We start from the raw sequence: 284,686 nt of genomic DNA on the forward strand, positions 1-284,686 counted from the left end.
CAACATCTGTGGAGTAAGGAAGTCACTGTCTTTATAATGGCTGGTTTCCCACCCCCCACCCCTTCTGCTCTGTTGTTGCCCGTCAACCAGATCCAATGTAGCCTACAAGTCGGGATCCAAATAACCACAGTAGCTTTTCGTTGTGGTTTTTCTGATGTTGCTTTGTTTGTCTCCGTCCGACACCTGCAATGTCAATGCTCCTGATCGTAATCAACCCATCTCCCTGTTGTGGTCTCTAGGCAACCTCACAGCAGAGGTTCTCTCCCTCCCCCCCCCCCCCCGCCATCATCTGTGGTGGGGAGGGGAGAAGGCTATTCAGTTGAACAGGAGGTGGGTTTCTGCTTCCCAGGTTGTGTGGTGGAAGCTTCCATCATGGTTTCTCCTGTCTTTATAATCCCCATCCCAATTCCATCTGGGGGTTTTGGCCAAAAGATGGACAAGAGTGTAGACCAGGGGTGTCCAAACTTGGCAACTTTAAGACTTGTGGACTTCAACTCCCAGAATTCCCCAGCCAGCTCTGCTGGCTGGGGAATTCTGGGAGTTGAAGTCCACAAGTCTTAAAGTTGCCAAGTTTGGACACCCCTGGTGTAGACTTATCCACAGGGACTTAAACTTGGTTCTCAAGCTAAGCAGGGTCGGACCTGGTCGGACCTGTTTGGATGAGAGAAAATCCCAGGATCATAGACTAGCCTGGGAAACCAAGAAAACCGAGAAGAACCCAGCAATCAAGCACTTGCCTTTTGATGCCGAGCTAACTGCGGGAATCAAGTAGATTTGTAATTGTTTGTGCTGCAGGAGAAGATGTGGGGCATATGGACTTAATTCTGTTCCTTGGTCAGCAACAAGCTTGCCCTCCGTGAGAACCTAAGGTAGCCTCCTTGAATGAGAAGGAGTTAAAACCTAGGGCCGTGACCAGCCTTCAGATGGAGGAAAGATGCATATGGGATCTACCTAAAGCCACCCAGAACAGCCCTCACCCAAAGCATAGAGAACTTTCTCAGTCCCTGCATGAGTGGGATGGTTCTTCTCCTGGATAAAGAGAAGCCGACAATCTGCTTGAGCCTTACCCAAGGCTGGAGAGGAAGAGGAAGGCCCGTAGTTCAGGCAGAAGAACCTCTGTCCCGAAGGCTCCAGATTCTAAACCTTCTAGAGAAAGACCTCTGCCGTCATTCTTGGAGACCTCCAGGCTGCTGGACCAGAACTTCAACTTGAGGCAAAGTTTCGTCTCTGTCCTACACTTCATTGCACTTGGAGCCCACCAAACTTTTCTTCTTCACTTCCATATCCCACCTCCATCTTCTGGTGCGCCTTGTTCTCCTCCCCCGAATCTGGACAAGGAAGAAGACCGTTCTCATCCGTTTGAGCTCAGCAGAGACAGCTCCCTCTTCCCCCTGAGATGTTGTCCCAGCCTGCCACGCTCTCACGCATATTTCCTTGCACACTCAACTGCTGCTAAGGACCACCAGGGGGTAGTAGGCAACCATCAATTGTGTCCACACTGCTTATTCCTCCCAATGAGAGATTTTCCCACTGCCCTGAAGGCTTCTGGGTGCATCATCGGTGATTAATTTTATATGAGAAGGACCAAATGCACATCTAACTGGAGAAAACAGCATTTTCCTCCCTCACCTCCCAGCCTTCATTTTTCAGAATTGATTGATGACCCTCCCTGGTACCCATCTGTCTGCTTCCTCCCACCAATCGTTTCGATTCACTTGAGTTTCTCTGAAGCATCTTCCTTGCAAAGGTTGGCCGAGTTCAGAAGACTAGAGATTGGGGGGGGGGGGGGGGAGAGATACCTTTCTTAACCATTTTGAGGTGGGGGAGCAAACAGGCATCTGAGGGGCCAACACCACTGGTGGATTCCTACCAGTTCGGACTGGTTCTGCTGGAACCGGCAGTGACCCAGGCCTGCCATGCCCCAGAACCGGTTCTCCAGGCAGTGCCATAGGCACTGCTTCTTCTGCTTCTGCACATGTGCAGAGCAATTTTTGTTGCATTGCGCATCAAGTGCGCCTCGTGGCCACGAGCAAAGCAGCAGTAGTGACCACCGGAACCCACTCCTGGCCCACACGGTCTGCTTGGGTAGCCTTGGTCAGGGACGAAATGCCTGACTCCAGTCCTGGGTCTCCAGAACCCAAGATGGAGAAGACCTTCCTCTTCTTGAGAGTTGCTGGCCATGGTGCTGTCGTTGGCCAAGGCAAGTGAGAGCTGGACCAAGTTAGTTGGCCAACTGTAGATGTCCTTCAAGTACTTCCAAAATTCTCGGCAGGAGCTTCCGTTCCAAAACGTCAGAAGACCCCCACCTTGTGTCCTGCAGAAGACTTCAGGCCGTCAAGCCCCCTCCCCCAAAATGGAAACCATCCCAGGAGTATTTTGCATGGCTACCACCTTCTTTCTAGAGAAAAAATAATAATATATTCGGGCTCTAAATACACAATCGGAGCAACCTGACGTTTAATCAGAACAAACACATCAGAAATCAGAGTTCATCGAAAGCCTTTGCCTTATCTTGAAAGTTTTTATCACAATTTAAAAATCCCCCTCTGCGAATACTATATAAATACCCCCGTCCCCCACTGACATCCCCTCTTGCTTGTATCATAAATAGAATAAAATGTTTTTCTAAACAAAGAAAACCTCAAGAGATTTCTGCAAAGCAACCTTCTCCACCTCCAGAGAAAAATAGACTCCAAATGTACAATTGAAACGACCTGGTGGCCACCCACAGTCACCTGTCAAGAAATGATAGTTAATATTTACAAAATCTCCCCCCCCCCCCCCCCGGTTATAAGCGACCTCGGTCATCATAATAGTTACTGCGTGAACACCTTTGTCCCCAAATCATCTATTACTTGCATCTTCTAATAAAATAAACATTTTTTTAAACACACGAATACACACAAAATAGAGAAAGCACCAAGAGAATTCTGCAAGGCTGGTTTTTCTAGAGAGAGAGAGAAAAAAACCCCGCACAAACCAAAGCTACCTTTTAGGTACATTTCCACATCTGGCACAGAAAACCCGAGGTGTTTAACACAGTGCTCTCTCTGCATCTTTGCGCTCTGCAAACTCACTCGCCCTCCCTTCCCCCCCCTTAATTTTCATTCATACAAGGCTGCAATTCTGCAGTGCCTCCTATGTAGCCCCCCCCCCTGTCTTTTTTTATGATGATGATGATTATTATTCCTGCCTGCAGAAAATCTGAGGCTTCCCTGCTTAAACCGAAAGCCGGGAGGTGTTGAAATGGGGAAGATGCAGCAATTTCCCTGCAAGGTCAGTCCAAGGTTAAAGAGGTTTCGTGCCATTTTTTCTCCCCCCTCCTGCTTGCCTGCCATTTCTCCTGGCCTGGGGAGGTTTTTAAATCCGACAGTTTCTCAAAGAGGCCCTTTAATTGCCTTCTGTCCAGGTTGGGCTGGAGAAGCGGAGCTGGGTTAGCAGGAGGGGTTTGGAGAGCATCTTTTCAGACTAACCAAGGGCCAAACTTTTCCCGAACTTCCTCCCATGCACATTTTACCGAAAGGGGCGAGCTTTTGGGAAGCACAGCTCTCTACATCAGATGCATTTTTTAAAAAAATTGAAAGGCCTAAGTATGTATGAATTGCAGTTCACGCCATCGCGTGCCATTTTTATTAAAAGGTGTAGTAGTAACACTTTGGAAACCACGGCTCCCTTTGTCGGATGCTTTCGTGAAAGGTGTAAGGTAGCTGAAGGATGCTGGGGGTTGCCAAGATTTGAGTCCGCCCATTGTAAAGTTGCCAAGATTGAGAAGCCTTCTTAAGGCAGGGGTGGGGAATGGGTGGCCCTTTTATGACTTGTGGACTTCAACTCCCAGAATTCCTGAGCCGGCCATGGGAGCTCAGCAATTCTGGGAGTCCACAGGTCATAAAGGGGCTTAAGGGAAATCAACCTGTCTGACTGACGGCCTAGGCGGGCCCTCCCCCATCCAGCATTCCCTACCTGTGTGCCTAGACTGACATACTTGGAAGGCACTGTTGGGGCAAAAGATGCTTTAGGGGCCCCATTAATTGCAGGAACAGGATAAACACCCAAATAGATAGCAAGCTTCAGAGTGCAACCTTAGGGGAGATGGGAGGAGAGACATGTATTATCTTTAAGGGACAAAATAGAAGCCCTGCTTCTCTCCCCTTCCCCCTTTTCCCAGTGCCATTATTTTCTCTGTCTCCAAACAGACCATTAAAAAAAAGACTCTTAATTAAGTAACGGCTGGCTGATTTACAGACATCCTTCTGTCTGCCTTGAAATTCCAAAGCTTAATAAGATATAAGCTTTGCCATTAACGTGCTCCCTCTGCCCCACTTCTCCTCCCTAACTTTGCTATCTCAGCATTTACAGAAGATAAAAATCATTTAGTGTCCCAAAAGCAGGACAGACAAAATTGACCTGATGGTATCCTGAAAGGGAAGGGGGAGAAAAACTCCAATCTGTCATCTTTCCAAGCTGAGAGTGTTTAGATATTCCTTTAGTTTTGTGTTTTGGGCTTTGTTTTTTTGAGCCAATTATTTCAATTAAAAGAGTGATGTGCATAAGCCTTAAAAACACTCATCCTGTTCTGCATCCGGACATCTGACCTTGAATGTTCCTTTGGTACAATTTCACTAAAAGTGTCTTTCAGGGCACAGGGAGGTTTGACTGTTGTGAAAATCAGGATGGGGGAATAATCGCTCACACGCCCTTCAATTCCTCACAGAGGGGAAGGTGGAAATGCGCAAGCTATGCTCTAAGCAATCCAGAGACGTAATGCTTTGGGGAAGCGAGTCCTAAAACATAGAATAACATTGGAAGGGACCTTGGAGGTCTTCTAGTCCAACCCTCTGCGCAAGTAGGAGACTATATACCATTCCAGACGAGTGGCTGTGCAATCTCTTCTTAAAAGCCTCCAGTGATGGAGTACCCACAACTACTTCTCCCCTTGGTTAGTTTCCATCCGTTGTTTCTTGCCTTGCCCTTTGGTCCTCTGGAAAATAGATCGACCCCCTCGCCTTTGTAGGAGACCCTCAACTATTGGAAGGCTGCTATCAAGTCACCCGTAGTCCTTCTTTTCTCCAGACCAGACGTACCCAATTCCTGTAACTGGTCTTTGTATGTCTTAGCCTCAACCGTGTAGGTTCACCCTTGGCTTCTGTAGCTTGAAAGGAGAAGTTAATTATAAGAAAAAGGACATTTTTAGATTCCCCCTCCCCCCCTTCTCCTGAATCCAAGACCAGAGCGCTTCTTCTGACGTCACTGGGAGATTTAATTCAAGGCCTCCTCCTCCTCCTCCTCCTCCAAAGAGATGACTTTCAACAAGAGCTGGTTTTTTTATTTGTATTATTGATAGACAACGGCTGTCAGGTTTTGGGAGAGGAACGCACAACCTTGAAGCGTGGCTTTGCTGCGGGGTGATGAAATGACGTCAGTTTGATGTCATTTGGTTTTTAAAGGCCAGCCCCGTCCTGGCGGGGATTTTTGGGAAGCAGTTTGGGAGTCTGCCAGGACACAGCAAGCAGGCAGTAGTCAGGGGCACAGCTATAACACTACCCACTCAGGCACACAATCAGTCAACAACAACCTAATTAAGGAACCACCAGAAGAAAATCACACAAAAATAAGACGCTGAGTTTGTCGATCAGACAGTTCGGCGGTTCGAATCCCGAGTGCCGCGTAACGGAGTGAGCTCCCGTTATTTGTCCCAGCTTCTGCCAACCTAGCAGTTCGAAAGCACGCAAAAAATGCAAGTAGAAAAATAGGAACCACCTTTGGTGGGAAGGGAACACTATTCCATGTCCCTTTGGCATTGAGTCATTCCGGCTACATGACCACGGAGACGTCTTCGGACAGTGCTGGCTCTTTGGCTTTGAAATGGATATGAGCAGCGCCCCCTAGAGTCGGGAAGGACTAGCACACATGCAGTGGAACCTTTACCTTTACTTTAAACCTTCAAAGGAGGTAACTTGCACCTTTAAGGAGACTGGAAGCAGATTAGCCACCTGTGCAGTTCCTGCAAGAGAGGTGACCCTGTGCAAATGTTGGACTTGCACAAAACCGTGCAGGCGATCACACTCTGAACCAATAGCCTTAGTGACCGTGTTGATTTGCACTGGGGTCCCTGGGAGGAATTGTGAAGTAGGGTCGGTTGATTGGATGGTTATAGAAAAAGAACTGCAGAAGGTTTTATCCAGTGGAGGAAGCGCCAAGCGAGAAAGCAGGAAGCTGTGAGTTCTAGTCCCACCATGGGCATGAAAACCGACCGGGTGACTTTGGGCCAATCACCAGGAAAGTCTGAGTTCTAGTCTCGCCATAGGCATGAAAGCCAGCTGGGTGGCCTGTCTCACTTAGCAACATAAATTCTGGGCTCAATTGCGGTCATACTGGGTGATTCATCTACGTGCCCTTGAAGGCTGATCCCGCACTCGGGACCTGGAGGCCTGGGCTTTCTGGAGTTCCATTAAGGGTAAAGAGCAGATCGTGTAGGACCGATTCCGGCTAATGGGGTCCACGGAGAGCCCAGCTAGACCGAAATATCTCATTTCAATATTGGTAATAAGTCAACGAGGCCGTTTAGCCTCGGGATGTAAAAAAAAAGGGGGGGAAACTGGCATCTTTGGGATTGTAAATTATTGTAGCCCCCTTTTTGTGTTGATGGGGGCTTTTGGCTGCCACCCCCCCCCTCACCCGCCCGGCTCTCCCGTTGATGAAGTTACCGAAGGAAGGAAGGAAGGCAATGAAGGTGTATTGATCTTATTTGAGTAAGATAACTTTTCCTGTTGCATCTTCTCCTCGCTGTTTATTTGCAGGCCGGCGGTGGAAAATCTTTCCGTGACGAAGCGTTGCGCTCGACTGACGATTTCCTGATTGTCTCAAATTGTATAGGGTCGCCACCTGAGGACGGGGTTGGACTAGAAGACCTCCAAGGTCCCTTCCATCTCTATTCTGATTAATCGACTAACACACACACACACCACCAAACATGACAAATGAAGGTGACTATCTTTCACCCCCAATGGTTGGCTGAAGGGTTAGAGTTAGGGTTAGACCCCAGGGGAGAGGTACCCAGGATGCTTTCCCCTATCCTGGGTTGCGGGAAAGTACCCCGACCATTAAATTAAAACCTCCCTCCTCCCTCCCTCCATCCTGGGAGCCAAACAAACCAACAATGACAGTCTGCCCATGCTTCGCTCATCATCAAGCCTGAGTTGCCAACAGCTGGAAAGTCCCTCCCACCAGGGCTCCTCCTGGCCACCTCCGACTCCCCCTCCCCAAAATAAAGACCTCCAGCCGTTGCAGCTGGAAGGGACCCTCGGGCAGGGGGCGGGGGAGGACAGAGCCTGCAGCGGGCGCCCCCAAGGAGGCAAGAGGCGCGCTCGGGCGGCGGCAGTTGCAACCGGGCGCCCGCGGGGCGCCTCCTGGAGAGGGGGGGGGCGACGGGGCGGGGCCGGAGGCGGAGCCAGCCGCCGAGCCCAGCTGCCCGCGGAGGTGCCAGCTGCGGCCGGCGAGGACGCGCCGCGATGGAGCCGGAGCCGGCGGGGAGGCGAGGCGGCGGCGGGGTTGCGGCGGAGGAGGCGCCGCGGCTGCCCGGCCGGTGCAGCCCGGGGAGCTAGCCGGGGACGATGCCGCTGGGCGGGCGGCGCGATGCGGGGGCGGCGGGGGCGCTGGGGCTGCTGGCGGGCGGAGGAGGCGGCGGCGCGCTCCCGCTCAGCCCCGCCGCCTTGTCCCGCCGCCTGGCCCGCCTGCGCGAGCTCCGCGCCCGCTCCCGGATCCTGCTGGCGCTGGGCGTCTCGCAGATGGCGCTGGGCTGCCTGATCGTGGCCGTCAGCTTCGCCGCCCTGGCGCTCACCACCTCCGCCCGCGTCCGCCACTCCTGCCCCTTCTGGGCCGGCTTCTCGGTGAGCGGGTGGGGAGGGGGCGACGGGGAGGAGAGGGGGAGACCCCAGGGACAGGCACAGTCTATCGGAGTTCATCCATCGCCGGGCAGGGGCCGAGGAACCCTCCTCTCCTCTCCTCTCTCCTCTTCTCCATTCCATTCCTTTTCCCATTTCTATTATTTCTATTTCTCTTCTCTTCTCTTCCTATTTCTTTCTATTCTCCTCTCCTCTCCTGGCGCCCCTGCCAGCCTCCTTCCAGGGTCCCCCACCCTGAGAGTCCCCACCCTCAAAGGTGGCCTTGGGACCAGTCTGAGAGATGGGGGACAATGGGGGAGATCAGTCAGGTACCAGAGGTTTTCACCTGAGACCAGAAGGGAGGCGGGTTTTGTGTTGTGTGTTTTTGTGTGTGTGTGTGAGAGAGAGAGAGAGAATTGGCAACTGTCCAGCCTAGAAATCAGGATGTTTGCACATATCTGGATGAGATGCTGCTTGTCAAAGAGCAGCCTGGGGCACCTCCAAGGGCATCTGGCCGCCTCTTTTAGGACTGGCAGCGTTTTTGGTGGGGTTTTTTTTAAAACGCAGGACTCGCACCCAGCGTCCCACATCAGCCTGGCCACTCTGTGCTTTGGCTGCTGCTGCTGCTGCTCAGGCAGGTCTCTGCTTTTTAAGACAAGGCGCTAGTCCTAAATGAGGTGACCCAACGCCATCAGATAAGTTGCTTCTGCTCTCTTTGCCCCCTTTGTTTTGCATTTCATTGGCATTGAACGCTGCCCTTTGCAGCCCCTCCTGCCCCCTCCCCCCCCTTATAGCCTCCTGAGGACAAAATGTATAGATCTGTTGAATCGGTTTCAAGCGCCTGAAATGGCTGAGCGTCATGATTTCGGTGGTGGTTGGTAAGCGGGGCCAAGGGTTTGGTTTCTGTGTTTATTTGGGGAAGGGGCAGGTGGTGGTTTTTCTGCCCCCTTCCCTTCTGCCCTTTGTCGGAATTGCCTGGTTGGTTGTGTTGAGTGTGCCATGAGCCTCAGCTGTTGGGTTGTAAACTGTTTGAAGGGGCTCACTGTGCAAAGGCCATTCTTGGTGGAAGGAACCATGGTTCAGCTGAACCAGTTGATTGGTTGGCCCAGTGTCCTTTGTGCAAAATTGCACCTTATTTCACCGAACAACAGAGTTGAAAGGGGCCTTGGAGGTCTTCTAGTCCAACCCCATACTCAGGCAGGAAACCCTAGACCATTTCAGACAAATCGTTGTCTAGTGTCTCCTTAAAAGCCTCCCGTGATGGAGCACCCATAACTTCTAGTGGCAAGTCGTTCCACGGGTTGATTGTTCTGTCAGGAAGTTTCTCCTCAGTTCTAAGTTGCTTCCCTCCTTGGTCAGTTTCCACCCATTGCTTCTTGTTCCACTCTCAGGTGCTTTGGAGAATAGCTTGACTCCCTCTTCTTTGTGGCAACCCCTGAGATACTGGAAGACTGCTATCATGTCTCCCCTAGTCCTTCTTTTCATCAGACAAGACGCCTGCCATAGCTTTACCATCATGGGACTAGACATAGGCAACTCCTGCAATAGTTTTTCATATATTTTAGTCTCCAGTCCCCTAATCACCTCTGTGGCTTAAAATGCGTTTTAACATGTGCTGAGTTCCTTGTGTTAGTATGAAAGGCTGTGCTACAGGGCTTCCTTAACGGTGAATCTCAGGTCAGCGGCATTTCTGACACATTTCTGCACTTGTGTTGTCTCCCAAATCCTCACTTTGGCTGTGACATCTAAAAAAGAGATGATTGATGGTCAATGCAGGCTCCTCAGCTTGGAGTCTGATGCTGGGCACGGGTGCGAGAACAAGAGAAGGAGGAAAAGGTGTTGTGAGGTCAGACAGGGGATCTGACAAGGTGGGCACAACAGGAAGGTCCCTGGCAGTTTCATGGAAGGAGCAAGTCTTGAAGGCCTTCTTGGTAGGCTTGTAGGAGGTGATTTTGGACATGGCTTAGTTGGAGGTCCCTTCCTCTTTGCTCTGGATGGAATCCTCAAAGCAGGAAGGGTCAGTTGGTAGGATTTCTTTGTGGATGCAACTGTTTTTCTCCTCCCTGGATGGATCCTCCCCATCTGCTTTGACAGTGGAGATCTTCTGGCACCAAGACTAAGGTCTGCCCCTTTGGTATCTCAAAGGGCTTCAAGACTCTCCTTAAGTCCTTGTCAAGAGTGAGTTATCAAAGCAGCCTGCGATTTCCCTGCTGCTCCTTAAAAGACCTCCAGAAGGGAAGGTGCTGAGCGCCTTTTGAACGGAGGTCTTCCAGGCTTCTGATCTTTGGTGAAGGGATTTCCATTTCATCCAGGTGTCCAGGCAAAGGTGCTTGTAGTTGAGGGACAGTAATTGGCCTGTAGGACTGCTGAGATCAAAAGATTGTGTTCGAATTCAGCTGATTGAATTTCTAAAGAAGGATAAAAGGACCCACAACAGACAGAAGTCGTCCCCCTGGTTTTTGAAGTTGGGAGGAAAACCCAGGTACTTTTGTCTTCATGATCTTCATGTCACCTCCCTTGTTCAGAAGCTGTTCAGTGTTTCATTTGGCTCAGACGTTGTCTAGCAATTTAGGTTGAGGATCATATTTAGCAGGATTCGTTAAAGATATAAGAAACAGGAAACCTCTGGCCTTCCAGATGTTCCTACGCTACAATTCTCAGTGTCCCTCATCATTGACCAAGCTGGGTGGGGCATCTGGGAGCTCTAGCAAAGAACATCTGGATGGACACTCTATCTGCAGCCTCTTTTCAATCTGAAGCAACCCAAATCATACATTCAGCAGAGACCTTGATTGAACCTCTGGAGTAAAATTTGCTGGTTTCTTTTTTTAAAATACAACTGAACGGATGACAGCTATGTTCTTCCCCTTATAAGAAAGAAAGCCACCTACAGTTTAACATTGTCCCAAGCTTCCCTGCCACATGGGCAGGTCTTTCTCTAGAGTGACGCTTGGGAATTTGCTGTCCCATCTTGGACCATTTGTGAGGGTTGAGGAGCTCATGGAAATCAGAAGCGTTCCTTCTCCTCCAGATGTCTTCCCCAGGCTTGGTCTTTGGAGGAGTAGAAGAGTCACAAAGAAGATCTGAAAAGTTGCTTGTGGGCTCGGTGGAGGGTGCACAAATTAAAGACCAACAATGCATGTGTAGGTCTAAAATCAAAGAGAGGAGCAAATTCTGCAACACGTTAAACTTATTTAATTTTTATGGCAGCCTCTCAGCTTCCTCTCTTTTGTATTTAGAATTAAGCTGCTTGATTTCAAGCTTCCCTTTTTTGTGGTCGCCTTCATTTGTCCCACTTGGTTTGACGGTTCTCCCATCCTCCCCCAGACCATCTTTTCTCTCTTGGCCCAAACTCTTGGGATGCAGAACATAAAACCAGCTTAAGCGAAGAGACAGGCAATTGCTTTGGAGCTGGCTCAGTTATTTATGTCTTGGCATAGTAATAAGCCGGACTTGTGTGTAGGCTGGGATGGTGGGAGGGAGGGGAAAAATGGGACTTCTTAAGCGTCTCGGCCTTCAATTTATGTTGGGTGGTGGTGGTGGAAATGGCTTTAAGGAGGCAGGTTGGCTGGCAGGATTGTTACGACTTCTGGAATTTTGGCCCGGCAGAGTCAAATAGAACCATGCATTAGAAGGAGAAAAAAGGAGAAAAATACTATGCCACTGGGAATTGTTATCATGATTTAAGCAGGACCACTGCTTGGATTTTCAGAATCCAGATTCTTTTGCTCGATTTATCCAGTTTATCCTCAGCTTGCGTCCACAGGCTGCAGAATTTTAAAGGGGACGCAAACAGTAGAACTGTAGGGTGAATTCCTGATAGTCCCTCACTCCCGTCTGTTCCACGTTTCTCCCCATTTCTTAGTCTTTTGGCAAAAGCAAAGCGCCAGAAGGAATTGCTTCTCTTTCCCCACCTCACAAGTGGACTGGTGTAAATTGGGAATGTAGAGCTGCAGTTTCCTGTGCGAAACGGGGGGGCTGTTTTGTCTGTCCTATTTTCAAGACAGATTCTCACGGGGAACTTCTGATCGGGGTAATTGCCCTCTAAGGAAAGAGAACCGGAGATTTCAGTCCAGCTCTTTGCAGGGTCTGCAAGAATACCAGCCTAAAAAAGGCAGCAGCAGCGTCTCCCAAGCTGGCCTCACCCCCTTTGCCTCTTCAAAGCTTGCTTCTCGCCACTCAGATGCTGATATTCGTCGTAAAATGTTCTTCCCATCTGGTCAGAGACCGATTGAGCTCACTGGGTCCCCTTTAGGTAAATCAGATGGCAGGACTCAAGTCATTTGAGCCCAAGAGTCTTCATAGCATCGCCCAGCCATCGTTGGAGTGATAAAGGAAAACGAAACCCATCAGCATCACTGCTATTTGGGCAGGATGACCGTGGGAAGACTTCAAAGGACATTATAAATCAAAAAGGTGGAAATGACATGAGTCGCCTTTCTTTTTCGGGGCATAAATTTCAAGGGTTTTTTTTTCCTTAGAAGCCAATCGTTTAAAAGGTAAAGGTAAAAGTTCCCCTTGCACATATGTGCTAGTCGTTCCTGATTCTAGGGGGCGCTGCTCATATCCGTTTCAAAGCCAAAGAGCCAGCGCTGTCCGAAGACGTCTCCGTGGTCATGTGGCCGGCATGACTCAACACTGATGGCGCACGGAACGCTGTTCCCTTCCCACCAAAGGTGGCCCCTATTTTTCTACTTGCATTTTTACGTGCTTTCGAGCTGCTAGGTTGGCAGAAGCTGGGACAAGTAATGGGAGCTCACTCCGTTACGTGGCGCTAGGGGTTCGAACTGCCAAACTGCTGACCATTCTGATTGATAATCTCAACGTCTCAGCCACTGAACCTGCAGTGGCATTTGCAGAGAAGATGCGCCCTCTGAAATATCGGTCTGGCATACGGTGGGCCATGGTTTTAATTTCAGATGAATTTTGACCGTTCAAAGTAACAACATCACGGACAAAAACGACTCACACTTTTGACTGTGGCAATGCTCCCCGTAGCCACAGGATCAATATTTGGGTGCTTGGCAGCCGGCAGGGAATTACGACGGACCCAGCTTCCTAGAATCGTATGTGATTGCTATTTGCAACATTTCCAGCCGGACCTAATTAGAGTGGTAGGTCAAGGACTACTTGTGTCCTCGAATTGTTTATTCAAATGGAATTGTCTGTCCCTTCCCCACCAGCTGATCTGTCCATCTGCCCACTGAGGATGTTGTGACTTCCTTCAAGTGACACCAAAGCCCTGGCACCGATTAGGAAATTGGAGGCTAAAAGTTATGAAGAATAGTTGCTGGAACTGCATGGATCTCGTTTAATGAAGAGAAGGACCAGGGGTGACATGATAGCTGTCCTCCAATATTTGAGGGGCTGCCACAAAGAAGAGGGAGTCAAACTATTCTTCAAGGCACCTGAGGGCAGAACAAGAAGCAATGGGTGGGAATTCATCAAGGAGAGAAGCAACCAAGGAGGAATTTCCTGACAGTTAGAACAGTTAATCAGTGGAACAGAAGTTGCCTCCAGAAGTTGTGATTGCTCCAACACTGGAAGTTTTTAAGAAGAGATTGGATAACCATTTGTCTGAAGTGGTGTAGGGTTTTCTGCCTAAACATGGGCTGGACTAGAAGACCTCTAAGGTCCCTTCCAACTCTGTTATTCTGATCTTCCAACGCTTCCCTCTTTCATTTCTACTTTAGACTTTCACGCTGCCCTTCCCTCTTTTCAATCCGCAGAGCCTGTCTGCTGCCGGCAGGGTGTTTGTAAGTCAGTGTCGGGCACAGCAGGTGTCACAGGTGTAATTTTCCTTCACAGGAAATTCTACCTGCCCCTCCGGAAACCTTGTGTGTGTGTGTGGTTTTTTCCCCCTGTCGGCCGAGTCCTGGTCTTTCTACACAAAAGCTCTGCGCAACAATGCAGCCAAAGGAGAAGGGGGTGGGGGGAAGGCAAGAAAAACTGGCATGCAGCTCACGTCGCAGAAGCGGTTAAATCGTTGGCAGGCACCCCAGTCAGGAAGACAATAGAATGGTCTTAATTTTAAAACTTTTAAAGGAAAAGACAGAGAGAAGACCACCTGGAGCAGGGGCCTCCATGAAAAGGTTTGGCAGTCTGGACCAGACAGTCAGCGACTTTAAGGGGCACGGACTTCAGTTCCCAGAGTTCTTCAGGAATTGTAGCTCAATTGCATTTGCTAATTTGCTAGGACCTTTTGCTCTCAGTTTAACCAGATCGGCTTAGCTTTAACAAGCAGAAATAGGATTTCCAGTGACTCGAGATTGGTCTCAAAAGCTTCCATCCATGCTTTATTTTATTGGCTATTTTTGAGCGGTTTAATCATCATCCCTTTTGGAGAAGGGAGGGGTGTGTGCGTCAACCCTGACCTAAATGCGCAAACAAACAGACCTCCATGTTGTTTTAATTATGTGCTATCAAATCATTGTCAACTCTTAGCAACCAGATAAGACAGATTTCCTCCATTATGATCTGTCCCCAGCCTGGTCCTTCAGGTCTTCTCCCCTGGTTACTCTAACTGAGTCTGTCTATCTAACTGCAAATCATCTTCCATTTCTTCCCATTTCTTGATTGAGAAAGTTATTACGGATTCTTGGAGATCACATAGCTAGACCTTCTCCATGATGATCTACGCTCACCCTGGTCCTTCAGGTCTTCCAACCGTACACCTGTCACCCTTCTCTTTCCTTTCATCTTTCCAGCATCAAAAGTCTTCTCCAGAGAGCTGGGTCTTCGCATCCTAAGTCCATAGCAGGATAACCTGACCTTGGTCACTTGTGTCTACAGTGAGGACTCCAAGTTGGTCTGCTTGATGACTCCTTCCTCTCTTCTCTTGGTTGTCTTGGATGTTCTCCAGAGTCTTCTCCAACTCCAGAGTTCCAAAGCCTCAACCATCTTCCTACCCTGCTTCTCCAAAGCCCAACCTTCTTCTGTTGAGGGTCACAGGGAATACCGTGGCTTGTGCTATTCTGATCTTGGTGGGTAGAGCCACATCACCCATTGGGCTGCCTTTTCCAAGACCTTCACAGCTGCTCCCTCAAGCTGCTAGTCATTCCGCAGAACCAGCATGAGATCATTTCAGTTCTATACTTGACCGACTGTAGGACGAAGGACGTGGCTTCTCTTTAAAGCTCTTCTGAACTGCAGTCCCGGTGAGGGGAGGGCAGTATAATCATCTTGGGGGAGGAAAACCCTGCAGAGGGGAGGCCCAAAGGCTGGTGCAAGCAGCAGGAAGTGTGGACATTCCCAACGGCCAGATCAGGCTGAGCAAACGAGCAAGGGACAGGAGGAAATTCAAAACACTGCAGACATTTTACGGGGAGTTCTCTCCAATTCTGGAGGGTGGCTAAGACGCTGAGCTTGTTGATCAGAAAGGTTGGCAGTTCGGCGGTTCAAATCCCTAACGCCGCATAACGGAGTAAGCTCCTGTGACTTGTCCCAGCTTCTGCCAACCTAGCAGTTCGAATGCACGTGAAAAATGCAAGTAGAAAAATAGGAACCACCTTTGGTGGGAAGGAAACAGCGTTCCATGCACCTTCGGCATTGAGACATGCCGGCCACATGACCATGGAGACATCTTCAGACAGCACTGGCTCTTCAGCTTTGAAATGGAGATGACCACCGCCCCCTAGAGTTGGGAACGACTAGCACTTATGTGCGAGGGGAACCTTTACCTTTACCTTATATACGCAAGGATGCCTTTTTCTATTTAAATGGATGCTGGTTGTAAACGCAGCTTATTTTTCTCCTTCAAGAGTCGTTTTTTCACCCCTTTTGTCTTTTCAAGGAACATTTTTTTCCTTCTAATGATCCTGAGAAGAAAAGGCTTCTCTTTCTATTGTTAGAGCATTTTGACAGAGATTTATAATTAGCAAAGGCATTTCAATATAATCTGACTATGCTTGACTAATCAGGTTGGGGGCGGAGAGGGAGGTTCAGCCTAATTTGGAACGTTTAATAGAAGGGGGTCCCTTGATACCTCCTTAAAGGTTTTTTTAAAAAATAAAATAAAATAAATCGGGACTATTGTTACCCTGTAAAGAGAAGCCAGCTCTATTCGAAGGAGGCGATGGGTTCATTGTTTGGAGGGGCTGCAAAAAGGAAGGTGTTGAATATAAAAAGAAGGAATATAAATACTTCCCTTCCCCGCCATCCTGTCAGAGGTGATGAAGCTTCTCAGATGAGAAGCGAAAGGTCTTCAAAAGAAAAAAAACAAGAAAGTCCAGTTGCCTCCTGAAAAAGCACCTCTGTGACCGAGAGCCTCTGCAGACATAAAAAGAAGGAGAAAAATCGATGGGCCTCCTAGGAAAAGCAACGAAAGAAATGGTTTCCCTCCCAATCTGAAGCTCGCGACGTCATCCCTTATTCTGGGAAGGACCAAGACTTTTAACCGCAACTTTGGGCCTGGCGTGCCACGAAGCACGGTTGGGTTCTGGTTCAAATCAAATTTGGGGTGAAAATCCTCCCAAGGTCCAAAATGTTTCGATCCCAAAACATTTACCTGGGAAAATGAGATTGACGATCCTGTTACGCAGGCAGGTCCAGCTGGCAAATAGGCTGCCAAGATGGAAGGGCAATCAATTTGTGCATTGATTGACTGCTTCCTTCCTTTGCAGCTGAGGCCAACGTCTCAAGACAGAAATTAAAAGAAGAATAACCAAATAACGGAGGTCTTCTAGCCCTCCCCTCCCCCCTTGCTCAGGCAGGAGGTCCTATAACATGTCAGACAAAGGACTGTCCAACATCTTCTTAAAAACTTCCACTGTTGGAGCCTTCACAACTTCTGCAGGCAAGTCCTTCCACTGGTTAATTGTCCTCACCGTTAGGAAATTCCTCCTTCGTTCTAGGTTGTGGCTTCATTGACACACCTCACTGTTTGGCACTTAACAACTGCCTTTTGTAGAAAGTGCCTTCAGGGTGCCTTGACTTCAACCCCCAGGAGACCTGAGACTTACCCTCAATTCTTCCACATTTTTTCTTTGCTTTTCCTTTTTGTTATTCAGCTGAAAACGGCACAGAAATGGCTGCAGCCCCTCAAAAAGATGGGAGAGAATCACCAAGGGTGTTGTTTTTTTGTTGAGCTACTTAACGCCGAGCGAAAAGGAAGTTTTTAAAGTGGGGCTCTTGTTAAGTGGGGCCTCTGGAGTGTTTCAGCGTAGCCTGGATTTTTCAAAAACTGAACTTCAGACAAAAAATGAATGTCGAAGTTTGAAGTTCTTGAAGATGGCAGGAGAATAGAAAGAGAAGCGCCTGGAATAATCTGCAAGCCAACTGCCATGATTGCTTTTTGAAGAGCTGTTTTGCTTTCTTCTTTCTTCTTTCTTTCTTTCTTTCTTTCTTTCTTTCTTTCTTTCTTTCTTTCTTTCTTTCTTTCTTTCTTTTCATTGTGGAAATAACAAAGCTTTTCCCTTTTTGTTATGTGAGGTTTTTATTTATTTATTTGCGTGCCAAATGTTTATGCCACCCACTTGTATAGTCTGCTTTTGGTAAAAGAAATAAACTTAGGAAGAAGAGTTTTAAAGTGGACTCCAGTCCCGCTTGCTCACTGTTCACAGCTCTGCTTCGAAACAAGTTTTGGCCATTTCCATCAGGCAGGAAAAAGGCAATTTTGAAGCAAAAAAGCTTTTGCCCTGGAAAAGAACGGGGCATTTTACTCTTAATTCTTTTATATTTGGATTGCAAGACCTTCAGAATGAGTCGAGTCTAATCCTTCAGCTGCTGTCATAAAGCAGAGTTAAGCAGGGACCTTTGCCATTCCAATGTTTTGGGGAACACCGCTGACAATTACAGCTGCGCAATTCGGTGATCTTGATTAACCCCAGCCGCAGTGCGATTGAGACCCCTCCAGCTCTGCCTATTAATGTTTGACATCTGCGCGGGGATCAAAAACAGACACACAAACACACATCGTTCACTTTTTTTGGCTAATTTACACGGCGACTCTCTACACTTTGAATTCATTTACTTTTGGAAATAAATTTGCATAATTACACCCGGATAACTTTTTCATTAAACTTGATGAGTGCATAATAGAATTAATGTTCTGTAAAAACAAATACTTGGTGCAGGGAAATGTTTTGAGTTAGCTGTGAGGGGAAAAATACTCGATAGAAGAAAAAGAAGGGAACCTGGCATTCGTGTTGATGATGGATTTGTTGAGGCGGCAATGAATTTTGCAGCGGTGGCAAAACACTGTGCCATCTCATGTGGCCTGTAACCAATTCTTCCATTTTTGAAAAGTTAATATGCCAAAGGAAAGATCTTTAGAATGTCATGGACAATTAGCTTTTTTTGAAGACAAAAAATTCTTCCCAAATCTTGTGCCTGTTTTATGGGTTGGGATTGCAACCTCCAAAACCCTCAGCCACGGATGGCCATCTCATGGTAGACTGGTGGGCTTCGTTGGACAGTGGTGGGCTAGTGTGAAAACAGACTGTTGCATGAGCTGAGGTAGGTCCAACTCAGTGGTACATCAGTGGCACAACTTACCTCCAGAAGTTGTGAATGCCCCAACACTGGAAGTTTTTAAGAAGATGTTGGTTAACCATTTGTCTGAAGTGGTCTAGGCTTTCCTGCCTAGGCAGAGGGTTGGACTAGAAGACCTCCAAGGTCCCTTCCAACTCTGTTATTCCATTCCACTCTACTCTACTCTACTCTACTCTACTCTACTCTACTCTACTCTACACTATTCATTGCATTTTTATGTTCTTATGGAGTCTCAGAGGAGATAAAAAATTTGGTGCAATTCTCCAGGGTGGAATACAATGTTCTTGAATGTATTTTTGATGGGGCCGCCGAGAATGTGCTGGGAAGTCCTCTCTTTCATGATATCATTCTTTCTCCAGAGGTCTGTGGCTTCCCTGCCTGTCATTCAACTGCAAGGCAAAGAGATTGGGGAGAGGAGAATTGGTTTTTTTTTCAAGATTAGGAGATAGAAAGACTCATGTCAGAAAACAACAGCGTTCCATCAGGTCTAGTGGGAAAGGCAATTCAAAAGCCCAACCAAGGGAAGTTTGAAAGAACTTTTGAAATAACCTGAAAATAGACTTTTTTAAAAAGCCAGAAGCCTTTTTTTAGGGGGGCGGGGGGAGAAGAAAGTGTATGAAAAATTGCCAGGCAGATTTTGACATAGTTAGACTCAAGTTGTCATCGTCTTCTCTTGACTTTGAGAAATCCCTAAGTCTGAACTGTTCTTTTTATCTTTCAGGTGCTGCTGTCTGGGCTGATTGGAGTGGTCTCTTGGAAAAGGCCCCTGTCCCTTGTGGTGAGTAAGAGCTTACTCCTGTGGAGACCCTACTGCATTGGCTGGGGCAACGGACGGTGCTTTGGGGGTAATCATAAAGAAAGGAAAGCTATGCATGGATAGGAAGAAGCAGATTTTGAACACGGGGCTTCCTTCAGAGTAAAGTCTCTTGATTCTTTTTTAAAAAAATAGTTTTTATTAAACAGTTTTACCTTTAAAAACAGAAAAAAACCGCGACAAAAAATCTCTGCACATTCGAGTACCTTTCTTATTATTGTTTCGCCTGCGGATGTATTGATTTGTTTTGTGCGAAGGCAATCCTGGCTGCAGTAAGTATGTGTAGTATTATGCATTGAAATCTTTTGTCCGTTTTGAGGTCTAATATTCCTAATAAGAACAATTCCGGTTTCAATTCTTTCTTTTGCTCCGTAATTGCTTCCAGCCATTTCAGAATTTTGCACCACTATTTCCTTGTGATGGGTGGGGGCACGTCCACCACATATGGTGGAATGTTCCAGACTTGTGGCTACATCTCCAACATTTGAGGGATAGATTTGGATACATTTTGGCCAATTTCGTGGGGGCGGGGGGCAAATGCCATCTATAAAACATTTTATAAAGGTTTTCTTTATTGGCTACTGCCGTCGTAAATTTATAATTTCTTTCCCATAAGTTTGTCCCATTTTTCTAACTCTACATTGTGACCAAAGTTTCTGGCCCAGCTAATCGTTGTCTCCTTTACTGTCTCTTCCTCCATTTTATATCTTAAAAGAAAATTATATAATTTGGTATTCGTTTTTCCTCCCGTTCCTAATAAAATTTTATCTAATTCCGTTTGTTTCTCATGTACACCGTATTGTTCCTCATCTTTTTGAAATCTTGTTTTGATTTGTGAAGTCTCTTGATTCTTGAATGCATCGTCCTGAGTTCCTTTCCTTTGACTTCCCACCTCCTCTGTCCCCTCTTATTCCCTCCCCAAAGGGCTAAGATCCAGGCTGCTCTTAGGGATATTCACATTTAGTAGCCTTGACTTAATCCTGAGCGGACAGGAACCTTCGTGGAATAATTAATCCCAGTTCTGCTTGTTGAGCAGGCAAAGTATCTGGGTAGGTATTTGCTCAAAGCGGAGCTGACTGAGATCGGCCGTGAATGAGCCACTTGGCGGATCTGGAAAAGCAAACAGCAAGCCGGCCTGGCCTGTTAATTTTTAAAATGTGAGTGTTATATAAATTGGGTTTGTTTTTTGGACTGTTTCTAATTTCCTTTTAACTTTTGTACTATGTGTTTTTTTAATGCTGTACGCCGCCCTGAGTCCTTGGGAGAAGGGCGGCATATAAATCCAATCCAATCCAATCCAAACAGGAATCGGTAGATTATTTTTTTGAATGGGCGGTTATTTTTCTTTCCAAAGGCTTGAAAACACCCAGAGGTATGCGCTCACCTTATTTATGAACCAGATTTAGATCCTGCTAATTGCAAACATGGTGCACTTGGTCTCCTTTTCTCCCCATAATCCTTCCCCAGGGAAATGAGGAGCAGCTGAGAGCAATAATTTGCTGGTCTGTCCCACCAGGAGTGGGAGGGATTAAAGCAGAGGCGAAATCCTCCCAGTAGGGATGATTGTCCCTGGTTCTGCGAACCGGTAGCATAAAATAAAAGCTGCTGAGGGTCGCGTGACTCAGCTGTGAGCGGTGCAATTGTCGGAACCTTTTTTTTTTTTAAATTAAGGCATTTTTTTCCTGCCTGTTTGCCCGAACTGGAAGGAAAAAAAATGCCTTACATACTTTAAAAAGTGGGGGAAAGTTGGCCACGCCCACGCCCACCCAGTGACATGACCCCTCCCCTCCCCCAGCTAGCCGCACCCGCAGAACTGGTGGGGAAAAAATAGATTTCACCACTGGATTAAAGTTCTGGTTTAGCAGAGTTATGGGTCGCCGTTTTCAAGGAGAACCAAAGGGATTTGACCAGTTCGGACTGGTTTGGGCGAACCGGTAGCTCCGACTATTGGCTGGGAGCGAACCAGTCCGCTCTGATTTTCAGCTGGGTCCGCTTACCTGCCCCTCACCCATATTCCCTTTTCTGAAGCCCAGCTGATGGGTGTGGCAGAGTGGATTGCCCCCTCAGCTGTTTTTCTCTTCTCCAGCAGTAAAGCGGAAGGGGGTTTCTCTGCAAACTGCACCCCCGTGCGAAGCGTGCGCGAAGCGAAGTGGTTGCTAAACTGGCAGGATCCCACCCCTGGGTAAAGTTCAACGCAAAGCGACACTGCAGCATCCCAAACATTGGACTGGCCTGCAATCTCAGACACAGGCCACGAGGACCTCGTGCGCATTGCAAAGTTTATTTGGTGACATCGTCATGTACCTGCAGCCCCTGGGATTCCCTCTGCTCCCATTGATGTCTCCCGTTCCTCACCTGCTCACCTCCCGAGTGCTACCGACGGAAGAGAAAAATCCTGATTTTGAATAGCAGCGTAGGACTCAATTAAATGCATCGACATGACTGGATAGTCCGTTTGGTTTAGCAGTTAAGACACCAGGCTGCAAAGCAGGACAGTATGAGTTCTAGCCCCCCTTTAGGCATTAAAGCTGACTGGGTGACTTTGGGCCAGTCACCAGGAGACTGGGAATTCTAGTGCCACCTTAGCAATGAAAATCACCTGAGTTTGGGCCAGTCACTCCCTCTCAGCCCTAAACCCACCTCACAGGGTTGTTGTAGTGGGGAAAATAAAAGGAGGAACATGGATATGTTCGCCACCTAGAGTTATTCGTAAACATAACGAAGGCAGGATGCAAAGAAATCGGAGCAAAAGATTTGACCACTTTAAGGGGTGAAGAAGCAAAATCCCTCCTTCATCCCTGCCCACTTAGCCTTCTTGAGACTTCAGGCATGGCAACGGAAGCCCCTCTTAGCAATAAATGCACGGGGGGGGGGGGGAGGGGTTGCTGTGAAACCGTGCTTTCTGCTGATGACACCAGCAACTCCATTTTCGTATTAATCTTGCATGCGGCATGTTTTATTCATCTCAAAGCTATCAGTACCATTTTGGTGGTGAAAGAACAGCTCATTTTCTGGCTGGGCTTTGGCCCCATTGCTTGGTGGAAGAAAATAGATGGAGAACAGCAGGCAATTAGTGGAGCGTTAAGGAGCATCTTCTCCCCCTTTAATCAGCCTGGACAGCATTTTTCACACTCGGTGGATAGTAGCTGCGTGCTACGATATTTAGGTCTCACTCATCTTTTAAGTGGACACAGAGGAGAGAAAGAGCAATTTTCGTAGGGGAAGAGCAGGCAAAGATGGGAGGGATGGAGTTAAGCAAGTCATCAGCCTGGAGTCCTTACATTGCCACAAATGATGCAAGCCCCTCCCCTGTTGAATTCCATTGATGCTTCTATCTGGTGTCAGTTTAGGATTGAATTTGAGTTGGCTAGATTCTTGTGTATAAGCCTGAGCATAAATCCAACTGCCGTTTAGCATCTGTCCCTGATTCTTTGTGCGTGACAGTTTGGTCACCATGAACTTTTGTGTAAATCTACAGGCTTTGTGCAATAGGCTAAGGCAGGGCTCTCCAATCTTGGCAACTTTAAGACTTGTGGACTTCAACACTGGGAGCTGAAGTCCACAACCTTGGCAACTTAGGCTAAGGCAGGGACCCACAACCTTGGCAACTTTAAGACTTGTGGACTTCAACTCCCAGTGTTGAAGTCCACAACCTTGGCAACCTAGGTTAGTTCTGGGAGTTGAGGTCCTCCAGGCTTAAAATTGCCAAGGATGGAGACCCCTGCCTTAGGCAATGCCAAATGCACGAGTGATTGCTTTCTGCAGCCTTTCTTCCCTGCAGGAAATCTCCTCAACCCTGCAACATATCTGTGGTTAGCTGTGAGCAGATCTCTTTTCCAGATTTCTTCCTGAGATGTTTTTATGAGGCCTTCCTTCCCCATCAATTGACTTTATACCCATGGGCTTCAGAAGAGTGCTAGCCATTGCTTTCCTAGATGAATTGAATGTCACCAATGGAGTGTCTCTGTTTTGACATTGGAAGCTTCTGGTCATCAGGAGGGTGATTTTAAAAAAAGGGAGGGGGGAGATGTTTGATGTCCAGATCAAAAGTGCATTTAGGCTTGATGAGATGTGAGACTCGTGAGCTGCAGATGCTCCAATGCTAAATTGATTGCTGATGCCATTCCAAATGCTGAATTGTCTATGGAGATTCTCAGTCATCCAGGTCACAAAAAGGTTTTTTTTTTTTCAAGAGACAACTGGACTTTCTGGGGGGTTTTTTGAAGACGTTTCGCTTCTCATCCAAGAAGCTTTTTCAGCTCTGACTTGGATGGTGAGGAATGGAAGGGTTTATACTCCTGAAACCGGAAAGTCCAGTTGCCTCTTGAAAAAGCACCTTTGTGCTAGAATGCACAGAAACGGGTAAATTAACGCTGGAACTAAGAGAGAGGAGGGGAAAACAGAGTCATACCAGATATGGAATAGGTGGTATAATTGGCTTGAAAAGAGATGTAGAATTAATGCAGAAGGAATATATACAAAATAAAATAAAAGGAAATGGTATACATTTAGAGAGGGATAGAGGTGTAAGTGTTGTATATATTATATAAATGAGTAACTATGAAATAAGGAGGTATATATGTATAAAACAATAGGCCTGAGAATGGAAAATTCGAAATCAGAAAAAGAAAATACCGATAACGGAAAGCTGTAAAAGTGTAATTGTGGTTTTAATGTTTAAAAAATGTTGAATTTTAAAAAAAGAAAGAAAAAAGAAGGGGGAACCTTTGTTATGTAGAATAGACCGGCTCAGGCCTTTTAATGGCCCATTGACAAAAGTGGGGGCTATTAAGAGTGAGTCTGCTTCCTGCCTAAAAACATGTTCCTCCATTTCTTATCCAGGGAAATATAATATTCTGCCTTTTCAGTATTTCCCAGGATATTTCATTTTTCTAGGGGGGGGGGGTCCTAACGTCCTACGAAGGGAAGCCATATAGTCCTTGTTAATCAAATGTGACCTTAATATCTTGGCTGGATTAGCTCTTCTGGTTTCTACTCACCCTGCTCTCTTCAAAGACCCTCCTCGTCTGAAAGTCTAATTTTAATCCACACGCAATGCTGCCTGGCTTGGAGTGCAGATCTACCCTTAGGACCTTCCTCCCCCTCCCCACACTCCTTCGTGCTGCTTGCAAATTACTTTTTTTCCCCATCAACGAATTACAAACACGTACAGCTGTTCCTGTACTGTTCCTGAGTTGAGGTGGTGTTAATAAGCATTTCATTTGGTTTTGCAATTATCATTTATGATGTATGGTGCTCACTTTAAAATAACACACACACACACAGAACTTCACAGGGAGGGCTTAGGTTTGTTTGTTTTAAACCTGGCAGGGATATTTGCACAACATTTTGTTTTGCTTGTTTTGCATTTGTTTTGCATTTGTTTGCTCGGGTGGTTGAGAACTGGAGGAGGGAGGAGAGAGAGGGGGCAAACAGCAAAGGGATTAGCGCAGAGCTCTTACCTGTGGGAAGAACCTAACCATGCACCAAGAACTCGGGTCATCGTAAAACCAGACCTCCAAAAGTACGTGCGATTTTGAAGGGCCAGCTGTGGAGTACGACAATTAGCATTACGGAAGAGAATATTTGTAGCTCAAGGTTGAACTGTGGGGCCTTTGATGTTTTCTGAGTTTGGTGGGTTGTTGCAGACGTTTCATGGCCCAACTAGGGAACATCATCAGCAGTAAAAGAGAGGAGGGAGGAGGAGGAGGAGGAGAGGGGAGAGAGGGACTGTGGTGTTCTTGGTGGTTCTCTTGCAAACATTTCGTGACCAAACTGGGTAACATCATCAGTGTTAGATGTTACCTAGCTGAATAACGAAACGTCTGCAAGAAAACAGCCAGGCTCAGAAAACACCAAGGACCCCACAATCAGCATTATTCCAGAAATATTCATGGCTTAACTCCATAGAATCCCGGGAATCGTATTTGTAAATCCTCTCTCTCTGTCTGTCTGCACTCAGCCTTCCAGTTTTACTGGGGTGTCTGGACTTTGTTCTTTCCTTCTTGCTATAATTCCAGGGGGACCCCTGAGTTTTAGAGCTGGCTTATCTCCGTCTGCAAGGGACACGGGTTTATTTATCAGTCTGGAGTATTTCCAGGTTGCCTCAAAGAACAGGACTTCCCCAAGGCACACCCGGGAACCACACAGCCAAAACGACACAGTTGTCTACGGTAGAAAAAGGTGCCTCCAGGCACAGTTCTTAGATCCCGCCTGCTAAAGTGGACTCAGCTGAATTAAATAAACAACTGAGCCTCTGAGCTGGTCAGGGATGGGCTTGTTATATCACAGCATCTGTATGTGCAAATTCCATTTATTGGCACATGTTCCATTAAACTATCGATCAGGTCACATGGCTCTCCCTGTCCTTAAGCAGAAGTTCACAAGGGAGGCTTCATTTCCATTCCCCCCTTTCTAGCCTGTAGTAGGGGAGGCTGAAGCCGTCCTAAGGCAATAATCGCACTCAAGACCTCCCTTGAACATATAATACCATGATGGCGAACCTCTCTCTGGGCACGTGCACCGTTACCAGCTGGTCTTTGCGGGTCCAATCTGTCAATCAGATTTTCTCCTAGGAAGCAGAAGCAGGAAGGGCTGCTGGAGAGTTAGAAGACTGGCTTCCTGAGCCAGCAGGTTGCGGTGACAATTTAACTGGCCGTGATACCACTGCTTCAGGTCACCATGGTAACCCTGAGTAGGCATGCAGCCCACCGCATAAGCGACACAACCTGGCCTGTTTGCAGTGAGCAGATCCAAAGAGGAGCGTGGTGCCTCTCGTGCCTGTTGCTTCTCTTGAGGTTCCTCAAACTCATCTGGAAATGACTCCGCGGGTCCCCTTGCTCTTGCGTTGGCTGTTCCCATGTCCAGAATGCTCTTCGCGATGCCACCCCTCCACCCCCCGACTCTTTCTGCTTTAACACAGAGCATTGACTGAAACACCCACCGTGGTGGAATGATTGGTGAAGATGACAGAATTTGCAGAGAGGGCAAAATTGACTTGTTTGATTAAGAAAACAAGCCGTAACTAATCACAATTTGTTAGGCGAGTTTACAGAATTTTTCCTGAAAGAGGAAAGCATTGACTTGTGATTTGTGGGTTGGATGATTAGAAAGGATAGAATATGGAAAGATTATAGGTAAAACATGGACAGAATCTATCTATGTAACCGTGAAGAGAGGGGAAAAATTATAAAGGCACGTATAACTGTTGCAAAGAAGATCAAAAGCCCTCCTTTATGTTTCCCTTTGTCTTTTCTCTCTCTTTGCTCTTTTTTCCTTTTATTTCTTTCTCATTTACTCATCGCCTTTCATCTTTCAGCATCTTGTTTCCACCACCGGATCTTTCTGGGAATTTTGTCGGGGGGGGGGGGGAATCTTGCGTTCTTTTCCTTCAATGCAATTGACCCCTGACCTCATCATAAATAAATAATTAGCATTGTTATTATTTGGTAATGAATTGGTGCTAATCCCCTCCGCCTGTGACAGATGGCTGGAAGGCAGGATTGATTCGTTTAAAAAGGAAAGGAGTTGGTGTTTTGCTCAGGGAGGTTCTGCTTCCTACGCAACGCCGGCAGTGGAAAATATGAGGCAAATAGCTGTCCCAGCGTGAGTCTCAAGAGGGGAAACGCTTGTGTAATCACACAAGAGGAGTTTGCTTTTGCTTCGTCCTCCTTCGTTAACACACTTGGTCTGCACAAGTCTGGGCCTCTGGTCTGGTGATGTACGATGGGTGGGAAGCCCCAATTAAGCAAACGGTTGGGTGCAATATAAGTAATCCTCATCTTATGACCGCCGTTGAGCCCAAAATTTATGTTGCTAAGTGAAACATTAGTCAAGTGAATTTTGTTCCACTTTATGACCCTTCTTGCCACGGGGATGCTGCAGTGGCCGTAAGTGTGAAAAATGGTCATACGTCTCCTTTTTCGGGGCTGTTGTAACTCGGAACAGTCATTAAATGAAGTGTTGTACGTCGAGCTGTTTGATCGTTGATTTGCTTGACAATGGACTTTTCCCAAGATTTTGGGAATACCTGTGCAAATTGTCACCGAAAGACCAGCTCAGGAGCTAAAATATTGATGCAAATGGAAATGTAAAAAGGATGGAAATTAAAAGGCCGCTTCCTTGATGCTGCCTTGCGATGAAAGCGGGGTTTTTATTTGCAATCAAATCTTCCAATCGTGCCTGGCCGTAGGGACCGTTTTTCTAAAGCTTACATTTTCCTGCTTTTTAAAAACTCCTTTGATTGAGAGCAAAGCTTCTGGTTTTCAATCTACTTCGCCCTGCATGCCAGCCGAGACAGAAGGGACAATCTCAAAAATGACTTTAAAAAAAAGTCTGCATTATTTTATGATAGAGGAAAGGGAGAGAGATTACTTTGGGGGCAGCAATGCTTTTGATTTTTCATTTCCTCGAAGCATGTGGACCTGACTCCACCAACGGAGCTCTTTTAGTGGCAAGAAACCTGATTTAGACCACGCATTAAGTCAGCATAGAGCAGAATCAAACCCACACGGTTTTCCTCCCACAAATTGTGACTCTACCGTCCGGACGTCCCAACCGTACTAATTGCGAATTCTGGGGATTGTAGCAGTGGTGAAATTCAAATTTCTCCCCACTCCTGGGGGAAGGAAACTGCAAAATCTCCATTCTCACCCCACTCGGGGGTCAGCCAGAAGTGGCATTTGCTGGTTCTCCGAACTACTCAAAATTTCTGCTACCGGTTCTCCAGAACCTGTCAGAACCTGCTGCATTTTACCCTGGATTGTAGTCCTAACAGAGCCAGTAGTTGAGATGGTTAAATGAAAGCAGAATCCCCCACCCGTGACAATTTCCAGGCCTATGGACTTCAAATCCCAGAATTCCACCGCCAGCAATAGCCTTTGCTGAGAATTCTGGGAGGTGAAGTCCACCTTTGAATCTGCCAAGGTTGGCAAAGACTGAACTGGAGGACCTGATTTAGACGGCAGAAGACAATCAGATTTATGGCTGCCCTCTGCCATCACACTGCTGCAGCTAACTTAATTACTCTCTATCAGCTTAATCCACCTCGTGGGGCTGCTGCAAAGAGACCATAAGCGGGGAGGGCCCGTGGAGGTATGTGTGCTCCCTTCCAACTCCTTAGAGGAGAGTCAGGATGAACATCTAGTAAATAAACGAAGAGGCAGTAAGAGCACGGCAGAGACAATGACACCTGCCAAACTTGCCGGGTTTATAAGTCGTGAAAGCTTTCTGGAGAAATGTCAACGGCCTTGGAAGGAGCTCTGGCCGATTCCCACGGCCCTGGCTTCCGAGGATTTTCCCACCTTCGTAGACTCAACGCCTGGGCCTCAGCCAGCACTAAACCTCTTCGTTTCTGGATGGGAAACAACTCTCTCTCGGGAGGCTCTCCGCTCGCATCCTGGACAATCCGTGGGAATAAAAGTCGGCCCGATTTGAAGTTGCATTCTGAGAAAAAACATACTTCAAGGGCGATGCTTCTTCCCAACTTCACAAACTTTAAATGGCGTGGATTTTAATCCAGTATGGATAAGCATGTGCTTTTCCTCTCTTCTGCTCAGGGGGAGTGGAGAAAGTCAAAATGGAGGCTTCAGTTGGGGTTGCTACCTTGGGTTTCCTCAGATGCCTGTGTTCTTCTTCCCCCTCACTCTCTCCCTCCTCTTCCATCTTCATCTCCTTCTCCATCTCCTCCTCCTTCTCCCTCTCCTCCTCCTCTTCTTCCTCCTCTTCCTCCTCCTCCTCTTCCATCTTCATCTCCTCTTCCTTCTGTTCCTCTTCTTCCTCCTCTTCCTCCTCCTCCATCTCCTTTTCCTGCTCCTCCTCCTCTTCCGTCGTCTCCTCCTCCTCCTCCTCCTCCTCCTCCTCCTCCTCCTCCTCCTCCTCCTCCCCCTCCTCCTCCTCCTTCCTCCTTCTTCATAAACTGAATTATTCTTAAAGCCATGGTCTACATAGGTTCATCTAGAAGAATGGTGGTCTTGCATTGCTTCATCAGTTATCTCAGGAAGACAAATGATCTTTCCACAAAGATATTTCTTTGCTGACGTGTTGCACACCTCAGCAGCTGCACGTCCCATGACGGGTTTTTTTCCCCAACACAGAAAATCCACCTGTGCCCAAACCAACTTCAGATTGGGTGATCTTGAAAGAGCAACCAGGCGCACAATTGGAGTGAACAGATGGAAGATTAGGGGAAATTGGGCCGGGGATAAGAACCTGAGCAGCTGAGGGATTCTCTCACTTCCATAGAAGTTGGTCTTCTAAACCTCTGAGAAATTCAGAGAAAGTCACTCCCAGCAGGCAGGCAGAAATTAACAAAGACAATTTGCCCAATGCAATTTGTGGGAGAGAGAGAAAATTGTGTGGGCTGCAATTACGATGGAGAAGGGCATGGAGTCAACCCAATGTCACACTGAAGATTCTGGTACATCCTATGGATGTTGCGTAAGTAAAGGCTTGTGAACAAGTCCATTCCCAATACAAAGTTGTTATTCTTTTGTTTATTATCCCTTTCGTTTTTATGTTGTGTTTTCAAAGCTTTTGAATGCTGCCCCAAGACACGTCTGATTAGGCACGGTTTGTAAGTTGAACAAAATAAATGAATAGCTCAAACCCTTCGCTTAAGCAATGAGACGTACAAGGAAGAAGAAAGCTAATTGCTGATCAAAGATGCAGAAAGCGATACTATCCAGAGAAGGTGATTTCATTTCACCCGGCGCAGGGTGCTTCCGCCCATTCCAAAGACGACAAACAGTTAATTGCACACCGCAACGACTGGCTGCTGCCTGGCGTTTTGTTTTGCAGGGTTTTCATTGAGGCATCCAGACGCAGAGAGCGGGGAGCAGATAATAAGCTCAAGCCACAGTCAAAATGATAAGGGAAATACAGCGAGCCGAGGGAATGCTAAACAGTGACGGGGCTGACAATGCTATTGTTTGGGCCATTTAGAAGCTGGCAAAGCGTGAGACAAAAAGGTCCTTAGAAGACCAAAAAATAAAAGGAGCTGCAAGGTGTCAGGAAGGGGAAAAAATAGATGCATTTGCCAAGAAATGATGGGGTGTTTCATGCACCGTGATGGGGTTTTTTTCCAGCAGTCTTCACCAAGGTGGGATGTGCTTCAGGTGGCCCACCTCTCTTCCCATTTAACTCAGACGATCTCATGTTTATTTTGGAGTCTGGTGCCTCTCTCTTTGTCCCTCCACCCTATCTGTTCCCAATGAAGGGGATTAGCATCATAGAAGCCACGCATGAAAGAGAATATTAAGGCGGCCACACACAGTTGCATCCGGAAAATGTGCTCGGAATAATCACTGAAGTTCTGAACACCAGTTAAAGCGCTCGGCATGCATTATGGATGGGTTCTTCGAAGGGACAGGCTGACTGTACCTCACATCCTTTTGGGTAGGTTATCTTTTTGGTGGCACCAGGAAGAATGATAAAAGCTTGGTGGGTGAGCTGTTGAGATCTGCCTCCTGAGTGTAGCTGGTGTCTATTCCACTATAAAGTTGTCGTTTAACCCAGCTTGACATCCGCAGATCAGTGCAGAAGGTTCTCACCATCTCCAAGTATCTACTGTATCAAGCTGGTCATAATCCCATCAGGGAATTGCATCACCTGAGGCCTCCCTTCCAAGTCAACTTGGAAGCTACAACTGACGTAGGATGTGTTACTACACCACAGAGCAGGCTAATCCCTGTTCTGGAGGAACTTTAGGCATCAGGACTCAGTCCAAAGTGTTGACCACCTAGAAAGCTTTTTCCAAGACATAGGCTGATTGTCTCCTTTCTGTAGCTTCTGCTTGACCTACATAATACAGGAGGGAGAAGATGGTCCAGATATCCACCTTGAAAGTAAAGAAGGGCCTTGGGGCTCAGAGATTGGCTTTCATAGTAGTAGCTCCCCTCCCCAAACAGAGATGGCTACCCAAGATTAGTTGTGTCCCTGTCCTGATTGTTCTTCAGAAGATAATGAAAACTGTGTCCTCTTTAAAAGAGCATTTAGACTTGTTTGACAGCAAATATGGGTTTCATTTTTTAAATCTTTTCTTCTACATATGGATGTTCTGTTTTTAATGATGGATTTACTTCGGTGTTTAATGTTGTTAAATCAATCAAACTCTGCTCGAGATGCTGGCTAAGGAAAAATATGTGGCAAGAGGGAGTCAACTGTAGAAAAAGGAACTTGTTCCACTCCAGAGTGGACTTAGATTTCAGAACCATGGAGAGCTCAGCCTGGATGAATTGACTATGGCTTGCAACTTCCAGCCATTGTTTGAAGCCTTACCTTTTGCAGATAAATTGTCTTTTGAAACTTTGGGCTTCCTGGCTTAGGAATTCTGGGAGTCGAAGTCCACATGTCTCAAAGTGAGCAGGTTTGAAAAACACCATTCCAAGCAATAGCTGTGTCTCCCCATCATCGTCTTCTGATGACAAAGCATCCTTGGCTCTCTTAACGCTTCCTCATAGCACCACGTCCCATGTGTCTGAAACCCCACAGCCCACACTCTGTGATGAGATGGGAAAGGATGAGTAGGGAATGACTCTTGAGCAAGCTTTGTAGCCTGTCCTATTTAACCGTGAAGGCAGAGACTAAGATGAGATGGTGGAGAAGGCAAAATCAGCAGGTTGTATCGTTGAGAATGTGATTTGAATAACAGATGTTTTGACATTGATTGTTTCTGGGTACGAATGTCTAACCATGTGGTCCCTCACTCCTGCGAATAACTCGGAGAGGCAGGCTGACATTAGTTCCCCTTGATTTATCACTCAAGATGAAATGATTGAAACACAGATGACGCAGTCTTAGCTATGATCAGGGAACATGTTGTCTCTAATGGCATGTGAAGTGTGTAATTTATTTTGCGGTATGAGACATTCCCCAGCACTATCTACTTCTGCAGATGGAGTTTATGAGCGGGAGGATGTTGGTCTCAAGTGGTGACTAAAGCACATCTGCTCAATCACATTTCAGCAAAGTGGTAGGGGTGAACTTCAGACACACCTTCTCTCTGCACGGACATTAGCCTTGCTTGGAGTTTGGGTGACTTGGGTGACAAACTATGGCATGATTATGCCACCTTCAGAATCTCAGCCACCACCAGGGGCAAAGCAGATAATAGCAGGAGCGCTTAGACTTATATACCGCTTCACAGTGCTTTAGAGCCCTCTCTAAGTGGTTTACAAAGTCAGCCTCTTGCCCCCAACAATCTGGGTCCTCATTTTACCCACCTCGGAAGGATGGAAGGATGAGTCAACTTGAGCCTTGGTGAGAATTGAACTGCCAAATTGCAGGCAGTTGCAGTCAGCAGAAGTAGCCTGCAGTACTGCATTCGAACCATGGCTCCACCACCAGATGAGGGCATTTAACAGAATAACAGAATTGGAAGGGACCTTGAAGGTCATCTAGTCCAACCCCCTGCTCAAGTAGGAGACCTTGTAACATTTCAGATAAATGACTGTCCAGTCTCTTTGTGGAAACCACCAGTGATGGAAGCACCCTCAGCTTCTGGAGTCAAGTTGTTTCACTGGTTAATTGTTCTCCCTGTCAGGAAATTCCTCCTTAGTTCTTTTTTTGAAAGAGTTGGGTAGATTGGATCAAAGGTAGACAAAAATGGAAGCACTTCAGCTGTGACCTGCCAACAATGCCACCTAGTTGTGCATCACGGTTTTGGGAAAGGACCTTCTAGTGGAAGTAAACTAAAGCACATTTTTGTGCTTGGGTGCTGCTGTAACATTGTGCTGCTGCTCTCTGTGGGCATTGGAGGTAGGAATCGCACGGCAGCAGTGGTCACAAGCCATGGGGCAAGCTGTTGTGATAGACCTTCTGTGTTCTAGAACAGGGGTGTCATTGAGGGCTGTATCAGGATTGTGTATGACTTCGGGTGGGCTGGGTGGGCAGCCCCAGCGCTCTGCCAGTGAAAACAGGCCCCTGAGGTCCATTTCCAGCTGGGACAGCCTCCTGCAACCCTCTGCCAGTGAAACGTGCGGCCCTCCCGAGCTCCATTTTCACTGGCAGAGAGTTGCAGGAGGCTGTCCCAGCTGGAAACGGAGCTCAGGAGCCTCAGGGGCCGGTCCTTCGCTGTTTCCAGGGTGGCCCCACTGGCCAGATCTAAGCCCCCGCGGGCCAGATCCGCCCCATGGGTCTTGAGTTTGACACCCCTGTTCTAGAAGGTGGCAGGATGGAGTCCCTTGTAGCCCCTTCTGTGCCACATCATGCAGCTAAAATCCAAGGCTTTGGGGTAGCAGGTCTCACAAACTTCTTGACTTGTCAGGAATCTGGTAGATCTTGTAGAAAATACCAACCGGTCTAATTCCGATCCCTTTCAGATGTGATGTGGGTAAAACTCCAGGGAATCTGCAGGTGGCCCAAAAGATTCCAAAAGCTTGGGCCAACCTCAAAGAGCTTAATGGAACTTGATACCTTGGTGAGATTCTTCTCCCTTTGGATAACAACTTGGAGCCTGAATAATGGGTCCTTCATTTCGCCTCCTTCCTTCTTTCCGAAGCTCTGCTAAATCTAAAGTTCAAGGCAGCTCCCAGCAATAACGGTGAGATTCCTGCTCTCTTCCAGAGTAGACCGTTTGAGAAGGATCCATCTTCCGTATCGGTCTTGGCTGTGGAATCTGGGCGCTCAACGATTGATGTGAAGATAAAAGCTTCGCTCCTCTTCCTTCCTTCCTTCCTTCCAAAGCCATCTGGCACTCTTTGCTCCCATACGCTTTCAACGTGTTTTCTTTCGTTATCGAGATAATTGAAAACGAAGCTTTCTTCTGATTTTGGAATCGATTGGGGACGGGGGAGGATCTGACAGGTTTCAGAGGCTTTCAAGTCCAGGGGGGGAGGGGGGAGGAGGGGAGATGGTTTCCTCGCCCCCAAACCTGGTAACCGCAGGGAGCAAATGAAATGGTGGGATTACTGTAGCTTTCCTGCGCCTAGTTTTTACGGTGCGGTTTTGCAATGGGACAAACGAATCGGAGGACATTCCACTTACACAAACGCAGGGGTGGAAAACAGATGTTTGGAACTGAACGTTTTGTAGCCTTGAAATTAGGAATGTTGCACATGTTAATACGGAGGGTTTTTTTCCCTCTAAATCTGAACAAAACCTTTTTGCAAACATGTAAAAGAGAGAATTTGTGCCTGAAAAATTATACTATGAGAAAGAGGTGATGAGCTCTTCCATGCATAGATTCGCTTGCGGTTAGGAATGGCAATTAGGATACAAATATTTATTTATTCAATTTATATACAGTAGCTATAATATTGACCTGCTCCAGGCCTTTACTTTGCTCTGAAAAAAAAAGTCTGTAGAATCACATTTTACAGCCCCAGTGAGAGCCATGAGCCAATTTGTCCATTTCCACAACACCAAGGCACCCCTCAATGTGAGTGACATCAGGTTGGCCACACCCATCCAGTCACATGACCACCTAGCCACACCCACCCAACTGGCCATTAGGCAGATCATATTAGTGGTCCACGGGATTTAAAATCATGAATTTAGTGGCCCTGGAGGACCGAAAGCTTGGTGACCCCTGGTTTAAGAGTTGTCCTCCATGAAGTCTGATCTTCCAAGTTTATTTATTTATGAATCAATTTACCTAACTGTCCTTCTCGGGAGAGATTCCAGGGAGGGTCAGTGGAGGCAGGCATGATGTGAGGTCCCCAAAGAGTGTTGATAGAGCCAGTGTGTGCAAATAATGCCATTCTCCCTAAATAAAGGCATAACAGCTGGAAACCCAGTGACAGAGCTGTGAAAGGATTCTCTTTGCATTTCCAACTATTCCCGAGGCTGCTATATTAGCAGCCCAGAAACTTAAGCAAATGTTGTCATTGCATTCCTCTGATTAGAAGCAATGTTCTAAATTAAACCAGCTTCTCTTGGGAAAGCAGAGCAATGCCTGTACCACACCGTGGCTTCCATCCATTTTAAATACTTGAAGTGGGCTCTCAGAAAAAGCTTTTGATAGCTTACTTAAGGGAATGGAGCTAGCTGGGAAGGGTGGCTGGCATACCAAGTTGCAATTATTCATTGCCAATGCAAGGGGGGAGGGGAAGCAGATGGTCTATTGGTGAGGACTGCAAGGGACTTCCTCCTCTCCTGTGGACAAGTGAGCTCAGGTGTGGAGATGGGTCTCCAGTGACTACTGGCCCACCTATTTTCTCTTCGGTGTCGGTCAGCAACTTGAAGATTTGTGGACTTCAACTTCCTGTTGCCGGTTAGGGAATTTTGGAAGTTGAAGTCCTCACAGCTTAAAGTTGAGAAATACTGGTTGAGGGGGTAGACTATTACCACCATCATCATCATCATTACCATCACCACCATCTCTTCTACCAAGGTTGAGAAATACTTGTCTGGGTAGAGGACAACCTTGGGTCATCATTGGGTGATGGAAGGCTGAGAAAAGATCTCCATTCCAGCTCTTTAGTTGATGCAAGCATTTCCTTCCGTTGATGCCAATTTGTCATCTTGCTTTGGATGCACAACGAATGGTCCTCAGTGTCTCCAGGTCCAAGGAGAAGGCAGAAGGTGATAGGGAAAGACTGCCATCTTTCCTGCTCAGATGGACTGCCCAAGGGGTCATGGGGATTAAGACACAGCTGCACCTTTGGTTATTGGAAAGTGGTTCCTGGAGGAAGCAAGTACTTCCTAAGCCCTTTGAAGGCCAGATTTGTCCTCTGTTGTAGAGTCGACAAGCTGATGTTCCTCCAGAGAGTGGGACCTCTCAGCTTGCATGGTTGAAATGCTGCTTTGTACATGCGTGATCAATATGTTCAATATTATGACTAGGTGAGAAATGGATGGGGTTGGGTTTGCAGAACTCTAGAACGGGGGTCTCCAACCTTGGCAACTTTAAGCCTGGCGGACTTCAACTCCCAGATTTCCCCAGCCAGCAAAGCTGGGAGATGAAGTCCTCCAGGCTTAAAGGTTGGAGACCCCTGCTCTAGAACAATGTTCTGCAATCAGGTACCCTGTTGGACTCTTCGGATCAGATGATTCTTGTGATCCCTTCCAGATCTATAATTCTATGATTCTCTACCAGCATTAATGTATTTGTTGGAAGGGTCTTGGTGTACAACCCATGTGAAGGCCACTTGTTGAGTCAGGTGACTCTAGATTAAGCTGGGAGATAGAATCCAACTGAATATTAACATGGTTTCAGGATCTTCTGTAGCGTCCAAAACCCAATGAATACAGAAGCAGAGTAGAGACCAAATCTCATAGGGTGAATATCTTACTTCTTAGTGAGCATTGCAATATCAAATAATCAATCTTCTTCTTCCTCAGATAACCTTTTTCATGCTGCTGTCAGCTGTCTGCGTGATGCTGAATTTAGCTGGCTCCATTCTCTCCTGTCAAAATGCTCAACTCGTGAACTCTCTAGAAGGGTGTCAGTTGGTGAGTAATCCAAATCATCTCTCTCTCTCTCTCTCTCTCTCTCTCTCTCTCTCTCTCTCTCTCTTGCATGCGGCTGATTTGTTTTGAAGTAAAACATGCTAAAACACATGCTGGCTTTCCAGTGGGAATTCAAACTCGTTCACATTTCAGAGGCCAAAATGGGAGTCTTCAAATTCCTCTTTGCTCGGTCTCTTTCAGTGCTTAGAGGTTAATCTGGCTTCCTTCAGAAGGGTTAGGAGGACATCAGCTCCCAGCTGACCTTCAATTCTGGGCATTGAAACCCCAGGATACCCGAAGGGTGTTAGCTTGGAAACCTTGTTCTAGCAGAATGGGAACTCCTGAGAGGATGTTGGGAATTCAGTATGGAATATGAAAGTTCTTGTCTTTAGGCCGGCCCTGGTCATGTCTTGACTGGTGTGTTGAGAGACATCAAGAGTGGATGATAAGTCTGTTGATTGTGGATGACTCTTTGACCTTCTAGACATGAACCCTAAGGCATTGTTGAAGCAACCACTAGCTGTGTGATCACCTTCTCTACCTCCTTTCCATTTTCCCTTTAACTCTTTGCCTTCCAAACATTTCTACATCTGCAGAATCCAAGTGTTGGAAGGAGGCTCTAATCTATCAATCTTTCTAGACTCATCTGGTTTGTCTTTCTTCCCCCTCCCTCTTTCCCTGAAATTATTCTGTTCAGTCTCACCGCTCTTTATGGACCACCTTCAATTCTGATTTATCTGGAACTCAGCGGAGGAGGGGAGAGAAAGGAAGGGGAGAGGGAGAAAGGCTGCCAAATTAATTTGCAAATGAGCTTCCGTTTACTTTACGATTGAGTTTAATCTTCAAATTATTATTTTTCCCCCTTTATTCTGTGAAGGATGGACATTTTGGGCAAGTTAATATCCTTCTGACAGTCTGCCTTATTTATTCTTTTGAGACAAGGCGTTAAAGGCTGTTCTTGGAGCAATTGACTTTCATTCCCCAAGATAACAGGGCAATACTAATGAAAGATACCTATGTTACTGATGCATTTCTATTCCAGCCCTAGATTGCTCCCCTCTTCAGGGTATGGAGGGAGGTGTTTCACAGAATGTGCTAGTTAATATGAGTGGTTTAATAATACCCTGTTTTTTTCACATTGGTTTGGCATTGGTTGCATTCCTTCCAAGCATTGATGTCCATTTGGGGGGATGTAATTGGATGTCCCAATTTTATAGAGCTTGTAGAACATGGCAAAATGTCTATAATTTTTAGACGTGTTCTCCTCTTCTGATTTCTTTTGTTTCAATGTCTTCTGAATTCACTTCCTTAGAGAGCTCATTCTCAGGAAGATATTACATTTCCCCTTCCCGATGGTTAAACTATTATATATCTCAATTTTCTGATAAGTTTTCCATTTTCTGAGAAATTTCCTGGCAGGTAGAACAATTAATCAGTGGAACAACTTCCCTCCAGGAGTTGTGGGTGCTCCTAACACGGGTGGTTTTTCAGAAGAGATTCAGAACAGCCCTTTGCCTGAGATGGTCTGGGGTTTCCTGCTTTCCCCCCGTTTCCAGGGGGTTGGACTAGAAGACCTCCGAGGCCCATTCCAACTCTGTCATTCTGTTATTTTGACTTCTGCTGTCTGCAAACAGAGACTTAAAATGGGGCAAAGTTTTCAGCTTTTCTCTGGGTGTGTCTATCTCCAGGGGTGTCCTTCCTTGACCCCACACCTGGTTTCCTCCTTGTGTGTGTGTGTTTGTGTGTGTTTTGTCTCTTTAATAACTCCCGGGGACAAAATGAGATCAGAATCCCGAGTTCCCTTTGCATCAGTGCGTGGCTCCTTAAAATAGAAGCGCGGAAATAAACAGAGGCAATAAGACAAATCTCATTTTGTTGCTCATAAACGCTGGCGGGAGCTGCGGTCTCAATGCACAAAACAAATAAGCCTTCGTCCTTATTTGGCGTATTTCTGTCAAGTTTATTCATTTTTAGAGCTCATGGAAGGAAGAGGTTCCGTGTAGCGGCTAAGTACCTCTAAAGTAAGCCATTGCGGCCTATCTCAAATGCACAGCAGATTTTAAAGAACAAGGGCCAACCCAGATGATAAATTAGGAAATCCACGAATCCTTTGAAGAGGAGGTGTTTGGGGCTGAATGCAGCACCTTCCCCCCTAGCTTTGATTGAGATCCTACTCAGAAGGATCTCTTCGTTGTTATCTATTCCACTTGCAAAATCTTGGACCCTATTATGAATGTAGAGAATCCCCATCTCCCAGGTCAGCCACTCGTACCAATGTTGGTTTTTATGGGCTTATTTATATGTAAGATTTATAAACGGGCTAACTCTACCAGTTGCAGGAGGAGGTGCATCAGATACAGATGTCCTACCCTAAGGGCAGGATTAGACCACGAAAGGCAGGATAAAATCACACAATGAGACAGTCGCATTTGGGACTTTCAAGGGTGGAAGCGATGGCCTCTGTTTCTTCTGTGGAGTCATCGCTTCCATTTAAACCCGTTTAACTATTTCTGCCGTTTTTGTGACACTGGATTCCAATCTGAGCAATTTACAAGAATGCAAAGATAGAATGAAGAATGTTAAAAGAGATAAGGTAAAGGTAAAAGTTCCCCTCACACATATGTGCTAGTTGTTCCCGACTCTAGAAGGCAGCACTCATCTCCGTTTCAAAGCCGAAGAGCCAGTGCTGTCCGGAGACGTCTCCATGGTCATGTGGCCGGCATGACTCAACACCAAAGGCGCACAGAATGCTGTGACTTTCCCACCAAAGGTGGTTCCTATTTTTCTCCTTGCATTTTTGACATGCTTTCGAAGTGCTAGGTTGGCAGAAGCTGGGACAAGTCACGGGAGCTCACTCCGTTACGCGGCGCTAGGGATTCAAACCGCCGAACTGCTGATCTTTCTGATCGACAAGCTCAGCGTCCTAGCCACTGAAGCCTGTTACAAGAGAAAGAAACCCCAAATCCTAAACCCGGTTAATTTCCAAGCCGTGGTTACTTTGAGGGAAACCAACTGCCGAGGAAGGACCTTCATGTCATGACTGCTCAAACGATTTCTGGAAACATCAGCAGGGTTAATGTTTGCTTGACCTGGTCTCGACCCATCCTGATGGCCTCCTCTCCCCTCTGTTCCTTCCACAGATTAAATTTGACAGCGACAGTGTCTGCGTGTGCTGTGAGTTGCAACACCAGACGTCTGGCTGCAGCCTTGGGGAGATGTTGAAGTTGAACCCGCTGCAGGAGTGCAACACAGTCAGGTTGACTCTTAAGGTAAGTCGCCAAAGTCATCCTCTGGGAAGGAGCAAGTCTTGTGGTTGGGCTGCAACCGCCTGCTGGGTCATCCCAGATGTTCGAGTCCAATCAAACTGAGACATTGCTGTGCTGTAAGTCAGAGCCCACAAACCCACAATGCAGGTGTATCCTTACCAGAGGTGGGTTCCTACCGGTTTGGACCGGTTCGGATGAGTAGATAGTAATTCGGTCTTCATTGCAAAACTCAACCCCCCCCGCTTTTCTAACGTTGTGCGCAAACACAGATCTTTTTAGGTGCAAATGAGGCCACGTGTTTTTGCACACCGAACCGGCAGTAATGCCAGCCAGGACCCACCCCTGATCTTTGCGCATCATTTCCACCTTGTCACATTCTTTGGCAAAGCGTGCAGGCAAGTCCTGGACTTACGAAAGACTGTTTGCCAGGCCTGGCTGAATGTGACTGAGAGGAATTCACATTCGTTGAATAAAAGGGGGTTTGTTGGGACCAGGATTCTGCCTCGTGCTTTTTGGGGAAGCCTCGTTCAGAACAACTCTCTCCTTGTGGCGGGTCGCTTGTGTGGTTTATGTTTTTTTTATTATGCCCTTGTGCTGGTAGCATTTAGAATGACTATCGGGGTTTGACAGCAGGTTTGCTTACATGACTGTCAAGCTGAAAGCTTCTCCTTCAGATGACAACCATTCTCAGAGATCGTTTTCCACCGAGGGATTTCAGCATCTGCTTTGGTTAATTAGAGATGCATTTTAGCTGGAAATCCTGCAGAAAAAGAGGCAACACCCTGTTAAATGACAAAACCTCATTTTCCCCGCCAGAATATGGCACTCGCTTGGGCTCCTTTCTCTCAGCATTCTTGGTTATAATCAAACCTCATAGAGAGACATTGTTATGGTACAATAACTGAAAATAATTTTCCCTCCAGTTCCAACAGGCGTTTAAAAACACAATAAGCATATTTTCACTGCCTAAAAGCCATAAAGAAAAGAAAAAAAATCTTCTGTTGGCCTTGTTAATTCCTCAGGGGTCTTTTCCTATTGTTAAATATTGGATAAACTCTGGGATTTATGCCCCCCCCCCCGCTTTAAATGTTTCATTAAAAGCGCTCCCCAGAGGAAGAGCAAAAAAGCATTGTGTCTAGATTAGAGCAAGGACCGGTTTTCAAAATCTCCTGCGCGTTAAAAGCAAAATTAAAACGTGAACGCGAAGCGGCCATTATTTTTCCCACTACAAAAGCTTGAAAAATTATTTCAGCCTGAGATTTCTCTGAAGGAAAGAAGCCGGCTTCTGCCGCAGAAGAGGTCTGCTCGGGATTCTAGTCCTCACCATATGTGCCGAAGACCTCCTCGGGGAAGGTCAAATACATTCTCCCTTGTTAGAAGAGGCCAATGGTTCAGAAGGTGGCGGGGTTCGCTGAAATGGCAAAAATTTCAGCTTTCTTAAAAGCTCAGAAACAGGAGGATTACACACAGGAATGGGCAAAATGGATTGATTATATACAGAATAAATACCAGACTAGGAGTTATTACCTAGCCTTTAGGTAAGAATGTTTAGACCGATAGATGATCAGAGTAAATAGTATATGGGATGTTTGGAATTGTTAGAGTGGTATACAGCGGAAGTCAGGGGGGTGGGTTTGTGTGGGAGGTGGGGGAGGGTTAGGGTGGAGGGTGGGGCAATATATATGTATGAATAAATTAGAAGATGGGACTAATGAAACATTGTTAGGCTAGGAGAAATTTATATTAAGAGTTATAGATGTTAAATTAGCTTAGAAAATGATCAATGTGTTATTATTAATTTAAGAGTAATTTATATAGTTTTTGTTGGGAGGAGAGGGGTTATGAGTAATCTATTTTAAGATGGGGGGAGAGGAGGGGGTAAAGTGTTTGGTATAATATCTGAATGTGAATTTTTGCGGGGGGGTTGGGGGGGGTATAGCATTTGTATGAGATTTATATTGTGTGGAGGGGGGGGTGAAAAGGGGGAAAATTTGTTTGTACAAAACTCTTTTAATAAAAAAAAAAAAAAAGAAGAAGAGGCCAATGGTTCAACTGGAGAGCAGAAAAAGCAGAGTTTCCCATGAAATGCAGTGCTGAAAACTCTTCTCTACATTAAAAAAAACCTACAGGTAGTTCTTAGGTTGTGTCTATTTGTTTAGTGACCGCTCAGAGTTGAAATGGTGCTGGGAAAAGTGACTTACAAACAGTCCTCGCCCTTAGAAGAATTGCAGCCTGCATCCAGTCACATGATCAGAATCCTGGTACCTGACAACTGGCATGCGTTTATGACGGTTGGAGCATCCTGGGTGGCTTCCTGGCTGGCTTCCACCAGCAACGCCAGCATTTGCTTCCCAACCGTTTGGTTCACTTAACATTCTAGCGACTCGCTTAACAATCGCAGCAAGAAAAAGGTGGTGAATTGGGAGAAACTCCCAAGTGCTTCTTTCAGGGACTGAAATTCTGGTCTCAACCTGAAATTAAGGGAGGACAATTAACCAGTGGAACAGCTTGCCTCCAGAAATTGTGGGCGCTCCATTCCTGGAAGTTTTTAAGAAGAGTCTAGACCAGGGGTGTCAAACTCCATTTCGTTGAGGGCCATATCAGGGTTGTGACCTAGGGGAGCGGGGGGGGGGGGCATGGCCAGGTGGGTGTGGCCAACTCCCCATCCCATCACTTGTGTCAGGGATGCCTGTGGTGGCCTGACCACTCTGACAGCAACAAATGGGCTCCCAATCTCTGGTTTTGGCTGAGATGCCCCCCTGCAACCCTCTGACAGTGAAAATGGACCATGCGTGGCCCTTGTGAGCTCCGTTTCTGGCTGCAACAGCCTCCTGCAACCCCCCTGCGGCCTTCCTGAGCTCAGTTTTTGCTGGCAGAGGCACCTTGAGCCGGTCGTTTGCTTTTTCCAGGGTAATCCCATGGGCCAGATCTAAGCATCCTGTGGGCCGGATCTGGCCCCTGGGCCTTGAGTTTGACATCTCTAGTCTAGACAGTTACTTATCTGAAATAGAATAGGTTCTCCTGCTTGAGCAGGGGCTGGACTAGACGACCTCCAACCTACCTTCCAGGCAATTCATTCTATTCTATTCTAGTTGTGTCCGTACGTTTGGGACTGCCTGTATCTTCATGTTCATTGGAATTGAAATGACTTTCTTGGTTGCTTCTTCCCAAGGAGAGCCAAATGTTGGCACAATTCCCCTAGGTAGCGTGTGTTGTGTCTCTCCCAACCGTTCCCAGTTCCATTCAGTCTCAAGAGCAGACCTCAGAACTCCTAAAAAACAAAGCTGCTTTTGTGGGAGTGGGATCTTCTGGGGAGATCAGGAGATCAATTGTGAGGCAGATTGTTTCGAAAGGTTGGTCTGGCTTGCTTATATTAAAAAAATCAAGCATGCTAGTCAGTTAGATCACTCTCATTTGCAATCTAAAGCCAGGTCTTGAGTTTCTCAAGGTAAAAGAGAACAGGCAGAGCAATTTCATGGGTGAGAAGACTTTTACTGTTCATTATCCCCTTTCATCAGGTGATGGTAGGTATCTGAGCAAGGAAGCCCCGTTACCGAGGTCAATCAAGCAGAAGGGAAGCGACCTAGATCGCATCTCCCAAACCCATTTGCACTTCAGATGAGATGCTAATGAGGCTCTTCCTCATGGCGCTGTCAAGTTGACCAATCATCCAAGGGCCTCTTTATAGCTTCACACCCTAATTTTGCCCTTGGCAAGTTGATGGAATGAAGCCCTCAAAAGCTCATGGTGTGCAGAATTGACAGGCGTATTATTTTCTCGTTTGGAAGCCAATCGGTTATGCACGGAAGCTGGGTGAGATGTTCCTCCAACTGTGTTCTTTGGGCCTGTTGCATCAAGAGACAGATGACATGCTTAGATTGACAGCTCCTGTGGATCTTAGTAATGGCTAGGAGAGCTTGTTGGAGTAAACTAAAGCCCATTTAGTCCTCTTCCTGCTTTCCAAGATAGCCACTCAGATGGCTCCAGAAAGTCCACCAGTAAGCCATTCAACATTTCCCATTATTGCTCCATAGCATCTGATAGATCACAACTTTCTCATGAGCCTGTAAATGGGATGGAGTAGTGGGGAATTCTGGGAGTTGAAGTCACACCATCAAGGTTGAGAATCAGTGCTCTAGAGTTGTGCTGGAGAAGCTGAGAATACCATCTCTTGCCACTAACAGCCCTTAGACTTATATCCCGCTTCACAGGGCTTTACAGCCCTCTCTAAGCAGTTTACAGAGTCAGCCTCTTGCCCCCAACAATCTGGGTCCTCATTTTTACCCACCCCGGAAGGATGGAAGGCTGAGTCAACCCTGATCCGGTCAGGATCGAACTGTTGGCACTCGGCAGAATTTGCCTGCAATGCTGCATTCTAACCCCTGCGCCACCCTAGCTCTAAAACTAAAAACACATTTTGGCTCCTCGGCTTTTGATGATGCCATCCTTTGGGTTTCTCCCCCAATACTGGAGTGGCATCAGCTACTTTAACTCTTTATGGGTCTGTCCCTCTTAAAAAACATCCATTGCCCCTGTCCTAAGCAGCAGCTCAACAACTGACCTTCCAAACATCCCTGGCAGTGAATGTCTTAAGTTATTTCTCTCTCTTACTTACCCGAATGCCTTCCTAGACATGTTTAAAAGGCAGTTTCTTGTGTTGTGATATGAGGAGAGGTCTTGCCCAACCAGACACCGCTGTGGGGGTGATGGTAGCAGTGAGCTGTGGTCCATCTTGAAATGCTTTGCCCAGCTAGGATGTTTAGCAAATGGGCCATTTTCATTTCTCAAGGATAAGCAATTATGCCAAGCTTTCTCTCCAGAAAGCATGGCTTCCAATATTCTAAATTTATCTTCAATATAAATATCTTTTCTGAACATTTAAAGTGGCACGAATGATCCCCCCACCCTCCACCCCGAAAATCACCGAGAGAAAAAAGTAAGTAATGAAGTTTGCAATTACTGTAATTTTCCCAAGCTGATAGAGTCTACTCCTTCCCTGGCATCTTAAAAAGAGCTGGTTTTGAGAAGAAGTAAGAATAAAGAAAATAAAGACGCGGTGGCTCAGTGGCTAAGACATGACCACGGAGACCTCTTCGGACAGCGCTGGCTCTTCGGCTTTGAAACGGAGATGAGCACCGCCCCCTAGAGTCAGGAACGACTAGCACATATGTGCAAGGGGAACCTTTACCTAAGAATAAAGAATCCAAGTCATGGCTCTTGACAGAGTGGCCGACACACCAGACGTACGTGCACATAACCAAGGCCAGATTTAACAGCCGTGCCACAGTCACAATATTAAGTTGTCATTTCTCGGCAGAGGAGTTGTTATGGGATGATTGCATTTGGATTAACTGTAGGTAGCGCTTCACGAAACACAGCCCTGTGAAAACGGAGACTCCTGTCTATTGAAATTTCCCAAGCTGCAAAATACATCTTTGCAATTTTCTTTTTCTTCCGACTATCGCTTGCCCTTCTTGCAAATGTTTAACCTCTTCAAGCCACGAGCTAATTTTAGTTTCCCCTTTGTTGGGCTCTAGTCCTACACACTAGGTGGGGTGTGTGTGTAAAAGGATTGGTTTGAGTGGAGTGGGGTGGGATGGGGTGCCAGTGTGGGGAGACTGCCAAGCTGCATTTCCTGAAGTGCGGTAAAATCAGCAGTGGGATGAACAGGAGAACAGATGGAAGAAACAGCTGCTCTTTATTACATTTTGACAAATTTTGCACTTAGCTTGCCATATCTGGCTCTGCTTCCAGAACCTCCTTTGGTGAGTCTTCCCTTAAGCCCACCTGGTGGCATTTCCTATGGCTTAATCGAACTTCATCCTAGAACAGGAGGCTGGTAACCGTCTTGAGGGACAGGTGCCAAAAGATTGGAAAAGGCCTTCAAGGTTAACATTTTAAGACAACAAACAGTGACTGGTTTGATACAGGCTTCTTCTGGAGGCTTTCTTGACTCCCAGGTGCGGCCTAGAACCCTGGAATTCCCTGGTTGCGTCTATCCATGTGCTAGTCATATTTGACCTCATACAGCCTTTGAGCCCAAAGGAGATAGGCTAAGACTGGAAGTGTTTCATGGTGGATCCCAGTGTGAGGTGGTGTGTCCTTGCAGAGGCCTTAGATGTATCAGTAGAAGCTATCAAAGGTAGATAGTATTGACTGAGTCACCAAAGGAAGCTCTTGGTTGAGTTGAACATGACTTCTGGAACAGGATTCTGTCATTTTCTTAGCAACAATCTAGAAGTAATTGTAAGAAATTTGTAATTTCTTCCTTCCTGGAGATTATTTCCAGTCTAGTTTACAGCCCTGGACGTCTCCCCTCCAAGTGGCAACCAGGCTAATGTCTTCTTAGCTTCCCAGGTCAAGGCAGAGCTCACAATTTCTCACCTCCTTCAGATTTTGGGGTTGTTTCTCCTGAATCGTGAACCATTATGGGGAACTGTCCCTGGTGCTGAAGCTTTACTCTCTCTCTCTCTCTCTCTCTCTCTCTCTCTCTCTCTCTCTCTCTCTCTCTCTCTCTCTCTCTCTCTCTCTCTCTCTCTCTCTCTCTCTCTCTCTCTCTCTCTCTCTCTCTCTCTCTCTCTCTCTCTCTCTCTCTCTCTCTCTCTGGAGTGAAGCCTCTGAAAACTGCCTATAAAAGAGAGAAAGGCACAAATAATTGTTGGGTTCTGATGAAATGCCTGAAGGCTCGTCAAAACCATGATATCTTCCCTGCTTCTATGGTAACAGGAGTTTCAAAAAAGGAGATTTCATCAACATTGCTTTGGCCCTTGAGTAGGTACCGAAAGAACGTGTCCGAGCATCTGCTGAGCAATTTTCTTCACAGCTGGATAGCTTGGGTCTGCACCAAAACACATCTGGGGGGGTTCTGAGCCTGGATCTAGAATAAGTAAACTAGCTTCTTGCTTTAATCCATGTATTGTGATGGTTAACATCTCTGGGCTGTATGTTGATTTAATTCCGCTTTAGTAAAACTATTAGCTGCCCAGAGTCACTTTTCAGAACGAGATGAATAGCATACATCTTTAGCAAATAAATAGTTAGAAAAGTTGCAACCCCTCCAAGCAATTCGAAGAGCCACCAACTCCAGTTTCATTTTCATCCTTCAGCTTTTATTTCCCAAAGCATCGGCCAAGTGGTTTGATTTCTCCCCCTACGTTTTTTTAGCCAGCTCTTTTGATTTATGAGTTTCTTCCAAGTTGCCCTAATGAGGAGACCAAATCGAGAGCAACCCGGGCCAAGGGGAGCGATCCTTCACTCTGACCGTCAGCAGGCTTTGGTGGCCTGGGTTACGCGAGAGAAGGCAATAAGCAAGAAGGAAATTTCACTTAGATCTCACTGAGCTTTAGAACAAATCCATCATCTCGGACGTGACCAGCATAGAAGAGAAGAATTTCATCTAAGACCTTGTTAAGGGTCATAGCTGCTCTTAAGGGCAGCAACTTGTTGCCTGCAGACTTTTTATTTGCCAGAAAGAAGCCAAGCTGATCCAGCACCATCCAGCTTTTTGTCCCTGCCTTGGGCAACCAGAGCTCTCTAAAGAGCTCCCCTACAGTAGGATAACAGAAGAGCAGAGGCCTTGGAGGTCTTCTAGTCCAATTCCCTGCTCAAGCAGGAGATCTTATACCATTGCAGGCAAACCTCCAGCCTCTTCTTAAAAGCCTCCAGTGGGGGAGCACCCAAAACCTCTGAAGGCAAGACGTTCCACTGATTAATTGTTCTCCCTGTCAGGAAATTTCTCCTTCTTTCTAGGTTGTTTCTCTTCTTGATTAATTTCCATCCATTGCTTCTTGTTCTGCTTTTACCTTCTTCCAAATGCTTGGCAGTTGTAGCCTTCCTGGTTTTTTTAAATTATTATTTGTTGGCATCTAAGCAGATGGTTCACATCACCAATCTGTAATAGAAGAGGATCCATCTCCTTCCTTCCTTCCTTCCTTCCTTCTTTCTATCTTTCTTTCTTTTATCTTCCTTCCTTCCTTCCCTTTCTTTCTTTCTTTTTCCCTCCTCCCTCCCTCCCTCCCTCCCTCCCTCTTTCTCACCCTCTCTTTCTGTTTTCCACTTTCTCTCTTCATTGCCTCCTTCTATCTTCCCCACCAGGCTGATCTGGAGTCTCAATTGATATGTCAGGAAGGAAAGACAGAATTTTTTTTCTGCATTTGAGAAGCCTCAATGCATTTTTGGCTGCCAATGCTTTGCCTGGTCTTGCAGCTTCCATTATGCTCCTCCTATCTGAGTTCAGACAGATGATTTCTTGTAAGATACGACTTAAAAGAAGGAAGAAGCGCTTCCTTCATCCGGGAAGTGGCATGAGGGTGAATTCCATATTTTTAGGCGCAAGAAAGAGGAGGATACCATATTAAGGGTAGCTTTAATTTTCTGGCTGTTTCTCTTCCCTGTCGTGTGCCATTTAACCTTCGGAGAGTGGCGGAGAATCAGGCACCAAAGCCATTAGATATAATGGGGTTAATTCTGTTGTATGGCCAGGCGTGGCATAGATCAAATATTTTCCTCTGCATCCTGAAGAACATTTATGAGAGCATCTTTCATAATTATGCTTCCAGGGGTATATGACCCCAAATTAATATGGGCAGTTGTATTCCAGCTAAACCCTGCATTCAGCAGATGGGAGAGAACGGGGGAGGAATTGACCTAGCCAGACCTTCGCTGATGAGAGAGGCATAATAATCAGGCCACTGATTGAAACAGCTACTGGTTTGCAACGGTCTCGCTTAGCCGCAGAGATGTTGGTCTCACGCGTGGTCATAAGTCGAGGATGACCCTCTGAGATGTCCACATCAGTTTGTCTCTAGATGCTTTGCGCATCGAGCCAGCAGCTGGACACTTCAGAGTTAACCCTGTGCAAACTTGAGCCCTGCAAAGCACAGCAAGTGACAGAGGTATAAATTCTGCTGTGCCGTGAAGGTCAGAATCCCTGCCATAACCGTGCTGATAGAGCAAAGACGCAAGATAACCAAAATCGATTCCTCATCCTCTCGCTATCAACTGTGGTCTTCGACGTTGTTCAATTTACCGCATACAGGGTGATAAGGACCCAGAAATACAATTCTGCTCACTCGGAACCAGCTGATTCTTTGCCTGCTTCCTGCCTTTGCTAAGCTGGGTGAGCTGCTTCATGGACATCAGGGGGATTCACAATGGATGTGTCGCCTGCGGTTCAATTAATTCGACCAGGGGTGTCCAACCTTGGGAACTGTAAGACTTGTGGACTTCAACTGCCAGAATTCCCCAGCTGGCTGGCTTGGGAATTCTGGGAGTTGAAGTCCACAAGTCTTAAAGTCCCCAAATTTGGACACCCCTGAATTAAACAGTTACAAGGTAGAGTTAGTTTATATATTTTTCATGTTGACTAACACTTGTATTGACTAACTCATGTTGACTAACACTTGTATAACACTTCTGCTGACTGTAGTTTATCAGTTCAAATCTCACCAGGCTCAAGGTTGACTCAGCCTTCCATCCCTCTGAGGCCGGATGTCAGGCCTGCAGCCCTCTTTTCTTTTGCATCTTTGGCCTGCCAGACTTTCTATTATTCTACTATGCATTTTCTATTGTGGGAAAATGGGAGGGGGGATTGTATAGAGTTAGATGCTATGTAGCCAAAACAAAATTCTTTCAAGAAAGCCAAGGTCATCCTTTGTCTCTGCAACTCTGCACCTGACCGGAACTGGATGGGTGGAAGCTGCCAGCGTGGCAGTGGGAGAATGGACCATGAGATGGACTTGTGGGTGTTTGGGGCAAGATCTTTAACTTTCAACTGGGTGAGGAAAACAGGGAAGCTTTCAGATTCGGGTTTTCCCAGATGTGCCAACATGGCTCTCTTCATAAATTGGAACTTTGAGCAATCCTTTGCCTCGGACTCTGATTTAATTTTGGATGCTATTTGGAACCCTGACATTGGGAAAATGAGGACCCAAATTGTTGGGGGAAATATGCTGACACTAAACCACTTAGAGACGGCTGTAAAGCAAAGAGGGCTGTGAAGGGGTATAGAAGGCTAAGGGCTATTGCTATTCTGAGGCCTTGAGGTGAGGCAAATGGTCCTGATGTCCAATTTCCAAAGATTTTTTTTTTTCCGGATGCTTAGAGATGGGCCTATCTTCAACTAGACTCCCTCTTGCTGTTTCAGATGCTGTTTCCGATTGTGATTTCTGATTTTGTGTGATCAGGGTTGAACCCATGACCTTCCTGCTCCCGAAGCAGGATCCCTGGGCTCCAGAACTGTATCATTCATCCTAGGTTGACCTCTACTATCATGTGGCATTTATTACGCACCTGACTGTCACTTGCACAAAGTGCACTTCCACTTTAGCTACCTTCAATCTGGCTGCAAAAGATCTCTCATCATTGCTGCTGGATTCTGAAAAAAAAAAATAATCAAAACTCACCATTGGCCAAGCCAAAATATGGCGTTGTTGCGTTCTCTTGCTAGATAGATTGTCAGTTGATTTCTCCAGCCCTAAAGGGTCCCTTGCAGGTTTGATTAGAGAGGCTGTAATGAAGAGCTGTATTAAGCTGATAACCATTTCTGGCATTTATTATCCCCTCTGCCAACAGTGTTTTTAGCACTCATTCTCTGTCTTGTTGAGATAAGGAGGAACAGCCAACCTCCCTGTGTGTGACATTCTCTCTCCCTCCCTCCCCATCCGTCTCTCTCTCCCTCTCTCTCTCTCCCCTCGCACAGGACCTGCTGTTCAGTGTTTGTGCTCTCAATATCATCTCCACCATTGTGTGTGCATTGGCAACGGCGATGTGCTGCATGCAGATGGTCTCCTCTGATGTTCTGCAAATGGTGAGTGAGATGCATATGTCCTCTGACCAAGCCACAAGGGGAGGGTACAAGCAAGGCACATTGAAGGTGGGATTGGAAGGGGATTTCGCCTGGGGATTGAAGAAAGTCATTGCTTCGTTTCTTTCCCAACCACCACGAAGAGTGTTTAGGTGGGCCTGTAAAGACCCAGGTTCAAGCCCACCATCAACCATGGACCAACCACCAGTTCTTTCTTTCTCTCTCCACCCAAACGGGCCCACGGGGTTCTTATGAAGAACTTGGAGAAGGTTAAACTCTTTGATTTCCCAGAGACATTTTGATGTGAACCTATCAAAGAAATGATAAGAAGAACTTGATGTCCTCCAGATACCCAGGTCACCTTATCCTCCACCCCAATGAACTTTTGAGTCAACCAATCGTCCCCAAACCTTACATAAAGCAAGCTTTGGGGAGAAAATGAATATATTTAGTTAGTATTTAGTGTCTCAGCTTTGTTCCTCAAAGTTTTAGGGCAGAATTTCAGATATTAGGACGGTAGAGTTCCAATGCTAGTCTTTTGTTGTTGTTGTACTCCATGTCATTCTTCTCCAGACCTTCCTCCACGTGGAAAATAGAATTACCCCCAGCAATTCTATTTTGTAAGTTCTCCTAGGGTTGCAGCCATCAGATCAGTTTCTCTGCTTTGTGACAGCAGGTTCCACAATTGAATCCAATTCTCTCCCCCCCTTTTTTTTTGAGGAGACTGAATGAATTCGGTAAACGACGGGCAACGTTTCTGATTTTCTAGAATTGCTGTTTAAACAATCTTCTAAATTGGAGGACCCAACAGAGGCCAAGTCTTGACTAAGCTTGCCTCAAATTCGCCAGAGCATCCAGGGAAGATTAGTTTACATTTATTTTTCAAGACCTCCAGGAAAGAAAGATTACTTCTCATTTTATTTTGACTGCAGCTGAATTCCAATTCCCTGCCTGGGAAGGACATTAAACAGCCTTGCTTGGCGAAAATGAAACCAGGGGCCACTTTTAAGATGGCACGTGGCCAGCCTGCAGTGTTCTCTTCGAGACTATTCCGTTTATTGTAAAATTTATGGACCCCACTTTATCCACAAGGGTGCTCTACGTTGCATTTAAGAAGAGGGCGAACATTGTATAACTCTGATATTGCAAAAGAAGAAAGCAGAACAGCTGCTCAGGCTCCAAAAGGGCCACTCAGCTAATTTTCTAAAATGTCCTTTGAATTCCCTGAGCCCAAAGATATTAGCTGATGAATCCCCAAGGAGAAAGCCGTTGGAACTCCAAAGACTTGGTGCCACCATCAAGAAGGCCCTGCGTTTTCTCAAAGCATCGTGTAATTACCCCACCAGGAAGTAAAGCCTCAAGTAAAGCTTTACTCTGCAGATAGAGCCACATTATAGAGGCCCTTCCTTCTGCCGATTGAGCCCTAAAATGCTTGAGCTTTTAAAACTAAAAAGCTTGAATTACTGTATTCTGAAAAATATGTTAATCTTCTCAGCATGTAAAGGATTGTTTTTGTCAGGTATTACATTAAAAAAATGGGCGTGCATCAAAAAATGAAAAATTGCTTGCATAAAGCATTCAAGTCAGGGAGAAAGACAGATGTGTACAAAACACCCCCTCGGTACCATTATTTGTCCAATATATGCTTGAAAAATATTGAGATTTGCTGGCAATAATAATAATAATAATAATAATAATAATAATAATAATAATAATAATAATAATAATAATGCTCCACCTCTCTCATTTATGCCCCCAGTTTTTGCCACAGAGGTCTCATTCTGCCAATCCAGACTGTATGACTCCTCATGGGACTATCCTGCACCAGACGTTGGACTTCGACGAGTTTATTCCTCCCATCCCACCGCCACCTTATTACCCACCGGAATATACCTGCACGCCAGCTGCGGAGACGCAAAGGTGAGCCGTCTTTCATCTGAACAGGCTGGGGAGATGAACCCTAAACCTCAGCTGAGGTTCTTAGATCCTAGTTGGGTTTCTACATAACGTTGAGACGTTTGCTTAGCTTTTGGCTTTGGAAGGGATAAAGTATTTCTTGAGAGGCTTTTGAATAACCCTCTGAGCCAAAAGCAAACCCAGGTTAAGCCTTAACATTAGTGGATCCAGTGGGTAGACGTCCATGAGTACAAGCTACAGGTGTCTAATAGCGCAAATATTGATATTTTCATTCATTTGGTTTTTGTTGTTAACTGGGAAGACTGTCATTGTAATTATCTGTCATCAATCTTTGTCTGTCTGTCTGTCTGTCTGTTTTTCCCTTTTTTGGGGGGTGTCTTAAGTAAATAGATTCCTTGGGTTGAGCAAGTACAGCAAGGACAAAGGCAGAATCGACTGCTAAATTGTCCACGCCCACCCAGTCACATGACCACCTAGCCACGCCCACCCAGTCACATGACTATCTAGTCATGCCCCACCCAACCCATGTTCAAAAAGTTTGAGGATCCCTGGTCTATGTCTTCTATCTATCTATCTATCTATCTATCTATCTATCTACCTACCTACCTACCTACCTACCTACCTACCTACCTAACTACCTACCTACCATCTGTCTATGTCTTCTGTCTGTCTATCTATCATCTGTCTGTCTGTGTCTTCTGTCTGTCTGTCTGTCTGTCTGTCTGTCTATCTATCTATTTATCTATGTATCTAACTATCTATCTGTCATTTCTTCATTTTATGCATGTTGCATCAAGCATCACTTGCAAAGAAAAATGACTTCCCAGCCAACAAAAACCCTTCCTGTTGAATTCTGACACAGACACGCCTAAACCCACTGGAATTAGCAAGATAATTAGTCATGTTAGGCTTGACTAAAGCTCTCCCGAACTCCATAGCTCTTCTTTAAGGATCAGTAACTCTGACTTCAATCAATAATTATATATATATATTTAATTGGCCGCCCAGTTAATTAAGACACCTGATGAATTGGAGAAGTTGTTTTCATTGATCCAAGGGCTTGAGCATTTAAAACACTGAAGCATTGCATGTAGTGGCTCTGTTAACAGCTCTTTATCAGGAGGGACCAAGATGAGGGGCGTCAAGACGGTGGCCGTCTTCCTGTGATCAGAAGCTCACCCCATTTGGAACGTGTTGCATATGGGACACGTGTGGAGCTTATAGGGTGGAGCTTCAGTTGCACAGACAGGGCTGTTGTCTTCACTTTTTTGAACCCCTTCCCCAGACAACCCTGCTCATCCTCGTTATCTCATTTGTGCTTTAGGGCTTTCCACTTGGACTTTCCACACTCTTCCTTCAGCGCATTATACGAGGTGACCATCAACAGCCCTGGGATCCTCTACCCAGCCGAGCTGCCTCCCCCTTACGAGGCGGTCGTCGGACAAGCTCCGACTAACCAGGTTAGAGGGCGTTTCTGGGAATGGACCAACTTTGGAAAGGTCTTAGTAAAACCATGGAATCTCTATTCCTTTAAATAGACAACCATTTAAATAGGAGCCAGCCATGTGCAGCAGCTGCCAAAAAAGCCAACACAGTCCTAGGCTGCATCAACAGAGGGATAGAATCAAGATCACGTGAAGTGTTAATACCACTTTATAATGCCTTGGTAAGGCCACACGTGGAATACGGCATCCAGTTTTGATCACCACGATGTAGAAAAGATGTGGAGACTCTAGAAAGAGGGCAGAGAAGAGCAACAAAGATGATTAGGGGACTGGAGACTAAAACATATGAAGAACGGTTGCAGGAACTGGGTATGTTTAGCTTAAGAGAAAGAAGGACTAGGGGAGACATGATAGCAGTCTTCCAATATCTCAGGGGTTGCCACAAAGAAGAGGGAGTCAAACTATTCTCCAAAGCACCTGAGGGTAGAACAAGAAGCAATGGGTGGAAACTAATCAAGGAGAGAAGCAACTTAGAACTGAGGAGAAATTTCCTGACAGTTAGAACAATTAATCAGTGGAACAGAAGTTGCCTCCAGAAGTTGTGAATGCTCCAACACTGGAAGTCTTTAAGAAGAGATGGGATAACCATTTGTCTGAAGTGGTGTAGGCAAGCAGTTGGACTAAAAGACCTCCAAAATCCCTTCTAACTCTGTTATTCTATTCCTCTGAATGGAGATGGATTTGATTTTCAACCTTCTGAGACGTGTTTAGACTCGATAGTTGAGAACAAGTCTTGCGATGCACATCCTTTTTTTTTCTCAGAGATTTCCAGAGCCCAAACATGTGGGCGAAACTTCAATTTAGAGAATATTAAGAAGCAAGAAGGAGCTTCAGTCCTGTGCACTTTGAGATTTCTTTAGATAGATTTGATTTTCAGCCCGCTGCCTCTTCTGTATTCTTTCCAAATTGCACAGTGTGAGTTTTTAACCTGCAAATCTCACCTCTCCTGGATTCCAAGTTCTGCTTGGGCACCCTGGTGCATAATTGGATTTATGAAGTTCATGAATGCAACCCTCTTCCTCGGGGGCAGAACATAAAGGGGCCTTTTGAATTGGCAAATTTTGTTACAATCCGGAAGGAAAAGATCACCCGGGGATTCCTCTTTGTTTTATTGGATTACAATTTTTATATCTCCCTTTTCCATATTTCAAGCAGAAACATCTTAAGAACAGGATGAATTGGCTGCTTAGGAGATTTTTCTAACTCTAAATAAATTAGTTAAAGAGATGTCATCTTATCTTCTCTTATCTCTTTTTGGGATTCTTTGAGGTTTCTTTTCCATGCTTTCCTCTTTCCTTGTCAAAGGTTCCTCTGCTCCAAAATTAGCTCTAGATTCCTTTCCAGATATGTCTGTGGAGATTCTCAACCATCCAAGTCATGGTGGTCCCACAGGAGCTTCCCCCCAAAAAAGGCAACGTTTTTCTTTAAAAACATTTCGTTTCTCATCCAAGAAACTACTACTACTACTACTACTACTACTACTACTACTACTACTACTACTACTACTACTTCAGAAGAAGAAGCTTCTTGAATGAGAAGCAAATGTTTTCAAAGAGAAAATCAAGGAATTCTAGATATTCTAGATATAAAATTTGGATTTCTAGATATGTTGGGAAATGAAGGAGGGATCATATCAATTTTGGATTGGCTTCCTTCCCAAACTGTGTCTTTATCTTCAATAAACAGCTGCTTTAAACTCTTCATCCATGCCCTGAATGACAACCTAGTTGAGTTCTTTTTATTTTTCTCCTAACTTTTTACAGGTCACCAGTATGGAACAGCAAATCACAGAGTCCAACTTGGCAGAGCGAAATGCAGCAACCGGTTTCAATTGCCAAGGTAGTTTCCACTGCTCTCCATGTGAGTGTTGAGAAAACTTTTGCGGCCCTCTCTGAGTAGAGTTTCTCACCCTCTTGGAAATGGGTTGTTGTTCACAGTGGCCCTCTGCCCCGAAGCCCAATTCTGCAGGAGACGAGCAGGCCGAGCTAGGGGTGATGGACTTAAGTGCATCATCAGTTTAGAGTTGTTGATTTATTCAGCCTGTGGACAAACATCAGGTCAACTGAAGTTCAAACCAAAGTTGGCACCAAATGGGTCAATGGAATTCGGGGTGGATTGAATTTGGAGAGCTTGTGAGAACACAATCCCCAGCTCCACCAGTTCTTCTACAAATTCATTGAGAAGATGCATCTCCACATGGCAATGCAGGGTGCCAAGGAATTACTCATGTAGAGGAAAGCCATTAGTTGATGAATGAAATGTATGGCACTGGTTATTCAGTGGTGGAACCAAGACTATGGAAGGGTTCTTGCCCTGTTTTATTGTTGCCCATTTCACTCAACGTTAGCATCTTGAGATGCTAATGTTGAGTGTTTGGAATTTCACTTTTTCTCCAGCCTTGTCAGATGGCACTTCCCAAATGGCCACCACAGTTGTTCTTCTCCACAATCGTCCCGGGTACTCCTCCAAAGACCTTTGTTCTGGATGTCCTCTCCTGATCTCTGGTTTCTTTCCAGGTAGTCTTGTAGGAAGAGGGGCAAGAAACAGAAGTTGCTCCAGCCTGAACAACCGCATGTTGACCCAGACTTGCTTGCCGGACTCTCCAGACGACGAGGTCAATGGCTACAGCCAGACCACTGTGGACCGGCCTCGTAGCAGGACACGCTCTCATAGCCGGCTCTCGGACTGTTCCTCAGAGAATGTTGGTGTTTCCGAGAGAGACTCTTTCGGCTTGGCCAGAGAAGACAAAGCCACCCCCTCGTCTAAGCCACTGAAGATGTGCTGTGGGGTCTTCAGCCAGCCAGCTGCCCCACAGACTCCCTGCGCCCACTGCTCAGTGCCTGTAAACAGTTTGCCCCACAGATGCCTCAAGAGGACGGCCCAACCGCGGGCAAGGAAAAATGCCATTTGCAACATTGTCCGATCCACTAGTGACCCATTGTCCTGTTCAGCTGCTACAGAAGGTAAGGAGTCTTTAGAAATACGGTCAGCTCCTTCCTGGTCATGGTTTCCATCTGTTGTCTCACCATCACTCATCCCAACCCAACCACCAACCCCAAGAAAGCCCTGTCTCCCATATTTATAGAGCATGATGATGGCGGAGCTTGTAGGACGTTTCAGATCTTAAAGCCCAGGTTGACTCATTTGGGAGTAGAGACTTTTTGATTTTTTAGCGTGTTTGTTCTTCTACTTCAAGAAGCTCTGGTCAGTGCTTGTGACTCCTCTTCCCCAACCCTTTTGTCCAGTGAGGGAATCATTGGATTAAGCTCATTCTGGGAGCATCACGGAGAGGCCAAGAATGGTTGACCAGTAATTCAAGTCACCTCCTCACTATTGGATGTTGGTATGAGGAAGATTAAGATTAGATCTAGGAGTGGCATTGCAGAACATAGAATGCCAAGATCACCCATATCTGTTATGGAATAAGATGTCAAGAGACACAGAGAATTGTAGAGGAAGGAGGATGTTGCTTCCAAACTTCCCATGCAAGAAGGACTTCCATGTGCTGAGTAAGGGACAAAAAGCTTCACACATGGACCGCTAATCGGATGAAGCATATTTGAAATATGCAGAGTTCTTTCATGGACAATTGTCAGGTGCCAAAGATCAAGTCCACACATAAAGGTCCAATTAAGTTGATTTATGCTTCTCATGCCTATGGACAGGAATCTTCTCAACTCAGGGTTAGCACCTGTAGGAGCTGGATAAGGGTCAATGGAATTAAAAGGAAGATTCAACTTAGTTTGCTTGTGGCTACGTAGGAATTCTACACTGATCCCTCATTTGACTCCACTCCCAGGTTCTGCCAGAACTTCTCCTACACTTTAAGCCCTGACTTGGGAAAGATCTCCTCACAAGAGGAGACATTGCCTCTTTAGCTGGTGACGTCCCCATTTTAGGAGCCATGAGGTTAAGTCATGCAAGCTGAGCAGCATCTCTAGGGTGATTTTGTCACGATAACACAGGGGTGTCAAACTCAAGGCCCGCGGGCCAGATCCAGCCCACAGGGTGGTTAGATCTGTCCTGGAAACCATGAAGGACCGGCCCACCATGCCCGTGGCAGGGAAAGTGGAGCTGTCAGCCCTCCCAAGCTCCGTTTTCGCTGGCAAAGTGCTACAGGAGGCCATCACAGCTGGAAACGGAGCCTGGGAGGGATGCCCCCAACATGAGTGATGTCAAGCTGGCCACACCCACCCTGACCACACCCAACTGACCCCCAAGGTCAAACACAATCCTGATGCGGCCCTCAGTGAAATTGAGTGTCAGGGTTCCAAATAGCCTCCAAAATTAAATCAGAGTCCGAGGCAAAGGATTCCTCAAAGTTCCCATTGATGAAGAGAGCCATGTTGGCACTTCTGGGGGAAACCCAAATCTGAAAGCTTCCCGGTTTTCCCCACCCAGTTGAAAGTTCAATATCTTGCCCCCACACCCACAAGCCCATCCCATGGTCCAATCTTCCACTGCCATGCTGGCAGCTTCCACCCATCCAGTTCTGGCCAGGTGCAGAGACAAAGATGACCTTGGCTTTCTAAGAAGAATGTTATTATGGGTGCATATCACCCAACTCCATATAATTCCCCCTCCCATTTTCCCACAATAGAAAGTAGAGAGTAGAAAGTCCAAAAGAAAAGATGGCTTGCAGGCATGAGATTGAGTTTGACACCCCTGCCATAAAAGATCCTTTAACTAGCTTCTCCACTCCCAGTAGCGACCACACTGTGACTTCACTTGGTGTATGTCCAGCTGAGCTACCATTTTAAAGCTCCTTTTCTTCCCCTCCGTCCCCCCGTCCCCCCTTTTAGTTCCCGTGTCTAGTCCTCATGTGGCTGCCTCTACTTGCCAGGACCCCGGGAACCGACTCGTGCCAACCGGAAAGCCAAGGGACCCCCCAAAAGCCGAACTTTCCCAGAAGCCAAAGGTCATCCTGAGCATCTGCAAAGAGCGGCCCCATTCCTTGGTGGACCTACAGACCTACAAGGACACTAAGATTCTGGTGGCCAAATTTTTGGAACATTCGAACTGCAACTTTACCCCGGAAGTGCGTCACGTGGTCAACAGCATCCGGTCAGTCATCAAGTCCGATGAACGGCATATGGAAGAAGCCATCTTTAGCGCCAACGTCATTGATCAGGTGAGGAGCCTCTCCGAGTTACCTGGTGGGACCAGGATGGGTGGAGAAGAGATGGTTCCATGGGCCCTGAATGCAGAGGTGGGTTGCAAATCCCATCACTGCTGGTTTGCTCATGCATGCGTGACACTTCTGTGCATGCGGGTGGGTGGGCGGAGCCTCCTGCCACCGCCACTACCGGTTCGCTCGAACTGGGCCAAACTGGGCCAAACTTGGAACAAGCCACCACTGCCTAAATGGCCTTCCTCCCTGCCTTCTCTCCCTCCCTTCCTTTCTGTCTCCTTCCTCCCTCCTTTCTTCCCTTTCCTCTCTCCTTCCCTTCCTTCCTTCTCTCCCTCCCTTCCTTTCTGTCTCCTTCCTTCCTTTCCTTCCTTCCTTTCCTTCCCCCACTCTTGCTTGCTTCCTCCCTCCTTTCTTCCCTTTCTCCTCTCCTTCCCTTCCTTCCTTCTCTCCCTCCCTTTCTTTCTGTCTCCTTCCTTCCTTTCCTTCCTTCCTTTCCTTCCCCCACTCTTGCTTGCTTCCTCCCTCCTTTCTTTCCTCTCCTTCCCTTCCTTCCTTCCTTTTTTGCTTTCTTCCTACTCCCTCTCCCTCCCTCCCATTCTGTCTCCTTCCTCCCTCTGTCCCTCCCTTCCTCCTTCCCTCTTTCTGTCTCCTCGCTCCCTCCTTCCTTCTTTCTTTCTTTCTTTTCTTTTTTCATTTATATGGCTGTCCAACTCACCATGAGTTACAGAAATAAAGTCAATACTACAATAAACCTCCACCCCACCCCACCCCCCAGTGACAATGATCAACCCAAGGCCTTGATGGGCTCTCCATTGTTGTTTCTTTTACCTGGCCTCTCTTCCACAGGTCATCACGGGCTCCCAGAAGAATGTGGATACCTCAAGAAAGCGGCTTCAGGAAGACCTCCATCTGCAGAGCTGTGGAGCCCTAAGCTCTCCTGTTGCCTTCTTACGCCAGGCCCCCGTCACGCATGCCTTGGAAAGAGGAAGGCCCCACAGTTTGATTGAAGTGTGCCGAGAGACGGTCCTTTGACCATGGGCCCTTGGCTCCACTGGGGGATACAAACTCTGCAGAAGAGATTCTGGGGAACCGGATAATGGAGGGAGATTTATCCCCTCTTCCATGGCTGTCTTGGAAGAAGTCAACAAGGGTCTTCTTCTTGTAGAGTTCCACGCTAGATTTTTATTCCCAGGGCTGAGCGCTCAACTCTTCATGACCGCATATTCAACCAAGACTCTTTTATGGACAAAAAAAATGTGCTTCTTATTTAACAATGAAACAAACAGAAAACCCACCGAAGCGTATCTTTTTCTCCTCCTACCAAGGAATTTGGTTTTTTCTAAGCTCTAAAGGGGTTTGTCTGGGGAGTAAGGGAAAGTGGGGAGGGCTGTGGGGTAGAGTGGGATGGGGCGAGGGAAGGAAATAAACTTTCTTGCTAAGCCACAGTGATCCTTCTGTACAATGTAGGAGTTGCATTTTAATCATTGTACCTCAAAAGTGTTTACACCAAATCTGAACAGTGTTTTCATAATTAAAAAGGGTATTTCTGGAGACGACAGACTTCCAGAACTGATTTTGTGCTGGCAACAGATCAGCCTCTCTCTCTTTCTCTCTCTGTTGTCATTGTTGAGTTACTTGAACTGGGAAGAACAACGTTTAGAATGCGGCTTCCAATTCCCAATTCCAACCTGAGCACTAACATCGTATTTCGTTTGGGGTTTATCCAATTCCCATTTTTTCACAACCTAGACTTGGTGGACCTTAGGAAATTCAAGTTGAAAGTTGGACCATAAGAAAGGCTGAGCACCAAAGAATTGAAGCCTCTGAACTCTGGTGCTGGAAAAGACTCCTGCGAGTCCGTTGGACTGCAAGGCCATCCAACCGGTCAGTCCTAGAGGAGATCAACCCTGACTGCTCTTTAGAAGGCCAGATCCTGAAGAGGAAACTCAAAGACTTTGGCCACCTAAGGAGAAGGAAGGACTCCCTGGAGAAGAGCCTCATGCTGGGAACGATGGAGGGCAAAAGAAGAAGAAGGGGACGACAGAGAAGGAGGTGGCTGGACGGAGTCACCAAAGCAGTCGGCGTGAGCTTCAATGGACTCCAGAGGATGGTAGAGGACCCGAAGGCCTGGAGGAATGTTGTTCATAGGATCGTGAGGGGTCGGACAGGACTTCACAACTAACAACAACAACAACAACAACAAAATTTAAGTTCAAACTCCCCAGCAATAATTGAAGTTCACGGAGAACTTTGAATTTAGTCACATTCTCTCAATCCAGCCATGATTGGGTAGTTCTTGAGAAGTTTGGAAGAAATTGGTGTTATGAAATATCACTGTTAGCTTCCGAAGGAAATGTGGAGCAGGCATCTAACCAATTCCTTTGTTGTTTTGAGAAGGAGCTTTAGATCAGCTCTTATTCTGCCCACTTGGGGTCCTTTCTTCTGACCTCCCCTCTTACTTCTCCGATTGTCTTGAGGAAACCCATGTGAACTTCTCCTTCTGACCTGGTAGTCAGTGAAAGCACAACTTATATCACCCCATAAAGTCTGGCTATTCTGGCTAGAAATCATAGAAGGCGAAATCTGACCCACCTGGTCTCCCCCCTCTACGGTAGGAGCTTCAAAGTTTTGGAGAGCAAAATAGTCCATCAGACCTCCAGCAAACCACCATATTTGGAAAGTGCCTTTTGAGCATGAAGCTACAGTGACCTCCAGTGGAGCACCAAGGAAGTTGAGATACTCACCCACCGGTGCTCCAAGTCTACAAGACCAACATCTGAGAGGCCAAACAATGCATTTCTCTACAGCAAGCCTTGCCTTTTGTCAAGACGTGGCGTGTGCCCACCTTCCCACGTGTTCTTTCAAAGGAGGTTTAGATGCCACCAGCCTTGGCTCCGTGGCCTGCAAAACAACCAAGCGAAGCTGCACTGTTTCATTACTCCAGATTTATTAGTGAGTATAGATTAATTCTCTCCTACGGTCCCTTGCATGCAACAGAGCTCTACCTTAGAGTAGAGTAATGCTATGGTGTTTGTTACGGTAGGCTAAGGCTTTCCTCTTTTTTTGTCACAGTGTCATATTTTTTCTTCGACCACAGGAGAGAGGAAAAGAAGTCAAGACGAAAAGAGTTACATCAGTTGACATTTATCTCGTAATGAACACATGGTACTATTCCTTGGCGTATCGCTGCCACAAATCTTAATACTGCAGATGGCAAAGATTCTGCATTCGGCCTCACCGTTTACATTCAGACATGTTGGCTCAGGAGAATCGAAGACAAACAGAACGATATTAAACATTTTGATATAAAAAAGTCGCATTTAAGCATGGCTTTCCTAGAGCGAACTGAAGTCCAATGAAAGGGTGATATGGAAGGTGGTGGGACGAGAAAAGAGGACCCTTATTATTTCCCTGGTTTTCCCGACTTGCAAAAAACTCTAGGAACGGTATTCTCAGCGTTAAAAAGGTTTGGGTTCTCCAAAAACAGAAATGTATCTCATTGAAATAAATATCCCGCATTCGTATTGCAAAGATTCTTTTGCTTTTTTTTCCTTGGCAGGGATATTAAGAATTCCCCCCAAAAAGGTGTTGTTATTGTAGGTTTTTTTTCCATATCACTCACATTCACTCTGAAATCTTTCTACTTCACATACAAATCACGTCTCATCAAAAGTCACGTGACAATAGATACCAATGACAACAGCAGGGTATTTTTTTTTCTCATTTGATAGCAATGGACATTCTCCCACCCCAAATCCTCCCTCCAGCGCCCCCTTTAAAACCACACCCCTTCTCAGTCATTGCAACAAACACCCCCCCCCCCAGGGCTCACTGTGTTGGGAAGGTGCAGCCCAGCGGGAGCCTCCCCACGGGGAAAGAGCCTAGTAGTTTCCGTAGACTCATGGCTGAAGGTGGCAGAGACGGACAGAAGACGATGGACATGCTGGAATCACCTTAGAGCAAAGCATTCGAAATACATAACAAGTGTTCTCTCTGCAGCCAGAAGGTTCAAACAGCCGTGGGACTTGATCAGCTTTGTGGTGGACTTCATCCTGAGTCATGAAGATGGAGATTGCCGATCACGTGGCTGGGAAGATGATGTCTGTGGTTATTGGCCATAACAAGAATGTCGTCATCTTTTGGTGAGGTTTTTAAAGGAGAGAGAGGTCAATGAAGAAACCAACCCAACAGAAAAAAGGCAAAGGAACTGGATCCATCGAGTGTCCAGCATATCCAGTTTTGGGTTCAAACTGTGCCAGTTTCCTACAAAATACAACATCATTTCTCTGGAAGTTGAAGCTTAGGCAGCAGGAGATGGTTTGCTGGAGGAGCAGCCGAGCTCCCCTTTTAGATGTAGAGTGGAGTTTCTTGACCAGTGAGCAGCCGAAACATGGCAGCAGGCATCGTCTTCATGTGAATCTGTTGGGAAGAGAATTGGGGGATGAGGATGAGGGACTGGAGGCTTCGTTCTTCATGGTTGCTGTGGATCTTGGATGTGGCCGAGCCAACCATTAAAGTCAAAGCCCATCAACAACCAGGGCAGAGGTGGAAAATATGTCTTCCTAAAGCTATGGCCAACCACAGTATACCTAACGCCTAACGGTTATCATTCCCCTTCTGAAGTTCTGATTCCCAGGAGCTCAAGGCAGGCTATGCAGGCCAAAAAAAATATAGGGGGAACAGCTAATTTCCCCTTGAAGGACCCAATGCTGACCTTGATGGACAGACATGGACAAAGGTGGAAAGACAATTTCCAAGGTTCTGAAGTATTACCCCTAAGTAGAGGACACTTCTTCATGGGATCTTGGAGCTGTGGTGGTGCAGTGGTTAAAATGCAGGATTGCAGGCAGACTGCCCACTGGCAGGAGTTTGATCCTGACCGGCTCAAGGTTGACTCAGCCTTCCATCCTTTCGAGGTGGGTAAAAGGAGGACCCAGATTGTTGGGGCCAAGAAGCTGACTCTATAAACCACTTAGAAAGGGCTGTAAAGCAGTATATAAGTCTAAGTGCTATTGCCTTTCCTTCCTTCCTTCCTTCCTTCCTTCCTTCCTTCCTTCCTTCCTTCCTTCCTTCCTTCCTTCCCTCCCTCCCTCCCTCCCTCCCTCCCTCCCTCCCATTGGCTAGAATGCAGCATTGCAGGCTGACTCTGCCCCACAGTCTGGAGTTCGATCCTGACTGGCTCAAGGTTGACTCAGCCTACCATCGTTCCGAGGTGGGTAAAATGAGGACCCAGATTGTTGGGGGGGGGGGAAGAGGCTGACTCTGTAAACCGCTTAGAGAAGCACTGTGAAGTGGTATATAAGTGCTATTATTATCTTCCTTCATCTGCTCTGCCATCCTAACTATGGGGCAACTTGTGAAGTTTGGTTTGGCCTTTCTGGTCCGGTTGCCTAGCCTGGAATGTACTGATGATAAAAAGAAATCAAAAACACTTCTATCCCTATCACTGCGTTAAAAAAATGCTGGGAAGACTCACCTCTCCTACGGAGTTGGACAAGGCTTGGACAATCTTCTCATGAGCTGTAGCAACGACACTTTGACCGTTGATCTCGATAATGCGATGTCCTACGCGGACCCCTCCTCTCTCTGCAATCCCACCTCGCATCAAGCTGCAGATCTGGATGGAGGAAAGGAGGGATGTTCAATGAAATGGAAAAGGGGCAATTTTGGCCGGAAGGGTTAGAAATAATAGGAAGGTCTTTTTCTTCTTCTTCTTCTTAGCTATCACACTACAGAAATTAGGCACTTCCCTTAGTGGATGGATTCGGTCTTCTGCCATCTATACCCACCTTTACCATCTTCAGCCCCTGCTTTCGGAAGGTGGATCAGGAGAGGGCAAAAGCTACTCAACATTAGGAAACTAAGATGATCTCAACGGGCAAGGCCAACCCAACGTCAATAGGGAAGGAAGTTGTTGAAGCAGAGTTTATCTTAGATTTCAACATTCGCCAGGATGGTGCCTGAAGCCATGAAATGGAGCACTGGTAAGGGAGCATTAGTTGGGTTGCCAGCCAACAACCAAGCTCAGAGATCACCAAGGCCTCCACAAGCTCCGATGATGCCTCCTTAGCCCAGTCTAGAGCTCCCGATTGATCAGGAAGTGATCTCCCAGGTTCCAGCCCTCCAGGGTCTCTCTCCTAATAGAACAGAATTTCTAATCTGCCTTCATCTGGTTCGTGCAGTGAAGGAGAACGATAGCCAGGGGACTCTCCTAAAGCCCCCTCTTCCTCGTGCTTTTAAATGTGTGCTTTCCCCAAAGGAAACCCCACACTTCCTGTGAGTGCCAGCTGTAGAAGAGCGTAGAAATGGTTGCTATGGGAATAGGTCCCTATGCACACACAAAGTGCATACAAATGGGCTTTAATTCCTGTTTTTGGATGCATCCTGACTCTGAGAAGCACGTTCTTTTAAAAAGCCTGTTAGGAAGTCGATACGGTGCACCAAATAGGCTTGAAGGTTTGAAGCAGGTTCCTGGAGAACGTGGACCTTCTCGCTGCCTGGCGCCCAATTTTATTGACATTTGAAGAAGAGATATTAGGTTCAAGAAGAAGAAGAGCTTAAAGAATGGGTGATGAAGGGGGCAAAGAATTCAGATTATCATATACAAATGGACCCATGGAAAACACATGATCAAAAGGCTTGATTTGACCTTATATTAGGATTTGGAATTTTGCTTTTTTCTTTCTTTTTTCCTTGCTTACTTTATATTAGTTGGTATTCGTTTTTATCTTCTTTTTAAAACATTTCAATAAAAATCCTATTTATTAAAAAAATATCTGGCTTTTCTTGTTATTCTAATACTGCAAGAAATAAAAAAAATGGTTTTGTTTATTTACGAGCCAAATTTCCTACAGAAAAAACTCCCAAGCAGTGTGGTCTTTATAGCAACCCCTCCCCCGCCCCCCCAGAAGGATTTCTCAGCTCCCGAAGTTCTGTAGCAATCCCATCTTATTTCAGGACATCAATCTGAGGTTGCTGTGTAGAAGTAACAGCTGCAAAGAGCAAATTGTGGGTTAGATTTCTGCACCAGGAGCCGATGCCTATTTTCCTTAATTGTGAATATATGTTATAGCCACTAGATGGTACTAAGTGACAATTAAAAAGAGGCATGGTGGATGATAAAAACCACCCAGAAGCCATCTGGTGATTCTATATGGGTGGCCAAAGCTGCATAAGACTTCTGGCACAAACATCTGGACTGGAACATCTCCTTTTAAACGGGGAGGAGCCAGTAACCCCACCTAAAGAACCAAATGTGAGCCTCCATGCCCCCCCCCTACAGTAAAGGTAAAGATTCCCCTCGCGCATATGTGCTAGTCGTTCCTCACTCTAGGGGGCGGTGCTCATCTCTGTTTCAAAGCTGAAGAGCCAGCACTGTCCGAAGACGTCTCTGTGGTCATGTGACCGGCATGACTCAATGCCGAAGGGGCACGGAATGCTGTTACCTTCCCACCAAAGGTGGTGCCTATTTTTCTCCTTGCATTTTTTAACGTGCTTTTGAACTGCTAGGTTGGCAGAAGCTGGGACAAGTCACTGGAGCTCACGCTAGGGATTTGAACCGCCGAACTGTCGACCTTTCTGATCGACAGGCTAATGCTTCTCAATTTCCTTCAAATTGTAGCTTTCATTAGATAGCGCCCTTTCATGGTTCCTTTTCAGGAACCAACCAGTTACCCCAGATGTGATCAAGAGCATAAGGAACCTCCCAAGTTGCCTATATCAGAAGGTAGGGGGAGGAGAGAAATACACGTCATGACCTATTGCCAATGCCACCACGTACATGATCTCAACAGAAGACATCAGGACATAATTGTGCATGAGGATCCCATTCGGCTATGGAGTCATTTTGGTGTCGTGATAGTTGGCCATGGGCCATCCTGGACTTTCTTTGGTTGCTCCCACATGCTTTATTTGTCCTCTCATGTGGGTGAATGTTACAAATACGATGACCAAACTTGGAATCTGTTGTTCCTGATCAGGTCAGAACTGTAAGTCAAATGTGGATTTCTGAATTCTGACCTGTTTAGGATCTAGGACTAAAACATCACCTGAATCCAACTGTTCCTTGCCTTACTCCACCCACTGGAGATAAAGTGGAGAAGGCACCAGCTCTGAATATCACCCGGGTGCTCCCTGCAAGTCAGGCGAAGGCACCAACGTTTGTGAGGGCACCTAATTTCTGTGGCAGGCTACCATGGCTTCTCTTCCAGGATTTGTCCACAAGATTGGGTTGCCCTCTTCTGTTGAGGAAAAGTTGCTTTCCCGGCCCACTTTTCATACCCAGGACTGAAAGAATGAAGAGACTCACAATTCCATTCTGAACACTGAAACCCAGCTGGTATTTCAGATCTGGGCGCTTGATTAGGACAGTGGTGACAGGTGGGCAACTGACAATGTTCAACTTCACTTGCATCTGATTCTTAAGACCCTGCAGAAGACACTCAACGTTAGTAATAAATCTCATCAAGCAAAGCAAGTTAGATAAGGTGGCCATCCGGAACTGGCCCGAAGAAGGTTGGGGAAATAATGACATCACCACACCAGATGAGGCCACTTGGCAGAATGTCACAATAGGCCTACTTTAAATGATGGTTAGGGATTCTCAACATGTTGTCAGAACCCGCCAGGACAGTAAGTTTGTGGCTCAACATACATTGCAAATCTGGTAAACAGGTTGAGATGGGCTTCAGAACCCAGCCAATATGTAAACCCGGCAATAGGAGGGATTAACGTTGGAAGCCAACTAGAGTCCTTCCATCCTCCCAGATGGCACAAATAAGGACAGACGGGTACCTTAATGATTCCTTGGCAGGTTGCTAAAGGAAGGCCAACTAAACTGGTCCCATTAATGGACATGATCTGGTCTCCGATGCTGAGCTTTCCTGAACGGGCTGCCGGCCCTCCGTTCATCATGTTAGCCAGGATGACGGTGGGCAAAATGGAGCCCCAACCAGATTCCACCACCACCACACCAAGGATCTCCCCCTTGTGTTTGGCGAGCTGCAGCTGGAAGACAAAAGAGCAGCTTTTAAAAAAGATTTTTATTTTTGTTCTCTTGTATATAGTTACAGGTATATATTCACATCGTTATTATTCTTATTTATCTTTCTCACTTTTGCATATTTGTTTTTCCATATAAAAGGTTAAGATTTGCATTCTGGGTGGCTTTGCTTACCATTCCATGCAACTATTTTGCATTATCACCACCTTATTTTTTCTTTTCTTTTCAGCCCCACTTCTCTACTTCCTTCCTCCTCTCCTTTCCCTTTCCTTCTTCCCTTGCCTCTGCCCCACTCCTCTCTTCCTCCTCCTCCTCCTGCCCTCTCTCTTTTTCTTTCTATCCCTTCTCTCCTTCCTCTCCTTTCCTCTTCCTTCCTCCTCTTCCTTTTCTGATGTTATGGTTATCTCTTTTCAACTCTCAACTGGTGTATTTTGGGGATGGTATTCCCGCAAACCCTGTTATAATTTTATGCTTATCCCTTCCTATTCCCTTTTCTTCATTATCATGTCCTAACTATTTTTTCCCTCTATAAGAGAGAATGAATGCTTGTGGAACATCTGGGGAAACAGATGTTTCTCCAGAAGGGCCTCCTCTCTGCCAGTGGTGAATAATCTGCAGAGAACTGCTGCAGGCTGTTCGTTGCATGCCCAGGCTCAACTGAGGTTGGCTGCTATTGTCTTGAGAAGAAGAAATGGTTGTTGGTGGAATCTAAAGAAGTGGCTTCTTTTGGCCGGCCTAGGAAGGAACCAGGGCTAGGAAGCACAGCTCTTTCCAGAAAAATGTCGCATTAAGGAAGGTGACTTCCATCCTGCCTCGGTTTGGCAAACATTTCCACCCCTCAGTTCATTCTCCTCCTCACTTTGCCTTGTGACTCCTTCAAACCTCGTTTTTTATTGACTTTCTCCAATAATGCAAACAACGGTCAAAAACAGGCACCAGGGAGCATCCGTGCTCTCTCTCCCTCGTCCTGCTTCTGAGTAGATTACAATTTATTTACCCTTCCCCCGGTATTGATTTAAAATCCAATTTCCACCTGGCTTGTATATTTTGGCTTCGCTTCCCATTCCTTTGGCTGCTTCTCAACGTCCAAGCATATTGCTTATACGCAGCCCGAACAGTCAGGGTTACAGCATTGACTTGCCTCGGGCAATATTTATGCAGCTCGGTTCAAGAGCAGGGTTTTCTCCTCTAAAATGACTTTTCAAGTATTAAACACCTTGGGTCCTCCAAGGCCTCTTAAAGCAGGTACTGTAACTGTGATAATTCAACCTTTTGTTGTCCAAAAACAACAGCAAAAAACTGTCCGCCCATCCATCAATCCATCCATCGATCAATTGATCCATCCATCCATGCATCATCTATAACATTTATATGGCTACCCATATAACAATATAATCTACATAACCCAGGGGTGAAATTGGATGGAGATTGGGGATTTCGCAGTATCCTTCCCCTGCCATGCCCACCAAGCCACGCCCACAGAACCAGTAGTAAAAAAAATTGAATTTCACCACTGATATAACCCACAAAAATGACTCTGAGTGGTGCACAACAATGAAACAAAGATATCCAGAAAAAGTGTTGCTTTTTTTCCTAGAGGATATTCTGGATTTATGCCACTCAGATGTGGTAGCCCTGGCCAACATCTCAGTGAACTTAATTTCACTCTTCTATCCTGTAGGCTTAAAACCAGATTTGCAAAGGACCTCTTGAAAACTCCAATGGAGTTCTCAGCCGTCACCTTATGTGTAAGGAAAGGTTGAAGGAGCTTCCAATGATAAAAACCTCCCCCCCCATGAACCCCAAAATGGCCCAGTTCAGGAAAAAGCAATCACCTCTTTGCAATTCTCCGAGTTGGAGAAGTGAATCAAGTCATCGTTATACATTTCCTGGGTGTTGATGATGTCGCTGTATTCCTTCTGGCTGAGATCTTCGGGGTTGATGCCGTTGGCCCGGAGAAATTCCTGATAGGCCACGCTGAAAGCTTGTCCAATCGATTGAGCGATCAGCTGGGCCTTCAAGAGAAGGAGAAGAAGGAAAGGGATCAGCAACTTTGGAGAGGAACAACATACTTGTTGGCCAACTGAAGGGATTGAACCCATCCTATTCTTGAAACTGATGGAATTCCCCCATGGACAATGCTGTAGAAGTGGGACCTGTTTGGATGAGGACTTGTAGGAAAAAAAACATTGAACTAAGCAAACTTTGCAGGACTGGCTAATAAGAACAGAGTGGTGGTCTCAATTATTCATGGTTAGAAGGTAAGACAAGACAAAGAAACTCAACGTGAGCAGCTTCAGCCCCCTTCCTTAAATAGAGATCACCTTATATTTTTATCCTTCACCACCAATGCTACTTGGGAGAAAACGAATTTCTCTGTTTTTAAGATGTTGAAGCTTTCTTTCAACCAATATTCTCCCGGAGTCCAGGAGACTAAGAGGACAAATAAAAGAGGAACCTTTTTCTCCCATAATGCATAATTGGGTTTGGAAATGGGCTGTCATCAGATATGGCGGCAGCCGTAAGATCAGACGCATTTCCAAGCCCATTAGACTCACTCTTGGAGTATCAGATTATCAGAGGCAATTAGTTCTGATGGCTCTTGCAATTACCTGATTGATTATACAATAAAAGACAACATATAATTCCACAGTACTATGGGAGCTCTTACTCCAGATTCCTACTCTACTCGGCTATTCTTTGAGGTTGGTTGGATTTCAGTTCCCATAATTGCAAAGAGGTCTGCCATCCACGGTTGAAATTATGGAATGTAGAGTCCTATCCCTGCGGAAGATGTTGGACCAATATCTGAAAGGCTTCTATCCTGGAGAGAATTTATGGGGAGTGGGGTTCAGAATATATATATAAAAGCTAGGAGATCGATCAATCTGGAGGCCTGGAATTTATGGAGAATTGGACCATAAAATGTGATGCTGTAGAACTCCTTCTACCCTTAGTCCTTTATTCCAATTTTTAAAATTCTAAGTTCTAGGACAGCGTTTTACAAGCTGGCTGGGGAATTGAAAAAAACATTGTGCTAAGTGTACCACTGGAATGCTTTGACCTTCATAGAAGTGTGAGAGAAAGACAATTCGTGGTTTTCAACAGTTAGGTTCAACTCTGCCTTGGCCAAAGGTTGTGACATGGATATTTTTCAAAGCGAGGTTCAAATTGTTCACGATGGTATCTCATGTGGAATTTCTGTGTAGTAAGATAGGAAAAATAGGCAATTCTTGACCACTAGATGTCTCTACAGCAGAGACATTATAAGTGTCTCTTGTGGGACATAACATGGACTTCTAATTTATAAAGCACCTGTAAGAAGAACCAGAATTAAATGCTCATTGAAGCCATTTAACATTATTCATCCTTCTGGTCACTATTCTGGAACCAAACCATAACTTTTAAAATTCAGATTCCTGTTATGCAACTGTATTGATTGACTTGTTAATATTTTAGCTCTTCTGCAACCCTTCTTCACCACCCTAAAACTGTTCTGACCGAGGCTTCCCAAGAGCACGAAGCAAACTCCTCATCCCAACAAAAAACCCTTTCATTAATTGACTGTGAATTCTGCTCCTTCACGTCCATCAAAGTCTTTTGAGGGAGGATTTACAATCACAGACCTTATCTGGCTTGGAGAGCTGCCAGGCTGAGATCTGCAAAACTTGGCAAGGAGTCTCGGAAAGTCAGGAACCAATTAAGCGAACTAATGTTCTCCTGCAAACTCCACTCCCCTTTTGCTCTTCTTTTATTTCCCCTGGGAGGGGCCATTCATCGTCTACCTGTGGCCTTATTCTCAAGTCAACCCCGTTCCTTAGATGTTCCCTTCGTCTGGCAGCTCTGCACATGCGCACACTGGGAACAGGCTCCAGCTGTTCTTCTGCCCCACTGATGTCTGAAGGCAGCTGATAACTGTCAGACGGCCCTGGCCCCCTCTCTGCCTCTGATGCAGAGCCCTCCTCAGAGTCTTCCCCAGACTCCAGGACTGGGCCAGGTTCCTCCCCAACCTCCTCACTGTCCGACTTTGCCACCAGTGCCACTGGCCGCTGGTGGGCCACAACAAAAACATGGTGACTAAGGACCTGCAGCAAAGAGAAATCTGTGCGAAGGTGTAAAAGAATTACTTCTTTATGTGAAGACCCCCCCCACACACACACAGCATCTTGAATTTAGAAGACCAGGTAGGAGGCGTGCAAGAAACGTCTCCCTTGGAGACACAGGGCCAAGTCCAAAGAGCTAAAGAGCCCAGGTGATCTTCACTCACATCCTCAGATTCGAAAACGTGGCAGATCATCTTGTACTGTTTCTTCCCTTCTTGCACCCCAGGAGTCGTCTCGATGCAGTCCTGCGATGCTGACCGAGGCATTCGACGGCGGGCCATGAGGACCACGATGTTGCCGATGTCCGCAATGTAAGAGATGGTGCGCAGCGCATGGTCCATCATGGTTTCCTAGAAGAAGGGGACAAAGTTCCCCCGTCACTTGAGGAAGGTTGTTTTCCTTCCCGGTTCATGCAAATTAGTAATAATAATTTTAAAAAAGGTTCAGAGAGGAAAAAATACAATACAAATAGTTCTTGACTTGTGGCGGTAAAGGAGCCTGGAATTTCTGTCGTGAGTAAGTTGTATGTCGTGGCAGCCAAGGGATTGGCCCCAGTTTACAACATTTTTTTGAAGTGGTCATTAAAGAAATCATTGCATTCCTATAGGTTCTTTTGCCCAGAAACCAGCTGAAAAGGCCAGAAACTGGCAAATGTTTGGCTATTTTTTTTGGCTTGTGGGATTGCGATTGAGGAAGGAATATAAATATATGGAAGAAAACCAAAAATTTAGTTGGCCGAGGGGTCCACTCTCATGGTTACAGGACATGGAAGTGGTTTGGAATGTGTGTTCAAGACCCTTTCTAAAATAAAATGCAAGGCATCTTCTCTTGGCCAAATGCTCAAATCAGTGCATTTTTCCAGGCTTTCTCCATCTGATTTCAACTCTCGGAATTCTCCAGGGAAGGCCACACTGGATGGAGAATTCCTCCAGTGAAGATCCAAAACTTCATCTGGAATGAGGGAGGGCAGCTGTCCTAAAACCAGTCTGACTTTTGACAAATTCACAGCCAAGTTTGGGCAGGGAGTTGGTCTCCTCTATCTTCTTTTTCCTCCATTTTTCCTGTCCAACCAACAGGCTGGCAGAAGAAAAAGCGTTAGCTCTTCTAGGACATCTGAGTGGGACACTTGCGGAAACATTGCAGAGATTAGACTTTGACCCATCAAAATCATTTCTTGGCCCTGTAATCAATGCTGCAGTGATGGGTCTGTTTGCTTACCTGGGTGTCTGCATTAAGAACTTTAATCCTCTGGGTGGAGATGAACAGGTCCACCTCTGTCAAAGCATGGGCATCCCCTTCAGAAGTCTAAAAAAAGACAGAGTGTAGTAAATTCACTTCAAGAAGGTTCTGGAAAGAGTAGGTTCCTCACAGACTACTTCTGATATGATGGGACATACAACAGGCACACTGGGCGACTTACTGTGACACAGAACAACTGTTTGGAATGGTTTGTTTCAAAAAAAGACATGCAAAGCTTCGACGGTACAAATTAACTTTCCAGTTTCGGAGTTCTGCCTTTAGCAAAGATGGGGAACAAGGCAAGAGAGATTCTAAATTGGAAGTTTTGCTTCTGTAGTAGTGATCTCCAGCAGGAATGGTTATATTAATTGGATGAGGCTGAAACCCAGAAACCTTTTTAAAGATCAAGAGGTGACTTCTATAAAGAGGACATTATTCCACAGAGATTTAGGGTAATCACCAAACTTAAAAATCACAATCATTTTGGCTCTTTCCTCCTTTAGACCACCAATGGGTAGATACAGGACTTGTTGGATCTACTCTGATTTATTTTTGTCATTATTAAAAACCCAAAGTTGATGTAGGATGCACAAAGTTGGAGTTTAGCATTAAGAATCAAGCTCCATTCAGTATGGGTTTTTTTCCCCACCAGCCATTTCACTCAAAAATCCGTCCTGGTTGCTTTTTTCTCCCATACTTCCATCAACCTAATCTTCAGAACTAAGGCAAGTTGACCTTAAGAAAGGAAAAGCTGGCAGACTGAGGAGATAGCATTGTGAAATGAAAATAAATCGTGGCTGTTCCTCTGAGCCATTTGGAAGGTATCAACAGAAAGAAACTTTTGCCAAAGAAAAGTTTTATTGAAGCATAGCAAAAATTTAAAAAGAAAGGAAGAAAAAATGTCCAAGTAGCACAGAGAGAAGATGTGGGGAGAAATGGAAAGTTCTCCGATGAAACCAACTGGCCTCCATCCCTCCAACCAGACCGATATGTTTTAGGAAGGTTGATACAGACATAAACACAAAAGATTCATATTACGGTTCCATGAACTTCCACACAGAGAAGCACAACAGGATGCACAAGGACGGTTAAAGGAGGGGGATGAAAAAGCCAAAAGCAATCCAAAAATGTGAAACAGACATTAGAATTCAAGAAAAACAGTTTACACACCACTTTTTTCTTGATTTTAGCTGCCTTTTGCATCCTCTTGGGGAGAACGAGAAGCATTAAAAATAAATAAATAATACATAAATCAAAGGGAAACAGACAAATGCATAAAAGGGGAGGGGGAGGAGAAGAGAGGGGAAAAACCATCTTAGGGAGTTAGCACAGTATTTTGGAAATCACTCCTTTCGGGGATCCCAAAAATGTCAAGGGGGAATTTAACAGAAGGGTATCCTGGGAGGGGGGTGGGGTGGGGATCGCAGGCACCATTCTGAGAATGAAGTGAGCATTTCAGAGGGAGGCAAAACTCACTGTTCTTTTGTCTTCTTCTCCAACATTAACTGATCTTCTTATTTCTCTAGAATATATTTGCTTGCTTCTAATAAACCAGAATTTCAGGTTTTTTAGGACAGAGGTCTCCAAACTTGGCAACTTACGGACTTCAACTCCCAGAATTCCCCAGCCAGCATGAATTCTGGCAGTTGAAGTCCACAAGTCTTAAAGTTTGGTGACTTCAGTTCTAGAACATTGAATATGGCAGCCACCTGTGAGATTAGACCAAGCCGAGCCACCAAAACCTGGGAGATATTTACAGAGAATATTCTTTTGGGGAATATTCTATTATAATAATTATTTGAAAGTTATTGGTCACCCAACTCTAGTGATGCTCAGTGGAAGAGTTCAAGAGTCCTAGGGTAGAACATGGCCACATGCATTGCAACTAAGAAAGATATGATTGCTACCAAAAACAGCGACCGCATCCAGTGTCTCCTCCAGGAGTCCAGAAAACCTAGTAGAACTTATTTTTGGGGTCATGTTGTCTTGCATTTCTCCAAACTCATTGAGAATCAGTTACAGTGGGGACGTGGAGAAGGGCAGCATCACAGCCCCACAACCCAAGTGTGTTAGACAGTGCAAAGAGAGGAAGAGATGGCAGTCCATATATTCTTAATAAACAGCTTGAACTGAATCATACTTCCACGGCCATCCATGGGAGTGGTTGGTTACAGAAAGGGAGGTGGACCAAACATTATGAGTTCACCCACAGAATTAGAATCAGTGCATCAAATTGGACTTAAGAAATATGGGGACGATATTATGTTCCCTACATATCCTTACATAGGAAAATCTACAGCTGTCTCATCCAGACTGCCACTTTCTAGAAAAGTTAGGTTGAGATGAGTTTGAGAAACTTGTCACTTAGATTTATCCAATATTTACATTTTTCACACATTTGAAAACCACCACATATAATAAAACAAACCTGGATTTTGACCACATTTCAAACACTTGTTAGAAATCCCTTTATACATTTTCTCTTGTCTATTTGGGGTCAAGCACCAATGATACATCATTTTATAAAAGTTTTCTCTCGCGCTACAACTTAATGTAAATTTTAGCTCAATCATCCATACATTCTCCCATTGATCTAGCATTATATTATACCCAAGGAATTTTGCCCGTTTACTATATACTCTTTAACATATTCATCGGTTGGGTTCATCTTGAGTAGCATGTTATATGCTTTAGAAATCAAGGGCTCATCTCCAGAACATAAATTAATGTCCCATTCAGATTTTGTTCTGATTTAGAGCTGTATTAGCAAAAGCAATAGCATTTAGTTTGGTTTGGTTTGGTTTATTTGGATTTATATGCCGCCCTTCTCCAAAAGGACTCAGGGCGGCGTACAACATTAAAAAACACACATCCCAAAAGTTAAAAAAGATTAAATCCATATCCAAAAAAACAAACCGAATTTTAAAAAAAACAATACATTTAAAATAAGTTAAAATTAAAATTAACAGGCTGGATTTTTAGATTTACATATCTTCACAGTGCTTTATAGCCCTCTCCAAGTGGTTTACAGAGTCGGCATATTACCCCCAACAATCTGGGTCCTCATTTTGCCCACCTTGGAAGGATGGAAGGCCGAGTCAACCTTGAGCCTGGTGAGATTCGAACTGCAGGCAGGCAAGAAGCAGTCAGTAGAAGTAGCCTGCAGTACTGCACTCTAACCACTGCGCCACTGTGGCTCATTACAAACCCAGATCCCTGAATCTAGTCTCGATGGTGATGTCAAAGCCCCTGGAAAGCTATTGTCTGTATTGATTGTCTGCAGCAAGGGGACCCCTACACTTACCGAAGAGAGAAAGCCCAGTCATCGAAGGCTGTTGGTCCTTCTCACCCTACCTTGACGCGGCTGACTGCCTCCTGGGCTTGCATCATCCGGATGTTTTTGGATGGGTTGCGTTCGGAGAGCAACTGCGTAGAACCCAAGTAATTTGCTGCGAAGATGATGCCATCAATGAGGTCCTCGGGCTCGCAAGGACCTGGAACTAAAAACAGAGAAGAGGCCATTATGTCTGAAACAGAAGCAGCCAAAGAGGAAGAATGAGCTACAAGAGAGTCTTGGTGGCGCAGTGGTTAGAGTGCAGCATTGCAGGCAAACTCTGCCTACTGCCAGGAGTTCGATCCTGACAGGCTCAGCCTTCCATCCTTCCAAGGTCGATAAAACAAGGACCCAGATTGTTGGTGGCAAATAGGGTGACTCTGTAAACCGCTTAGGGAGAGCTGAAAAACACTATGAAGTGGTATATAAATCTAGCTGCTATTGCTATTGCTACAAATCCTATATCCTCTTCTCTTAATAGACATTAATGAATTAATAATAATTAATTCATGGACATTTTGTACTTTTGTTCTGGATACTAAATACCAAGTCACTTTTATTGTTTTATTAAAATTATCAGTGCAAAAAATAGCACAAATTATCAAATTTCATCTTACTCAAGTTTTGTTCTTGCTTATTCCCATTAAATCTGTGGCTGTAAGAATTAAGAAGAGATCCTTGAGATAGTCATGAAATGGAGAACGTGTAATCTTGGGATGGCTTGAAGCTTGATTTTTATTTATTTTTTTGCACCCTGACAGATCTTGCTATCATCTCTCAATCTAAGACCGTGACAAGACAAGGAAAATTTCTTCCCTTTAACAATGCAACTGTAGATACAGGGAGACCTGCTGCAGGAGCAGCCAAACGCTGTCCTCATAAGGAGAAAAATAAAATAAAACCACAGGGGAAGAGACATGGTAAATGAAGAGACAGATTCCAGCTGGCTCTGCGAATAGGTTCCTGAAAGTACATATTTTCCCCTCTCTTAAACTCACAACAAGCTCAGGGCTTGTTCCTATGCGAGGTACATGCTTTTCCCCAAGGAGAAATAACAGCGCGGGAAATTCCCCCGTTGCTTAGCTGGTTATTGTTCCTGTTAATTTAAGCATGTCAAGATTAGAAAAAGAGGAGCAGCATTCACATCCGTTTGACTTGGGTTTCCTAGTTTTCTAAAAGAACCTTTGCAGGAGAGCACCGCCTGGCAAACAGCAGGACTGGGCAGCTTGAGAGGCCATTGTCAATGGGAAGGCAGTAAGCAGGAGACAGTCTCAAGAAGCGAAGTACGGTATCACAGAGAAAAGGAGAGGCAGACCAAGCTATGGCTGGTACTATCCAAGCAAATCAGTTGCTAGGGAGGTTGGTAGGGCTCACCTTGAGCTCCCGAACACTTGATTTGCTGGTTGGTTGGTTGCATTTATAGATGTCAAATCCTGGAGCGCACAGCAGAGTGAAGGAGTGGTGAGGAAGCTCAGTCTTGGTTTTTTTCTCATTTAAGAATATTTCTAGGCCAACTTTGTGCTGAGCAGAAAGCTTGAACAAACGAACATTATCTCAGTCTGGGGATAAAATGAGATCTGAGGAGAGGCTCAACTGAGCCGTTTGGGAGAAATAGAGCTCTCACTCCCAAGATGGCATCCCCTAGAAGTCCTTGTTGACCCAAGCAACAAGGTCCCTTTTCATTTGATGGAGGCAGTCAAAGATCTCTGAAGATCACAAGTTCCAGAGGTAGAGGCAAAGAGAAGCAAGCCTTCTTAAAGGACTTGGAAAACCAAAACCATTCTTCCCACCCCAACCATGGGAACTGATGAAGCAAAAAGTGGGGAATCTTTACCAAACTATTTGGGTGAGTCTTGTAAGTCTTTTGGCTCAATGGATTGGGAGACCCGCCCTCTTTCTGCACAGCGTGGAAGATCAAGGCGGGGAGTTCTAGAAGACATTTACTGATTCTGGCCAAGCTGTGTCCCAGCATCAGGGGAGACCTTCATCCAGGGACCTCCACCACAGTGGAAACAGGTGGAGGGCTTCTAAGCCTCCGTGTTGTGAAGTACGACTATCATGCAAAGAATCCAGGGTATCGGGTTTCCTAAAAATGCCCTAATTGATTCATTAGTATCGAGCCAAGTTTCAATACAAAACCAGACATTTATTAGGAGCACCATTAGGCAAGGCCTTTTCGAGTCACATCTAAGCTTTGTTTGAGTTATAGTTGAACTTTACCCCTGTTCCTTCCCTCCCCTCAGTCTGTGTCATAAATCACAACTTTAGGAGTTGACACAGGGGCCTTTTCAGCCAATGTTGCAACCCCCCACATTTCTACCCAGGAATCAGCCTCTCTTACTCTCACCGGGGCTTCCTTCCAATCCAGGCAGCCCTTTCCTCAATTATGTCCATTTATCTTCATGCAGGGAGGGGGGAATGAGAGGTTTTCCTTCAGCCTTCAACTTTAACAAGAGAGCTAAATCCTCTAGCGTTGCAAATGAGACATGGGTGAAGCGAAGCATCCTACAAACCCCGAGATTCCCAGCAAAGATCCATCAGAGGGATACATTTAAATTTCATTAGGCCACATGCCTGCGCTGGTTATTAAAGTAATATTTAAGCACCCTGGATGGGGAGGGGATACGGAGCCTTGGTCTGAACCCCCGTACAGTGGGAGAGTTCTGAAAAAGCCCGTTTCTTTGATGTACGGTTGCATTAAGAGCTAGGCTTTAGGACAAAGAAGGGAACTCTGTTGGTTACAGAATCATGGCTATTGAGAACTTTCTAAATTCCAAGAGAATCTCTTTAGCAGTGGTGGGATTCTTAGAAGCATAAACTTTATAAGCGGGAGGCTCCTTACCATCCACAAAGCTTGGGAAAGATGGGACCTTCTTGGTCTGTGAGGGGATAAAAATGATAAAAGAGGGATTGATCATTTTGAATCTTAATATCATGCCAGACAAGGAAGCTGTTTTTCCCTCTCTCCCTTTCCCTCTCTCCCTCCCTCTCTCTCTCTCTCTCTCTCTGTGTCTTTCTCTCTGTATCTCCCTCCCTCTTTCTCTTCTTCTCTCTCCCACTCTCCCTCTCCTCCTCCCTTTCTCTCTCTGTCTCTTTGTTTCTCTGTCTTTTTCTCTCTGTCTCTCTCTCCCTCCCTCTCCCTCTGTCTCTCCCCCTCTCCCTCCCCTGCCCCTCCCTCCCTTTCTCTCTCTCTGTTTCTCTGTCCCTGTATCTCTCCCTCTCTCTTCCCCTCCCGCTCCCTCTGTCTCTCTCTCTCTTTGTTTCTCTGTCTCTCTCATCTATCTATTTGTTATTAATAGATAACATTACACTTCTGTTTTGATCAATTTAGGTCCCACTGCGCCCCCACCCCCGTGAATGGTACATCCTACATCTACACACACAAACACAGGTGCAGGTGGACCAACAATATTTTGCAGCTTTGGATCAGCACAAAACAGAGAGGAGGAAAAAGAGAGAACTACTTAGATTCCAGGACTTGCCTCCGGCATGTTGTTGTTGTCAATCGGCCCATTGAGATCACAGCGTTGTTGCTTCCTCGGTTGTTCTAAGCCATTGCACACCTACAAAGGGGAGAGAGAGAGAAAGAGAGAGAGAGAAAGAGAGAGAGGGAGGGAGGGAGGGAGAGAGAGAGACCATGGCGATCAATAATGTAGGAGGAAGAGAATCAATGCTAACATCATTTATCACTGCCTCTCATCTGTGAGTTTTATTGCTCCTGCTGTGGAAATAAGAACTGATTTATGCGTTGACTGGTTGAGCAGCACAAGAAAGATTTAAGGTTCCATCAAGCGCTTGGATAGATGGCCGTTTCCACTAGTTCTGAATTCCATATTTCCCTGTGGATTTGTCGAATGGATGCTAGCGCAGTTCAGAGTGACACAACCCACACTCTCTTTGGGAAGGAGCAAATTAAAGTGTGGGCCTTCCAATGTCAAGGGGAAATACATCATGGAGTTACTTTTGCTTGGCAGGATCCACGGAGGTCTTTCCCACCTGAGTCACCCAACTGTCTATAAGGCGAGGAGTTCTTTCCTCCATCCATTCCTCTTGTATGAAGGAGGATTTTCAACCATGGTTATGTGAACACATCCAGCAGTGCCCCAGAACAATTGCCATCTCTGATGGACCCCAGCTAATCCTCAACTTACAACTGCAACCGGGACCAGAACTTCTGTCCTTGTTGTTAAATGAGCCTTGCCTGATTGACAATCTCCTTCCTCTGAAGATCCCCTCAGCACAAAACTGAAGGAGTAGATCTCCCCAGTGAAAGTCCATTTCTGTAGAATGATCCTGAGAAGGATTTTCAAGCAGCATCCTTCTCACCCAAAGGTGGGGAGGGGGTAAATTTATGCAGAACATCTAGGTCTTAAAAGATTTGCATTAATTGAAAGCCACACGCTTTCCGCCAAGGCAGAGAGGCGGAATCCTGACACACTTTCTCCATTTCCTTGATCATGTTTATCCTCGCTTGGGAATAAAATAAAATAAAACTCTAAGCCCCCTGCTCGGTTGTAAGTGCAACATGTACCAGCATGCATGGAAAAACTCCCCATGCAACAGAGGTCATATGTAGAAGACGTCTACGGCACTGCCTGGCAGCCGCAGATTACTTTGAGAGCAGGCAGCATTACATCAAAGAGGCAGGGTGACCGCAGAAGGAGGGAATTATTTACAGGATGGAATGACAGCAGATATATTGGTCTTGGGGTGCCCAACAGCCGAGTTTCTCCCTTTCTTTACCAGCCATGGCAGGTTGGGTTATAATTCATTTGGTGTATCTTTATAGACCAGGTTTAGAAACTGGATTGGATTGAGTTCTATATGAAACCACCGTTTTCCCCCAACTGTAATTTTGCAACCTGCAGATCCATGGATCACAGAAGTCCCCCCCCACACACACACCTAAATATGGAGTGTTAACAGATGCCTTTGAAATAACGTTGGCATTAACTGGGTTCAACTTAATGTGTTGCATAAGCCCAGCCATTTATGGCTTATTCAATAAATTGTGGTTCAATAAAGCAGTGTTTTTCAACCTTGGCAACTTGAAGATGTCTGGACTTCAACTCCCAGAATTCCCCAGCCAGCGAATGCTGGCTGGGGAATTCTGGGAGTTGAAGTCCAGACATCTTCAAGTTGCCAAGGTTGAAAAACACTGCAATAAAGAATGGCTTCACCTTAACTGTGAGCCAAGCCACTGATGTCCTCAAAACAGATAAGACAGGTAGAGAAAGAACAAATGCATCATATCAGCTGCTACCAAACTGGCATAATTGTAATTAATTAATGGATATATAACAAGGTGACAAACATACCCGATTCTCCAATCTACCCATGGGAAACTCAACATGTCATGTTATTGTAAAACCAAGGCTGATTAATAGGTGCAATTTCAAACCGAGTTCTTCTCTCTTTGCTTTTGAAAAATAGGGCAATTTTTCCCTTGCTCCCCACCCGTCTCTTTGCTTTGTATACAGAATGTCATCAAGTGAAGATTTGCTATTTCCAACAAACTATTATGCATTCAGGCTGTTAACTCTCTTGGGACAGACCCCCAATGCTCTATTTGGAAACTGGGCAACACCTTCCATTTTCTGAAGGCTCCTTTCAGTTTCCTTGTTATCCTTTTTCAATTAATTTCTTTGTAGAACTATTTTAGAGATGGTGAAGCTTCCTTTTTCTGGGGCAAAAACATGTATTTATAGCATGGTGGTCTATATATCAAAATAATTGCTGGTAATTCCTCCCTAGATAGCACTTTGCACCATAATGTGGAGAAGGAGGAGGAGCAGCAGCAGGAGATGGAAAAGGAGAAGGAGATGGAAGAGGAGGAGACAGAAGAGGAAGAGGAGAAGGAGGAGGGAAGAAAGAAGAGGAGGGGGAGGAGAAGGAGAAGAAGATGGAGGAGGAGGAGATGGAAGAGGAGATGGAGGGGGAGATGGAAGAGGAGGTGGAGGAGGAGGAAGAGAAGGAGAAGAAGACAGAAGAGGAGGAGGAGGAGAAAGGAGGAGGAGGAAGAAAGAAGAGGAGGGGGAGGAGGAGGGGGAGACAGAAGAGGAGGAGAAGGAGAAGAAGATGGAAGAGGAGGAGGAGAAGGAGAAACACCAAGGAGCTGATAGAAGAGTCTTAGAGCTACTCCATCATTTTGCAATTCTTGAAGTTCACCTTAGAAAGATCTTGGACTCAACATTTTGGGGAATAAACTTCCTCACTGCAGATGAAGTGATGGGAAGTCACCAAAGAAGGCTGCATGTTTTCTCCAGCATAGATGCCCACCTACCTTCCCCCTCCCCTTAATTCCTTCTTGCAGTCTATCCATTCGCCTGCATCCCAGGAATTCATGATGAGTCCCAATGATGTACAGAGTGGAAATTTTGCCTCCGCTGAGCAGAGTTTCAAGTGCAAACAAAAGACATCCAAATGCAATTACAGCTTTAATAATCATTAGGGGAAATTCAGCCTGGCTTCCCATGGATAAATAAAATGAGATTTGGAGGGCGCAGATTTTATCAGGACCAGCTCAGCTCAGCTCAGATCGCCTGGAATACAGACATCTTCCTTGGGAGCCGGAGCTGCTCAACTCAATATGACTGCCTTCAAAATAACGTTCCAAAATGGCAACCCTAATAAACTGACTACAGATGTTCCCCAACAGCTGCACATACAAAAATGGATGGCAAAATTCTGAGCATCCTTTTTTTTCTAACGGGGGAGGGGGGAAGCTGGCTCCATTTTTCTGAATGTTTGAGAACCCAGAAGGACTTCCATTAGATGGGCGAACATAGGAGAACATGCCCAATAGGACAAGATTCAGCAGTCCCTCTGCACTTAAAAGACAAAGCCCGCTCTTTTGAAAACAGCAAGGTCCACACTTTGGACAGAGAAGAATGCTAGTTTGAAAGAAAAGCCATCGATGTCAAAACGGAACAGCCCTCTCTCAAAAGAGGGGGGGGGGAATACAACCTCATCTGTCTCCAGTCTACAACACAATCCTCTCAGCAGTTCCAAGAAGGCCCTCCATCCTTCCCAGCAAGAGGCTCTTCTCCAGGGAGTCCTTCCTTCTCCTTAGGGGGCCAAAGAACTTACGTTTCCTCTTCAGGATCCACCCTTCTAAAGAGCAGTCAGGGTTGATCTCCTCTAGGACTGACCGGTTGGATGGCCTTACAGTCCAAGGGACTCAATGCAGGAGTCTTCCTCTCCATCCCCAGAGTTTAAAGGCCTCCATTCTTTGGCGCTCAGTCCAATTTTTTCAAAAAGAACTTCAAAGGGAACATTTGTAAGTTCCTTAACGGCAGGCCTTCTGATTGATTTTAACATTTATATTCCCCGGAGATCTAGAAGGTTGACAGCAGTTAAAAGGTAGATTAACTCCCCCCCCCCCCGGCTCTCTTTTCCAGAAGGAGATCTTTTCTAACCCATGAAAAGAAGGTAGGAAGACCTTCGTAGAGGGAGCAGGTTGGTCCTTGACTTAGGACAATAAGTGAGTCCCTAATTATTTCCATTGCTAAACAAGGCCGTTGTTAGATGAGTTTTGCTCTGCTTAAGACCTTTCTTAAGGCCATGGTTTTTAAGCAAATCACTGCGGTCATTAAGTGAATCTGGCTTCCTCCCCCACTTTCTTCTGCTTTGCAGAAACCAACCTGCGAAGGTCTCCAACAGGGATCCATGATGCCAGAACAATTTTATTTATTTAGAAAATTGATATTGAATGAGGCACGCCTGACACTACCTGTGTTATGCTACCAGGAGGCCTGAACCCCCTCGGCAAAGAAGGAAGACCTCTGACTCACCTGTTCTTGTGGCCAGCTCTGCCTGTCCTCTGGAGTCTTGGACTTGGTTTTGAAGCCTCTCGGGGCATCTCCGAGTTGCTTAGAGGCTGGAGGGATGTTCAAGGATTTGGGCCGCCCCAGATGCCGATTGGCTGCGTGGCCGGAGTCTCCCTTGGTACACGCCTCTGCATAGTCATTGGGCACGTTTTCAGTCCCATCATGTTCCGGGCTCATTTCCGATGAGCTGTTAATGCTGTTCATACTCATGCTCATCTTGATCTCTGCCACAATCTGGTCGATGTCTTCTTCCTGTTCTTCCAGGTCCCCCTCTTCACTCCTGCCATGGTAAGGGGACATCCGGCGGGAGTTGCCATTGGCTTCCGGGGAGTAGTAACCCCCTTCGCTGGGATGGCAATACTGGAGGCTCTCATCTTGATCCTGGATTTCTAGACAGGCCACCTCGCTTTCCAAAATCTGGATGCAGCCTTCGTGGTAGCCCACCGCTTCGGCCACGTTATCCTGGTGCTGAATTTTGGTCTCCACCCATTCTCCCTCCTCAATAGCTTCCTGGCACTCATCCGTCTCTACATGATGCTCTTCTTGGGGGACATATTCTTCCCCGTTGCAGTCCATCCCTTCCAGGTAACTGTCATCCTCCGGACAATATCGGATGTAGTAGGTGATTCCTTCCTCTTCCTCTGGAAGTCCTTCATCGTAATCCTCCTCTTCCGAAGTGTTGTTGACATAATCCGAACTAGAGTTCCCCTCTTCGCTGTTATCGATATGCTCAGAGTCGACGGGGGGAAAGCTACCTTGACCAACTGATACCGCGTCCATCACCTTCTCCACGTAGTCTTCCCCAGGCAAAGTACTTTTGTCCTTTTCGGCTGCTTGGCCATGGGGAGAAGAAGGGCAGGCTCTTGTCCGGTGGTCCAGCATGGTCGCCGTGGTGCTTTGGCATTTCCTGTTTGCCATGGTGGACATCTTAGACGGCAGACATTTTTTTGCACTGGCTGCGGAAAGAGTGAAACGAAAATAAGAATGACATTTAAGAATTGTCCAAAACGAGAGCAACAAGGCTACCAGGCTGTGCTAAAATGAAGGGTTTCAATTTATCCAGGGAGGTGGGTTGCAATATTCATAACCAGGTTTCATGACTTACTCCAATAACAAGAACAGGTGAGAATGTTAAACATTTCTAGGATGATCCATCTTTGCTATAGTGAGACATGTTGTGAAGGAATCCAAGCAGTAATGAGAAGAAAAATTCCACACTGAAATGGCTTAACCTAAAAGAAATTATACACGTCTAGGGGCCCCCAAAGCCTTAAGTGAAGTTTCTACTCTCCTCAGAGACCTTACTTAGATGTTTATGAGGCTTCACCCATGCAGTAAGTTAAAACAGTAAAGACGCTTCCATACAAAATGGCCTGCCATCTTTGAATGAAGTTCAAATTGAGGAGCTCTTACTCAACCCACCCAACACAGAAAAAGAAGTTGGCTGCAACTGAAAGATTAGTCATGCCCTTCCCCCAGAAAATATGAGGCACATCAAAAGGATGGAGGTTGGAGAGACACCGTTCTATATTTTGAAGAACATCATGAGGGATCTCTTGAGTAGAGAAAACGTGACTTTCTGCTGCATCTTGTCTCACTCGCCATATGTCTCCATAAAATTAATACACACCCCCTGTTCATGCATTAGAAAGGAGTGAAGAGCATAAAAAAAGGTGACAAAACAATTATGACTACAGGGAATAGCATCATTGTAAGCTTAGGTAAGCTTCACATTCAATTACGGTTTCAAAACTCTCACGGATGGGGACACGGCCCCAGTGAGCTTGGTGCAGAATCTTCGTATTAAATCAAGTGGTGCCATTTAAGGCAATATTGATTTATCACCATAAATGTGATTAAAAAGGGAAAATAAGCTGAGATTCTTAACAGCAAATACTAATGAGACTCCTAGTTATTCTCACCGATAATGGCTTGCAAAGCTACTGGACCCTTTAATCTTCTTTAAGTTGACAACTCTTTAAATTTCGTTTTCATTTAGCCCAAGAGGCTTTTAAAAACAAAAACAAAAATCAGCAAGGGGAAGGTGTCACTCTCAATGAGGCCTGGAAACTTGGTAGAAGAAACAAAAGCTAACAAGACAATTAAAGACTTTTTGTATTTCATTTTAAGATATGATTCAGAGGTGTTTACCTATAAGCCCATTGCTGGGTTATCATTCCATTATTTGGATAATACCACAACTATTCTGATCCTAGAAACAATGTTTGTTTGTTTCTTTAGAAAATGTACATACCCACCCATCTTAAATACATAACTCTGTCTGACAAAAAATCCGTAGAAAATCCATAGAAATAATGAAAAACGTAACCCATTAAAATAATTCAATGGAATAAAAAATGATAATTGAGGCTCTTCATAAAAACAGACATTGATAAATTGGGTTTCCTAAAATCCTGGCCCTACATCTGGGGGAAACAGCAGGAATCAGGACTAAGCCTGTCCCTAAATCAGCTTCGCAGGAAGTTGTTTCAGGCACTGTGGGAAGTTAAAAAGATGCAGCAGTGAAACTCCCCATCTTCCGTCACCCCAAAAATATCACACAATCACTGCCTTGGCTTACCTAATGGCCTCAACCTGAACAACCCTGGATCTTGACTAAGGGAAGTCTAATCATGCACAAGGAAACTTCTAGTTCAGGACCAATTGAGTTGGGTTGGGTTGGGTTGGGTTGAATTGAGTTGAGTTGAGTTGGCTTGAGTTGGGTTGGGTTGGGTTGAATTGAGCTGGGTTGGGTTGAGTTGAGAAATAACAATCTCTTATTATTTCTCCTGGCAAGTGCTATTTTCTCAGAGGCTATATATATAATATTTGTAATTTTTTTCCATGGTTTTTTATCTTGTTTTTTAGTAGTGTTAGCAGACCAGGGAATACATATTTGAGATGAGCAGCCATACAAATGGGCTAAATGAACAAACAACTAAATATTGCACCATACAGAAATCAGGAGGAAAATGTGAGAGTTTTTCTCACGTTCCTCCAAGCTCAGCAGCATCATTTTGCACACCAAAGCTCAAGTTGCTTTGCCCAGGGTGAATGCACCCAAGTCAGTTTGGCCTTTGTTGGCCCTCTCCAGAGCACTGCTGCTGAGAGAATTGCATTGCCAGAAGAAACGGAGTTGAAGGCCTCTTTCTTTAGTGAGGTTTGGAATTATGATTCTTGAAAAACAAAAAAAGCTTTTCTCCAATGAGAGAGTGGCAGACTCTCATTAACTCCCACTGCCCTCCAAAAATGATAATTGCACAGCAATTAAAAACAAGTCTTATCGATTAGTTATACCTGAATCATGCATCCAAGAGACTAAAGGAAATCAATGCATAATTTGATTTCTTAATTTCTTTGCAGTCCAATTCGAGGCACAGAAATGAGATGGTCTCATAGAACAGACTGCATCATTAGCAGGAAAAAACTCACTGCTCCATAAGTTTCCCATTTTTTGGCAATTAAAAGAAATGGTAATAAAATGAAAGCATTGGGACAAAAGTTGGCAAAGAGCATGGATCTCTTCCCCCACTGCCCACACTATAAGATTTTCAACATTCTTCTGCTTTTTCTGGATGGTGTCTGAAGTCATCCTTGTCTGGTTAACCCTCCACATTATTCTCTCTACAGGATACACTTTTCTTCTGAGGGGAGGCCGCCTGTCAGGCCTGCAGCATCTTTTCCTTTGGATCTTTGGCCTGCCACACTTCCTATTATTCTACTATGCATTTTCTATTGTGGGAAAATTGGGGGGGGGGGGTGTTGTATGGAGTTAGATGATATGTAGCCATAACCAAATTCTTTCTAGAAAGCCAAGGTCATCCTTTGTCTTTGCACCTCTGCACCTGACCGGAACTGGATGGGTGAAAGCTGCCAGCATGGCAGTAGGAGATTGGACCATGTGATGGACTTGTGGGTGTGGGGGCAGGATCTTGAAGTTTCAACTGGGTAGGGAAAACCGGGAAGTTTTCAGATTCAGGTTTTCCCAGATGTGCCAACATGGCTCTCTTAATAAAGTAGAACTTTGAGCAATACTTTGCCTTGGACTCTGATTTAATTTTGGATGCTATTTGGAACCTCGATGGTGCTTTTCTCAAAACAATAGAGCTGAAAAATCAGCTTCTCAAGGCAGAGCCGACAACTTCGCCCTTGCTATGGTGTCTCTTGCGTTGTCACACCATCACCCGGCTAATTTAATTTGATGGCATTTGCATTTATATTATTTCATCACCGCGCTGGAATTGGAGTGGGCTTTTCGTGCTTTGCTCCCAAGCAATGTTTAGGAGATTAGGTTGTACAGAACCAACGGTCATTACAAGCCAGCAATTATTCCCTCAGTTGTCACTGAAATATAATTGATTCCAACAGCTAGCAACTTCCTCGGTCAGGGGGCAGGCGAGAATGCAAAAATAGGCACCCTGTTTGTAGATGTTGTGGGAAAATATATGTGCACTTGATGAATTGGAACCAGCTGAGCAGCCGATCAAACCTGACTGGGTAGGAAGTTCACTATTGAAGTGGAGGAGATGTCTTTGGAGATCCCCAAATTTGGAGAAAATCTATGCAAGGTATTTTTTAAAAAAATAATTAAATTTATATGCTGCCCATCTCACCGATAAAGCAACTCTGGGCAGGTAGTAGGCCCAGAAAGCATAGCATCACTTATTTCCAAGCTAGTCCTACCGATCTATCAACCGCTCTTCTCAAAAAGTTGGGAAAGAAAGAGGCCTTCAGAGATTCTCCGAAGAAGAAGAAGAAGATGGCAGGGACTTTTTCACGGACGTGGTATGGAGTCCTTGCATGACTAAGAGTTTAGAGTGGCCAAAATTCCATGGAGTTTGACTGGTCAAAGTGGAGCAGTGGAAGGAAGGAAGAGTCAGACATTCCAATGCTCTACCAGAAAGAAGCTTCATGGATCAAATCAAGCCATGCCAAATTCTTGGATGGTCTACTCTAGCAGATGCCGAAGATAATTGCGGTGGAGAAGCTACCTAAGCCAGGGTTGTCCAACCTTGGTGACTTTAAGATCAGTGGACTTCAACTCCCAGAATTCTGGGTGTTAAATTCCAAAGGTCTCAAAGTTGCTACGGTTGAACACTCCTGTTTTAAGCTTTGCAACTTTTGCGGTCATAAAAGCCGTCAATAATTGAAGGAAAGAAATCAGAGGTTGAGGTCTCCTTAACAGGAAATTAATTTCAAGGTGGTTTGCCCTTCTTTGATCTCTGAAAAAGCTCTTGATTTTATATTTCTTTATCTACCTCCACTCCCCCGACTTGATGACAAAGGTAACCTTGTTATCGGGATTTTATAAAAAAAATTGTTCAGACAGCCTGAACCAGTCGACACGGAGTGCATACCAATGAGGAACGATGGGGATGGATTCCCAGATTCCCTGGCCTTATCGGAGAAGCCATGCAGAGAGAGCAGGAATTAAAGCAGCCCACCGTAGGGGCCAAGAAGGGCCGTTGCCCCCTTCCTATTCAGCAGGGGAAATGTGTATCTGCTTGGCAGATTCCTTCACACCTCAAAATATTTTTGCTTTGGTGATTTGGGGGAGAGGGGAGATGTTCTGTTTAAGCCTAAATCGTTTGCCACCGAGATTCCCTTTGTCATAAAAAGAAGACCACGGCAGCTTATCTAGAGCCGTACGATGAAAGGAGACAGGTTGCTTCTGATGGCATTGCATTATTGCATTGGTCCAAGGTAAATCAGTAAGATTTTGGAAAAGATGCAGATCCCTTCGGGGTTTGGGAAATGATCGCTGTGGTTCTGGGAGCAAATTGCTGCTTTTCATGCTTCCCTGATTCCAGATCCATGAAATGTTGATTCCCTTCATCTCCCTGGATCTAGTACCAGGGCAGGAGAAGAGGCAACAGGTGGAAACTAATCAAGGAGAGAAGCAACCTAGAACTAAGGAGAAATTTCCTGACAGTGAGAACAATGAACCAGTGGAACAACTGGCCACCAGAAACTGCAAATTCTCCAACACTGGAAGTTTTTAAGAAGAGATTGGATAGGTATTTGTCTGAAGTGGTGTAGGGTTTCCAGTCCCAATTGTAGTCATGTCTAGAAGTCCCTGCCTAGTACGTTGTGTAGGGGACACACGAACGAGAGAGAGACACCAGCTCCTGCTTCTCCAGCATTTTGAGGTGTAAAATGGTTTCAGTCTCATTTTGCCATTTTTAGAGAAAGTCTTGCAAGAGTCTATGCCAGCTTCCCTTTTAGCTCAGCTCTTTTCTTAGCTGGCTTCTCCCCCAGCAACTGCTGATGTTTCTACTTTGAGGCACATTCCGCATCCAATCAGCACTGAGGCTGTATTTTTTATTGCATCTCTTCCCATCGAGACTATTCAACTCCTAAAATAAAGATTTCACATGTGCAACTGGAAAACTAAGAGCCAAACCTGAATAAAAGATTGCCAGGGTTCCAAAAAACACCCCCAACGAAATTAAACTCCAAGGCTTGTGTTTCCTCAAAGTCCCACTTTATTAGAGATGTCATGTTGGCACATCTGGGAAAACCCGAATCTGAAAGCTTCCCGGTTTTCCCACCCAGTTGAAAGTTCAAGATCCCGCTCCCCAACACCCCCAAGTTCATCACATGGTCCAATCTTCCACTGCCACGAAGACAGATTCCACCCATCCAGTTCCGGCCAGGTGCAGAGACAAAGATGACCTTGACTTTCTAAGAAGAATGTTATTATGGCTACATATCACCTAACTCTGTATAATCCCCCCCTCCCATTTTCCCACAATAGAAAATGACTAGTAGAAAGTGAGGCGGGCCTGAAGTCCAAAAAGAAAAGGTGGCTTGCAGGCATGACGAAGGTGGCATTCCCCCACCACCACCACCAAACTCAGTGACAGTTTTCCTTCTTGTTAAACCAACAAGAGGGCCTCTGTGCCATTTCCAGTCAGCCATTGTGGAGACAGCAATGAAAAATGATAGCTGTAGCGAACTGTCCTGTCCTGTCCCCATGAAATCGGATCTTTTTTTGTAAAATAAAATAAAATAAAATATTGGTTCTGCAGATCTTATTATATATGACATCCCAATTTGCACAGAGGAGTGAAGCTGCTTGATCTCAACTCTACGTAGCAAACATACCAATTCTCAGTCAAGACGACACTGCTTTTCTTACCAGCTGCAAGCTTATCCTTGATTTTTGCAAGCAGAGAAGAAATAGACTGCAAGTACAGAGGCGGTTGTCATGCCTGCAAACCATCTTTTCTTTTGGGACTTCAGGCCAGCCACACTCTCTATCACAGGAAACTGGGAGGGGGGATTATGTGAAGTTGGGTAATGTGTAGCCATAATAACATTCTTCTTAGAAAGTCAAGGTCATCTTTGTCTCTGCACCTGGCCGGAACTGGATGGGAAGAATCTGTCTTCATGGCACTGGAAGATTGGGCGGGAAGCTTTCAGATTCAGGTTTTCCCAGATGTGCCAACATGGCTGTCTTAATAATTTGGAACTTTGAGGAATCCTTTGCCTCGGACTCCGATTTTATTTCAGATGCTATTTGGAACCCTGACAGTAACCCAAATCTACCTTAAAATACTTCACCAGCTACCCCGAATCTCGGGGCGCTGTCCGGGATCCTGAACCCCAGCGTGACAGCAGTTATAGATTGGGAAAAAAATACCCACTCACTCTCTCAACCAATCCCACTTTTTTCCTAGTTGTATTGGTTACCATTTAATACACTGCTATTGGACAAAGTCAGTAGACTACAGGCCCTTAAGTTATCTCTGCAGGAAAGAGCCATTATCGTCAGACCACACATAGATTTTAATGGAATCCCAGCAAATAAAAGGGATACCAGAGGAAATCCAATGGGCCTTTAGCTGAGAAGGAGGAGAGGTTTGCAGAAGGGAATACTGTTTTGTCACTCCTAAGGGACGATTCCCATGTCTCATCTCTGGCAAGAAAATGTATGAACCCGGGAACCCATGGGGCACACCACTCACCACCAATGGGAGCTGAATTTCCACGCCGACTAAGCACTGGAGGAAAGGGCACACCGTTTCTCGCCCAAAGAGAAGTTGAAGTCAAAAATTATGAGCAACAGCAATCCAGTGCTTTGCTGGAAATTGGGTCCACCTGCCCACAGAAACAAGGTCAAAGGTAAGTAGGATGAGTAAGGTGACTTCTGGAAGTCTTTTTGTTTTCGAGAATGTGCCTCTGAGATGTTTTCAAATTCCCAAATAGCTTTTGATTTATTCAAGCGTCCTGGAACTTCTTGAACTTGGGAAGCGACATTTGTAGAACAATGTAGAGTGAGAAGAAACGGACCTTCTGTTCCTATCTCATAAATGGGGATCTTCAATCAAGAGAGGGTTAGAAAGAGGTTCAAAGACATCTTTGAAGGGACCACCTGAATGTATCTAGCTTCCAAGATTCCATAACCTAACCTTGTTTCCTTATAATTAATCTGACTAACAAGACTTTGGGAGGTCTCAAGAACTAAGTTAAGGACAGGTCATCATGGAGAAAATCTATAAATGTGGCCACTAAGAGTTGACACTGACTTGATGGCACATAATCAACCAATTACTTAATCCAAGCATTCTTTGGCGATCATTAGGGGTTTATCAGGAGATGGCTCACCACTGCTCTCTTGGTCAGCTGGCTCTCAAGATCTTCCATAAATGATGGTTTATTACTTTCTAGATAATCACAGCTGCTGTAGGCCATACTGAGCTAGAGAACTGAATGGTTGAACTCAAGGTTGAAAAAAACCAAATACTTAACAATCAGGACAGGTCAATATCAAAGTCAGGAATACAGAGAGGCATTGAGCCTGTCAACTCTCTCAACCCATGTTCCCAAAATTTCTTCCTCTACGATTATACAATTTAATATATGACAGCTCTGAGATGACTAGATGTCCTTCCAAAATTATTCATGGAAAAGGATCATGTGTAATTGGTAGATCTCCAATTCAATCCAATCAAAGCAAATCCACCTTGAGACACGAGCCGGTTAGCATTAGAAGATAATAAAACCATCTGGGAAATATCTGTAAAAGATACCAGGGAGGGAAGACATTAATAATACACAAGGGGTCATTTAAATAAAGGCCTTCTCCAAAATGTTTTTCCTTTGAAGACTGGCTGTTATTTGGAGACAATAAGCAGATTTTTTAATGTGGTTTGCGGCATATTGTGTTGCCTTTTGTAGAGTTGCTTTATAAATAGATTAATGTGCCAGGTGGGCACATGAGAAATCAGCTTTAAAAGATTGTACACAGAGTTTTCCAAAAGCTGTATTGCCATGCACCCACAGACCTTTCCAATTATTACACCTGGCTGGAAGATAAAACCACCCGTCAATCATTTCAGCAGATATTCAGGGGAGCTTTCCCTCCCCCTCCTCAAAATGTCAGCAACATCTTTTATTATTATTAGCCCTACTCCTTCGGTGCCAAGAGAACTATATTTTCAATTTAATCTCCCTCCATGTCATGAAGGATATTAAAGCTAAACAGGGGACTTGACTTACAGCCGTTTTCCCTTTCGGTCTGGAGCTAAAACATCACCATTGGCAGAAATCTCCTTCAGGTAGTTCCCAGACATGAGGATGGATTAGGTAAAAGCAGAGCAGGAAATCAGAGGTTACCACCACCTACCTGGTTTTTATACCTTCAAGGGGCTTATGGGTAAAGGAACCCACTCTCATGCGGTGGGCTCTCTCCTGAGGACCTTCTTCTGGAGAGAAGCTCCACACTCTGACTTGGAGTGGACAATCTTTGAAAGACTGGGAACAGCAACATAGCCTCCTGATCTTCTGGAGGACATCAGGAGACCATCTAAGCATGTCTTCAGAAGGAGCTGACTCTGCTTCTTAGCTTTTTTGGTAGGATTCAGGGTCAGAAGCTGAACTGGAGAACTTCCAGAGGGAGGCAAACTGCTCTGATTCCCATCTTCACCATCCCCCAAAGTTTAAGAAATAAATCAAAAATAGGTGTCAATTCTACCACCTTGTGACTCTGTTTTGGTGGCATGAGCTTGGACATATCTCCATGCTTTCCCCATGCCTGTCCCACAGCACTTTTTCTTCTGCTGAGGGGTCACTCCTTAGGACTAGGCGGACAAGACAATGGGGTCAGTATTTCTCCTACCAAGCCATTGATTGATGGACTATCGGGCGTACAAGCAAGCATCATCCCGACATCCCACTTAATTCTTTCTCTTCCTAACAAGCTGAATGCTGGTAGCTACTGATATTAAATCACACAGCAAGATTAAATGAACAAACGATGTCTAGGAAAAACAAGAAAGCAGCACCAGAGGAAAAACACATGTTGACTGGCTGTGCAGAAACATAAGAGTTTTAATTAAGAGGCGATCAATGAAGCAACGGGCAACGCTCAGCATGGAACAGGAAGAGACGGAAGCTTGTTTGGTTAAAATGTAACGTTAATGAATAAGAACGTAAGACTTTGCTGGACACTGGTGCTCCTTACAAGAGAATGCACCTAGTTGAATATCCCTCGTATAGGAATAGACTAGAGAATATTTTCCTGAAGTATCACTCCTGGCATGCCTGGCCAATGTGAGTGGTTGATGGGAATTGGGATTCAGAAATATCCAAAAGCCCATGTTCCCCATCCCTGCCATTACCTCTACATTGGGAACGTCTTGCCCATTAAATACAGTAAATGGTTCACTTGGGCTTTGACGGAGAAAATATCTCAAGATGTGAAGCTCCTCAACTGTTATCTTGGTCCTTCCTCCAGTGCCAATAAATTGGTTATGAAGGTCCAAGGCAGAATGAATTTGACATTAACAGAGTTGGAAGGGTCCAACCCCCCGAAGCTGAGAACTCTTGCAAAAAAATTGCTGCCCCCCCCTCCTTTGGAAATCAAAAGGTGCTTTACTGAAGTGCACATCTTTGAATTTCCTCGTCTGAACACTTCCTATAAGCTTGATTGGCATCTCTCCTGGAAATCAGGCACCCGAGGGCAGAAATAGCATCCGGCAAGAACTGGCGGTTTCCCGGAATGTGTGGGAAGGATAAAAACCCTGGAGAAGCAACCAGTGAGGACGTGCAAAATAGAAGCAATCTGTGGAGGCTGTTGCAATGATGGATAGAGCTGCGAAGAACGTTCCTTCAAAATGATGAGCGGGACAGATGGTGGAAGCTCAGAGAACGCCAAGAGGGAGGAGGGAGCCCAACACCTCGATATTTCAAAAGAAAAAGGACACAGAACCTCCTTGGGAGAAGGCCCCTTGGATTTCTCTAGGCCGGGGGTGGGGGTGGGGATGGGGGGGAAACCACGACCCTTGTATGACTTGTGGACTTCAACTCCCAGAATTCCTGAGCCAGCGTAGGAATAAAGCAAAGGACCTTGATAACAATGTTTTACTTATTTATCAGACTTGTAGGCTGGTCCTCTCGCCAAAGGCGACTCTAAGCGGCTTGTGGACATTGAATAAATGCAGTACAAAAGATGAAAAGCAATAAGTAGACCTCCAATTTTGAAATTCAATTAAAATAAAACTAAGGAAGGAGGGGCGAGAGCAGCGTGGGCACTGGGAGGAGGTGGGCACTCCATTAGCCCCCTTCCCAATGTGTTCTATCCCACACGGGTAGCCCTTAGGACCACAATAGGAATCAGATCCACCATCTCCTTTGGCCACCGTTGGTTTCTCTAGTCTAGTCAATCTATTGCCTTTTTTTGTTTTTTGTTTTGCTTTTCAAACAATCCCCCAGAATCTGCCTTCCTTTAACCGCAATCTGTTTTTTTTGTGTTCTGCAATACAACAATTTCCCCACCCCCCCTCGACAGAACAGTCTTTTAATTTCTCCCAGTATATTTTTTCACTGGCCAAGTTCTTTTTCCTTAATGGTAACATGTTATTGCTTCCCTTTTTAAAAGGCATTTTATTAGGCCTTTTGTTGTCCTTCTGTGCCAACCCAAGGACTGTAGCTGAAGAGCATCTAATAACTGGTTTCATGTAAAACAAAAAACAACAACATGTGCCATGCTGAATTCTTTGGGTGAACTGCAGGGAGGATGAGCTACAGAAAGCCATGTCTGCAGATGAATGCAAGATGACAAATCTATGGAACAAATTAGCATGAAGTTGAGGCAGAAATGAGGTGGCCTCGTATCTCCCAAAACACATGTGGAACATCTGATTCTCAGTTCACACTCCATCTCACAGCACGGATGAGTCTCAGCTCTGTCACCCCAACAGTTGCTTTGTAGTGGACTTTAGGAATCCAAAACACCACCTTTATCTATTTCCTGAATGGATCTAAGGTGGAGAATCTGGACCATATGTTAAGCAGCAATTCAGAAGATACCAGAATCTAGGCAACTAAATTCAGTGCTAAATTGGCACCAGATAAGGAGCAACGGAATTCAAACAAGGGCTGCACTGAGGCCATTTGCAGCCATGTAAGGACTCTAGGCTAATGACTTGTTTAACTCCACCCTCCCTCTCTGCCTCTTCTTCTCCTACATCGGGACCCAACAAGGTTGCTTCCCCCCAATTAATCTACAGTGAAAAGGAAACTCCAACCAGCTGGAAAATCAATCCAGGACACACAACCTAATAACAACAGTGAGACTGAACCAAATGATTCCTGCATTTGAAAGTCACCCTTCTTCTCTTTTCTTCTCATGAGGAAGGGGCTTCTTAACCAGTTGTCCTTCTCTGAGATACGCTGAGATCTCTCTGCTCTGCCAGACACCAACGTTGCTCTTTGGAAAATTGCCAAACGCAACGGGGCAGCTCTGCCAAGGTGAGATTCTCCTGTGTGTGTGTTGGCACACTAAAGTGAGAAGAAGGAATCCAAGGTTTCCAGAAGAAGTCATGGCATTACATTGTCATTCAAACAAGCTGGGGGTGCACACGCTTTCTTCCGCTGCCTGCTGCTTTCCATGGAAACCATTTTAAAAAAAACCACAGAAAGATAGAAGCTGCCGTAAAAAAGGGGGTGGAGGAATAAGAAAGCCTCTAAGAAAACCTTTTGGGAGTTTCCAAGTTCAAGTCCCACTGCTTTCCCTTCCGTAGAGGGAGCTTCTGTTAAGATTTCCAACTAAACCTTTCTTGGTTGACCCTTTTTGCAATGTTTGATTTTGGGGATACTGAATGAATCACTTTCTCTCCCCACTGCTGAGTCCTTGGAAGTGTTGGGCTCTGATGTATCCATCACGGCCTTTCCCGGTAGGATGGTTAAGGGATATTTGCACCCTCCAACTCATATACTGAAAGCTCCTCTTAATGAGGGCAGAAAGAACGTAAAAATTGAGACGCCCTAATCAAAGAACCAGAGATCAAAAGCAATCTGTCTCTGCCAAGCAGGAGAAAATATCTCCAGAAGGTACCCTGGTTTAGTTACTAGAAATAGGATGGAGCATCAGAGAAAGAGACAAAATGTTGTCATCTTTGCCTCCCACAAATTAAAACACTTTTAACCTCAGAATTAAAAGAAGATAGAGCCTGAAAGCGCTACCTTACACTCTCTGCCTCCTTGACTTGGTTTCCCAATCTTCAAATGGGACATGTGTTGTTTGAGAGATGAAGAAAACTTTTCGGGCACCAAACCGGTAGTAATGCCAGCAGGAACCCACCCGTCAACAGTTCAGCGGTTCGAATCCCTACCGCCGTGTAACAAAGTGAGCTCCTGTTACTTGTCCCAGCTTCTGCCAACCTAGCAGTTCAAAAGCACATCAAAAATGCAAGGAGAAAAATAGGAACCACTTTGGTGGGAAAGTCGCAGCGTTCCGTGCGCCTTCGGCATTGAGTCATGCTGGCCACATGACCACGGAGACGTCTTTGGAGGGCGCTGGCTCTTTGGCTTTGAAATGGAGATGAGCCCAACCCCTAGGGAATGACTAGCACATATGTGCAAGGGGAACCTCTACCTTTACCTTAATTTAAACGGAAGCATCGCTTTGAAGAGCTTCAACAGAGCCACTCAGGCTGAATGCCTAATCATTTATACAACCAAATAAATGGGAATGTATTTGCAGATTAGCGCAACGTGTCCAAACTTCCAACTTTAGCTCAAATAACACAACATCGTGTCAGGGTAAAGAACCTGAAATGACTCAGCTTCGGAAAGGTGCAAATTCACACCCTCAGCAGAGGAATGTTTTGGGTCCCTTCTCTTTAGCACGTCTTCGCAGGAACGATTTGTAAGGATAAACAGATCTTTACATAGCCTTGTTTTGGGAAAAACGGATTGAAGGCGAGCGTTGGTTCCTTAATAGTTGAAGAGGAGGATGGGGAAAAGGAAGTCCTGCAAGTGGGCAATCCATGGAATCCTAGGGCTGGGAGGAACATTAGAGGTCTTCTAGTCCAACCCCCTGCCCAAGCCAGGAGTCCTTACTCCACCTGGACAAATGGTTGCCCAATCTTTTCAGAATATGTTGGACTTAAAGTCTAATACATGTTGGACTTGGCATCAAATTTTGTAGTGTACAAAGTCCTCTTGTTTCCCACCATCCTAGACCAGGATTTCTCAACTTCAGCAACATTAAGATATGTGGACTTCAAATCCCAGAATTCTGGGAGCTGAAGTCCACCCATTTTAAAATATCTGAGATTTTGAAACATTGTTCTAGACCAGGGGTCAGCAACCTGCGGCTCTGGAGCCACATGTGGCTCTTTCATCCCTCTGCTGCATCTCCCTGTCATTGGTTGGCTCCACCATGGGTAGGGTAACAAGGCTTTTGGTTAGGACAGGAAAAAGGATGCCAAGCTAGGAGGAGACTCTATGGCGGGGGGAACCAGGCTTCTGGTTGGCTCCAGAATTAACAGGGGGCTTCCGGTTAGGACCTTTGTGGCTCTTTGAGGGTTTACGGTTGCCAACCCATTTGTCTTGACCTGGTTCCGTTTCCATCCTTCTTACTAGTGGTGGGAGCAGAGTAACCACTTGGATTTCCCATATACAACTCTGAAAGATCAATTAATGCCAGGCATCGAGTTCAACCATCCAACAAGCCTTCAACAACGTTCCAAATCATTAGAGAAATTTCTAATTGGCTGCTGCGGAGGGAATATCCATGCGGTTACAGCAAATCGGTTCCGGTACAACTCCGGGAAAGATGCTGACTTTCTTGAACTGTTTGGCCCATGGCAAGAAGTATCAGCAAAACCAAAAAGGGGAAAATAAACAAAAATAAAGAAATGAAATAAATCAAATGTTAGGGCGGTTTATTGCAGGAAGCTCTCGCCTGTGTTGAGGTTCCTCAAAGCTCACTTCGTTTCTACCCCAACCGCATTCGAAGATTTTTCTAAAGTGCAATCAATACTCAGCATTAGCCAGCTGAAGAGCAGCTGCCAATTCTAAATAGGATCAAAAGCCATCACCTTACTAGACTTCCATCAGATTCAACAGATCATATCAGACGAGACTTAAATAAGCGAGGGAAGGTTTAAGAGTCCGATCCTGTCCATTCACATTAAGAACAGAAGTCCTTAATGGGAATGATAGCAAGTGTTCCAATACTTGAGTGGCTCCTACAAAGGTGAGGGGGTCACCTTATTTTCCAAAGCACCTGAAGGCAGGACAAGAAACCATGGATGGAAACTAAACAAGGAGAGAAGCAACTTAGAAGTAAGAAGAAATTTCCCAATGGTGAGAGCAATCAAATTCAAGATGCTAGTCAGATGAAACACAGATGCTACAACACTTCACAAGGAGTCCCTTTTTTCTTTCCCAGAATCACCCCCTCCCACAAGGACTGGCAGAAACCCCTGAAGCGACACCAGAGGTGGGTTCCTACCGGTTCGGACCGGTTCGGCTGAGTAGGTATTAACGTGGCCTGCCATGCTCCCGGCCTGGTTCTATCGGCGGTGGTGCCATCTTGATTTTCGATTCTGCGCATGAGCAGAAGAATCTTCATTGCAGAAATTTATTTTTCCCCCTTTTCTAACATTGTGTCATGCACACATCTTCTTAGGTGCACAATGTGCATGCGCTTAGAGCAAAGAATTTTGCACGACAAACAGGCAGTAATGCTGGCAGCAGCACACCCCTGAGAGACACCCCTAAACTGGGGGGGGGGAGGTGTTTCTCCCAGCCACCTATCAACCCTCACTCCCCTGCTGCAAACATCCCTTTCCCTCCCTCCCTCCCTCCTCTCATCTTGCGGTACAAGGACCTGCAAATACAGGAGAAGGTCTTCGCTGCCTCCCCCAAAGTGGGGGCATCACAAACCTGGGCTGCCCACTTTTGAGATGGTGGCGTGAAGCAGAGGCTGGTCTCTTTCGGAGGGCAAGACCAGGCAGGAGCCCACTTCCAGCAGAGATGCAGCAAAGGGAGGGTTAAACGTCCATTTCAGCAGCCACCCCAGCGTGCTGCCTTGTTGTCTTGCAGAAGTATCTGGAAGCTAAATTCGGAGAGCCGGAGATGCTTTCTGAATGAATAAGCGGCTCTCCGATCTGCCAAGAGCTTGTCCAGCCAACGGTGGAAGGGCTGCATTGGCAGGCAGCAAAGCGTTTTCCAGCAAAGATGGCCTGAGAGGGGCTGGGGGAAGAAAACTCCAAGTTTCTGCCATGATTTGGAAGAGAGAGAGAGAGAAAGAGAGAGAGAGAATGGAGCCTGGAGGACTGGGAATCGTCCAGCGTGACTAGAGTTTCAAGAAAGAGAAGATTGCAAGAAAAATGAGGGTTTTTGACCAGAGAGAGAGGAGGGGGATTAGAGAGCCTGCCTGCAAACCACAGCTGTCCCTGCAGATGGCCTAGGACTGGCCATTAACCTGGAGAAGCTGCAACTGTTTGATGGACCACCATCTCACAGATTACAGATTGACTACCTAGCTCCTTAAAAAAATCTGGACTTCAACTTCCAGAATTCCCCAGCCAGCATATTCTCAAAGTACATTAAACAGGTTGTAGAATATGATCATCAGTAGAGGGAAAGATGGAATAGACCAGTTTGTATGTGTACTTTTGGTTTTTCTTACCTATGTGTAGGACTTCACTTCTCTCTACATTGAATTCATTTTGTTAGATACGGGCCAGTGTTCAAGTCTGTCAAGATCCATCTGGATCTTGAGCTTATCTAAAAAGTTTTGATCTCCAACACCTCCCCGATTTGCACTAAAGCTTCATCAACCCACGCCCTGTGACTGCTTCCTCCATCTTTCTTCATCCAACTTCACAATGCAACACACCAACACTTCACAACACACCCTTGCCCAAGATGGGGCCACCCATTTCGGCTCAGCCAATGTTGTAGCCTCCCCCCCTCCCCCGGCGCCTGAAGCTAATCTAGACAGATGTTATTTCTCTCGGGTCTTCTTCTTCTTCTTCTTCTTCTTCTTCTTCTTCTTCTTCTTCTTCTTCTTCTTCTTCTTCTTCTTCTTCTTCTTCTTCTTTCTGCTTTCTTCTACTGTTCTTTTTTATCTGATATTTGGAAGGAGCGGAAGATGCCAAAAAGGCTTCGAAACCAGCTTTAAAAAAATGCATCTCAGTACTGCAGAGTTACCTAAACATTTCCCTGGCTTTGGAGAAGCCGAATGAGAAGGTATTCCTATTGCAGAGAATCTAATTTGGAATACGGTGATCGATAAGTATAATGAAGCAAAGAAATAGCTTAATGCATCACTAAACACTCTGCATGCTGATAAAACTAATACTTATTCATTTGTTATCATTTTCACACGGATAGGAGTTCCCCAATTCTCTCAAGATCTCCCACAAATCTCTACTTTTATTACAAAGCAGAGGAGCCAGGAAACCTGGTTTCAGAAACCCAGATACTAAAGAGATGAAGACCAGTTAAAGCCATGGACGGCTTTTTATCCAAAACCAGCAAATAGCATTGAATGGAAGCAGATGAGTGCAAAATAACCACCCCATCCATATGATCCATGGTGACCCAGGTTGTCACTTCAGTGTAAACTCCAGAAGTTTCAACTGTCTGAGCCAAACAACCTGAAATTCACTCCTCCCTCAAACTAGTTTGCCATCTCCAACTGTGTAAGTAAGTACCAACCGGCAGAATTTAATCTGTATCACTCACAGGGCTGATTCCAGTAAGGAGAACAGAGCAAGTGCTGTTGTTTCCTTTGTAGACAAGTGTTTCCAAGTTTTGTCAACTTGAAGATGTGTGAACTTCACCTCCCAGAATTCTCAAGGCAGCATTGCTCCTTCCCTACCTACCCATCTCCAAATATTCCGCAGGTAGTTCTTGACCTGCAACCAGTTTGTTGAATGAACCTATGTCCTGTATTCACATGTACAACCGTTGCACCAGCCTCGTGCTCACAATCCCACAACTTGGCAACCAGCTCTCATGTACAACTGGTTGCAGCATCTTTGAGTCATACAATTGCAAGCTGGCTCCCTGATTTGCAACCTTTTCTGCCAGTTCTGGCAAAAAGACGCCCATTGTGGGTGCTGGATTTGGTTCACGATCATCGCTATAAAAATTGTTGTAAAATCAGGTCCAGCTTGACCTATGATGGAAATTAGGCTCACGGAAATGTAGCCGTTAAGGACTACTGCTACTTCTATAGAACAAGAGAAAGGGAGCTGCACACAGACACATACACGCCACGCCTTCTGCAGCCCTCTTCCACCAGCCCTGAATGCATCATCTGTTATATTATTAGAGCCTGTTAAGATTTACAAGGAGCTGTTGCTCCAAAGCCCTTTGGGGGGGGGAACGGAGGGGTGGGCGGGCTGGGAAGGCGCTCCAATTTGTCATGCAAACGAGACTCCCTTGCCTGCAGATTGAAGTTCTTCATCATTTATTTTGGAAGGGGAGTTGTCAAGTCACCGCGACAAAGGAGATTTATCCCACACTGCTCTTGGGCAGAGCTTTCCCTTACCCTAAGATATATAACATCTCGGGGTCAAGAAATATCACGCACAGACACACATCCCAGCTGACCCCAAAGGCTATGAAACTGACAGAGGCTGTATATCTGCCTTGGAGCAATTCAGCTACTTAATGGCAGAGGGAAATCACAGATCTTCTGGTAGATCTAGGCCAGAGAAACAGTGTAGTGGAATATAGTCTGGATTCCCCAAAGAGAGGGAGGGGCTGCATCCCAGAGGGTCAAGAGACAGCAAAGGATCCCAGAGGGTGGGATTTCTTGGAGATGTTTCATGACCCAGCTAGGTCACCTCATCAGTACTAGAAAGGTGTGGGGATTGCAGAGTAGAGAAGGAGATGAAAAAGAGGAGGAGGAAGAGGAGATGACAGCAATCTCCTTGGTGCTCTCTTGAGCTTGATGGTTGTCTTGCAAATGTTTCATTACCAAACTAGGTAACATCACTGCTGATGCACTGATAATGTTACCTAGTTCAGTCATGAAACGTTTGCAAGAAAACCACCAAGCTCAGAGAGGACCAAGCAGCCCACAGTCCACCCCTGAGCAACAAAGGTTCTCTTCTATCATTTCTCAGAGCAAATACTTCATGAGGTTGCTTTGATTTAGTGAGATTTTTGCCTAGAGGTGAGGAACAATAAGGGAAACTGGTTAGAAGGAATTCTGCATGCTTTTCTTAGTTTGGGGGGGGGCTTGCATTCTTGAGCCATTCTGAACCCCTAGTTTGGGGTGTTTCCTTTGGCAACAAGACAGACTTTTGCTTTGCCCTGTCTTCTAAGATGGTTGGGGGTTTTGGGGGTAGGTTGGGCTGAAAGACTAGCCAAAACACCTGGCGCTTGCATGGCAAGACAGTTGGCTAGAACTTTAACTGCTACACCCTGCTGCCTTTGGACTCAACTCCAGCTCTATTCGGATTGATTAATTGATTGGAGTCATTTCAGAAGAGAAAGTGGACATTCAGCGCTGCCATTACACTGATGGTTCTCCCTCCCTTCTCCTGGCCAGTTGAGATTAAAAATTCCACACTCTGAAGAATTTGAATTGCCAGAGATGGTAGGAGAAAATTACTATTCAGCTCCGTGAGGGGGAAAAATAATAATAAAAGCTTAACGTTGGAAAGATGAGGATTTATAAAAAACTGTTCCCCAGTGACATCGTGCAAACGTTGCCTTGGCAGATTCTAAATCCTGCTGTCTAAGTAATCTCTCTAAACCTCCAAACCCAGCGGTGAAGGCACAGGCGATCCATCTTGCCCTAACGCTTTCTCTGAAACGATTTGATAAAGGGAGAAATCAGAGCACACACACACACACACGCACGCACACACACACACACAGAGGGTGGGGAGGCTGACTCCCTAAAAGCTGACTGTTGCTGGGGAAAGACAGGGAAGTGGCAGAGCTGACTGAGATCCTGGTTGGAGACATCTTCTGAATGGCTCTTACAGACAGAGGTCCACCATGGATTGGTTCCAGGAGGAGGCTACAACTCAAGCTACATGTCTTCATGCACCAGCTTCTAGGACATGCACAACGGGGTCCTGGGAAGAGGCCGAGAAGGTAAATGCTGCCATGTACCATTGGAAATGAGGTCATGATGCTTGGGAGGGCCTTCAGAGGTAGCTTCTGAGCCTTTGATCTTGCAACTCTACTCATGCCAGATGCCCCAGTTGTTAAGGGACCATGGAGTTCCACCATCTAAGAGTCCAGGGGGTTCCTCCACATTGTATTCTCTGGCCCTTCAATCCACATACCAAGAGGACTGGCTGCAGAACCAGGCTCTGGATCCGACACCATCTGGACAGCCGCTTCTCAAAGGCCTTTGAACCTCCTTACGCATCAGCAGCCACCAACCACTGGAGGCCACCTTCCCTGGGAGAGGATGTGAGCCCTGTGTGACCCCACAAATGCTCCTAGAACCCTCCTTTATTGTTGCAGGATATATAGGACACAGGATCTGAAAGTCTGGGAAATTTTCTCTCTGCCTCCTATGAGATGCAAGAGAATCAAGGCAAGGAATCCTGAGTTTCTTTCTTACTGTTTCCTCTATTTCAGGGCCAAGACGGGGTTGATGCAACATTCCTTCCTTCCTTCCTTCCTTCCTTCCTTCCTTCCTTCCTTCCTTCCTTCCTTCCTTCCTTCCCACTCTCTTCCCTCACATGTCTTCCTTCCTTCCATCATTTCTCCTTTCCTTCCTTCCTTTCTTGATTTATCCTTTACTCCTTCCCGCCCTTTCTTTCTAGGAAGCAATCACCCTGATCCAAGCAAATTATTCTGAGATTTTGCCATGTCGAATCACTTTGTTCATCCCAGGTCCTCCCCATTCACACAAACGGGTTGAGATGAGTTTTTCCTCCACTGCCAAAGAGGGGACTGGAGCATTGATGTTCTTCCCAGGAGTTAAATATTCGTAATAATGTTTTTGGGGTTGAAAACATTTCTAATTAGTTCAGCTGTTAGCAGATGGCTCCAGTTACATTGAACGGAGGGGGGGGGGGGCAGAAAAACGCTCATTGAAGACATTCTAATGGAGAGACCTATTTACTCTAATGCCAAAGTATTTTTAAAAACCCCAAACGAATGCATCGCTCCTTTTGACAAGTGCATAATAAAGCTTCATCAAAAGCAGATGATTTTTTTTTGTCTCATCCATATATCTCCTAGTAGAAATTGTAGTATTTATGTGAAATGGGGCTTAAGCTGCATATTTGAGAATCTAAACACAGCAAGCCTGTGAGTAACCAGGCATGGCATTGGTGGGTTTTTACATTCCCAACACAGCAGGCCTATTTCTTTTCGTTTTCTCTTTTAAAAACATGTTGTTTTAATAAAATCTGCATTTTTAAGAAAGAAAGGGCTGCAAAATCTGTTCTTACGTTATATACGCTACATACACATACAAACACACACCATGCATGAATTTGAAACCAAAGAACTGATTATTTTTGTACCAGGAAAACGGAAAATCACCAGCAGGAATCTCTCTCTTTCAAGCACTTTAGGGCACATTGAGTTTCTTTTGCTGTTTCCATCCGCAGCTATTTTGCTTTGATCTTTTTTCCCCCCCAAAAAGAGAAAAGCAGAAAGATTGGAGGGCTGGACAAAATGAGGGCTGCAAATGGTACAGGCAGCTCTTGTCTTACAGTCCTTTAGCAACCATTCCAAGTGACAAGGGCACTGGGGGAAAAAGGTTGCCCCTTGGCAAACCTCATTCTAAAGCAAGGGAAGGGGCACACAACCCTTTGATGAAAAGAGGGAATAAAGCGAAGCCCAAGGAAGAAGTAATTGAATTTGAATGAGGAACCTGTTTTTTTTGTCCCTGACCTGCAGATTTCCTTAATCGAATGTAAGGGACTAGAAACCCAGCCGGGGTGAAAGCCAAAGGTCTCATGGTGATGGGAAGCAGGTGCAAAGAGGAGACGTTGGCAAAAGACCCCTGGGGAAAGGAACAAAGCGCTTTCCGGTCATCTACACATGCACCATGGGGGGGGGGGTTCAATTGTTTTTTATTACCTGCTCTGTGGGCATGGCTCATTTTGTGGGTGTGGCCTATTTTGTGGGCACGGCTTGGCAGTCATGTGACTGGGTAGGCATGGGCAACTTGTAAAATGTGGTGAAACTCACTTAACAACGCTCTTGCTTAGCAACCAAACTTTTGGGCTCAATTGTGGTCATACGTTCTCTTTTTCTTTCTTTCTTTCTTTCTTTCTTTCTTTCTTTCTTTCTTTCGTTCTTTCTTTCGTCTCTCTCTCCCTTTTTCTTTCTCTTTCTCTTTCCTTCTTTCTCTTTCTCTTTCTTTCTTTGTCTCTCTCTTTCTCTCTCTCCCTCCCTCCCTTCCTTCCTTCCTTCCTTCCTTCCTTCCTTCCTTCCTTCCTTCCTTCCTCTCTCTCTCCCTCTCTCTCTCTCTCACACACACACAGACATGCCATCTCTGCCAGCCCGTCAGGCTTTGCCTCCCTTTTTTTCGCAGAGAGGAGGAGGCGTCTCTAAAGGCATTGTTGTGACTTCCCAAGTACAAACCTGACATCAATTCACTTATTTGACATTGAAGCCAAATATAAACCGAGCCCCTCCTAAAAGCTCCCATTGATTATCTGCCTGCTTTTAAGCGTTTGGGGGGGGGGAGATTGAATTACCTCCCACGCAAGATTCAATGCTTCCCCTCCACGCCCTCCCATATCCCACCCCCGACCGCTCAGGGCCTGTTCATTCTGCTGGCCAAACTGAAAGTGTGGGATATTTTATGGAGAAGAGACACCAGCGCACTGCATTGCATGCGAAGCCCCAGCTCTCCCTTCGAAATCAACCGGGAGCAGCAAATGGGAGAGACGTTGTTCCCCCTGGAACCTGCTGTGCAGCTGCTCCTCTCAGCAAACCGTCCTGGATAACAGGACAATATTCCGAGTTGGTGGATCTTAAGGTTATTTCCTTCCTTCCTTCCTTCCTTCCTTCCTTCCTTCCTTCCTTCCTTCCTTCCTTCATTCATTCATTCATTCTCTCTCATCTGTCTTCCTTCCTTTATCTTCCCTTCCTCCCTTTTTTCTCTCTATTTTCTTCCTTCCTTCCTCATCTGTCTTCCTTCCTCCCTCTCTCCCCCATCTTCCTGCCTTCCTTCCTTCTCCTTCGTCTGTCTTCCTTCCTTCCTCTCTCTCCCTTCCTTCCTCCCACCCTCCTTTCTTCCCTCCCTCCCTCCCTTCCTCATCCATCTTCCTTCCTCTCTCTCCCTTCCTCCCCTTTTTTTCTCTCTCCTCCCTCCCTCCCTTCTTTCCTCATCCGTCTTCCTTCCTTCCTCTCTCTCCCCACCTTCCTTCCTTCTAACATTTCACTATTATTCTATTGTCTACTTAATTGTTCCTTGCATTCTACTCTTTATACCAAATTAATAATAACTAGCTGTGTCTCTTCTCCAGCTTGGCTGTTCAGTTGCAACAGCTTTAGATCTTCCAGTTGGTTCAGCTGTAAACCCGCCAAGGTTCTTCCTTGGATGGCAGAGGATTTCATCAGCTCCCCGTTTCAGGAAAAGGCGGCCCCAACCCCAGGAGAAATTCTTGCTCGGTTTGCAAAAATCCCAGCTTGGATCCTGGAGTGGCGTTCCTTAAAACAGAGGTGTCCACTTGGCCCCTTTAAGACCTGGTTGATGGTTGGGGAATTCTGGGAGTTGAAGTCCACAAGTCTTCAAGTGGCCAAGGTTGGACACCCCCACTCAAAAAAACAGAGGACCACCTTGGTGTTCCACTGTCAGGGTGCTGCAGCCTCCCATTCAGTATTCAAAGGGTCTCACCTCCAAGTATAGACATGCAGGATTCTGCTGTTAAACAAATACAACATTGTCGGCTAATGACTAAATTTTGGGGAAGAAATAATGCCCTTCTTTTTCATTTTCTTCAGCCACTGAAGGTCATACGTGATGTCCTTGCAAAGAGTCACTTCCACCAACAACGACTCTAATTGTCCTGGCCATCCAACCCTCCTATCTTCAGAATTGCGCTGAAGCCTCAGCCTCTAAAACATGGATGGGAAGGGGCAAGCTAGCAAGATAATCAATGGGTCAACTAATGTGCCTTAATTGCAGGAAGCACATCTGCAACCCCCCACCCACCCTCCCACTAGCCGCTCTTCACATGACCAAGCAGCAAAAGAGAGCTTCAGCTTTGCTCTAACCTGATGCCCTTGAGGTTCTCCAGGAGATGGTCTTCTGCAGAGGGCACCAGGCTGTTGCATGACACGGAGGGAGAGGCTCAGGGCCTTGGGCGGATTCAAGTCACATCATTTCATGCTGTCCATCAAACGTCCTCTGATCTTTCAGAAGCGAATTTGACAGGGCATTCTTCTACATCAAAATGACAGGCCAGTTTGCATCCCAAGCATTGACCCAACGAAAAATAACCGCTTGATAGCTCAAACTAAAACAAAGCACAATCCCTTAACCAAACTGATAGTCCTCAACTTGCAACCTTTCATTCAAAGTTACAACGGCGTGGAAAAAAATGACTTACAACTAGTCCTCTCACTTACGACATTGACACCCCATGGCCACAATTCAAGTACTTGCATCGGGATGTATTTCTAGCATCCCAGCTTACATGACGGTCTTTTGCGATCTTCCAACAAGCACAGCTCATGAGAAAGCTGGATTCACTTAACAACCAGATGACTCACTTACACAATTGCAGGGGCTCCTTAACAACCACAGCCAAACCAGCTCTCAAACTGGCACAAGTCACTTAACAACGGAAGTGCCGGTTGCCTAATTGTGGTCGCAAGTGGTGGACGACCTGGCTACATTACTTGTCTGAGTAATTAATCCATGGCCCCGCCTCTCTCCTATGATGGACCAATCCACCCTCTTCACCTGCTCCTCGAATCTGTCAATCAATGGTACCTTCGGTTTGCCACTTAGCTGCATTTCAACCAAGTTTCTCTCTGTCTCTCTCTCTCTCTGTCTCTCTCTCTCTCTGTCTCTCTCTCTCTCTCTCTCTCTCTCTCTCTCTCTCTCTCCGTCTATGTATATTGCTCTGTCTCTGTCTTTCTCTCTCTCTGTGTCGCTCAGTCCTCTGTGTGTGTGTGTGTGTGTCTGTCTGTCTGTCTCTCTCTTTCTCTGTGTATCTCTCTGTGACTCTTTCTCTGTCTCTTTCTGTCTCTGTCTCTTTCTGTCTCTGCCTCTGTGTATCTCTCCCCCCCCCCCCAACCGAGCTTTTGTACTAATGCTAGTGCAAGCATTGCCAAACCTGACCGCAGCCATCTCCGCCACTCTGGAAGAGTACCGTTTAATCACAACAACACCTTAATTGGAAAGGAGACATTTATTACTCCAGAAATTGAGCGCCAGGTAGATAATAAGGGGCCAAACCTCAGAATGCAAGCAACCTCTTTGTCCCCTGGAACCAGGTAACTGAAGGCTTGGTGGAAAGACTCAAATGGATGGAAAATAAAGCTTCTTTCGCCCGCTGGCTTCCTGTCTTTCTTTTGGAAAGAGCTCCGCTGGGCCCACAGGCAGCTCAGGCGCCTGGGGGGAGGGAGGGAAGAAGGCAGGGCCACGAGGGGCCATCCTGGGACTGCACTGGGACTGCACAAGATCTGCCTTTCTCTAGATTTATAGGGGCTGGTCTGTTCTTGGAAGGTGCCAAAGGAGTTTTCTGCAGCACGGAGATGTCTATAAGGCACTGTTTCTCAACCTTGGCCACTTTAAGAGGGGGGGACTTCAACTCCCAGAATTCCCCACTGGCTGGCTGGGGAATTCTGGGAGTTGAGGTCCTCCCCTCTTAAAGTGGCCAAGGTTGAGAAACAGTGCTTTAGAGCTGTATTGAGGCACGACATTTTTTAGTGTCATCAATGCTCAATGCAACTGTTGGCATAATCAACGCTTGAAAAGTGGGGAAGAAGACCCTTTAAGGCCCAGGGTTAAGAATGGAATTATATCGGACCAGATGATCCTCAAGCCAGCTGGGTCAAGAGAATTTCTCCTCCATTGCAAGCTGTTTTCAGGACCAGCCTGCCAGATTCTGCAACTCGTTTATCCCACCGGTCTTCCGTGAAGCTCCAGGAGACCCCACCCCCCATTTCCTTGCTCCCACAATAGCGTTAACAAAGGAAACACACCTGACACCTGGCCCCAATTAGGGTAGAAATGAGATCTGAACCCAGGTATTCACCGTCTTGGGTGAAGACGCTGGCATTAATGATAAAGCTGCTAGCAACTGCATTGCACACCAAATGTGGATTTTACCCTTATGGGTAACCATAATCCTTGATTGGGAAGATATTTTAATTCCAGGTAATCACGACCATAACTGAGCCCAAGATTTCTGTTGCTAAGCAAGGCAGTTGCTAAGAGAATTTTGCCCTATTTTTACGACCTTTATCACCACAATCGTTAAGTGAACCATTGCAGTGGTTAAGTTAGTCACCTGGCTGTAAAGAAGTCTGAATTTCGTCTGGGGACACTGCAGCAGTCCTAAGCACGAAAAACGGCCATCGGACTTTTTTTCTCAGTGCCGTCATAACTGTGAACGGTCACTAAAAAGAATTGTTATAAGTCAAGCACTACATTTATTTATTACATTTATTGGCTGCCCATTTCGTAAAGAAACGACTCTGGGCAGATTCCAGCATCATGGATCTGCAGAGAATTCAATCCAAAGGCAGTGCATTTTTCCTGGCAAGCAAGGCCCTTGGTTGCTAACCGCATTCTGAATGAATAAATAAAAGATCTCTTTTGCCATTTGATCTTGCAGGCTTTACCAAATCCATCCAGGGGGATGTAGGAGAGGAGGATCCCAAGGCCATCAGGATGACCCTATGGGAAAAGGGATCTAGTGGTGGGGGGCCAGCTGGATTTGGGACCTGGCCCTGCCAAGCATCCCATCTTGAGTTGTGCATGTATTTGGATGCAAAAGGAACACATACAGGGTTTGTTTTTTTTCACAAGCAATGCAACGATTATAATGCAAGTGTCACTCAGTACGTAAATGCAAGCAGCAGGATTATTTCCAAGTTGCAAATGCCAGAGGCTCTAAAACACTAAAGTGAAATACATTTATAAGCGCACAGCACGTTTTTGCCAGCCATTTAAGCCTTCCTACTGTTTTTCTCAATTTAGCATGAAGTGGAGAACCGGAGAGGGGAATCAATCCTGCTACACCCCCCCCCCCCACCCCCGGCCTGGATTGGGGAGAAGCATCATCCAGTCAGAACACACTTAGTGGGAAAGGGGAAGAGGGGGGGGAGAGTAGGAGAGAGGGAAGGAGAACCTCCCGGTTATAATTTGTCACACTGTTTACCCCACGAAAAAAAAAAAAACACCAAGCGGAGAATTTTTAATTGAGCCTTCCTCCCTACAGACCTCATTATGACGGGGAGGCAAAATCTCCATCAAAAGGCTGTGCTTTCAAGGCAGGGTCTTAAGAAATGAGGGGCGGGGGACAGGGGGGTTGTGTGGAAAGACAGGCAAAACTTGGGAGAAAAAAAAAGGGAGATGAAAGAGGGAAGGATCCTAGCATCTTAACGTCCTGGGATTTCCCCCCCCCCCCACCTTTAGCTTGTTCCAGAGCAAAACAAATGTGCACCCTCCCCCTTTTAATCCCCCCTCACCTCTGCAGAAGATGAGAAATAATGCCCCTCTGCCTCCCACCCTCCACCAATCCTGAGAAGGTTGGGAAACAGGTGGAAGGACAGCCCAATCCTTCTTGGTGGGTGTGCAGGGTGGTTTTTACACCTGGGGTGCATGATGTCTACCTCCAGGCCTTCTTAGGAGGAGACAGAGATAGAGAGAGGGTCTCCTAGGTTGCTGCCCCCAGCCCCAACCATATGCAGCCCCACAGATCTTTAGCCACCAGCAATCTCTGCCTCCCCCCAGCCCCAAACCAGCAGAACCTGCAAGAACCTCCCCCCCCCCCCCCCCGAGCCTGGGTGCAGCAGGAATGGCAGCTAGGACAGGTCAAACTGGAAGAAAACAAGGAGACTGCGGTGGTGGGAGGAAGGAAGCGGAGCGGGACCCCCATTATCCCCCCTCCCTCCCAGCGCTGAGCAGCCTGCAGCAACGGCCAGGCTCTCCATCTCTCTCTCTCCCTCCCAGCCTCGCCTTCTCGCTCCCGCCTGGCAATCCCACAATAGCGGGCATAGGAAGCGATGCCCGCCCGGTGCCAGGCGGAGAAAATCTCGCTCGCTCTCTGGGTTGCCTGGCAAAGCAGCCGTCTCTCCGGGCCCCGTTTAACGCCCTCCCGCCGCCGCCCGGCTTAGTCTGCTAGCCACGGGATGCGACCCCCAAGCTAAGCCAAGGAGCCCCTTCCTCACCCCGAGGCTCTCACCCTTCCGGGCAGGGCAGGAAAGGCAGAGGAAAGCGGCGCCCCCTCCCCAACCGCCCCGGGGTTTTCAGCGGCATTGTTCTCCCACCGAGCGGGGAAGGTCGCTTACGGCTGCCTATGCCAGACCCTCTCCTCACCCCAAGACCCCTGCCAAGTGCCCACCGGTTGCACTCACAGCTCCTGGGGACCCTCGGCTCTTTCCTGCTGCAAATCTCGAGGGGTCCCCTTCGCCAAGCTGCGAAGGGCCGGAGGGGCTATTCCGGGCTCTCTCGACCCCCCTCCAGCCGAGAGGAAGTGGGGGTGCAGGAGGGCCTCGAGCGCTGAGGATGCGACCCTCCTCCTCCCTGCCTCCAAGTACCAGAAGTTGTTTTTTTTAGGGGAGGGATCTTCCGACCGCGGGGGGGGGGGGAGCGAAGCCTGCACGGCTTAGCTCGGGGGTCCCTTGATGCGACAGGCGGGGCAGGGGGGGGCAGAGCAAGACCGCAGGTCTCTGGACCTCCCCCCCCCCGCTCCTTTTGCAAGAGGACCCCAGCCTCAAATGCAACCCCGGATCGCCCCTTACGCCCCCTCCCCCCTCTCTCTGGGGAGCCATAGGGAGGGGCGTCGAGGAGATGGGGAAGGGGCGCCAACCCTCCCCCATCCGCAGCTCCCTTCCCCACCCCATCCCTGCGATGCCGGGGGCTTTGTCTGCCGGTTCCCCCTTACCTGGGCGGGCGCGGCGGGATCTCGGAGCGGCTCCCTGGCAGGCGGCGATGGGGAAGGCAGAGCAGGGCGGAGGGGGGGGACACGCCGAGGCGGAGCGGCAGCAGCGACACCCCCGCTCTTTGTGCGGCGGCTCCGCGCACCGCGACGGCTGGTTAGCCCGGGAAGCTGAGTGCGCCAAGCGAGCGCCCCCCGCGCCCGGGAACCTGCATGGCTCGCCCAGCGCTGCCGGGGGGGGGGGGGGGACACGACTGATGGACTTGGGGGGTGGGATGCCTGGATGGCTCCCGATTGGCAGCTGGGGGAAGGACGGTCTCCTTCTGCCACTGGAGGGGGAGGAATTCAACGGTAGACTGCCTTGGCTTGGGGAGGCTCCCTCCCTGGAGGGGGAGCAAAACCCAGCCACCGAGGGGAGGGGTACAAAGGGTTTGAAAGGAGAAGGAAATACCCCCCCCCCAAACCCCATCCCGGCCCCGGGGTCGCTTTCCGAGGTGCTGAGTTGTTAGCTAGTCTCCTCCTCCTCCTCCTCCTCCTCCTCCTCCTCCTCCTCAGCTCCCTGGGGTCTCCTTCAAGGTCGGCACCTCCTGTATTTTGTCCCGCAGGGAACGGGGAGGAAACCTTGAACGAGGTTCCTTTGGGATGCTCGGAGCAGCCCCACTCTTGAGTCACTCCTGGTGACCCCCTCCCCTCTCCCCATTGGGCAGGGAGTCACTTCTCCTGATGCTGTTGGACTACAAATCCTAAGAGGCACAGCCAGGATGGGGAGAGTTCACACACACACAGACAGACAGACAGACAGACAGACACACACACACACACACACACACACACACCAGGGGCTCCCCTGCCAAGTCTAAAAATTAACCTTGGCAACTTTAAAGCCACATGGACTTCAATTCCCAGAATTCCCCAGCCAGCTTAGCGTTGAAGTCCACACCCCGACTGAGGAATTCTGGGAGCTGAAGTCCACCTTAAAAACCCCGGGTTAGGGAGGGGGAAAGTGCCTTAAACCATCTCTCTGGCCAACATTTAAATTCATCCCCCAGGTTTTAACACCCACAATGGAAATGACCACATTAAGACTCCTCAAGAGTATTGTGCTTCCATTTCAGGACAGGTCAGAATTTTCCTAATTATTTCCTCTTCTTGTGCAATTTCCCTGTTTTTCCAGTTTTGGGCAAAGACCATTTGCATAAATTGACATGGGAATTGAAGAATAAAGACGAATCAGAATATTATAAGATCTGGGACAAATTTTATTGATGATTGCAACAAAAAAGGAAAGACCCCAAATAAGCAATGACTAAGATTTATAGAATGGAGATTAGAATTACGTATGAAACTGTAACAGTGAAAATGTATAAGATAAAAACAAAGCAACATGGCTGGAGTTATGATATGTTTATATTTGTAAATAACTGAATAGACCAAATGTAAATAAGCATGGGGGTTAGAATGTATAACTTTATATCTTAGTAGGTATGACAAAGACTTTGCCAGGAGGGTTACCCTGTAGCCAATGTTTTAATTTATGTTCAATAAAAAACGTTATTTTAAAAAAAGAATATTATGCTTTATTTTTCAAGTCCTCTGGCTTGCAAAAAAAAAAAAAATGCAGTCCAGTTGAGAAGCCGGACCACTGGCCTTTCAGCGGATTCTGGCCTCATCCTGACCGTGAGGTGACCTCAGTGGACAGACATCCTTTGATAGCAAAAGGAGAGGGGGGGGGAGGAACCGAACCTTGCCACTTTGCCAATTACAACCTGCCAGGATCAGACATTTATTTATCAGCCAATAATTGCACTGGGAATTGCAGGCAACACCACCATCACCAGCAAAAGTAGATCCTGTTTGTTTCTGCCAGGTGCTCAGCCTTCCACCTACAGGCCTGGTAAATGTTTTTTTTTTAATAAGAGACACTGGTAGTCCTTTACTTACGATGATAACTGAGGCCAACATTTCCACAGCTAAGCAAGACAATTGTTGTTGTTTTTTTGTCCCATCTTATGGCAGTTCTTGCCAACCGTTGTTAAGGGAATCCGGTTTCCCCACTGACTTTGCTTGTCAGACGGTCGCTAAAGGGGGATCTCGTGACCCTCCAGAACACTGCGACGGTCATAAATAAGTTCTGAATTTTGATGACATGACCCCAAGGGAAATGCTGCAACGATTTGTATGTATAAAAAAATACATCATTTTTTAAAAAGGCCGTCGTAACTCCGAACGGCCACTAAATGAATAGTTGTAAGACCAGGGTTACCTCTGCAATATTTATTTAGATTGTTTGCAAGACAGAAAGGCCACCCGATAGCACAAGTCAAACCCCCAAGTCACAGAGAGCAGAATTTTTGTGGTTTCCCATGCTCTCTACGTAGAGGATGTTTGCAAGCACCCACAAAGGGGCTTGTTACACACGTGACCAAACTCTGTATGAAAAAGTTGTGTTATTTTTAGGCAGAAGGACAGGACTTGCTTGGCAGTCCCTTGAGGAGAGCAATGGATTAAATAATTCAGCCGAGCACGCAAAACACATTTTCTCTGGCACATTTTGGTCCAGTGGCCCGATTTGCGAAAACATCAGGAGGTGGGCAACTGACACACATATCCCCATCTTCACGGACAGAAGTTCGGCTGGTTGATCAAATCTATTTTTAAACCTCGTAGGAGCTTCTTAATTAAACGATGGTGACCTTTGAATTAGCGAGGACTTCCTCAACCAGACGCGAAGTTAGAATTTGCAACCGAAACCTATGATCTAGGCCACATATTAAATCAGTGATTTTCAGCCTTGGTAACAAGAAGAGGTGTGGACTTCAACTCCCAGAATTCCCACCCACACCTCTTCTTGTTACCAAGGCTGAAAATCACTGAGTTAAACCATTAAAACCATGGCTTATTCAATTTTTTCAGAAAGTAAATTTGTGGCAAAAACTGTTTCCTTCCTTCATCCATCCATCCATCCATCCATCCATCCATCCATCCATCCATCTCTCTCTCTCTCTTTCTCTCTCTCCTTTTCAGAAAAATATTGTATAAAAAGTGCAGAGTTCATGTGTTCAAACTTAAATAAGAGGCCCGTTTTATACTCCCTTTAAGGAAAAATATCAAACCAAAGGAAGGAATGGAATATTTTGCCATAAATTTGATGGCCCATTAAAAAGCAGATAGCCACTGGAAGGTGATTGGAGAGTAGGAAAGCATCCCATTAAAAAGTGCAGGAATGAACAAATATTTGGGGAGGGTCCCCCATTTTTACCCCCATTGGCCGATGTATTTAAAGGTGGTATTGTTTTTAATGAAGTGTCACTTGATTGTTATTATTTTTTCATTCCATTTGAACTGTGTAAACAAACCAGCTGAAACTACTTTGGATGGGTTTTGCAACCTGTTAAGATGGGAACAGTAAAGTTTAGATTACTGAATATTAAGCTTCAGGAAAAAAAACACAGATCTTCACCAAATATTGAGTAAGAAATTGCAGGATGCTTGCATTTACAGCCCAGCTGAAATCCATTAATATTCATATTTCTTTGCTTTTGTTTTTTTAGAGAGGTGTTCTCCATAGAACTGCAAAAGAAAATGAAAAATGAAAAACATGTCACCTCTAAGTGAGGATCGGCTGATGTTAAATTATGGTCCAGTTTCCCGAATCGGAATAAAAGCTTTCGGTGTCAGCCGATGGCTAATTATCTCTGACTCACAGCTCACTTAAGACACTTTACTGGGTTGTGCAAACTGAAAACACGCCATTCAATTTGCTCAAATGTCCATTTCTCTCTACCGTAAAAAAAGGGAGTTGCATTATTACTGCAGGCAAACGAGGTCAAAATATCCGAGGCACCAGATGTGTAAGGTTGCAAAGTTCAAAGTCTTCTTGACCTTTGAAGTTGTCGTAAGAAAGTCCTAGAAGTCCTCAACCTACGACAAATGGGACTGAACTCTCTGTTGCTAAGCAAGATGGTTGTTCAATGTGTCGTGCCCAATTTTTTTTTGACTTTTTTGGCCACAGTTATCAAGCAAATAACTCCAGCTGTTAAGTGAGTCATACAGTCATTAAGCGAAGCCACTGGGAAGGAGACAAATGGCTATCCCAGGAGCACAGAAGGCTACAATCTTTATAAATACTGTATGTGCCAGTTGCCAAGCACACAAATTTCGATTGACCACAGGAATGCTGCAATGAGTAAGTACAAGGGCCTGTTGTCACTATTGTCACTGCCATTGCAACTTTGGTCACTAAATGAATGGCTGTAAGTCAAGGACTACCTTTCATTAGAAAATACAAGGATAGGACTTAAAGGAACAAGGGAGGATGGGCACATTGCAGACAATCCAACTGTTCATCCCACGAACCTTAATTTTTGATTCCAAGGCTGGCTCACTGTACTGCCGAAGTTAGATTTACCTGCTCAGCTTCTAAACAAAGAGTCGGGGTGATTCGTCCTTCAGTTAAACAGCAAAATTCTTGCTGCAACCTCAGAGGTCTAGGAGAACATTAAGAATTCCCCACAAATGTTTGATGCTTGTTTAAGATGAACAAACCCGGAGGAATCTAGCTTAGAGCATCTTCTCTTCCTTAAAATCTACATTTTTTTCTTGCTTTTAGCACTCTTTCTATTAGTGGTTAGCTGCTATTTATGGACTATGGTGAAAATATTCACTTTTTGCATCTTAGTTCTCTGCTGTTGGCTTAGCAACGTTAGGAAGCTTGGTTGTATAGCTTGTAGTAACTTGTTTGTAAGCATCCGTCATTTCCTACTGACATACGTCGGTAGCAGATATAGAGCACAGCTTATTTTGGAATAAACTAAGATGACATTATGGCCGACTGTAAACTGAGGGAATATACTGGTCCAGTATCTGATTTTTCTTCGTATAAATGATTCTGTATTTGGATGGTTACCTGGCTGAGATATTGGCATTTGAACGTAGAGCATTTATTTTGTGTTTTACTACTCTGGATAAAATGTTCATATATATTGCTAGTCCGTGTGCGATATGCTATACACTAAATAAATAAAGAAGTAAAATTCTGAAGGGGGGGACGACAAGAGGGCCATGTTTTCAATTACAGCAAAAAAAAAAAAAATCTACTGGCTCGTTTTGATGCAGCCACACATTTTCTTAGCTGGTTAAACAAATCTGGCTTCTAATTGCTCATTGCTTATTCAAAGGATTTGAAATTATGAGGAGCTCTAATAACTAGAAATAAGTCTCTTAGGGCTAGCAGCTGAATTTTTAAAAAAAGATTTAAAGACTCTACTTCTTCCATATGTATGTATGTATGTATGTATGTATGTATGTATGTATGTATGTATGTATATTTCTTCTGATAGCCACATTTTTGCAAGCGTACCAAAAAGGCAACCACAGAGAACCACAGACTGCCTCAGAGCCACTGTTACAGGAGGGCAAAATTGCTCATACAAGAACAACTATAGTCTCATTATTCAGTGGTGCTTCAGAATACAAAAAGCAAAAGGAAACAAAAAGGCTTCAGGTGTTTTCTTAAGGGAATAGCGGAGTAATTATGAAGAATCTCCACTGCTTTCTCCCTTGCAAATGGAGATTTTTCAGATCCGTTTCCTTCAAGGGGGTACAAAATTAGACCCTGGCCTTGCAAAGGTTAGAGGAAAAAAACAAAAATCTTCATGAGCACCCAGCTGATTAAGGAAATATACATACTCCGAAGTACAGAAGGCACAAGCCCTGTGTTTTCTCAACACAGCCATGTTTTTCAACCTTGGCAACTTTACCTGGCTGGGGAATTCTGGGAATTGAAGTCCACCCAAGTTGCTAAGGTTGAAAAAGACTGCCCTGCCTCTCAAAAACTCAAAAACACCCACCACTCTTTTCTCCTTGGTTTTTAATTGTAAATTTGTGACTCTTTATGTGAAGTTCTGCTTCCATATTTCCGGTTACACTCTTTATTGGGGTACATTCCCCGAAATGTGCCAGCTGATGAGTGGGATATCTCAGCGGGAACTTCTGCCAGCAATCCTGTTCCTGCCCTTTCAAAATAGGGGGCCCTGAAGTTTTGGGAGGCCCATCTTGGATATGTGCCACATAGAAAAGAGAGGTGCAAAGTCACTCTTTGGCTCCTGCCATGCGGGATGGACGCATCCTCCTTTTTGGAGAACTAGGCTTGTTCAAGTTCTACCAGCACCCCGTCACAGTCTTTGGGGTGCAGGAAAACTACCGGCTTTCCATGAGCCCCGATTTGGGGTTTGTCACTCAGAACGCGGATATTTTTCCTCTTCACCTCTTCGATGGCGTTGGCGATATTGTCCACCTGGCAAAACAAAGAGAGATCAGTTTTCGAAGAGTTATTTGTCAGAAATAGAGACTTCTTAAAACAAGAAGAGAAAACCTCTTGGGCTCCAGATGTTCCTCAAATACAACGCTCAACGTGCAAGGCTTTTTGGGGGGGGGGGAAAGGTTTGGAAGGATAGTTCAGTGCATTCATTGTCAAATGAATCACTGCAGTTGTCATATTAATAACACAGTTGTGAAGTGAATCTGGAGACTCTAGAAAGAGTGCAGAGACTGGAGGGGATTAGGGGACAGTCAGAAGAATTAATGAGTGGAACAACTTGCCTCCAGAAGTTGTGAATGCCCCAACACTGGAAGTCTTTAAGAAAGTGTTGGTTGACCATCTGAAATGGTATAGGGTTTTCTGCCTGAGATGGGGGTTGGACTAGAAGACCTCCAAGATCCCTTCCAACTCTGCTATTATATTCTATTCCATTCCATTCTATTCCCCTATCAACTCCGATTGTCAGAAGGTGGCAAAGGGACACACTGCAATGGTCATGAGTCCCTTGCCAAGCATCTGAATTTTGATCTCGTGACTGTGGGGATGCGGCAACGGTCATAAGTATGAAAAACGGTTTTTCAAGGCTGTTGTAACTTTGAATGCTCACTAAATGAACTGTTGTAATTGAAAGACTATCTACATTTCTAAAGCAGATTTTCCTCAGAATGATGAAACTCTTGTACCCCTAAGGAGAAGCGAGGACTCCCTGGAGAAGAACCTCGTGCTGGGAACGATGGAGGGCAAAAGAAGAAGGGGACGGCAGAGAAGGAGGTGCTGGATGGAGTCACCAAAGCAGCCAGCGTGAGCTTCAATGGACTCCAGAGGATGGGAGAGGACAGGAAGGCCTGGAGGAACATTGTCCACGGGGTCGCGATGGGTCGGACACGACTTTGCAACTAACAACATCTTTGATATGAAACAAAAGCAGAAAATACCTCCAGGCAGATATGATGCATCCCCCCGGCCTTATTTTTTTGCAGGAAACCCGCGATGGGGCTTTTTTCTCCCAGGGGGTGCAGAAGCTCGAGTTTCGTGTTTCCCAGCTCCACGAAGACCGTGTAGACCCCGTGGTTGGGGAGGGGAAGGACTTCGCTCACGCGGGCTTGTAGCACATCCCTGTAGAGAGCGGTGGCTTTTTCCAGGTCAGGCACGGCGATGGCCACATGGTTGAGTTGCCCCAACTTCCACAAAGCTTGGGGAATCGCCCGGTCTGAGGACCATCTGACCGTCGGAGATCTCCAGTGGAGGCGCGTGAAAAGACCTGGGACAAGGAGAAAAACCACGTCTCCAGATGTGTTGGAAAGCCCGGGTGCTACAACCCATCAGCTCTGGGGGGTGCCAGGTGCAAACTTGCAGGTGTGAAGGATGGTAAGACCACAAAGGAAGAACGGGGGCCTTCAGATAACCAACCGCCCAGATATGGATGAGGAGGAAGACACCATAAGATCATCATATTTTCCTGGCATGTTCTGCAATTTTTGCTTCTTCTCCTGGCCTGAAAATTAGGGCTGCTTCAGTTGGATTGCACTGTAGAATATCGGTTTTCAACTTTGGCCACGTTAAGAAGGGTGGATTTCAACTCCCAGAAAATCCACGTGGGGTTTCCTTAATAGATCTGGCTTTACGAAAGTTCCCCCCCCCCCCGCGCTACCATCTTGAAAAGCATCATTCATATATTATTAATTAACCTTCTGGAGCCCCCATTGCATTCCTTATTATGCCCGGTGTGTTTATTTTTTAAAATATTCCCGTAACACTTTTTTTAATTTTCAAAACCCGACAGTGTTGTACAAGTGCAAATAATTTATCCTTTCTTTTAGGTATGACGTGAGGGTGTTTGATGGAGGAAAGTCCGTTAAACAGTGCAGTCCTATCCTGTTTCCCCGAAAATAAGACCACCCCGGATAATAAACCCAATCGGACCTTTGAGCGCATGTGCTTAAAAAATAACCCCTCGCCTGAAAATAAGCCCTCCCCAAAAATATTGCAACGCAGCAGCAGCCATGAGGTGACCCTGCTCGCTGCCCCCTGCACCTCAAAAATAATAAGACCTCCCTGAAAATAATGCCAAGCGTTTATTTCAAAAGAAAATAAGACCCTGTCTTATTTTCGGGGAAACACGGTACTCAGAAAGGGATTCAATGGGACTTACTCCCAAAGAAAAAATAATAACGTGTGTTTGTGTAGAGAAATGGAGCTAGGAATTATCTAGTCCTGGGTTCAGATTTATCCAATATCCATTCGTGCTTTTCCTTTCCTCAGTCTTCTCATCTGGAAAATGGACCAGGAGGACGCCAGTCTAACTGAAAAGGCTAAATTAAGAGTAGAGAGAGAAGTGTTCAGGTAGACTTATGACCACAGCAGAGCCCAAAATTTCTGTTGTTAAGTGAGACAGTTGTGAAGTGAGTTTTGTCCTATTTTATGACCTTTCTTGCCACAGTGGATCATTGCAGTTAAATTTAGTAACACAGTTGTTAAGTGGATTTGGTTTCACCATTTGTGTTGCTTGTCAGAAAGTCGCAAAAGGGAGTCACGTGTCCTAGGGACACTGCAACCGTCATAAGTGTGAGACAGATGCATGAATTTTGCTCACGTGACCACAGGGATGCTGTAATGGTCACAAGTGTGAAAAATGGCCATAAATTGCTTTTTTCAGTGCCACTGTAACTTCGATCACTCACTACGGTAAATGTACTATAAATCAGGGACTAACTAGATTGTTGAAAATGCTACCTCATTCTCAAGAATTTAGACACACAAAGTTACACTCCCAACAGCCAAATATCTAACTTTTCCAGAACAACACGGAGCCTGGTTTCCTTGAGCAGAAAATGTGGATTGTGCACCCATGCCTGAAATCCCCAAATGTCCTATACAATGTTTATAGTTTCACAGTAGAAATCTTTTAGCATTTCTCTCCCCAGCTGTTAAGCACACTGCAAAATGCCTGATGTTTCACATTCACAAATGTGTTAAACTGCAAATATGTATAAGCTAATCCATTTTTCCACCCCACATTAAGGCTGGGGGTAAGAAGCACGTTCTTGGCAGTAGAAGAAGCTGGTTCCCGCTAACTTCTTCAGATGGACATGAAAGAAATCTGCGCTTCTGTTGTTCACATTTTGAACTAGTTGCCAATTTAGCTGTAGGCAGGATTGAGGGGCGAGGACTTGCCCTGCAGGGACATGGGGGGAAGGCAGACTACAGATGTGCCTGTTGGAGCTGCCACAACTCCTAGACAAATGTGACAAGCAGTTTACTGTCTGCTGGATTGTGGAAAGATCGCTGCAACAAAATAATTATGTGATGCAATTTAAAAAATGGTCTTGGAAATTTCCTACTGTCCTAAATGCTGGATATTATTATTGTGGTTGGTTGCACAGTCAGCCAGATGTTTAGGCTGAATTTGGCATTTTATCCACCTATTGAGTCTTTCCCAAGGACTTGGGAGAGCAGATATTCTTATTTGACGATGTTAAAAGTACCATCATAGCTGTTTTTAAATTATTGCTGTTGCACTTTATTATTATTGTTCGCACAGTCAGGTGGTTATAGACTGTCTTTGGCATTTTTGTCAATCAAGTTCAAGAGTTTGGGGCAGTGTTTTTCAAACTTGGGAACTTTAAAATGTGCAGACTTCAATTCCCAGAATTCCCCAGCCACCATGATGAGTGGAGAACCCTGGGAGTTGAAGTCCATTGAGAAACACCGCTGTATCCACTCTAGTTCATGCCATTCAGGAGTACAAAATGAAGCTCCCTTTGAAGAGCTACTATAGGACTGCCTGCTCCACAGACACGGAGGGATATTGGGCTGTCTTCTCCCCCCCCCCCGTGCAGGGCAAACCACACAATCTGCGATTCCCCCAAAGCAGGCAGGTAGAGACATGAGCTGCCCTGCGGTGGCAATGGAGCCTCCATGTACAGGAGCAGCCTGCCCTTAGAATGCATTCCAGGCAAGGGAAGGAATTGCACCCCGCCTTGCGCGCTTCCAAGCACTGTCCCAGGGAAACAGCATTGCACCCAGCTTCAATCCAGCTGTTGCAACCCTTTAATCTCGCACAGCGGCAGAATGGAGGATAGGCGCAGGCATTCATGCGCGCCTGCACCAATGCAAGCGTGCAAAAGGCCCCACCCAGCAAGGTTGCAAAGGGGTCTGGTGCAGAAAGCGCCTCCCTCCCCCTCCCCCTCCCCCTCCCCGTTTCTTCCCCCAACTCCCCAGCACGTACCTGCCACCAGCGTCCCCTTGAGGGCGGCCATCTTTATACCTGGCAAGGCCAGCCTCGGCTCCTTCGCCTTTTCGGCGCGGTGAAGCCAAAGAGGAACTGGCAACGGCGTCGCCGCGGGGCCAAAATTAGCCGGAGGAGGAACAGTGGCCGTTCGCAAAGTAGAGGAAGAACCGCCGCTGGGTCCTAGCGCCTGCGCTTTTCAGGGTCCCCCCCATATTATAGCTACTTTTTGATGTATATATTTAACAACCACAACCACAACCACAAAATAGAGGTGACAATGCAAGGCGGGGGGTGCAGCACTTAGGGGCGACGAGGCTCTTTCCGATCAGCGGGAGGTTGGAGAGCAGTTCTAAAGATGCATGGGGGTTGGGTGCCTGTTGCAAAGCAGGGTTTTCTTTTTCCAAAGGCTGAATGCGCTCCGACGACGCCACTTGCCCCAAAGGACCCGCCTCTGCAGGCCGTCTGTGCATGCCCACCCCGTGCAAACGTGTCGCTCAGCCTTTCCATGGGATGACCGCCCCACCTTGCAGGGCTGCTGGGAAGATATAGGGGAGAGAAAGCAGCAAGGAGACGTAGGGAGGGAGAGAAGGGAGAGCAGTGCAATAAAAGCGTCCGGAGCCTTCACCCCATTGCAAAAGGTTCGGGAGCTCCGCTGGTTTGCCCGGCTAGACAACTCGCCACCCTTGTAGAGCAGAGCCACCCGGACCTTTCCTTTTCCAAGCGGAACCTTCCTCCGCGGAGCGAGCGTTGCCGGGCGGAGCCGATTGGGGGACGGACGCGCCGAAGAGGCGCCCTAGAAGCATGGCGGACCTCGCTGCGGCCCCGTCTCCACGGCAGCGGCTGGACACGTGTTTGGCGCTTCTGGCCGCCGCCGCGGGTCGTCCCGAGCAGTTCCTCAGGTAGAGACGGGCTAAGAGGCGGGTTCCGGCGGGGATCGGTCTCCCCCGAAGCGTCGCACTACAACGCCCACCGCACCCAGCCAGCGGGGCAGGCAGAGGGACCCTCTTGGAGGGCGGCTGCGGCGGCTTCAGGATGGCCGGCTCCGCGGGAGGAGAGCCTCCTCCGGCCAAGCTCCCGCCGCGTCCCCCGGCTTGCTGTACCCGAGCCTTTGGCTGCCAGGTGGAAATCCGCCCGGTGCAGCTGCAGAGGGCGCCCGGTTGGAGAAGGAGGGTCGCCTTTTACCCGGGGATTGCAGGGAGGGTCCCGAATTGCTCCCCTTCCTTCCTTGTGTTGTCAGCCTCCTCCCCACGCCTGCCGGTTTTGCATACCGGGAACGTTGTTTGCAATAAAAGAAAAGTCATATAGTGATTTATTAAGCTTTTTTGCAGCTCAACTTTCAATGACTGAACGGCTCACAACAGATAAATTACAGTACAATCAATGAAAGGTTAATAATATTGATATATGCTGTCCAAATCTCAATGACTCGGAGCAGCTTACAACCATCAAATTAACAAGTCGATCAAACTTCATCATAATAATGATGACTTATTAAGCCTGGATGTCACCTGGTTGTCAGCTACCTTGGTTGGCTTGCAACAAAGCACAACCCCCCCCCCCCCAATAATGGTTTATTAAACTTGCTTGATGTCCAATTTTCTTTTCTTTTTTTGAAAAGCCCCCCCCCCCCTAACCACTCTTACATCATTAATCTTACAGTGTGTCATCTGGGTACAGTCTTTGTGTCATCATATTTAACAGTTACATCATTTTTTATCTATTTTTGTCTTACCTTTACATTTCAATTGCCTTTTAATTCAACTCCTCCGCTATAATTCTGCGTTCTTTTCCAAATTATTCAATTTTCTGTTTCTGTTTGTCTACATTCATTTTCTATCCAGTGATTTAAAAAAACCCATCCCCATCTCTTATTCTTCCTTCTCTTTAATTGCCAATGTTCATTTTCAGTGGGTCTGTGACTCACAGCCATCCAAAGAAATGACAATGAAATCGATGAAAACCCAGTGATGATTTATTCAACTTGTGTGCCACCTGATTCTCAACGGCTTTGGGTGGTTCACAACAGCAACAAAAAACCTACCATGGCACCGATAAAATATCTAAAAAGCAAAGATAAAAAAGTTGGTGTGTGCCATGAAATGAAGACCTGGAGGGTCAGCCAGGCTTTAAGAAGGGGCAAAAGTAATTTGATCTTGAGGGCCCTGTAATCTCTTTGCCTTCCAGTGTCCAGGAGGGCATTGCTGCTGACTTCGTCACTTTGACCAAAGCGCTCTACGATTTCCATCACGCCCTTCGAGGAGAAATCGTGGCTGGAAGCCCTTTAGAACAGCTGGTGGTTGAGGACTTTGACGAGGAGCAGATCTGGCAACAGCTGGAGCTCCAGAACCATGCCGTCCTGGGGTCCTTGAAGAAAGCGGTTGCGAGAAACGTGGAGGACGAGGAAAAGGGGGTGCTTTCCCTTCTCCCAGACGTTGAGGAGGACGAGGAAGATGAGGCAGGAGATGGTGGGGAGGAGCAAGCGGAGAAGGAAGCCAGCAGCAGTCACAGCGAAGAGGAAGAAGAGCTTGGCCAGAAGAGAAGCAATTTGGAAGCCTCCCAAAATGGTCCTTTCAGCGACGAGGATTCTGAGCTGGACTTTGATATCGATAAGTTAGAGCAGCAAACCCAAAAGTCAAAGAGCACGAGGAAAAAGACAGGGGCAGACTCCCTGGTGGACGACAGATTTTTCAAACTCTCCGAGATGGAGGCCGCGTTGGAGGCGGAGGAGAAAGAAGGAAACAGAGATAATGAGAGCGATGGAATAGATTATTTCGAAGAGATTTTCTCTGAAGATGATGATGATGATGAGGAGGAGTTTGGATCAATGAAGAAGAAGGTAAGCGCTTGAGAGAAAATATTGTATTTTTATAAGGTACATTTAGTCTGCTCTCAAAGGTGATATTATTTTGAGACCCTTTGAGGCAGGCAAAGAAAGAATTGGATTTCAAAACCAATTCTCCAGATCAACTTAGAAGAGCTGACTGGGGAATTCTGGAACTTGAAATCCACAGACATTGCTGCAAACAGAATATTTATCCAATTTGTAAAATTATTTTAAAGTTCTGCTTCGCATCCTTTGAAAGAAAAGGGACTCTGGAAAATCCTACAGCAAAACTCTGCAGATCTATCCCACATACTTTGAGAAGAAGCGTTCTTTTAGTCACTCACATTCCAGGGTGTTCAATATTCACTGCCCATCAACTTCTGTTTTCTTCTTCCTCAGGCGAGTAAAAGTGCTCGCGACCTTAAATATCAAGATTACTTCGATCCTGTGAATGAGAGCAGCGATCCCCTGGATGAAAAGAAAGATGACCAAAATAGCCAGAGTGGAGAAGGTGGAGAAGAAGAGGAGGAGGAAGAGGAGGAAGGCAGTGCTGAGAGCGCTCCCGAGTATGTGGCTGATCTATAAAGGCACAGTTCTATTTTAATAAGGAGTTACGAAATCTTTAATACATCTATAATGCAAACTTTGTAGAAACTTCAGTAACAGGTACATTCAGTAAGAGCCAGTTGGTGCGGTGGTTCAATTGCTGGCCTAGAAACCAGGAGACTGTGAGTTCTAGTCCCGCCTTAGATATGAAAGCCAGCTATGAGCCAATCACCAGGAATCTGTGAATTCTAGTCCCGCCTTAGCCATGAGAGCCAGCTTTAAACCAATCACTAGGAATCTGAGTTCTAGTCCCACCTTAGCCATGAAAGCCAGCTAGGTGACTGAGCCAATCACCAGGAATCTGTGAGTTCTAGTCCCATCACCTTAGGCATGAAAGTCAATGGATGACATTGGGCCAATCACCTCGCAGGATTGTTGTGGAGAAAATAGGAGGAGGAAGGTGTATTAGGTATATTCCCTGCCTTGAGTTACGAATAAAGTGATAAAGGCAGGATAAAAATGCAATAAATAAAAATACATGCCTAATGAATTTATTTGTTACTCTCATGTTGAACAGGAGCGCTGAGGACGTGGGTGAAATGAGACAGACTGAGCGTGGGAAAAGCAGAGACCCTCCCAAAAGAGTGACTTTTTCCTTGCCCTTCGACAGCCACATGGAGGAAGAAATGGACTCATTCCAGGAAAAATCTAAAAAGGCTCCCGAAATGAAATCGTCCTTTGAGAAAAGGCAGGAAAAAGTGAGCCTGCGCCTGGGCATTAGGCCTAAATCCACGTGCGCTGTTATCTGAAAGCATCTTTATAAGTACTCTGTTTCCCTGAAAATAAGACCTCCCCGGATAATCCAATCAGGCTTTTGAGTGCACGTGCTAAAATAAGCCCTCCCCGAAAATATTGCAACACAGCAGCAGCCATGAGGTGACCCCGTTCGCCGCCTCCTGCACCTCAAAAATAATAAGGCCTCCCCGAAAATAAGTTCAAGCGCTTATTTCGGGGGTCAAAAGGAAATAAGACCCTGTCTTATTTCGGGGAAACACTGCATGAAATCTTCAGGCTGGAAGAAAAAAAAATGAAGCGAGGAAGGGACAAGTAACGGGTTAAAACATTTGGGCCTTGGGAATGAAAGTTTGCTCGTTTTCTCCTTCCAGATGAGTGAAAGAATAAAATCCCTCGAGGAGGAGCTGCTGAAGGAAAAGCCCTGGCAACTGAAGGGTGAAATTGGGGGGCAGAAGAGACCCGAGAACAGCCTCTTGGAGGAGATGCTGCTGTTTGACCATGCCGTCCGAATGGGTGAGCCTTGAACGGAGCACAGAGACGCTTTCGCTTAAAAGCTCCGGGAAGTAATGCTCCTTAGCGTTTACCGTATTTTTCGGAGTACAAGACACACTCCCCCCCCTCTTTAAAAGAGGCGTCTTATATGCCAAATGTAGCTTTTTCGAAGCTTTTTTTCAGCCCTAATGAGGTGCTAACGAGTGAAGCGATCTTCCGCTTTTCTCATTGCTTCTCCAATGATCAGCTGTGTTTTAGAAGCTGTTTTGTATCCCCAACCAGAAAACCAATAAACTTACCAGACTAAGGATGCTAGCCAGATGAATCCCTGATAGGCAGAATTTGTTTTTCCTATTTTCCTCCCCAAAAACCAAGGTGCGTCTTATACTCTGAAAAATACGGTATGTTGGTTTATTTCATTTTTATACAAATAAGTCAGGGGTGTCCAAACTTGGGAACTTTAAGACTTGTGGACTTCAACTCCTAGAAATCCCCAGCGAGCCATGCTGGCTGGGGAATTCTGGGAGTTGAAATCCACAAGTCTTAAAGTTCCCAAGTTTGGACACCCCTGAAATAAGTCATGGTGGTGAACATTTCCAACCCACCTTCCTCCTCTTATTTTCCTCACAGCAACAACCTTGTGAGGCGGGTTGGACTGAGAGAGAGTGATTGGCTCAAAGACACCCAGTCGGCTTTCATAGCTGAGGCAGGACTAGAACTCACCGTCTCCTGGTGATTGGCCCAAAGCCACCCAACTTGCTTCCTTGCCTCAGGCAGGACTAGAACTCACAACTTCCCTTCTTTCTAAGCCAGCACCTGAACCAAATTGGCTCTTGTAGCTAGGAAAGCTGGCTTGTCCCTGGCCAAGATAGTTCCATCATCTAGTTATTTTCAGAAACGATACTGTTAAATCTCACTCTGGGCACAATGAGAATGTATCTGCTGAAACAATCTCCGCATTGGTGACAGGAAGGGCATCCGGCCAGTACTCAGCTCCATTCCGTTGCCCAAAACTCCACCAATGCAAGGGATTACGGGGTCTTTAAAAGTAGATGATTCTGTTAAATCTCACTGGTGTTTTTTTTTTTTTTTAATGTGTGCATTCTCAGCTCCGATGGTCACAGAAGAAACAACTCTTCAGCTGGAAGATGTTATCAAGAGAAGGATAAAAGATCAGGTGAGTAAAAACTATTAATCTTTCTCTCATTTATGCTGCTTGAGAGAGGAATCTGCCCATTTGGCCACCCTAGCTGCTCCGTGATGCTGGTCTGCTGTTCTCCGTGTTGTCTGGATTGTGGGTCTCCTTCCTTGAAGGCGGCACAGAAGATTGTTTTCCCATTTTCTAAGAATCCCGAAGAGTCTGTTGCCGTGGAATTTTTCTAAGGAAGCAGTCTGGCGCTTCAGGACTAAAAGATTGCTAAATTTTCATTATTCTGGCATGGCCTTTGTTTAAAAAAAACCCCTTTCTTTACATTGTACAGATTTGTGTTCTTAACTCCTGCAATTTTGTCAGCTAATTTTATGGCTTATTACAGAGAAAGAATTGCATGAAGGCAAAACTAATCCAAAGCGAGATGGTCTTTGCTACCTGTGGCAAGCATTGCTCTGGAGTTTCTTTTAAGACACACACATACACACACACAAGAAACACCCCCCCACCCCCCCCCACGTACTGCGTTAACACTTTGTGTTCTAGGCTTGGGATGATGTTGTCCGTAAAGAAAAACCGAAAGAAAATCCGTTTGAGTATAAGAAGCGTTTGACTCTGGATCAGGAGAAGAGCAAATTGAGCCTGGCTGAAATTTACGAGCAGGAATATTTGAAACTGAATCAGGTGTGTTATTGTCTATTACTGAAATTTAGGCTGTCCCTCTGCCGAAGCGTTTTGGTTATTTCCACTTGACAGCCCAGGAATTAATTGGTGGTTGTGCGAATTAAGTAGGGGGAAAAAAGAATTGCAAGTCAATTGCTAATTCTTAAGTGGACTTCACTGATTTGCTTTTGTTTTCTTATTCTGCTTGAATTATGTGTTAGGACTGGACAAGGTTACAATATGATGGTTAGAAATTAAGTTTGGGTTTTTAAGAATAAAACAATGTGGAAATATCCTACATTTTTGAGAAATACTTCTGCAGCGCTCAAGTGTATCCTGATACAGATTAAAAAAGTTTCTCAGACCCTGCTTTATGCCCACATATTCAATTTCTTGGCATTCAGCAGTAAAATACAACAAATCATTTTATAAAAGAAACCAAACCTTATATTCTATGTGAGATTAAAAATTAAGATACCTTCTATCCTGCCATTTAAAAAAAAAAGGAATTGCTCTCCTTAATCCAACGTTGTGTTAATGCAGAAAAAAACAGAAGAGGAAGAAAAACCTGAGCATGTTGAGATACAGAAAATGATGGACTCTCTCTTTGTTAAACTGGATGCCCTCTCCAACTTCCACTTCATGCCGAAACCGGTAAGTACGATGCCCCTGCAGAGTTGGGAGCAAGTATTCTATGAGTAAAAGCTCAAAGTTTTGAGTAGAAATACATATATTAGGACTGCAATGGTTGAATGATGGTGTACATCCCTCATGCCTCTGTTTTGTTTTGTTTCCCTGTAGCCTGTGCCAGAAGTTAAAATTGTCTCCAATCTCCCAGCAATCACCATGGAAGAGGTGGCCCCAGTGCATGTCAGCGATGCTGCCCTTCTGGCACCGGAAGAAGTCAAGGTGTGGCATTCAGATTTCTTGCTCTCCGCCACCAGCTGATCCCATCCTTGGGAATCTGGTTCCATGCCAGGTTGGGGTGAAGTGGGAGGGAGCTCATGTAGCTGGTTTGATCCACACACACACACCGGTCTTCCTCTGCTTTGCCTAAAGGAAAACGATGTCCTTCCAGTGGGTCTTGGGGCTGGTGGGAATCATTCCAGCAAGCGGCTCCAAAGAGAAAGCAAAACCTCTTGTGTTGTGGAGGTGTTAGTGGTGGGCCTGGAGACTTCTTGTTTCTTTTTTTAAATAGTATTTATTGATTTTTCCAACATTTAAAAGATAAAGCACAAATTTACATTTATAACAGCTTTTTCATATCGGTATCCATATCTCTCTTAACAATCCTATTTACAAAAATTCTGTTTCCATTTCACAATCCTAAATTATATCCTTATTTAGGTCATAATAGCTTCAGGTCAATACCATCTATTTCCTATACCTTTTACATTCTCTGTATTATACTTCAACATTTTATACCCTAAGTTTTACATTTATTTTCAAGCCAGGAATATCATCTATTCCAGATTTGATAGACTCAGTTTCCTCCCTCTCCTTCATTCTATATCCATCTCTGCACATTCATAATTTTTTCTTGTTATAATCAGGTCTGGAGGAGTATCTGTTTGTTTCCAATTCTGTGCTAACACAATTCTACTTGCGGTTAAAATACGTAGTGTTATGTATTGTAGTTTTCCCCTCCATTTTCCCATCAAAAATACCCAGGAGAAACAGTTTCAACTCTATTCCCTATTCAGTTATCTCTTCCAGCCACTTTCTTATCTTAAGCCAATATTTTCTGATCTCAGGGCAGGTCCATCACATGTGGTAGAATGTTCCCTGCTTATACCCACATCGTATTGGAGATTTCTGAGTTCCCTGCGAAGATTTTTTGGGATCAAAATTGTTTTGTTGGTTTGGGGTTTTTTGGCCAAAATGCTTCACTTGCTTGGATTTTAGGAGAAGAACAAAGGGGGTGATGTGAAAACCGACGCTGAGAAGACCCCCACCGATAAGAAACGGGATCGCAGGAAGAAGAAGTTGATGAAACGCCTGAAGCTGAAGGAGAAGGAGCGGAGGCAGAAGCTCCTGGAGAGCAAATCGGAACCCGGTGCCAAGCTCAGCAGAAAAGCCTCAGAGGCCCAGCTGAAAAAGCTGACCAAGGAAAGGGGCACCTCGCTGCTTAAGGTACGGTTAGGAAAGTGGGACTGAAGACCCCCAGACCTCCCCAAAGATTGTCCGTCCAATGCCTTCACCATGAGAGCAGCTTCCATTTTTATAATATTTGTTGGCCATGAGCTGGGGGGAAAATGGTCCCAAATCCCAGATTTTCAGGGCTGTTCCAAACCACAGCAGAGGGAAGGGTGATATGAGTGTGTGGGGTGGGGGGTGGGGAGGACTTCATCATTTCAGGTCCTCTGAATGATCTTGGATCAGATTCCCATCTATTCTCTTCCCAATCAAACAATAGGTTTTTATGGCTGTTGTTAAATGGATTCCCAAGGCTGTTGAGCAAACCCATTGGTCAGGAATTTGCCCCCCCCCCCAAATTGGAAGCAACATCTGGCTTTTTGGTGAAATTGTCATAAAGTGCAGTCACCTGATCTTTGGTTTCAGCACCCAAAGTGCGGTCATATGATTGCCTGGGGGGAAAGCCACTGGAACCAGGTTGTGATTCCCATTTTCCAAGTAGGTTGTAATTTCACTCAGTCAGTAAGTGATCAGTTGTAAGTCAGGGACTATCTGTTTGCAGCTGATTGAGCAAGTGCCGCAAATACAATTTGAAAAAGATAATGGTACAATTTTTGGCTTGGGCCAACTCCGCTTTTATTTAAGGATTCAACCGTTATGAAGGATCTTTTTTCAAGACTCTTGAAATATTTGAGTAGAACTGACTTTCTCCCTGCCCTCTCTTAGAAAAACACACACACACACACACACAAACCGCTTTCATCCTCCATCCTGATTAGCATGTGTGAAGCACAAAAATGTAGAGCTCTCTCGCCAAGTCCTTCTGGAGGGCTGCTGGGAAGATTGTGCTGCTTAACACAACGGCTGCCAATGCTTTTTCGTCACGGTCAGAATACAAAATGGGCTTTTTCTCCCGAAAGCCTTGTGTGGCTTAGCCTGCTCCTTTTCACATTTATTTAAAGGGTCCGTTTTATTGAAAGGATAAGTGTGTTTCCACTCGGCGTGTTTCAGTTCCGCCCAGTAAAAGGCTTCTCCCCCTTTGCAGGATGACGGCCGAGACAAACCTTTGAAGTCCTCCAAGGCTTTCTTCTCTCAGCTACAAGATCAAGTGAAAATGCAAATTAAGGAGGCAAAGAAAAGCCAGAAGAGACCGAAGAAGAAGGGACTCTCTGCCCAGAAGCTGAAGCTATGATAAATTATGCATGTCTTGTTTTGTATAAATTAAAATAAGGGTTGGATTATTATTATTATTTTCTTGATTTAAAACTGTGCTTTGAATTAAACTCTGTTGATAGGCACACATAGCTCCCCTTTTCTCTTGAAGTCATTGCTGTATGCCATCCAGTAGGGTCACATTTAAAATGGCCATATTGCCTTCCTTTGACCAGAGTCAGCGGTCGCATCTGGCTACTTGTGATTCCAAGCATTTTTCAGTCAAAGGAACAAAGGAGTTAGGAGTGATGAGGTCCTGGACGTGGCCCTGTTGATTCTCAGCAATAACATAGAAGTGATTTATTTTTATTTATTTCTCAGGCTTGCCTTTGATCTCCTTCCCCAATCAGCCAACCGCAACCCTGTGAATTTTTCCAACAGCATCCTAGTTCCTTTTCTTGTGAACCACTTGTAAAAATGCCAGGTGACCAGGACTGATGTGAATCTTCGGAGGGATTCAGGTGGTTTTTAAACTTGGAACAGAATTAATATTAAATTGGTGCGCAACTGCTATGCCGGTTCGGGGCTTGCAATGGAAGGCTTAATAAGATCTTCACTTGTCCTCCGTTCCACACTTCTGATTGCATTTGTTTGGAAGATGTAAAATACTAAGAAAATGGTACATAGGGTTTCCTGCTTGGGCAGGGGATCGGACTAGGAGACTTCCGAGGCTCCTTCCACCTCTGTTATTCTGTACTCTGTAAAGGGTTGATTGTTTTTTCATGAGCTTGAATTCCTCCTGATGCCTAGGACAATGGGTGGCTACTATATTTCAAAGAGCAGCCTGGTGTATATTAAAAACAATCCTTTTGTAGAAATTTGTTAGGAGAGACCTTTCATAGTCGTCTGGTTAAAGCAGCTCTGTTTTCTCATCTTAACAGCATTAAAAGAAAAGCAAGAGAGCTCGGGAATCTTGATCACTATTCAAAGTGCTTATTCAGTTTGGAAAATTACCTTTCAGGCTTCTCCTTTGCTACAATTATCCCTTTTAAGCTGAAAAGAAGTTGTACACCCTTAATGCCTTCTAGCAGAGTGGGGAAAGACAGCCGATCAAAAGACGCCGTTTAGCACCTGAAATGAACAGTATTGGTTTAGTAAGGCATTAAATACTTTCTTTTCTTTCTCTGTCTGCATAATTGTATGTTTTTGCATTTTGGGCTTTGGGGGGGAATCTGTCAAAGGCAATTAAAGTCAGGCCGAATCTGGATTTGAATTGCTTTCCAATTTTGGGCTAAAAGCAAGCAGCAGCATTTGCAGCATATGAAGGAGGAAACGTAAGGCTGCTGTCTTTAAAAATGGAAAAGCCGGTCTAATTGATGGAGTGTAAGATTGTGTCAGCTAATGGAAGCAGCAGGGGAAAAAATCAGGGAAGTGGTGGGATTTTTCTTGCACAGAAATGATTTGTGTGCTGCCAACGGAACCATCAAAAGCTCTCCAGTGTAGGAACATCTGCATTTGTTCCAAAATCTTCCTTCCAGACCTGGCAGTTAGATGCTTCTGGGGAATTCAGCAGAATTTGAAGTCAAAATTGCCTCCAGATTCTATCCTAAATGCAAAAGGTGAATCTATCCTTCCTGGGAATTATAGGGAAGGGTGGTGCTGGGCAAAGTGGAGAGATGAAGGAAGTGGTTGGGGGGTCCTTACAGGATGAGAGGGCAAGGGGAGAAGGCTTTGACTGCCAGTCTCCAGGAGTTAAATCTCACTTGGGGGCATTGTTCCCTTTTCAAAGATACGAGAGCCCAAAAGGCTTCTTTGGACAGTTAACCTGTGGAACTCACTGCCACAGGATATGGAAACAATCTGGTTCAAGAACTACAGCAACTTGGCCACTTTTAAGATGAGTGGAGGTCAACCCCCATCGTTCCCCAATCATCGTGCATCTTGTTCATCCATCTAAAACATAGCTGGCTGGGGAATTCTGGGAGTTGAAGTCCACAAGTCTTAAAGTTCCCAAGTTTGGACACCCCTGATCTAAAAGCATGCTGGCTTTTAGGGGATGCTGGGAGTTGAAGCCCACTTAACTTTCCCAATTTGAAAAACACTCAAACTGGAGAGCTTTGCAGATAAGAGGGATTGCAAAATAAACAGGCAGGGATTGAGTAGTTTATGTACCCAGAGTTACAAAAAACTGATTGCATTTCAGGCCTGGAAGGAAGGAAGGAAAAATAAAGCTACTTTTACTGAAATTGGGGGATTGGACTCTTAAATATGAAGAAAAAAAGGCTGGATAAAATTTACAGCTGTAATTTCTGGCTACCGATCGAGCGCTCCAGCATCGATCTTGCATGCCTGGATCCGGGATGGATTGCGACGGCCTGGCGGCGAGATGGAAAGTTGTGCAGGCAAAGAGGCTTCCCCGGCACGCGGGAACTCATCGCACCGCGCATGCGCAGCCCGTGAGCCCCTACGATTTTTTCGAATGCATTTTACCGCTTAGCTGAGTCCGGAGCTCGTTTGAATCGCGTCCCTCTGCCCGCCCCTGCATTGCACCCCCGCGCTGCTGTTTTCACCGGGGGGGGGGACACGCCTTTTCCACCTATTTCCACAATTTTTATTATTGTTTTTGCAAAATGCAATAAGGGATCCCTTCCAGGATGGAGCAGCAGGTACTGCGGACTAGATGCATGAGAAGGAGGAAGTGTTTTTAAACTGCTCATTCTGAACTGGCAGCGCGGTCTCTGCGGCTTATAGTTTTGCCTCTCTTCGCCTTTGCCTCTCTGGTGGGCTTTGGGCTCCAGCTCAGAGTAAAGGACAATGTCCAGGTTCAATAGTTGGTGTAAATGAAAGCAGCAGCCCCCCTTCAGCTACGGAGAGCACCGCTCCGCGATATTTTGGGCATAAGCAGAATTGTTATTCTCAGTGGCAGAGTTTTAATGCAGGTGGCAGGCCCTGGGAAAACGTCTGCTTGCTTTTAGAAGTGGCTGTCATTAAAAGAAAAGGGAAAAGACAGAAAGACAAACATAGAAATGTAAATAAATAGAATATATATGTACAGGTGTAAATGTGGGAGGTAAAGGAAAATATAGAGAACTATGTAAAGCTAGATAGCTAGATGATAAATGATAGTAAGATATAGATGATAGAATAGATAGATTATAGATAGATGGGTGGATGGATGGATAGATAGATGATAAACAAAGGTGATATACAAGATAGAGAGAGAGTCACAGACAGAAGAGAGACAGATAGATAGATAGATAGATAGATAGATGATAGATAGATGATAGATAGATAGATAGATAGATAGATAGATAGATAGATGATAGATAGATAGATGATAGACAGATAGATAGATAGATAGATGATAGATAGATAATTTTAAAAATGTGCAGGGATGGAATATATCTAAACTCGGTCCAGAGTCTTTGAGCGTTGGGAGGTATTATGGTTGTTAGTATAGACATAATCTACAATTAGATTCACAAAGAGTGAAATAATTATTTGTGTTACATGCAGGGACTCCTAAACCATTGAATGCACAATCTCTTCCACTGCTGTCACTCTTAATTATACAGGGTGCTGAAGTCTTTTCTTGTTAAATCAACAAACCTGGACAAGTTCAAGTTCTCCATGAAATTGAACTTGAAAGCAGATCTAGAAGAAATCGAGTTTTAACACATCACCTATCTACTAAATTTTTTAAATCCGGATCCACATAAGTGACACACGAAGGATCCTATGAAAGCCAATTCATGAAATTCTTTGGCCCTTTTTGAAATGCTAACTCCCTGATTTTCACAAAGGGGAAATGCAGTCATCATTCTTTGTTATTTCTTTCTGCAAAACGTTAACATGGCTTCTGCTCTTTTTCCCCCTCTTCAGACAAGAGAGAAGAGAATGTGCAGCAAGTGGGATCGGAGAGAATTTATGTTGTCGTGAAAGAAGGCTGTGAAAAGGCAGCCCTTCTGTTTTCACCATGCTTTAGGGCCCTGCAATGGCGGCAGAAGACGGGCCTCCGGACAAGAAAAGACCCAGGAGAAAGTTGTCCCTCTGTCAGAGCAATAAAAAACCTGCCGGAAAAAAAGGCAAAGAGGGGCTGCCTCCAGCCCCAGACTCTTCTTCCATTATTTCCCTTTTTAACAATGCTCCCCCCGCCAGAATTGCTTGTCCCTTGTGTGGCCAGACGATACCAAGGTACAGAATCAACCAGCATATTGACCAAGAATGCAAAAATAATCAGAATGAAGACAAGGTGGATGGAATTGGCTTAGCATCGGCTGTCCCCCCCGGGCCGTCAGCTGAACCTGGGCCTGTCAGTTCGAGTCCATATTTTGCAACTAAGCTCTCAACACCAGAGAAAAATTGCAGCCTTTCCAGAGGAGACAATCTGGAAACAAAAAGGGAGTCAGGAGAACAGACGAGTCCTTATTTCAAGAAAGTTGGAAAACTAGCCCTGCTTGATGACCAACCTAGAGATGGTGCCATTAAAAATATCTCCGTGAGAACCCTGTCGACCAGATTGTCCAGGAGGTGGCGTGGTCGCAGCAGGGATGGGTTGACTCAAGATGGCCAACCTTCTCCAACCCAAGATGGCATCCCAGAGCAGAAACCTAACCAGAAAACTTGGGGTGAAGATTCCCTGAAGGAGGACCAGTTGTCCCCATCAAGATTCGGATGGACAACTGGAGCTCTGAATAAGGAGGGTGACATCTCAAGTTTGGGACAAGAAGATGACCCAAGATCTCTCTCTGATGGCCTGAATGATTCTGCTCTGGTATCACTCACTTGCAGAGAACTTGGGCTGCCAAGAAAAGGCCACCAGCAGGTAAGTAACCCCCAGAAGAATCCAGATGTTCAACAGTTGGGAATATCTTCAGTAGTTGAGGAGGAAGGGGTGACAGCAAGTTATCCTAAAGAAGAGCCACCCAAGCTGGAATCCCAGAGTTCCTCCTCTAACAAGCCGGATCCAACGATAGAAGAAGACTATCACCATGAGATGCAAAAGTTCTCCAGTTCCACAGGAGATGTGATGGAACGGCTTTCTATGGACGATGAGGCAGGGACTGGAACGGAAGTTGAGGATGAATTATGTTTGGCAACTTTTCCACATTCAAGTGAGAATGTTGGGCCTGGCCTGGCTTCAGCTGGACACCCCTATTACCTTCGAAATTTTCTCATGGTCCTGGAGGCCGTGCTGGAGAACGAAGATGATCGAAGACTGTTCAGTGAGGACGATTTGGAAGTCATTGCTCGGTTCTACAAGCTTTCAGGTAGCTTTCATTTGTAATTGGCTTAATGACCAGGGGATTCGCTTAATGACCGCAGTGACAGGTTTCACAAACATAGTAAAACGGATGTAAAATCCAATTTGGTCATGTGGTGACTTGATTTACGAGCAGAATTATTTATGACAAAAATTCTGGTTTCAGTTGCTATCAGAAGTCAAGGACTGAACTGACTACCTGTAAGTGTATTTAAGATTCTGCATTTAGCTGGTAAACTATTCCATTTGTCCAGAAAGTCTCACTTTTTATCATTAAATTGCTTGACACGTCAGAGATGTTGGGTCAGCCGAACTTCCTGAGTGAGATTATTTGGCAAAAGGTCCAGTTTCCCCAGAATTTCCACGCAATGCCACTTTTTCAAACATCTTTGTAAAAAAAAAATTATTTTCTTCTCTCTCACGTTACAATTCCGTTGCAGCCGGTGGACAGAAACTCTACGTTCGGCTTTTCCAGCGTAAATTGGCCTGGATAAAGACGAATAAAATAGAATACGAAGAGATCAGCTCAGAACTTTCACCGGTCATCCAAGAGCTTGTTGAAGCAGGATTCTTGCAGTCTGGTAGGTCCACGAGTAAGGTGGGTTCAAAACTATTTGGGTCCACTGATTTAGAGACTTCCCTGCTGGCCAAAGAGAGCTCGAGGCTTCTACATCAGTGACCCAGAGTTCTTTGGGGGGTTGAGAACCGCATTTAACAGGAATGGAAGGGGAATGGGAATAGGAATAGAGCTGGAAGGGACCTTGGAGGTCTTCTAGCCCAGCCCCCTGCTCAAGCAGGAGAACCACTGCATTTCAGATAAGTGACTAAGTTATGGAGCGCCCATGATTTCTGGAGGCAAGCTGTTCCACTGGTTAATCGTCCTCCCTGTTAGGAAGTTTCTCCTTAATTTATATCCCCAACGGTTGTCCATTTTTTCCCTCTTCGCAGAGGCTGAATTGCAAAACCTTCCGGAAGTCCTTGACTTACTTTCCGCCCCCGAGCTGAAAACTTTAGCGAAAGCATTTCACTTGAAAAACCCAACTTCTCCCAAGCAGCAACTTCTGGAAGATTTCCTCCGGTTGGCAAGACAGCGCTCCATCTTTGGCACGTGCCAAGCTGGGATTGGCAGTGTCATTCTGAAGAGGTAAAAAATTCAGGGCCCTGGTAAAAGAAACGGAGCAGAATCACAGAGTTGGAAGAGGACTTGGAGGTCTTCTAGTCCAACCCCCTGCCCAGGCAAGAAGCCCTAGGCCACTTCAGACAAATGGTTGTCCGATCTCTTCTTAAAAACCTCCAGTGTTGGAGAATTCACAACTTCTGGAGGCAAGTGGTTCCACCGGTTAATTCTTCTAACTGTCAGGAAATTTCTCCTTAGTTCTCGGTTGCGTCTCTCCTTGATTAGTTTCCATCCATATCAGGAATAATCTGATTCCCCCAATGGAGCAGGGAGTTAATTTTGTGTTCGTTAAGGACAGCAGAATCAGCCGTCTTTGATATGTCGTTAGGATCCCCCCACACCAGGCTTTTAATTCTGTTGATAGGACAGAATTCTAAGGTGCAAAGAGCAGACGTTGGTTTTTTTTTTTAAATGGAATTGTTAAGGCTTCTGTGAATGATGGCCCACTTTTTCCTCCGTCCTTAACCTAGTTTTCCTCAGCAGAAAGTCCTGCTTCCTTTGATAATGCACATTTTGAATGTCGTGCTAATTCTGAGAGGCCAGGATTTATCTTGATGGATGGTGGATAATTGGGAGGCAGACCTTGACGCTGCAGCTGCGAGGCTGCCTGGGGGAAAAGAAGGTAGAGGATGCCAAATGACAGTGCTAAAATGAAAGGAGGGATTTTAAGGAGGGATTTTGGAGATTTGGGGATTTAAAAAAAGAAAGGATGCTTGGAGGGAATGGGAAAGAAGAAATGTCATTCTAGAGCAGGGGTCTCCAACCGTGGCAACTTGAAGCCTGGAGGACTTCAACTCCCAGAATTCCCCAGAATTCGTCAGCCAGTAAAATGAGAATCTAGGTCCTCACTTTACCCGCCTCGGAAGGATGGAAGGCTGAGCCAGTCAGGATAAAACTGCTGGCAGTTGGCAGAGTTAGCCTGCAATGTTGCATTCTAACCACTGGGAAGGAAGGAAGGAAAAGGAAAGGAAAGGAAGGACTAGAAATAGCCCTTAGACTTATATACCGCTTCACAGTGCTTTTACAGCCCTCTCTAAGTGCTTTACAGAGTCAGCCTCTTGCCCCCAACAATCTGGGTCCTCATTTTACTCACCTTGGAAGGATGGAAGGCTGAGTCAACCTTGAGCCTGGTGAGATTCGAACTGCCAAATTGCAGGCAGCCGGCAGTCAGCAGAAGTAGCCTGCAGTACTGCACTCTAACCACTGCGCCACCGTGGCTCATACCTACAACCTCACCAATTTAGGATAGCTATTGTGTTCCTGATTGTAGTTGTAAGTCAGGGACTAGTCGCACGGGTGCTGCTTCTGCAGCTGGGTGGAGAGAATTCTAGCCCCGATTCCTTCTCTTCCTGGTTTCCAGGGCTAAAGTCCTTGCGGGGAAATGCATCAAGGTTTGTCGTGAGCCCCGGGCTGTTTTTTCCCGCCTGCTGCTGCTTTTCTCCCTGACGGATCCCGTGGAGGAGGAAGAAGCCGGAAGTGGCGGCCAAAGACAACTTTCTACAGTGCTCATGGTCAACATGGGCCGGACCGTTTTCCCCACTTACACAGTCAACAGGAAAACGCCAATATTTCAAGATCGGGATGATTTCCTTAGGTAGGAAAGAAAATTAATCTAGGTTTGTCTATGGAGACTCTCATCCAGGGCATGTTCTGTCTCAAAGGTGCTTTTTTATTTCGAAAGGCCAACTGGACTTGTTTTTTTCCTTGAAGACGTTTTGCTTCTCATCCAGGAAACTTCTTCAGTTCTGACTGGGTTCTAGGTTTTAATCTGGGTTCTAGGTGACTCTTGTTTCTTACACAGATTTTTTTTTTTCTACTGAGAAGTTCCGGTCAATATATTTTTCACCCTCTAAGAAAATGACCTTTGTGACCTGAAGGATGTTAGGGACACAAGCACACTCAACACACACTGTGTGTCCTGGCCACAGACAATCCTCACAACTTTTTTTCGAAGCCCACGAGAGAGATCTTGTTTTGAGAGGCTCAGCATTGAATTTTTCTTTTAAAAAATTAAGTTTGTTATTGGCCGTTCTTGCTTCTGATTATGTGCTAGCGAGACATTTAGTCCTCGGTTACTGACTGCCCTGTTTAGCGACCAAAATCATGATGGTGTTGAAAGAGTTGATGATCAGTTCTTGCACAGACGGCTGCCATGATGTCCTTGCAGGGACTTGAGCAAAATTGGGGATTTTGGCGACTTGCACATTGATGACAATCCAAGTCAATGGGGAAGCCGGCGGGAAGTCGTAAGTTGCAATCCTGTCATGTTCCCCTTGACCCAAGGGATTCACTTAATGTCCGTGGTGGAAGTGAGGTTGTAAGTCACGGTAATGTCCTGTCTCACTTAAGAACTGCATCTTTTAGCAATGGAGTTGCAAGTGCCAATTGAGGTCACTAATCGAGAACTACCTCTTGCCGTAGCATTATTCTGATAGGATAAGGCGGGGAAGCAGTCATCTTCAGAACAAGTTGCAACGACTAATTTTAATTTTTCCATAGGTATGCTGCCGCTGCACACACCTCCAATGACATTTCCGTGGCAATGACCGGCGGGAAGTGGGAAGAGGCGCGCTGCCTGTACGAGACCGCGAAAGCATCTTGGCAGGAGCTGAAGGGGCACCCTTCCCTCGGGTGTGTAGATGGAGGGGTGGAAAGATCCCCCACTGTAATGGGACATGGGAATGGACGGGAGGGAAGAGATGCTGCCTAAGGAAGAATCCAACAAGAGAGGACGTAGCCCTGAGCTGCATAAGGGGAAGAGAAAGAAACTTGAGAGAGGAACCTCCTCAGCTCTGTAAAAGAGACAGAAGGAGATTGACATCAGATCGACGTGGTGGCCTAGTGGTGAAGAAACTCACCTCCCACTCGGAAGGTTGAGAGTTCAATCCTAGGTAGCGCCAGAGTTTTCTCAGGGTGCAAAGAAAAGATATTTGCTGTGAACTCCGCATGGGCATTGGGAAGGGCTTCTGGCCAGTAAATGCTCAGCTCCACTCAGTTGCCCCAACTCTACCCTGAATTAAGGAATTACAGGATCATAAAAAGGGAATGTTTGTTTTCTGCCCATTTTTTGCAAAAACAGGGTTTTTGCCTTCCCCCAGCCCTGCTGAAGCCTGCAGAGTGCTCCTGGGGCCCGGGGAGGACAAAAACGTTTTTCTCTTACTTACTTCTTTGAAATCTTGGTGCGTCTTATACACCGGTGCTCCTGATAGTCTGAAAAATACGGTATATAGCCGAGAGATTTGGTGAGCAATCAGCCATGACCTGGCGAAGAAGATTGACTTCCGTGTTTCCTCGTGCAGCCATCACCGAGCCCTCCCAGAATACCTGCGGCGTTTCACCGTGGGGTGGTTGTACACCCGGATCCTGTCGCAGGGGGTGGAGATCCTGCAGAGGCTTCACATGTACCAGGTAATCCGATCTCTTCAAAAGATCTCCACCTTCTTCTCATTCGAGGCCTTCATGTAGATCACCAGGTGGCCTCCTGTCCAAGGAGGGACTAGCTTTGAACTTGGTTTCCCGAGCCAGCCCATAAGTGAACCATTGCCTCGCTTAACGAGAGAGGCCGTTCCTCTTCGTGACCACGGCATCATTTTACGACGATAGCGTTCACTTAACAACCTCTGCAAAAAAAAAAAAAGCTCACAAAATCAGCTTGGTCACCTAATTGACTCGTTTTATGACCATTGCAACTTAAAACTGTGATAGTCATAAGCCAAGAACTACCTGTGGCGTCTATCTTTTCTTCCTTACTTTTTTTAAAAAAACGGCATAAAAAGCATTTTGATAACTTCTCGCCGTCTGGAGGTGCGCAGTGTGGCTGGTGGCCAAAAAACGCTTTCAAAATCTTCTGCCTCCTTCACATCCTCTGCAAGCTATTAATGTTGGTCTATTTTTAAGCCTTGCTCTTTCCCTGCTGCTATTTTTAATGCTCGGCGTTTCCACGTCTTCACGAGCGTCTCCAAGACTCGTCCTTCTGTTCTACCTGCCTTCTGCACAACGGCCTGTCCTCCTCCCTTAATCTCTCCATGAGCACAAGGTGTTGCATGGCCGCATCCATTGCTGAGTCAGGAGGCTGGAGTCTTGCCACCCAACTGGGCTTGTCCTTCTGCCACCTTCTCATGAGCTTCTCTGTCCCCCGGCTAGGAGGCAGTGGAGCAGCTGCAAGAACTTCTGGCTCAGGAAGACTATTGTGTGGACAGCCGAGGGCAGTGGTGGGAGCGCCTAGCTCTGAACTTACACCAGCATTTGAAAGACACCAAGAAGGTAATGTGTCTGGGGTGGTCTTCGTGGTTATGGTGTCCTGGTGGACCAGGATGGGTTCTCCACCCCCCCTTTTTTTTTTGAACTATTACCATCTGGCAGCCGGTACAGGAGAATAAAAACAAGGACAAATAGGCTAAAAACAGCTTCTATCCCAGGGCAGTAACCAGATTGAATTCTACTGCATAGTGCAATATTAATGCAACATCAGGGGTTTTCCATTTTAATTATATAGAATGTGAAGGAGGTGTGTTTCTGTTTTTTTTAATAGTTATAATGTATACTGAAGATGGCATTTAATTTCGTTGTACGAGGTGCAGTGACAATAAACTAAACTAGAAGACCTCCTTCTAGGGGCCCTTTCTGTCTGGTAGTGGAGGAAATGACCTCTGTATCTTGGTTATTTTTTTGTTCATCATCTCTCTGCAATCGCTGGTTGGGCTGCTAGGCTGTTGCGTCCATCCAGAAAGGCCTCCTGGATCCCTTCCTTCGCCCAGGCCACCGGCTCGGTCTCTCACAGCGAGTCCAAAGGATGAAAGACGCCCCATCCTGCCAGAGGTTCAAGCATCTTCTCCTCGAACTGCCTCTTCTCTCTGTGGATGACGTTACCCATGTAAGTACTCAACTTACGACCATAACCGAGCCTGGAATTACAGTCTTAAGGTATTGTGGTCATTAGTGGACTCACATGTGAGCAGACCGGATTTTTATTTTACAATGGTCATTAAGCAAATGCTCTTGTTGTTAAGTGAGTCAGTTTTACCTGTGGAGAATTGACCTGGTTGCCAAGCACCCAAAATGTCATGTGGCTGCATGGGTGGCCTTCATAACTTTGAAATCAGATTGTAAGTATTTTAGGAGTGGTCCGTTATAACCTGGGTCATTAAGCAACTGGTCATAAGTTGAGTATCAGTAGCTGCTGTGTTTCCTACCTGAGGAAATTTCTCCTCAGAGAAATGGGGACGTTTTGTAGGCCTCAGTTTAAAAGATCTCAATTAATGGTGTAGGTCCAGAGAAGAGCTAACCACGACAGTGGAAAGACTGGAGTCCCAAGTTCTACGAGGAATGGCCCAAATGTTTGTTGATAAACTTCGTCCTGCCTAACCCACTCTTTCCACTCCAGAGTTATGCTGGTTGAGGAAACTTCTGGAGAACTTGGGGTGGGAGAAGAAGACATCCCTGGGCTTGCTTTATCCCTTAACCAGGATTCTTCCTTGACTCAGGTGACCATCAAAGGAAAACTCTGCCCACAGACCGGGATGGGCAAATCCGTGTTTATCCTGGAGAGTCAAACGGAGGGAACAGAACTCTTGGCGGTGGTCTGCTCCGTTGAGGAACTGGCCTTAGCCCACTACAAGCAACAGGGCTTCGATCAAGGTGACCTTTTTCTTTTTTCCATTTTGTTTCGCTCGGTTGCATCACAGGGAGAATAAGGAAAGGCCTCGGCTGGAGACACCAGGGCAAAAAATGTCATTTCAGATTAACTTCTCCAAGCACCAGCGGGGTGTAGATATGCAGGGGATTGGCTAGGAAATGGGAGACTGAGTTCTTCACTTCCCTTGGTGACAGAGCTCGTGAGAATGACCCTGGGGGGAGGAGGAATAATAGGATAACAGAGGTCGAAGGGACTTTGGAGGTCTTCTAGTCCAACCCCCTGCTCAAGCAGGAGACCCTAGACCGTTTCAGACAAGTAGCTGTCCAGTCTCTTCTTAAAAACCTCCATTGGGAGGGAGGGAGGGAGGGAGGGAGGGAAGGAAGGAAGGAAGGAAGGACAACAGAGCAAGTGGCTGTCCAGTCTCTTCTTAGAAACCTCTGGAATGGCAGGCTTGACACAGCTGGCGGGTTTGAGGTCAAGGCGGAATGCGAGGTTGGGATGATGATAAACGGGGCTGGATTGTTTTGCCTTGGCACGTAAAAATATCCCGAAATGTTTCTTGTGACCTCCGCTTGGGCTCTTCCTCAGGCATCCATGGCGAAGGATCTACTTTTACTGCCCTCTTTGGGCTCCTGATGTGGGACGTCCTTTTCATGGATGGCATCCCCGACGTCTTTAGGAACTCATACCAGGTAAGCTTTGTGTTCAGACTGGGTAAAGGGGTAGAAGAAAATATTGGTAGCTCAGGGTTGAATTGTGGGGTCCCTGGCGCTCCCTGAGCTCGGCGGGTTTTTTGCAGACATTGCAACACCCTACTAGGTAATACCTTCAGTGCTGGAAGGTGGTGGGTTGGAGGAGGAGAGGGAAGAGGACTGCGTAGTCCTTAGTGCTCTCTGAACTTGGTGATTGTCCTGCAGACGTTTCATGACCCAACTAGGGATAGAAGGGAAGGGGGTTTGCAGGGTGGAGGAGGACGACTTTGGGGTCCTTGGTGGTCTCTGAGCTTGGTGGCTTTCTTGCAGACGTTTCATGACCCAACTAGGGAACATCATCAGAGCTAGAACCGAGAGGAGGAGGAGGAGGACTGTGGGGTCCTTGGTGCTCTGTGAGCTTGGCTATTTTCTTGCAAATGTTTCATTACCCAAGTAGGTAACAACTTCAGCTCTAGAAGGAGTGGGGTTTGCTCTCCTTCCAGCACTGATGATGTTACCTAGTTGGGCAATGAAACGCCTGCAAGAAAACCGCCAAGCTCAAAGAGCACCACCAAGGACCCCACCATGAGCTACAAATACTCTTATCAAAAGATTCTTATTCTACCTTTTATGTGTGGGGAGCTTTAAATGGAATTATCCGCTCCATCCCTAGGCTTTCCCCCTGGACCTCTACACGAGCAGTTTTTACAAGAACCGCCGGTCGGCCATTGAGCCAAGGTTGCAGTCGGTGCACGAGGCGTCGACGGAGACGCTCCAGAAGTGGGTGGGCGAAGTGTGGGCTGCCCAGAAGGGCACAGCGTCAGCGCTGATCGACTGGGACCGCTTCTCTTCCCTCCAGCAAGCCCAGGTGAGTGGGAGGGAAGAGCACCTCCACAGAGCCCGGACTTTGCAGACACCCACAGTGCCAGGTTCCCTCCTGGCATCGCCAGAGATGGTTAGAAAACCACCCAAGGTTCTGGAAACTTTGGAACCCTGCTGCCCAAAAAGGGGAAATCTGGGAGTTGAAATCCATCCATCTTAAAGTCGCTGAGATATCTAAGCAGTCCTTTGCGTTCCAGCAAAGAAGATATGGGGACTCAGTGGCAAAGACGCTGAGCTTGTCGATCAGAGACGCCAGCAGTTTGAATCCCTAGTGCCGCGTAATGGAGTGAGCTCCCGTTACTTGTCCCAGCTTCTGCCAAACCTAGCAGTTCGAAAGCATGTAAAAATGCAAGTAGAAAAATAGGAACCACCTTTGGTGGGAAGGGAACAGTGTTCCGTGCGCCTTCGGCGTTGAGTCATGCTGGCCACATGACCACGGAGACGTCTTTGGACAGAGCTGGCTCTTCGGCTTTGAAACAGAGATGAATCCCTAGAGTTGGGAACGACTAGCACATATGTGTGAGGGGAACCTTTACCTAAGGAAGATATGATTAACCTGCACATTAAAAGAAATAAAATAAGGAACAAATTTATTCCTAAGTAGCTTTTAAGTTTCTGGAAGGGGCTTCTTGGAAATTTCTCACCTACCTTCAGGACCGGAGGAGGAGAGGGAAGCCAACAGCATACAGATCAGGGGTGAAATCCAGCAGGGATTGACGGGTTCTGGAGAACCAGTAGCGGAAATTTTGAGTAGTTTGGAGAACCGGCAAAGGCCTCCTCTGGTTGGCCCCAGAGTGGGGGAGGGACTGGGGATTTTACAGTGTCCTCCTCCTGGAGAGAGAAGGGAATGGGGATTTTGCAGTATCCTTTCCTCTGCCACGCCCGCAGAACCGGTAGTAAATAAAAAATGTGAATTTCACCACCGACACAGATGTACTTTTGCAAAGCAGACGGAACTGATTGCCTGGCTTTTCAGAGCAGAGCCCAGAAACAGAACGAGATTCCCGCATGTTGCTTTACTGGAAGTGGGGGTCTTCCCAAAGTTCTAAACCCCCCCCCCCCCGCCTGTTTTGCAGAGCCTGGTCTGCTGCTTAGGGGGCCCCTTCCTGAGTGGAGTTTGCCGGCGTCTCTCCCAAGATCTACGCCACTGCAGGGGGGGCCTCCCCGATCTTGTCGTCTGGAGTACGGGAAACCGGGGATATAAGGTGCCTTTGCAGATTTATTTATTTATTTTTATTTGTTTTAGAAATAAATAAATTTGAGTTGCACCAGGCGAATCAAGGCAGCTTATACGGCTATGAAAACCATGAACTGCATTCAGTTTTGGTCGCCACGATGTAGAAAAGATGTGGAGACTCTAGAAAAGGTGCAGAGAAGAGCAAGAAAGGATTAGGGGACTGGAGGCTAAAACATAGGAAGAACGGTTGCAGGAACTGGGTATGTCTAGTTTAATGAAAAGAAGGACTAGGGGAGACATGATAGCAGTGTTCCAATATCTCAGGGGATGCCACAAAGAAGAGGGAGTCAAACTCTTCTCCAAGGCACCTGAGGGTAGAACAAGAAGCAATGGGTGGAAACTAATCAAGGAGAGAAGCAACTTAGAACTAAGGAGAAATTTCCTGACAGTTAGAACAATTCATCAGTGGAACAGAAGTTGCCTCCAGAAGTTGTGAATGCCCCAACAGTTGGACTAGAAGACCTCCGAGGTCCCTCCCAACTCTTGTTATTCTATTCTATATAAAAGAAATAAAAAGAATAACGTAATATTTCCCCCTCCCCCCTTTGGCCATCCCTGGCAACAGCACACTTTCATACAAACCATTTAATGGGTTGAACCCCCTGGGGGCCCAAGAGAGGAGTTCCCAGAGGTGGGGAAGAGTTGACGCTTGGAAAGAGTACGGCTAGAGATTTGCCTTGTACTCACAAATCACAAGCCACCCGTAGTCCTCAACCTTACGACAAGAGGCTTAGCGAGGGTTCAAAGTCCCAACAGACCTCTCCAGAGGTTACTTAGGATTCAGCTCCAAAGTGGCTGCACACCCCACCCCACCCTTCCTGTGGTCACATGGCTTCATTTGGGGGGCTCAGCAACGGCCCACTTTTACAGCTGTTCGCAAGATTGTATGAGGGCGTTTTGCGATATTTTTTCTATTTTGTGTGGGGGGGGAGGGGCTTTATAAAAGAGGCGGCACTGACTTTGCTCGTTCAGATTGTGGTTTGACATTTGCACGCTCTCTTCCGCCTCTTCCCCAATCAGCTGGTGGAAGTGAAGGGCCCCGGCGACCGGCTTTCGCACAAGCAGACGGTGTGGCTGGACGAGCTGCAGAAGCTGGGCGCGTCGGTCGAAGTTTGTCACGTAGAGGCAGTCGGGTCTAAAAGTCAGCGTCTTGGATGAAGGAGGGGGTTTCTCACCACCACCACCACCACCACAGGGATCGGGGATCCAGTGCAATAAAATCTTCTAATACAGAATGGGTTTCCTTCGGTGCTTCTTTCGAATCCACTTTGAATTTTCCATCCGTGTGCTCACACTGAAGACACATTTCAGGCTAAGTGATTGGAAGTGGACGGTCAGCCCATGGAGAGCATTTTCCAAGTTAAAGGACAGCACTTAGACTTATATACCGCTTCACAATGCTTTACGGTCCTTTAGATGGTTTACAGAGCCAGCCTCTTGCCCCCAACAATTGATCGTCATTTTAACTGACCTCGGAAGAACGGAAGGCTGAGTCAAACCTTGAGCCAGTCAGGATCGAACTGCTGACAGTGGGCAGTGAGTTAACCTGCAATACTGCATTCTAACCACTGGGAAAGAAGAAAGGAAAAGAATGGAATTTATGGCTGTCGGTAGCATCCGGTTGTCACATGATCCCAACTTCTAGTGTTTTTGCCAGTGTTAAATTTCAACAGAAAAAGTCCCAGAAGAGGAAGAGGACAGGTTGGTTTTTATTAAGTCTCATTTATTTGCAATTTCATACATTATGGCAGATGGAAGGAGCTTCTCCGTGTCAGCTCTGCAATGGTCAGGCAGGCGCATGCTTAGGAACATCAATACTTTAGGTGAGGGGTGTCCAATTTTAAGACTCGTGGACTTCAACTCCCAGAATTCCCCGGCCAGCCATTTCCCTCATGCTGGCTGGGGAATTCTGGGAGTTGAAGTCCATTAGTCTTAAACTTGCCAAGGATGCACACCTCTGCTTCAGTCTTCCTAAAGCATTAAAAAATGGGATTTCTCCTCTCCGGTCCCATTTTCATAAAGAGTCACAGAATCCCACTTTCCTGATGGCTTCATTTACTTTTCCTTAAAAAAAAAAAAGTCAAGCATGTTTGACTTTTAAAATACACTTTTTTTTTAAAAAAGCCAGAATTTAACAGGAAGGACACACAAAAGCACCAGAATTTAATAGGAAGGACCTTCTGCCAGAGTGAAACACACCTTTAGGATTGCGATCTGCCTAAGAAAATTAAACACCCATGGGGGGAAAAAAACACACCCAGAGTCACCTTCAGGCACGCAGCAGCTAAAATCTACTTGATGGTATCAAAAGTGGTGGTTTTTATTATTATTATTATTATTTTTACACAAGTCTAATTACAGCACCGCCTCCTTCAGCTCAAGCAGCCCTCTTGCTATTAAACAAACATACAAAAATAACCATCTCTTGTTTTGCACAGTTACAAAAACTTCACTGTGGAAAGTACCTGCTTTGAAAAAAGAGTATAAGATGTGGGGGCTGCTCACTGGTGTTGGGGGAGGAATACCCCACCCCTACTTTAAGTTCACAAGCGCCATCGAGTTGGTGGAAGGTAAGACAAGAGCCAGGAGAAGCAACAGACCATAGTCTCCAAGCAGCTGGTCCTTGTTGCTCAAGTCTACGATGGGCTTTGAAACCTCGAGAGAAGCTCTACTATTTTCTGGAGCTCCCTAACAATTCCTTCTTTGGGGGAAAGGACCCTTTTTGTCCTGTCCAGGATGAAGACCAAGGAGCAGCCATCCATCCATCCACCTCAATCAACCAACCTACCTCGTCTTCTCCACATCACCGCATGGCACACAAAGGCACTGGCAGAGCTACTGCAATCAGGTGGTCAGTCAGGGAAGTTTTGAAAGTTGGGCCATCACAACCGGACAACGTCAAGAGAAGCCCCAATGCGTGCCCAGAAAAAGGACAGGATATGTGGAGGCTTCAGAGGTTGCTAAGCCGTAAACCAACCATGAAACACTTAAGGTGTGTAGAGGTCAACTCCCAGAATACTGGAAGTTGAAGTCCACACGTTTTAAAAGTTGCATGGTTGGGAAGGCTGGTTTTAGAAGTCCTCATCAGCACATCCCATGAGGGGAAAAGGTCATTTAGACCACCTGAAAGGCCAACTGGTTCCCAAGGCTGAACCACTTGCAACTTCCCTTCATTTCTGATCACCAGGTTCACTTCAAAGAGGTATTTTCACTTAAGACTAATTAAGATTCTATGGTCGGAGACACCCATGCCAGGTTCCTCTGCTAAGCACGACGACTTAACAGTAAATAATGCTTATTTCATGAGGCCTCTTTCCTGCCAAATCAACAGAAGTGCTGGCATGAGCAACCACAGGTCTACCTAACTGTAGTTAATCTCCTATACCTGCTTCACACACTACCATCAATCACACCAAGCCATTTTCTTCCCATTTGATCAGGGCAACAATTTGAAAGGCAAAGATCCGACATCCCACAAGGATTTAAAAAAAAAAGGTAAAGTCACACGTTACAAAAATGCACACAATTTAAAAAGTCCCTGTTAAAAAGAGGGTCAGGGGTACAATAGACATCTCAAAAGTTAATCACCTTAACATAGTTACCGTTGTTTTTTTTTTTTTTTTTTGCAAAATATATATACTCATCATCCCGCTTTAATTAGCAAAATTTGATACATCTGAAATGCCGTTAAGACTATTATGCATTAAATAGAGAATCTGTAAGAAAGCCCCCTTAGTAAAAAGGAATTGATCTCTCCCACCCCTACGAAAAATCCTGGACGCAAGAAGCTCAACAGTAGGAAAACCAAACTTTTGCTCCGTTGAAGAGGATTGAGATAAAGACTTCAGTTATGTCATTAATGTCATTGAAGGATCAGCAGCTGGGGGAGCCCCTGAAGAAACTTGGGGGAGGGAGGGGAGGAGACCATTAGCAGGCTTGGGAAGGGGACCCCAATTCAACAAGGGTCAGTGAGGCAGGTTGTATATGGCACGTTCAATTCCCAGGTTGCCCCACGTGGGGCATATGGGGAAGGGGCTCAAACAGAATCCCTTCCTTCCTGGTCCCAAACAGCAGAACTGTGACCATGTGCTATTTGTCGACTGTTGGATCAACACCAGCATCTCAAAATATTTGAGAGCCTCTGGGGGTGTCGTCTTCTCCCAAAGGAGTGGAACACAAGCCGTTTCCCAGGCAGCATCCATTTCACAAAACAGGCTAGGTTTCCATGGTTTCCTGAACTAGGCCTTGAAGCCCCCTTCCCACTACAAAATGGCAGAAAACACATGTCTCAGACAAAACAGGTGACTGGATGTCCCTGGCGTGTCCAGGTTGCCCCAAATCCTCTTAAAATCCCCCCATGCTGCCCCACCACCCTTCAGATTCTGCGATCAGGGGCCCAAAACGAATTCAACCACCGTCTGGGTTGAGTTCAACCTAAATCGGTGTTTCTCATTCGTGGCAACTTGGAAGACGGGTGGATTTCAACTCCCAGCATTCCCCAGCCATTCTGGGAGTTGAAGTCCACCATCTTAAAAGTAGCCAAAAGGTTGAGAAACACTGAACTAAACTGTAAAAAAAAAAAAAGAGAGAGAGAGAGAGGGAGTCCATAACTATATATATAAAAAACAGTATTTCCTTCCAAGAATGCTGATTCTAATCAACCCCATTCGAGACCCATTCACAGTCAGTAATAATACTCAATGAGTTGTCAGTTAAGATTTCTTTCCCTGGCTAGAGGATCACAATCCTTGAAGCACCTCCAGAAATCACTACGAAGGAGACCGGAAACGGGCGACATCATCAAGAGGCAGAATGTTAGCTTATCAAACGAATGTAACTGAGTTCCGGGCAAATACTAACGTCAATGCAAAAAAAGGCACGTTTAAGGCTAGTGTTTAAAAAGGTTGTTTTTGCATACATGCTGATAGAACAGTCTCAAACCACGATGTCTGGAGCCAATATGGGCAGCTGTTTCTCTTTACCCTTTAACCAGGTTAAGGCCATAAGATTTTTTCCAGCTAGTTTTTTCTTTCCTGATTCTAATCAGCTAAGAGACACCAACCGTCCCACCAGCAACAACACATTGGCAGCGTACGCAATTCGGGAGGCAGATTTTTGTAAACTACAAGGCAACCTCAAAGCCTAAATAAATAAATAGAGAGCTGGGCCAAACATAACCATGATGACCGAAAGGGAGGTGTAAACTTACATTTTAATTTACTTCAATGGAAGGGTAAAAGTTCTGGCTGAAATTCACAGCAATGTGAACTTTTAAATCCTCATGGAATTGTTCTACCACCGAAGGGGGTAAAATATTGCTCTAGTATTTTGCACTGGTTAAATCACCCTGCAAATCTTTCTTTCTTTCTTTCTTTGCTATTTCTCTTCCTCTTGTCAAGCTGCAGGCTTCAGCCAGCAACTCCAAAAGAGGAAACCTCACAAACAGAAACAAAACACAATGCCCAACTGTTGATGTAGGGGTGTTATCAGGGGGGGGGGGGGTGAATCAAGTTCCCTATCAAACAAGACAGCAGGAAGAACTAAGAAAAAGACCCAGCAATGGATCAGCTGCAACGTTAAAACAAAACGAAACAAAAATAATAATAATAATAATATTCTGTGCATTATGAAAAGACGAGGATTTTGCCTTTAAATACTTTGTGCAAAAACATCAATGTGGTCTATGAAGTTCTGGCTGGCGGTGGTCGAGTTAAGACCCACGTTTCTTCGTCTCCGTTCGCTCCCAGGGTTAGTCTTCGTTGGCAAGGGTCTCGGTGGACAACCAGATTTTGGCACCGCTCAAGAATTTGCTCAGAGGTGTGCCCAGGATGCTGCGCCGACAAAGGTTGCCCACGGGGGAGAATGGAAAAGCAGAAGAGAGGAAGTCGGGCGTGGTGGGGCCGTCATTGAGCCCGTGGGCTCGGAAATACAGGCGGCTCTGGTCCTGCTCGGATGCGTTGGCCAACAACGGAGGGATGCCGTTGTGTTGCCTCAAACTCCGGCTCAAGGATTCCACCTCGTCGGCCAACAGAGAGATCTTGTGGAAGGCTGTGATGAAACCCCCATGCTTGATCTGGGCCTCGGGGACCCAGCGGAAGTAGCAGAGTTTCCAGAGTTTGATCTGCGTCCCGGAGAGGCGGGGTAGGATCACGCCGTGAAGGTCCGCTGGCTTGGAGAACCAGTCTCGGAAATACTGTTCCATGCCGTTGGTAGTGTTGTCCATGTGATGAAGGAAGTCGGGTCTTAGTTTGAGGATCAGGGAGTTCCTTCTGGGGAAGAAGTCTTGTTCGTTGATGATGCCGTTCTTGAGGGAGGATGGGAAGCCTCTGAGGGTTGAACTGTAGTTCTTCTGGGGAGCGAAAGGGGGAATAAAATGGGTTGAATTTCCCATTGTTCACTGCACCGGATTGTAATGGGATTCATGTTAAGTGAATGAAGAAGTGCAATTAAGGAAATTGCAGGTATGGCCCATGGCTATCGAGTCCAGAATTATGCATGTCCCCTGCAGGACCCTAAAGTAAGACCTCTAGCAACATATTGAGATCCCATATGACCATGAAAGATCTGTCAGAAAGGCCAAGTTCATCCGTTGTTAAGGAGAGGCAGACAATGGATAGCAGTGATTCTTAACCTTGGCAACTTTAAGACATGTGGACTTCAACTCCCAGAATTCCCCAGCTAGCATGGGGGATTCTGAGAGTTCAATTGCATAGAGAGAAAGTAAGAGATATACAAGCAATGATGGGTGAAACACTTCTAAAGTCTGCAAGAGGCAGAAAATATTATGAAGAGGCTCAAATAGACACCTCCCTAATTCACAGAAGTATAAGAGTGGGGGGGAAAGTCCAGCACAATCAGACTTGCAAAGTTGTTACGACAACCAATCTCAATCAAAATAACCTTAGCCTGGAGCTGGTCTTCCTGATCTTCCTGATGAGTCCCACACAAACCACCCCATAGGGGTCATAGGAAGGAAATGCTGTGAAAGAGACTCGCCTAAACTCACTTTGCCCCATTCTTACCTTTGATCGTTTAAAGGTTTTCACGGTCCCATTGCACACGCAGGGTGTGCTCTTCCCAATGTACAGGGGGTTGTGAAACAGCAGGCGGTCCCGCGGTGTGAGCTGAAGGGACCAATCCCAAACGGAAGGGAATTTCAGGCCTTTCTCGTCACCCAGCTGAATATTCTTGCTGATGGCGAATTCCTGAAAGCAACCAAATGAAAAGATGTCAAAAGGCGCAACCAGGGCTCCCTTCCTGGAGCTGAGGTTTAAGTCCACTCTAAGGCCGATAAAGGTTAAAATCCAAGTCCAGCAACATCACAATTCCACAACACAAAAGGTTCTGTGCCTCACACACTACCCTTTCCTTGAAAGTGTAAACTACACAATGAAAAAGCTCCACTGAAGTATAACATGCCATCCTCAGAAACGGCCATCACACCTGTACTACCAGGACAGATGCGCTCCTGACTCCAGGTAAGGTCAAGCACTTCACACCTTTCAATGTTGCCCCATGGCTTGACCCTCAAGGGCCTGCCTTCTTAAACCGGTTGGTCGTATTTTTCACCCACCGTGCTTTGCTTCACTCTCTGATGTGGAGAATTGAAGAGGAAAGTACCAAACAGAGAGATCCGTGTGCTGTCGAACAATATGGTCAAGTAGGCTTCGGAAAACTCAAAGGCCGATGGGTACTGATCAAGCAGCTGCCAGACACAGTCAAGGAACATCAGGAACAAAGGAGACTAGAGGGAGAAGGAGACAACTGGTTAGATAAATAAAACCTCTGCAGAAACTGATTGTAAAACAAATAAAAGCTTCTTCAAGTTGAGTTCAACTCTTGTTGGCTTCATAGACTCAACCATGAGTTGGCCTCCCGCGGCCTTTTTAATACTTCATACTTCCTAGTGTCCCCAACAGCTGTGGGATTTATCTCTGGTTTCCATCCAAGTATGAAGCAGGTTTGGCACTCCATATATTTGTTTAGTGGGGAGATCAAGAAAGATTCACTAAATTGCACCCTTAAATGTCTTGGTCCAAGCATTTTTCCATTGATTGTACCTGGACTCACAAGGGCTCAAGCTGCAATCAGAATTGTCAATGCACACTGGGTTTGTCCCGTGTTCCTCTGTGTCCCTTGTCCACTCTCCCCTCTTGAACTAATCACACCTTTCCTGGGTGGAGAAATGCCTAGCTAACTACCCCTAGATATTTCTTCAAGTTGAGGGTTTTTTCATCCTATTACCTCTTTGTCCGATTTCTTCAAGTGATTGCACCTGTCCAGAAACGGGTGTCCTGCCATGACCCACTCCTTCTGAATCAGGCTCTGAAATCCAGCAATGGTCCGAAAATGGGGATCCAACATCACTTGGATAAGAGATGCCACACAGCAGCTTAGGTCTCGCCCTTCTTCCTCTGTGGAAGAAGAGAAGAACAGAGTTCTGTTTATGGCATGGAGTGAAGATAAGTCTCTGCAAAAGAACTGGAAGAATTAATTCAAATTATGGTGTCAACACTCCCTTAAGTAATTATTTTTGCTATAAATGTTTAATTAAGGCCATATAAAGGATGTTACATGAGCATCAACATGAGTTTTCAAAACAGACTGGCTTACCTTGCAAAATTACTGAAACGTGTTTGCTGTCCAGCATGTAGACCAGTTCTGCAGAAAGCTTCAGGAAGATTCTAGATCAAGAGATCCCAAAATCTAGATTACTTTAGATGAACGTACAGCGTAATTATCACACAGCATTTCCAGAAAGGTTAGCTTTAATGCCTGGCAATGTGGATTTCCCCAGAAAGAGATTCTGGTTTTCAGAATTAGGGTCTTCTACAACTGGTGACCATAAGAAAGGCTGAGCGGCAAGGAATGGAGGCCTTTGAACTCTGGTGCTGGAGAAGACTCCTGCACTGAGTCCCTTGGACTGCAAGGCCATCCAACCGGTCAGTCCTAGAGGAGATCAACCCTGACTGGTCTTTAGAAGGCCAGATCCAGAAGAGGAAATTCAAATGCTTTGGCCACCTAATAAGAAGGAAGGATTATTGGAGAAGAGCCTCACGCTGGGAACGATGAAGGGCAAAAGAAAAAGAAGGGGACGACAGAGAAGGAGGTGGCAGGATGGAGTCACCGAAGTAGTCAGAGTGAGCTTAAATGGCTCCAGAGGATGGTAGAGGACAGGAAGGCCTGGAGGAAAGTTGCCCATGGGATCGTGATGGGTCGGACATGAGTTTGCAACTAACAACAACAACAACTGGTGTAGGTAAGATTCTTTCTGTGGATCATTTGCAAGTCATATAACTTCTAACTCTTTAATTGACATTGTTTTTATGGGAAGTGGCCCTCCAAATTTCCTGGAGAAAAGATTCTGATCACTTTACTTACCTCACGTACTCTAGCCAACGTGAATTATCCAGCAAGGAGAGCCACTTCTCCTCCGTTTCTTCAAAAGGCTCTGAGAGAAAAAGAGAAATTATTTTCAAATACCAGCATTACAGAGTGACAGAACTCTCTTTGAAAAACAGTCAAAGCACAAGAGGTTCCATGTTGCTTAATCATGAATGAGGAGGAGGAGTGATGAACATGTTCCTTGAAGGCTTGCATGCAAATCCCTCCAGAACTTTCAGCTAAGTGGCCCACAAGCAGCCATCGGAGCTGCCAGCAGATTCGGACAGTGAGGAGGTTGGAACCTGGGCCAGTCCTGGAGTCCGGGGAAGGCTCGGATGAGGGCTCTGTGTCGGAGGCAGAGAGGGGGCCAGAGCCATATGCCAGTTACCAGCTGCCTTCAGACTCAGGCATCAGTGAGGCAGAGGAACAGCTGGAGCCTGTTCCCAGTGTGCGCATGCGAGAGTTGTGTGGAGTTGCAGGAGACAATTAGTTCATTTAATTGGTTCAGACTCTCCGAGGTTCCTTGCCAAGTTTTGCAGAGATTGGCCTGGCAGCTCTCCAAGCCAGAGAAGGTCTGTGACTGTAAATCCCTCCTTGAAAGACTTTGCTGGATGGGAATGAGCAGAATTCACAGTCAATTAATAAAAGGGTTTTTTGTTGGGACAAGGAATTTGCTTCATGCTCTCGGGAAACCTCAGTCAGAACATTAAGCCTATGGGTGCCCTTACTAAAATATGGTAAATATTAACCAGATTAATTTTTTGCCCCCAAATATTGCTGTATATTTAAAACTTTAGGCCGAGATGGGAGCCAAATCTGGACCTTCATCTCCCAGGTGACATGAAGGAAAGTGGAAATGATGCTGCAATCCTCCAGCGGGTCTTCAGGATTAAAAATAATCTGGGGTATATATTTAGAAAACACAGAAGAAGCCGTTTCTTCTTCTTACCCCTCGACTTAATAAGATTGGAGAGTGGTTGCTACTTGATGCTGCTCTGTGTTATTTCAAAAATCCTTTTTGAACTTGTCTTTGAGGAGTTTAATATGTTTTATATGTTTTACATCTGCTCGTTTCAGATTTTCTGCCTCTTTGGCAACACAAGGACCAAGCCAGGTTCGAAGGGCCTTACCATTCACACATAACTGCTTCAGTTTGAGAAAAGCCGTCTGGATTTCTGGAATATTCGGCAGGCATTTCTCCAAGTCAGATTTGTAAACGTCACTCCTCTGTGGATGACTTCTGGTGACGGCATTGCAAATCCTACAAGAAAAAGAAATCGTAGCAAGGACATCTTTAGAAGTGTCTCGTGACAGCTTCACCCCACAGCTGGCCCCAAAGCCCCTTCTCAGCCCGGAGTACAGCTGCAAGCATGCCCTCCCTCCCCAAGCTGCATCCTGTGGTTGGGCACACCCAATCGCAGGCTCAAAAAATACCCTGCTAGGAAGCACCAGATGGCCACAGAAGGGGGTGGGTAAGAGACGTAACCCCCATCTCACCATATTTCAGAACCCAGAGTCAACTCTCTAGTCTTTCTGTGAAGACTTGACAATGTGAAACAAGGTTAAATGATTTATGAGGATATCCCTTAAACTCAATAAATCAGTTCTCAATTTGAGGCTCTACAATCCATCCATCCATCCGCATATCTGCAATTTTCACCACTGGTTATCTGGAGGGAGATGGTGGCTTTAAGAGGAGCCCATCAAACAGAAAGTCAAAGGAACACAGGATGACAGGGCTGGAAAGGACCTTGGAAGTCCAACTCCCTGCTTAAGCCATCTTGGTCAATGGTTGACCTCCCTTTTATTGTGTCTCTCTGCTTTCTCATCTTGGGAAGAAAGTTAGACTGAAAACATGATAAATGAAAGCCAGCCACCGCAATCCCTCCTACCGTTGGTCTATTTTCCGTTGCTGCAGGCTGTCCTTGATGTGAGCCATTCTCACCAGAGCGTTCCCGTTGGAATGGTTCCAACACCACATCTAGGAAACCAAGGTAGAGCTGTTAAGTTCCATGTATCCCAATACGCCCCGAGAAAGTCGACAGCATCTTATCAATCTGCCTGGGTTTGCAACAGATTGTAACAGACCAAAGATTGAAAAAGTGCCTTGGAGCTGCTGAAAGTGGGTTTTTCAGGGGCTTAATCATAGGGCAAAGAGTAGGGGACCTGGATTGATTTTGGGGAGGGCTCTTGACCCTCTTGGCTACTGCTTTATTTTATCTGTCTGTTTGTCTGTCTATCTATCCCAATACACCTTTATTCTGTTGCATGTCTTCCTAGTTGGCCTCAGAATAGGGGAAGGGTCAATCTAGGGATGTGTTTCTCAACTTTGGTGGCTTGAAGATGGGTGGTTTTCAACTCCCAGAATTCTCCAGCCAGCATAGGAATTCCGGGAGTTGAAGTCCACCCATCTTCAAGCTGTCAAGATTGAGGAACACTGATCTATGGTGTCAAAACATCAAGAACCAGATTGCATCCTTTCCAACTAACAGATTTAAGAAGCTTATGCCTTTTGTTAGGAAATACCAAACTTTTGATTTTTTGGGATCCCAAAGTGCACTACGGGGAGTGGGGGGGAGAAGCACAGGGCCCCACTTGGCTAAAAGAAGACAAACTCCATTTCCATTTCTTTCAGTCTGATAATCCACCACCCTCCCTTCTGTCTCTTTTGACACTTAAGAAAGAAAAGGCCATTGCTTCATCTTCGCACTTACTGGCATCCGTCGTCCGGTGAAGGAGTAAGAATACAGCTTCAGATCTTGATCCGCCAGAGAGGAGGGGACCACAAAATATTCTGGAAGACTTCAAAAAGGAAACAGAAAAAAAAAACACCACTCATCTTTGAAAGTGTGAAGTAGCAGCACATAAATCCCAGATGATCCTGTCCCCCTCTCTGCCTCTGACACAGAGCCCTCATCAGAGCCTTCCCCAGACTCCAGGACTGGCCCATCTTCCTCCCCAACCCTCCTCACTGTCCGAATCTGCTGCCAGGTGCACTGGCCACTGGTGGACCACAACACCCAAGTTCTTAAAAATAAGGAGCTTTACAAGACGTCTTAGCCACCCAGACACACTTTCTCCTTCTGAATAGACCTGGGTTGTTATCTCTGAAGGGACAAGCTCATGGGAAGAAGAGGCGGTGTGCTACATTTCCCACAGATCCTGCCACTTTCTTATCAAGATTTACCTGGTGGATATCATGTAGCCTTCGTTCACGGAACAGACGCGCCATTCGGAGGCTCCCGTCCTCTTGATCTCTCTATCCCAGTCGGAGAAGGTTTCAAACAGGGGAGTCTGATGATGAATACCATAACCTCCTCCTCCTCCTCCTCCTCCTCCGGGGTCTATTCCATTCACCTTTTTTGCTGTAAGAAACAAAGCCAGGAGAGTATTTTCATTTCAGAGTGGAAACGCATCTAATAAGCCTCCAGAAGGCACCTTGGAATATCCTTCTGGACCAGGAGAGAAGCCAATCACCAACCGAAGGGAGGACTTATTCAGATGTCCACTTAACCAAGACACATAAACAGAAAGAACTGATACATTTGTGGCTATCAAACATTCTCTGTGGAGTTGGATTCTCACTGATGATATGACCTAGCTGTCAGGCCGGCAGCCCTCTTTTCTTTTAGATCCTTGGCCTGCCACATTTTCTATTATTCTGCTATGCCTTTTCCATGGTGGGGAAATGGGAGGGGGGATTGTATGGAGTTAGACGATATGTAGCCGTAACAACATTCTTTCTAGAAAGCCACGGTCATCTTTTGTCTCTGCACCTCTGCACCTGACTGGAACTGGATGGCAGTGGGAAATTGGACCATGTGATGGACTTGTGGGTTTTGGGGCAAGATCTTGAACTTTCAACTGGGTGGGGAAAACCGGGAACCTTTCAGATTCGGGTTTTCCCAGATGTGCCAAGATGGCTCTCTTCATAAATTGGAACTTTTGAGCAACACTTTGCCTTGGATGTGGATTTACGTTTGGATGCTATTTGGAACCCTGACACCAGTTGGATCATGAAACATCTGCAAGAAAACCCCCAAGCTCAGAGAGCACCAAGAACTCTACAAACTTTCAACCTTGAGCTACAGGGATTGTCTTCTATTAAATCTTCCTCTGCGTTACTTTTATCAAATCAGATGAATACAGAAGAAAGACTATTCCTGGCACAAGACCACGCGGCTTCTTGACACACAGGGAGGGGCTACTCCGGGTGCCGTCCTCTAGAGAGTGCCTGGGGACGGTGCCCAGGAGTAGGGCCTTCTCTGTGGTGGGCCCTACCCTTTGGAATGACCTCCCCCCAGACATCCGGACAACAACCGATCTTCGCTCCTTCCGTATGAAGCTGAAGACCTACCTGTTTTGTCAAGCCGGCCTGGCATAACGTTACTATCTTGCCACCCCAGGTCATTTTACAATGGGAAATTTTGTTTTTAATATTTTTGGGGTTTTAAACTTTGTAAGTATGCTTATTTATGGACTTATTTTTACCTCCTCTGCACGATTTTATGGTGCTATCTTGATTATTGCTCTGTACGTCGCCCCGAGTCCCTGTGGGGAGAGGGGGCGACTAATAAGTTCAATAAAATAAAATAAATAATAATAAATAAATAACTTCTGTCCAAGTTAATCTCCAGGATTCAATTTAAAAAGATCCCGCACCTGGCATCTCAACGGTCTCCTTTACCTGGATTGTGATATTTCTTGCCCACATATTCAAATGCAAAGAGGAGCTGGAGGTCTGCCGGTTGTGAGTAGTGTGCTATTGCAAGACACACCTGAAGAAGAAAGGAAAAAGAGAAACAATCTTTAGACGAGAGCAAGCTGGCCAGAACCCCTTACGCATTATTTTCCCGGCGAGAAATTATGAAGAAGGGGCAGAAAAACAAACACCAAAGTCAGCAGAAATGGGCTGCCTCTAGGAACGCTTGCAACTTTGATGTCCTTCCCCACACACCCTGTGGAAAAAAAGTCTAACTTGTTAGCTGTTGATGCTCACAAGGGCAACTGCACACAGTAACTCCTTTGTCATGGATTTTAATGGATGCCACTTCTTATTAGTAGCCAAGGCTGCCAATGGCTTCCATTGTGTGTCGTGGAAAAGGAAAAAGGTCAACATTTCTTTTCCCGTCTACCGAGAGAAAATATTTCAGGGATTAATCATGTTCTTGTTTTTCTGAAGCGCTTAGGGTGCAAAAAAAGGGAAGCTTGGGAAAAAAATCTTGGGTTGAAAGTGACCGCCTCAACTTTCGGTTCCTACTTTCTGAGAATTCAGCAGCCCAGATGAAATAAGCTGAGAATCAGGGTTGGGTGGGGTGGGGGTGGGGGTTGTTTTGGGGTTTTTTTAAAAAAAACCATTCCTACAGGAGATCCAAAGGAAAAATTGTGCTTTCTGTGTCCCGACTCTCTTTGTAGACCAGGGGTCTCCAACCTTGGCCACTTCCAAGACTTGTGGACTTCAACTCCCAGAATTCCTCAGCCGGCATAATTTACTCTTTTATAATCCCTTCCTCTGCAATCTCTCCACTTAGATCAGGGGTCCCCAAACTTGGCAAATTTGGTATTCAAACTTGGAATTCTGGGAGTGGAAGTCCACAAGTCTTAAAGTTGCCAAGGTTGGAGACCCCTGTTGTAGACAACCTCCTCTGTTTTTACCTCTCCTCTGGAAGGCTATTTATGCAATCATTTGGCTCTTTCTGGAAGATCAGAACAAGGTTTAGATTTGATATTTAATTAAGCCTGGCTTATTCGATAAGTCAATAACGCGGTCACGTTAAGTCATTAAGCCCAAATCAAACCAACCACATCCTGCCTTCAACCATGTTTACTAAGCCTGGAACCTGAGTAGCATCAACACCACCGCAGAGGACCCAAGAGAACTGGAGAAAGCAGAAACACAGATGTGATATGTAAAGCTGAGATGATGTCTCTGGCTTGGACCTCGTCTTCTAGTTAAAAATATCCTGCAGCCGATCGTCAAAGCGGCTTCCAGGTTGCTCCTCAGGCAGATGGCTGTTAAGAAGGATCAGAACCACGTTGAACTTATTCTGACGGCTCAAAAAATCAGCCGTGTGCTGGGAAAAAGGATCGAGCCAAAAGCTGGCAAGATGTCTTGGAGGATTAGAGGAGGGTCAAAGCCTCCTGTTTATATGTTCCCTCGGATGAAAAAAAGTATGCGTTTCCTGCATTGATTAAATCATAAGGAAACATGGGAACTGCCAGGACTTCTCTCTGTGCCAAGGAGCTAACAAGCTAGTCAACCCATGAGGATATCAAACTAAATCTTGACATGGGAAGCAATCCAAAATATACCAGCTAAGGACATGTAATGCTTGGCTTTTGCCCAGATTTCTAAGCTAATCATCCACCATGTTAAAGGTAAAGGTTCCCCTCGCACATATGTGCTAGTCGTTCCCGACTCTAGGGGGGCGGTGCTCATCTCCGTTTCAAAGCCAGAAAGCCAGAGGTGTCCAAAGACATCTCCGTGGTCATGTGGCTGGCATGACTCAACGCTGAAGGCGCATAGAACACTGTTCCCTTCCCACCAAAGGTGGCTCCTATTTTTCTACTAGCATTTCTTACGTGCTTTCAAACTGCTAGATTGGCAGAAGCTGGGACAAGTCACGGGAGCTCACTCCATTACGTGGCGCCAGGGATTCGAACCGCCGAACTGCTGACCTTTCTGATCGACAAGCTGAGAGTCTTAGCCCAAGCCAGAAATAATTATTTCTCACTCCTTGACACGTGTAGTCTTCCATTCCCTTGTTGGTGTGCGCACAAGTTCACAGGTACAAAAGGATTGGTGCAAAAGGACCCAAAGCAACGCAACCCAGATTACTTGCACTCTACGTGTTGTGACTTTAAACTCTCGTAATGTTGTCCAGGGCCAACATTTGGAAACACCAACGTGAGGAGCACGCTGACAGTGTCTCTTTGTATTCTATGCTCACATTTTGTGAGAGGGGAAAGAAATCTATTTTAGACCATTAAATAAGATTAACTCAGTCCACGTCTGCTTCAGGATGTTAAGATATTTACAGTTTCCACCAGCTGGAGAGAGAGAAAAAACCCATCCTTGCTTAAACACACAGCTGTACGAGAAATTTAAACCAAGGTGCCAACTAGAGGCACGTACTACATTCAATGGTCTTCTTGTTCTGGTTCCCCCCCCCCCCCTTTTTTTTTTTTAACCTAAGCTCAAAGATTCATCTGGGAGGTTTTATATATGTGCAGAAGGAGGTTGAATCATCTGCCAGGAAAATTCTTGATGCCAACCAGCGAGAAGCTACTTGTGAATTTTCACAACTGCTTTTCTGAGGAACGGAGGATGAGAGGAGAGTCAATCCTTATCCCAAATCTCAATTCTTGATTGATTATTTGTTTGTTAAATTTCTATTATTCGATGAGTCCTTCTGCCGCTGCAAAAACATTTCCTTCATTCAACACTTCCCTCTGCCTGCGATTTCGACTCTAGATATTCGAGATCCAGGTACCTTTTTAGCACTTTCCGGTCCGGCTTCATCAAAACGAAAACGGACAATCCGAAAGTCCTTGCAGTAAATAATCAATTCCGTTGGATTAAACTTCAGCTTTTGGTTGGGGCCCAGGACTTTCTGCTTCCTCTTGGTATCGTTCACTGCAGAGAAAGGAGGGAAGAGGCGCGAGAGATCACAACTTTCCTTTAAAACAAAAACATATCAAGCTCATGCCTTATAAAGGCTGTTAATATGGATTTTTGTTTCTGCAATTTATCCATTTCTGCACTCAGTTCCTAACTAGCAGAGCGTTTTAGTAATTCACTAACCGATAACTCGGCGTTGCCCCAGGTATTTATTGATAGGGGGAAAATGTCCGGACCAAACGTGATTTCTAATGTTGGATTTTCCCCCTTACCAGAAGGAGCCCCCTTGTGAAGTACCATGAAGCCGTTACCATAGCAACTCCACTGTGATGTACAGTAGAAACCATTTTATGGCAGGACAGTAGAAGCCATTTGAAGGCACAACAGGCTGTATCTTAAGCAAACACACACACACCCGAGGGGTGTTAGGAAGGGGTATCTTATCCCCACAGTATTTGTTTCCAGAGAGTAAGTCATCTGTGTACCAAGTTTGGTAGAAATTGCTCATATATATAGGATAGATTTGTCCTTTACCTGTGACAATTTGCTCTACACATGTCAAGGCAACATCGTGTTCTCCAAGGAGAAGATTTCTGTACTGGAACTTCTGAAATAGAAGAAAGAAAATCAGGACAAACACATGCATGTCGTTAATTTTAGTTGTGTCTTGATGCACAAAAGACAAAATTAGCTAGGTTATGGATTTTCTTTGTGGGGTGGGGGGAATGCTATTAGATGTCCAGACTCACCATATAGGGAAGGTGGGCATTATTTAAAAATAATAATAAATAAAAATAAAATATTATAGTTTATATACAGGTAGTCCTCAACTTACAACAGTTCATTTAGTGACCAAAGTTACAACAGCACTGAAAAAAGTGACTTACGACTGTTTTTCACACTTATGACTGTTGCAACATCCCCATGCTCATGTGATCAAAACTCAGCTGCTTGGCAACTGATTCGATTTATGACGGTTGCACTGTGTCAGGGGGGGTCACGTGATCCCTTTTGCCACCTTCTGACAAGCAAAGTCAACAGGGAAGCTGGACTCACTCAACAACTGCAGTTATTCACTTAACAACTATGCCAATAAAGGTAAAAAAAATGGGGCGAAATTCACTTAACAACCGTCTCACTCAGCAACATAAATTTTCAGCTCAATTTCAGGTCGTAAGTTGAGGACTCCTGTAATTCCCAGTGTCACATATATTACGATTTAAATTTGAAGAAAAAAGTTGTGATTTTTGTTAAGATCGCTCATCCCTGATTCCTGGCTGTTTGGACTTGCAGCTAATGTGAGGTGGCATTTAATGCAGCTGCTCAGATACTGTCGGATTCCAGATTTTCCATCTCAAAATCTCAACCTGACACTGGAATTCTTTCCAAAGTCATTTGAAAGCACTTCCTGTGGTTCCATTCTTATTTATACTAGCAGGTCCTTATTTAATTTCAGCGTCTATATCCACATTGCAAAGTTTTATATAAGGATAATTCTAAAAAACAACCTATGCAGAATCCTAGGGCTACACGGGATCTTGGGGTCTTGTAGTCCAACCCCCCTGCCCCAGGGGCTTATATATTTTAAAGATTCCCTTTTTTCTTTTCCTTAAAAAGTGCTTGCTTCCTTTTCTTTCATCCCCCTCCCCCCCTCCAAAAAAAATCCCTAAATAATTATCTGCCTTTGCAAAACTCCCAAAGAACAAATTCAGGGAAGCGAGTTAACTCTACCAGGCAGCAAGAGCTTGCAAAATGTGGATATTTTCTATCGGGTTATTTCCCTGCGCTGTATTGCAAAATGGGAATTGCACAGCAGGACTTAGAAGCCAAGTTCAAAGACGGTTTCCTCTACTTGTCTACGAGAGGAAATCTCCTGGCCACGTGTGGGGATTCCACACAGGGCTATTACAAAAGAGAATGGGGAAACCCCCAACGTGGCCAGGCAACTGGACTTTCGTGTTCTTCCCCCGACCTCCCTTGAAAATGTTTCACTTCGCTTCCAAGGAGCTTCTCCAGTTCTCACTGAACTGACCCCTCGACTGGAAATCCTGGGGGGGTGGGGGCTCTGGTAGCCCTAGGATTCCATATAGTTCTTCAGTTCCGCCTGAAGAAGCTTCTCGGAGGAGAAGAGAAACGTCTTCAAGGGAAAAAAGGAAGACAGTTTCTGTTGACTTTTGACCAAAAAAAAGAGAAAGAGAGCAACCTTTGGGATAACCTGGAGGATTGAGACATTTTGCTAAGCATAAGCCACAGTTTCTGGGCGCTCCGACCGACCTGAAGAGGGAGGGTGTCATCTGTAATGAAGGATATCTTGAAGTTGCTGCAGACCAGTTTCCCCCAGAGGTCGTATTGGCTGGTGTCCGTTGCGATGCATTTCCTCACAAAGTTCACTTCGTTGACCACAATTTCGCCTGGAAAGAGAAAAGAAAGTTGGTCGGATCCCTGGATGAAATCAGCGGTTTTTTTTAAAAAAAAGTTTTTTATTTTTATTACATATTTTATTACATATTTTATAAACAATGTGTTGTCCAGGTTTCCTCCCTTTACGTCTCCTATTATGCATAGTTCATTTTACATCCTATTTTCATTTCACCTTTCAGTCATCTTATTTTCATTCCACAATTTCCACCTTAACTTTAATTTCTCCTTAATATATAAACAATATCATTATTTGCCTCTCCAAACTATTCACATTTCACATATCATTTCCATCTATTATTCTGTTTTACTATCAGTAACATATATCCTCAAATTTAATTTTACAGAGTAAATATTTCACTTAGCTAATTATTCACGATCAATACTATTAATCTATTTCCCTCACATCATATTGGCTATATACCTTTGGCTATATTTACCGAATTTCATTCTATTCTACTAGTAGATCCTTTTCCTTCTTTCCTCCTTGCAACCACTTTCTCTCAGGAACTTCACTTCTCTTATATTCTCTTCTCTCCACACATTTGCCTAGCATTTTTTCTCTTGTTCTTGTAATTTCTGTGTTTTTACTTTCCAATCTTTTTTCTCCTTTTTAATTCTATTGTTTTAGTACCTTTCCCCAGTTTTTCACCCCATCTTTCCCCATTAAATCAGTGGTTCTTAAAGGCTTTATGCCACGGGGACCTTTGAGGAAATCAGTGGACACCTTCTTTGCAAAAAACGGTAGGAAATTAAATGGTGAAAAGAAAGCAGCTGTTCCCTTATCAAGTTCACAGACCGCCTGAGACTCATCCATGGATCTCCAAGAAGTCCAGAGAGCCAAAGTGAAGAACCCTTGAATTAAATTAGCTGAACTTGTGGCTTCAGAATGTTGTTCGACAAAAACAGATTGAAAAGTGGAGCTGTACAAACTTGGGGTCTGATTAAAAAAAGACTCTTTGAAGCATGAGGAATGTGAGAGCACAACACCTCCTTGTTTCTCTTTGAAGCAGTTGCATCTTTTCTTGGCTTGTTTTGCTGTCCTCCAAGCTTCCGTGGGAGTCTAAGAAAAGATGACACTACTTTAAAGAGTTACAGAAAGATGCCTTTTGAAACTAAATCTGAAGCAGTGGCTTGCCCTACTAAAAACTTATTTCTAAGAAGCCCAAAGAGCGCTCTGAAACATGGTCTACTTTTATTGATTGGTTTTAAATTATTTATCTCATATTGCCCCTGTTGGACCGATTGTGTTTTCAAAGATAGAAAGTTTTAAAGCTTTTAAGCAACGGAAGCCTCAAATTTACAGGGAGGAATTTTGGAATAGCTGAGACTTTTTTTGCTGTTGACCCAGAGCTTAATGGAACTTCACATCTTCAAGAGACGCTGCAATGGCCCATGCTTTCTTGCAAACCCACTTAGAAATAATTAAGCTTTGCTCCTCGTTCATAAAATGCCAATCCAAAAGAATAGTTTATTTTTAATATTTTTCTATTCCCCGACCTCAAACCTATAAGGACCGAAAGTGAGAAAAATGCTCTTCAGGAACAATTCAATTCAATCTGAAAAGTCTCTATTCGCAGGTAGTTGAACGTTATTATGTCTACTCTAAATTTAGCCACAGTCCGGCACCCTTCTCCTTCCGTTTTGCAAGCACAAGCTGTTCCAAGCACTGAATGATAATCATGTGCAAATGACTCAAACAGAGATGTCAGAGGCAAAAAAAAAAAAAGCTGCATTTGTTTTCCAAGAACCCAACAACACCCAGCAACAACACAAGTTATATCGGCAGAATCCAGACCAGACTTAAGAGCCACCCAAAGTCCTTGGCGAGAGGCATGTAAATCAAAGACACAAATAACCTAGAACAAAGATTTACTGGGAAATTGGAGCTCTGGCTCAGATGCAAATTATTAAGAAGCGGAGGCAGCATCTGAATTTCATAACACATCAATGTGTTTATTTATTCATCCGGATTTATTAGATGCTGCGTTCTTGAAAGGAAAGGGAACGATTTAGCTGGGCAGAGAGAGAGGGATGGGTTTTGGCAACGAGAGAGGCTTCCAGTCTTGGTTACAATGATCGAACTCAGATTTGTCCTCAGTTAACACCCGACTTGAGCATTGTGCTTCTCTAACATCAACCAGGAAATTCCAGAAAGGTCTAACACAGGAAATATCAACATGTTAGCATCTGACATAAAAAGGCTGGAATGCGGAGCTGAGGAGAGATGAAAAGGGGGGGGGGGGGGATATGGTAAGCCTTAAATTTGAAGTGGGCCTCACGGTCAGTAAATGGAGTCAGTCTTGGGGGTGAAATAAGTCCCAGTTCCCTTCTGTAAATTGGTGGAGATCTGAACCCCAATGCTTCTGAAATTCATTTACATCATTCACACTGCAGAAAAGCTTGCATGCCGAAAATGACCTATAAATAGGAGCGTATTTGCATTTTCTGGGTGGAATGAAGGCATCTGCCCCAAGCTTTGTGTTTTCAGGAAGTGCTACCATTTTCCTTGAGGTTGGAGGAGAATAAATGCACTTGTTGATTTGACCCTACTAAGTTTTAACAAAGAGCTGATGGAAAAGGAAATTCCAGCCAAAGACTCTGGCTTCTGTAAAGCCGTCCTTGGGCTGCAGGATTATAAACTTTATATCTGCTTAGCGTTTGACAAGAGAAGTCATGGAGAAAGAAAGCCCTTCCTTTACTTGACAGTGGAGAACGACAATTACCTACCAGTGTTAAAGCTTTGTTAAAGGAATGTTAAAGCTTTCCCTTTGCTCATTCTTTAGGGAAGTAGAAGGGTAGGATCAATAACAGGTCACAGATCCCTTCTGCATTTTAGGTCGATGTTGTGCAATTCTACGGTCAATGTTTTGATGGGTAAGTTGCCAACAAAAATATCTGATGTCTAAAGGCACAGCGAAAGTCCATTTAGTAAGCAATGAAGAGGAAAGTCCTCTATGGACCTCACATTCTAGGTCGGGGTGGGGGGGGGAGGGTCTTCAAACTTGGCAACTTAGCTAGCTGAGGAATTCTGGGAGTTAGAAGTCCCAGGGTGGAAGTTTGAACTTTCAGATTTGCAAGATTGATGCCAGCTCTGCCAGGTAAAACCAGGTGAGGGAACACGGATTAGACGGACTAATTCTATTTGATTGCAAGGCTACCGTAAGCGAATCTTGGCATCTTGTGGATTTTAGCTGGCCATCCTGGACACATGGCAGTCCACTAGGATTATATAATATTTGGGTGGAAAATGTGCTTAAAACCCTAACTTTACAATCTCCTGCCAACGGAGCTTTGCTGTGGTGACCTCATGGAGATGCCCACCAAATGCAGAGAAGAGCAACAAAGAGGATTAGGGGACTGGAGGCTAAAACATATGAAGAACGGTTGAAGGAACTGGCTATGTCTAGTTTAGTGAAAAGAAGGACTAGGGACAATGATATCCCTAGAATAAAAAGAAGAACATGATATTAGTGTTCCAACATCTCAGGGGCTGCCCTAAAGAAGAGGGAGTCAAGCTATTCTCCAAAGCACCTGAGGGCAGGACAAGAAGCAATGGGTGGAAACTAATCAAGGAGAGAAGCAACTTAGAACTAAGGAGGAATTTTCTGACAGTTAGAACAATTAATAAGTGGAACAACTTGCCTCCAGAAATTGTAAATGCTCCAACACTGGAAGTTCTTAAGATGATGTTGGGCAACCATTTATCTGTAGTGGTGTAGGGTTTCCTGCCTAGGCAGAGGGTTGGACTAGAAGACCTCCAACGTCTCTTCCAACTCTGCTATTCTATTCTAAATATTCTTGGCCACCTTATGGAAAGAGTTACCTGCAAAAACCTTGAAAAAGCGGGGTTTATTTCAATAACTGCAGATCTAACAGGCTTCAGGGAAAGCACTGCAAAGGTGGGAAGGAGACGGTTGCAAGAAGGGAGAGAAACAGCCACTTGTGACCTTCAAGGCTGCCAGAATGAGATAAGGATGAGAGTTAATTTTTTTTGAGGGTATTTTTTTGCTTTTATGTTGCCCAATCATTCAGCATGAGAAGGTCCTCTTCTCCCCTTCAGGCAACTGAATTTAGGAATATCTCTCTCCAGCTCACAACTACCTCCCCCTCTCCTCTTGTTACACAACCGCATTCCCCATAAAGGCCATGTTTCTCTGAAAAATTACATCATCCTTTTAAAATTTATGGCCGGCTTAGGGTTTTCAAGATAAGGTGCCCGTCTGGACAAGATTCCTTTGAGATCTTAGCAGGTCACAGTCCAGCATCTGCTCCCCCTCTTCCCATGGCCAGTACTAGGAAAATCCACGGACATAGGTAGAGAAACCAAAGGCTAATAAGTCACTGAGCATCAATGCAAGAGAGGGACAAGCATGGGAAGCTCCTCTCTGCTGGTAGCATGATTATTTGGTTAAAGGTTTGCTCAAGTAACTCAAAAGTCACTCACAAAATTCAAATCTACGCAAGCGTCACTCTGTGCAACTGATAAGCTAAGCCAGTCTTTCTCAACCTTGGCAACTTTAAGGTGGGTGGACTTCAACTCCCAGAATTCTGGGAGTTGAAATCTACCCAAGTTGCTGGCTGGGGAATTCTGGGAGTTGAAATCCACCCATCTTCAAATGCGGAATTCTGGGAGTTGAAGTCCACCAACTTTAAGCTGCCAAGGTTGAGAAACATTGCCTTAACCTACAGAATTCTTATTCCAACCGACCATTCAGAGCAAGAAAACATTAAGGAAAACATCTTCAACACTCAATGCTCTCTTTTCAACTTGCATTCAACTCTTTGCAAGTTTAATGCAAAATATCTGCGCATCCAGAAACAGCCAATAAATACTGGCACACATTGGTTAGATTGTCTTTATTGTCTCCCCGATTTGTAGCAAGCAGCTTCTCCTTCTGCAATGAGCTTTGGGGGATTTTTTAGGCAATAACTGAGCAGCTGGAGAAGAGAAAATCCCTCTTCTTTGCACTGTCAGGCTGAAGCAGGCACAATCCTCCTCCATCCCCGTGGGTTATTTGCAGAAGTAAAGGTCACAAGCCTGCCGGGCGCTTTAATTTTGCGCCCAGTGCCAACTGGCAAAGAAATGAATACAGCTCTCCTTTCTTCCTTCGTGAAAGTGGGAGAAGCCGTCTGCTTGAAAGCAGGAGATCAAGTTTGGCGAATAAATCCCGAATACGTATCATTTAAAAAGAACCGTTTCTGAAAGCCAGAAGGTCTTGGAAGGGAGAAAAACAACCTGCCCTGGACAGGTGACCTGTTGCAATAGGTAGAACAAAGAGTCACAAAGGTACAACGTTCATGCTTGGCCATTCAAGAGGAATGTTGTGGTTTGAAAAAGGAGCAACAAACGCCAAAACAAAGGCCCTTAAGGAACAACCGGAGTCTTGCAATCTCTTAATGGCTCAGAAAAAATGTTCCGGCAGAAAATCCTGTGGGGTGCAAAGTCTGTCCTGACACCTGTCTGGAATGTTTACCTGGTAGGAGGGCAGGCTCCAGTTTCTTAAGTCGGGGCTCCGGAATGATCTTGTCTTCAGCCTGAAAAACAGGAGGAGAAGGGACAAAATAGGCCACAATAAATAAAATAAACTGAATTCAGGTCATCCTCGACTCATTCGTTTAGTGACCGTTTGAAATTACAACAGCACTGGGGGGGGGGGGGGGAAGTGACTTAGGACCAGTCCTCGCACATACAACTTTTGTTGCATCCCCAGGCAACATGATTTAAAGTTTGGGCGATTGGCAACTGGCATTTAGGATGCTTGCAGCACCCCGGGGTCACATAAGCACCAACTGCAACCTTCCCAGCCATCTTCCCACAACAGAAGTTTGGGGGGGGGGAGCCAGATTCACTTAACGACGACATGATTTACTGAACAGTTGCAATGATTTGCTTAACAACCATGGCCAAAAAGGTCCTTAACATTGGGCATGACTTAGGTTAACCACTTCCTGGCTTAACAACAGAAAATCTAGTTCCAATTGCGGTCGTGCGTTGAGGTCTACCTGTGCTAGGCTGGCTGGGAATTCTGGGTGTTGAAGTCTTAAAGTGAAACAACTGTAGGGACAGAGCAACAACAGAGTTCAGAAAGCACCACCGTAACACTGGAGCATTATTAAGTGATTCATAAAAGTGACCGAGCCGGTTTGAGCCACCCTGGTGTCCGCTTTCCTCTGTCTCTCTGAATTTTCTTTGTGTCCCTTCTTTTAAAACCAGCCAACTCCATCCAAATGTTTTGGAATTCAGAGGCTTTCCCACAGTAAAGCTTGCTGCTTTATTTACCCTTAAGGCTCTTTTCATTCTGAAGTACCCTTTCCAAAAATAACTCCTTGGCTTGTTACAATAATTAGTTATTTGCACACTTTGAGCCTGACAATGAAAACAGGGCATTTCCGGAAACGAAAACCCTAATCAAGCAGCATCTTATTTTTCCAAAGAGGGTCTCGGTCGGATTTTGAACCTCGGGCAAACTTCCTTGTGAATTTTAAGAGCTGGAGAATTTAAATGAGGAGCTGCACATCCACAAGGCTAAATACGAATTTTACTTTCCAGGGTGTTTATTTCCTTAGGCGACTAGGACCAAAAGAAAACCCCCACCACCTCCTTCTTTAATGTTGCAAAGGCACAAAATCCCTGCAAGGCAAACTGTTTGGCTCAAGGTATGTTTATCCCTCAGATCTTATCAATCGAATGGACTAACTACCCCCCCCCTTTCAACTTTTCAGATTACCACCTGATGCTCGGTTGGCCTTTTCTCCTGGCTCAGCGGCTCTTAAGAAAACCAGCTTTGCTAACAGGAATAAACCGGCCCTGCTAAAGAAAATCCAGGCACATTTTTTCAGTGTGTGTGTCTGTGTGTGTAAACACAAGATGTTAAACTGGAGATCTCGCTGGGTTGGCAGTGCTCCAGCCCAAGTATCTCTATGGCCAAGCCTGGAAATAGAGGGGCGCCTTCCAAAGAGACCCCCACCCACTCACCATCCAGGACAAGGTAGGGGGCTTAAGTGAGAGGGGCACCCTGGGCTTAGCCCCCACCCCGGGTGGGGAGTCTTCCTTGCAATTGCGGGGCTGCCTGCAATTAATGCGGGGGAGGGGGGACCCCTGCCCAGAGAGGGGCGAAGGAAAAGGGGGTCTTCTTGCGGGTGAGGGGGGTCTTCCTTTCGTGGGGCTCAGGGATCACCGAGGGCGGAGCGAGAAGGGGGGGCTCTGGGCGAGCAGGTGAGTCACCGCCGCCTCCTGCAATTGCAGAGGAGGAGGTTTGGGGGCGGGGAGGCTTTTAAAGACCCCCAGTCACACCCAGGGGTGGGCATGGAGGCTGTCGACTGCAAAGGGATCCTTCCCCCGGGTGGGCTGCGAGGGTCTGCTCTGGGGTGGGGGGAGGAAGGGTCCCTTCCAGCCCCCCTCTTGTCCCGCACAGGTGAGGCTCCGCCAGGTGAATCTCTCGGACCCGGAGGAGGACGATGAGAGGCGGGAGGGAGAGCCGACCCCCCCCCGGGCAGCTCCGGGCCTGGAGGGAAAGAAGGGGGGACGGGGAGAGAAGGCGGCCCCGGGGCGTGGGGCGCGAGACGGACCCCCCCCCCCCCGCGGCGCTTACCTGCGGCAACAGGTACGACTTGAAGGTGGCTTTGGGGGCTCGGAGGGAGAACATGACGGCGGCAGCAGGTCCCCAGGCAGGCAGGCAGGCCGGCCCTGGTCGCTCTCCCCGGCAGCGCCGGGCGGGGTTCGACGCCCCACCTCACTGGGCAGGGCCCCGAGCGCGCCCCACCCCTTTCCCGCTCCGCCTCCTCCGGCCGAGGCGGCGGAGCGACTGAGCGCCGCTGGAGGGGAAGGAGCGCCTCGGGCTGGCGAAGCCACGCCCCCGACGGGAAGGGGGAGGAGTCACTGCGCGGGCAGAGCCAACGGGGAGCGCGGAGGAGGTGGAGTAAGCTCCGCCTCTTTTTGTCTCCTAGCAACCGCGGGGAGTCTCTGGGTGGGCGGGGGAAGGCCGCGCGGAGGAGGAGGAGGAGGCGGTGCTCGCAGACGGCAGACCGGGAGGGACAAAACAAATCAGATTTCCCCCCCTCCCCTCTCCATTTTTAAACGCGATGCTAAATCAGGTCGCGCGTGCTGGCTGGGGAATTCTGGGAGTTGAAGTCTTTTAGAGTTGCCCAATTTGAGAAATACGGATTGAGATGGAAAAACCAAGATTTAAAGGTTAACTTTCAAAGAAAGGAAGGTTGCGATATCTGGATCGCTAGCATTGGGGTGGCTACAGGTGGCAGCAAAGCCATTCTTGTGTGCAGGTGCTGCCCTCTAGGGGTCCTCTGGATTTTTGCAGTCCAAATCAGGGACCCCCTAAATAAAATCAGAAGCAGCTCCTAAACAAATAAAAACGAGACATGCATGCCATGCTCAGAGTTTCTCTAGCTTAAAAGCATTCAGCATCCTCTTGAATTCCCATAGGTCAGATATGACAGCTCTGCATCTTAGATGTTCATTGAGTCTGGCAGATTTTCCAATTAAGCCAGCATGAACCCTCAATTCCAAAGTTGCAATTGACCCGTGGGTTAAAACAACAAAATGCCCAGCTCAGCTGGATGGCGTTGGTTGGGAAATGTTCTCCTTGGGTTTGGCAGCCTTCATCCCACGCATTCACATCCATCCTGGATTTTCTCCAGAGAGGTTTCTTTGGCAGTTTTAAAGACACAGACATCAAAAAAATATTAACAATTTTACATTTCAACCTGTTTGTTTTAAGAGGAGAAAACTCCTCTCAACATCTCTGGATGAGCGTAGCTATGTTTGCAACAGAATGGAGAACAGAGAACAGAGCAAACGAGAAAGGGAGAAAATTGCAAGGAAGAAGCCCTTTCTGAATCCCTTCCTGAATTGACTGGGGAATTCTGGGAGTTGAAGTCCACCCATCTTGAAGTTTTTAAGTTTGAAAAACACTGGTCCAAAGGATAGCACTCCATCTCCAAGGTGTTGGGTGGATTTTTTTGGCTAGAAATGATGGCATCCAGACTGGGGAGTTTTAGGTGTTGACGTCTATCCTACTGAAAGTGGTCAAGGTTGAAAAACACTTAAGATATTTTTACTGCTTATGAGCTTCTAATGAAAAGCCCTGGGGAATTCCCTTCACAAATGGACATTCCCAAAAAGTAACTCTAAACCTTTGGCCCATTCTGAGTGAAAAATTAACTTCTGCATTCCACTAAACCCAAGTCATCTCTTACTTAAATAAACCATTTACTTTCTTTGTAAAAAAAACAACAACAACCCCAAAACATTATTTGGGATCCAATGATGGATCTGGTCAATGAACTAGGCTCAACCCTGGAATCTCAAGCTCCACTCATCTCTTCATATTTCCCAATGGCACCTCTTGGTTACTAGCTGAAAAAATGCCCTCTTTGTTTTCCCATCCCGTGCCCAGAAAACTGCAAAGCTGCCCTTCTTTTTCCTTTATTTTTTAAAGCATCTTTAAGCAGCAATGTAGGATGATGGCTAGAGGAAGCTGAACTATCCGATGCTCCTTACTGCCAAGATTCCATGGTGCTGTAAAGAACAAAAGAAGAGCCTTCTCCCCTTGGCTTCAGCCGTGGCAGCATGATGCCAGAAGGAGGAAAGAGAAAACAGAAAACGTTCTGCACTGGTATCAAAGGAGATCATACTGGGAAGGGTTCCTGGGGAGAGGGGGTGGTGGACATTGAAGGTGTCTCTGTATGCAAATATTTGGGGAAGGGGAGGGGAGGGGAGGGAGGGAAGAAATATTAAGCTGTCATTCCATCATGTCTGTTCATCTTTCTTTATCTCTGCTGTGTTTATCCATTCACTGAGTCCTCAAGTTGGAAGAGGAAATAGAAACCATCACGTTGGTTCCACTGCTCAATTCAGGGTCCAGATGAAAGCCTCTCCAACAGGCCAGCTGTCTAGCCTGTGCTGGACCACCTCCAATGAAGTGGATTCTGCTCTTCTCTTGGTCATTCTTGTACCACTAGAAGGTTTTTCTGATGTCCAGTTGGAATCTGCCTCCCTCTGTCCATGATTGAGAGCACGCTGCACAAGAAAATGAGATCACAGGTTTGGTCTTCTTGTCTGTAACCTCATGTCAGGTCATTGAGAAGTCCTTTATTGTCAAGGCCTAGCAAAGACCCTCAAATCTATCTCCTGTGGCTCACTCATCGAAAAAGGCCAGGTTTAGCATTCGGTTTCTGTGGAAGGTTTTTCTTGTTTGATTTTCCGCTCCTCCGTTGGAGATCCAGAAGGTATCATCAAACTGCTGATGCTACTGGCATGTCCTGGCCTATTTAGCCTCTCCTTAATGGACTTGGTTCTCTGAGAACGGCTGTGTAAACTCCTTGACCGACCAGGTGGATATCTACCAGTTCTTCCTGACTTCACCGACTGTCTGTTGCATGATGGCCTCCTCTGGATGAGTGGTGAAGACACGGGGGAGAGACTGAGACCTTCAACTTTGCCGATCTCACTATCCTCTTCAGGGCTGGCCAGCAAATACTTTTGCTCTCCTTGATCCTCCAGCTGAGGCACAATACCTGGATATTTGGGAGGGGGCTCATCATCCATTTTTTGCTGAAGTTCGTACTTCCATTCAGTAGTCCACTGCTGAACCGCAGAAGGGCACATGATAGTCCTATATTCTTGGTCCATCACTGTCCAGTTATTATGCCTGCCAACCGATTCTCCGCTTTGTGCAAAAATAAAACTCCTTGACTTCATTAGGGCGGCATGAGAAGCGTAGCCTGTTTCCTTTGGGTAGTATCTCCTCGCTCTAGGCCTGTCCAAAGGGTAAGAGGTGGTGGATTCCAGTTTGGTCTTCCCTAGAGGTAGCTGGGCATTCTGCAGAGCCCGTTGGGTTCCAGACCGTCTATTCTCAATACTATCCATTCGCATAAGAGATTGAGATATGGACTCATAACTTGGAGACTGATCTTGTGGGTCTACTGAAGTGGAATACGAGCTAGGGGCAGCCTGAGTGACCTCTAAGGTGTTCTTACTTTCCATAGAGGTCACTGCATTTGGGCCCAAGACAGAACGGAGGCTTTCTTGACGTTCTGGAGACAGCTGCATCTTGGAATCTGCTTTATGCAACGCCAGCGCTGGAGACATCGGAGTGGGCAAGGTATCACAGATCAGCTCATCCGTCTGGTAGCGATAGATGCTGTAACTATCCGAACTATTCACGCTGCTTTGCCTCAAAAGACAAGTCGCGTCACATTCAGAGGAGGCCCGAGAGCGTGGGAGAGTCAGCTCCGACGTGTCAATGCCGGCCAGTTTCTCCAGAGCAATTGCCATGCGGCCAGAGGTGTCTTCCAGCTGAGAAAGCCGAAGGTCCACCGTCTGGAGAGAAGCTTTCATGAAATGCTCCCTTTCGTTCACTTCTTCTAATCTCATCGACATGTTTTCAACCCTGGAGGGTGGAAAGAAACGGATGGTTCAGCAAACGGATGGTGGATGTTCTCCTAATGACCAGTCTGGGACAACAGAAGTGAGGGGAAAATGCCTTTGGTTCTTACCAGGGATTTAATTAGTTTAACTGATGGATTCTTTGTTGATCAGGGCAACATCATAAAAGAAAAACAAGAAAATAAGAAGAGAAGAAATGAGGGTCAAATAATTTAGTGGGGTCAGGTATTTGACTGGACAACTCAAACTTTTCAAGAGTAGCCATTTAACTTTTTAATAAAAGCTGACTTTTTGAGCTGGAAACTGTGACTCTCATGTAACTGCGTTGGGGTCAGGCCCTTGAGGTGTCCAAGCGTCCACTGCCCAGTCATAGGTTCCAAATTAGGAAGGGGATTTAAATAAAGGATGGAAGCAAAATATGAGAGCATTAAAAAATAAGGAATTGTGAATCAATCAGTTGGACTTGTTCAAGGAAGAATCTTGGATTCGTGAAAAGCAACAGTTTCCATGACTTTCAGCAGACAAGAAATGTAACTAGGAAAAATTGTCCCTTTTTCCAGTTTTAACAGGAGGACTCAGAAGTTAGTGCTGGAAGATAATTTTCAATTGGTTCCCAGATTTGACCTGGGTGAGATCTAGAAGCCAAAACATTTAACTTTCAAACACTGTACGTTAACGTGGACACATAAATGGCATTTCTAGGAGAAAAATACCAAAATGCTTCCAGCCGGTATTTTCTTTTGCTTCCTTGGGTACCTTTCAGAAGTAACTCGGATGCGTTCGTCATTGGAGGACTGCTCTTCATCTTCTTTTTCTCGAAAATATTCCTCCACACATTGTTCCTCGAATTCGTAGAGCTTCTTCAACTCTTCATCGCTTAGAAACAGCTCTGAAACGGACAGAAGGTACAGAGTTACCGAGTCGTGCTGTTTTGTTCTGGCAGGTGCTTTGTGGGGAGCACCTCGCAAGGGGTTTTGAAGAAGCAACAGCTGTCCTCCGCCTTTTCACAATACTTCAAAGAACAGAGGGAAGGGCACATTTTTAAGCTGCTATTTCATGTCACCTCTGCTCTGTTGTCATCAGGCTGAAACATGGCAAGGGAGCAGGAGCAGGTTTGCTAGAGATATTGATTTAAAGCTTTGGAGGAGGTGATGGTAGAGAACATCATTAAATGCCACTAACCTATATCCATCTTGCTGTGAGAACAATAATGCAACTGTTGGGCTGTCAAAATAATGAATGGAAAGCAAGCCTGCGATATTATTAACCCAGTTTTGACCACATTTACTCATAAACAATCTCATCCAATGAGTGGAGACTGCCTAGGTCCATCCAACCCTCAACAAGGTGCAGAAGAATCCATGGAACCATCCGTGAAACGTAGCCCCTAGCTTTGTCTTAACAGTCTCCAAAAATGGAGAACCTAGAGATCATCATAGATGGCTTGATGGGTTTTCCGGCATACTGAAGAGAGCTAGAGGAAGACTGTGATGTCTTCTGGCTCTGTCATTCTGTGGTTCTAGGTCATCCATGGAGGGAAGTTTATGGGTCGTGGAAAAAATTATTTGCAACTTATCATGGGAGAAGCTTGTAGCCCAACCTCTTCCTTGTTCTGCTGGTTTCCTGATGGTGGGGGGCGGGGGGGACATACATCGTTGTAGGCAGGAAACAGACTCCCAATGTCTATGAAGATTCTCAAGTCCTCCAGGTCATGGTTGACCCAAAGGTGCTTTTTCAAGAGGCAACTGGACTTTCTGGTTTTTCTCTGAAGACGTTTTGCTTCTCATCCAAGAAGCTTCTTCATCTCTTCAGTTTCTTCTTCAGCTGAAGAAGCTTCTTGGATGAGAAGCAAAACGTCTTCAGAGGAAAACCAGAAAGCCCAGTTGCCTCTTGAAAAAGCACCTTTGGGGCAGACTGCCCAATGATTGGAGATTAAGTGCCTGCTAGAAAGTGATGTTCTCCCCATACTCAGCCCACGATCCCGTTCGTCCTGGTCCCCTTCTTTGTGCTTCTTCCAGCGGCAGCAAACACGGACAATGATGATGTACAGGTGGCTGAAGATGATCATGGGGGGTGGGAGGACGGGCCTGTCGTGGAAAGTCATGATCAGCTGATAGCGCTGGAATTTCCAGACTTGGTTGGAGATGGATTTCACCTCAAAGAAAGTGTTGCTGCAAGAGAGAGAAGGCCACCGTTCAGCCAGGTCACTGCAGTAGATCGCTCTACCACAAAGCTAGGATTCGTCTACAGCAGGGGTTTTTGTAAACCCGTGCCAAAATTGTGCGCGCACCTGTGATAGCGTACCCACGCGTGCCCCACACCCACAATGCAAGGTGCCCTGCCCACTTGCGCATGCACGCACGAACCTTCCGCGGGGGGAGGCTTCAAGAAAGCCTCCGGAGCCTGGGGAGGGCGTTGGGTCTGTTTTTCACCCTCTCCAGGCTCCAGTAGCTTTCCTGAAGCCTGGGGAGGGTGAAAACGGCCTCCCCCACCTCCCCGGAGGCCCTCCGGAAGCTGGGAACGGATTGTTTCTGAAATTCCAGTTGGCCCGTTGGGCCTGGTTTTTGGCCTCCCCAGGCTCTGAAGGCTTTCTTGAAGCCTGTGGAGGCGAAAACGGCCTTCCCCAGCCCTCCAGAAGGACGACAATCAGCATGCATGCCGGAACTGATGGCTCGTGTGCCGGCAGATATGGCTCTGCGTGTCACCTGTGGCATGCGTGCCATAGGTTTGCTGTCACAGGTCTAGGGTGCCTAGAGCAAGGGTGTCCAAACTTGGCAAGTTGTGGACTCCAACTCCCAGAATTCCCCAGCCAGCAACCAGAAATCCAATGGGAAACCCATGATGGCCCAGCAATGCATGAGACCATCTCCTATGGTTGAACATTTGGCAAGGAGTAGCAATATCATCTTACACCCATCCTGGGCCTGTTGAGAGGGGTCTTCAGGTGCCTGCCTTATATCTCTTCTTTCCAGTGTGATTTGCACAGGTAAGATAATGTCAACTGCATGACCCAATTTCTAGAGGGATGGTTTTATTTACCGACCCTGCACACAACCATCATTGGGTCAATATTTACAAACTAATGCTTGAACGCTTCTCTCTCTCTCTTTATCTCTCCTCCAGGCGCCTGAGAGAATCAGCTGTGCAACTGGCACCCAGTTCCCTTTGCAAACACATGCCCTTTTCAACCATTGGGCACTCAGCTGCGGGCAACAAAATAAAAAGCGGCTTGTTGTTGATTTCAAAGAACAACAACACCCAAAATGGACACAGACACATTTATCTAGGCCTCTACATTTGTGGCCAGGGCAGAGCAAGATAAAAATGTGAGATGGAAATATGGCTCAAACCTTCTTTTCTGCAAAGAGTGGATGAGACTGAATGTTAGTGGGAGATGCGCCCATCGAGTGCCCATCTGTGCCCACCACTGTTGTGATGGGGAACGAACAGAGAATAGCTTGCACAATCTGGCAACACAGGTGGCTCTCAACGTACGACCACAATGGAGCCCAAAATTTCTGTTGCTAAGTGGGACAGTTGTTTCACCCCCCTTAGACGACCTTTCTTGCCACATTTGCCAGGGGAATCACTGCCATTATGAAGTTAGTAACACAGTTGTGTTGCTTCCCCGTTGCGTTTGCTTATCAGAAGGTCGCAAAAGGGGATCCCATAACCCTGCCACACGGCAACCGCCATAAATCTGAGTCAGTTGCCGAGCATCGGAATTGTGATGATGGGACCACGGGGATGCTGCCACGGTCGTAAGTGTGAAAAAGAATCCTAAGTCATTTCTATTTCAGTGCAATTGTAACTCTGAATGGTCATGAAATGAATTGTTGTATGTTAGAGAACTACTTGTAGTTAACAACTTGCTTGTGTTCCTGTGAGCACACAAAATAAGTGGCATCGATGGCCGCATCTCATGTGCCCTGTCTTCTGCTGTGTTTGTTACCTTACTGTCTATCAACTCACATGCGTGAATTCTGTTTTTGGCCAACAGTCGTGTGGATCCTGCCAACCGACACTGGGGATCTTTTCGATTGGAAGACCAGGGGAGGAAGATGAAATACTCACTTAAAGACAGCAATCAACAGGTTGACCAGGAGAATGTTGGCCACCAGCAGGTAGCAAGCCATGATGGCAGGAGTCAGCCAAGCACCAGGGATACAAGGGGGGAGCCGTTTGCCATCCTCATCGTAAAGGTTATCCCCACAAGGAGCTGGGAAGGAAATTGGATTAGTCTTCACAACTGGGGCACAGAGACAACTCTTCTGTAGAAACGGGGAGGCATAATTCTGGAGGCATCTACGAAGGTTCTCCATCCTTCAGGTCATGGTTGTCCCAAAGCTGCTTTTTGCAAAAGGCACCTGGGCCTCCTTGATTTATTCTTTGAAAAAGTTTTGCTTCTCATCCAAGAAACTTCTTCAGGTCTTCAGAAATTTATTGAACGAGAAGCGAAATGAAAGGTCCAGATGCCTTTTGGGGATGATACTGGAGGCATCTATGGAGATTCTCCATCCTTCAGGTCATGGTTGTCCCAAAGCTACTTTTTGCAAAAGGCAACTGGACTTTCTTAGTTTTTTTTCCCCTTGCAAACGTTTCGCTTCTCATCTAGGAAGCTTCTTCAGTTCTGAAGAAGAGACCTGAAGAAGCTTCTTGGATGAGAAGCAAAATGTTTGCAAAAAAAAAAAAACCCAAGAAAGTCCAGCTGTCTTTTGGAAAAAGCAACTTTGTGGATGATTATGGAGGCTTTGGGCCCCCACTGAGGTGGCCATCAAGAAACTTTTCCTTAACTACGGTGAAGGGGAAATGTCTCCCACAAATCTTTGAGGCTTCCTGGATGTGAATTTCATGGTCTGGATGGGTGCCAACCTCATCTCTGGAGTGAGCGTGATGCGGGTGGATTTTAAGGGGCATCTAAGACGCTAGGAAGTACCTACTCAGACGGTTGAACAGAGCTTCTTCCTTCTACCGTGGGGGAGAAATGTCGGGTTCCCATCGCTCCCCGCCAGCCCAAGAGAACAGAAGGTGTGACAGATGGAGGAGCTACTGCCACCAACCCAAATGCAAGAATAGCATTCCGTGTAATCCGTTGCTTAGAGAGAGAACAAGCTGAATTCTCATGCGCTGCTCATCCACCACCGTGCAGGGTGGCCACCAACCATTGCAAGCTGTGGGGTTTTGGCAGCTGGGCGAATGTAAGATGCATGTTGAAAGCAGCCTTGGTGTGTGTGTGTGTGTGTGTGTGTGTGTGTGTGTTGGTGTTATACAGCTGAGCTGAACTCAACCTCAAAGCACCTGATGAAGCAAAGGAAGGAATCTCCTACCCAAAGGGGTGGGGGGCGAACAGCTTTGGATTCATTAATCAACTTACGATTGATCTCCATGGCATAGACTAGCGCAGCATTGCGAAAGCAAGGAACGAAACAAAAGAAACGGAATTAAAAAGAGAGGGAAGAAAGGAAAAGAAAGGAAAGCACGTGGCAGAGATTAGGGAACTTTTCAGCTGCCAGAAAGAGAGACGGTGGGGCAATATTTTTAATGGGCAAGAAAGAGACTCCGGAACAATCGCTTCGTCATGTTCTGGAATTTCCTTTGCTCTTTGTCTTTCCAAAATATCACTCGTGACAGCAGGCAGATGATCGTGCAAAATATAGGTATACATATATATATATATATTCTAGCTATTTCCATGGGGTGAAGAAGGAAAGACTGTGGTGACGGTCAACACAAGCACGGAACATCACTGGGGAATCACAACACAATGGACTGCAAGGCCATCCTGGGAAGGCTGCCATCTCCGGGAAAATGTTGTGGGCGTGCAAACCAAACTCTTCCCAATTAGCAATTGTGATGCTCCACATTCAGAGGCTAGCAAGATTTTGATCGCGCCCATTGATTGCAGCTTGTGAAGCCACAGGGAGTTTTAAAAATTGACTATTTAATTCTTGTCTTTCTCAGGAAGCTGAACTGTGACTTGGGAAAAGGGGGTCTTTATGAGAAGACCAGAATATCCAGTCCAACACTGGAAGCTTTTAAGAAGAGATTGGATAGCCATTTGTCTGAAGTGGTGTAAAGTTTCCTGCCTAAGCAGGGGGTTGGACTAGAAGATCCCTTCCAACTCTGTTATTCTTATTCTGCCATTGTTTCCCAAATGCCAATAAGAGTCTTTTAAGCAACTCGGCTATAAAAAGATGCAAAGGTGACTTCCCAAATCCAGAAAAGGAGGAACGAGACCTTTTGTGAGAAGTCCAAAACTTTCCTTCTTCAAAGTAGGCCTTGGGTGGCAAGTCTATATCCCTTGGGCTTTGAACTTTGAAAAATGGCTTCAAGACAACAAATGGCTGAATGCACAGGAGAAAAAAATGGATGGAGGTCATCTTGTTGAAAGGAAGGATTTCTTGCCTTTCAACCTGACAAAATGCAAGGGATTTCCTCAAGGTGGGTTGGGAGAAATGACCAAAGTAAGGATGCCGTCAAAGGAAGAAAAGGTTCCAAACTCAAAACGGGTCAGGGATTCCTTTGAATCGGATCATCTGCCTGAAGACAGGAAACAGAGTCTTACTATGAACTCTGCTCTTACGGTCTATCTGATCAGCAAAGACCTCCCCATAAATCATCCAGTAGGGCATGTAGAAGATGTTACGGGCCAGTCTCCAGGTGGGTTCTTCGTCGGGGTGGAGGATGGCTTGGCGAGCCACCCCAAAACTCATCAGGACCACCAGCATGATGACCACAAAATACAGCATGTCAATCATCTGTCCAAGAGAAGAACTTGGGTTAAGAGCCTGGGATGAGGTTTTAGTGGAGAATCAGTGGGAGCAAAGACTCAGGACAAGAAGCATTTACAGCCTCAAGCTTTCATCTCAAGGAAACCTTCAAGAGCAATCTAGGGAGAAGTAGGCTCCTGGACCCCTGGACAAGGTCTCCAGGGGCAGCAGGAACATCAGTTCTGGATGTTTGCCTAAAGAACTTTACATTAAGGCAGTGCTTCTCAATTATTTTCTGTCATGCCCCCCCCTAGGAAGAAGAAAACATTTCGCGCCCCCCGTAAATAGTATCATGTCTATAAAATTGTTATAAGTACACCTCTGCATAACACTGTATCCTTATTAACGTATAAGAGAATAAAAAAAGAAAGAAATGTGGATCAATTTACAACAAAGAATAGCTTTATTAAATGTAGCAGAAAAGATTTAAAGGAGCACAGGATTTAAAGGAACACAATATTAAAAAAAAACTTTAACCTGCAAAACAAAAATATATAAAATAATTTGAGCTGAGCCCCCCTTTATGGAGCCTCGCGCCCCCCCCTGGGGGGCCCGCCCCACTATTTGAGAAGCACTGCATTAAGGTAACCCACCAGAGGACCTTCAAAGGGAATGACTGCTCTGTTGTCATATGGGAGAGATGATCCTCTTTCCCCAGTTGTAACCTTTCCATGATAATGACATGAAGAAGCAGTTTCCTAGCACAGAAGATGGCCAGATGTTCCTCTTTTGAGATCAGTCTTAAAAGGTGGAGACGAAAGAAACTGTTTAATGCAAGGGCAGGGACTTTGGTTTAACACTGATTAATTGGGATGGTCAGACCCGAAGAGTAATGATAGGAGACAAATTGCCCAATCAGGTGATGCTAGAGACCCCATAGCATAGGTGATGTCTAGATCCTTCCACAGGTTTCTTGGTCCTTCCTGTTTTCAGGTACCCCACACTGTTTCTTCCTTCCTGCCACTGTCCTCTGATGCATGGGACCACCTGCATTTACCTACCATCTTCCCAATCATCATGACGTAGGGTCCCAGGTATTTGTTCACACCAAAGATGTCCAGGACACGGATGTACCAGAAAATGATGTCCACACAATAGATCACTCTTCCGTAATTCATGTAAGGTGGGTTTTGCAAGCGAAGAACAGCTCCGATCAGAAACACAGAGATGGCCACCAAATCCGTGATGTTCCAATATTCTTGCAGCCACACTTTGATTTTCTGACTTAGCTTCCCTGGTTCTGACATCAAAATCTGAAAATAAAGCAATTCAGGTGTGGGTGGAAGACAGAAGATAAAACTGGAGAGGGTAGGGGGTGAAGAAGAGGAGCAGGGTTTCTGTGCTTCCGCATATTACGAGCAGCAAGTCTCAAGGTGGGATGATCTCAAAGTCAGTTTCCTTCTCCTTGCTCCTTTGTTCCTTCCAAAGTGTGTCCTGGACTTTAGGCCCTAATTTCCTGATATACCAGTTCATGATAGAAAGATACCAAAACATGAAGACGTTGTTTTCTCATGTGTGAACTTCCTTATTTCGGCATCTGTCCAGGTTAAAGATTTTAGAGGACCCAACACAGTGCTAACTTTACTCACCTCCCTGACTTTCTCTAAAGCCAGAGTCAAGATGTAGGAGATGACAACCCATTCTTGGATTGAGGGCCACCGTTCCATCCGGACCAAGATGATGTAATTGAACAGCATTAAGTAGCCCAGGTAGCATATCTGAGGATGAGATCATGCAACTAATATCTTTTCTGCTCTGTCAGAGGGCCATAATAAGACTTTCTCCAAGAACCACAAAATTTAGATTCAAAAGAGACCCCAGAGGACATCTAGCATAATCCCATGCTCAAAACAAGTCTCTGGTCCAGTAGACAGAGACTGAACTGTCCCCTGATGTACAATGACAATAAAGGCTGTACTAGATATTTCTACTTACTGTATAAAACCAGAACTTCACAATTGGTGCGTTATAGAATTCACAGATCTTGGTTCCAATGGGAAGACCCTTCTGCTTAGTCTTCCCGCCCTCCTCATCTCCTTTTCGTGATCCAGCATCGGCATTGGCATCCTGGAAGACAGACACAACCAAGCAACCGATCACCCCCAAATATAATCCAATTCTCAACAAAGAGAGGGGGAACAGTTCTCATTGCTAAGTGGCTTTCTTGTTTCTCAAACAGGCTCCCACCAAGCCCCAGAACACTTCTGTTTTATGGGACATAGTTCTAATTTCTTGGATGAATTTTCACCTCTGGTTCACGAGGCCGAGGATTGGAAACTTTTGCAAAACCTGCTGGTTCAAAAGTATGTAAAAATGGATGGAAGAATGAATGTATCCATGATGAGTCCCTCTAAAGAAAAGAACAAATTGAGTCCTTGAGTTGACTTGAGTTTACTCTACACTAGGAAAGAGTGACACTGACCGCATTCTCTTCCTCCTTTTCTTTCCCAATTTCTTTTTCACTGAATGTTTGATACTCATCATTGGTCCGGAATTCCAGGAAGAGGATGGTGGGAGGGAGGAGGATCCCCATGATGACCTGAGTGGAGGAAAAGAGGGCGGGAAGTCATCAAATAGTTATTAAAGCTTAGGGGATCCTAGAGGCTGATTTTCCCTGGCTAGATATTCTCCAGCTGCATTGGTCTTGTGATTCCCATCATCCCTTCATGTTCAAGGGAACAAAAAACTGGAAAGGGGGCAGCTGGCATATTTATGTATGGCTAATCTCTCTGGAGGAACTCATGGTCTACATCTACCTGAAGACCTGGGTTTTTACGCATGTGCAACCTTCCCATCCACATGTCAGTCAACAGCATCTGGCTGCAAGTGTGTGCAATGAAGTCCCGATGCTTGGCTGCCACTGCAAGCTTCAGGCAAGTAGAGTTGCTCCAGTTCTTCAACTGATAGGTCAAGAGTTTCATGGCCACCTGCTCATCATGCTTGTAGGACTGGTCCAGCAGCTCCACAGCCAACTGGCCAAAATCCCTGAATAAACCAAGAAAGCAGGAACCAGTCAAGGATATCATCTCAACTCTTATTTTGTCCAACAGTTTCTGGACCAGTATTACTCAACATTGTCAACTTGAAGGTGTGTGGACTTCAACTCCCAGAACTGCACAAGCAGCCAACCTCACACAATCCAACCAACCAACCAACCAACCAATACAGAAGTACCATTTTTTTCAAAAGGGGCAGGAGGAGAAGATGGATTGTGTTGCTCCTTCTGAGGACACGGTTGATGTTGCCTACAACAATCTCTTGTGCCTTTTGACTCACTTGGAGTTGTTGTCCAGATCTTGAGAGATATCGTCCACAAGCTCGCTCTCCATACACTCATGGGCCATGGCTTTGTAGAGCTTACAGGCCACTAAAGCTTTGGCCATGGCTTCTTCTCCACGCTGCCACAAAAAGAGGGCCATTTTTTGTCTCTTCATCAAGACTGCCCAAACCATGAGCTCGTGGAACGGGTATTGGAAACGGCTGACTTCCGGATCATCCACATCAATGTCAATGTCTTCTTCCTTCTTCTTCTTCTTCTTCTTTTTCCCTTTGGTGGGAGGCTCATCATCCTAGAAAGAAGTAGCAGAGTTGAAAGCACCTCTTGTTAGTCCCGGTCTTCTGCCATGATCTGCAAACGATCTGGTTAATGGGTTCGTTCCTTCATTTATTAAATTCTTCGCCTGCCTTTTATTACTTCATGCACTAAGAAAAAAGGCCATGCAGTTTCATCAGAGATCTCCAGAACAAGGTGAGAAATGCTAGCATGCTGAGTAGTTATGCTTGCAGATATTCTAAAGACCAGGGCATATTCTTACTCACGTGTCATGCAACTATCCGACGCAAATTCCCTACACATGCTGTGACATGGAAACAATTGAGTGCAATACTACAACTGAGTCGGTGGCTAATACGTTGACACGTTTCTTAGCCACTTGGTACCTTCAGATGAGTTGATTTCCTCTCCCATGACGACTAAGCGGCATGGGTGCAATCCTGCAGGGGAATGCTGGTTGGGGAATTCTGGGAGTTGAAGTCCACCTATCTTTAAATTAATTTTAATTAATTAAATTAAATTAACCTCAAAATCAGTATTTGCAATGCTTTCACAGTTATTTGTGGACAGGAGCAGAGTTGGCATGGGGTTGGGCTAGAAGACCTCCAAGGTCCCTTCCAGTTTTATTCTGAACTAAGTCTGCCTCTCTCGGGGATCTTGCTGGTTAAAATGGCCATCAAAAGTAAGATCTTTTTTAAAAATAAAACTTGAAATGCTTAATCTTTATTTTTTCCCCAGAGTTTCCGCTCATATGCAAGAAGAACTTACCTCCATGCCTAGAAGTTTAAGAGCTTTAGGCTGCATGTTGAGGGGAAAAAGAGGAAGAAAAATGAGGTTTAAAGTCATCATTTTCCATAATTATTCTGTGAAGCATATTTTGCAAAATATATAGATATATATTGGCTTTACCCGTTTAGGTCCAAAGAGATTGTTGTAGAGGGTCCGGAAACTCTTCCGTGTATAGTTGCAGCGATACGCCCCACCCATCAGATACTCTAGGACCAAGCCGATGTCGATGAGGCTGATATGATAGTCAGGGGGCAGATTTCCCTAGAAAGTCACCAAAAGGGATTTGTTGAAGGAGGCTGAGCAAGGCAGGCCAAGAAACAAGGCGGTCCTGGTTAGGCTGCAACCGGAAAGACCCCAGAAGAGGGCTTAGCATAGAGCAGGGAGGGTGAAGGGCTGCCATGTGGACCCATCTCTGCGGGCACACGAGCAGTTGCCCAGGACAGCTGCACTGTGCATGCATGCACGCCTCCCGCTGGTCGGCTGATTTTCTGGTCTCTGCTGGGAGACGCGCATGCATGCATGCATGGGGGGGTTGCACGTGCATGCACAGGGGGGATGGAGGGGAGGTGGTGCACACCCCCACGCCCCATTTTGGTCCCAAGAGGCATCAAGGAGGCTGCTAGCACCAAAACTGGGGTTGCACAAGCATTTGTGGGGGGGCATTGAATTATAAATGTTGGCACATGCGCTCATGCTTTTGGCACCCGAGGGAAAAAAGGTTTTGCCATCATGGGCATAGAGAGATGTCCTGCCTTGGCAACTTTAAGACCTGGGGACTTCAACTCCCAGAATTCCCCTGCCAGCCAGCCACTCTCTCTCAGCCCCAGGAAGAAGACAATGGCAAACCGCTTCTGAAATCTTGCCAAGAAAACCGCAGGGACTTTGTCCGGGCAGTCAAAGCTGACTCAAAAAGACCCCCTTCCCCAAATAAGGCAAACAAGGAAGCAGAAACAAGGAAAGAGAATGTCTAACAAGCAACAATGCTGATATTTCAATATAGGAGCAGACAGAGCTCCCCGCCTCTCGCGTTGAAGGAAGTGGATTTCATTCCTTTATTTATGAAATGATCTTTTGTCCGTCCCTGGAGCTTCTGCTTCTGAGAAGGACCCGAAGACATCAAAGACGCCCCCTCCCGATGAGACATCTGTCCACCAGCTCCAAACAATCCGAAGCTTGTTGAAGGGCCAGGCGTGGTAAACAAGTAGGTGGGACAACCTTGGAGGTCACTTTGCTGAAGATTATGAACACTTCACTTCAAACCTGGCCCACTTCCTGGAGCTTTGATCTCAGCACAAGGCTTCAACTGTTTCAACGGGGAGCCTTTCGGGTTTAAACGAGAGCGATGGAGGAAAACACGGGGCAACCGCAAAGAGACACGCAAAGTGAGCCCTTCGGCTTTCAACCGTCCAAATCATGCAGGTTGTCGTGACCAATCCGTTCTTCTGGGAACTGTGATTTTTAAGGACAGCGACAACCGAAGCATCTTAGTTTGCTCCACTCCGTTCCTATTATGCATCTTTATCATGCTTTCCCTCGTTTTTTTCTCCTCGGGCACCAAAAAGCTCCAAATACAGCTAGTAGGATGATCAGATCTGGGTTAAAAGTAAAGGTATAGGTTCCCCTCGCATATACGTGCTAGTCGTTCCCAACTCTAGGGGGCGCTGCTCATCTCCATTTCAAAGCCGAAGAGCCAGCACTGTCTGAAGACGTCTTCAGTGGTCATGTGGCCGGCATGACTCAACGCCAAAGGCTCACGGAACGCTGTTCCCTTCCCACCAAAGGTGGTTCCTATTTTTCTACTTGCATTTTTTATGTGGTTTCGAACTGCTGGCAGAAGCTGGGACAAGTCACGGGAACTCACTCCGTTACAAGGCCCTAGGGATTCAAACCGCCAAACTGCCAACCTTCTGATCGACAAGCATAGTGTCTCAGCCACTGAGCCACTGCGTCCCTTTTAAATCTGGGTTACAAAGAGTTACAAAGGACCAATAGGTGGCTGTAAAACATTAGTTTTCTGCATTCTTTGCTGCCCCCTAGAGGCTCAGCTTTTCACAGCCCATAGCTGGCTGCCCTATTAAAACCTTCAGCATCCAACCCTCTGATACATTTATTTTATCCAACTTCTAAACCAATTTTTAAATTTGCTTTTATGGGGGGGGGGACCCTCTAAGAGAAACATACATTTATATGTGTTTTGAGGGGGGGACAGAGAGAGCCCTCTCCCCAAAGATTTGGTTATATTTTTCCACCAAAAGCAATGTTTCTTTTCCACTTGTGAAACTAAAGATGGAGAGAGCTAACATCCCTGCAGCTTTCTCCCCCCCCCCCAAAAAAAAGCCAAGATATCTTCGCCCAACTCCGTGCTGTTCCCATTGCACAGAAGGAATCATTGCTCATACAGAAGAGTGGATCGGTCCACCAGATATTAAACCCAAAATAACTTTTGCAAACAGGTCAAATGAAATGCAGAGTCTTGACCCTACTAGGGATTTTTCGAGAAATATTTGGGAGAGGAGTCCTGGCCCAGCAATCGGGTATCTTCCCATTTTGCATTCACTTTTCTTTTTGAGGTTAGAGTTGAAATAAAGGTGAAAAACATTTTTTGTGAATCCCATTTCGCCCCTCTGTATTTTTTAATTTACCTTTTTCACGTCTCTCACAATCACATGCAAATTGTTTGGTGGGCCAAGCCTCTGAAAAACAGAACATTGTAGTAGTCTTCTTTTACGTTGGGTGATTGAAGGCATTTCTGTAGAGTTTGTGCAAGGCATTGAGACATAAACATAGAATATCAAGGTGTTTACACAACCTGCGATGCCCAAGAATAAAATCCCTATTTTGGCTTAACGCAAAGACCTGTTTGATACAACATCGCATGATAATGATAGGGTATCATCATACCTTGGTAATTCCCCCTCAAGCTCTATCCATCTTTTTACCTTTCAATTCTGCTCTCTACCTTCTTGACTTTGGAAGAATCATGATGGATATTTCATTTCCAAGTTGACCTGCTATCTCTGCTAGGTCTCTTCCACTGGAGCAGTGCTTCTCAACCTTGGCCACTTTAAGATTTGTGGACTTCAACTCCCAGAATTCCCCAGCCAGCCCTGTTGAAGTCCATACATGTCTTAAAGTTGTCATGGTTGAAAATCCTCAGCCTATTTCAGAAGGAAGACTCACAAGATCCATTCTACCGAGTCTAAAAGCAGCAGATGATTCCAAGAGTTAGAAGAATCCACCCCAAGATCCTTCACAACCCTCCAGGAAGCTTCCTTGGTTGTCCTACTCCAAACTCCACCTGATGGGACATGTCCTTAGCCAACAAGGTGGTTTTAAAGCAAGGTTTAAAAAGGAACTTGCGAGTGTCACTCACCGTGTTGTAAAGCTCTTCCAGCCGTGGGATGGTGAGGAATCTCTGCATGTTGACCCCATTCTCAATCAAAAGCTTCACAAAATCCACCCGGTCCAGGACAAGGGCATCCAGCATTGATTGTTCCAGGGCATTTACCTAGAAAAAATGCCGATAACAAGCATATGTTGAGGGAGCATGGCCCATAAATGCAAAAAATACTGAAGCTGGTGGAAAATATGGAGGTAACCTTGGCAAAACTGGGTTAGTTTGAGATTCGGTTTCTTGTTTTATGGCTTGGGGTTCTGTGAGAACCTCAACCTAACTCACTTTGGGGTTAATCCATTCTAAAAAATTTCCAGGTATGGGAGAATCATCAGGGTTGGTGCCCAGAAAGAATCATCTTAGGACACTTTCTGGGCATTATTTTGCACCACGAGAAACTGTAGAATGAAGCCAATAAATACAAGACCAAAGGGATGGAAGATCATTCAAGAGAGATCCAACCTAGAACTAAGGAGAAATTTCCTGACGGTGAGAATAATTAATCAATGGAAGAGCTTGCCTCCCAAGTTGTGGGTGCTCCATCCCTGGAGATGTTCAAGAAGAGACTGAACAGCCATTTGTCCAGGGTGGTACAGGACCTTCTGCTTGAATACGGGTTAGATCTCCATGGTCCCTTCCAACTCTGTCACTCTATGTTCTACATTAAGCCAATGATCACAAGGACTAGCAAGCAAACAAAGCACCTGGAAGGCACCTGGTTCAGAGGAGTTTTAATGCTACATGCCTAGGAAAAGGTTCAGGTTGACGTAGATAAAAACCCTCCTCCAGCCTTGGCCATGCTGAAAGGAGCCACCAAGACCTTGCCAACCTCACCCAGTTCAAGAGTTCAAGTTTCCTTGGATCCAGCTCTTCTTCCGGTTCCTCTTTCTGCTTTCCACCTTTCTTTTTCCCCTTCCCTTTCCCTCTTCCTCCTTTTGCTTGAGGGGCGGGAGATTTCTTCTCCTTTTCCTGAGGTGCCCCATCTGCGGGAGCCAGACTTCCCAGGGGCTGGAGAGGAAAGAACACGAGATAATCTCCTTATCTATCCTTTGCATATTCCCCTCCATTTCAACAAATTTCAAATCTGTTTCCTTCGTTTTAGTTTCCAAATCCAAAGCCAGATGATCAACTTTGCTGTCCACCTTAAGAACAACTTCTGACAGACCTGTGGCTAAAGTGTGTAATTTTTTATCAAGTTGATCATGTTTTTTAATGGTATCCTGAACCATTTCTTTAACCTCCTTAATTTCTTTGCGTAAAAAAGCATTTTCTTCCCTTATAAAGTCCTTGAAATCCTGATAATTTATTGTAGCACCCGATGAGGCTTTTTGTTCCGTTGCCATAATTAATAATTCTTACAGCCGCCTCTAGCTGTCACCATTCAATTAACTTTCGTTTTCCTTAGGTATTCAGCTGTAAATTAATACTTGCAAATGTTTCTTTCTAAGTTGCTCGAAATTAAAACTTTGACATTTAAGTAGTTCAGGTTATGTAAACTGGCTTAAAGATTGTTAATAGTTAGGGTTGTTTCAGCCGTTCCGCCTTTACTGCCCTGGCTATCAGCAGGTAATTAGCTTTCGTTTTCTGTAGGTTTTCAGCTATAAATCAACGCCATTTTGAATCCTTTGTTCTAAGCCCACACCTCTCGAACTCAGCAGTAGCGTTCTTTTCAAAGAGATTTTTTTTTTCTTCCCCCAATTAAAACTTAAAATACTTGCAAAAGTCTTGCTTTCTTCTTGGGATGTTAAGATGTTAAGATGTTAAGGCTGTTCCCGGTGACTGGTTCTGCTAATTAGCAGAGGTTATCAAAAAGGCAGGAGAATACAACAACTGCGAAGGGGGGCAAACCTCGTCGGACTCCGGACTCCGGAGGGTACACGAGGGCTCAACCCAGCAGCTGAATCTCTCCCTCATAAATTCCAAGAATTTACGAGTGTCCGAGGTGTTAAAGATCGTAAAAAAACACCTCTAACTGTCTCTTGATCTGACAGGCTCAAAAAAAAGCCTGCCATCGGCACCAGGAACAACCGGAAGTCACTTTATGAGATTTATATTGTGTGGAGGGGGGGGGGGTGAAAAGGGGGAAAATTTGTTTGTACAAAACTCTTTTAATAAAAAAAAGAAGAAAGAAAGAACACGAGACACATAGTTGAGTGTCGGAGGGGGGGGGGCGGTTTAAGAACAAGGGACTCCTTTCTCTTCAGCCTCCAGCAGAGATGATCTGAAGGTCTCCAGTAAGTGTGAAAGGACACTGGAGGTCCTCCTTTCTCTTCTCATGCAAATTTGGCTGGTGGAATTGCAGGAAGATCTGGTTGGACAACCCAGATGTGATGAGGGAGAGAGGCTGAAAAGTAGGCCAGCTGCAATGCAAGGCCTTTTTCTTATTGCTGCATTGTGTAGACTTCTGGCAGCAGCCTGGACTGGAGATGGTTAATGCCAAGAACAAATCCCTCTGGTTATGGAGAAGAAGGCTAAGATAACTAGCACAAGAATTCTACCAAGGATTCTCCTATCAAAGGTAAAACTCTGGTTCTTTTTATTTATTTATTTTAGATACCAAGAGGAGGAAGTTTGACTCTAAGAAATCTTTACCGGCCAATGGTGCCCAAAGACGAAGATCTGGCTGCGGGCAATATCTACCCGGTTCCAAGCCAAAGCTAAACTGAGCTGATCTGGTGCAGAGACGTTGGTACCTAAGGAAACAAGCAGGGTCAACGTTTTTGTACCAATGCAAGAAAGGACTGGTGCAGTGGTGAAATGTAAAAAACTCCCCATGAGTTCATGAAGGCAGAATCTCTTTGAAGGATCTGGAAAGCTTCTCTCCAAGGTTCTTCCCACTTGGCCTGAGTTGCCCTTTAGGAGAGAAGCTGTCAATGGACTTGACTTCTCTCTCTCCATTGTTCAAGTCTCCCCTGCCTTCCATTCCTTTCTCAGACTCTCCACAACTTCTCACTCCCTGCATGGGAAGCTCACCTTTAAGTAACGCCGTTAGGATGGACATCTCAATATCTTGCTGCCCTTCCGATCCCATGCGGAAGACCGTGATCTAAAGGCCAGCAAAGACAACCATGAGGAAAAGCAAAATAATCTTTCCACATTTCTCTTTTGTGCACTGAAGGTTTCAAGAATTTGATTCGGTGGTTGCTGTGTGTCAGAAACAACTTGACGGTACATAATCATTCACCCAATTGCTACAAAAATTATGGCCAATCTATTGCATGATGGATGACTCTGCACTGATAAAGTATTTACACCTCAATTTAACATTCTGTAGAGAAAGAGATATTTTAGAATCAGATATGTGTCTACTTCTAAAAGAAAGGGGAATTGCTAACACATTTTAATTACTGGCCATTAGACTGGCTGCAACAGAGCTTGGCTTTCTTGCCTGCATATGGATTTTCCTCCCCAATCCTTAAGTGTCCAAACAGAGGGATGAGGTAAAGGATTTGATTCCTAAACCTCTTCCTTTCCTTTAATACGGAAACAACAATAAAGCATACGGCATAGTTTAGAAGCCTTAAGGAGGCTTGCTGGATTGGGTGGAAGAGGAAGAAGGAATGAGCAACAGAGAATGTCCTCTCTGCACCCATTTATCTTCAGGAAGAACACAGGGATTAAGAGTTAATCTGATCAGGTTCTCATAACCTCCTAACTGCTATTATCATGAGGACAATTGTGGAGGGGAAAAAAGGCATTCACTGATGGAGGCTTTTAAGAAGGACAAGCTGATTATATCATCAGAAGGGATTCCCTAAAAAAAAAAAAACCAGATGTCTGGTTGGGTTACTGTTGGATATCTGTGGCTGTTGCTCTCACTCGTTACTCAGGGCAATTGATCTGGCCTGATTAATCACAAGGTGGCTGCCAGATTTCCTAAAGATGCCCTAATTGAATCATAATTACCGAGTCAAGTTTTCAATACAAAACCAGTGATTTATTAGGAGCTCCATTAGGCAAGATCTGTTTGCAGTCAAGCCTGTGCTTTGTTTGATTTACTTCTGAACTTTACCCCTGTTCCTTCCCTCCCCTCAGTCTATGTCATAAATCACATTCCCCAATGAGGTGCAGCCCTCCCAAACCGGGTGCAGTAATCTGAGATCCGACTCCAGCCGACAGGATGCATTGAATGCATTCCTCCCCCCATTTCTGTCCCCATGACAACACTGAGAGTTGATTTGAACTGGGCATGACATTTCCCCTTAAATGCTCCTGCAATAAGAGCCTTACAAGAGTGGCCTAGAGGTGGAGCTGTCGCCTCACAATCAGGAGGCTGTGAGTTCGATCCCAGGTAGAGGCAGACATTTCTCTCTCTCTGGGCACAATGAGAATATATCTGCCAAACAAAACTCCGCACTAGCAACAGGAATGGCATCTGGCCAGTAAACATTCAGCTTCATTCAGTTGCCCAGACTTCATCGCTCAAGGGATTATGGGGGTCATTAAAAGAAGAAGATGATGATGATAATGAAGGAGAAAAGTAAGAGCCTTACAAGTTCTTTCTTCTTCATACATTCCATGAGAATCACAAAGAGCTGGTGGGATTGACTCCGGCTGTAGTTGAATGTTTTCTGAATGGTGACCAGCAGCTGGTCCCGAAGAGATTCATTTATTATGCTAAAATTGAGAGAGAGAAAGCAGGGGGGGGGGGGAGGATGTTAGGCTTCAGAAATCAAGAAGGTGATGTTAGATATTACGTATTGTCTATTATTCTATCAATAGAAGAGAAGGATTGAATTGTGGGGTCCTCGGTGCTCTCTGAGCTTGGTGGCTTTCCTGCAGGCGTTTCACGACCCAACTAAGGAACCTCACCAGTCATATCATCATCTTCATGAACACTGATGATGTTCTCTAGTTGGGTCCTGAAATGTCTGCAGGAAAGCTACCAAGCTCAGAGGACCCCACGTTATTCTATTCTTTATCCAGAATTATAGCAAACAGCAAGTGGTGCCCCCTCCTAGTAGTAACTCATTGACCTTGGTGGGAAACAGGTAAAAATAAACACCTTTGGAAAAGAAAGGACGCCCTCCCCAAATGAAAGGGCAAAGGGCAAATCCACCTGTGCCCCCCCCCCCATGCCCCGGTAGCTCACCCGCCTTCTTCCGAGTACTTGTGTGCAAATGATATAATGTCCGAAGCTCTTCCACTGCCGTCGCAGATGACCACGGGAAGTGGGGGCTCTTCGCGCAGGTATTCCAAGACAATGGAGATCACATTGGGGCCACCTTCAACTATCAACCCTACCACGGGGACTCCTTGCCCCAGGCCTGTAGAATGAATCAAGCACACCGTCAGAGGCCAACAAAAGGTTTTCAAGCTAAGGAGACCTCCAGTTCTCCACTGTTGCATCGTTTCATTGGAATCCGCATTTACAGTATATTGCACGTAATTTTGGATGCAGAATAAGAATAACAGAGCTGGAAGGGATCTATATCCCCCAGAGCCTCTAGCATTCCAGACAAGTGGCCCTTCTTTAAAAGCTCCAGCGTTGGAGACCCACAACATCTGGATTGTTCTCGCTGGCAGGAAAATTTCTCCTTCGTTCCAGGTTGCTTCTCCCCTTGATTAGTCTCCATCCTGCCTTCTCCTGCTTTGGAGAATAGGTTGACTCCCTCTTCTTTGTGGCAGCCCCTCAAATGTTGGAAGACAGCTGTCATGTCACCCCCGGTCCTTCTCTTCATTAAACTAGACCTACACAAACCCTGCAGCTGCATGCACTTGGACTCCACTTAATCACAAGGGGACACTTTACTCAACAACCACAACGGCTTCTGGTCTTGAGTTCCAAGGGCCGCCCTAGCAGCCGAGCCAAACTCTTTAGAGCTAGGTTGCCAATCATGGCTGGTTGACGTTAGAGACAACAGCTGAGCAGCCCTTTGAGACCCCTGCCTCACTCTGAGCTCCAGGCATAGGATGACAAAGGGAACCCAGCCGGGCATGAGGTCCTCACAAGTATAGTCAGCAATCAGGAAGGTCCTGGATTCAAGGGGAAATGAGGCATAGCTATAGCAACAGCACGTCGACTTATATACTGCTTCAGAATGCTTTTCATCCCTCTTTAAGCGGTTTACAGAGTCAGCGACTTGCCCCCCATCAATCTGGGTCCTCATTTTAGGAAGGAAGGAAGAAAGAAAGGAAGGAAGGAAGGAAGGGAGGGAGGGAGGAAGGAAGGAAGGAAGGAAGGCTGAGTCAACCTTGAGTCAGTCAGTATCGAACTGCTGGCAATGGGCAGAATTAGCCTGCAATACTTCATTCCAACCACGGTGCCATCAGGATTCCCCAGCCAAGGAAAACAACCATGCCTCGTCATTGCTATGGGGGTTAGGGCCTTTGGGGGCAGAAGACCTCAACCCCCCCACTTACGGGTGTTGATTTTCTGCAGAGAGATGTGCTTTTCCAGTTGGCGTCTCAGTTTCACCTCTGCCCCGTATTTGCCCAGGGTGCCATTGTCGGCGAGGATGAAATGCGTGTGGGAGCTGTTCAGCACACAAAGTTTGCTGAGAGGGTTTGACATCGTCTGATAAAGCTTCGTCACCTGTCAAGCAGAGAAGCACAGGGTTGTTTGAGTGTAGTGGGGGGGGCACAATCCCATCCCACACCAATGCAGATGTCTCTGGCTGTCATAGAAATGAAACAGGGAGCACCACTCTGCAGATCTCTGCCATCCCAGAGATGATTTCCCAGGAGGAAGAATGCCAATTAATAGAAAGCTTTAACGAGAATGTCATCGGCCAGCCAAATATAAGTTTTCCAGGCAGGTGGCCGTTGGCCTCCTCTCCTGGATGAGGTGCCCAGATCCAAAGAAAAGGGGGCAGATTTGCAGCATTTGGCAGCAGGAACAGAGATGGGGCAGCCCACATGAAATCCACAACAGAGGTTGCGGCAGCCCAAAGCTTGAGATGGATTAATTTAATTCTAGCACCGCTTGAATCCTTGTTTCCTCTTGCAGCAAATAAATAAAAGCTTTTTTGAATCAAGGCCATTTCTGGTGGAGGACACTTCTTGGAGGCATCGGGGTAAAAAGGGTTAAAGTTCAGGGGGATTCCAGTTAATCTGAAAATGCAAGCAGAGATTTTCCCATCTCCAGTTTGTGCCCTCGTGAGAAGAAGGAAGGGAAAATCCCACACACCACTTTGATCCGTTCAACTCTCAGCTAGGAGTTAGCGCTGCCTCCAACTGAATGGGAAAGTGACAGCAAAATTGAGGCTAAGCACAAAGCAGGAACTAAAAATGAGGTAACAGAACTGCATGTTAAAATGATTAATAGATTAACAGAGTTGGAAGGGACCTTGTAGGTCATCTAGTCCAACCACCCCGCTCAAGTAGGAGATCCTACACCATTTCTGACAGATGGGAGGAAACAACAAACTCTGAAGATTTTTGCCCAAGGACCTTCTGAAGCAACTCAGATGGGTCCTTAGGGCCTCCTTGGAAGCAAGCAAGGGAAGATGGAGCTGATGACACCTTGGAGGAGGCCATCCAAAGATCTAAAGCTCTCCTGTTGGATGCTCTTTGGCAAAATCTGTCTTGCTGGGTAGGATTAAGAGAAAAGCTTTAGAAGATGCGATGATATGGGCCAAAACTTTGCAATAATGGCATGCATAGTGATTTGGGGTAAGGAAGGGCATGAGGGAGGCTTCCACAGCCCCCTGAATCAAATCAAAACAAAACAAAACAAAACAGCTCAATCCCTAATAATTTATTTTCCAGTAAGAAAAGAAGATGGAACAGTGATAGAGAAATACAGACAGTTACAAATGAAAGAGAACAAGAAGCTGGAAAGAAGGGGGGCGGGGGAAAACTTGGTTAAAAACTCCCCAGAAGTGTGGGGCAAGCTCACATCTTTGCCAAGCAGATCTTCCTTGTTTTCCACAATGCCCCAGGGGGCAATGCCAACAGCACAGATTCGTCCTCTGGACTTGGAAGAGTGGTCTTTCAGGGCATCTCCGACATGGCGAATGATTCCTGCATGAGGGAGGAGACCAGTGCATTAGCCTCTTCCCTGGGATGCCTGCATGCAATTTAGAGAACATTTTCTCCATGAAAGGCCCCCATCCCTTTCCCATGGATGGAGACAGTCCTGTTAGGACCTAAACTGGGTATCTTCTTGAATGGCCAGATGGAAAACTGGTTTCACAATGATGGTACCCTTCTGCAGTTCTCGGGGGGGGGGTCAATTGTCCACAACTTTTAGAAGTTCCACCAAAGACATTTTAGAAGTTCCATCAAATCTTTGGGCAGCATAGACTGTCCCAAGCTCATTGCGTTGTTTGGCCTTCCAGCAGAGCTTACTCATGACTCATCCCCAGTGCATTAGTTACTGTAGTACTTGGTCCATCCTTCAAAGCACACATAATACTTCTTTATCTTTGGGTCTTCCACCCACACAAACACCCCCTGCTAGAAAGCATGGCATTTACCCGCTTCTTGAATGAGATCTCCCAGAGGACTTCCAAGGTGATGGACAGCTGACCATTAGATACCTGTACTGACTCCTCCAGTGAAAATCCAGGCCCCCGTAGTCATGGCAGCCTTGATGAGTCCCTTCCCAAACACTTGCTTAAGTTTGGGCTGCAGCTCAAAGTTCTGGAGCCCCCCATGGACGGATATTAGGAGCTTGGGGAGCTCTAGTTGCCAATCCTTCACCATGAGTTGGAGCAGCAAGTCCGGCTTGGTATCATAGGACACTCGGATGTACTGCAAGACAAAAGGATGCAGCAACATTGCTGGATCTGATCAACATCCTAGTTAGCTCAGCTCCAATTTTGGTTTCCTTTCTGGCAAACCAGTTTGGTGGGAAAACAGTTTGAGCCTAGTCTAGGATTTTCTTTTCCAGATGTATTTTATGGATTCTTGCCAGATATGGGAGAAGGAATGGCAGAACCTGGGGGCAGAGTTAAAAGAGGGATCAGCCCAGAATCCCTACATAGGCACAAGCAGACCAAGTCCACCTTCCTTTCAAGTCCGTTTTCCCTTATCTCCTAGAAGGTGCTAACCATTAGTTGAGAAGATTGCTTCTCAATGAATCAGTTTAGTTGGACCTTCACACATGGATTTGGTCTTTTGCACCTGGCACCAGGAGCTCTAAGTCTATCACCAGTGGCACATTTTATTTCATGAACACAATTTGACTCTTTGGGTTGCCTTCAAGTTTTCTCAAAGGTCCCTTCTTTAATTGGTTTCCAAGTTGGCTTGGGTGGAAACCTTGGCATTGCCTAAGGATCGATGTCTTGAGACTCTCTAGCAGAAGGTCATGGAGAAGGCCAACTTGGAAAGCCATCACAGACCCTTCTAAAGAGCCAACCCTTCTTACCTACCATGGACTTATTGATATGACCTCCACCTTGGAACTCCAGACTTCCAAAGGCATCAGTGGGGAGAGCTTGGGTGTGTTTACTGATGGACCATTTTTCTGGCTGGGCCTCCGGCTGCTTTGTTGCATCTTCTCCATCCTTGTTTGCAGCTTCAACCAGAATGGGGATGTGTTGAAGGAGGAGTTGACCGCAGCAGCACCTGTGTGGCCGAAGCAAAACAGAGACATGAAACCAGACCCAGAGGCTGGCATCAAACCCCTTTTCTTCTTTTGGCTATCCGAGGTTGTTACCCACCTGAAGATGTTCTTCACACCAGTTCTTTAACAAAATAAAATCAGTTGATGACAAAGAATTACCAATGCAAACACCAAGACAGAAGTAAAGTCACCTGGTAGCATCTTTGCTGTTGACAATGATGCGGCAGCATTCTCTCTTGAAAAAAGTCTTTTCTATCCAGGCTTTTTGACCCTGAAAGTGGAGAAGCAATTCGGTCTAGGCACGGAAATTGACACCAGGAGAAAGGAAGAGAGAGGAGCATCACATTGGATTTAGATACCCGCTAGAGCAGAGGTCTCCAAACGTGGCCACTTTAAGACTTGTGGACTTCAACTTCCAGAATTCCCCAGCCAGCATAACTGACTCTCTTGTAATCCCCTCCTCTGCAATCTCTCCACTTAGATCAGAGGTCTTCAAACTTGGCCACTTTAAGATACAAGTCTTGAAGTTGCCAAGTTTGGGGACCCCTGCGCTAGATGGCATCAAAAACACTGAGAAAATGATAGGCAGTCCTTGACTTACAACTATTCATTTAGTGACCATTTAAAGTTACAACGGCACTGAAAAGAGTGACATGACCCAGTCCTCCCACTTTCGACCACTGCAGCGTGTGATCAAAATTCGGGTGCTTGGCAACCAACATGATGATGTTGGTGTCATGTGATCATCTTCTGAAAATTTCACAGCTGGTTTCCGAAAAGCAAAATCAAAGAGGGAAGCCAGATTTGCTTCACGGAGCATAAACCCTTTCTTTATTTAGTCCCTTTCTCTATTGCCTCCCCTTAAAAGAAACCTCAAAGCTATTTACCGGCCTGCCTGAAATGGTTACTGAATGAACACATTTTGGAGGTTCACCCAACATCGAAACATAAAAGAATCAAACTCTCAGTTTTCCACTCTACACTAAGCCCCCAAAATAAAAATAAAAATGGAACCAAACTCAGTTCAGAAACTTTGCATGCTTTGCAAAAGATATTTTAAGCAACTTTGAAATGAAAGCTTATTCTTTGAACACTTTCACACATTAGCCAAGTTTTAAGTACATTAATCCAAATAAAACTGCCTAACATTAATCTCTCTCTCTCTCTCTCCCTCTCTCTCTCTCTATCCATCCAACATCTCTATCATCTGTATCTATCTTTGCCATCTATCAACTCTATCCCATCTATCCCATCTATCTTATCAATCTTATCCTATCTGTCTGTGTGTCTGCCTGTCTATCTATCCATCCATCCATCTATCAATTATCTATCTATCTACCTCAGCATTCACACACAAAATACCTCACCAGTGCCATACCACCAGGTCTTCTGATCCAACTCTGCCTGATTCAATCAATTCATCCTCATCAAATTGTTACACCTAATTTCAATTATTACACATCTTGTTGTTGTTTAAAAGAAACACAGGCAAATGATCTTGAATAACCATCACAGACAGAAAAATTGTTTCAGATGCCAACACTCCTACTTGTTATTCCCTGGAAAACTGTACCAACTAAGTTCCTGGACCTCTAAAAAAAAGGGGGTAGACATGGAATTAAACATGGGGTTTTCACTATTTTGATCACTGAGGCTTAAGAGGCAACATTGTCTTGTCATCTCCTCTTTGTGGTAGAACTTCCAAAACTCTCAGTTGAAGTTAGGAGTTCCACCACTTTAAGAAAACTGTGAGTTGTTTTTGGACTCAGACCAGCGAAACCTATCCTTTCCCTGCATGGAAGGAGTTTCCAGCTCATGGAAGAACGTGACACAACACATCAACTCTTGATCGTTCTCCAATTGATTAAACTCCTTTCCTCTCTCTAAACAGGAAGCTTAGAGCCCATCCAAGAATAGTGGCTCTTGGCCCCCTGCCCCCCAAAGAGCCCAGCTAGACAAGGTGTTCTCAAACCCTCCTCAGAAGCCCAGCCTCCCTTTTCAGCCGAAATCTCAGCACAATTTACATAATTGAGACCATTGGACCTAAGAGGAAAGTCCTCGTTAGAGGGAGAGCTTCACATTCCTTGAAAGAAAGAAGGTCATACGCCCTTAATGAGATCTAATCCCTCTTAAAGCAAGCTAAAGTTAGACCAGACTGCTCTACTCGAGGATTGTCACATTAATTGCCTGTTCGCGAGCAACTTTTTTCCCCTTGCACAGTTTGGCTGCACTGACTGCACAATGAATTGGACAGCTGGGGGAGTCTGTCCTCCCTGCCATTCATCACAATTGCCATGCTTTGTGGACAACATTTGTTATGGCCACCCAGGCCACATTCAGGGGAGTTGGGAGAAGCCAGACTTGGTGCTTCAGCCTGCTGAGCTCCTAAACTTGGCCATTTCTGCTTCCTTGGGCCAGACTTTCCTTGACTGCTTCAAGGCTCAGGAAGGGACCCAGATTCTCAGCTTGCTTATAGGTGGCATTCAGCTAGAAATCCCAACTCTGGAATAAGGTGCAGGATCCCTGAGAAGAAGGTATGAGTTAACCCAACAGACGTGAACAGGAATCACTTTGCATAATTCCTTTGGGATGGAACAGGATCATTAGACCTTTGTCCAGAACAGGGGTGCCCAAACTTGGCAACTATAAGACTTGTGGACTTCAACTCCCAAAATTCTCCAGTCAGCTATGCTGGGTCCACAAGTCTTAAAGTTTGGGCATCCCTAGCCTAGAGGGAGTTTAGGAATTCTCCTCTAGATACAGCCAAGTATCTGAGTCTACCACCCATCTAGTTTGCTTCTCCAGACCTTAGATGACATTTTCTTCCTTTTTTGTGTGAAAATTTTTCATTTTATTTTTCCATAACCACTCTCACATCATTAATCCTACAGTGTGTCATCTGGGTACAGTCTTTGTGTCATCATATTTAACAGTTACATCATTTTAATCTATTTTTATCTTGCCTTTACCTTTACATTTCAATTGCCTTTTAATTCAACTCCTCCCCTATAATTCTGCGTTCTTTTCCCCAAATGATTCAATTTTCTGTTTCTTTTTGTCTATATCCATTTTTTATCCAGTGATAAAAACATCCCCATATCTTAATAATACTCTGATTTTTCCTTCTCTTTAACTGCCAAACATTAATCTGTTCATTTCTGCAGTGTCTAATTTTTTTAAATTACCTCTCCCTCTGAGGGAATTTTTTCCCTTTTCCAATTTTGTGCAAATACAATTCTAGCTGCAGTTATTACATGAATAATTAAATATACATTTTCTTTACTATATTTCTCTGGTAAAATACCCAACAAAAACAGTTCCGGCTTTAAATCAATATGCTGCTGTCTCATCCTTTCCAACCACATGCAAATTTCTGCCCAATATTCTTTTTTTGATGACATTATCTTCTGACATTACCGCCAGCCTGACCAATAGATTCTGGGAACTCAGCCAACTGTCCCCCACAAAATGTCCCTCTCCTCAACAGTATGAAGACAGTTTCCAAGGGAAAGCTCTCAACTCCATCTCAAAATACCCCTCACAGGGCTCAATCCAAATCTGCAAGAATAAAAGCAGTGGGACACCTCCATCTCCATTGAGCTGCTGTTCTCAGAGAGAGCTTTCAGCCCCCCTCCTGGACGAGGACTTTTCTTGGCCAAAACGGCCACCTTACCTTCTGGGATCCAGACATGGAACCCCTCAGAGAAGTGCGTTGGAAGGAGCTGCTCATCCTTCGGACGGAGCCGCTGAGTTTCCCTCCCGGCCCCTTCTTGCCTCCTAAGCCTTTGGCCTCCATGGCTGGCTAGTATTTAATACCAACCCAGCCAAGGCTGGACCTCATTCAGACATAATCCCTGTCAGAGTCAGCTGAAGCCAGGTTAGAAGATGCTCCATCCCGACTGAAGCCATAGGAGGCGAATGTCTCTCCTTGTTAAAAATCTGAGCGATCCAAGCCAAGTAAATCAGGAATATGAGACAAAGACAGGCATAAAGCTATGCTTCTACCCCTCCGATAACTCCCCCCTCCAGATTTTCTATAATCGGGGCTTAATGCACCCTCCCTGCCCCATTCAATGGTTTCCAGTGGAGAGAGATTTAATAAATGGTGATTGAAGGTAAATCTACTTTAAAAAGCATCCGTTCCAAAGGATTTTTATCCCAACACAAGCTCTCATCTGAACATCATCTGGTGCTGCCAAGCTGAAAGGCAGAAGAGAAAAGGCAGATGGCTCACAGAGGGCTAGAAGCTTAGGGGTGAATGCCAAGAGAGGGGTCAGGGAAAGGAAGGCGATTACCAAGGTCCTTTGAGATAAGGAAGGTCCAAGATGACTTTCCAAATAAACAAACAAACAAAAAGCAAGGATCGGTTTGATTCAGATGATTCCGAAGGGATTGTGCTGAGCCTAAACCCCAAGGATATTTGAGGAGCAACATGGTTAGGAGGTGGCCATGAGCTACAAGTCAGGGAAAAGGTTTTGATGGACGGAAGGATGGTTGTGATGTTGACATCAGAACAAGCCTTCGAATTCGGCTTCCCTCATCATCTTTCCTCCACATTTGAGGTGATTTCTAAATAATTATTTCAGCCCTGCTGTCCATGTGTCTCACTCCAAATATTTATGTCTGAATGCCTAGCGAGCTACGCCTGCCCAACCATGAAGAAAAATATACACCAGCCATCACTCTCTTGGCCTCTCCCCTCCTCCTCTTCTCCCCCCAAATACGATCAAGATTCCTGCAGATGGGAACCAGAAACTCGTTTGCACCCAAGGTGAAATACTTAGACTTGGAGAAAAAAGTATTCTTCCATAAATGGCTTCGCTTTTATTCAGATCGAATATTTATTCCTAACTTCTCCTAAGAAATGTTTCTTCTCCCCTGAGAGTCTTCTTGAAGTCAGAAAAGTATTCCAGGTTGAATGAGGTATTCTTGTATATCCATGTTCGTTGAAAGGGTTATATATATTATATTTGTTTCTTTGGGATCCCCTAGGAACAGGGACGTGGCGGCTCAGTGGCTAAGACGCTGAGCTTGTTGATCAGAAAGGCCAGCAGTTCTGCGGTTTGAATCCCTAGCACCGCATAACGGAGTGAGTTCCCGTTCCTTGTCCCGGCTTCTGCCAATCTAGCAGTTTGAAAGCACGTAAAAAAATGCAAGTAGAAAAATAGGAACCACTTTTGGTGGGAAGGGAACAGCATTCCGTGCGCCTTTGGCGTTGAGTCATGCCGGCCACAAGACCACGGAGATGTCTTTGGACAGCACTGGCTCTTCGGTTTCGAACAGAGATGAGCACTGCCCCCTAGAGTTGGGAATGACTAGCATGCATGTGCAAGGGAGACTTTTACCTTTAGGAACAGGAGTCATTTGTAAGCAACATATGGCCCCTACACCTGTTGAACTTCACAAGGCATGGATCTAAAACTCGACTTTCTGTTTCTGGAAGAAAATCCTGACATGGGAAGGGCTGAAATAAATACTTTCATGTTCATCTCCCAGATGTCCCAGAAACCTTTCAGAAATGTCACTTGGGCACTTGCAAGTTCAGCCAAAGTGGAATCAGGTTCCTTTCAGTTGTATGAAAGCTCTCTGATGATCATTCAACTCTTCCCTGCAGCCATAAAATAATGGCTCAGTCACCGTGAAGTAAGTGGGGAGACCCCACAACTATTTCTATTCACAGTTTGATCCCCCCCCCCTCTCTCTCTCTCTCTCTGTAAATACCATAGTTGTTCTCTTGTTGGAAGATATTTTTCTAATGCCACCAGTGCCCTCTGCAGGAAGTTTCAAAAATATATTTCTCATCCTTTATAATAGAATAACACAGTTGGAAGGGACCTAGGAAGGTCTTTTAGTCCAACCTGCTTGCTCAAGCAGAAGAACCTCCACCTTTTCTGACAAATGGTTGTCCAATCGCATAAAAACCTCCAGTTCTAGGTTGCTTCTCTCCTTGATTAGTTTCCACCCATTGCTTCTTGTCCTGCCCTCAGGTGCTTTGGAGAACAGCTTGACTCCCTCTTCTTTGTGGCAACCCCTGAGATATTGGAAGACTGCTATCCTGTCTCCCCTGGTCCTTCTTTTCATCAGACTAGGCATACCCAGTTCCTGCAACCGTTCTTCATATGTTTGAGCCTCCAGTCCCCTAATCTTTGTTGCTCTTCTCTGCCTTCTTTCTAGAGTCTCAGCATCTTTTTTATATCATGGCAGCCCAAACCGGATGCAATATTCCAAGCGTGGTCTTGGTCAAAATCCTTTTAGAAATCCTGGCCAAGATGTTATTAGAGCAGATTCTGGTTCCCCAAATGCAGAAATGGCATTCTGGCATTTTGTTTTCAAATCTGGGTACCAATGCCTGAAAATTGCTAGAAAATTGTTCCAGTTCCCAGCATCTTTTCCAAAGCAGCCTGCAGTCTCATTTTGTCAGCTTCCACCACACCTCCTTCTCACACCTCCATCACACACACGTGTGTGTGTGTGTGTGTGTGTGTGTGTGCGCTCGCGCTCGCTTGTGCGTGTCGCCAGCTGCAGTTGTTCCTAGTTCCGTGGAAGAGCAGAGGAAATGATGGTAGAACTCTCTGCTCTTTCTCTAACTCAGCATAATGTTGGGTTGGATAAAATGAAAGGAGAGCAGTGACTTAGATGAGGCCGTTTTTAGGCCGTTCCTTTAAAGACCTTCCCTTCCCAAAGGCAGTTGCAAATTCTTGCTGATGCTGAAACTATTTTTACAACTCCAACTTTTTCAGGGCTTCGCTCCTGCCTCTTAATTGCTGAACTCTTGGGTTCCAAGACCACATAGTATTTCATATCATTACAGACTTTTCTTCTGCCAAATTACAAACTTCCCAAAGTGCTACTTTGTCCTTCATGGATAGTGAATGCGGTTAATGGCCTCTTTTTTGCATCTGGAAAAAAAAATCCTTCTTCTTCTTCGATCTTAAGTTTATAGCTTGGCTGGACTCCAGACACAAATAGTCATAAGGGAGAGTTTAAAAATAAAAATAAAACAGAGGTGGGTTTTTTTTAAAAGGAAGATCCACACCCATACAATGTTGCTAAAATAAGATCCCAGGGGATTTATCCTAAAAATAGACGGTGTTTGGTTCCATTGAACACTTACTGAAGTTAGCAACTTTTTTTTAACCAAAAGCTCAACTTATTTGTAGGAGTCTGTTTTTCCAACCACACCTCTTTGTAAGGAAGAATAAAGGAAGGAAGGGGGGAAATAAAATCTTCTAAGGGAAAATGTGATCCCGTTGCAAATTTTAATTCGGCTTTTATAAAGCTGCAGAACTTCCTCGGAACAGACGATGGCGCCAACAAGCCATTGTGTGTGTCGAAGCTTAAGAGCAAGCAACCCCTGAAAGTATTTTTGTGTATACTGGAATAGAAATAAAGTGAAATGAAGTTATGTCAGCTTGGTGTAGTTGTGTGAAGGTGCTGGAGAAGAAACGGAGATACTAGGGTTGCACTTTCGGCCTGGAGGGTGACCTGGGCTGGTCCCTCTTTTTCAGCCCTGCCCACTTCACAGAGTTGTGATTGTGATAGTGTGAAATCTAGTAGATAAACCTGGTAAATACACATTCCTTATTTTCAAAGGAACCACCCGTGTTCTGGATGGTGGTCCCTTTGGGGGAAATTAGATTTTTCCCAATGGGAAAACAGATTTGGGGGGAGGTGTAACCCCAGGACCAAAGCAGCTGCTAGAAATCCAATTTCTTTCATTAAGTGAACATTATGTTAAGCCAAAAAGGGACACGGTGGCTCAGGGGCTAAAGACGCTGAGCTTGTCGATCAGAAAGTTCGGTGGTTCGAATCCCTAGCGCTGTATAATGAAGTGAGCTCCTGTGACTTGTCCCAGCATCTGCCAACCTAGCAGTTCGAAAGCACTTAAAAAATTCAAGTAGAAAAATAGGAACCACCTTTGGTGGGAAGGGAACAGCGTTCCGTGCGCCTTCAGCATTTAGTCATGCCGGCCACATGACCACAGAGGCATCTTCGGACAGCACTGGTTCTTCAGCTTTGAAACGGAGGTGAGCACTGCCCACTAGAGTCGGGAACAAGTAGCACATATGTGCGAGGGGAACCTTTACCTTTTACTATGTTAAGCCAACATGACCGTTTTGCCTCGATTAACATTTGGAGTTGGTATGTGTGTGTCCATATTGCTGTTTCTTTCCTTCTGCTCAGGAATCCGGCAGGTGGCTTTTTGCTGAAACACAAGTGACTTTTTAGCTGGGTCAGCTTTCTAAGTTTTCTCTTCTTCTGAGATGGAATGCCTTACAAACAGAAATATCCGTTTGTTTAAAAATCCCTGGATAATAAAAAAAAAAGGGATGATCTGGGTTTTGTTTTTTTTGGCAATCATACAGTAAAAGAGTAAAACGTTCAGTAGAAAAATACCTAAAACAAAACAAACTTGCCAAGCCATCCATCCAGAAAACGTTGTTTATTTAGGTTGTGTATAAACATTTCCAAATTATACTGCTGGCATGCCCTGAATTTTACTCCCAATCCACGGCCCCTTTTCCTTCATCGTAGCCACCCTGGTACAGGCTGCTGGCAGGCGGGTGGCGGCCATCCTCTTTTCCTTGCCCCCAAATACAACAGGAACATAAAGGGGGAAAGGAAGAAAAGTAAAATCGGCCCAGCAAACTCCACCCTGGGCTTCAAAAGCATTCCTTCATTGTTCTTTGTGTCGCAATCCTGATGGGAGGAAAGAATTCTTTTTTTTATTATTATTAAAAGAGTTTTGTACAAACAGATTTTCCCCCTTTTCACCCCCCCCCCCCCCGCCATACAATGTAAGGGAGGAAAGAATTCTAACCAGAATTCTCTCTCCAGATTTCAGGCATGGCCCCAAAACCAACATTTCTTCCATGTGGATCCTAAGGGCTGAACTGCTTTCTCTATCTGCATTCAAAGCAGGAGCCCTCAAACTCATCACACACACACACACACACACACACACACACACACACACACACACACACAAACGTCTGCCTTACAACAGGTGCTGTACAGATCTAAATCTTTGTTCCTGGAAGGGTGGGTGTGGCTGTGTTTTGTTCAGCATGACTCACAGCCTCTGCCCTTCTGCAGCATAAGCGTGTGGCTTCGGTGGGAGGGCCCCAGCAGGAGAGAACACACACACACACACACACACACGCTTCAAAGTGGTTAACTTAGAACAGGTGACTTCTGCTCCAGATCGTATTTCAGAGGCACCTTATGGAAGAAGCGGTTCGGGAAATTCCATTTCTGAAGCTTGGATACCGTCTGAATGGTTTCCACTTGTCCAGGGAGAATCTATCCTCAGCTCTGACTTGAATGGACCAAGAAAGCTTTGGCCTTGCAGAAGATTAGAAGAAAAAAACACCCAAACTGCAAAGCTAAAATATCCGGAAGGGGTTTGGGTCCTGTTTCTTTCTACATCCTAAAATGTTTGTCTTTGAAAAGGCATTGAATTAATTGAAATAATAAGGAAGATTCTGTCTTTAAGAGTCCAACCCAAGACGATTTCCTTGCTGCTTGGTGAGGTCAACCTTCATTGAACGTGGACCCTTCAAGCATTAGTTGTTCAGAATAGCAAAATAACAGAGGTAGAAAGGATCTTGGGGGTCTTCTAATCCAACCCCCTGCTCAAGCAGGAGACCCTCTACCCTTTCAAACAAATGGAAGTCCAGTCTCTCCTTAAAAGCCTCCAGTGAAGGAGCAGCTACAACTTCTAAATGCAAACCATGCCACTGATTAATTGTTCTTAGGAGATTTCTTCTTCCTTTTTGGTTGGTTGTTTCCTGGATTAATTTCCATCCAATTCTTCTTGTCCTGCAAACAGGAGATCACCAAAAATTGGGCATTAAAAACACAGCAGCCCAGGTGTGCCAGAATGGTTCAAACACGAGAAACGAATAGCCATTACAAGAAAAAGGAAGCATCCAGAATATATTTAAGGGAATAAAAATAATGTGAAACACATTAACCCAAATTATGGTTACATCAGTCAGGGGAAGATGGTGACGGGCCTTCATCCCTTGGACCCCCCTTTTTTGTGACCCCCTAGTTCTGAAAAATTGTCCCTGGATTGGATGAAAAGAGATAAAAATCAAGGCCAGTGAAACACTTTCTCCTCTACTTAGTGCAGACAAAATGTTTACATGTCTCCAGTTTTTGAGCTGAGTCCAACGTGGCTACAACTTCAGGATTTAGAGTATGTAGCTCAACAGGTTAAACTAATATGCCCTGCATTCTTTGTGCCACAGCCCTCCCCTCCCCCCTCCTCCTCCTCCTCCTCCAGTGACCTCTGGACTCACCTCCTGGGATGCTTAAGGCCATGATGGATTGCTAGCTCTTGACCCTTGGCCACCTTAATCCTTGACCTTCCTTTCGTTCTATTCTTAGCTGGGGTGGTGGTGGTGGTGGTGGGGGGTTCCTGTGGCTTCCTTCCTTCCTGCTCCAGGGGCTGATAAAGTTCTGCTTAATAAAGAGATCTCTGATGGACTGAAGAGATGTTGATCAACAGCCTTAGTTTACCTTGTCCAAGGAAAATGCTGATTGGCTTTTTGGAGCAGTAACCTTTTGACAAAATGTAAAAAGCAGGATCATTGGAGTAGATATGGACTGCAAAGATCACAACCGCCACTAGATGGCAGCAAAGAAGATGGAAAAAGTCGAACTGTCCCACTAGAGGTCCTGCAGCCTATACCTCCTAGGTTTGTGTTTGACTTTCCCCTTTCAGGGCTGGTTGTCTGAACCGTTGTTCCTGCCTTCCAACTCATGGTCGACCAAGAATGGTGGGAGTTAGAAAGGAAGATCAATGTGGAGAAAAAAGGGGGGGTGTTGGGGGGGGACTAGGGCCTGCTCCCCAGCAGTGCAGAGTCCACACAATCTTCCACCTTGTTTGTTGTTTCTGCCTGAAAATCAAACTATGTTGAACCAGGAAAGATGCATGCCAGAAGAGAACACACCCAGCTCCCTTCAGCTCTCTGTGACTCACACTTGTGCAAGAATATAGTTTTTATGACCTAAGCAAGAAGGGGGGGGGGAGGATGTTGTGTTGTTCTTTTCATATACTAAAACATCTCCTCCCACCCTTTGTAGGAAGTTAACCCTTCCCCCTCTCCTAGAAAAATGAAATCATCTGGGAAATATTGAAAAGGCAGAATATTATATTTCCCTGGAAAAGAAATGGAGAAACATGTTTTTAGGCAGGAAGCAGACTCTTAATAGCCCCCACCTTTGTCAATGGGCCATTAAAAGGCCTGAGCCAGTCTATTCTACACAACAAAGATCTCCCCCTTCAGCTCCAGGGCGATGGGATTAAGGCATAATAGTAGTAGCCCTTGACCCATCTCACCACAGGGTACCTGGGAAGAAGCAATGCTCAACCAAACTCAAAGCACAGCCTAGGGAGTTGCCCCTGCATGGCCCCGTGGGAGTCTGACAACCAATCAGAATACAAGATCACGATCAAAGGCCGGAGAGGGCATGAAATCAGGGACTTTCAGCATCTCAGCTCTCTTTTCTCTTCTTCACCCAACATCTGGAAGCATCCGATGACCCCCCTTTTCTGTCCAGGAGCTCAAACCATGTGATCCTGTCCACCATTAAACCATCATTCCAAACAGCCTCCATGTCTCCAGTGTCTTTTCCCCCACTTGGAGCAGAATCCAGAGGGAAATTTCTTCCAACACACACAAAATCTTGGTGGTCTCCTGCTGCGGAGCACCTGTTTAACTCACCTGATTGTGGAAGGGAAGGGTCCCAAGAAGTTAATAGAGACCCTATTTGTGGGGGGAGGGGCAATCAGAAAATGGGAACAGCCCCGTAAAAAGGAATTAGGAGGTCTGACTGCCACACGGGAAACACCACAGTTTTGAAGACAGGAGTTTCTCCTTTTTTCACCCTGTTTCGGGGAAAATTTCCCCCCGTGAATCACCTGCCAAGGGGTTCCTGTGTCCCCCCCTCCCCCAATTTAGTTATTAAGCTTCTCAGCCAGCATCCAGTTATGAAGAAGCCAGCAAGCACCCAAATAGGCTGGCACCAAAACAGAGCTGCCATCACCGCTAGATAATTGCCCAGGAATGTAATTACTCTACAAACAAACAGCTTCGGCAACTGACTATTGTGTTGTGTAACAACAACATGGAAGTCTTGAAAAAATCAACCTGGTCTTATTTTGATGCATTAAGATAGATAGACAGACGGATGGATGGACGGACGGACGGACGGACAGACAGACAGACAGATATAGATAGATGATAGATAGATATAAATAGATGATAGATAGATAGATAGATAGATAGATAGATAGATAGATGATAGATAGATGATAGATAGATAGATAGATAGATAGATGATAGATAGATAGATAGATAGATAGATGATAGATAGATAGATAGATAGATAGATAGATAGATAGATAGATAGATAGATAGATTGATAGATAGATATAGAGAGGCAGGCAGGCAGGCAGGCAGGCAGGCAGGCAGGCAGGCAGGCAGGCAGGCAGGCAGGCAGGCAGATAGATAGATGGGACTAGACCCACTGAAGACCCTATGGGGAAGCTCCAGGGGCAGAGAAGAGGGTGTTGGATTTCTCCTCCCAAGCATTCCTGAAATGCCCCCTGTGGGAAGAGAAGAGAAGGTCCTTTTGGCCAAGGTATTCAGGGGGTTGGGTGACCACAACTGGGTGCCCCGGGCATGTGCCATATCTGAAACCATTTGATGCCCTTTTGGGGGAAGGGTGTCCATGGGAAGGTGCTCCTTTCTCATCAGTTCTTGCCCAATCCTGCCAACAAGAGATGGCAAGGATGCCAACCCCTCTGTGGCCTGCAGGTGATGGTCTGTGTGGTCCGTTCTTGGAGGAGGACACTTCCCGGCATTGTTCTCCTGAAGAGCCTGGAAGACAGGCCACACAAAGAAAGTCCAGCAGACAGCCTGGACCTCACCCGTTTCCAGTCTCCTAAGAACTATGAAGGTCTGGCTCAAGCAAGTCCAGCAGAGAAGCAGAACCGGGACTTCTGAAACGGACCCAGCCTGTGGCTCCCTCTTGTTCTCCACCTCGGCGTCTCCAAGATCACCACAAGTTCAGCTTTGCCTGTTATGCTTCTTGAGGTTTGAGCCAAGGCTGCAATTTCTGCAGGGGAGGGTGAATAGTCTAGGAACCAGCCTCCATTTCCTGGTGTGGTTCACTTTCAAACAACCTCACAAAAAGGGTGTCGTTGTTGTCAGGACAGAGCAGGCTGCAAGGCCCCTAAGCCCAAGGGTGCCACAACCTCTGCGGGATCCCGTAGTAGAAGTGGAGGCGTCTCCTGCTGCCCTCTCTTTTCGGGTAGGGCTGCTGTAACCTCACCCTCAGGCTGCCTCGACAGTAGAGGAATGAGCAATTCAGCATGTTTGGGGCGAGGGAGGCACGCACTTAATGTGCAGAGGGGGCCAGGAATGTCAGGGGAAATCTCAGCCCTCCAGGAGGCGTGCAAAGCATTTAGGAAGCTGGTTTAGAGCGTGGCAAAGAATTTGTCCATGGAGCCACCCTTCCTTCTCCGGATAGTGGGGAGGCTTGTTCCCACCAGGCTCAGCTAGAGATCTGGAGAGCAGGCTGATTTGGGGGAAGGGGCCAGCCCAGCCGATTTTCCCCTTCCCCTATGGCCACCTGATCCTTTAAAAAAAAAGCCAGAGGGGAACGTTCTACCCAGGGGTGGGTTCCTGCCAGTTCTAACCTCTTCTATAGAAGAGGTTCCACAAATCTACCATGTCGTTTAGAACCGGTTCCAGCTCGCTCCCCCCACCCGTCCGCACATCATCAAGATGAAGAGCGAGAGGAGGAATTCTGAGAGTTGAAGTCCACAAGTCTTAAAGCTGTCAAGTTTGAACACCCCTGGGGTTTTTTTTCCTAAAGGGTTAGGGAGTGCAAGGGTCTTGTAACTTGACAGCTTTAAAACTTGCATACTTCAATGCCAGAGTTCCTGAGCCAACATTTTGGTTGCTAAGCAAGAGCGTTGTTAAGTGAGTTTCACCACATTTTACAAGTGGGCCATGCCCAACCAGTCACATGGCTGGCAAGCCACTCCCACCCGGTCACATGGCTGGCAAGCCACTCCCACAAAGCAGGCCATACCTACAGAAGAGATTCTGAAAAAATTTGAAACCTACCTCTGGTTCTACCACATGTGGTGGAGCTGCCCCAAAGCTGGAAAATATTGGCATAAGATAAGAAAGTGGCTGGAAGAGATAACTGAACAGAGAATAGAGTTGAAACTGTTTCTCCTGCGTATTTTTGACGGGAAAATGGGGGGAAATTACAATACATAACACTACATATTCTAACCGCAAGTAGAATTGTGTTAGCACAGAATTAAAAACAAACAGATACTTCTCCAGACCCGATTATAAGAAGAAAAATTTATGAATGTGCAGAGATGGATAGACTCTCTATGGAAATGAAGGAGGGGGGGAAAAAGCTAGTACTATCAGATCTGGAATAGATGGTGTTACTGGCTTGAGAGTAAATGTAAACCTTAGGGTATAAAATGTTAAAAGTATAATATATAGAATGTAAAAGGCATAGGAAATAGATGATATTGACAGTGCTATTATGACCTAAATATGGATATAATTTAGGATAGTGAAATGGAGATAGAATTTTTGTAAATAGGATTGTTACAAAAGATATGGATACCGATATGGAAAAGCTGCTAGAAATGTAAATTTATGTTTTGTGTTCTGGTTTTTTTTAATGTTGGAAAAAACTTAATAAATACTATTTTTTTAAAAAGGCCAGCAATTAAACCAGGGTGTAGACCAGACTGTTTCCTCAAGCTTCAGCGTCCAACCTTTTAATGCTGCTGCTTGGAAGAGTTTTGATTAAGACCCCAGCTGCCAAAGTCTCTCCTTTGACTCTGTTGAAGTTGCAAAGTTGGACTCCTGCAGAGCAGCACCGCCCGGGGGTCAAAAAATGGGCCTCTGGGCATGCACAGAGGGGTTTTTTTTTTCACTCTGAGAAAGCAGAGGTGGGGGGGGGAGGGTTGGCCCAGAAAGGCCGGGTCTTCCGGCAAAGCAGCCCAGCTTCCTTTTGGGGCGGGGTGGCTGCCCCATGGCGTGCCTAGCAGTCCACCAGCCCTTCCCATCGGGTGTATTAATAGCTCTGCAGAAAGCAAGGTCAGGCGAGGACAGCCGGAGCAGTGCCTACGCCACTTAAAAGGGCCAGGGCTTCTCCACCCAGCCGCCCTTCCTCCTTGCTTGGGGCTCCCTTCCCGGCCCAATGCAAGCTACTCTCCCTTGCAGAGCCTTTAAGAGGCCAACCTCTACTTCTCCAGGGGTTCTTACAGCGGGGGGGGGGGGGGCACCTCCAGATCTCGGGGGGGGGGGGGGGAGCTGAAGACTTTTTCATCCGTGTATTTCTTTCCCCTCCCCAAACCCACAGATACGTTTGGCCACCAGGTCTGCCTTTCTGGTGAGGAGGGTATTGCTCTCCCCTTCTTTGCCCCTTCAGCCGGGGAGCATGGGCACTCCTCTGTCTCCAGCCCAAAGGACAAGTCCGAATTCTCAACGCTGCACCACACACCAGAGAAGCAACAATGCATCAGTCTGTCTTGTCGCACTATGTGTCCGCTGGGCCAGGGGTTGTCAACTTGCTCGGCTTTAAGCTGGGTGGACTTCAACTTATAAATAAATAAATAAATAAATAAATATTTATTTCTTAGCCGCACCCTCTCCCGAAGGACTCGGGGCGGCGTACAATGAAACATATGAAATAAATATGTGGACAAAACAAACATATAACAGAGACATATACCGAGACATACACAAGGAGGAGGTCGGCTGATGAATAAAAAACAATTAGAATACAGTGATTAAAAAACCCCTAAATAATTAAATATAATTAAAATACCCAATTAAAAACCCGTCAGGAGCGATATGGTTAGATCAAAGTTGAGCCAGGCCAGCTACTTGGAATAGGTGGGTCTTAAACTTAATACGAAAGGAGCTTCCAGAAGTCCCCAGCCAGGAAGCGGGAAGTTGAAGTCCACCCAGCTTAAAGTGGAGAAAGTTGAGACTCCTCTGGATACGTTTCCTCCACTCTTGGGGATACAGGGAAAGAAAGAAGGGATGGAGAGAGTTTTGCAAAAAACTAGAGAGTTTTTGTTCTCTGATGAAGTGAGTGGTTGTTCCCAAAAGCTTATGCATAAAACTTGCAATTGCACCTGAGGAAGGGAGTTGTGGTTCCCTAAAGCTTGCACGTTGGAGTAAAACTTGCACCTCAATCTTCCCAGATTCTCTCATTAGCACAGTTTCCCCTTTGTTGCTTTTTCAGCCCTGACGTTGGGCAGAGCTGGACTGCTCTCTCAGGCGGTAGCTGGCAGCTACAACGCATACGGGCGTCCATGTGGGCGACACCGGGCCCGTCCCAACCATATCGGATGCAGCCCTCGAGGGATGGTCCCTGCTGGAGCGATGATGCCACATTCCGCCTTGACTGAGTCGTGCCCCCTGCCCCCTCCGCCACAGAGCCCATTGGGGAAGCAGACACCCCCCCCCCCCCGGGAGAACTTTCGTGGGCCAGCAGGTGATTAAATGGGAGGAAGGCAGGAATCATTGACCGGCATATCCTGGGAGAATAGAAAGGAATTTCACAGTTCACCACCAGCCAGAACGGGGTCATGTAAATGTTAACCTTGTTAATTAATTGCTCAGCCCAAGATGGATGGGTGAGCGTGTCTCACTAAGAAAGGCCGAATGGCTACCTTGCTTGCTTGGCTTCTCCAGATGAAAATCCAGGCACAGAACCGGGTCTGTGGCTTTCTATCTGAGACAGGCTGGTGGCCCACCCCCAGGGGAGATGCCCTGAGTTTACTATCCTGTGCAAATAGCACACACCGAGGGGTAAATGAGCTGGACATCAGCCCTGTCACAGCAACACAGTCAAATGTGCCTTTCTGGGAAGGAGGACCAGACATAACACCAGAAAACTCTCCTGTCCCCAAGAGGCAAAACAAGGAGCAAAGCCCAAAGTCTAATTTGTTCGCTGCTGCCGACTTTGCTGGAAGCATGTTGAATATTCCCAATGAGCAATAAACATTGAGAAAACAAACCAGGTTCAACCAGGATAGGCCGAGGGAGAACTCTTCAAGCTTCCTGCAAGCTCCATCCCCATTTCATTGTGGTGGGGCAGATGCAGAGTCTGGGTCCTGACTACGCTCTGAACCAGGATTAGTGGCTTTTTCCCATGTTCTTATTTGGAGCAGCTGGCAGTAAATTGTCCAGCCTGAATGTTCTTGTGAAAACTTCAGATGATCAGTTTCAAGAAGTGTGAGGTGATTTCGCAGCAGGACTGATGATGTAACCCCACCTCTTTCGGCATTAATAGAGAAAGGAAAAGTTGAGCATTTATGCTGGGAAAAGAAATATTGCTCAATTCTGTAGATAACCACAATGCCAGGAACCTTCCTCCCCCTCTGCTTTTATTCTCTCTCTCTTTCTCTCTCCTTCCCTCGCTCCCTCTCCCTTCCCTTTCTCCCCCTCCCTCTCCCTCTCTCTTTTCTCTAAGGAGTAATGATAAACAGCATATATACTAATGAAATTAGTTTTAGCCCACTGGTGCAATCCATGAAAACAAATACAAACAACATAAATAGTATAAAGAATAAAATGCAAATAATTAAGGGAAAAGAAGAAAGAAAAAGAAAGAAAAGAAAAACTAGTCATACACATATGTGCGTGGAGTGATTGTGGTTGTGTTTAAGAGTCTGACTGACAGCCCAAAGATAGAAACTATTGAAGATAGGACAAAGCTAAAACTCAAAACAATCTAAGGCAGGGGTGTCCAACCTCACCAACTTCAAGACCTGCAGGACTTCAACTCCAGAATTCCGGGACTTGGAGTCCACAAGTCAGAAAGTTTCTGGGAGTTGAAGTCCACAAGTCTTACATTTGCCAAAGTTGGACCTCCCAATCTCGTGGAAATGCTCGAAGCATTCACATCTCTGAGGATCAGTCAGGAATGCCTGCTCCAACTAGGCTCGCAAAGAACATAGCAAGGAGACCATTTCCAAAACACCCAATCAGTTCCATGCTGGTTGGGAACTCTGGACCACAGCTGGAGGTGAGAGTGGCGGGTGAGCAAACTCTAGTATAAAATGCTCCTGTGTAGGATCTAGGTTGCACACTCCTCCCTCCCCCCTCCAGTCCACAAAAGAGCTTTGTGTCTTCCACGAAACTGGTCCCTGGGGCCAAAAACGTTGGGGACCACTGTTGTAAGACACAGCCTGATGATGTTCTGGGATCTCAGCAGAGGAATAACCTTGGCCTGTCTTCTTGGAGCCTTGAAGGTTCTTTCTCGCAAAGATTTATAGTTGCAATAAAGTCGATCTGCTCAGATCTTGGAAGCTATTAATGTAGCCTTTCCAACTCAAAGCCGTGTGATCTTTGCTGAAAAATTCAGGAGGGGCCCTTGAACAGGTGTCAAGGGGGCGGCTGACAGCAGCTTCCAGAACACAAAAGGACACAACCCACACGTACTTTGGGGGGGTGGAGGCCCTTCGTACACATGTGTGCATTTATGCCTTTGGCAAGCACACCCGTGAAATCGGGGTTGCCAAAAAAATGTGTGGAGGCTAATCCAGAAGAGCAAATGGAAGCTTGTTGTAAGCCCAGTTCATGAGATGGCATAACTCAGAGGGGCAGACTTGCAACTGGAGCCAAGAGTAAATTCAGAATGAAAGGAAAGACCTATGCATTGCTAACAAAGTGGAGGAAAGCCAGAATTCAAATAATTGCCTCTATTCAGCATATTTTTTGCTTCAAAAACTAGCAACGAGCTGAAACAATAGATTGGTATATGAAGCAATGGATGCTGGATCAGAAATGGTGGGAAATCTCCCTTCTGACCATACCAGTCCAGGCAGAATATGGAAAAACAGAGCTGGAAGGAGCCTTGAAAGTCTTCAACTCCTTGCTCAAATAGAAAACATGGCACCATGCCATACAAATGGTTGTCCGGTCTCTTCTTAAAAACCACAAAAGGTTGGATCATCACCCTCTCTTCTTAGACATTGCATCTCTTGTGTGGGACGTTGTGTGTTCTTCACACTTGGCATGAGTAACAAAGAGAAGGTTGTTTTGCATGTTCTGAAAGGCAACACAACATGGAAACACAAGGATGTAACATGGGCAAAGGGAGGTCTTTAGGAGGTCCAACATCTACTGCGGAGACACGATGTTGGACACACACACCCCCAATTTATCTGATCCCAAAGCTTGTCTGGTTACATTTTGACCAATCACACTGTCCTTTGAAACCTGATTTTGATCCCTGTTGTGTTCTGAGAATAGACTACCTAAGATCTCCAGACTTTTATTTGATATCTCTGGATCTTGACTTCTTGTCCATCTGCTAACTGGACTCCTGGTCCCAGACTTCTATTCCCAGGTGTCTGATGGCTCGGGCACCTTCTCTACCTAGTAGTCCCGTGGTTATTTTGCCACATGGCGATCTCTGACCTTCAAGGATGGGCCATTGTGGGCATGGGCTCCTTCTGTTGTCCATCCTTCCATGTTTTGATCTAAGTTCTCAATTGCTCCTTGAATTCATATCCTAAATTGGATTTTCCATTTATCATTGGATTATCTTGGATTATATCATAGGATTATGAACAATGAATCAGTGGAACAACTTGCCTCCAGAAGTTGTGAATGCTCCAACAGTGGAAGTCTTTAAGAGGATGTTGGATAGCCATTTGTCTGAAATGGTATAGGGTTTCCTGCTTAAGCAGGGGGTTGGACTAGAAGACCTCCAAGGTCCCTTCTAACTCTTCTCTTCTCTTCTATCTCTGACCGGTATCCTATGTGCATGCTTTTCTATATGTACTTCGTCCCAGGAGCAGGGCAGACTAGCCGTCTAGCAAATACACAACCTTAAATTAAGGACGGCTATGCTTGGTGGTTTCTCTCTTACTGTAGGCCACTGAAGAAATAAACATGTTGGAGGCCCTCTCAGATGCATCTCAGAAGACGATAATGAAGAGTGAAATTGAACGGGGGCCCTGAAACAATTTTAAATGGGCAAAATCCAGCTCTTTCAGCCTTCCAGAAACCTAATCGTCCTCTTTGATCTGAGCTGCACATGCTGCCTGTAATTGCACCTTGCCACAAAAACCTTCCCTCTGTTGAAATGTACACAGGTATTCCTTGCGTCGGAGCACAAAGAGCACCTTGTTCCTGGGGGCTTTGGCCGGGGCTGCACAGATGGTCCGGGGGCTGTTTAGGTGGCACGGGAGGAGGGGATGGAGGAGGCAGGCGGAGGCTTAGCAAGTCTTTGTGTCCTGATTCTCAGCTGCCTTTCAGCAAACCTGCCCCGTTTGCGTCTCCATTCAGCCCTGGCTTTCTACCCAGGCCTGCAAATTATAGGAGGCGGGGCTGGTGGGAATGCTATGATTTTCTGACGCCATCCGTGCCCACGTCTCTCCCGGCTCCCATTATTCCTGTGGCTGGGTATTTATTTGCAGGTCTCCCATGCTCTTGCTTGGGGGAGGATTTAATTACACTTATTGGAAGGCATTGCACCTTCTTTTCTCGGGCAAAAGGGGGCCAGTCTGATGCCAATCCTCACAGCTGGTTCCTTCTTGGGCAGCTGCAACAGGATTCGGCAGGATGGCCGTGGCCCGAAGGTGGGGACATTGCATGGATGCAGTCAAGTTCTGTTCCTAGAGCTCTTCTTGATATTCCAGCATGACCAAGTCTACCAGTCCAGTGGGACGAGAGGCAAAGCATCACCAAAAGAGACAGAAACTTGTTGTGGCCCTCCAGTGGCCAGCGGAGAGGCAGCAGATTCGGAGAGTGGGGAGGTTGGGGAGGAACGTGGGCCAGTCCTGGAGTTGGGGAAGGCTCTGAGGAGGGCTCTGTGTCGGAGGCAGAGAGGGGGGCGGAGCCGTCCGACAGTTATCAGCTGCCTTTGGAGTCAGACATCAGTGAGGCAGATGAACAGCTGGAGTCTCTTCCCAGTGTGCGCATGTGCAGAGTTGCCAGACGAAGGGAACAGCTAAGGAACAAGGGTCGACTTGGGAGGAAGGCCACAGGTGCACGGTGAATGGCCCCTCCCAGAAGAAATAAAAGAGCCTCCAGAGCCTGGGGAGGGATTGCACGCATGTACGGGGGTATGTGCCCTAAGCCCTCCTCCCCCCCCCCACTTCTTTCTCCCAAAGGGCTCTCTGAACACCTACAGGTTTTGCGACAACGTTTGGACCTTCGTACTGAATGACGTGGAATTCAGAGAGGTCACTGAGGTGGTGAAAGTGGATAAAGTCAAAATCGTGGCCTGCGATGGGAAAAGTAAGGTTTTTTGGGGGGTGGCGTCTGTGTTTCTCAACCTCAGCCTTCTTTAAGATGGGGGGGGGAACTGCAACTCCCAGAACTGGCCCACCCAGCTTAAAGTGGTTGAGGTTGAAAAATGATATTCTCAGAAATACAGAAATTATCAAACACATATGAGAGGATAAAGAAGAAGTTGGAAGACTTAGAGCATCTAACAGCAAAATATGATGAAGAAGTTGGAGATGTTTATCAAGTGGAAAAAGTGGTGGTTAAAATCCTAAAAATGGAAGAGGAAAATGAATATAAAGAAATTAAAATTACTGATATTTATGGTGATTGGTTTGTCTCTGAAAATAGAAAGAGTGGAATACTGAAAGAGGAATTAAATGGAGGGGAAATCTACCCCAGATGGCAAGATACAGAAGAAGAAAAAACAAAAGAATTTATGGGTTTAAAGAGAGAAATTTTATTAGCAACATCATTGATAACACTACCGACAATCAAAGATAAGCTGATTAAGGAAACAGAAGAAAGGCATCGGAATTACATCAGAGATTTTATAAGCAAGGAGTTGCTAAAAGGAGTCCATACAAAGTTGATTAAGGAGATGATTAGAGGACTGACACCACAAATGGCAGAAGATATGAGACTGTTTTGCTACTGGAAAGATACAGGTTGATAGATGGAAGAGTATAATTTCAAACTAGTTAAACTTAGTGAAATGTAGTGACAATAGATATAGTTAAATAAATAATTGATAATGATGATAATGTATACAATGTGTAGTGTTATGATAAGTAATAATTGGATATGAATATTGAATGGTACCCATGAAAGGAAGATTAGAAATCCTTTTGGATTATATACAAAGGTTAATAAAAAAGAACTAAGTTAGATACAGTTAAGTCTTGATTATTAGGTGGAAAATGTTAGGATGCAAGATATAGTTAAATAAAGGAGGGATAATGATAACAGCGTATATACAGGTATGGGTACAACATAAGGAAACTGGATGTAAATTGTAAACAGTGATTTGGAAAGGAGGATTAGAAAACTTTGTTATTAAATATTATGGATGTTTAGCTAGAATAGGACGTAAGGATTTAGTGTTATTGGAGGATTTTAGAAATAGTAAATGAAATGCCAGTATGTGGTTATGTATTAAATCTTGGTATATTTTATGATGAAGGACGTTTAAACAATTATAGTCAAATGAAAATGGAGGTCTGATGATGGTAACATGTATAAATATCTGAGTTAAAATACTTGAGCTAATATGAATTATGTTTGTTGACTGTGGAAGAGAAGCACGTAAGCCTTTTTGTAACCAACTTTCTACACTTTCTACAGTATGTAAAGAAGGATGCGTTGTGTTTGTTTTGAAAATAAAAAAAATTTATTTTTAAAAAAAGACATCAGGCCCATGAATTCCACGGCTTATCAGAAGCGCAACAAGTGCTTTAAAAGGCGTCTGTCTCATGTTGACATCAGTTGCAACTCTCCTGTTTGATCAGGCTACGACATGAAGCAAAGCGAGCTCACTTGGGGGAGGGGGTGGGGGGCTGGGAGAAAAACCATAACCGAGATGAATGTGTGGAGGGCGTCTGGCTTTTCCCTGCAGCTGCAACTTAATTCCTCGTTTTCATGTAGCCCACGATGAAATAATAGGATTGGCCGTTGAGTTGCAATGGGGGGACAAAATCCCATTTGCTCTGCAAAGCAGTTTATCATCCTGAAGAAAAGGGGGAGGAGGAGGAGGGTTTTAAGGGGAGGGGGAGAGAAGTGGGAGCCATGACATTATTGCTCATTTCAGTGGCTTTGTTTGAGATGGGCACAGCCAGGGATAATTTCCGAAGTATTAACCTCTGAGCAGAGCGCGGGGTGTTTGCCGTCTCTGGCCCCAAACAACGAGAGCATTGTTTTCTGGGGGCTGGGGGCCAATGCCAGAGTCCAGATGCATGTCCAGGGTCGGCCCCAGCTGGCTAGTTCGGCCCCATGGCAGCTGCAGAGTGAGCGCTGGCAATTAGCTGGCATCTGCTGCACCACGTTTACCAACCTCACGGCTGACGAGTCAACGGCCGTAAAGGCGCTCTCAGCAGAAGGGGAGGAAAGGGACGAGTTGAGGGAGATGCTCCAGACCAGGCATCACACACCCGAGAAGCAGAATAATTGGCTCGGCCTCTGATGAGAAAACCCAACGTCCTGGGAGTCCCTGGATGGGAACACTGCAGAGCAAAATCCTCTTCTGGAACGGTGGCCACGTGGTGGCAATCCTTCCAAGCGATCAGTGGTTCCTTCCGGAAGTTCCTTCCATTGCAGTTCATTGATTCAGGAGTCCATTCCAGAAGTTCCACTTGTCTGAAATGGTATAGGGCATTGATGGCGAACATTTCAACACCGAGTGCCCAAACCGGAACACGCATGATGCACATGTGCCAGAGTGCTAGAAACCCGAAGACCAGCTGGCCGGTGCACGCATGCTGGATTTCACCCAAGTCCACCCATCTTAATTTGTCACGGTTGAAAAACATGGATGTAAGAAGAGAAGAATCAAATATGCCAAGTGGCTTTGAATGCCTTCCTAAGCTGCAAGGGAGCTTCAACAGAGGAAGAAGTCCTTGGCTTCGGTTCTCACAGAAACAGAAACCTGGACTAGCACAACTTTTCATGGGGAGGGGGGGGATTTGGTGGGCAGCACATTCTCAAGATTTTTTTGTTTTAAAAATGAAGTGGTTTTAATTCCTCAATGTCTTTTCTGCATCCATTACCCACTCAAGTTCAGTGTTGGGTATCCAGGCTGAGATGGCCGAAAAGGTCAGGAGAGCGGCTACTCTTGGGATATTGGTCAAAAGCTGAGACAGCTTGAAATGGAGAAAGCTGAGTTTGCCTTCAACCAAGCCACGGATGCAATGCTAGCGAGTGAAACTCAGCAACGCTTTTGGGAAATGGATGAAGTGGCACATAGTTCCAGAGCAAAGCTCCATCTGGCATTTTTATGCCTTTGCTTCACCGCTCCTCCCCCCCCCCCCCCAATTTGATGAGGCATTCCTAATTGCGAGTGTCATCTTTGCATTCCAGATCTGGACTCAGATACAAGCTGGAGATGTAGACCCAGAAAACTGTCCTCTCTTGGTGAAAGTGGACTGCCTTGGCTTGAATATGACCGTTCCTTGGTCCATAATCCCCTAGTCCCATGAGCAAGCTGGCTGGGAGCGATGGGAAGGGGCATCCAGCCTGGGCAGAGAGTGCTGGATTGGGGAACCCTTGGGGGTGTGCCTTCATAGAGGCCTCTCTTCCCCTGTTTGGCACCGTGGCTTTGATCTTGAGTTAACACAAGGCAAAGACAAATCTTGAATGTTTGGCCCTCCTTTGGGTCCGGCAGGAAAAACCTTCTTCATCTGGGGAAATGTGCAAACAGGGATCCTGCAGCTGTGATTGGCCTGGCCCGAGCCAATCGGCTCCTTCCTTTCGTTTGACTTGCTCTCCGTCTCCTGCCAAAGTCAAATTCACAGCCACCTCGGTGGCTTCACTCTGCTCTGCTGCTCTCCGCCGGGTCTCTCTCTCTCCCCCGCCGGCCGAGCTGCCTCCAGGGCAGGCAGAGTCTCCGTGGGCTGCTAACCTGATCAGCCCAGGATGCAGCAGCCTCTCCATGGTGACATCACGGCCAGATGTTTGGCAGAGCCACACCCCCAGGGGGGTTTGAAGGAGCTCTAACAGGCTGGCTCACTTCTGCCGCCAGCATGCGAGGGAAGAGCTGCCGGAGGTGCAGGAGGCTAGCGATGGAGACAGCTTCGAGTGGCCAGCTCTTCTGCAGGCGGTTTGTCTGTCTTGATGTGCTCACCGGCAGCCTTTCCTCTTGAGAAAGAGGGCAGAAAGGGGTGAGCCTTTTGCCCACGGAGTCCTTCTTGTGAAACCTGCTCTCTTCTCTTCTGCAAGGAAGGTGCCCCTGCCAAGCGTCTGGAGGTGTGGATTTTGTGCACCCCAAGAGGTGTGGAAAATGGCCACAGCTGCCTATTTTGCTGCCGAGTGCCTTGTCTCCATGTCCAGCCGGGTGATCATCCATGGTCCTCCTGAAGAACCAAGACCTCCACCTGTTGGAATGGCTTCCCCTCTCACGGACTTGACTCCCAAGGAGAAACCTGAAGGGAAGGAGGCTGGCAGAGACAACGGTGGGGGTACCTCAGTGTATGCCGTGGCCAGCATTTTGGCTGACCTCAACCAACACCTTCCGAAGTCTTCCTCGCTTCAGCTGGAGAAGGTCCAGAGGATGGAACGGAAGGAGGAAGCCAACGCTCCTCTCTTGCAGGGAGCGCTCGGCCAAGACCTGGTCTTGCCAGCCAGCGACTGTGGAGGAGAAAGAGCAGCCACACCTACCAACTTGGCGGCAGAGAACCAGCCCGGCCCGAAACAAAGGAGCAGGAGGGGAAGGTGCCAGCTCGACCCAGAATTACCTCAGAAAAAACACAAATGCCACTATGTGGGGTGCGAAAAGGTTTATGGCAAGTCTTCGCACCTGAAGGCTCACCTGAGGACCCACACAGGTGAGCTCCCTGCTTGGAGGTGGTGGTGGTGGAAGAGGAGGGGGAGGGGGAGGAGGGGGAGGGACAGATGGACTTCAGACTTCCAAAACTAAAGTTGAGAGAGGTTGAGGAGAGTCCTTTAGACCTTCAGGCTTATGTAGACCCCATGGCTGGGGTCGCCATTCATTAACCCGTTGTTAATGAATGCCGGTGGAGAACTGCTACCTGTCCCACCCTTTCCCTTTCTTCTCCCTCCTCCTTCCTCTTGCCTGGTTCTCACCTGATGGCCAGCTCAAGACCTCATCCTGACCTTTGGCTCTCTGACCCAGCAGAGCGGTTCTTTCTGAAGTTGCTAGCCTCTGGCCCTTTGTGAGATAGCAACGTGGGGGCATGGGGTATTTTAGGGCTCTCTGCCTTGAGTATTAGCCACCTAACTCTTGGTTGTCTACTCCTGAGGTTCTCAGTTGTACCCATTATGAGCGACTTTTTCTGTGCAGTTTCACCCAGGTGGGAAGGGAGACCTTCCAGAACCTCGTTGTTGACTCAATTTTAATGCTAGAAAATGTAAACAGGGCAGGTCCCGTTCCTAGTTAAACCAGGACGGGCATTTCTTCTTCTCTCTACGTTCATTCTAATCAGAAAGATGGAGGTAAGAAAACCGCCTGTCTGTATTTCTCCCCCGCTTCAAACTTGCTGCTGGGTTTCAATCTGTGCCTCCCGTGGGCACTGCCTCGGTTTGTTCACATCGGTTATTTGGTGGAATAACTTTGCATACTTCAGGGGGTGCCACCCAAGGAATTGGGTAACGAGGAGCTGGAAAATTAACCTCTTATGGGACACCACCCAGTCAGAAGTTGGTCTCTGGAATATCTGGGTTTAGCAGAGGCATTTCTATGTGAATACGAATTATGCGCTCCGGGTGTATTTTCTGTCCCCTCTGCTCTGCTCTGCTCAATTGTACCCTCCTTCTTTATTTTCTTCCTTCTTTTTATCTTTTTATCTTTCTGTCCTTCTTCCCTCCCTTCTCCCTTTCTCATCTTCTTTCCTTTCTTCCTCTTTCATCTTCCCACCTTCCCTCCCTCCCTCCCTCCTTTCTTTCTTTCTTTCTTTCTTTCTTTCTTTCTCACTCTTTTTCTCTCTTTCTTTATAACTTTCTCTCTTTCTCTTTCTTTCTTTCTTTCTCTCTCTCTCTCTTTCTTTCTTTCTCTCTTTGTCCCTTTCTCTTTCTTTTTTCTCTCTTTCTTTCTCTCTTTCTCTCTCTCTCTGTCTCTCTCTCTCTTTCTTTCCTTTCTTTTCTTGCTAAAAGAAGGTCACTGTCTCAAAATAGGACCTTCTCTGCTGTCCAGTCCCCTCTTGATTTACGGCATCCTGTAGTGATATCCTGAAAATCAAGTCTACATGTGGGGGACGTTTCCTTGCAAGAGGCTTCTAGGGATATCGATGCGTATTATTATTATTATTTTAAAAAACCCTGTCCGAAAGCCAAGTCTCCTTTCCAGCAAGGGCGCCTGGCTCTTACATGATTTCTGCCGAGTGACGCTGGCCGGGCTGAGCGGTGGTGCCACTTTCCAGGAAGGGCTGTTTTTCTTGTTTGCATTGTGTTTTCATCACCCTCCCTAACCGTAGCTTTCATGTGGAGGGAAGTTCGCCCGTCCCTCCCTTGCCACTCTGACTTGGCAGGCTGTCCTCAAATCACATCTCCTCCTCCCCCTTCTGCTGCTGCTGCTGCTCCGGCCTCAACTTCTCTTTTGCTTCCTTTCAGACCCAGGAGACAAAGAGGGTTGAAGCTCGTAAACCAGGCTGGATAGAGAGGCAGTTGAAGGCGGGTGGGGGGGTAGGGGAGGAGGGGAGCTTGGCAGCTGGTGCCCTGGGGAGAGGGAGGGTCCGACCCAACCAATTCATGTCACTCAGGAGCCAGTTGGAGACATGGAAGTCAAACAGGGTCACTGGCTTTTAGCCACCTTCTTCTCATTGGGACTGGTGTTGGGAAGAGGTAGTAGGCCTTCTCCTTTGCTCCTTGGCGGGAAGCTCAACCAGAGGTGGTTGGGTTGGGTTGACTTGGCGGTCCAAGGGCAAAGAGTGAGCAAAATCAGGGCAAAAGGCAAAGGAAAGGGCACCCTCACCTTTACGGGTGAAGTCAGCCACCCTACTATTCATGGTGTATCACCTCCCAAATTGAGCTCTTCCCAGGAGCTGAGACTCCGCCAAAGGAATGCTGTTATTTATTTAAGTAGAGTTGGGTTGTTTTTTTTCAGTTGACATATTTGAAACTTACTTATGCTCTGCAAGTTTGAAAAGTGCTCAGCAATTCAACGGTTTTAGTTAAAATATAAACATACGAGGTTGGGAAGAATTCACATGAAAGAGATATTTTAAATCCCTGGGTTTTTTTTTATAATGGAATTATGATTAACAAACAATATCAGGTTTTGGACATGGATTACCATAAATCCAAGAGGCATAGAGGGGGAAAAACAGGTATAAAAACTACAGAAAATCTATTACCATATAAGTAAAGAGACGGGTATAATCAAAGGAGGAGAAATGGGGAAATTAAATCTATAATTCTACCAATCAACATTTCCTTTCCCCCATCCTCCTCCTCCTCCTCCTCCTCCTCCTCCTCCTCTTCCTGCTCTCCTCCTCCTCCTCCTCCTCCTCTTCTCCTCCTCGCCCCATCTTTATTTCTTTCTTGCTTTCGTATTATGACATTTCAGTGTGGTCTATCATGAGTAGAGAGTGTTGTTTCCTAAGCAACATTCTGCTGTAGTAAATACAGAATCTGTGGGATTGCAAACAAACCAACACTATGCCAAACAAAACAAAAATGACAACTTTTCTCCTAAAACCAGAGAGGGGACTGCTTGGCTAGGACCGGATAGATTCCAACTGAACTCCACTTGGAGAATGGCATGTTTTGAGAAAACTTGTAGGCTTCGTTCAAACATCAATCTGAGCTTTGTTCCTTTGGGAAGTTGCATGGTTTTGCGTGAATCTTGGCCAGGTGCTGGAGGTTTCCCCGAATGCACTGAGTAATGAAGTAATAAGGGCACAAATGTTGACTTAACCCAAGGTTTGTTCTAAGTTTCTTGAAATAGGCACCTGCTGTTGTCCCTGAATCCCTTAGCTGCCTATTGACTTCTGCTGATCTGGCCTTGTGTGTGCTGCAGCCAATGCAACCCCCAGGCTGCATCAACAGAGGGATAGAATCACGAGATAGGCCAGTTTTGGTCACCACGATACAAAAAAAGATGTTGGGACTCTAGAAAGAGTGCAGAGAAGAGCTGCAAAGATGACTAAGGTGCTGGAGGCTAAAACATACAAAGAACGGTTGCAGGAATTGGGCATAGTCTAGTGAAGAGAAGGACTAGGGAGGACATGATAGCAGTCTTCCAATATTTGAGGGGCTGTCATAGAGAATCCCCCAAAGTGCAGTACTTGAAGGCAGGACAAGGAACGGATGGAAACCAATCAAGGAGAGATACAACCTGGAACTAAGGAGAAATTTCTGGATAGTGAGAACAATCAGTGGGACAGCTTGCCCCCAGAAGTTGTAGGTGATCCATTCCTGGAGGCTTTCAAGAAGAGACTGGACAGTCACTTGTCTGGAATGGTAGAAGGTCTCCTGCTTAAGCAGGGAGGGTTGGTCTAGAAGACTTGTGAGGTGCCTTCCAGCTCTGTTATTCTGTTGTTCTCCTCTATTGTCCTTCTGTCCGCATGGGAACAAAGTACAGAATAGACACAGAGTGTGCCGTATTTTAACAGCCAGTAGAAAGAGGATGTCTTCAGGCTTAGAAAAAGATCTCATGGAACCTTTGATGATGGCCAGGCAGACCTTCCACTTGCTAGACAGGTCTACTTTCTCTCCACCCTCTTTTCGTTTCTCTCCAATTCAGTGCTCATAAAATTATTTCGTTGCAACAAGAACAAAGAAACCTAAACCACATCATATGTGAAAAGCAGAAAAAATAGATCACAGGAAGAATGAAACTGAAACCCTCCTGAAAGTATCAAGGGGCACAGAGAGCAAACAGAATTTAAAAAAAGACAACAATTTGAAATCATAAAGCATGCACAAGTTCAGCTTCCATTTGCAAGAAAAAAAACCATGGTTCTTGTTTTACAGAGAGATTGATACGTCACAATGTAAATCTGGGCTCCTTGATAAAAACCTTCAAAATGGACTTTTGATAGCTATTTCCCCTGCTTGGCTTTGTTTATTCTCAATAATGTATGCACTTTCACAGCAGACTTACTCGGTATTCAATTGCTGTTGTTATCTTTAGCAGATTTTGGTGTCTGTCCTGTCCCAGCATTCTGTTGAGAAGACGGCCTTGACATGTCCATGGAATATCTAAGACAGTGGGTGTCCAAGCTTGATAACTTGAAGACTTATAGACTCCTAGAATTCGTGCTGCGGAACTCTGGGAGTTGAAGTCCAGAAGTCTTCAAGTTGCTAAGGTTGGACACCCTGATCTAAGATCTTCCAACTTTTTCAGTGTTGATCCAGACCAAAATGATACTTGTACAGGCCTGGTATTTCTTCTTTTGGGGTGATTTTTATCATTGGGTGTGCTCTGAGAGGTAGACAGCAATGAAAGAAAGAAAGAAAGAAAGAAAGAAAGAAAGAAAGAAAGAAAGAAAGAAAGAAAGAAAGAAAGAAAGAAAGAAAGAAAGAAAGTTGGTCTAAGGCAGCAACCAAATTCTTCCTGAAAACAATTGCTTGTTCCTCCCTCTTCAACATGTTTTTTTGCAGGTGGACATACAAGAGGACTGGAATATGATTCCATTCTGGAACAGTATAAGTCACTAGAGCAGGCAGGAATTAAGGGCATTTCATCAATCGTCTTTCGGTCCGCCCACAAGCAATAAGATTTCATTTGCTCCTCTACCTACATTGGCTTCCTGGAAGCCATTCAGTGGGATGTGGAGAAACTGAGCAGTGAGTGGGAGTGAGGAAAAAAGCAGGAATTCCATCTGCTTTCAGGAAGGCAGTTCCAGTGGGTTGCAGCAGCCAGCTGGATTGGAGCAGAAGCAACAGGTGTTTTGAGAACTCAACAGAGGAGAATATCTGTAACTCAAGAGTTGAATTGGGGGGGGGGTCCTTGTTGCTCTCTGAGCTTGGTGCTTTTCTAGAAGACGTTTCCTGTCCCAACTAGGGAACAACATCAATGCTAGAAGGAAGGAGGTTTGGGAAGAGAGAAAGAGGAGGAGGGGTATTGTGGAGTCCTTGGTGCTCTCGGAGCTTGGTGCTTTTCTTGCAGATGTTTCATTACCTAACTAGGGAACACATTCAGTGTTAGATGACAGTGGGGTTGGTAGGGAGGAGGAGGAGGATTGTGGGGTCCTTGGTGCTGACTTTGGCCGTTTTTTTGGAGACATTTCATGACTCAACTAGGTAACATCATCAGTGCTCATGTGGGTGGTTTGCCTCCCACAGTAGCTCTGAACTTGGTTGTTGGCTTGCAAATGTTTCATTACCCATCTAGGTAACACCATCAGTGGTAGCTCCCATTTGCATGCTGTCTGAAGGTTTGAAGCCCCTATGTGGTCCCAATTCAAGAGAATATTTGTAGCTCAGGGTTGAACTGTGTGGGGTCCTTGGGGCTTGCAGATGTTTCATTACCCATCTAGGTTGTATGATGTGACCAGATATGGTAAAAAAACTTCTGTAAGGAAACAACGAAGTTCAGAGAGCATCAAGGACCCCACAGTTTTGGGACTTTCTTGCATAACACCAAGGAGCCTAGATTGGACCCCGGAATGAAGGAATACTTGCCTTCCCTGGGCTGGGATCTGAGGGACACAGGAAGGAGACCTTCACTATGGAAGATTAACGTTTTCTTCTTCATTGGGTCTCCACACCTTCCTTGCTTATAAATGAATAGTGAGGAGGCAAGGGTTAGCTCATTAGATCCAGAAATGTCAACACTCAGCAAAAAGAGAGAGAGAGAGAAGCTTTTTGGCACAGAAAGCTACCATTCCTCAAGCAAGTGTGTTTTCCTTGAACAGCTGGAAGAAGATAAAAGACATATTTGGTTTTCACTGCCCATCAATCCATGTTTGACAAACATTTGTCCACCTCAAGCACACTAGAAGTTGGTTACTGCAACATGCAAAGAAGGAGAACAGAATCAACAATAACAAAAGTAACATGAAAGCTTTCCCCTCATATCTCTCTTACTATGTAGAGCAGGGGTCTCCCATTTTGGCAACTTTAAGACTTGAACTCCCAGAATTCCTCAAGGGAGTTGAAGTCCAGAAGTCCTAAAGTTGCCAAAATGGGAGACCCTTGATGGAGAGGACAAGCCCCTGGAATGGGGTAAGACCTTTCAACCCATGGACATCTTCTGTGCAAAGCAGAAGACATTGCTTAAAGTATCAAAATGGTGTTCAAGGCATCAGAAACTATTTAGATCTGTTCGTGCCTTGACACCTTGGAACAGCATCGGGTAGTTCCTTCAGACCCCAACACGATTCAAAAATAAACAAAAGATGGCTGCGGTGTCACCAAAATATGCCATGTTTTCTGGCGTTTCAAAGTTCTTGTTGGATTTTTTAAAAATTACTTTTATGTCTTTTTTGGCACCTGGTCTTCTCCAAAGTGGCTGCCTCTTCTAATCCAGGGGTATCAAACTCAATTTCATTGAGGGCCGCATGTGTTTGACCTTGGGCGGGGGGCAGAAGGGGGCGTGGCAGGGTGTGTGGCCAGCTCAACATCACTTGTGTTGGGGCCGCCTGTGGTGACCTGTGCGCTCTGCCCAAACTCTGTTTTGGCTGCGATGGCCACGTGCAACCCTCTGCCAGTGAAAACAGAGTTGGGAGTGCCATCCGTGGCCCTCACGAGCTCCGTTTCTGGTTGCGATGGCCTCCTGCAATCCGCTGCCAGCGAAAACAGAGCTTGGGAGGGCTGCACACTCCCCTCCTGAGCTCCGTTTTCACTAGAAGAGGCACCGCGGGCTGGTCCTTCACTATTTCCAGGGCGGGCCTGCGGGGTAAGATCTAAGCCCCCCACAGGCTGAATCTGGGCCCCGGGCCTTGAGTTTGACACCCCTGCCAAACCCTCTCAATTTCTGCGACTGCAAATCAGGCAGGCAAACAGGAGGTCTCTAACTGTGCGGCCCATCCAGGAGGCTGGGTGTTGGCTGCCAGAAATGTTCAAAGTTGGCACTTGTCTGTGCCCCTTCCTTGTCTCTGTTGGTTATAGTTGCACTTTATATTTTGAGGTATGTGCTGATAAACAATCCTTCCGTTGGAATCTGGACACCCAGGGTGCCGGCTTGGTGTGGTCTCGGGTCTTAATTGCTTTGAGCTATAATTCTCATTGTACTGAATTGGCCGGAGACAAAAGACGAAGCCTGAAGAACGTTTTCTGTCCTCAGCCCTCTCTTTGTCCAGCCCCCTCAATTCCACTTTCTTTACTGTAATGAGGAGGCGAACGGCCTCCGGTATGAGTTCCTTGGCAACATTTGCTGGAGATAATGGCAAAGCAGTGCCAAGGGACTAATTAGCCTTGTTAACATATCAGGCTCACGGTGGAGACAGGAGGTTTTTTTCCTGCTCTTTCGAAGAGAAAATGGAGAAGGCACAACGGACGCTGATATTTGGAATCTTTTTTTGTAAAGCAAACAAACAAACAATACACATTTTACCCAGCAAGCAGGTTGAAGCAGATCTGCCCAGCTCTCTGGAGTTGGAAGGTACTTGTGGATCTTAGCAACTTCACTCCAGATCCTACGTTAGGGAAGGAAGGAAGAATGCTTTCCGAATGGGTTTATGGCAGCCAAGAGCCATTGTGGGAATGTCAGCAGGCCGTTTTTAATTCCATCTGGCCAGGAACTTATCCGGCACCGTGTCAATCTCAGATCCACCTGAGTCGAAATCCAGTTAATTCAAGGCCTCTATTGCTGGTTCCAACTGCTTTTGAATCAGGGAAGGGAATCGCGTATTTAATTGCTCCCTTTTGAGCCATCTTGTAAAAAAATTGTCTTCAGCTGCTGCTGCTGCTCTAATTCTGCTTCGCGGTCTCTGGAGAGTCCACACAATCAAATATGTTTCCCAAAATAATCTCTCGCCTCACCTTCTTCAGCCTGGTGTGCTCCTAATAGGCCGGGTTGTAACTCTTCTGTTATCCAGTTGAAGCAAGAGAGGACCTGCTGAAAGGAGACATCGTCTTTGCGGTCCTTCAGAAGTTGGGGTGTTTGGATTTTGGAAAGAGGTGGTCTTGGAGGTGACAGGAGGAAACTAACAGGGTTAATTACCTCCTTGGACCCTCTCCCTATCTGCCCTCTCAAGGAAGGGCAGATAGGGAAACAATTATAAATTCTAATTGTTTGGGCAGGTTCAACATTTGGAGAAATAGACCAGCTTTCTCGTGGTGTCTTCTCGGTAGAGTTCCCAGGGAAATGTCTTGAAGATGTTTGGGGTTGGGAGACCTGTTTGAAGAGAAGGGGGTTGGGAGACCTGGTTGGAGGTCACAATTTGACATGTAGAATTGGGCTTATACGGGGAACACATTTTTGGGGTTGAAAATACTGCACCGATTCATGGTGAGGAGATGTGTCAGGTCTGACTACATCCAAGCTTGGTTGATTTCTTCAAGACCAGCCAAAGATTCTTCATAATTTTGTTGAGTTCCAAAAGGGTAGTCTGGTCTCTTCTATTTCCCTCAGATAATTTCCTCAGGTATTCTAGCTGCTTCATAACCCTGATGTGGAAAACACGTCGCCAGTTTCTCCCAGTTTCCAAATTAAACCAACCAACCATCTGTAACCAATCAGAAAGTCCAAGTGAAAAAAGAAATGCTGGGTAGAAATTTCAGCAGAAGACCATCATGGAGCATCACAAGTGGCTCAGTGGAGAATCCCAAAGCCAGATTATTCTCCCAACTTTCATAATCATCCCATTCTGTCTCTTTGGGACACAAATGAAGAGACCCAGAGCAGGGACTCTGCCATCTAAAGCAGGTGAAATGAGTCCGGCAGGAGGAGTCCTTGGTGCTCTCTGAACTTGTCTTGCAGACATTTCATTATCCAAACTAACATCATCAGGGTTAGAGTTAGGGTTAGGGTTATTACTTAGTTTGGCCATGAAAGGAAACTGCAAGAAAACAACCAAACTCAGAAAGATGCCTCATTTCAACCCAGAACTACACATATTCTCCTTTATTGAATCCTGCATGCCCTACATTTTAGGATGGGGAGGGACACAGCAAAATTGCTCTCTTCCTTGACAAAAATTGAACACAAAGCATTTCATTTAGATCCATTTGAAAAAAGTAACTTTTTTTTTACATCTCAGCACACATGTGTTGAACTCCTGTTTTGTCTGGCTGTGCGCGGCTGAGGCATGTCCAAACCTGGAACCCTAGAATGCGTCTGAGGTGGCCACGTGACTCCTTTTTCTGTTTTATAACTTCAAGCGGGCCTCTGCGTTTCCCTCCCCGATTTCACTCCAAGTAATCCTGGATTAACTGCTTGGATCTGAAATGTTGCTGAGGGAGCCGAAGCCACAGCCGAAATGGAGGGTATGCACTTCCGGAGTCCTTCTTAGAGGCTCCCTGGATGGTCCCAGTTTGGGTTGTTTACTGGTCACCCTTTTTGGCTTTCGCTGGAGAGCAGCTCACGTGGTTGAGTGAGATCACGATCTTACTGTATGCTGGTGAGACAACAGCCAGACAGCGAGGGTTATTTAAGTGCAGGCTGAGCAGCCAGACAGAGCTAGACTGTGTTTTGCAAAGCTTGTCGTTTCAGCATTTCATGTCCAGGAGATTCACTTGCGCCTAGGGGAGAAGTTGGACACATTAGTAGTTGGCTGAACTTGATAGAAGTCTTCTAAGTTATTTCAACATTGAAAGGGAGAAACATTTCAAATTGTTCTGGAGAAAAGATTGTGTAGCACAAGGCGTGAGTAAATTCTCTTGCACAACCTACTCTGAAGTGGAAGGGATTTCTGCAAGAGCAAACCAATTTTTGAGCTCCAGGCATTTGGTGGGTCCTACCTAACCTACCAGAAGTACACAGTCAGCAGGGCAACAAGAAACTTCGTTTTCTTTTTATCTCCTTCTTCAGAACATAGTTCAAAACCACCAGCCTCGACTGCCTCGATGCCACTTTCAGCCTTATCTGAATTTGCACACTTGACTTCAGCAGAAACCATGTCTTCCTATTGCTGGAGGTTGATGGTTGTCTTACATTTCCTGCTTGAGGGCCAGAGAGGGGCAAAACATTCGAAGGGTGGTGACAATGCATGCAATTATCATAGTCTGTCTCTCAAAAAGAAGTCATCTGCCACTTTCTGGAGTCACAAATGCAAAGTTACGTAGGAGAAACTGACTGTATGTTTTCCACATCTGGGTTATGAAGCAACTAGAAGGACCTAGAGGAGACCAATCAATCCTTTTGGGACTCAACAAAATTATGATCAGTCTTTGGCTGGTCCTGAAGAAGTCAGCCAAGTTTGGATGCACTCATTGTTTGTCTAGAGAACCATCTGGAAGTCTCAGAACTGAAAGCTAAACTCAAACAAACCACCACACAGCAAAAGAAGACAAGGGGAAACCACTTCCTTATCGGGACCAAGACTTCTATCCATGAAGCCACCAGAAAACAAGACCAACGAGAAGGTGGCTCAATCCATTTCAGAGACCTACTGTCAATGAAACAACCCTCAGAAACCTTCTCTCGTTAAAGCTGCTCCACACGTTTGTGTTGTGCTCTACAACAAAGGAAAACAAATTCCCAATTCTCAACCCATCTAGGTCAGAAGATCAAGTCTAAGGGAGGGTCACTTTTCATTTCAGAGACTAAAAGCAACGAAGCGATGCGTTCTATGTATTTGAAATGGGTCTCCATGCATGAGGGAGCAATGGTAAAACAGTTATGAATCTCAGAGGCCCAATGCTGTGATCTTTAGATATAGCTCACTGAAAAGGGGCTGCAAAACTTAACTGGCAGATTAAGCAAGCAGATCTTTAGTTGAATAATTGGGGCAGTATCTCTTTCAATTAGTTAATAGAGTGGTGGGTTCTTCTCTTCAAAGTAATGCATTTCTGGTTTGTTACTTTCCCTAGGGAAATAAAAATAAATGGTGGGCAATGACTTTTCCTTCAAAGAATAAATGAGATCATTTGTCTGCTGAATTTTGTTGTCTTCTGCTTTTTTTTTTTCAACATCAGAAAAAAGGCACCCTAGGGCCACACTTATTTTAATTAAGGCATGGGATTAATCGACTCTCAATCTAAGAGTAGGCCACGACTCAAAAGACCTACAGATTCAAATACAAATGAATTACTTTGCAAAACGCACTAGTTCTCTACCAAGATCAGGGGGCATCCATAGGGTAGGGTTAAAAAAAAAGCCAGCCCTAATAATGCAACTGGAGTTTCACCTATTTTTTAAAACTGTGCTTCATGATTCATACAGAGGAAAATGCTTTCTGAGATATCTCGTTTCCTGATCAGGAATGATTTTAAAAAGTTAAATCAGCATGTGGAATTTGCGTTGGAAAACTGCTAGGAATTGCTGTGTTAAATGCCAAAGAAGATGAATTAAGTCAGTCCCTCAAGATTGGGGACTTCAATTCCCAGAACTCCCCAGTCAACAGATTATTGTTGAGAATTCTGGGAATTAAGCTCAGCACATCTTGAGGTTCTTCATGTTGCCTAAAAAGACAGAGGGCATATTTCTTTGTGCAACCAATTCCTGGTGTTTTAAATTCTACCTCTGACCTAAAAGGAATGTTACGCAAGACCAAATTGACTAGCAGTTCTCTTCACCAGTCATTTTTCTTGGTTGACTGAGTCATCTGGGATGGTTTACAAAACAAGACATAGCCTCTGGCTTCGTTTACTCTACTTTCCTTAGTTTTGCCTTCTAGTATTTCCAGAGATGATGGTCATGAATTTCTTCTCAATTCACGGGTGGCTCAGTCTGGGGAATGTAACCAAAGTCTTAAATTTTTTCAAGGCTAGGAGGGTCTGTATTATTGGTCCATTTTAATCAGAATCAGAAAATCTGCAATTCCTGGGGTATGTAACAACTCTACTGTATGAGTTGCCCTGGTTGACAGGGTGCTTCTGCCCTTCAAGATGCTGGTTGTCACCTTTAAAGCCCTTCATAGCTTGGGACTGGGTTATTTGAGGGACAATCTATCCTCAGTCGTTAGTATCTGTCAAATCTGGTCAGACAGGATGGGCATCCTCCAAATTCTGTGGGCCCTGGATCTGGAAGATATTCAGAATAACAGAGTTGGAAGGGACTTTGGAGATCTTCTAAAACTCTGCTCAAGCAGAAGACCCTAGACCAGGACTCCCCAAAGTTGGCCACTTTAAGACTTGTGGATGTCAACTCCCAGAATTCTCCAGCCAGCATAACTTACTCTCTTGTCATCCCTTCCTCTGCAGTCTCTCCACTTAGATCAGAGGTCTTCAAACTTGGCCACTTTAAGACTTGTGGACATCAACTCCCAGATTCTCCAGCCAGCTATGCTGGGGGTTGACGTCCACAAGTCTTAAAGTGGCCAGGTTTGAAGACCTCTGCCCTAGACCATTCCGACAAGTGGCTGTCCAACCTCTTCTTGAAAGCCTCCAGTGTTGGAGCACACACAACTCTGGAGAAAAACTGTTCCACTGGTTGATTGTTCTCCCCGTCAGGAAATTCCTCCTTAGTTGGCTTCTCTCCTTGATTAGTTGCACAGGAGTGCAAACGTTCAGATGCTCTTAGCCCAGAAGAGCAGATGCCACGCACAGCCTGGGCATCCGGGCAGCTTTCTCAGAGTCTCCCAATTGTTTGCAGGGCAATTTTGTTTGCATGCAAGCGTTGGTTGGCAGCCCCCTTCCTTGGCCATGACAGCTGTTCCACCGAGGCGGCTTTCTAATCCACCCACGTGTACTTACGATGAGTCAGGCACAGGTGTGGCCCGCATTCAGAAATGGCCCGGATTAACTCTGCAATTAATCCTTGAGTACACACTCTTTGTATGCCCTGCTGTATGCCCTCTCAAAAGGTCCCACGGTTTTATCCCCTCCGATCGTTTTGATAGAGACCTGCCTGCCTGCTCAGTTCTCGCCGGATGGACCTCCACGATGGAGGTTCTTTTATGTCGCTTCCCGGATCGATGGTCCATTTGGACAGCAAATTGAAAAGAAAATGCAGGCTCTCCAGCGCCTTTGCCAGTAGGTTCCCTATGCAGTTAGTCCTCGAGTTACAACAGTTCATTTAGTGACTGTTCAAAGTTAAAATGGCACTTTAAAAAGTGACCTACGGTTGTTTTTCACACAACCGTTGCAGGTCCCCCACGGTGACTTGATTAAAATCCAGATGCTTGGCAACCGACTCACATTTATGACGGTTGCAGTGTCCCGGGGTCACACGATCCCCTTTTGCGACTTTCTGACAAGCAAAGTCAATGGCCAGATTCACTTAACAACCATCTGACTGTTTTAACAACTGGTTCCCTTTAACAACTGATTTACTTTAACAACTGTGGCAGGGAAGGCCGTAACATGGAGCAAAATCCACTGAACAAAGCTCTCGCTTAGCAACAGAAATCTGGGGCTTCATTGTGGTCATAACTCGAGGACTACCTGGAGACATGCTCCGGTTTCACCTCTTTGGCAGAGTTTCCTGCTTTCCTGGCCTATGTGCATAAAAATAAAGAAGGAAGAGTTTGCTTTGGTTTTATTGTTTGTCTACACAACTTTTCCATTACCCTCTTATTATGTTTAAAGCCAGGGAACTGATTGCCGCAAAACACAGAAACACCCTTTCTGGTTCTCATTAGCAGCCTTGGGGAGTGTGTCACAGGGCTACTGAAAAAAACGTGTAAAATGCGCAAGCAATGCCAACCTTTTCCCCTCACCCTACCCTTGTTGGGAGAAGGGTTGAAACCTGAATTGGGAACTGCGGCTCCAAAGATGACAGGCTCCCTTAATGGGTCTTATGACAGGGGTCTTTAAAGCTCCTTGGGGGAGATCCTAAGGGAAGCCTATAGTGAGAGGGAGGAGGGAGAGGGGGAAGGAAGGAAGGAGGGAGGGAGGGAGGGAAGGAAGAAGGGAAGGAAGGAAGGAGGGGGAGGGAGGGAAAGGAGGAAGGAGGGGGAGGAAGGGAAGGGAGGAAGGAGGGAGTGAGGGAAGGGAAGGGAGAAAGAAAGGAGGGAGGGAGGGAGGGAGAGAAGGGGAAGGAAAGGGAAGAGAAGAGAGACAGACCATAATGTGAAACCTTCATAAAAGACCATCCTTCTGTGCCTCTGAAGTTAGCTATCCTGAGCAGTTCAAAGCTTGCTCCAGCCCCCTCATTTCAGACCCAGCTAGCTGAAGATCTAAAGCAGGGTTGTCCCACCTCGGCAACCTTAAGACCTGTGGGACTTCCATGCCCAGAATTCCCCAGTGGTCCATTCTGGGAATTGAAGTCCAGAAGTCTTAAAGTTGCCACGTTTGGACACCCCGATCTAAAGGAGGAAGCGGGGAGGGGGAACCCCTTTGTAGAGTGTAGAGTTGCAGAGAAGGAGAGCATTTCTGTTCGTTCTTTCCTCGGAAGGTCCAGGAGAGCGAGTCTGTTTGGTTCCGTCGGCTCAGCAGAGTTGAGCTCAGGCCTCGGTCTGTGGGAAATTCAGCTTCTGGAGACGCCAAGCCATGTTCTTTGAGAAGCTCCGTGATGTCAAGATGAGACCCATTCAAGAGGAGGGGAGGCAGAAGGTGCCAAAGCAAGGAGGGAAGCCGAGGGAAGGAAAGGGGAGGGTTCGTTTTCAAATCGTTTGTGGAAAAACCGAGCCTTCTTTTCCAAGAGGGCTTTCCAAGCTCCAGGGTGGCCCAGACCTGAGAAGGCAAAAATAGCCTTGCTGACTCCGAAGTTCAGACTGAAATCAAACCCTGATGACACACAGGCCGGAGTTTGTATATGCCGAAAGTCTTTGGCCTTTTCCAACCGGGAAACCCCAAAGATCAATGAAAACCTTCCAAGGGGAATAAATAAATGGCTGGGCTTAAAATAGCCCTGCGCTCAGTTCAAAGAAAGAGGCCAATGGTTAAGATCTGCTATTTCTCTTTTTCTCTCTCTCTCTTTTTCCCCTCCTTTGATGCAAAGGAAAAGAAAGCACCTTTTATCCAAACCCCAAATATCTCATTTGCCCCCAGGGTGGTTTGAGGTTCAGCCTGTTGGTCAGTTTGAAGTGCCTGCACAAAAAACAGGGGAAGTGGGAAGATATTTGCCCAAAGATGTCAAGCCTTATTTAAGGAGGCTTTGTTTAAAAGTGCCCCTTGCTTTGCTTAGCTGGCACAATTCCACCCCCCCACCCCCCCAAATCGTGCATGACTGGCCTATCACCGGAGGGGTTCCCAGCACTTTTTCCTGCCGCAAAAATGAATATTCTGGCTGGGTTTTTTTTTTAAATCACCGGAAGAAGCCTAATTGACAAACTCAGGGAATTCATACTCTATTTTGGGGGTCCCCAACCCCCGGACCACGGCCCGTTTGGAACTGGGGCGCACAAGCGACGGGCAGGCGAGCATCCGAAGCTCCACTTCAGAGGTGGGTTCCTACTGGTACGGTACAGTTCGGCCGAACAGGTAGTACCTCTGATGGACACGTGGCCGTATTAGTTTTATGATTGGCAGTGCCATCTTTATTTTCTGTTCTGCACATGCAAAGAACAACCTTCATTTTAAAAAATGCAACTTTTATTCCTTTTTTAATGTTGTGCGCATGCGCAGATTGTTTTAAATGAAAATGCGCACGGAGCACAAATTTTTTACTATCGATCCCGTAGTAATGGCAGTCAGAACCCACCCCTTGCACGAGCGGCGGGTGTTTGTGCTCACACCTGAAGCTCCACTTGCACCATGGAGCTACCATCCCCTCCCCCTCCCCCTGTGCTGGGCTGCCAATCTGGAAAGGTTGGGGACCCCTTGCACTCTTTCCCCCTTCCCCTGCTCCCTAGATTGGGAATGTTCAGGTCATCCTCATCATACGACCGTTCAGTGAACGTTGGTTCAAAGGGATGATGGCTTCAGACAAAAGGAATATATGACTTCTCCTCAAAGTTACGACCGCTGCGGTCATTTGTCTGCAATTTGGGTGCTTAGTTTAAGACTGCTGGCAGTGTCCTGTGGCCACGTGATCAGGATTTGTGACCTTTCCAATCCGTTCCCGACAAACAAAGCCAATTAGGGATGCCAGATAAGCTTCACGACTGCATGATTCACTTAACGACCATGTGATTTGCTTAGCAACCACAGTAGAAATGGTTGTGATTTTGAGTCTGGTCTCATGACGACTCACTCAAGAACTGCATCACTTAGCAACCAAAATTCCCAGGGCCAAGCATGGTCATAAGTGAAGGACTACCTGTATCTTGACGGTAGATGCTTTTTGTGGAGAGTCTTATTCTTTGGTCCAATATTAGCTGCTGTGGAACCAAGGAAGTCCCCGTTTTCCAGACAGACACGGACATTCAATCCAATGCTTTGAAGAACAGTTGTGGGAACTGGGGATGTCCAGTCTAATGAAAAGAAGGACTGGAGGGACATGATAGCAGCCTATTCCACCTATTCTCCAACGCACCAGAAGGCAGGACAAGAAACAATGGATGAAAACTAAGCAAGGAAGAAACTAAGCAACCTAGAAATAAGGAGGAATTTCCTGACAGTGAGAGGAAGCGTCCAGTGGAACGATTTGCCTCCAGAAGTTCTCTCAAGAAGAGACTGGGCAGCCATTTGTACAGAGTTTGTGTAAGAGGTTAAGACCTCCAAAGGTTCTTCCAACTCTGTTGTTTTGTTATTCTGCACTTTTTTTTGCGGGTGCTGGTTGTATCCTGTGTCTGAAGAGCAGTGGCCCATGTCCTAATAGCCAACGCACATTTCCAGGGGCCCAACAACTGTTTTGCACAGGTGGCTTCTGAAGAATTGAGGCTGATGCAAGACTTTTTGCCACACTGCTTGTTCCTTAACAAATATGAGGCAACGAGTCCCAATGCTCTCTTTTGCTCAGTTGCTTTCTTTCTGCCAGTAACAGGGCCCTTGGTACTGTATAACCACATCCTCCCCACCCCTCCATCCTGGTTGCAGAGAAACGGACAAAAGGACAGCTCAGGAGAGGCTATAAAGAAGGGTCCTTCTCTCAGCTTGGCTGTTTTCTTGCAAACATTTCATTACCCAAAGTAGGTAACATCATCAGTGTTCGAAGGGAGGGGGGTATTGCTCCTGAGCGCTCCCTTCTAGCACTGATGATGCTACCTAGTTGGGTAATGAAGTGTCTGCAAAAAGCAAGCAAGGCTATAGTGATCAACATAGATGCAAAACTACAGATAGGGAGAGAAAGAGGCTGCCTCTGGAAGCCTGAACCAGTGGAAAAGTTCAAATCCATCCATCATGACAGGCCTTCTGCATATTATACCCAAGAGAACAGACAGTTGGGGGTCATGGGAGAACATCCTGTTGGGAGAACATAAATAGGATTTATTCTCTCTGTCGCCTCCTCAACTGAAGGCCACAGAATCGTGTAACTAGTAAATGGAACTTTACTAGATGGAACTAGTAAAGTATACTTTTTGCTACGAATGGAGTTGAAGCAGGGGTGAAATCCTCCCGGTTTGGCTCGGTTCGGTTGAACCGGTAGGGACGATTGTCCTACGCTCTGCGAACCGGTAGTAAAGAAAAGCTGCTCAGATCAACTCTGTCTACCCAAAGGACAGAAATAATTACTACAACATTAAGGATCAAACAGTCCTCCTCCCCCTGTTCCTTGTGGAAATGCTTTAAACATGCTTTAAAAAGCAGGGGGGGAAAGCTTCTGACAATTGTGCGACTCACAGCTGAGCCGCGTGATTATCGGAAGCTTTTTTCCTGCTTTTTAAAGCATTTTTTCCCTGCCTGTTCGCCCAAATCGGCAGGGGGAAAATGCTTTAAAAAGTGAAAAAAAGTTGGCCACGCCCACCCAGTCACATGATCCTCCCCACCAAGCCACGCCCACAGAACCGGTGGGGGAAATATTTAGATTTCACCACTGAGTTGAGGGTCTTTTTCGCTTATCGGAGCAAGGCAGGGCAGGTCTGACATGCCAAGATTGAGAAAGACGGGGCGAAGGGCGTGTAACCTAATCGACCCACCTCCAACATTACGGGAAAATAAAGCAATAGGATCTTACCCCACAAGGCACAGGGGGTGGAGGGCTGTTTGATCCTCAGCATTGTAGCTACTATTTCTGTCCTTTGGGTAGACAGAGTTGATCTGAGCACCCAAAGGAAATGCAATTCCGTTCCTCAAGAGGTGGGAACTGGAAGAAGAAGAAAAAAAGTCCTTTAGCTGAGCTGGGAGAGCCAAAATGTTTTGTCAACCTTCTGCAATTTATGTCTGTTTGCTCATCTTCCTTGCTGTAGAAACTGCCGGTTACTTGACCAATAATCCTTTCTTCTGCATTTATGAAGGTGGGGTGACACCCCTCTCCCTCCCTCCCCCCCCCCCCCCGTTGTTTGTTCTCTGAATTTATGGGTTTGCTATATTAAAAAGAGAGTGTCAGATATAAATCAAGGCACAAAAGAAATGGACAATTTCATCGCTGCCCCTCCTTCGTTTGCCCACCCAACCTCAAGCAAACTTTGCAGGGTGTTTATTAGTCCTTCGTCTACAGGAAGGGAAAAATAATAATTTTGAGCTGCCCTCCCTAGAAACAGGCATTCGGGCTGCCCAGGAAGATAAGCTCATTAACCAAGATGAGGCAGAAAAGCAATCAAAGTGTTTTATAGCATCATGGACAATATCTATAAAATTAGGCAGCCATTGGACATCTATCCATGATCACACACAGACCCAACTGTAATACACTATTAGGTCTTGTTCTCTTCTGTTTTCATTTTAGTTTAATGTTTGGATTTGTTGTGGCCCGTCAGTAGCCAGAGGAGCTGGCAACAGATTTGGACAGTGAGGAGGTTGGGGAGGAATCTGGGCCAGACCTGGAGTCTGGGGAAGGCTCTGAGGAGGACTTTGTGTCAGAGGCAGAGAGGGGGCCACGGCCGTCTGACATTTATCAGATCGAAGTCAGACATCAATGAGGCAGATGAACAGCTGGAGCCTGTTCCCAGTGTGCGCATGCACAGAATGGCCAGACGAAGGGAACAGCTAAAGAGCAGAGGTCAACTGAATGGCCCCTCCCAGAGGAAATAAAAGAGGAGCGAAAGGGGAGGGGAGTCTGCAGGAGACCATTAGTTTGCTTAATTGGTTCGTGACTCTCCAAGGCTCCTTGCCAAGTTTTGCAGATATCGGCCTGGCAGCTCTCCAAGCCAGAGAAGGTCCGTGACTGTAAATCCTCCCTGGAAAGACTTTGCTGGATGGGAATGAGCAGAATTCACAGGAGATTCATAAAAGGGTTTTTTTGTCAGGACCAGGAGTTTGCTTCATGCTCTTGGGAAGCCTCAGTCAGAACAGAATTCTGGTGGGTGACCGTAATAAAAGACGGAATTGACCTCAAGACCATTTCTCTTTTCTGTGTGTCCCTGCAGGCGAGAGGCCCTTCGAATGCCGCTGGGAAGAGTGTAACAAGAAGTTTGCCCGTTCAGACGAGCTGGCCCGGCATTTCCGCACTCACACGGGCGAGAAGAAGTTCTCCTGCCCGCTCTGCGACAAGCGCTTCATGCGGAGCGACCACCTCACCAAGCACGCCCGCCGTCACGCCAACTTCCATCCCAACATGCTCAAGAGACGAAGTGGGTGCAGCTCCAGGACGGGGTCTCTGAGTGACTACAGCCGGTCCGATGGGTCCAGCCCCAGGGACAGTCCTGGCAGCTCCCCCTAAAAATCTCCCCGCGTCTGCATTCTGCTCGCCACCTTTGCGTCCAATTTTTGGAGTTCTCCGTCACCTTGTAACGCTTTGCTTGTCCCCCCCCATCTTTAAACAAAGCAAGAGAGAACTTGGCCTTGTTTTGAAGGGAATAAGAGGGGGAGATTTTTCTCCTGCGACATTGCTGCAGAATTTTTTTTTGGCACAGTAGGACTCGAGTTTCACACATTTTTCTCCATGGTCCTTCCAGGAATCTTTTTCTGGACATTTCTTTTTGCTCTGTGTGTGTGTGCGTGTGCGTGTTTTTAAGCCTTAAGAAGATGCTCTTTTATAGTTTTTCTTTTTGCTCAGGTGTCAAAGGGAATTTTGTAGGGAAACAAAAATGCAAAATGCAAAACCAGGAATGTCTCTACAGCCAGGTTGATTCTAACTTTCCTCCATCAAACTCTCCTCTTACTCAGGGATATATGTCTATTTATGTACAATGAAGACACCTCCAGCCACAGCCTTGTTTGATAAACCCGTTTGCACTCTCAGAACCTGGCCTCCGGTCCTTTCCTGCAATACAGCAAGGAAGTCAGGCCAATCTTTGCACTCAAACGATTCGATTTCACAGTTGGGGTGAATGCTTGGAGGGATTGGGCCGTCTCCTCCACAATTTCAATCAACCAGTCCTCATTCCCCCCCCCCTTTTTTTTTTTCAGATCGTTTCATGCTGAAACGATTCTGCCACCACCAACTTCCTGTTGCAAGAAGAAGAAGAAGAAGAACAGTCTGTATAAAAAGTTTATACTCGTAAAAGAATTGCAGGGGGTAGGTGGAAGATTTTTTAAAAAAAAAACTGAAGTAGGTGCCTTAATTGCTTGTTTTTATTCTAAATCTAGGAAAATATATTTATACTGGGGAACATTTCATTGGTGCAACAAAGGGGCAGGATGGTGCTCTGTGGGGATGACAGCTTGTGACAACTTCGAGAGATGAAGGTCTGAGCTGAACCCTTGTATCTGCTTCTCTGTGGGCCTCGCGCATGAAGTGGGCATTGATTTGAATAATGTTCCATATCCTTCTCTTTGAAAACAAAAAAAAACCTCCTCTGGAAACTGTGTTTCAGAGTCATCCAGTCTTCGTCAAGGTATTTGTGCTGATTTCCGGCCCTTTTTGACTTGCAAGCCGAAGAGTCTACGGAATTCTGCATTATGGCAAAAAAGACTGTCCATAATCAGATGGAAGCAACCAACGGTGATCCGGCAATATGATCTTTTGGAGGACGGTGGAAGCAACTAGAAAGTGTTAAAAAGATGGTGTTTTAGCTCAAGAGCAGTTCACAATTTTCCTTTGCTGTCAGTGTAGCGTAGGGTCTGAAGGATGTACTTAAATCTTCTCCCCAACCAGCAGAAACTCTTGGATCTTCCAACAGATTTCCCTTTGTCTTATCTAGCAGTTTGGACCACTTATCCCTCCAGAAGTCCCACCAAGCAGAAGGATCTCCTGCCTCCAGGTGGAACCGAGGGTCAATGTGGATCACAGCCTGAAAGAGCTAGCTTTCTCGAAGGTCTTGTGACTACTTAAAGAGCTTAACTCAACAGAAGAGATCTGTGGATATGTAAAACTCCCCCTTCATGAGTGGGGAGATGATTCCTTTCAAAACTGGGCCCCATGTTTGCTTGGCATGGATGGATGGATGGATGGATAGATAGATGGATGGATGGACGGATGGACTGTGTCCAAGGTTGATAATGCAGCCCTCCTGAAGTGGATGTTCTCTAGATGTAACTTTCAGAATTCCAGCTCTGGAGGTTGCTTTCTCAACAGATGTGGGAGGTTTTGATAAGACTCATCTTTGCTTTTGAAGTTAAGGTCCGGGGAAGCCAGCCAGAAGGTTGGGAGATGTGTCTTTCCTAGAAACCTTGTTGCTCTTGAACTTGGCTTCTTCCAAGATTAGATTTCAATGCATGGAGTGCTTTCCCTGTGATCGTGTTCCATTTAAAAAAAAAATACTGTTAATATAAATGCAGTCGACTGTAGCACAGTAAAGCAAACTCCATTCCTTCAAACTACTGTTTACGATTGAAGCAATCAATACATTCCAAAGGTGTTCTAACCAAGACTTTCCTTCCAATTTTGCAATAATTCCATTTTGCCAGATGACTTAAAACACATGTGTGCACATAGACATGACTGTACTGTACATAGATTTGCAAAAAAGTAACATGCCACCCATTAAAGCGTAGCTGGTAGGTGCTATTTATCAAGTCCTCGTCCCCTTGTCCTACCATCTGTTGTATAAAAATGGCTCTACATCTAGATATATTCCAGTATTGATTTCAAAACACAATTTGAAGTTAGCCCTGCTTTCTGGGTAGGTTCAACACCAGGCATAAACCAATCCAACCACCATAAATAAGTTCTCAAGATCCTGCTTATTGTCATCATGATAGGTTCAGAGGAAGAACTGTCCTCTGTCTCTATCCCATGAGAAGTTTCATTTGAGGTTCTCCAAAAAACAGAACTTCACTTTCCAACCTCCTTTGATAGCTAAGGATGGAGGGCAGTTATCAAAGGCAGGACTTAGAAACACTCATAACAACCAGCAAAAATATTTATTATCTATAGCAAGGTGTCCTCATGAAGATATAGCTAGCAACAAAGGTTTGGATTGAGGGTGACCAGGAACAGAGAGATGGCTACAGAAAACAGTATGAGCCCATCTACCCCAAACCTCTCCTTTTATTAAATTACCAGCAGAACATTGATTTGTTCTCCAAGAGCACCAGATCTCTCTTCCATTTCAAAAACACAGACTTGCAAAAATAAATTCTACCACGCCTTAAACGGTGTCCTTCCACTCGGGGTCAGCCAGATGTGTTAGGAAGTACCATCCCAACCCACCTGGAAGGTGGGGAAAGGGAGGTGGCCTTAAACCCAACCCTCCAAATAGGATCTTAGCCTTAATCTTCAAGAGACACCAGTCATTGCTTAGACTAGTGCTCTTTTTCCTTTTGTGGCTCAAGAAACCGGCATTGAATCTCCCAAGGATTATGCCAAAGAGCTAACCACCCGTGGTGAAGTCTGAAGATAACCAACGTGGTGATGTTCCTAACCTTGCTTGAATGATTGGAGTTGCATGGAGTAAAAGAAGTGATCTTACCTATAAGGAACGGGCACTTCTACCAAATCAACTACTGCATTCCTTTGGATCAGCAGGGTTCTTATGATATTATTCCAGGATTTTACATTTTTGTTCTGCTGTGCTGCTGTTATTTCACTAACTGAACCCAGCTGCCTTTCTTTAGGTCAAGCTTGGTCGTGGGCCCTTTCCTCCTCCTTTTGGTGGGCAGAGGGCCTCGTTCTGAGATATTGACTCTTTCTTGGGTCAAGACTATGGCATTAGACAGGCAACGGAGAGGAAAAGCATCCACATATCTCTCTATTTCAGACTTCGCATTTAGAGTTCAGTGGCAACATGAGCCATGCGCTTCTGAGGCTTTTCGAAATCCTTTTTGTGCTCATTACCATTTCATATCGTGCAGTAAATGTAATCAAAACACTCAGGGTTTGCTAATCATTGTCTCCTGTCTGGCGACAGGACCTCATTTTAGCTTTGTTGGACGCTGTTTGATTAATGTTGATTAGGCAAAACTGGGTCCTAATTTGATGAAAATTCTGCTTGAGATTTTTCATGGGAAAGAGCTTGGGTCAGGCAGCCAGGCAAGAAAGAGATCAATCTCGTTCCTGCTCTTCAAATTCCCTGGTCTTTGCTTGCTTCAATTTAGGGGTCGACCTTGACGTTATTTAGATCTCTCCTGCAAAAAGTCTAGAGCAAAGGTGTCCAACGTTGACCACTATAACCCTTGTGGGCTTCAGGTGTTCTAGGAGTTGAAGTCCACGGGTCTTAAAGTGGCCAAGGTTGGACTCCCATGTTCTATATCAGTGATGGCGGACCTTTTTGGCACCGAGCGCTGAAAAGGTTGTTCGGAAATGTTGTGTGTGTGCACGCCCATCAAGGCCATGCTCCAAAAAAGCCAAACTTCCGGGTTCTGGCTTGCATCTGTGCCTGCAATCAGCTGGCCAGCACATATGCGCACACTGGTTTTCAGCACTGCCATGCACTTAAAGGGCAGCTAACCATCATGCACGCATGTGCGCTAGAAACCCAGAAGTCAAACAGGCAAGGCTGTGCGTGCCACTTTGGGCACACGTGCCATAGGTTTTGTCATCACGGTTCTCTACGATCTTCCATAGCAACTGATCTCTGATCTCAGCCATAATTCAGCTTTCCTCTCTCAGGTTCCATTCCCAGTCAGGGCTTCTTACTGGCTCTCCTGTTTCCCAAACGACCCCCTGGAAAAGCAGAAGGTGGACTTGCTCTCCGTTGGGAAAAGTCTCGCCATCTCATCTAGCCAAAGTGTGGTGGAGTTCAGGAATTAGACAATACTAGACAGACGACCTTTAAACTGTTGTTGTGGTCCTATTTTTCCACCTCACTTTTTTTTTTGCTTTTTTGCTTTGGGAGCTGTTTACAACTGTGTCATAAAAAGAAGAAAAGATGTGTATCGCTATCTGTCCAGGTGCTATTATGTTCACAGGGTTTTCTATTTATTGTAACGGAGAACTTTCCTTACTGCATATAACTCGCTGTTGCTTTCCGCTTTCCATCCAGGGCATTAAACCTCATTACCTTAAGCAGTTGAAGTGCTTAATCTGAATAAATTATGCAGATTAAACAGTTCTAAATCAGGGTGTCAATCATTAAGGCCTTTGGGCTGCAGGCCACTGGAGTTCACTCATTGTTAAGTAGGATATCTGGAACTTGGAGCATTGTCCTTCTGGAAATAGGTTTTATGTATATAATTATAAAGAAAGCATACTCTGTATATAACTGCTGTGCTTGGCTTCTCCTAATGGCTTGCTCCTTTAAGCAAGCAAAAATCTGTGCCTCGGTTTCCTGAATTTGAATTTCAGAATTTGAACCATGGAAACTAGGAACAGTTTGGTGGTGAGGACGGTGGAATTGGCCACAAGATATTGGCCTCCATTATCCACCAAATTAAGAACCCAAGCTCTCCCTTGATTGGACTCCTTCAGGCTGCAGAGATGGCTCAGGTCTCAAGGTAGCTTCCACATCTGGGTGAGATTGCTGTGCCTTCTTAGGAAAATGCAAGCTGGGCACCGAGCAACTGAAGAGAGGCAAGTTGCAAAAAAAGTGCTTACCACCTCACTTAGCTGCTGGTCTCAAGCAGCACCTTTGAAATAACAAGATTTTACCTGGGTCTTCTTACTTGAATGCAGAGTTTCTCAACCTGGTCAGCTATAAAACGGGTGGACTTCAACTCTGAGAATTCCCCAGCCAGACCAAGTTGAGAAGCACTGCTTTAATGGGATACATTCCCAGCACCCTCCCTGTTTTCAGAGTACTGTAGCAAAAGGCCCAACATAGAACATCAGTAATAACTCTTAGCTACAGAGGTGGTGAATGAAAATTATCTGAATTTATTTTTTCTCTCTCTGATATTTTCCATGAATATGGAAGAAAGTCTGTTGAGGGCATTATTCAACACAGCATGGATGAACTTTGAGATGTAAAACATTTTCTACATCTTGGCTCTGGACATCATTCTAGGTGTAACCTGGAGAAGTGCCTACAAAAAATAATGCTCTTTTAGCAAAGGACATTCAGCAATCTAGGCACCCAAGATTGGTGTCTTGAGATGTATTCTATTGCAGGTCCCCCAAACCTCTACAAACACTGGCTAGAAATTCTGGGACTTGTGCTGTAGAACCTCTTTGAGAAGGTTGTCCAAATACAACGCATCCTTCATCTACACATCCACTGCTCCACCCGTGTGGTCTTAACTCCGTACCCTCCAGAATTATGTGGCCTTGGCATGGATATACCCAACATGACGGAGCAGGAAAGCATCTTGAGATGGTTAACAGTTGCATCTTGTCTCCTCATTTGCCATGTCCTTTCAGTATTTATTGTCCTTTTCTCTGCTGCTTTCTGGAATTTCCACTCTTGCCCAGGTTTAGATTATGAGAATCTGGAAAAGATTTCAATCCCTGAAGGATTGTTTCTGTTCAAGATGTCATCTGACAGCCTGGAGTAAGGAATCTTCTCCTCATCCTTCTGTAGTCGTTTTTTGTTTGGTTTTTTTGGTTTTTTGATGTGCTGAAACCTGCTAAAGATTTCACTTGGGAGCTGGTTATAAAATTATAGAGGTGAGAAGGATTTCTGGATGGAAAATGCACTTAAGGTCCAAGGCCCATCCAAATCTCCTCCTTCGTGAAATTGTTCTGAAATGCTGCATGGAATCTCTTGTGCATTAATGTATAGAGAGCTATAGATAACTAGATATATACTCTGTGTCAGTACAGGAACAAAAATATTACACAATTACACAAGTTTACATACATATCTTCCCTTTGGGGCAAGATCTTGTCATGGTTTTCTCCTCATCCCTTTTCTCCAGCATCACCTCCGTGCTTTCACGGGTCACTTTTTTAGATGGTTTCATGTTTTACTGAGTCACTACATCGAAGTATTGCAGTTGTAGAGCCATCTGTCCGACTCCCATTCACTCTGCTGTAATCTTTTTGAAAATGTTTGTTTGGGTTTTTTTTGTATTTCATAGTTTTATATATTGTGACAGTGTCCCTATGCAACCACAAACAGAAGGCAGAACTAACAAATGTCAAGCGTCAATTTATATGCATGATTAGTGATGTTTGCATTTTAAATAAAACCAATGAATGATTAAGAAAATGTTCCTTTCACATTTATATTGTCTTTGGAGTGTATTCGCACCACAGATCTGAATGGTTCTTCCTTCTGTACAGTCCACCTCAAAATTCTCCTTCATAACTGATGTTGAAAGGAATTCATTTCAAGAAGGTTCTTCACTTATCTGGCATGTTTCAGGCCTCAGGTCACAATCTGAATTGCCCAAGTGGTTGAGTCCCTCAGGAGTCCTTGATCCTCAAGCTGAACTCTTGGTGTCTACATGAACACAACCATGTAGTAGATGGCCAAATGGTTTGCTAGTGTCACCCAGAAGTTATAACAAATAAGCAAACATCCTAGATTAATCTACTATGGCTATTTGGAAGGTCTCTAATCCAAGTATTAATTTATTTCTTTACTCTCATGAGTAAAGAACTGACATAATGTTGGTTGTGATTGCTCATATATGACCTTCACTGTACATTAATCCTAGAAGTGGTGGTGGTGTTTTTTAAAGGAACTCTGGGACGACTGGCTGGGGAATTCTGGAAGTTGAAGTCCACCCATCTTAAAGTTGTCAAGGTTGAAAAAAAAACTAATCTACAGGCTGAAAGGGAGGACCGTCTCAACCCCAGCAACATTGAGCGTTGTGGATATTAGTTTGGGAGTGATGTAGGAGAAGCTTTCTTAATCTATTCCCTTGGGGTGGTTGTGCATTTTTGTTGACATAATGTTCCCTTTTTCTTGTTTTTAATCTTGTGAAGCTCTCCCCAGGCCCCTTGGAGTGAAGCAGTCTGGACATTTGATAGACAAAGAAAGAAAGAAAGAAAGAGAGCCACACAAAGCCACAGAGTATGTTCACTCTCCAGAAGTTGTATCAGAATGGGTTTCCCCAAAGGTAACTGCCTCCAAACAACAGAGCCCAGCTTCCACACCCAAGCTGCCAAGCTGATTTCAATGAACATACTCTTAGCAGGTGATTCCATGGGAGTGACTTCATTGCCCTCGCTCAACATTGTCATTAACTCTAGCGAAACTCCATCTCCGGCAGAAATAATGAGGGTGGGATTGACAATGGAACGTTCTCTAGCCGCTGGTTTGCAAGGAAACTACCCCAGAGTATGGCGGCCTTGGATCACAGGAGACCAATTAAGGCTCCTGCAACACAGCACAGCAGAAGGAAGAGTGCTGGCACAGAAAATTGGAGGCTCAAACACAATGGAAACATCTCTGTAGGGGTTGGAGTAGGGGCCTCTTGCCCCACCACTCAGCAGAAAAAGATATTTCCATTGGATTTGGCTTTTGAACAACCATCTCCCGTCTATGCTATGGAATTTGTGCATGAGCCCCACTAGCTTTGTTTGCAGACCCTAGGAACCCACTTTTGGAGAGACCCCACTCTCATAGATGCACCAACTTTTTTGGGCAGAGAAGGACAGATTGAAGGATTTGGGGCGTGACCGCAACAATCGCAATAGACTTATAGACCACTTCACAGTGCTTTATAGCCCTTTCTAATCGATTTACAGAGTCAGCCTCTTGTCCCCAACAATCTGGCTGCTTGTTTTACCTACCTCGGAAGGATGGAAGGCTGAGTCAACCTTGAGCCTGGTGAGATTTGAACTGTCCAATTGCAGGCAGCTGGCAGGCAGCAGAAGCAGCCTGCAGTACTGCACTCTGACCACTGTGCCACTGTGGTTCTTGTTTGGAAGCAACTATCTATCAAGTTGGGTGAGAATAACCACCACCATTCTTGAATGTGAGAAAATCAACTCTTCTGATGGAGGCGAAAAGAGACTTCCACTTTTTGCACATCACAGGGTCCACACTTTCTCCACTGTGGCCATATTGGAAACTTAATCTTTAAAGTTGAGCATTACCCCTTAAACTATTTCATGGTGTATCTCCAAAAAAAGGGTCACCAATTGCCTTTTGATTGCTGCATCATTTTTAATGTATGACACACAACCTGTCTTTCATCCTGGTAAAAGCTGGAGGATTTCTAACGGGACTAATTAAGCGAGGAAACCATTCATTATGGCTGAAGTAAGGCAGGTTGTACACTGCACCTGTCTGTGGTTCCTACTAAGGAGAGATGGTGACAATTCAGCAACATGTCTGCTCCTGTGTAGTACATTTCTTCCTGCCATGTGGGAGGCTGGGATTTTAAGCCCATAGAAATGGCTGCCAGAAGCTTTCCATAGTGACTTGTTAGGAATTCTGGATGTCTGTACTTCACAGCTGGAGCAGCTGGGTGGAAGAACATATGTTGGAGCAATCAGAGTCAAACTGGGCAGACTACAACTCTGCTTTGCTTCTGGCTGGGGTTGGGACTTTCTGATGTTGCCTACTATACCACTGGAATTGGGTATGTCTAGTTTAATGAAAAGAAGGACTAGGGAGACATGATAGCAGTCTTCCAATATCTCAGGGGTTGCCCCAAAGAAGAAGGAGTCAAGCTATTCTCCAAAGCTCCTGAGGGCAGAACAAGAAGCAATGGGTGGAAACTAATCAAAGAGAGAAGCAACCTAGAACTAAGGAGAAATTTCCTGACAGTGAAAGCAACTAATCAGTGGAACAACTTGCCTCCAGAATTCTCCAACACTGGAAGTTTTTAAGAAGAGATTGGGCAACCATTTGTCTGAAATGGTATCCTGCCTGAGTTGGTTTAGAAGACCTTCAAGGTCCGTCCCAAGTCTGTTGTCCTGTATTCTATAGGAGATTAGTAACACTCTACTAACACTGAAGGATAAAAAAAGACAGTTATTCTCCATTCTTCCCACGTACAGAGAAAGAGGACTCCAAATAGGAAAACAGATGTTTCCCAGGATGAAGAAACTGGGAGAGAGGGCGTGTGATCACATCCCCCACACTCAGGCATGTACTCCTATAGACCAGCTTCGGTAAACAGGGCTGACCAATCACCCTTAAAACCTGTTTACCTAAGTATGAAGAACATAATGACTGTACGTCGACAGTGTTTATGAACTGAAAACATCTCTAAGAAATTAGCCCTCTTAGCAAAAGCTGAACCCACTCAACCAGATCGAGGAAAGAGGAGCATGAAATGGCTGTTTTCTTACACACTCAACTTTTCTTTCCACTTGGGAAAAAATCAAAGGTTCCTTAGAAGTAGGAGGTTATGGGGAGGGTGTGGGGGAGGAAGGAGAGGAAGACTAATAGATCCTTATAATGAAAGGTGGAATCTAGGACTGGCACGAATGGCAGAGGATCTGTTCTGGTGTAATTCCTCTCCCCAGTCTTAGACTATGACCTGTTGCTCTTGGGACAAGAGTTGGCCATAGTTTGCCCCTGAACTAAATGGAGTAGAAACCTGGAGCAGCTGTTGGCCAGTGTCCAACCAAACAGATTCTTTAACAGCATAGGCCTCCCAACTCAATCACTCTCACAAAGAGTTCTTCGCCAGGAGGGTAGGGAGTAGGACAGCCAAAATCCATGAGGGGACATCTTGAGGATTATGTGGAAGATGTTTTCATGCCTGGCTTGATTATTCACTTGCTGTTTGGTTGGACACTGTGGCTGTGAAGTGTGGTGAAATGATACTGAGAGGTTTCAAGGTGCCAGGGTCAGTTGGGTCTGAATTTTCCCTATAGCCACACAGGAAATATGGAGATCTGAACCTCTCTTGCTTGATTTCCAAGGATGCTTAAATCTTGACTGGAACTGTCTCCCTCTATTCCTTGGTAAATGGCTGTGTGTGTGTGTGTGTCTTTAAGGGGTAAATCTTTACACTTTCCCAGGCTTTATGTTGTGGGTAGCAAACCAAATGAGTCATTCCTGTGTGATCCTGGAGACATAATTGCAGAGACACGAAGCAAAACAGAACAATAGCAACCAGAACTCAGAAACTCCTCCCCTTCCTCTCTTTCCCTCTTGCCACAAATACATTTTGCACAAAAATGCTCTCTACATACCGAAAGAGTCCAAGTGGAACAGAAACAAGAATGAGGCAGACTGAAGTAGCCGGAGTTCCATTTTTCTCATTCTCTTTCTGTGACTTTCCCCGTAGCTGGACTCTCATCCAAGGAACAGGGGTCAGTTCGTTCTGAGCTTCCCAACTGTTTCCCACCCTTTTCTCAAAGGCCACGTCCGCAATTCCTGGTTTCTTATTAAATTAAAAACACAGCATGGATTCAGTGTGTTAGATATTAACATATATCGAGATAAGTCTTCCCTCTGGTCCGCTCCTACAGCGGGAAACAGGTATTCCTCTGATTGGTCAATGGGCGTGCCTCATCCCTATAAAAGGGGAACCCTCCGACCACAGAGCAAGCTGGATCACTACTACTACTAATAAAATGAGCTGTTGAGTTACTTCGTGTCCGCAGTCTGTCTCTCGTTGCCCAGATCTAACATTGGCGACGAAGGTGGGATTGAGAGACAGATAGGACGAAGAACGCTACTTCAAGAATCTCCGGATTTGATCCAGCCCAGGAATTCGGCAGAAATTCCGGCAGCCATCTCAGATCACCGCAGCGCGGCAAATTCAAACTGAGAAAATGGCGATGCATGCTCCCCCCGCTCCTTTCGACCCAGCAACCGACGAATGGGAAGCCTTCATGATTCGTTTCGAGTGTTTCCTCGAAGCAAATGAGTACACGGGGATCACCGATGCAAGAAAGAAAAATATCTTCCTCGGCTACTGCGGAAAGGTTTTCGCTAAGTTAGATATGGCACAAGCTTACCAGCAACTGCCAGTAGATAGCGCCACAGCGGAGGCCCAGACTATAGTGACGCACAGAGGAGCGTTTAAATGCAACCGGCTACAATTCGGCGTAAGTATTGCTCCAGGATTGTTCCAGAGCGTCATGGAACGGCTGTTGCAAGGGGTACCGGGAGTCGTCCCATATTTTGACGATATCTTGGTGTCCGCTGCAAACGAGGAGCAACTAAACAAAAGAGTCAGATCTGTTTTGGCCAGAATCAGAGAGAAGGGCCTCCGCCTTAAAAAAGAAAAATGCCAAATTAACGTGCCTAGCGTAGAATTCCTGGGTTATAGAATTGATGGTCAGGGAATTCACCCCACTGAAAAGAAAATTAAGGCAATCCAGGACGCCCCCACACCACGAAATCAAACCGAGTTGCAGGCCTTCCTCGGACTACTTAATTTCTACAGCGTTTTTCTGAGACAGAAGGCGACCGTTGCTGAGCCACTACACCGTCTACTCCAGAGGAACGCACCATGGAGATGGGGACGAGCCGAAGCTGCAGCATTCGCCGGGGTAAAGCGCCTGCTCACCAATGACTCACTACTTGTGCAATACAGTCAAACCCTCCCGCTGGTATTGACCTGCGACGCATCGCCTTTCGGGGTTGGAGCAGTCCTCAGCCACAGGATGCCCGACGGGAAAGAAGCACCCATTGCTTTCTACTCCAGAACTCTTTCATCGGCCGAAAGGAACTACAGCCAAATGGACAGAGAAGCATTGGCTGCCGTTGCAGGTGTGAAACGTTTCCATGAATACCTCTACGGCCGCGATTTTGAACTCATTACTGATCACAAACCGCTGTTAGGACTTTTGGCGGGAAATCGCCCCACTCCGGTCTCCCTTTCTCCACGTATGACCAGGTGGACTGTTTTCCTGGCTGCGTACTCTTACAAGTTAATTCATCGACCGGGCTCCACTCTAGGGCACGCAGATGCGCTCAGCCGTTGCCCATTACCAGACATTTTGCCAGACCCCACTCCAGAAGTACCGGTATTGCTCATTGACTGTTTGGATTCGGGACCGGTTTCTTCTTACGATGTTGCAAGGTTCTCCTCGAAGGACAATTTAATAAAACAAGTGCAAACTTGGGTATGGAGGGGGTGGCCAAAGGGAAATGTGGGCCCGGAATTCAAAATGTTTTGGTCTAAACGGGACGAACTCTCCGTGTTACAGGGATGTTTGTTGTGGGGGGATCGAGTTGTTATTCCTTTTGCTCTACGAAAAAAGGTATTGAATGCTTTACATATGGGTCATCCGGGGATCGTGAGAATGAAAGCGTTAGCGAGAAGTTATGTGTGGTGGCCCAATATGGACAAAGAAATAGAGGAGTGGGTGGCCACTTGCGACCCATGCCAGGAGTCGAGACCAGCACCCCCGGAAGCGCCCGCCACAGAATGGGAGAAACCCAAGGCACCCTGGTCACGCATTCATATTGATTTTGCAGGGCCATTCCAGGGTCAAACCTTCCTCATAGTTGTAGATGCTTATTCTAAATGGTTAGATGTAGTCCTAATGACATCAACCACGGCAGAGGCAGTTATAAAGGTTCTTAGGCGGCTTTTCGCCACCCATGGTCTACCAGATCTGTTAGTATCGGACAACGGGCCCCAATTCACGGCCATGCAGTTTGAAACATTTTTAGCAGGGTTGGGAATCAGACACGCCCTCATCGCGCCATTCCATCCAGCGTCCAATGGTCAGGCAGAAAGAATGGTGCGGTTCGCGAAAGAGGCCCTCGCCAGGATGGGCCCGGGGGATTGGCAAACACGCATTGACCATTACCTCCTCATTCAACACATTACCCCGAGCGCAACGACGGGTAGAAGCCCCGCTGAACTACTAATGGGTCGCCGCCTACGGTCTCACCTGGACAGGCTCCACCCGAATTATTCTACCTCGGCTCCCCCAGACTCTACAAGTAAGGTCAGATCTTTTAGAGAAGGAGACACTGTTTATGCTCAAAATTACACAGGGGGGACATTGTGGATACCGGCGAGGGTCATTGGCATCATGGGCCCTCGATCGTATTTGTTAGAGCTTGAAGATGGGCGGAATTGGAGAAGGCACATCGATCAGCTTCGAGGTCGCCTAGCACACTCCAACTTAAGGGATGAGGGCGAAAGTTTCCTGTCCACAGAAAGACAACCGCAGGGAAACTTCATCCCAGGAAACGACGACACCGGTGAGCTAAGCGGGGGACAGGACATCACGCACGCAGCTGAGCAACCCCCCGTCATCACAGCCGCTGAGCAACCCCCCGTCATCGCAGCCGAACAAGATACCAGGGAAAAGAGCATCGAAAACGCAAGACCTCCAGAAACAGAAAAAGCACCCGATCCTGCAACTACTTCAAACCAACAGGAAACCAGTCCTGCAAGTACTTCAACACAACCTGAACTCCGACGTTCCTCCCGAGCAAGACAAACACCCACCTACCTGAAGGACTATGTCACCTACCGCAACGTCCCATCTAGGAGGGGAGGGGTGTTAGATATTAACATATATCGAGATAAGTCTTCCCTCTGGTCCGCTCCTACAGCGGGAAACAGGTATTCCTCTGATTGGTCAATGGGCGTGCCTCATCCCTATAAAAGGGGAACCCTCCGACCACAGAGCAAGCTGGATCACTACTACTACTAATAAAATGAGCTGTTGAGTTACTTCGTGTCCGCAGTCTGTCTCTCGTTGCCCAGATCTAACACAGTGTTTCCTTAGATGTTGTGCAGAAGGACACAAGGTTTGAAAGGGGCCATCAGAAAGGGCCAATTCTGCAGGAATGCAATCACCACCACTGAAATGGCATACTTCTAATGAGGTATCCATTCCATAAATATATTTGCATCCTTTAGGACTCCATTTCTGCACTTCCAAAGAGAAGATCTGCAGAAGATCTGGAAAGATGGAACATGGCTTCCTGTTCAAGGCAAGGTTCATGGAGAGAGAAGTGAGTTGGAGAGGTTGACCAAGGTAATCCAACAAACATGTTCCTGTTGGACATCACAGGAGTTCCACATGGCATGAGAACAGTTAACTCCAGTCAATTGTAAAGGTCAAAGGGATACTTTTACCACCCCTTCCCCCCATATCTCAAAGCTATGTAGGACTCAGCTCCCTCCTTCTCATCCTTTTGATTCATCTCCCCTGTCCATATTTAGCTCATTTTCAATTGAGAAAGGCGGCTGGGAGTCCTGCTTGTATCAAAGAAGAAAGAGCTCACTTGGTGGTCCTTCTTTGGGGTGGTCTCCACATGATGCTCCCTGAGGTGGGAAAGGAAGGGAGTTAGAAATTCAGTCACATGAGCATGAATGCCTTTTCTGTCGCATTCAGTTTGCAGTAGGGAGTGGGAGAAACAGAAACTAGGTCTTCCCAGCCTCCTTTGTAGAAGCTGGGAAGATATCAAAATTGTCTTTTTCGTTGGGGCGTTGGGACTTGCATTGTTGGGAATCAGAGCTTAGTACTTCCTGTGGGGCATGGTTGACTTGGGCAGCCATTGGATGTGAAAGTATCCAGTGAGACTCATCACTCAACTTCATCTTTTGGATTGAAAGGGAATTGGAGAACATCAGAACATCAAGGTCATTGGATATCTTCTTGTCCAACCCCCTGCAGGGATCTATCATGATTGACAGATGGCCATCTGGCCTCTACTTCAACACCTCCTTCAAGGAGAGATCACGACCTCCCAAGGTAGCCTCTCCCTGTTGACCAATTCCTCCTCCTCTCTGGATATTTTTTCCCAGGGTTTTCCAACCAAAATCTATTTCTTGGTCATGTGAATGCAATGGCCCCTTCTCTTTTTGCCAGTTTATTTATGGAAGACTCATGGCTAAGATCTATCTAAAAAAAGCTCTACCTGCAACCAGCTCATGATTCACATCCCAGTGAACTAACAATGCCTTTGCACATAGCCACAAGAACCCATCTTCCAAAGCCGTGTCACAAGCTCCACCAAGGGCTGCATAGACACCTACGAGTCAAGTTGAACTTCTGAAGTTTCCAGGGTCCCCACCCATGTTGACTCCAGCCTAGTCTACAACTCAGCAGATCTAACACTGCTTAATTTGGGGGAATCAGCCAAGGTCAATTAGGCGTTGCCACTTAACCATGGACAGGTGTTGTGCAGGATCCTGATGATATCAACTCTCCTTGTCTCTGGCTCTTGGGTCTAGAGGCAGGTGGCCACTTTGATTAGAATTCTTTCTTTTGGGGAGAGACAGAAAGGGGTGGCTGGGAGGGGGAGAGATACAGAGAAGGGCAAGGGAGAAAACAGTAGACAGGTGCTGCACACTTTTATTTGGGCAAAAGGTCTGAAGGCTCCTTTCTTTTCCAGGAGCTTCGTCTTGAAGAGAAAGTTTTTGGTTGAAAAGGTCGCTTGTTGTCTGATCTTCCTTCCACCCTCCCTTGTCTAACATGGAAAATACAAAGGGGAAACTGGCTGGTCAGGAAGGAGAGGAGGTTTTGTTTGGCACATCTGTCCCAGTCTTTGCATTCAGCCAGCCTCCTGTCACACGAAAACCAGGGCTGGTGGTGTTTCTTTTTAAACGAAATGGTTGCTATTCTCAGTTTAATCATCGCAAAATTGGTGCACGGTGGAATTTTCCTTGCCTTCTGCACATTTCTTACCCTTTTCTTTTTCTACCGTAAAAGGTATTTATATAATTTTTCAAACCTACCTTTCCTCTTTTGGACCTGAAATCATAGTGATTTTCAACGTGTGTTTACAGGAACTCACCACGTCTCTCATTCTAATTATATGTGTCAAATAACCTGACAAGAGGCAGAAGCTGGTAAGGAAACAACCATGCTGGGCTCCTGCTTTGTCAGGACAAAATGCCCCGGGATTTTGGGTGAAACTCGGTTGTGGTGTGGAATCCCGAACATCTCCTCTGGAGAAGAACATCTTCATTTCTAGAATCTCCAAACAGACAGCTGCAACTGGAGGCTTCTGTAGGTGAGCTACTGGAAAAACGTGATCGAGGAGGGGACTCTATGAACCCCATGATTCGCAATTGAGGAGATTGAATAACTCCTGGGTAATAACTCCAACTACAAAAGCCGTAGCTAAAAAAAAAACAGCAAGTCACGAAATAAACAGACTGATCATCAAGAGCAGCTCAGCTATTGCTCAGGAGAAGTAGATCCTCTGCACAAAGAGAAGAAGCTACAAAAATGAAATCATCTCAGGCTGTTCTGGAAGAACAGTAAAGTACTATAAATCATAGTGTTTAAAAGGCAGAGACCGTTTTATACCAAGGGCAAGAAGAAACCCTGTTGCAAAGCATCAGCTCGGACGCAGGGGAGTGAGGCCCATCCTGGAAGGCAGAGTCACATCTAAATTATGTGACTAAATTATCCAGAGGAGTTACTCCATATTATTTCTGGCTGGAATATATATTTTTTAAAAACCAGCAGTAGACTTATGTGGTAGAAGCACACAGGGGGTTGGTTTTCATTTTCCCATCTCCCTGTATTGAGACTTACATCGCCATCTGCTGAGCTAGAAGTAGAAAGCCTCTATTTTTGAAGGTGACATTTCCAGCTAGTCTCTAAATCAGGGGTCTTCAAACTTACCGACTTTAAGACTTGTGGACTTCAATTCCCAGAATTCTCCAGCCAGGTATTCTCAGGCCTGCAGCCATCTTTTCTTTTGGATCTTTGGCCTGCCACACTTTCTATTATTCTACTATGCATTTTCTGTGCTGGAAAATGGGAGGGGGGGATTGTATGAAGTGAGATGCTATGTAGCCGTAACAAAACTTTTGGATGCTATTTGGAAGCCTGACAGCTATGCTGGCTGGAGAATTCTGGGAGTTGAAGTCCTCAAGAAAGTTACCAAGTTTGGAGACTCTAAATCCTTCACCATTGGGAATGTCTCACTTACAGTTCCTTCAAACAAAGTATTCAAGCTATGGGGTCTTTGGTGCTCTCTGAGCTTGGATGTGTCCTTGCAGGCATTTCATGACCCAATTAGGTAACATCATCAGTGCTAGTCGGGTTACCTAGTTGGGTCATAAAATGTCTACAAGAAAACAACCAAGCTCAGAGAGCACCCATGATCCCTCATATCAGTCCCAAGCTACAAATGTTCTCATTTATTGGTAATTCAAGGTGTCTTTATACCCCCAACTCTCTCACCTATATCATCCCACCCTCACCTCTAAAATGAGTTGCTCAGTTATCCCACTGTTTGATGTATATGGAATTCCTCTCAAATCCTGGGGAGAAACTGGGCTTCCTCTTTTCTTTCTTACGGTGACGAAGGCACTTCTAGAAGCTGAAGGGAGATTTCATTGCAACTTCTGATCCAGAAGCTGAAGGGAGATTTCATTGCAACTTCTGATCCAGAAGCTGAAGGGAGATCTCATTGCAACTTCTGATCAGCAGCCACCTCAAAGGTCCTCAGTTGCAAATACAAGAACCTTTTCCCTGCTTCTCTATGGATTTCAAAGGTTTCATGCAAAGTTGAGAAAGATTCAACCCAAGCCAGCTTGGATCCAATTCATGGGTTAATTGCAACCTCTGAAACTGCCTTCTCTTTCTTTCACACTCTTTATATAAGTAACCCTTGACTTGGCTTTGGATGACGATGAGTCAAGGAAGCTTTTGTCTGGGGGAAGTTTCCCAACTCTGCAGGAAGCCTCCTTGAGTCATTTGTGTACTTTGAGACAACTGGAACACACCCACTTGCTATGTCATAACCAAGGCTCAGAAATGGAGTTTAGAAAGCCTTCTTGCCTGGAAAACTCTGGGGAGTCCAACAGCTATCCTTTAATTTAGTCTGCCAGCCTACTGTGGAAATAAATTGAAAATAGCTGTGGATAAATTGGGATATGGGATTGGGGAAAAAATTAGCTGGGCAGCAGAACGATGAACTAGAAATTGACTATATGCCAACTAGAAGGACCGTGCCAGGCTGGAGAACTTGTGCTGCAGCCAAAGACGGCCTTATGCAAGCATCAGGTTGCAGGCTGAGAGATTACTTCTCACTCTGGTGCACCAGGGACTCCAAGAGGTCATTTCTTCTCTCCCCCTTAAATCCTGCTTAAATAAAGCCTCTCAGGACATCTGGGCTATTAATAGAGTTCCCGATTTCAAGAATTTCTAGCGTTCTAGCATGGTTGGAGTTTCCTTCAAGGGGCAAATAGGTCAGGGGATCTGCTTGTGTCCCCAACATAGATGCTGAGATGTTGGTTTGGAGCACATGTCCAGTCAGGTGGCTGTGGCAAACCACATACAGATCTGAGGACTTCTCCAGAAACTTCATGCCACAGAGATAGGAACTGCTGCCATTGATGAATTTCCCCCCAGTGTTAAATCTTGGTCTCCATCGTCCCTGTTTGCTTTCCATAAGTGCTTTCTGAGCAAGTATTCCCAGCTCAACACTTCTCTTCCATTCCCTGCTTGAAGGACCCTGTGTTAGCAGAGCTTGGGGAGGCAGGGAATGTTGTAGGCCCCATCCCCAAGGGAGATACACCTGGTGGGACCCAGAAGAAGGGCCTTCTCGGTGGTGGCTCCCTCTCTCTGGAACATCATTCCCCCAGAGATTAGAACAGCCCCCACTCTAATTCTCTTCGGGAAGTCGCTGAAGACCAGCAGGACTGGGGAATGCAGAGCGGGATGGAGCCCATTGGATGGCTCATGTGATCGGCTGTCGCTGGGGCAGGGTGGTGGTTTTATTACATTGATTGATTTTATTACATTAATTGATTTGACTTATTATTAGTTTTACTGTTTTTAGATGTGGTTTTTATATTCTGTAAGCTGCCTTGAGTTGCCATCGGCAAATAGGCAGCAATATAAATTTAATAAATAAACAAACAAACAGCCCAGGTGATCTCTTAACTGTTGGATTTCATTTCCAGCAGCTGGGAAAAAAACCTCCCTGGTCCATGTTAAGGCAAATTCAGAACAGTCTCCAGGAGAAATATCTTCTTCATCTACATTGTCTTTTCTTTGCAAATGTATTGTCTTTAGTTGAAGGAATCCATCCCAAAGCAAGGGTAAGGCAGCGTTTCTCAATAGGGTGGACTTCAACTGTGAGGAACTCTGGGAGTTGAAGTCCACCCTGCTTAAAATTGAAGTCCACATCCCTTTAAAAGGACCAAAGTTGAGAAACATTGGAGAGTACCGTAAAGGTATCTTGCTGTCAGCACTCTGCATGAGTCATTTGATTGTAGGCTTAGTGCTAATTCGTGGTGCCTTGATCTACAATGGATGGGAAAGTCTTCTGGCACCATTTTAATAACAACTTAGCTCAGAGCCCTGGAGGGACTATTCCATGCACCAGCCAGTTAACTCCTTCAACCAGTAGCTCTCGCTTCACTCTGTTGAAGGTGGATCTATCTCTGTTTGAGAAAAGTGGTTTCTCCACTCCCTGGACGGAGCTGGGAGGTGGGATGGTTCAGTCAGCTCCCAAAGGATGAGAGCAGAGAACCAGCTTTAGATCGTTAAGAGAACCTGCTTCTTCCATGGGGCCATCAGGGTAGGTCCTCCAGGGCAGATGGGTAGACCTCTCTGCAGAAGGATGGGAACGCTGCCCAAAGGTAGCCATGGCAACTCATCACATTGGCCAAGAAGATGAAGCAAGAGCGTTGAAGTGCTGTCCAAAATATCCCTTGTTGCATCACACCTCTTCAGTAAGTCTCTTTCATAACAGCCTGGGCTTTTATTGACTCAGATGGAACCTTTGAAGGTCATTTTCCACCTCCGGATGGGAAGCCACACAAAAAAAAAGGGGGGGGGGAGTTCATAGATTGCAAGGGGGCCAAGTTTCCTCAGGGGTAGATTCAGCTAACACGAAGCATCTCCACAATTCTTTTCTTCATTTTATCCTTGAGCAGAGAAGGCGGCCGAATTGGGAAATGATCAGTTTATCTCTTGGGCTCTGAGTTGATGAAATGCTGTGGGAACGGAAGCAGCAGCCATTTGAAGGCCTCTCACTTCCCCTTTTCACAGACCAAGAGCTGGTCTTCTGAAGGACCGTGATGAGTTTCTAATTCCTCCTCTTCCTCCAGCACCAGATCAGAGCCCTGGCCCAGTTACTTTAGCAGTGTCAGCAGCTCTGGAGATCCTTAACCAGAGATCTCTGTTACTTAAGATCCTTTCAAACATCTCAAGTTCTGGGATCTTCACAAAGCATCAGAGGTCCATGATTAATGAGGGAAGGCCAGGGAAAATTAAAACAGACCAGGCCTGGGCCTCAATGAAGGGTAGAATTTAGCTATTCTAAAGGCAACTTCCGGTGCTTATTTTTTTTAAAAAAAACAACAATTCAAAATAAATACCATTGATCAGAATAGACAGGCACTCATCTGCTGTCTCTGCAATCCACTTAAGAGACGGCTGTAAGGCACAGTGAAGTGGTATATAAGTCTAAGTCCTATTGCTATCTATTAAGGGTTACCTTAGTCAGGAATGGCAAAATTCTTTGTATTGGTATAAGAGAATATTTGTAGTTTAGGGTTGAACTTTGGGGTCCTTGGTGCTCTCTGAACTTGGTGGTTTCCTTGCCAATGTTTCGTGACCCAACTAGGGGGCATCATCAGTGCAGAAAGGAGTGAGCATATATTGTACATAAACAGAAAGCAAACTCCACTCCCTCCTACAACCGATCATGTTCCCTAGTTGGGTCATAAAACATCTGCAAGAAAACCACCAAGGTCAGAGAGCACCAAGGATGCCAAAATTCTTTGCAAAATGTACCTCTCAAGAAGACATGATCCAAGATTTTAATTCCATTGGAGACAGGCGGCCATTACCTGTGTGAAGTATGTCAGATTAGATCTGTCTTCCCTGGTTGCAGAGGGAAAGGCGTTGAAAGATCCCCTGGAGGCGGCCCAGGGATATTGAGAAGACAATAACCCAATGGATAGGTAGTGGGTGGGTTGTGGTTTCCTTGATTCACTTCTGAGTCAGTACACAGGAGCCTTGAGGCAGCTGCAAGTTATTTTGGTGTTCTGTGTTTTCCAGTCCATCAGAGATCAGAATTATGACTTTTACCCATGAGAAAAACCAGATGAATGGTTATCTTGGAATTCTTCCTCCACCCTAGAGAAAGCAGCTTCTTTGGGGGAGCAATTGTGTCATTCTTCCATCAGACCTGCTATATGTTCAATAGTACAGAACAGAGCAGAATAATAAAGCTTGAAGGGACCTTGGAGGTCTTCTAGTCCAACCCCTTGCTCAAGCAGGAGACCATATACCATTCCAATCTCTTCTTTAAAACTTCCACAACTTCTGGAGGTAAGCCGTTCCACTGGTTAATTGTCCTCACTGTTAGGAAATTCATTTCAGGTTGCTTCTCTCATTGATTAATTTCCCCCCATTGCTTCTTGTCCTGCCTTCTGGTGCTCCGGAAAATAGGTCGAACCCCACTTTGTGGCAGCCCCTAAAATATTGGAATGAGGTGTAATGTCAGGTTTCGTGGATAATTCTCCTATTTTCATTCGTTGCATCACCTCAAACCTGCGCTCAGAATTGCCCGTCGCTTTTAATGGCTAAACTTTAAGAGTTTGAAAGGGAGGTTTCTAAAAAAAGGTAAGAGAAAAAGGAGGATATAAAAACGACCACGTGCAGCTTTTCAATAAAAATCGTTCTGTATTGCAACCTTCGGTAGGCAAACACAGACAAAACGCATTCAAATTGTTTCATAACACTTACAAAGCTTCCTTCACAAGGTTATTACTACCACAGTTCCCACACCAACTTACTAAATTGACGACGACTCTATAATAATAAAGGCGCAAAATATTGCTTCATAGCATATTTTGAAAATAATATAAAAATAATTTTCTATATTATAATTTAAACTTGGCTTGTAAAATTCCAACACAATACAGCCTTTTATGTCTACAAACAAAACATTTACAAACACCTTCCTTTAAGGGATTCTTCTTTTTTTAAAAAAAACAGTATATTATCATTATTTTTTCCTTGGTTTTAAAAAAAGAACCATCGTGTCTACAGGAAAAGCAAGTGTGCAAACAATTGACTGAAGTAATTTGAATTCCAGGCCACGTTCTATTCTGCAAGAATTCTGTAAATTTTGCCAGACATTCAAAGCTAAATGGTCCTACATTGCAAGAGATTCAAACCTCATCAAGGGTGAAGAGCCATTTGGAATGATGGACAGCTATCATTTTTCACTGCTGGTTCATTGCTGGTCCCAAGATCAAGCATTTTCCTTCAGAATGAAGTAGAATATCACCAATCCACCACTTATTTCTTTATACCTTCACAAAAGACTCTTTGAGAACAACAGAAGTGAATGTATATGGGTGATTTAAAAAGAGGCATACTCTTCTACTGCCACTGTCATGAACAGGCGACACGCCTAATTTGGATCTGACATTCTAAATAATATGATTTTGGATTTAGATTTAGATTTATTCCCATTTATATATTCTGGTCCTCGTTGAATATTTTGCAACTGTGTATTTGCACAAGGGTCTTTAATCAGTAATATGCAGCATTTGCCCTGAAGAGAAGTTGGGGTGTTGCTACTTGCTTTCAACTCAACAATTAAAGAGACGCTTAGGAAGCTGAGCTCACAGCCAACATCTCACTCTGCACTTCCCCCAAACTTTGAGTCACACTTCCTTTCCCTTCTTCAATGTACAATAAGAAATTCTGGAATCTCCCCATCACTGCTTACGGTGCTTTTCAAAATTTTGGGGAGTTTCATCCCTCATATGATATTTAACAACAGATTGTTTTTCAAAGGGAGAGACTGACTTTCATTTTGATTGACATGTGCACGTAACTGCACAATATTTCCCTGTAGAATTAGATTTTTCCCCCTCCACTTATCTTCTCTGCTTACAAGAGCTAGATGGGCTTCCATGTCTCCTGTAACATGCATGGAGGGTAATGTGATTATTTCAAATCAACGGCACCGAAGTGCTTAACCTGCACACTCGCTTCCCAGGAAACGAGACAGACATTATTCACACACTGAGCTCGTCCTGGGTCAAGGACATGATTGAATCTGGAGAATGAGGCTGCAGGTTGAGTTAGAACAAGGTTCCTCCACTTTGGCAACGTGGGAATTTGTGGAGTTGAAATCCACGCTTTTTCAAGTTGCCGAGGTTGAAACACGCTGAGTTAGAGGAATCCATATTGAGTTAGAAGAATTTGCACACAGCGTTACCAGAGCTATTGCTACACAACATGTACACAATAGCTCTATGGCCTTTCCACAATGTCTTTCATTGGTCATCTTGCAAATCCCCTGCATGCTTTCCCCCGTTTTAGATATTTCAGTTGGGAACGATGGGGAAAATTGCAGAGACATTGCAAGTGAAAGCATGACAGGTTGTCCAAGGACATAACCATTATTATTGTTGCTGTTATTATTTATTTTGCAAGAAGAACAATGAGTAATTAACTGAAGGTGGAGAAGGGCACCAGCCTTGGAGAAAAACCTTGCTTCCCAGTTCAACTTTTGCTTCTAATGACCTGCTGCAAGATGCCCAGTAGATGTGCTGGAAAACATCTACCACGCACACAACACAACTTCTCTGTAAACACGAGAGGATCATATTTTATTCATTCATTAGCCCTTTGAAATACTTGTTTTAAGTGAGTTATTACAAAGTAATACGTATCGTTTGCTTACAAACCTTTCCTTAGCTCTTTTGCTCTGTAGAAGAAAGGCTAAACTGTTTGCATAATTTTTGTCTTTTAATAATATTAGTAGAATGGCTCAAACCTGTCCAGAAAACCACCTACTTTCTCCGATGCAACTTCCCTCTATTATTTATGTATATTTTAAACATAAATCTTTTTTAAAAAAAATTTATCTGTAAAAACATTGCTTTGCCCAGAACAGTTAGCAACACTAAGTACATTCAACCACTGTTCCAAGGTCTGACACAGCAAATAAAGAGGATAATCCACCAGAAAAATATTCTTGCACAAGTGCCACTGAAATGACAGGCGTGAATTAAGTTGTCCTTGAGTGACTCCTGTGCATTTCAGCAGGGCTTGTGTAGAAAATCCTCTGTTTTTGCACAACAGCCTCCGAAAATAATCCACCCCCAAATTCCGACATCTATATTGGGACTGTTTTTTTTTTTTTTCTGCACAACTACATTCTTCACTTAGAATTCACTTCCAGGAATCCCACTAGCCCTTAACACACTGAATTGTCTACAATATCCACTTGTCCCACCCCTGACCCAACTCACAAACTTGTACAACACAAATGGAATAAAACGGTAGTAGCATAACGGATTGTGGGTATGTTTGTGTCTTTGTATGCACATGTATTCACACTTACAAAGAAAGAGAGAGAGAGAGAGAGAGAGAGAGAGAGACAGTGAATGAGAAAAGATTTCTGGTAAAATCTGGTTTGGCTTCAATAAAATACAATCCCTCAGGAACAGAACGTTAATCTACATGGAAAAAAATTAACAATTTATAGTTTTGAATCTTTTTAAAAAAAATATCCACATAATTTTTCATAAAAGTTCTAATTCCAGCAACTTTTCATATGTTCATGTATTTCTACTTTTCTTCCTGTAACTGTAAGTAGTGGTAATACTGTGAGGGACTCAAAACTTTTCTTTTTTTCTTTTTCTTTCTTTTTTTCTTTCTCTTTCTTTCTTTCTTCTTTCTTTCTTTCTTTCTTTCTTTCTTTCTTTCTTTCTTTCTTTCTCTCTCCCTCTCCACTAACTATTGACTTCTTGCTATTTCAAGGATTTGCGTTACTCCATAGTAATTGTAGTCTTTGCAATAATTTAAGGATTAGGCTTCAAATCAAATCGTGAAGAAGAGAAACAGTGGAATGATTCAAGTAGAATCATTTTGCTCCAGGGCAGAGAATCAATTATTTCATGCCTTAAGACTGGTAACATATCTTATAAGTTGCTTGTTTGTGCACATCATTCGGAAAAGACATCATTTGTGGCAGAAAGATGTCTTTGAAAAAAAGAAAAACAAACAGCATCCTAGTGACAATTTTTTAAATAACTGCCTAACTTCCCCTACAGAATGTCTACCGAGATTCTCAGCCATCCAGGTCATGGTTCTCCCAAAGGTGCTTTTTCAAGAGCCAATGGGGCTTTTTTGGGTTTTTCCTTCAGAACTGGAGAAGCTTCTTGGACGAGAAGAGAAACATCTTCACAGAAAGTCAAAGAAAGACCAGTTGCCTCTTGAGAAAAATAACTTTGGGTTCACCTACAGAAGTATTTGTGGGAATAGTGAAGGCTGTTTCTTCACCAATGTATCAGTAGTAATAAATGTTTGCTTAATTCAACCTCCCTTAAAAACAATGTCCAATTTTTATGTCTGTCTGTCTGTCTGTCTCTCTCTCTCTCTCTCTCTCACACACACACACACATTATGAAATACAATCACAGGTTGCTCCATCAGGTACCATAGTTTCTTTGGCCAAAGAAATGAATCAGCAATCACCACAACCAAGGAGGAACATCAAGACCCCACAGCCTTCTTCAGCCCTGGGAGGGGGACTCCTAGGGATGAACTGGACACCAGGTTCAAGACTCAGACATCCCAGTCCCACCTCAGCTGAATATCTTGATCCCAAAGTGGAAGCACAAAAGGCATGGAAAAGACATTCTCCAACACGTTCGTCCTCCCAGATCTTAGAGGAAACATTGACAAAAAAAGCCAATTAGTATTAACATAGAGTCATCTCTCTCTCTCCCTCTGATTTCCCAAAGACTAGGAATAAGCTAGGAATCAGGGTTTCTATACACATCCTGGTACTCTCCTTGTGGTTGGGCCCATAGATGTGATAACCTGACGCCATTCATGGGGAAAAGTTGGTCTTAACTGAGAACTGCCACACCTTTCCAAAGACACAAAAAACGGTTATAGTCAAGTATTATTCAACCTTCCAAAATTAAAATACTTCTTCCAAGATGCCAAGGAAACTTTCTCATTCCTTTTCTAGGCCGGCATGAATGCATCAGCGATTGGCTCTCCAGAAGACTGACAACAAGGTGGGTGAAACGCACTAGTGAATAACCATGGAGAGTAGGCACCATTGCTTTATATTTAGGGAGGCAGAAGAACCAAATATAAAATGATGCATGATCAGGAGAGGAATTCTTACACCTGGGTGTAAGGATCTTGAATGAGCTTTTCAAAATCACGTGGATGTTTGAAGGTGCTTTCAAGTTAGGGACAAATGGTTTCCCTCCCCTTTTTATGAATGGAATGGAATCAGAGGAACGGAGTGGATGAGGCCGAGATGTAAGTTAGGACAGATGTAGACAAAAATTCTCCTAAGAGTTAGGTTATATTGCTCTGTATAAGAATGTAGCACATTCTTATGCCCTAACAGCTTAGGTCTGCCAATGAAGAAGATGAGTACAAGACAAAAATGCAATTGAATAGGAAGGAATCCAATTATGGATTGCATCGTGGTTTTTATAACAAACCACTGGCTTTGAAAAAGTAGGGAGAAGATCAAAGTGGTTCCTGCCACTTTTTTCCTCAGGTCTTCCTGATTAAATCTAACTTAAACCAGAAGTGAGGGAGTTACCACGACTATTCTTCCTGATAGGTGGAATGGCTTTTTCTGAAAGATCGTGAATGCAGCTGAGGAGTCTATCTGAACTCAAGAAAAATTATTTGAGGAAGAAAAGATTGGTGTGGAAACTAGAATAGCTTATCTGACTGTTTTGACTATTTCATCAGCTACGCATGGACATTATAAAATGTTATAATCCCTTATTCGGTCTGCCTGCTCCAAGACTAGAGGCCACTTCTGAAGGTTTAACATCTTCAGATGATGGAGATGGTCACTGGCCAAGATGTTGACAAGGGCTAAATGTTCAGATATGGTATCAATTTGGAATCCCCTGCAAAATTTCTCTGTTTCTTTGCAAGACCAAATTCTGGACAAGGATATTCAGGCAGCTGGCAGTTTGGAAGATGCTGTTCTCAAGAACTTGGATTGGGAGCAAGAATGCCATCTGTCCTTATTTTGCCGCAAATGAGATTTCCCTTTATTGTCCTCTGCTTATTCTTATGGCTGATTTTAACTCTGATTTATATTTTGATGGATTTTACTATTTAATGGTTGCTGGCTGCATAAAGCTATCCATCTGTAAAACAAATAATCAGGCTTGTCCCATTTATACAACGTGAGACCTGTGACAAAAACAATTCGATACCTCTAGAAAAGTTATCCAGCTGGTTCAGTAATCCACAATCTCAGAGTTTTTAAAATAATTGCTGAAATAATCCAGCTGCTCGTCCTTTTTCTGAATTCAAATGTAGAGGCGCCACGTTTGAGAACATGTAGAAAAACACACCCCGAGAAAACCCACAGCTTGCTTTTCAAAAATAGGTGTCCATAATTTAACATCAGTGCAAATGAATACAGACCATTTTTGCCATCTTTTCTGGAAAGGGAAGGATCTGGGTGACAGGCTACAGAAAATTTGGAATGAAGAAACATCTGGGGGAAAAATCTAACTAAATAACGTTGCAATAACAGTATTCCTAAAATGATTCAGCCTGCAGGGCAGGACTACAAGCTGACCACACCAGGCTCTGCACTATCCTGACCCTAAACTGTAAAGTGCTTGTTTTTAGTGTGAGAGTTAATATTTTAATATCAGCCGGCAAGGTTGTGCCATGAAAGGGGAGACCTTTTCATCTTGAGCAATTGTTATAGCCCAAAACCGGAGATCACTTAGAGGAATGAATGAACGAATATGCTCCTGCTGGGGGTCGCAGACCCATGCTTTCATTTGTGGGTCTGTGGGGAAAGGGGGTTATAAAAACCACAGTTTGTAGCAAGGGTGTGAGTGAGTTAATATGTGCTAATCACACCTTAACGATGCTCGCTTCCTTTAAAAAGAAAAACGGAAAGGGAGGAAGAGCGATGGGACATGACATTTCTTCTGTGGAGATGATGATCTACAACATGGAGTGGGGAACTGTGGCCCTTTTGTGATGTGTGGACTTCAACTCCCAGAATTCAGCTCGTCCACAAGTCAACAAGCTGAATTCTGGGAGTTGAAGTCCACACGTCATAAAATGGGTCAGAGTTCCCCACCTCGGACCTCCAGCATGAGGCAGACACATTTGTACACTTACCACATCTTACACGTCTTCTATTTTTATGACTTTTCCCCTAATCTTTCTACTACCTGAGTGATGTCAGTGTGAATTCAGGCACCATTAGTAAAGTTTTGACCACACGGATACAGCACTGACAAAGAAGTAAAGATCCCCTCCGATTACCAGCGTATGTAAAAAAAAGACACCAACGAAATGGGAAGCCACCAACTCTTGATTCTCCAAGGATCCTCTCTCTCTCTCTTTTTTTTTTCTTCCTTGTCCCCACCATCCCTGGAAAAATAATTAAAAAGCTAGCGCTTTCTAGAATCCCCCCCTGGTCTTTCCTCTTCCAGTCCCTTACCACATACACTATGTCCTAAGTAAGAAAAAGAAGGAAATAAATATTTATTTGGAGAGAGCTCCACGGTCTTCAATGCCGGGACCTTTTACTCTCCCGCTCCCGGCGTTTGAGTTCCTCTTTGTAGCAGCAGGAACAGAAGTTCTTGGTTTCGGGGCGGCCGTAAAAGGAGCAATTCTCCGTCTTGCAGCGGTTCTGCTGGATGGCATACAGAGGGCAAACTGCAGTCCGGTTGCGGTTCTTCTCATTGTTCAACCAGGTTTGTGGGGCGTCTTCGTCCACGTACTCTAAGCTGTCTCTAATGTCGTTGCTATTGTTAAACCCATTGGTGTACGTTTGGGACTTGGGCTCCGTGGGCAGAGCGTAGGCCAAGGATTCCACCGTGTTGATGGTGCGGATGTCGGCTATCCGGGCCGGGCTATAACTCTGCGAGGACAACGAGCGGTTTTGCTGAGGGTAGGTGGCGCAGCTTTTGAGGGTGCCCACCACGGGCTTGTAGACGTCGTCTTGGAAGCTGGATGGCTTGGCGTTGAAGTCGTGCAAGTGGATGACGCTCTGCCTTTGGATGGGGGGCATATGGCTATAATGGGCAGACACTGGGATGGGCCCACTCTTCTTGGCACCGTTGCTAGGTGACGAAAAGGAAGCTGGCGTGGGACTGGAACGGTCTTTGAACTTTAAAACCAGCTGAGTGGTATGGCTTTGAGGCAACACTGGTGATGCCCTCCCCTGAGGAGACGAGTCCAACTTCTCCTTGGAAAATCCTTCTTGGTCCAGTTTTCGAGACGAGGAGCCGCTGAGAGCCGCCGCCTTCTTCTCTGCCTCTTTCCTCTTCTGCTCTTGCTCGGCGCTGAAGCGCTCTTGGGCACTGCTCAAGTAGTGGCCAATCATCTCCTCGTGGAACTGGTGCCTATGGCTGGTCAGGAGAAGGCCGGCAAATATGAACTTCCGCTCTCCTTGCATGGCAGCTCTCAAGATGTTGAGACTCAGCTTCACGTCCGTGCTGTATTTCCAGGAGTCCGGCGGCTTTTCAGACGGAGATTTCGAACTGGCTTTTTCCGCAGGGGAGATACTCGCCTTCTCCGTGGGTGATGGGGTGGTCTTCTCCGAGGGAGATGTGCTCGCTGAGCGGCCCGATTCCTCTTTGCTTCCTTTACGCGACTTCGACTTCTTCTCTTTAGCCTTCTCCGTCATCTCCCCGTTTTTGCTGTTCCCGGCGTTGGCTCGGTTGATCTTCCCATGGACCAGTCCACCAAGGCCACCCATGTTCTTCTTCAGCTTGATGCCCAGAGTCTTGCTGAGGCTTCCAAGTTTGTTAGCCACCGAATCCCCTCGGTTCTTCTCCTTGTCTTTCCTCTGCTTCTCTTTCTCTTTCCCGTTTTTGCCGTTATTGCCGTTGGAATTACTACAGATGGAGTCCCTGTCTGAATCCATGGAGTCTGCCAGTGACTGGACATCTTCTCCGGCTGAGGCCGTAGGAGACTCTGGTTGAGCCAACGGCGCCTGGGAGGGAAAGCAGGACAACCATTAGAAATAGGGAGCAATTGTACACAAAGAACCGTTGTGTACATTTGCAGGCAGTTTGTCCAAACCCTTCGCTTCTGAAAAATCAATTCAACTCTAAGTCCATGGGTTGTTGTGTGTAACATCTGGTTAACAGCACATCCGGATGAAATACTACAGGGCGGTGGTGAAATTCAACATTTTTTACTACCGGTTCTGTGGGCGTGGCTTGGTGGGCGTGGCAGGGGAAAGGATGCTGCAAAATCCCCATTCCCTCCCCACTCCGGGTCCAGCCAGAGGTGGCATTTGCCGGTTCTCCAAAATACTCAAATATTCCGCTATCGGTTCTCCAGAACCTGTCAGAACCTGCTAAATTTCACCCCTGCTATAGGGACAGCTGGCTTAATATTTTGGGGGGAAATTATGTGGTTTTCATTCAACGCGTTCTAAAAATTTTCACCAAGCTTTTCCAGCCAATGGCATCTGGGATAAGGGATGTTGCAGTGGAAGTAATTAGATGTTAGCAATTTATACAGTTACAGACTGATTTAATCAGGTTAGGCATCATGCCCCATCTGAAATAAGGCTGATGCTACAAGCACAGCCCAAATCATCTATACAACTGAAAACTGTGAGCGATTCCTAGAAGCTTCCTAGATTTTTCCTACCATCCAAGCATTCTTCCTGTAGTGCTGTGCGGGTGTTATTCCCGTAACACAACTGGCCAGGAGGCTGCCTTTTGCCCTTGTGTTAATGCCCAGCCCTGGGTTACCAGTTTCTGAGCGGAAACTCAAGCCAAACCATGAGACCTTCCTTCTCTCTCAACCCAACAGGCAAAGGAAAAACGTTACCCGTGTTTCTGACGGCATCCGGATCCAGGTTACGTTCATGTAACTGTGCAGAAGGTTAAGCTTTGCCTCCAGGGACAGAATCAAACTGGGAGCACAAAAGAGAGAGTGGGGGAAGAAAAAATACCACACCGTGTCTTATAGGCTACACAAAAGGAATTTCCACAGGTGTTCACACTGCAAAATGATCTCTCCAAATCGCAATCTTAAAAGTAAGGATAGTGTCCGAGGTGTTAAAGATCGTAAAAAAACACCTCTAACTGTCTCTTGATCTGACAGGCTCAAAGAAAAGCCTGCCATCGGCACCAGGAACAACCGGAAGTCCCCCACAAGGATTGAAAAATGGACCCCATTTGTGTCTCCTCTGGTGAGACCCTTAGACTTATATACCGCTTCACGGTGCTTTTACAGCCCTCACTAAGCGGTTTACAAAGTCAGCCTCTTGCTCCCAACAATCTGGGTCCTCATTTGACCCACCTCGGAAGGACGAGTCAACCAGGAGCCTGGTGAGATGCAAACTGCCAAATTGCAGGCAGCCGGCAGCCAGCAGAAGTCGCCTGCAGTACTACACTCTAACCACTGCGTCACCTCAGCTCTTGATTGTGTTACAAGAGCACTAAAGCTCCAATTTTTCCCTTGGATTTGCAATCCCCACAAAGCGTCCTGGACACACACAAGGGCCGTTTTTGAAATCTTTAGAGACTAAAAAGAATCTTACTTGGCCAATTTGATGTTATCACTGTCATCCGTGCCCCATTCCCAGTCTTTGCCTGGGTCAACCGCAAAGTGCAAAGGCAGTAACTTATGTTCAGAATCGGTCAGAGGGATCACCGCTAAAAGGAAAGAAGAAAAGTTCAGAAAGGAAGATGACTTGGGGAAAAAAGAAGAAATGGCTGAAGAACAAGAGAGGAGGGGGGGGGAACTAAATGGCTAGTGGCATACTTATGGCATAACAGCAATGCCAATCTAGATATTTTGATAAATGGCCTTTTCAGCCTCAAGCAGAAAAGTAAACAAGCTGCACCCATTTTTGTTCTAATAAATTCTCAGCAATCTTTTACAGATTTTTTTTGAAGTTTTTTTGGCAAGGAGCACTGTAGCCTCAAGGTTGCATCTTAACATCCTTTAGCAATGTGCCTTGCAGAAGGGTTTCGAACTTTCAAAGCCACAAAGGTCCTTTTTCAGGAGGGACACAAGGAACCTCTGTACATTTGCATATATGTACAATAAAAATGTACATATAAACCCTTCCCTTCCCCTCTGTCCTGTCAGAGCTGAAGAAGCTTCTTGGATGAGAAGCGAAACGTCTTCAAAGAAGAAGAAATTAATAGTGGATGTTATTATCCACTATTAATGTCAGTACTATTTTTATTTTTTAATATATTGTAAAACATTATGTCTATTGCTGGTCTATGACCGTAATAAAGACACATTCTATTCTTCTTCAAAGAACAAACAAGAAAGTCCAGTTGCCTCCTGAAAAAAGCATCTTGGGACAACCGTGACCTGCAGGACTGAGAATCTCTACAGACCTTTAGCTAGACAATTTGGGATGAAGACCCTTGGAGTGGGGTGGGAGGAGGAATGGATTTCCAGAGGGAAAATTGCAGACTACAGATGACCCTGAGGACAGAGACAAACCCCCAAGTGGCCTCAATGACCCTCTAAAAGGATGCAAATGACCAGCTGTCTGCAAGGAACATAAATCCTTTCGTTCCCCACCATTCAGTCAGAGCTGAAGAAGCTTCTTGGGTGAGAAGCGAAATGTCTTAAAAAAAAAACCCAAAGTCCGGTTGTCTCTTGAAAAAAGCATTTTTGGGACAACCACGACCTGGATGTGATGGAGGATCTCTACAGATTTTTAATGTTCCAAGTATTTCACATGCATTAGAAAACGTCAGCTGCTAATACAAAAGGAGATCTTGTATACGGGAAATATATGTCCCACCTAGATCAATAAACACCGCGATGAAGGGAGAAACTCAAATGGCTTGTCATATTGTCACTCTATCGCTAGATGGCACTCGCTCCGTATGGCAGTGACCGGCCCTCGTTTAAAAGCAGGAAGCCTTTGGAGTAAAAGCAGCAGAGAAGCTGTGGCTCTTTGGATTAATCCATTACAGGTGCCAATGAAGCAGCATGTAATCTGAGGACATCTTACGCAACTTTGCCAAGAATTCTGGGTCACACCTGTTAGGCTCTTCAGAGACGTTTTGAAAGTCTCGTTTTGATGTGAGGGGTATTTTAGAAGGAAACGAAAGGATTAACCATGAGAATGAAGCCCCGTGGAGAGATTTCACCACCGAACCACATTTTGCAAACGTCTTTCTTCTCCTGCTCTTTAAATAAAATTGCAGCATATTAAGAGGGAAAGGGGCAATGGCCAAGCTACCTGTCTTCCCTTCCTGTTCTTCCACTGTTAACTGTTAAAATTCCCTTTCGGGAGAGGGGGCGGTCTATAAGCGCTCAGTAAATAAATAAATAAAATAAACAGAAATGTTGTAAGATGCCGGCAGGAATCTTTGCATTCCAGTATGTCATCATATGTTCAATTTTTTTTAATAGGAATATACTGTATGCTTCCTCATGTAACAGGGAATATATAATGCATACAGGCACTGCCAGTGTATGAACGGACTTTTATTCTAATAACAAGACCTAAAATCTTATCTAAATCTATATCTAAAATCTAATAACAAAACCCACAAAAAAATAGGAGAACGATAGCCAAATTCAAACTTTCCATAAGAATACGTCCAGACTGACAAAATATCAAAAGAAATTACACTTTTAATTCAATTAACTTAACCAGTGGAGCGTTCCTGCAAAATAGTACAATCCACCTCCAGTGACCACTGAAAAAGATTCTGTGCAAATAAAAAACAGCCCACTGGATCACTCAATCCATTCTAAGGAGTCCATCTCCCCCTCAGATCTTCAAATAATGCAGTTGTAACCCATTGCGATGGATTGGACACGACTTCGCAACTAACAACAAACCCATTCAAACAATGAATTGATGAACAGCACAGCTAAAAATGGCAAAAAGCTCAAAATAATCACTGGGAAAGCACAGATAACTAAGTCAAACTTCAAAGTTTAGGTGTAAGGAGTTCCTTTCAATTTCATATTTTCAACAAATGCAAAGTTGAGACAGAATCATGCTGCAAATATATACCTCAGTGTCTCTGAACAGTTTCCAGACAGTTGCAAACTTAATAAATGATGGTGATGCAATTAATGCACTGCATTTATATCTCTCCTTTTGTCTGGCTGAAAAAAATTTATCTCTCTCTCTCTCTCTCTCTCTCTCTCTCTCTCTCTCCCTCCCTCCCTCCCTCCCTCCCTCCCCCTCTCTCTTTTGATCTGGAATGACCTTCTCTAGATTTTTTACTGATGATATTAGCTCATCCAAAATGGCTCTATCTTTGCAATCCCCGATGGCTCTAATTTGAACAAATATCCATTTTCTCCTAGGGAAGTTGGGTTGCCACTGCTCCTAAATCCCTTGACAAATGCAAATGTAAATACATAAAAGATGACAATTGCCATCTCTCCCGATTCTTTCCGACCATCTCCTACAACCTGGCAGAAAAATGATCATCTAATCCCACGTTGTTGCTAAGTAGGCAGCCACAGCCACAGCTTCCCTTCCCACTCATAGTGTCTCCTTGTTCTGGGGAAATCAAAGGGGGCTTTGAGCAGCTCTGGGAGAGGAGCCATGGTGTTTCTCCCATCATGGGAAGCCAGGCCCAGGGCAGAAAGAAGGACTTGTGTCTTTGAACTGACAACGCGTGGAAAAAAAGGCTCCTAGGAATACACTGGCCACCGATCCACGATGGAAAA

General features: G+C 45.6%; 9 protein-coding genes across 14 annotated transcripts in view; 4 read left to right on the forward strand and 5 right to left on the reverse strand.

Moving 5' to 3' along the window:
- Positions 1-7,530: 7,530 nt before the first annotated feature.
- Positions 7,531-60,749, forward strand: ENTREP2 (endosomal transmembrane epsin interactor 2). Of its 2 annotated transcripts, XM_081964453.1 has the most exons (11): positions 7,544-7,886; positions 19,093-19,149; positions 36,466-36,576; positions 39,714-39,842; positions 50,539-50,646; positions 52,403-52,563; positions 53,885-54,020; positions 55,829-55,904; positions 56,582-57,028; positions 58,868-59,196; positions 60,043-60,749. In XM_081964453.1, the coding sequence occupies exons 1-11, from the start codon at positions 7,611-7,613 to the stop codon at positions 60,226-60,228; spliced, it is 2,016 nt and encodes a 671-aa protein (XP_081820579.1). In that variant the 5' UTR covers positions 7,544-7,610; the 3' UTR covers positions 60,229-60,749. The 2 variants fall into 2 exon arrangements, with proteins under 2 accessions (XP_081820580.1, XP_081820579.1); XM_081964454.1 differs by lacking the exon at positions 60,043-60,749 and having other exon boundaries at positions 7,531-7,886; positions 58,909-59,190.
- Positions 60,750-61,472: 723 nt separating this feature from the next.
- On the reverse strand, positions 61,473-114,127 carry APBA2 (amyloid beta precursor protein binding family A member 2). 4 transcript variants are annotated; one of them, XM_081964855.1, is made up of 13 exons: positions 114,015-114,127; positions 84,667-85,658; positions 80,356-80,436; positions 79,716-79,752; positions 76,894-77,039; positions 74,710-74,745; positions 73,519-73,605; positions 72,465-72,650; positions 70,033-70,212; positions 67,990-68,202; positions 67,505-67,624; positions 64,673-64,813; positions 61,473-63,615 (listed from the first exon to the last, which is right to left on the reverse strand). In XM_081964855.1, the coding sequence occupies exons 2-13, from the start codon at positions 85,627-85,629 to the stop codon at positions 63,544-63,546; spliced, it is 2,262 nt and encodes a 753-aa protein (XP_081820981.1). In that variant the 5' UTR covers positions 85,630-85,658; positions 114,015-114,127; the 3' UTR covers positions 61,473-63,543. The 4 variants fall into 4 exon arrangements, with proteins under 4 accessions (XP_081820981.1, XP_081820982.1, XP_081820983.1 ...); XM_081964856.1 differs by lacking the exon at positions 114,015-114,127 and adding an exon at positions 113,485-113,504; XM_081964857.1 differs by lacking the exon at positions 114,015-114,127 and adding an exon at positions 113,485-113,500 and having other exon boundaries at positions 84,667-85,654.
- A 5,214-nt stretch (positions 114,128-119,341) lies between these two features.
- Positions 119,342-124,752, reverse strand: MCEE (methylmalonyl-CoA epimerase). Its single transcript, XM_081964431.1, has 3 exons — positions 124,556-124,752; positions 121,263-121,588; positions 119,342-120,303 (listed from the first exon to the last, which is right to left on the reverse strand). The coding sequence occupies exons 1-3, from the start codon at positions 124,584-124,586 to the stop codon at positions 120,151-120,153; spliced, it is 510 nt and encodes a 169-aa protein (XP_081820557.1). The 5' UTR covers positions 124,587-124,752; the 3' UTR covers positions 119,342-120,150.
- A 215-nt stretch (positions 124,753-124,967) lies between these two features.
- Positions 124,968-135,501, forward strand: MPHOSPH10 (M-phase phosphoprotein 10). Its single transcript, XM_081964430.1, has 11 exons — positions 124,968-125,457; positions 126,743-127,394; positions 127,782-127,948; positions 128,506-128,686; positions 129,095-129,236; positions 130,325-130,392; positions 130,912-131,049; positions 131,572-131,682; positions 131,830-131,937; positions 132,934-133,161; positions 134,210-135,501. Exons 1-11 carry the CDS (start codon positions 125,360-125,362, stop codon positions 134,354-134,356), a joined length of 2,040 nt encoding a protein of 679 aa, XP_081820556.1. The 5' UTR covers positions 124,968-125,359; the 3' UTR covers positions 134,357-135,501.
- A 1,254-nt stretch (positions 135,502-136,755) lies between these two features.
- FAN1 (FANCD2 and FANCI associated nuclease 1) lies at positions 136,756-150,437 on the forward strand. The gene is made up of 14 exons (XM_081964411.1): positions 136,756-136,982; positions 138,199-139,586; positions 140,020-140,160; positions 140,528-140,723; positions 142,117-142,350; positions 143,256-143,387; positions 144,056-144,164; positions 144,900-145,019; positions 145,465-145,629; positions 146,240-146,393; positions 146,980-147,083; positions 147,757-147,951; positions 149,042-149,170; positions 150,223-150,437. The coding sequence occupies exons 2-14, from the start codon at positions 138,311-138,313 to the stop codon at positions 150,358-150,360; spliced, it is 3,093 nt and encodes a 1,030-aa protein (XP_081820537.1). The 5' UTR covers positions 136,756-136,982; positions 138,199-138,310; the 3' UTR covers positions 150,361-150,437.
- A 456-nt stretch (positions 150,438-150,893) lies between these two features.
- MTMR10 (myotubularin related protein 10) lies at positions 150,894-176,424 on the reverse strand. The gene is made up of 16 exons (XM_081964859.1): positions 176,221-176,424; positions 174,103-174,163; positions 168,482-168,618; positions 166,742-166,814; positions 166,080-166,222; positions 163,274-163,364; positions 161,774-161,951; positions 161,301-161,388; positions 160,479-160,567; positions 159,717-159,847; positions 158,584-158,653; positions 157,816-157,886; positions 157,447-157,616; positions 156,776-156,946; positions 156,225-156,407; positions 150,894-155,551 (listed from the first exon to the last, which is right to left on the reverse strand). The coding sequence occupies exons 1-16, from the start codon at positions 176,272-176,274 to the stop codon at positions 154,952-154,954; spliced, it is 2,310 nt and encodes a 769-aa protein (XP_081820985.1). The 5' UTR covers positions 176,275-176,424; the 3' UTR covers positions 150,894-154,951.
- A 1,598-nt stretch (positions 176,425-178,022) lies between these two features.
- On the reverse strand, positions 178,023-207,845 carry TRPM1 (transient receptor potential cation channel subfamily M member 1; the record flags this gene model as incomplete). Its single annotated transcript, XM_081964515.1, has 27 exons — positions 178,023-180,036; positions 180,789-180,921; positions 182,001-182,203; positions 184,107-184,251; positions 185,407-185,427; positions 186,598-186,790; positions 187,804-188,055; positions 188,392-188,520; positions 188,738-188,869; positions 189,225-189,341; positions 189,559-189,787; positions 190,079-190,371; positions 191,124-191,153; positions 191,265-191,405; positions 193,787-193,837; positions 194,518-194,652; positions 195,373-195,546; positions 197,131-197,231; positions 197,512-197,584; positions 199,032-199,155; positions 199,631-199,805; positions 200,902-201,073; positions 202,379-202,503; positions 203,022-203,235; positions 203,856-204,051; positions 204,241-204,320; positions 207,723-207,845. 27 exons carry the CDS (start codon positions 207,843-207,845, stop codon positions 178,806-178,808), a joined length of 4,992 nt encoding a protein of 1,663 aa, XP_081820641.1. The 3' UTR covers positions 178,023-178,805.
- Positions 207,846-228,879: 21,034 nt separating this feature from the next.
- Positions 228,880-256,403, forward strand: KLF13 (KLF transcription factor 13). Its single transcript, XM_081964864.1, has 2 exons — positions 228,880-229,892; positions 249,363-256,403. Exons 1-2 carry the CDS (start codon positions 229,349-229,351, stop codon positions 249,653-249,655), a joined length of 837 nt encoding a protein of 278 aa, XP_081820990.1. The 5' UTR covers positions 228,880-229,348; the 3' UTR covers positions 249,656-256,403.
- Positions 256,404-278,120: 21,717 nt separating this feature from the next.
- Positions 278,121-284,686, reverse strand: part of OTUD7A (OTU deubiquitinase 7A) — a 39,406-nt gene continuing 32,840 nt past the window's right edge. For both annotated transcript variants that reach the window (XM_081964456.1, XM_081964455.1), the window contains 3 exons: positions 281,559-281,673; positions 280,844-280,928; positions 278,121-279,992 (listed from right to left, as the gene is read on the reverse strand). In XM_081964456.1, the coding sequence (XP_081820582.1) occupies positions 278,562-279,992; positions 280,844-280,928; positions 281,559-281,673 (1,631 nt within the window). In that variant the 3' untranslated portion in view covers positions 278,121-278,561. The remainder of the gene's footprint in view (positions 279,993-280,843; positions 280,929-281,558; positions 281,674-284,686) is intronic.

The sequence above is a fragment of the Natrix helvetica genome, assembly GCF_964273705.1.
Source record: "Natrix helvetica genome assembly, chromosome: 12".
Taxonomy (NCBI): domain Eukaryota; kingdom Metazoa; phylum Chordata; class Lepidosauria; order Squamata; family Natricidae; genus Natrix; species Natrix helvetica.

Bases quoted from the DNA above. Each gene is read 5' to 3' on its own strand.
- APBA2 (XM_081964855.1), bottom strand. From the start codon at position 85,629: ATGTCCACCATGGCAAACAGGAAATGCCAAAGCACCACGGCGACCATG. The intron at 77,040-79,715 runs GTAAGGAGCCTC...CTCTGTTTTTAG, and splicing joins TTTCCCAAGCTTTGTGGATG to TTCCAGGTCCTTGCGAGCCC. The intron at 70,213-72,464 runs GTGAGTGAAGAT...CTTCTCTTGAAG, and splicing joins ACGTTTTCGAATCTGAGGAT to GCCCAGCTGATCGCTCAATC.
- FAN1 (XM_081964411.1), top strand. From the start codon at position 138,311: ATGGCGGCAGAAGACGGGCCTCCGGACAAGAAAAGACCCAGGAGAAAG. The intron at 140,161-140,527 runs GTAGGTCCACGA...CCCTCTTCGCAG, and splicing joins AGCAGGATTCTTGCAGTCTG to AGGCTGAATTGCAAAACCTT. The intron at 145,020-145,464 runs GTAATGTGTCTG...TTGGGCTGCTAG, and splicing joins ATTTGAAAGACACCAAGAAG to GCTGTTGCGTCCATCCAGAA.
- ENTREP2 (XM_081964453.1), top strand. From the start codon at position 7,611: ATGCCGCTGGGCGGGCGGCGCGATGCGGGGGCGGCGGGGGCGCTGGGG. The intron at 50,647-52,402 runs GTGAGTGAGATG...TTATGCCCCCAG, and splicing joins CCTCTGATGTTCTGCAAATG to TTTTTGCCACAGAGGTCTCA. The intron at 57,029-58,867 runs GTAAGGAGTCTT...CCCCCCTTTTAG, and splicing joins CTGTTCAGCTGCTACAGAAG to TTCCCGTGTCTAGTCCTCAT.
- MPHOSPH10 (XM_081964430.1), top strand. From the start codon at position 125,360: ATGGCGGACCTCGCTGCGGCCCCGTCTCCACGGCAGCGGCTGGACACG. The intron at 127,395-127,781 runs GTAAGCGCTTGA...CTTCTTCCTCAG, and splicing joins TTGGATCAATGAAGAAGAAG to GCGAGTAAAAGTGCTCGCGA. The intron at 129,237-130,324 runs GTGAGCCTTGAA...GTGCATTCTCAG, and splicing joins TGACCATGCCGTCCGAATGG to CTCCGATGGTCACAGAAGAA.
- MCEE (XM_081964431.1), bottom strand. From the start codon at position 124,586: ATGGCCGCCCTCAAGGGGACGCTGGTGGCAG. The intron at 121,589-124,555 runs GTACGTGCTGGG...TCCTTGTCCCAG, and splicing joins CAAGGGGACGCTGGTGGCAG to GTCTTTTCACGCGCCTCCAC. The intron at 120,304-121,262 runs GTATTTTCTGCT...TTGTTTTGCCAG, and splicing joins TGCATCATATCTGCCTGGAG to GTGGACAATATCGCCAACGC.
- MTMR10 (XM_081964859.1), bottom strand. From the start codon at position 176,274: ATGTTCTCCCTCCGAGCCCCCAAAGCCACCTTCAAGTCGTACCTGTTG. The intron at 166,223-166,741 runs GTAAAGGACAAA...CTTTCTCTGCAG, and splicing joins TGTAGAGCAAATTGTCACAG to TGAACGATACCAAGAGGAAG. The intron at 159,848-160,478 runs GTAGGAGGGATT...TTTTTCTTGTAG, and splicing joins CAACGGAAAATAGACCAACG to GATTTGCAATGCCGTCACCA.
- KLF13 (XM_081964864.1), top strand. From the start codon at position 229,349: ATGGCCACAGCTGCCTATTTTGCTGCCGAGTGCCTTGTCTCCATGTCC. The intron at 229,893-249,362 runs GTGAGCTCCCTG...GTGTCCCTGCAG, and splicing joins TCACCTGAGGACCCACACAG to GCGAGAGGCCCTTCGAATGC.